The 288,358-nt window shown below is 46.4% G+C and overlaps 8 protein-coding genes and 1 pseudogene across 11 annotated transcripts; 6 read left to right on the forward strand and 3 right to left on the reverse strand.

Annotated features, from left to right (window-relative positions):
* Positions 1-18,943: 18,943 nt before the first annotated feature.
* On the forward strand, positions 18,944-27,755 carry LOC144132876 (iris-like). Its single transcript, XM_077665591.1, has 3 exons — positions 18,944-19,143; positions 19,964-20,253; positions 25,897-27,755. The coding sequence occupies exons 1-3, from the start codon at positions 18,944-18,946 to the stop codon at positions 26,799-26,801; spliced, it is 1,395 nt and encodes a 464-aa protein (XP_077521717.1). The 3' UTR covers positions 26,802-27,755.
* A 3,564-nt stretch (positions 27,756-31,319) lies between these two features.
* On the forward strand, positions 31,320-36,622 carry LOC144134291 (uncharacterized). The gene is made up of 4 exons (XM_077667238.1): positions 31,320-31,526; positions 32,316-32,412; positions 34,166-34,371; positions 35,212-36,622. Exons 1-4 carry the CDS (start codon positions 31,320-31,322, stop codon positions 35,578-35,580), a joined length of 879 nt encoding a protein of 292 aa, XP_077523364.1. The 3' UTR covers positions 35,581-36,622.
* A 3,043-nt stretch (positions 36,623-39,665) lies between these two features.
* Positions 39,666-44,042, forward strand: LOC144132878 (uncharacterized). The gene is made up of 3 exons (XM_077665593.1): positions 39,666-39,903; positions 42,021-42,102; positions 43,475-44,042. Exons 2-3 carry the CDS (start codon positions 42,030-42,032, stop codon positions 44,014-44,016), a joined length of 615 nt encoding a protein of 204 aa, XP_077521719.1. The 5' UTR covers positions 39,666-39,903; positions 42,021-42,029; the 3' UTR covers positions 44,017-44,042.
* A 6,492-nt stretch (positions 44,043-50,534) lies between these two features.
* Positions 50,535-55,402, forward strand: LOC144132877 (uncharacterized). Its single transcript, XM_077665592.1, has 4 exons — positions 50,535-50,612; positions 51,305-51,399; positions 52,218-52,543; positions 54,713-55,402. Exons 2-4 carry the CDS (start codon positions 51,315-51,317, stop codon positions 54,950-54,952), a joined length of 651 nt encoding a protein of 216 aa, XP_077521718.1. The 5' UTR covers positions 50,535-50,612; positions 51,305-51,314; the 3' UTR covers positions 54,953-55,402.
* Positions 55,403-62,769: 7,367 nt separating this feature from the next.
* Positions 62,770-137,511, forward strand: LOC144132880 (uncharacterized). Of its 3 annotated transcripts, none has more exons than XM_077665596.1 (3): positions 62,770-63,211; positions 66,141-66,484; positions 137,035-137,511. In XM_077665596.1, the coding sequence occupies exons 1-3, from the start codon at positions 63,145-63,147 to the stop codon at positions 137,251-137,253; spliced, it is 630 nt and encodes a 209-aa protein (XP_077521722.1). In that variant the 5' UTR covers positions 62,770-63,144; the 3' UTR covers positions 137,254-137,511. The 3 variants fall into 3 exon arrangements, with proteins under 3 accessions (XP_077521722.1, XP_077521721.1, XP_077521723.1); XM_077665595.1 differs by lacking the exon at positions 137,035-137,511 and adding an exon at positions 69,542-70,022 and having other exon boundaries at positions 63,060-63,211; XM_077665597.1 differs by lacking the exon at positions 137,035-137,511 and adding an exon at positions 69,542-70,022 and having other exon boundaries at positions 63,072-63,211; positions 66,159-66,484.
* On the reverse strand, positions 84,112-95,564 carry LOC144132879 (uncharacterized). Its single transcript, XM_077665594.1, has 4 exons — positions 95,437-95,564; positions 93,150-93,229; positions 90,070-90,413; positions 84,112-84,599 (listed from the first exon to the last, which is right to left on the reverse strand). Exons 2-4 carry the CDS (start codon positions 93,214-93,216, stop codon positions 84,381-84,383), a joined length of 630 nt encoding a protein of 209 aa, XP_077521720.1. The 5' UTR covers positions 93,217-93,229; positions 95,437-95,564; the 3' UTR covers positions 84,112-84,380.
* Positions 131,213-132,130, forward strand: LOC144133667 (uncharacterized). The gene has a single exon (XM_077666825.1). The coding sequence runs from the start codon at positions 131,213-131,215 to the stop codon at positions 132,128-132,130; it is 918 nt and encodes a 305-aa protein (XP_077522951.1).
* A 3,659-nt stretch (positions 137,512-141,170) lies between the features above and the next one.
* Positions 141,171-157,628, reverse strand: LOC144134292 (uncharacterized; annotated as a pseudogene).
* Positions 157,629-164,327: 6,699 nt separating this feature from the next.
* On the reverse strand, positions 164,328-177,974 carry LOC144132882 (uncharacterized). Of its 2 annotated transcripts, none has more exons than XM_077665598.1 (4): positions 177,830-177,974; positions 175,538-175,617; positions 170,290-170,630; positions 164,328-164,815 (listed from the first exon to the last, which is right to left on the reverse strand). In XM_077665598.1, the coding sequence occupies exons 2-4, from the start codon at positions 175,602-175,604 to the stop codon at positions 164,597-164,599; spliced, it is 627 nt and encodes a 208-aa protein (XP_077521724.1). In that variant the 5' UTR covers positions 175,605-175,617; positions 177,830-177,974; the 3' UTR covers positions 164,328-164,596. The 2 variants fall into 2 exon arrangements, with proteins under 2 accessions (XP_077521724.1, XP_077521725.1); XM_077665599.1 differs by having other exon boundaries at positions 175,538-175,630; positions 177,830-177,860.
* Between the last annotated feature and the right edge of the window lie 110,384 nt (positions 177,975-288,358).

A 288,358-nucleotide genomic window follows, 5' to 3' on the forward strand; every position in this document is an offset into this window, starting at 1 on the left:
GCTCTCGGCGCTTGTTCTCGCAGCTGCATACAGAATTTGAGAGCTTCACCGTGGTTGATTCACTTGCGTCGTACGTAGAAGGTATTTTCGCACCTCCTCAGGTAATGACAACAGCCTGTGGCCCTTTCTGGTTGAACACCGCGTTGCTTATTTAAGATTATACAACGAGGAGTGTACTTGTCAAATCGTCCATGTTGATCGCTGGTGGTTTTTTGGAGTAAACGCTGAACACGTCCTAGTATATGTCAACTGAACGCTAGTCGTAAGCACATCATGGACGTGCTGACACTACAGCGCATTAGAAATTGTGCAGCATAAAGAAGGCGTTGTAGTGCTTTGCAGCTTATGTGAAAAAGTGGAAGGCACTGAGTGGGAGATAACAGTGTAGCACCGGGGCGTTGAGAGGGTCTTCAAAGAAGAGCTTTTTGCCAGATATATCCGTGACATTTCCCGCACAGCATGAACTTACTAAACCAGGAAGACTTTTATAGAGGCTCGTCGGCGAAACTTGACGCACAAACCATCACGTGCCACTTACGTCATCGGAGTATAATCGTATTATTTCTGCTTGTTGTTATTGGTCTTTAATCTTGCTGTACTCTTTCAAAATGGAGTGCGTAATAGCTTCATTTAAACTGTTGTTGGCAGCTGCTCGCTGTGATTATTCACAGCAGCGCCTTGCCAGTGTGCGGCTTGAACCTGAGTTGGGCTTTCCCTTACAAAGTTTCGTTGAGACAGTCTATAGACTGCCCACAGACTTTTGTCGATCACTTCTATAGACTAGTCCATAGGCAATAAAAATTCTATAGGCAGTGTATAGACAATCTGTAGATTTATGGCTATACACTTAATAGACTTTTAATAGACAGCTTTGAAGGCACTTTTCAAGTTCTTGAAGGACTCAGGACTGAGTGCAAGGTTGTGAACTATCAATGTCTGCCCTGTGTACCCAAGTAATGACCAACGGGAATGTGGAAAAGGGATCATATCCCTTTGTTCTCTCCCTTTTCTATCTCTACCTCCGTTCCCCCTCCCACGTGTAGGGTAGCATACCGGGCGCTGCCTAGTTAACCTCCCTGCCTTTCCGTTTGTTTTTCTCTCTCTCTCTCTCTAATAGACAGTCTACTGACAAAAGTATATATCTACAAGAAGGCAATAGAGTCTAATACAAGAAATCTATAGACAGACTATAGACCGTTTTCATATGGGTTGAACTGCGCTATTTTGCGCATATTGGATTTCAGAAGCGTCTGTGAATTGTAGTGGATACTTTAATACACTCGTGCTAATAGTGCGTACGCGGCAAAAACAGCATCAATAAACATCAGTTGCCTCAAGAATCAGTATGGATGGCAGAAATATAACTGCCGTGCGTGAGTACCCTTCCGCGGTTGCGACAAGTTATTGGCCAGGCGTAAATTCCATAGCACCCGTGTTAAAGCTTAGGCTTAGAGCCACGCTTCAAAAGTTTTAAAAAAAATTCTTCGTTACAAGAAGAAATAATATGCGCACAGCCCTATACATGTAATCAAGAAAAGCATAAAATGAGCGATTACACTTAGCCTAACTGGTCAAAACGTGTTCTTGAAGAAATGTCTCACTTTTCAGTGCAGTAGTGTAACGAGGTTCAAGGGAAATGTGCCTTTCTTTCGTAGTGGCAACCAGAATTTCCATGTGTTTACCAGCACGGCTGTCTGATGGTAGACCTGCGTCTACCACGCAAAAATGTTGGGAAATAGGTGTCACCAGCGAGTTAAGGTGAACTTGTTAGGAGTGCCTGATATTACCCCCAAATTTCACTTATGAGACCAACAGATACGCCTACGTACTAAACCACTCGCGACATGCTTGGATCGGTGGACTTCATCCTTCTGTGTCTATATACGTGTGCAATACATCATCTTTACGCGAGACATTGCAACATCCTGGCGCGCACATTGATGCTGCGCCCATCCTTGGCGTCTTCACGTCTTTGTGTGTGTGTGTGTTTTCCCCAGAGCTTTGCTTAACCATGCGTCTAATATTCAAAAGAAACCTTATTTCTGCCAGGTGGCTAACACAGTTTTGTTAAGGGTTAAGCTAGCGGGAGCTTAAAAAATGCGACTCTCCAAAAGGATGGCGGAATGCGTTAAGGCGTGAGGGTTTGTTGGAGTCGAATGGACATCATTCTTAGTAAGCTAGTCTGATTTAACCAGTTGGAAAACTTTTTTCAGTGACCCGCGATAACGCCCAGAGCACACGCAGAGTGTGTTACCCCGCGAAAGAAAAAAAAAAAGACGTTTTTTATTAGTTTTTGCAGAAAACCGTTTCAGCTTAAGTCCCTTACACTCTGAAAAAAAAAAGCGCACAAATTCCAAAAGCTGGAACACGTGTTTCAATATCCCCCTCTTCACGACGCCCTCGACGGGGTTTTAATGTAGGACGTCCTAGTTAACATAGCCAAGCGAGTGCAAGATGGCTCTAGAAATATTAGCAATATTATAGGTATGCTTAATAAGAGCACGGTCTAATTCGTTGTTCAGTAAGCGGCTGCTGACGCAAGTGATTGGCGCTTTCGTGTATACGCGTTCTACATCACAGCACAGGATTGGCGACATTGGGCATAAAACAGTCCAGGAATAAATTATTTACAGCAGTCGGGGATATCCAACGTAAAATCGTTTCTAATGCACTGCGTGCCATTTTCATCAAAACGCTGAGCCTAATAGGTATGTCCCTATAGTTCTTCAACAAAACTAGAGTTATGTCAGGGTTAAGGGTTACTTAGCTAAGGGTTACTTAGCTTCGTTCTTTTCTGATTTGTTCATTCACTCACCAATCAAAGGCGCGGCTTGGGTAGACGCAGCGCCGCCTCTAACTACCCTACTGACGCAGCATCCAGCTTGGCCGCGTCATAAGGAGGCGCCACTAATCGGCCATACAACCCCGACTAAATGTATACGCCTAAAAGGAAGCAGCGCCACAAAGCTTGTCGCGCATGTCAAACTGGACGTCATAGATGTCATTAATCGGAGTCTACGCAGGGCCGCAGCGTGACGTGGATATCTGGCGCATTTTTGCCTGCAAGTGACAGCTTTGGCGTCATTCTGGCTCAACCAGCGTGTCCTCATCACCCTCACTCTACGTCACTAAGAGTAACTAGAAAAAATTGGCAGTGGCTTAACTTGGCTAACCCTGGAATTCAGCGAAAACCAAGGGAGCTTGCTAATCGTCTGAGGCTCGTCCATGGCAGCTCCGCTTCACGCTCGCGACAGCCGTTCTATTATATGTACCCACACGACCACGTGGCTATTACGTGGTATCACATGGTCTTACGACACCCCTATCGCATGTCATACACACGGCTTTACATCACCCCATCGGATGTTCTTAAGGTCAAAGTTCAGCCCAAATTTCACCTAATGTTAAAGGTCAACTAAAGGTCATGGCTCAAGGGTTCGACGCCATAAATTTACCACATATGGGCGTACACGGCTATCCTTGGTTGAGCTGAAGGTCTTTCAAGATCCTTGGGCTGCCTACCCGAAGAATGCTTTACCTAGCGTAGTGGAGGGATTCGCCTGAAAACTAGAGGCCCAAACGAAATACATACGAAACAGAACGGTACAAAATATAGCCCCTGCTTCATCATTGTTCCGGCATAATAATAAAAAAAGAACAGCGGTTACAACCTCAGCGAAACGATGCGTGGAAGCTACTGTCATCGAGTGGTCCAGAGGTTACCTTTTTCTACCGGTGAGCACGCTACAATATGGGCGCCGTACGCAATTATTATAGATATTCTACACTGGTTCACGTAGATAAATTGCCCCAGATATATTCTACTGAAGATTTCTAAACCCGAGAGGTTCTAGTCTCTTTCACACATTGCCAAATCCCAGCATCATCGGGCCAGGTGTCGCCATTTATGCTGAATGAGGTGCATGCTACTTGGATAGACCACTTGCTTGTATTTATTGTCCATACGTTGGTCAGCTGTGATGTCATCAAATTCTTGCTTACGGTTACACTGAACCATCGAAGAAGGATGTCCTAAACTACTGCAACATTTCTTGAAGCTAAACCTGCTCAGACAGACATGCAGTATTAAAAACAGCATGAAGGGACCTGTGAGTGAGTTTTCAGCAAGATAAATATATACGGGGCACAATAGATACTAAGGTGAAAAGCCCAAATAATATTGGGGGAAAGACAAGAAATCGAGGAGTTATTTGGCTCCTCGCAGCAACAAGGCGGATTTAAAATCAAAATTCAAATTCCTCTATTCAGAACCGTGACATGATGCTCGGAACTTGAAGAAAAATTTGGCACAAACGCCGGATTCAAAATTACGATGCCTGTGTTTACAATGGCAGCAGGAAAGATGTCATCACAAAACTATGCGAGAAAAGTTTGGCGTAAAAAACAACAACAAAATGCCAGTTTTGTCTAAAATCATAGTTGTTCCAATAAGGAAAAAACAAGCGACTTGGGAAGATTTTGAGAGCGCCCTAATGCGATAGAACTCTTGGAAATTAGATTAAGCGGGAGCATAGTGGGAATAATGTCTATCTTTCAATGGTACTGAGTGACCAAAGGACATAGCTGTTGTAGCAAATGAGGCCGACATCGCCAACCACAAATACTCCTCTTGCCAGCTATTTCTCTCCGACCCAAGTTCCACACAAAAGAAGGGGAAACAAATTATACACTAATAAAAGTATGCTTTCATGTAGCCGAACCTCATGCAGTACATTACCGGATGCTAAATGAGGAGGACTGATGCTATTGGCTAATACTTAACGATTGTATTTAAGGGCTTACCGCTTTGTTTACTGTCCAAATCAAACAGCAGCACGGTACTCGCGGATGCAGCGGACGTAGCGGTGCGAAAAAATGGGAACCAAGAGCAATTCGTCGAGATTGCACGGGAAGCAGCTACAGCCAGTAGGGTGTCCGAGCAGTGATCCCGAACATATCAATCCCTGCCCAATACTGTCCAAAAAACCTTTTCACCACCACCAACCGTGCAGCGGTGGCAGTGTTCGTTTAACAGCGATGTTTAAAACCCGTCCCGGCGAACCACAAGCTGGGGAACTTAATGCAAGTCGAAACCTGTACTCAAACTATAGAACGCTGGTGGACCTCAGGGAAGCGGTGAATAAATATAGTAATTCCTCAGTCCAGGACAGCGGTGATATATCTTTACCACCAGCTGTACCAATCTTTTAATAAAAAGTAAGATATTTCAAGCAGGGCCATACAAACTGTCCCGTCTTGATAGGAAAATCCCAAAAATATGTTTTTGTTCCTTGATTTGTTAGCGGGTGCTCAAAGTTTTCCTGCGAATAAAGTGCTACACTTTCGTCCATTGCCTGTCCGCACACATCTCTTTATGGAAGCAGGTGTCATAGCACAAAATGTTAAGCAAAGCTCTTTTCCGGAATTAGTAAACTGACGTTAGAAATCCGATCCCTGGTCTGACATGCGGCTAGCCCTTGTACGTGCCAAGGCGGGGGAATACTACGACGGGCGGCTCGCTTCATTCGCTCCCTAACAAAATCCTTGCTGGAGATTCATGCCAGAAGTGCAGGAATCAGTCCCCAACCGTTGCTGTAGATCAATTACATTGGTATAGAGCGACCATGAGGTATGGAGCAATTACATTGGTATAGCTTGAATGTTGGTATGCCTGACAATGACTTACAGTTCGAGAAAATTTTATTTCTATGGTCGTCTGTAAGTCATGCTCGTGTCAAGCAAAAAGCGCGGTAGGTCGAAAGCGATTGAAACGGAACCTAGCCCAGTGTGATGTCCCTGGGCGATACATCCGCACCATGTCCCTGTCATGTGCGGTGCGGTACAACGACATTGGGAGCTCTTTCGGATATCCCTGGGACAAGGTGTTCTCGCTTTGTAGGCATCTGCTTTAGATGACGAAGAATGGAGAACTGAAAGCGCCCTGAATGTAAGGCTGAGAGACGTTGGTAAAAAAAAATTGCATAGCAAACCTTTGATTTGTCTGTTTGGCTTAATGGAACAGCAGCGGGCGCTGTAAGACCCCGCGCCTGGAATGAATCTGAGGCATGAAGTCACCATCTGGTGGTGGCCCAGTGAAACACCTTTCATAGTTTCCTTCCCGCGAATACAGGCGGCGCCGTCGTGAAAACTTTGCGTCATTTATGAATAGCCGTCGAAGCTTGCGTTGCTGTGGTCACAGAAACCGAACGATTTATATACCCCACCTTTTATGCTACACAATTTTGTTGTTGTAGATAATTAGGCCGACACTGGGGAGTTAGGATCGTTAGGAAGGCTGCAGTGTTAGGGAATAGAAGTAGTGCGTGATTTGTTTATGGACATGTGCACAAGTAGTAGAAGATACGATGTCATTGACGCCTCTCCCCCGCAGTGGGTATGTGCCAGCATTGTTTGAGGCCTACCTACCTACTGCACCTCGCGTCGTCGTTTCAGTATCGTGTTGCGTAAGTCATTGGCGCCGCAGCCCAAACGGCTGAATATCTCGACCTCGAACGCCTCGTCAGCCAGCTATGCGACGAGCTCGCAGGCAAACCTGTAAGTTGCCCATGCCCACCAGTCTGCAGATGTGGTGGAGCCGCTCAGCGATATTGAAAGGCAGGCCATCATCATGTGATACACTCTGGGGGGCTAGCTGGTGCATGGTTTGAAAAAAAAATGACAATGCGCAAAACAGACAACACAGGAGAGCGACAGATGAAACAAGCGTGTGTTGTCCGTTTTGCGCACCGTCGTTTTCCGGTTATGTTGTACATAGATTTCAACAAAACTCGGTGTTGGATAGCCGTATCAGTAAAGATGGAGAGTGCGCGTCGTAGTAGTCGTCGCAGCGCTAGGGGCAATGAGCACACATTCAAAAACGCGATATAACGAAATCCGATTTTTCTAAATTCCCGATCTAAGTAACAAATTTTGATTCGCCGGCGAGTACCTATAGGGTTCAGTGCTCGCAATAACCCCAAATGACGAAACAAACGTCCACTAAACACTATTGAACGAAGTTTTTCTGGTAACAAATTAGAAAGGAGGTGATTTCTTCCTTATTTCGCCCATGTTGTATAGCAAAAATTGTTCACTGCGTGCCAACAGTAACATATAGGCGCCCAAGTCGAGGCCTTGATTTAGGTATGACGGGAGTACAAGGTCCACCACTGCACCAAAAAATGAATTCGGCAGTCGGCGGCGCGCCCCGCCGCGGTGGCTCAGTGGTTAGGGCGCTCGACTACTGATCCGGAGTTCCCGGGTTCGAACCCGACCGCGGCGGCTGCGTTTTTATGGAGGAAAAACGCTAAGGCGCCCGTGTGCTGTGCGATGTCAGTGCACGTTAAAGATCCCCAGGTGGTCGAAATTATTCCGGAGCCCTCCACTACGGACCTATTTGTTTCTCTCTTCTTTCACTCCCTCCTTTATCCCTTCCCTTACGGCGCGGTTCAGGTGTCCAACGATATATGAGACAGATACTGCGCCATTTTCCTTTCCACCAAAAACCAATTATTATTATTATTATTAGTCGGCGGCGCTTACCATCTTGGCATTCGATCATGTTTTACCAGATAGCGCTTTTACGCACAAGAGATTCGGGCCACCTCTGCCGACTATTCATACGCGCAAGAATGGGTTATCGGCAAATGTGATCCCACAGTAGCTTTTGGGCGCAGCTACACTGCGATTTTAGATTAGAAGGGCGGAAAATGCCTTACTTGATGTTACGAATTTCCCGATGAAACGAACTAATTCGTGGCTGCTATTCACTTCGTTAAATCGAGTTTTAACTGTATTTAAATAGAAGATCTGAACTACATTACGGGCCCAGAGCAATATCCCCTTCTTCGGATCATCAGTTGTGACACTGGTCAGGTCTGTCAAGTGAGTTGCGTATTCAGGAGCCTTGAATGCGTGCCGCCCCCGTGGCTAGGCGTCTCGTGTAGCGGTGATGGCGTGCCTGATCGCACAGACGGCATGTTCTGGTATACTGGTGTTCCCAGTAAACAGGCGTAGTGTTCAGAGGCCGTTCTATACGGGCGACTTATCAGTTTCTCCTGGACCTGGTCCTTACCATGACGCCGTAAACTCCTGTCAGTACCTCTCAAAGTTAATTGCTGTACGAAAGATGTGAACTCTAAGCACTCTTCTGGTGTCATTATGAAGTTGCATGAAAAAATCTGCAAAGATGCAAGATTCCCGTTCAACATCGCGCCCGAGATTCCAGGAGTGCTTCGGGAGTTCCCTCTGGACACGTACCTCCACATGCACAAGGAAGCGGCCAATGTGCTCCCTTCACCGTGGTACCTATCCTGCATGCTGATCATGGTGTACCATTGCTCGGAGGCGCCACCCGGGGCCACATCGCACGCGTGCTCTACACGGACTGCGATGATGAGCTCATGGCGCGATTCGACAGCCACGTCAGTCGCCTGTACTACCACTACCACAAGCCCCCACACAACCACATAGATAACGCGCTGTTTAATCCTTCTCCAACCGATGCCCGAGTGATTACTGCGAAGATAGGGATACGGATAAAAAAATTTGGGGCGATCAATTGGATTAATGCGATGGAAATGTGATAGCGTTCTTTCACTCACCAATCTGTTCCAGTTCTGATTCTATTCCAATTTTGAGTCCATTGTTTTCACTCCCATAGTCTACTGCAATAGTGGTTGTTTTCAATTTCCGATTACCCTACTACTCGAAATGCGTAACATTGTTTATCCCATTTAAAGATCCAACTGCCCGCAAAGTGACGCATCGATTAACCGCTGAACCACTGCGCCAGGAGTGGTACGAGGACTCCCAGATTTCTCTGAATTTAAAATAGAGAGTGACCAATTCCGCATATCCGGCCATTACCCACAACAGAACTAGCAGAAACAAAAGTGCTAATGCATTCAAACGGCCTACAGGGAATCACTTAAAAGTTCTTATTATGCGAGCCTCGGTAGGTGAATAATGAGTGTTAGTTGCTGGATTTGAAGCTCATGTTACTTGCATGCCCATTTGTTCCTGTATTGTTAAATGGTTACTATAAAGACCGGTTTCTGTGTTCCTCTCTGTGTCACCCATTCGTTCATTCTCTGCAACACAATGTTAAGCGTCCGCGAAATAATATGGACCTCATAGAAGCGAGGTGAAAAGCAACGAACTGCTCTTTATTGGCAGCTTTGCATAAAAGCGGGCTGGTTTATTAACAGAGTGCTTCCTGCCACATTGAATCCTCTATGAAATTGCAATCAAATCATCTCCAAAGCTTCATTCGTTCTCTTGATTTGCTTTTGGCTTTTACTATGTTGCAAAGCATCTTATTGGCGAACAGTTTGTGTAGACTCAAAGAACTTCGTGCTTCCCTCGTACACAATGGTGTAAGTGAAATGATGTGTGCTTGCGCGTTGCTGTTCACGCGCTTATTGCATACCCACCGCGGTGGCTCAGTGGTTAGGGTGCTAGACTACTGACGCCGGGTACCCGGGTCCGAACCCGACCGCGGTGGCAGCGTTTCGATGGAGGCGAAGCGCTAAGGCGCCCGTGTGCTGTGCGACATCGGTGCACGTTAAAGATCTCCAGGTGGTCGAAATGATTCCGGAACCCTCCACTAAACGGCACCTCTTTCTTCTTTCACTCCCTCCTTTATCCCTTCTCTTACGGCACGGTTCGAGTGTCCGCCGATATTTGAGACAGATACTACTACGTCATTTCCTTTCCTCAAAAACCAATTTTAAATTTTTCATACTCGACCGAGGCGGCTGCGTTTTTATGGAGGAAAAACGCTAAGGCGCCCGTGTGCTGCGCGATGTCAGTGCACGTTAAAGATCCCCAGGTGGTCGAAATGGTTCTGGAGTCCTCCACTACGGCACCTCTTTCTTCTTTCACTCCCTACTTTATCCCTTCCCTTACAGCGCGGTCCAGTTATCCGCCAGGATGTGAGTCATATAATGCGTCATTTCCTTTCCCCAACAACCAATTTTCATTTTTTTCAGCGTGATGCCCGAGCACCGCAGCTCGAAACTACGCCATGTTGATGGTAAATATATATCCTTGTTTGGCGGGCGTCACAGTCGGACCACTTAGTGCCGACATTCAGATAAAATCTGTGGGCCAACGATTTGCCGCAGAATATTCCGTCTCTGCATTAAAACTATTTAACAGACCGGACAGCGGTCTACGTCGACGCCGCCGAATACCCCGAAAGCTATAGTTTTTTGCTCGCGGTTGTAAAATACTGTGGACGGCCGTTGGTTGCGTGCTCCATTCCCGTCAGATCGTCTGAAGAGGCCGAGGAGGCGGCCATAGCCTTGGCGATGGTCTAGAAACCACCTTCAGCGAGTCTAAATCTGCGATTTGTAACTTCGCCAAAGGCCGGGTCTCCCCCGTCACCCTATCTCTCCTCCACTCCACTATGGACCAAATCCGCCCGATCCAATTGACCTGGGTTCCTGCGCACTCATCCCATATCCGAGGAACAAGGAGGCCCACAATCATGCCCCAGGATTCGTCGACCGGGATGGGATGTCGCCCGTCCTGCGCACGGCGAGCGATCGTATGGTGACATTTCATAACATAACCATGCACTGCCGCCTAGGTAGACTTTTATATCCCCCGCACATATTTCTCTATCCTAACCCCAAGAGATTGCGTGGAGGCAACTCCAAACGAACGCCTTCCCCAACCCCGCGATATATCCCCGCATTTACCCGTCCTCTCTTCCTCCTGTCAACTATGTGGCCAACATGCCACTCTATCCCACATACTCTGGGCTTGCCCTCATGACTCTGCTCCTCGTGGTTTGCAGCTCTCTAATCCATACCAGTGGGAGGCCGGATTGCTCGGTTTCGACTCGGACACTCAGATCCGGGTTTTGACAAGAGCCCTAGCAGGCGCCGAAAGCCACAGGCTCATGGCCACTTGATGGGGCTATCCCATCATGAACTATCCATCATGAACTAATCACGCGCACAACCTGGAGGCGTTTATTATTGTGTAAATAGTTTGTGTATATTACCTCTCCCCATATCCTCTCTTGCTGTCCGCTCACATCTTTCATTTCATTTCCCTATTCTGCCTGCTATCCTTTATTTCCGCTGCCCCAGCTCAGATGCTTCAGTATCGAAAGCAGATGCTGGGGCTAGCAGAAATCTTTTCTTTGCCTTTTATTCTTATTTTAATAAAAACCATTTACAACTACTACTACCACGCAAAGGCGCCCGTGAACTATGCGATATCAGAGCACGTTAAAGATCCCCAGGTGCGTCAAAATTATTCCCGAGCCCTCCACTATAGCACCTCTTCCTTTCTTATTTCGCTCCCTCCTTTATCCCTTACGCGCGGTTCAGGTGTCCAACGATATATGAGACAGATACTGCGCCATTTCTTTTCCCGAAAAAAAACAATTATTACTGTTTATATTTATTATTATTGGCTACGAAACAAAGAGAAAATGAGCGTCAGAAGTTGAAGAGAGCAGCGGAGACGCCCGAACAGAGAGGAACGCCTTTCCAAACGGAGGCGGCAGACAGCCCAGCGTAATAGACGCCGCATAGACGCCAAGATGGAGCCTATAGAAGGCGTCAGTCAACGGGAGCCAACCGAAGAGGATGTAAAGGCCCGTCGTGAGACTGATCACACCATTCGAGTTTCCGAAAGTGCATCTGCGACCCGGACATTTGAAGCAGACTTTGTGAAGAATCTTTTGGACACATTTTTAGTGTGTGAGAAAGACTGTGGCACAAAAAGGGCTTGAAACCAGTGAGTAATCCAATGTATGACACTTTGCGCTTGCCATTACCAGAACAACAAACTCAGCCAGGGAAACGTACCTCCCGCTACGCATATCCTGGCATAGCGGTGCTAAGCCACAGCCAATTTTTAGGGGCCGCTTAAATTCTCTGCTTTTTTATTAAAGAGTTTCTCTTTCTCACTCTTGCCTCCATATGTCAGTACGTTGCAGCGAGAGACTGAAGCGCAGAATTTAAACGCAGTCTGACATTAATCAAAAGGACGGAGTCATTCGACTTGCACAAAAGACTTTTCATTGAGACATTCCCTGTGCACCAAGTTACAGCATGTCTTCGTAGCTAGCAAGCGAATGCGCAATGGAACAATTGAAATCTCTTCCTAAGATGTTTGCAAAATATTTCGCGCGCCAAAACCAACGTGCATGCATGACGCTGCACTCAATTTTCCGCAGATATTTGTTAGCATATTGAACAGAAATCATGAATACGGCACAAGAACTTCGAGGGAGCTTAAGCTTAGACTTTAATAGTGGGACGCGACAGCGTGTTGGGGTACTGCCGAGGGGTACCGAACGCCTTGCCCTTTGGACAAAACGCTCTGAGTCTCTAGGAGGCCTCTAAAAACACAGACGCTGCTCCACACTACACTCCGTTTCTTATATAGCAGGCAACGCTACCAAACGTAGCGCGTCTGTTCGCGCAGGCCAAGTCCGTGGCCAAAAAGTAGTTTACCCCACAGCCAAAGTGAACACAGGCGGCTGTGGTTCCATCACACCTGTTCCGAAATGAAGCACACTACTCCGACGCAGAAAAGACACCTACGCGCGCGCCACCTGCCGGGCCTGCGCTGGTCATGGCGAAGGGTGTTTCAGTGGGGCTCACGCGATGGCAATCCGACTGCACGCCACGCACGAAGGAAACTTACAGGAAAGGCATGGTCGTCGTTTAATTCCGACATCTGTAATTTGCATACTCATTATTACTTACATACGCCTCAGTACAGATCTCGCACGCACGCTTCGAAGAACCCCAAGCATTCACTAGACGCGCCTTTATTCATGTACAAACGGTGAGCCGTCGTGGCGGAGTTGAAGCGTTTTCGTGTCGAACGCCAGTCTTTTTTGATTTGTGGCCTAGATCCCTGTTTTTTTATTCATTGTGTGTGCGCCCCATCTAATTTTTGCGCAGCCCCTGAATATCTCTGACGCGCGGTGCCGACAACCACTACTACAACTACTGCTACTACGACGCCGATGGCTTTTCGACTGAACGAGCTTTATGCGCTGTCCCGTAAAATACGAGCGCCCTCACTCTATATTTCCCGTTTTATAGCAACACCCAGTTCGTGATGCTATTCTAGCACGAATACAAGGCCTGTTTATTTTCGGCGTTACTACAAAAGGAAAGACCCAGCTCTTCTCGCACTCATGGAGGATACTTTAACTCCGCAAAAGAAGCGATGACGCTGTTCATATAACCCGGCAGCGGGGGCACGCTATAAAGATCCCCGAGTGGCTGAAATATTTCCGGAACACACCGCTACAGCACCTCTTTTTCTCTCCTCCTTTCAATCCCAATTCCTTCTTTTCTTCCCGGCTTGAGCCAGTGGGCAGGCCTGCGCACTTTCCTTTTCTTTCTTCCTGGCAACAACTTCTCTCTCTCTCTCTCTCTCTCTCTCGAGGGTGCTATGAGTGCTGATGCAGAAAATTGCTTTAGGATTGCCCCGTGGCACTGATGGGCTTGAAATTCTTTGCCTCGCTCAACCGTCAGGCGGCCACATAGGGTCAGAGGTGAGTGGTTTTTGATTTGTATGCAGGCTACCCAGCAAGGACACTTCCCAAAAGTTTGAGGGTACCGCTAGATACGGTACTAGAGAGAAAAATATGTGTTGAGTTTCTTCGTATGCCTTTTGAAGAATTCTCTTTGCTCTTTCAGAGTATATTTTATTGAAGTAATGTCCTTTTCATCCACCAGGAGTTTACTTATTTTTGTTGAGCGATGTTTATACCCGCCGCGGTGGCTCAGTGGTTAGGGCGCTCCGCTTCTGATCCGGAGTTCCCGGGTTCGAACCCGACCGCGGCGGCTGCGTTTTTATGGAAGCAAAACGCTAAGGCGCCCGTGTGCTCTGCGATGTCAGTGCACGTTAAAGAACCCCAGGTGGTCGAAATCATTCCGGAGCCCTCCACTACGGCACCTCTTCCTTTCTTCTTTCACTCCCTCCTTTATCCCGTCCCTTAGGGCGCGGTTCAGGTGTCCAACGTAATGAGACAGATACCGCGTCATTTCCTTTCCCCAAAAACCATTTATTATTATTATTAATTTTATTATTATTATTATTATTATTGAGAGATGTTTATTGACTCAGGGTATAAAAGGTCATGAAATGAGGGATGACGAGGATGCTTAAATAAAATAAAACAGGAGTTGTTGCAGGCCTGTCTGCCTTGAGTAATATTCGGAAATATCCAGGGGAGGAAAGAAAATGACCCAGTAACCTTCTCGCATACCTCGGTGGACACCTGAACTGCGCCCATAGGGAAGGGATAAAGGAGGGACTAAGAGAAGAAGGGAAGAAAAAGGTGACGTACTGGAGGGCTCTGGAATAATTTAGGCCAATTGGGGATCTTTAGCATGCACTGGCATCGCACAGCACACGGGCGCTTTTGCGTTTCGCCTCCATCGAAACGCGGCCGCCGCGGTCGGGTTCGCACTCGCGTACCCCGTATCGGCAGCCGAGCGCTCTAACCACTGAGCCACCACGGCGGGCCGCCATTAGGGAAGTTAGCGGGAAAGTGTCACACTATAGAAAATGAAAATTAGCTTTTGGGGAAAGGAAATGGCGCAGTCTCTGTATAAGTCCTGGGCAGAAACCTCCACAACGCCGGGAATAATAATTAATAATTGGTTTTTGGGGAAAGGAAATGGCGCAGTATCCGTCTCATATATCGTTGGACACCTGAACCGCGCCGTAAGAGAAGGGATAAAGGAGGGAGTCAAAGAAGAAAGGAAGTAGAGGTGCCGTAGTGGAGGGCTCCGGAATAATTTCGACCACCTGGGGATCTTCAACGTGCACTGACATCGCACAGCACACTCAGTGCACGTTAAAGATCCCCAGGTGGCCGAAATTATTCCGGAGCCCTCCACTACGGCACCTCTCCTTCCTTTCTTCTTTGACTCCCTCCTTCATCCCTTCCCTCATGGCGCGGTTCAGGTGTCCAACGATATATGAGACGGATACTGCGCCATTTCCTTTCCCCAAAAACCAATTATTATTATTATTATTACTCCATAAAAACGCCGGGAAGAAAAGGAGGAATTGGGATTGAAAGGAGGAGAGAGAAAGAGGTGCTGTAGCGGAGAGTTCCGGAAATATTTCAGCCACTCGGGGCTGGAGGAAAAACGCTAAGGCGCCCGTGTGCTGTGCGATGTCAGTGCACGTTAAAGATCCCCAGGTGGTCGAAATTATTCCGGAGCCCTTTACTACGGCACCTTTTCTTCCTTTCTTTCACTCCCTTCTTTAACCCTTCCCTTACGGCGCGGTTCAGGTGTCCAAAGATATATGAGACAGATACTGCGCGATTTCCTTTCCCCAAAAACCAATTATTAATTATTATTCCCGGCGTTGTGGAGGTTTCTGCCCAGGACTTATACAGAGACTGCGCCATTTCCTTTCCCCAAAAGCTAATTTTCATTTTCTATAGTGTGACACTTTCCCGCTAACTTCCCTAATGGCGGCCCGCCGTGGTGGCTCAGTGGTTAGAGCGCTCGGCTGCCGATACGGGGTACCCGAGTGCGAACCCGACCGCGGCGGCCGCGTTTCGATGGAGGCGAAACGCAAAAGCGCCCGTGTGCTGTGCGATGCCAGTGCACACTAAAGATCCCCAATTGGCCTAAATTATTCCAGAGCCCTCCAGTACGGCACCTTTTTCTTCCCATCTTCTCTTAGTCCCTCCTTTATCCCTTCCCTATGGGCGCAGTTCAGGTGTCCACCGATGTATGCGAGAAGGTTACTGGGTCATTTTCTTTCCTCCCCTGGATATTTCCGAATATTACTCAAGGCAGACAGACCTGCAACAACTCCTGTTTTCATTTATTTAAGCATCCTCGTCATCCCTCATTTCATGACCTTTTATGCCCTGAGTCAATAAACATCTCTCAATAATAATAATATTAATATTAATAATAATAATAATAATAATTGGTTTTTGGGGAAAGGAAATGACGCGGTATCTGCCTCATATCGTTGGACACCTGAACAGCGCCCTAAGGGAAGGGATAAAGGAGGGAGTGAAAGAAGAAAGGAAGAGGTGCCGTAGTGGAGGGCTCCGGAATGATTTCGACCACCTGGGGTTCTTTAACGTGCACTGACATCGCAGAGCACACGGGCGCCTTAGCGTTTTGCTTCCATAAAAACGCAGCCGCCGCGGTCGGGTTCGAACCCGGGAACTCCGGATCAGAAGCGGAGCGCCCTAACCACTGAGCCACCGCGGCGGGTATAAACATCGCTCAACAAAAATAAGTAAACTCCTGGTGGATGAAAAGGACATTACTTCAATAAAATATACTCTGAAAGAGCAAAGAGAATTCTTCAAACGGCATACGAAGAAACTCAACACATATTTTTCTCTCTAGTACCGTATCTAGCGGTACCCTCAAACTTTTGGGAAGCGTCCTTGCTGGGTAGCCTGCATGCAAATCAAAAACCACTCACCTCTGACACTATGTGGCCGCCTGACGGTTGAGCGAGGCAAAGAATTTCAAGCCCATCAGTGCCACGGGGCAATCCTAAAGCAATTTTCTGCATCAGCACTCATAGCACCCTCGAGAGAGAGAGAGAGAGAGAGAGAGAGAAGTTGTTGCCAGGAAGAAAGAAAAGGAAAGTGCGCAGGCCTGCCCACTGGCTCAAGCCGAGCCACAATCGCTACCAAGTGCAGATAGTAGGAGAGTTGAAAGATGGGACAGAAAGACAGGATAGTAAAGACGCGCTAATGACAAGGCCGATCCCGGAGGCAGTGCAATACCGGGCCAACCGGTGGCGGGAGTGAAGCATCCTTCAAACTCTCCGCCACATTTCCAAAAATAAGTCCAATTGGACCCGTAACAGATACTCTACGAGGTCCGGACAATCGCTATTTAGCATCCTCGATCGCCAGGCGTTGATGCCTAGTTAATGAAGATGATGTCCGCGGGCTTAACGGCACATACCCGCCAATATTATATGTTCAATTTTGCCGTATACAATTTGAAGTATTCCCTAATACAACATATTTTGCTCTTTGTAGGTTTTTTTATTGCAGTAATGTCATTTCATCCACAAGGAGTTTTTTTAAGTAATGCCAATTGCCTCAGGATATAAAAGGGCATGGAATGAGAGATGACGAGGAGCTTAAATAAATGAATAAAGGAGTTGTTGGAGGCCTGTCTGCCTTGAGCAATTTTTTTGTTTTGTTTCATTCTAGCTCAAACAATTTTAAAGTTTTGCGACTCATCTCTTCACGCCTCCAGTATAATATTTCTTAGTCAACCTGCAGTCCTATTTAGTACCGCCTGTCCTCGTATGCATACTCCGCAGATATGTTTCGTGCAGTCCCTCCTCGATCACTTGTACCTTCATTTAACAGATGTCCGCCAAATGTATAACAACTCTTCTGTCCAGGTTGAATTCGATGGCATTTTCCCATCGAATGCAAAGCTGCCGCCCTTTCCTCTTCTTCAGGGTTTGTTGGAGGACCACCTAAGGACCTTTACCTGTCATATTCTTATTTCTACCGATGCCTCGCAGGATCGCGAAAAGGCAGGCGTGGGAATTTTTTCACCTTCACTGGGTTGATATTTTTCTCTCCGTCTTCCTGACTTCACTCCAGTTTTTCTGGCTGAAATATTAGCTGTAATATTAGCCTTACAAAAATTAGAAACTACCGTTTCCCAGGTCGTGGTTATGATGGACTCTCTGTCCATTTGATCTTCATTATCCTCACCCACTTAGTCTCGGGCATTACGCTTCTTTAAGTTCCTGATCCCGCTCCATCTAAAACCGTTAAGGTTGCTTTGGGTACCGGGGCACATGGGCTTTCAATTAAAGATGTTGCAGATTCCTTAGCAAGGGCCTCTCTCTGCGGCCAAACTATTGCTGTCCTGCCAACCTGTGCATACACAGCTGCGGTGAGGTTTCACAGCTACACAATATTTCAAGAATTTGCTGCCTCCGCTCTTACATCATCAACTGAATATCAACATTTTTTGCATCCTTGGAGTAGCAAGACTGGCGCTCGTGCAGAATAAAGGTTTCTTTCACGCGTTTACGTTGCCGGGTTCCCCTTCTAAATTTCTACCTTTGCAAATCTGGCCTGCCGGTTTCTCCATTGTGCCCTCTTTGGGCCGAACCTGAGATATTAGATCACTTCCGGCTGTTCTGCCGAAGCTTTTCTCATTTGAGCAGGCGTCTTTTGCAAATTCCGTTTCACCAACTGGGTTTGCCTGTGTCCTCTGCGGTTGTTTTTTTTGTGTTTTTTTTTGCCTTGACGAAGCGACAGGAGTGTGCGCTCTTGTGTGCAAAAATTTCTTCAAAAAACCCAGCGACTCACATTCTAATTTATTTTTCGCGCTGTCATCCAGTAGAGATTTGAAACATTAGAGGCATTGTATACTGTCATGACATTAAGCCATTTTTCCCATCTCCGATCTCCAAGTTAACAGGACCCCTGTCCTTGCGTCTTCCAATATATCAGTTTACACACTACTCCTATTTTTTTTCTTGCCAAAACTTTCCTGTATCCATCTAGTAACCACCTGCGTCTTGGCCCCTCCCCCGCAGTGGGTATGTGCTAGCATTGTTTGAGGCCAACCAACCAACCAACCATACTCGCGGCGAGGGGTTGGCCACAGTAATCCCTAATTCTTTCAAGAAATTTCTTTTTTTTCTCTGTTACAATTCTACACAATGTCAGAACCCTCAAGTTAATCTCGAGTGCTGCAGCTATTTCATGACCACATCGATCAGCTATACAATTCGCAGCCTAAACTTTAAAAATCCGCGTGCTGCAAATTTTGAAGGCGCCCATGCGGAAGTCGCAGAACCGTTAATTCATATGTTTATGGGTAGGGGGCGTGAGCGCAGTGTGAAGTAGAAGAAATGCGGCGCGTGTCCCTCGTAGCACGCTTACTGGCCTCGTGCAGAAGAAGCAGAAGAAGAGACGATGTCCTGCCGGCCGGTGGCCCCGCGTCGCCGTTCGAGTTGCGTTCTGCGCAAATCTACGTCGCCACAGGTCAGGCGGCCGAGCATCTGGAGTTCAAGCTCGTCCTCAGCTAGCTACGCAACCAGCTCGGAGGGCAGCCTGGAGGCCTCCAATTCAAGCCAGTCCGCTGATGCTGTGGAGCCCCGCAACGAAATTGAACGGTAGATATTTTCTCTCGCACTCTTGGAAGTGCTTGCAGCTAGACGTGTTGGTGCATATTCAGGACGGACATATAGGATGTGCCCTCACTACGTCTCTGTTCGTATTTATTGCACTCGGCTTTCTTGTAGAGTGCCTGGGCGAAATTCGGTGTTTATAGCAGATGGCTTCAGAGGTAGGCCTCTCGACGTTTCACTTCTGCGTAGTTATTGTCATTGCAATCGCGGCAGTATATATGTTGAATCATACCACCGAATGCTTCTTGACTTCAGAACGGCGCAACCACCATCGGGCCATTCATTGTTCCACTGGCCTGAGCTTGTCCAGTTCATGTGTTGCCTAACTAACATGCGTAATCTGGTGCGGCGGATTCAGTAGGGTGATGGCCGCATGGTCGGGGCAAAGTGACTCAGAGGCCGTATTTTTGTTTATGAGCACACAGAACAACCGTATGAAAGCTCTGATCTTCAATGCCAAGTACCGCAGCTGTGGCCTAGTTGTTTGAGCATCTGCCTCGCATGCGGGAGGTGAGTGGTTCTATCCCCAGTGCCGCCGCGTACCCACCGGCGATGCAATGGGCACAAGCTTTTCCCCGCCTTGTCTACGGCTACTTTAGGGCGAATTGCTTGGGAAACGGGTTATGACCCCCCCATGTTGTGTAATGAAAAACTACTCTGTGCCATGGCACTCTTTAACCAAAGCTGCCCTTGCGCCATAAAAAATTATCATCATCATCATCTTCTTCAATGCCAGCTTCTGTTTTGCGCTGTGCAGGGGAAACAAACCTCTGCAAATATAATACGCGAAAGTGCTCGTTCGCAGGTTTCTGCGCGCCCCGTTCAACATCGCGCCCGAGATGGCAGGACCGCTGCTGCAGTTCCCGCTGGACATGTACCTTCGCATGCGGCGGGAAGGGGGAAACGTGCTTTTGTCGCCATGGTACCTGTCCTGCATGATGGTCATGATGTACCACGGCTCGGGTGGCGCCACTCGGCGCCAGATCGCGCGCGTGCTTTATACGGACGACGACGGTGAGCTCGTGGAGCGCTTCAATAGCCATGCCAGCCGCCTTTTCTGCCAGGACTACCACAAGCCCCGACACACCCACTCAGGTAGAGTGCCTTTTGTCCTTCTTCGCGGCTTGCCGGTACGCCACTCTCCCTCGCCAAGAGATCACCACTGAATAAATGGCTATGGTATGCTAAAACGACTCCGCCGACAATAGTACAGCGTTTAAGCCAGGGAAAGCTCCTCCTGGAGGGATCGCAAAAAGAAACAATCCAAACCTCCCAGACAGAAAGACCTTTTTTTCTTGAGGTGAAGATCAGGCATCGAATGTTCGTCGCCGCGCTAATCTTCTAGCACCGCCGAGTAGGCGAACTTCTAGGCCGAAGCTGCATAACATCCAACGGTCTGTTAGCACGTTTCCGGACTCTTTGTACCACGCAAGCAAATAGCAGCACATGCTCGCGAAGAGGGGGTATTTACTGGCAACTGGATGAGGTTGTGTGCCGATTTAGTACGTGTAGTACTATCGAAAGTTGTTCTGAAGGAGATTTTGAAAGAACGTTTTTAGTACTTTGAGATTGAAATACATACCAAATTTGAGACATATATGTACTAGCTAACATGCAGTTTTTCGTTGAATTGAGCAAAATCGGGAATAGATACTGTAGATATGTTTCTGAAACCATACGGTGGCGTTGGAATAAGCCGTACGTAATGTTTAATATAGAACAGGCGGTTAAGAAGAAGTCCATTTTAAACCACGGGCGATATGAAATAACTTCACTTGGGCAGCACCTCAGAAGACGCGGAACGTGTAAGGGAGCTTGTCCTTGAGAATCTACCGGCGACTGTTTTAGGGATTGCAATGTGTGTGTCTCGGGGTCTAGTAGAGATGCCCCTAAAGGAGGAATTAAACATGTACCGTGTCGACACCTAGTTTGTCTTCTGACGGCTAGCCCCTCAGGGGCGGGAACAACGTGCCTTTTAATGCGAAGCCTTTAAATGTGCCCTCTGGGTTCTTAAGTTTATCCCCTGCCAAGTATTATGATAGACGCACTCGCGGAAAGTAGCTTTCAGGCTATTTTCTGGCCGTATCAGGAGCGTTGCAAGGGGTGCGTTGGTTTCTAAATCTATACTCCAAACACGAACATATCGAAAAGATGCACAAATGGTGACAAATTAACTTTTCCTATAACGCATCCTGATAGCAAATCACCCTGAGGGACCTTCAGCCCGACAACGTTAGCCGTGTATGACCATATGTAGTACAGTTATGGTGCCGAACCCTTGACCTCTGGCCTTCAGCAATAACCTTTAATTGGCCTTTGACGTTTGAATTTGGCGTTGTGTGACCTTTGCGTTGACCTTCGACCTTTGACCTTAAAAACATCCGATGGGGTGATGTGAAGCCACGTGATGACATCCGATAGAGGTGTCGTTAGACCATGTGACACGATGTGGTCGTGTGGGTATATATAGAACATAGAACTGCTTTCGCGAGCGTGTAGCGGAGCTGCCACGGACGAGCCTCAGACGCTTAGCAAACGCCATTGTTTTTCGCTGTATTCCAGGGTTAGCCAAGTTAAGCCACAGCCGTTTTTTTGCTAACAATTGGCCGTTATTCTAAATTTTTTCTTGCACAGCATATCTGAGGTTAATGTTTTGTCTAAGAGCTTGGAGTTAAAAGTAGGTTTCGAATTAGAAGCGGATTTGATTCTTTCAGACGCTATGCGTGCAGTCAAGGCCAAGACAAGACTGAAGTCGAGCCGTCACTCGAGAAATCTAAACAAACACAATTGCACGTTTTACAACTGCGACTATACCGGAGAACATCAAGTTGGTGGTTCGCACGGAGCAAATGCAGCAACCTGCTTGTTACAGCTGTAGCAAGCATGTTCAGAGTTCTGAGACAACACTGAGGCACCAATCTTCGAAACTGCTTCCTAACGGCGCACAACTCCGATCAAATTACGCAAATGCTTTCTTGCCTATTAAGCAAACAGCGCTCTCAATGCATTCCGAGCAGCGACGTGACCTAATCTAAGCTTAGCTAATAACCTTACCTAAACCAGCGCCGAAGTCAACTCCAAACAGCTCTTTCTCGAGATCATCAAGCTATTTTGCCATTTTGCCCATGAAATTGAGGTGCTTTCTCATTTTTGCTTAAGTTATCAGGTTGGCAACAAAGCGCGAAAATAAAGTTGAAATAAGAATTAGGCTTAAGTCGAAGTGAAGGGTAACCTCCAAAAGGAAAATTTTTACAAATATTATGTAAAAAATACCGCTTCAGGATGGGAATAAAATCGTCATGTTGCCCATATGCCTCATTAATTGATGAGAGGTCTGTAGTCGTCCACAAGCCTTTCAACAGTGCCAGAACGACACAGCGGGAAATACTTTGTGTCATTTACAAATAGCCTAAAACTCGAAAACAGGCCTGATCGTGTTGTACATTCTAAGTTAACGCGTTTAACTCCTCATGCGTTTTAAAACCTTTAACGATAGTGCTAGGAAGCGGTAATTTTGATAAATGCACAAAACAGTACGCCGCTAGAGCGCTCTATACAAGCGTAGGGCGACTGTATGATTGATCAACCCATGTTACTTTCCAATGAATAATAATTGGTTTTGGGGGAGAGGAAATGGCGCAGTATCTGTCTCATGTATCTTTGGACGTTCCAGTGACAAAATACGGTTTTAGGGCATGAGGATTGAAACGGTATGCGTAAGTTTGGTACCACCATTTTAGCAGATCCTGTTTATTCCGTGCAATTCGGAAGACTGTGGTGTACTATGATGTGCTAGGCGCACTTCACTGTGTAATCTATATTTTTTTTCCTAGCGCATCCGGTCCAGAAACGATATATAGTAGACCCTCGTTGTCCCGTAAGCGCTTACTCACCGGATACGCTAACCCGTGGTCCTAAGTCCCGCTACTTAAATATTCTATTTCTGGCGTCGAATACGTGGGATTGTCTTTTTTAGATGTACTGCAGCGAATGGCGAGGCACGTAGCACGATTAGAAACAACCGAAGGTATGTCAGGTTGGTGTAGTAATGTCTAAGAGAAAGTGCACACCCAGCAGGGTTCGGCTGAGAGTTGGTTGGTGGGTTAATTAACGAAGTACTGGGAGATAAGGTAGCAGGTGTGGTCATTGGACAGGGCTATTTGGAGATCAGTGGGAGCTGCGGCTTTGGTCTTGCCGTGGACATAGCTAGCGATGGCAGGAAAGGTTCTGATGATACAAGTAAGCACTGAGGATCCAAGCCGTAACAAGAAATTGTGTGAATTAAACCAAAAAGTTCCGGTTTAAAACCCTTCTTTTCCTGCACCGGTTTAAATCGGCGTTAATTAGAAAAAGTGAAAATACATCGGTTCTTAAAATTCCTCGTAAAAACGTTAACATATCCTTTTCTCCAAATTTTACGCTATAATTATCTGAAAAATAGAAAATTCTCCGAATGGAATTCAAGAAAGTTTCGATCGAGGAGGTGCAGCAGATCGTAAACCATGGAAATCGCGGCTCGCACCTGACTCAATCAGCGTCCATGGCACTGTCTGCGGTAAAATAACAAGCGCTGTATTCTAAGCTTAAATTTTAACTTCAGTCGAACGTTAAAGAGAGCTTTGTTTATCTCATTCATATAGGCCGACAGTGATCTTCTAGAGCACTGCTCGAGCTGTAGCCTTATTGTGCTAATGTATTTCGTTATATTACCTGGCCGCCCTGCGGCAGCCGTCTCCCGCTATTGTCACTTTTTCATTTTATGTAAATTGTTTTGCTTTGGCTCTTTGTGAGAGCTAAACGATATTCATCGCTATCTTATATGCGCAACCGTTATTTTTGGCAGCAATGAAGCGACCGTGGTACAATGTCGCCAACAGTTTGAATTAGAGGCCGCAAATAACTGCAACGCGTCAGCAGAGCACAATGTGTTTGCACCGAGCGTCCTTAGAGTCACTGAATAAGTTAAGCTTCCCGCGTGCCTAACGCTCTATTTGTAACTACTGGCCGAGAAAAAGCGCCGGATTTCTTTTCCCCGCAATAGCACACAAGAGGGCTGTTTTGTCATTTCAAAATATGATATAACATCAACTTTTGTATGGCTTCGATCTCCTCGTTGGCATTAACAGCCAGGCTTCGTTAATTAAAGAGACAATTATTGATTTTTAGTTTCTTAGTTGTTCTATTTAAGATATTTTTGTTTTCAGACAAGAGACGATTGCCCCACTTGCTGATAGTTTGCCGCTGAAATGTTGTTTTCCCTAGCTTATTTTGGGTAAGTGCACGCAGTAACAACCGGTCCATACTGTATTCGAGTCAGGGGTGGCATTGTGGAACTCCTCATTTGTTCCTAATGACCTTTTCGCGCTCCATTATTACTAGCCGCCTCGGTCTAAACTCTTATTGTTTGCAACGAGAAAACAGTCATTCACTGCTGGTGTTATCAAAAGAATCAAAGGATAAAGAGCATTAGGAAAATTAGTGTTTAGCTTCTAGAAGCCAATCGTATGAGAACGAAAGTAGTGCTTAATTAAGGAACGTTTCTTAAAACACAATTTTTTGTCGTCTTCCCATTGGCAACGGAGATCTTTATGCTCGAAAAACAAGCAAAATCGACCTAGGAGCTATAAAGAGAAGTCGGCAACTCGGACAACACATTGTTTTCATGCAGAGATCTGCAGATAAGGAATAGGCATTTCTAGCGATTTTTAATGACATCGTCCAGTTCCACCTATGTTACTCCTGAAGGAGAAGCAGCCGTTGCCTATGTCGACCCAATTTTTCATTTCTTAAACAAAGTTCTTGCACAAGTTGAATTAAACTATTCCTTTTTTTGCACAAACAGACGCATATATCCTTAGGTTCGGAAGGTGATAGCCTTAATTGCTTGTGTGCCATTGAACACAATAAAAATAGTGATCTTTAGGCAACTGAGTCAATAGGAATTACTTAACTAAAAGATTGGTAGGCGCCGTTCATCCGGTCACCATGGCTCGGGATGCTAAACAAGGCTTCTTGCTACGTAAAGTTCAGAGAAGCTGTGCAGGACGTACATTTCTCCTAATGCATAACCAATATGAGCCGCTATAAATAAAACTTACAAAAATATCAATTTTTGGAACATTTCAGGGTAAAGTAGTGACGGCGATAGTCGCTCTGCACTGACCCCGATTTCTCCATGGTTGCACTAAATCCTATGCGCTAATTCTTACGACCCACCTGGACCATATACCACTCCTTACACATATTCTATAGGATATGCTCTGAAGAAAATATGGCCCTTATGGCAGCGGTCCATCAGGATAATATCTTCTTCCGGAAAGAGGCGAAAGCGTGAATTATTGCCTAAAGGACCCATAGCTGCTGTCGCTTGTTCCACTTACATGACGGAAGGTTATTATTGTGCCAATGTGAAAAAAAAACATAATTCAGAGATCATGGACAGATATACATTGCCAATAAAAGCTAGTTTGGTTTCTTTGAGCACATGGAAAAGTGCGACGCTCACACCTGCTGCCGCCATGTGCCAACCGGTTTCTAATGGGTACTAACTTTTGTCTTCGCCTAGAGCTCAGATTTTCAGTAGGGCAATACTCGTGATATGGATCTTTCATTCCAGCCAGTGTCGACGAAAAAACACTTTGTGCTATAGCGCTCTTTGGCCAAGATGCTCCTACACCATAAAAATTTATCTTCATCAGTTCCGTTCTTTTTAAACACTTCTCTCTACACTGTATACAGGCCTTCAGGTTACCTGCTACGCCGGCCTGTACCACGACGCACGGGTCAGCGTCTCCCAAGATTTCAAGGAGCCGCTGTCTAGCCTGGACATGCACGTGCACATCCAGGACTTCGCCGAGAGTCCCGAACAGAGCCGGCTTGCCCTGGATGGCTTCCTCCGAGCGCTGACGGGCTTCTGCTTCGAGCGAGACGTGTTCACCGGAGACAGCGTCGACCTGGACACGTTCGTGGTCCTGGCCAGCGTCTTCTGCTTCGGCTCGCGCTGGTTCGCCGCCGGAGGAGCCAAGGGCTCGACGGGAGAGTTCCACGCCGAGAGCTTAAGCGACAGCCGCGGGGACGACTACGTCCAGATGCTCACCATGACGGGAAGGTTCCAGTTCGCCCAGTTCAACAAAGACGACGCCTTCGAGGGCACCTTGCTGGACATTCCGTACCAGGACCCGCGGCGGTCCTTAGCTATCTTCGTCCCAGCGCCCTCGTCTAACCTAGCAGCTTTGGAGAAGAACCTGAATGCTGCCGTTATACTGACGTCTTTGGGCCGGCTGGAACATCGCGGTCTGGTGGAGGTGACCCTGCCCAGGATGAAGGTGAAGTGCCTCACAGACCTGAAGCACTACCTTCCACCTATGGGAGTTGTGGACGCCTTCACCGACTCGGCGGACTTCGTCAACATGGCGCGCATTGTGGGGCTAAGGGTGTCAGCGGCCAAGCACCTCGCCGTGTTTCGAGCCGGCCACAGGGGTCCAAAAACGGCAGTGGCCGAAGCTGTGGCCAATGAACACCTGCGCAGCGCCAAGGGAAAAAGCGTCTTCAAGATAACGGTTGACCGTCCTTTTATGTTCATGGTTCTCGCTCGTCACCCCGACACCGTTCTACTTCTGGGGTCCTTCACTCACGTGATTTAGCAACTTGACCCAGAATATTCAATATAATATGTGACATACTGACCGCAATTACATACGTCTGCCTCGTTTGCGTCAACTACGATTACTCATTCAGCTCTGACTTTCACAGATGTTAAAAGCACACCACCGCAAGACTTTGAAGAAAAGCTTATGTATCAATACTTTCGACACAGACTTTCCATGTGTCATGCTATGGAAGAGTCCTTGACAAAGGATTTACATGCTTCTTGCCAACCCGATCATTGCCCCAATGTTGCGACAAGCCCCAGCTGCGGTTCCGACACGGCCACTGCAGACATTGTCTAGCTCCGTGCCTTTCGCAACGTCGGAAACCACTGACCCTAAGAACGGTCTGTACCCGGCTGAAAATCGGGCGAAAACTTTGCAGAGGCTTTGACAGCTGGACGATTACCTAACCGTTCGGTGGAATCAGGGACCACTTCAGTGCTGCTGTACTGTCTTCGGTAGGCCTAAGGGGAAAAGCTATTGACCGCGTTGTATTCATCGCGTTTGTGCGTGAGCTTTTTGCTCTGTGATCCTCTTTTCTGACATCATATTCTGGTTTGCCCATTTCTTCGATAAGGGTTAGAAATCGACTACTCCGTCCGTGCACTTTCGTTTCTCTTTTCGTTTTCTTATTTTACTTCGTTGTTCTGTATAGATGAATGAATGATGTTGCAGTATCCCCACGCAGTCCGTATTAAGATTTCTGTGCCCGTATGCAGCGTTTATTTTCCGTATATTCCTTGGCCCACAGTATGCGCACGCTAGCCGGCCGCGACAAGTTACTGCCAAAGCCAAAACTCACTCTTCTGTCTTCGAAAAGGACTAGCTGTCGACGTAGGCTAGGTAAACATCCGCAACGCTTCTCACATTCCGCGCTGGTGGCGAGAATGTCTTTTGAACACGAGCTGACAACCTGCACTGCCAGTAATTCTTAGAGGCATGGTGTCACACTTAAAACACGGAATAAATAGCACTGTCCTAGGCTGTGCGGCACTTCCATTAAGCACTTTGCGCACTGTGTTGACACGTCAGTTGCTTAACTAACCAAAAGCTGCAGCGTTCTGAGCGACGCTGACATTAAGACCGCTTTTCAGGCAACCAGATCAGTCTCTCAAATATCGTTTTCGCTTGCGCATGGCTGGAGGCTGTTGTGTTAGTCGGATGCAAAAAGTGCTTATGCTAATCGCAGTTCAGGGCGAATGAATCGTCAGTGGTGGCAGCCTAACCAGGAAGCAGCACGTGTACGCAAGAGGCTTCAGAATCCATCGGCCCAATAGAGTAGATCTAGAGCAGCTGCCAAGCACTACACACTTCCGTGCACTGAACCCTACGTGTTGCCTCGAAATGCTTTTCAGAAATCGACCGCCGCTGTGGCTGTGGTTGTGGTGCTCTGCTGCCGACCCGAAAGACGCAGGCTCGATCCCGGCCGAGGCGGCAGAATTTTAATGGAGGTGAAACTGTAGAGGCCCATGTACTATGCGATGCCAGTGCATGCTAAAGAACCCCAGGTTGTCGAAATTTCCGGAGCCCTTCACTACAGCGTCCTTCACAGCCTGAGTAGCTTTGCTGCACAAAACTCCCAGAAACCAAGCCAAACTTCCAAGACATTCTTCTCCGACGGAAGACACACTTTGGAGTTTTGCTTTCAGATGATAGAGGAATCATTTTTTCTTCTGGAAAGTGGTATGTAAAGGCTTCTAATTAAGTGGAATAAGTAGCCGTATATTTAAAAGCAGCCCTTATTGTTCAGGGATGACGACCTAGCAACTGGTGTTGAGATTTTAGCAGCACCGCTAAAAGAAATCGCGGACCCTTATAAACTTTGTGTGTGCTGTGGCCCTCTAGTGATTGATTTGCAAAATAGCTTTCGCTGCTTTCTGAACGCGAATTCAGGTGGCACCTTTGTGAAATACATGGCGGAAAAGAACTCAGAAACTAATGTAACAATGGAGGGCTCAAGTACGGACAAATAAGTAGCCTTAAATAACTGGAAAAAAACGCGCAAAGATAAAATGACTAATTCAATTAAAAAGAAGGTGAGTACAGAATTATATTGATATTTTAAAAAGAAGACCATGACGGAATCGTTTTAAGATAACTTAAGAGGAAGTGCTCTGCTCTTTGAAGCCAGATCTGGTTATCTTAGAACGCGCAACGACAAATAGAAATTTAACGAAGATCACGTGCTGTGTGTGGGAAATCTGTAGAAACAGTTCAACACCTCATACTCAATTGTGATGGTATGCATGGAAATGTCAATGCAGGCACAGTCACTTTCCCAGAGGTCCTAATGTTAAGCGGTTACAGCGGCCGTGTAAATAAATCTGCGGTTGAAATTGCCAAAGGAAACAAATTATGATACTTGTAGCTCAAAAGCAGGGAAGTGAGATAAGGTTAAAAGTGTACGACTGAAAATAAATTAAAATGATGAATTTAAAGACCAATTTATAAAACGTTCCTCTCTACCTCCATTTCTCCCTCCCTCCCTCCAACCATCCATCCGTCCGTCCGTCCGTCCGTCCGTCCGTCCGTCCGTCCGTCCGTCCGTCCGTCCGTCCGTCTGTCTGTCTGACTGTCTGTCCGTCCGTCCGTCCGTCCGTCTGTCTGTCTGTCTGTCTGTCTGTCTGTCTGTCTGTCTGTCTGTCTGTCTGTCTGTCTGTCTGTCTGTCTGTCTGTCTGTCTGTCTGTCCGTCCGTCCGTCCGTCCGTCCGTCCGTCCGTCCGTCTGTCTGTCTGTCTGTCTGTCTGTCTGTCTGTCTGTCTGTCCGTCCGTCCGTCCGTCCGTCCGTCCGTCCGTCCGTCCGTCCGTCCTTCCATCTATCCATCCATCTAGGTCATTACTTCGTTTGCTTCAGCATGCGAGAGGGTGACAAATAGAAATGCCCTCGAAAATTAACCTAGATGAGGTGGGAAAACTGCGGCGTGCTGCTGGGCACGGCACCCTGATGAGAGTACTATATTAACGCAACTTTTTAGACCAGACCGGTTCTTTCAACGGCGTTATCACTTCCCACCACTATTCTTGAGGATGCCAACATGTGAAAGTCTGGACAAAAACTATGCAAAATCACGAAACCTCGAAGAGATGACCAGTGAGGCCGAACTGCTGCAAATGTTTTACAGTCAAGGTGGACATTCTGTTGATTTTTCAATAACTTTGACGGTTTTATGCGCAAATAACTTTCTGGTTTTCGATTTTTTGGTTCCTTATGTTGTATGTAGAATCTAAAGAGGCAATAAAAAATTGATATTTCCTTCATAATTTTTGAAAAAAAAAGCAGCTTTTGACAAAACAGGAAAAGGAGAAAATTTAGAAAGACCTCTTGAAATGTTGCACAAGCTCTGTTTCTCAATTGATATTATGTAGGATTTTTATTTATCGCTAAGGTTCAATGAAGCCTTCTACTTTACTCTGAAATCCGTCATAACTTGCAACGACTGCAAGTGCTCTTCAAAGCCCAGGCGTTCTTTACACCCGCCTTTTCAATGAACAATGCCTGAAAATCGTCTCTTAAATGTCGGAAAGCACCCGAAGCGATTGCTTCATCTGTGGCGTCCGGCTGCTCAGCCTCAAGACGCGGGAGGGAGTCTTGGCCGCGGCTGCAGCATTGTAATGAAGGCGAAATGCAAGATCCCCGCTGTGCTGCGCAATGGTAGCGCAATTTATAAAGGACTACGAGTGGTCGAAATTAATCCAGAACTTTCCTCGGCGGCGTGTGTCAAAGCCGACGTGCAATTTAATTTTGCTGTTAAGCTGCACAAGCGACTTCATTTCATCACAGGTGAAGATGACAGTCTGCATTACGGGAATTTTACGAATGAAGTGCATTTATTTATTTATCACTTTAACCCCAGCGCCACAAAGGGCAATATATGGGGGGGGGGGGGGGGGTTAGTAAGAAATAATAAAAAAAGACAGGTGAAAGTTCATGACACAACATTCTGATGAGATCATAAAAAACAACATCGCATGAGGTAACCACAAGATTAGGAAGCAATCATTCTTTCATGAACAGAAACACACGTCATAGGGCGCAACATTTAGAGAGATTCCCGGTATTCAAGAGAAAAAAGAAATTTGTCGCATATCCCCTTTGCGCACATACGTACAGAACAAAAGCAACAAAAAAAAACGATTATTTACAGTGGCAGAGGCGGCATCGTGGCGCAACTGGTTCCAGTCTGAAATGGTTCTGCGAAAAAAACGACGTTTGATATCTTACAGTTTTGCAGCCTATTTCATTTATTTTATTCACACGGTGTCGTCGTAAAGATACCTAATCCGGAATCAATACTAACTCAATGCACTTATCATTGAGTAAGGTTTTACCTTATGGCCTAAGCAGATGCTCGGAATAAAGGCAAAGCTTAAAAGAGTAAAGGCACCATTACTAGAAATATTAAAATAAAATCGCTCATTGCAGCACGCGATGCAACCCACGATGTCTTTATTTCATGTTTTAACACAACATGCAGTTTTCCAGCAATATAACCTCTCGGAAATGTGTTAGGCATGTGCATATCAGCTTCCCCCTTTGATAACGCACGATACGAGTTATGTTTCAGCGGTCGTCCTTGTCTCAAACGCGACGCGGTGGTGTACAGTGGCGGTGATAATGGCGCCGGCCCGTTTCTTCGTGGCGTCCGGAGCCAAGCGATAGTCAAAACAACTTACGAGGCACTGAGAGTGTATAGCTGCCTCTTCACCAGCGGAGAAGCGGTGAGTGTGGCTATTTCTTAATGCTGAGTTCAAACAGTTGTCTTCGGCACCTAGAGAATGAAAATATGCGGGAAAATGTCTGCATCCAATACGCTCTGCATTGTGTGTCGCTTAACTTGAATTCGAGTGAGCACCGAGAACTCGTGGCCTTCTTGTAGTCAATGATATTCTGAGCGCATCTGCAACAGCTGTGATTTTTCAGCCGGTTTAATTCTACATTTAACTTGGCCAGGTAGTGAAGCGTAAACATATGCGCTTAAATAGCGCTTAACACAGAAGTACCAGGATGGCTTCGGTCATACGCTGTCCGTTGGAACAATAGTAGTTATCGCTGCTAAAGTGCTGACAAAAATGCTGATAAAAATCGCTGCAACCAACGTGCTCACTTTGTTACTTTAACCATTACTCCTCAAGTAGAAATTTATTAGTTATTTTTTGCCATCTTTACAATTTACCGTTGTTTTCTCTTTTGTAAGAACCAGGTTCGCCGGCTCACATATAGAGGTTAGAAACGACTAAAGTGGTCTTAGGCAGCTCTATGACAAACTTTGATTTTTTTGCATGAGACCAACTGACGCGTTGCAGTGTGCTCTAAACAACTCTTGACTGCAGCCTGTTTAGCGTGCCGTTTTTTGTTCCCTGGAAACGCGCCAATTCATGCGGCGTAGTGCAGCTAGGAGACTAATTATAGCACGTTGGCGCTGGAACGTAGGGGACAGGAGTCAGATTTTCCTTGTTGTGTTGTGAACCATTCTGACCAATTGGAATTCTGTGCGCTTTGTCCCGCAGTACTACGGTCAGCTGGGCATGCTCTTCGCAATGAAGGGGACACTGACTCCTCTTTTCTGGTTGGCATTATCATCCGCTGCCACCGACTGTTCTCCAGGTATGCTCTTTTAAGGGACCGCTAGTGGTTGCAGAAACACAAAGTCGCAGGTCTGTCTTGGCCGGTATGACTGAAATGACTCTTTTCACGGCAATCTGTGGCCTGGGTAACGACGGCATTGCGGCGCTTGTCACAATCCCTGTGGACGGAAAAGGATTTATCTGAAATCTGAATTATTAAATTATCCTGGCCCTACGCTGCTTTTGAGCGTTCGCTGGCAACTAAGGGAAACTAGCAGCTACAGCTGTAGCATCAGGGGCAAGTCAGCTAGGGCATATAGGACAGGAGGAAAGCAACTGGCCCGCACTAATTACTTCGCGAATCACAAAAGGCAGCCGTACAATGCGAGAATTGCTCTCAGTCAAGCGCCACTCTACGGCGAGAAAAGGTTTTAGAATTCAGCCTCTTACTTTGTTGTTGCGAGGTACTGCTTCATTCATGTTCCAAGAAACTACCAGACAGAGGGAAAGATGTCAGACCAAGCCACAGTCAGGATCGCTACCCTACAAACCACGATACTTGCTGGAAATGCTGGATAAATGTACCATTTTCTAACTAGCCCTGGAGACGAAATTGGAAGCATTACATCTCCCTTCTTTCTTCCTTCTATTATTGCTAGTAATAGCCGTCTATAGTATCAGTACCGCTATTAGCCGAGCTTTTTATGGTTCCCCCGTTGGACGCAAAGGTAGGGTTGAAAAATAGGAGGGATGCAGATAATTACACTGAAATCAGTTCAAAAGTGCTCCTAATGATCTACCCTTTCTCCTGTTAATAAAAACAGACATTTCTGATGCTTAAAACAAGCCTTCCGGTAGAGTGAGGCGCCTGAGCCATACTGCAGAGTCCCCTGAAGTTTCCAGTCTGCCAATGAATGACGTTCCTAAACAAAAAAAACTCATGTCGTAACAAGAATGCTCCTGCGGAAGGTGGGAAGAGCACCAGATAATACCTCAAGTTGCATGAGAGAAACTGCATTTGTCGTCCTTTGAGCGCTTGCCGAAGCCTTTAAGTACAAACCAACATTTTTTTGTTTTTTACGGAAAGTTATCAGCGCTCGATTTTTACTCTCGTTGATTTACATACCGTGACAAAGATTGTAGGCCGCAAAATTACAATCCCAACAAATGGTAGAACACTGCGTGAACTTATGAGTTGTCATTACCAGTCCCAAGGACGTCATGGACCCTCCTATCTATCTGGTGGATTGACGGAAGGCAGGTCTCCAGGAACCGATTACTGACCCGGAGAGTAAAACAGCAGCGCCAAAAAACACACAGACACAGTAGAAGAACGACGTAGAACGAGCGCTATGAATCGTCTAGCTCAAATAGAAGTTCTTGTAAACTATACGATTACTGACGATGGTTTACGCTGTGACGACTCTATTCGTGCTCCAGCATGGACAGAGTGCTGTACTTCCGGAAACAATGAACTCGAGGTTCCAATAATTCGAGGCATAGAAGGAGAACGAGTATTCCCTGCTACATGGTTTGTCACTGGTGATACTTTTGAAATTCCTCGTAACAGTACAAGAAAGAGCAGATAAGCATTTGCGTATATGTTCATTAAGTCTACTTGCTAGACGTACTTATTTTTCGAGAAAAAAATATCAACATCGATAAGGATTCTTAGTGAGAAACGCGAACTTGCTTGGCATGTCAGTGCAGTGTAGAGTAATTTTTGACAAAATATGGAGTCGCAGGCCAACTTCCTCCATCGCATTCAAAGTGTTCTCGGTTGCTGTCGACAGAGTGGTGCACTCCGCCCTACGGTGAGCGCCTGGAAGAAGTCATCGAGCGTTCGGTGCAAGGCGTCCCAGAAGTGCACACTTCAAAGATGGGAGACGAAGAACCAGGACTATTGTCTTTTGTACACCCCGACGGCTACAGGGTCACCGGACTTAATCGCCTACGGCGCCATGGGCAGCTTCGCGCCTGCTGCTACAACGAAACACAGGTATGGTTTGAAACCAATCGACACTTAGGGCATAGAGGCAAAGAGGCACCGTTTTGAGTTTTCTTACCCTTGCGCCGCAAACGGGCAATACAAAAGGGGAAGCGTGATGCCGTAAGCGAGAACGTAGCTGATGTGGATGAATGCCAGAAATTAGTGGAGAAGCAGAGAACAGAAATAACAGTGTTAAGCAATAAAAGTGGCATTATTATTTTGACAAGCAAAACTATGCGTCAAGGAAGAAAAGGTACGGGACTCAAAAAGGAGGAGGTGCGTTCACCTTTTTTCGAACGAATGTAAAGAATGTGGAATGACCAGAGCTTGAAACTAAAAAAAAAGGAAGTGTAGGAAAAACACTCTCGCACCACTCAGTGATGCTACCTCAACGAAGACATCATCACCATCCTCATCCAGCTGATGTTATTCGCTTCACGGTGGGCAGAGATTACTTCGTTATGGCTCAGGCGAATTGTTCACACAATATGAGACAAATGGCTGAGACAATATGGCAAAGCACCTATCAAGATCCTGAGCTTTATAGATGCCGACCACCTCCTCTCGGCTATAAAACAGACATGCTGAGGTTGAGGCTAGCGCACAAAGCCTGAAAGGAACGCAGGTGAAGCGTAACCACTATGTTCTAACCCGACTTTCGTTATCGAATTATGTGCATATGATGCGTGTGTGTAGAAAATAAGTTCTTAGAAATATCAATGGCGGTGTCGATAAGTAGGTCACTTAGAAACGGTGGCGTCTCTTATTGAGCAAAAAAGTTTTTTTCTTCCTTCTGTTTGATCCCTATTCACATATTTAGCTCTGCTGACAAATTCGTACGCGACGCAGGCCGTGAGCTTCGACTTGGCTTCCGAAGAGCCTGTCGTGTGCTCCTTCTTCTGGATAGGCAGCGGTAATGGTACCTTGGAACTGGCCGCCCATGACGTCAAGATGACGACGCACCTGAGATTCATCGCAGACCCTACCAATGACAGTGCCGTGGAAAGCAGAAGAATCCTAGACGAGTACGAGGAGCCAGTGGGGACGGCTCTTCGCACAGGCAGCATGACCGTGAACATTTCCGGAATTTCGGACGGTGCCGCTACTGGGGCAGAGGCCAGGTTTATGCGATTCCTGGCTCTCGCTGCCATTCAGGACTCATGGGAAGAACTTTTCGTACCGAAATTTGTCGAAGCGGTGAAAAGACTCGTTCGTTAAACCCTCCTGATTTAATAGTGATAAAAAACCGCATGTAATGTGCTTCCATTGAATGGTAAATGAGACAGGAAAGAAGGTAAAGAGGAGCGGTATCCTACTAAAATACTCCATATGAGCTGCTGACATTCAACAACCAGTACATGGACCCTGTATCACATGCAATACTCAAGGAAGCCCTAAAAATTTTGTAACATATTTCTATTACTTCTGTATTATTGCCGTGTATTTGACTCAAGGCTTGCATATCATGGGCATGCTGTCATACAGAATCTATATGAATTTCATATTTTTGACATGCGTTCAAAACAACTTAATCAGGCACCCAGCTGTTGCCGATGCTCCTGCGACACCCCCCACAGAGAAGACACAGTGACAAGAGAAGCAAAAATGGGCGATTGACTCTGGTTCGCGGCAAAATGCACTATAGGGCGTAAGCGCCGAACCGAACATGTGCTTGGTAAAAGTTTATCAGCGGAACGTTGTGTTTCATACTCGTAAATGAGCCTTGAACCTGTCCTGCTTGGCGTAAAGGAATGAAATTCTTCGATTAATAAAATTGTAAGGGCGGACTTGTGCGTGTGCTCTTTGTTAACTTGCTTCGTTCTCGTCTACTTTAGAGAATAGAACCGGAGCATCACAGCGAACAGGCTAGAGGCAAATTCTATTGAAGGAAGTATATTTGCTTCAATATAGGTGGAGGAGGAAGAAGAAAGGCAGGGAAGTTAACCAGCCACCCGATTCTTGGCCGATCCCCCAGTGTGGGTATGTGCCATCTTTTTATAGGCTAACAACAACAACCAGAATAGTGTTCCGGTCTTCTGGGGAGGAGGGATGAGTGGAATGAAAAGAGAAATGAAAAACAGATGAGCAGCACAGTCAAAATTACTCACTCAAGCAAGTCGCTCTCACGAATGGCGTAGTAGGCCTTCAGAGCAGTCGACTCCTGCAGCCACGGCCCGAGGATCTTATCCTCTGTTAAAGGGTAATGATCCAGGCCGTCCAGAGCACAACAGAGAGGGTGTCTCGATCGCAATAGGGTGTCGGCAATCACAGTCGTTCATGTGGAGGTTCTTGGTTGCTGAACTTCACAGCAGTTGAGTGCGGTTGCGTTTTTGTGGCTTAGTTGAACTTCGAACTCCAGTTCAACTAAGCCGCAAGCCACAGTTAAGCTGCGTCACAAACACATTGTGTAGCGCGTACAGTACTTGCAGTGCGCTTGTGCGGCTGGCGTGCGCAGGCTGGAAAGCAGAGCACGCATAATATTCATGAAAGACGTGAGCATTATAATTATTTGTAGATCTTGACGACAACCCAGATCGTTGCTTTTGTCCGGAGCCGTAGTAAGCGTTGGAAACTGCTGTGTCGGCATTGTCGCTTAGGCAGAAGTACTGCTTTCAGATCACGCCGTGCACGCTTATTACCATTTGTACTGCATCTACAAAACTTTGCATTTCGGCAATGCATTAATTCAGGCGGGAGGAGTGCTTATTAACTTCTTTATGAGCGAAAGATTTTCTCCCTATACATTTTTAGCAGTGAGCTGGACTGAATAGAGCAGCGAGAAATTACCCTTCAGTAGAAAGTCCTAGAAAATGAGGGACAATATAAATGACTGCTGAATGCAAAATGCAGTATGTTTCAACACACCTACATAACCGTACAACCAAAACCAAGAGGATCGCTGAAATAAAGGCAGGGTCGATGGCGGCCAGAGAATTTGCTCAAATCATAGCAGACAGCCATGATGATCTTAAGTGCAGTTAACACGGAGCGCATTTCGCTGCACCGTAGGAGATCAACACAGCAAGACCACTGAGTAACTGCTCTGTTCACTTGCAGTCTTTTTCGACGGTGCGTCAATTGTTTTTGGCTTCTGTCAGTGATGAAAGAAAACAGTATTAATAAATGAGCCACTGCGTGGGGCGGAAAGGATGATGAACTGAGTAGTTCTAGAACAAAATCCGAAAGCACTGAACAGGAATACGACTGTTCGTACAAAAAACCAACATATAAAAGGAAAGCCTTTTACGTGTTATTTTTTGTTGGGCGTTTGTAGAGGCGCCCTCTCTCATCCTTCCTACCATTCAAGGAATGGTTTAGCAGGAATGATGCGGATGCATGTGTGAGCATGTTGTACATTTTGCTTACTTCCTTGCGTGTAATGATGGTTCGGCTGTGGGTATAGATTACTGTGTTGCCTTATCTCCTTAGAGCTTTGATTTCTTTATATTTGGCGCAATGAAATACAGATATTAGAGATATTTTTGCCTTGCATCTCGCTGTGCACATTAGGATTTTTTTTATGGACTTCTGTTTGTTTTCAAACTGGTAAAAACAAAATGCCCGTTAATAATAATATTATAATAGCAGATGATTCTTATGTGTGCACTGACATTTTATTTGATGGATTATGTAAAGGCCTCTTTGTATGCGTGAAGAGAGAACAAATTTTTTAAGACAGTTTAGATGGGGTCCATCTTTGCATATCATTTCACACAAACTTCCCAAGTTCTTAAGGAAAACGTTATGGCGACTACAAATGTTGGATGAGGGGAAGTAGAAAGTAAAGGTTCTCGTAATCTGACAAAGGACAACTGCTCGAGTCCTTTGTTCAAAACAGGCGTAGCATTAACAATGGGCCGGTGAGTAGGTTCTCTCTTGGGGGCTCAGCTAGGCATAAAGCAGCTTTCGCAATGAAGCAGAAGAGACGCTTGAAAAATATGCCTTGTCTATTTAGCTCCAAATTTTCTATAAACTAGACTGAGTACGCGCTTAGTGTTTTTATATTAGTTGGCCTTGCTATTTCTCTATAGTTCCGAAGAAAGCGCTGAAAACTGCCTTCAATTCAAGGCTAACCTTGTCACCAATATAAGATGATATAGCACTTTGACAGTGCCTTTGCTTGTTCTGTGGTCGGAAAAACGAAGGCGCGGCTTGATAATGCATGCAAGAACGGGGATTTAACTGTAAAAAGGAAGCGGTTACGGATAGATTATTGTTAATGGTTAATGGGTTTCAACGCCCCAATGCGACTGAGCATATGAGGGACGGAGGTTGTGGAAAGGAAATAATTTTGTAATTGGTTGGCGGTGCTTACGCACTGAAGAGCTAAACAACCAGTTTTTTTTGTGTGGTTTCCAGCCCATGTTCTGTGTTTAAATTTGCAGAAATAACACAGGGCTGGTGACAGGGCAATTTAAGATTGTCTAGAATAAAAAGCTAGAATTTTTATCCCATCATACAATTTCTTGAAAAGCATCTCATTCCTCCAGCTGCTGTGAGCTTGAACGTTTCTATACTTCAAAAAGTCACTAGGTTCTTTAGTTCTTCTTTTTTGCTTAAGGCTTCACTATAGTTCTCATCAGCTGTAGATAAACCGCTACAAGTTGCCTTCAATTACAGATTCATGTCTACACGCATATGTGGGAAAACACTCTAACTGGGTTCATGCTAGTTCAGTGGTCAACTATAAGATCATGAGCATGTATTCATTCTTCAGAGAAAGAAGCTTCAATGCTTAACGAGAAGTAGCGATTACATATTCAGCCTTTAGAAGCAAAATGTGAGACCGCTATGAGGCACAAGTTAGATAGATGCCAGAGTTGTGAAAAGCATGTTCCTGTAGATTGCACATCATGCCATGCAAAATAACTCCAATTTATTTCTTCTCTGCGCACGTGCAGAGCATTTCAGAACTGCACACAAGGTACCTGAGAAGACGACGTCTCTGTCACACGAACTTTCTTTTAAGTGCTGTCCTTGAGGTCAATGAAGGCCTAGACGCAACGGAATCTTCCTACGGGAGACAAGGTTAAATGTCTACTTCCGACATTTCAAAGAAAGAGCTCTCTAACTTGGTTCCCTTTCCCCGACTGTCGACACGTTTAGGAGTGGCACGTGCTTCGAGCTGAGGAGCTAAGGACACCGGAGCGTGAAGACGCAATTACACGCACGACGCTTCCCAGACACCGCTGCACCGGATAGGCGGAAGGAAAAGTTGCCGATGTCGCTAAGGGGAATGACAAGAAATAATAAAGAAGCGAGCACAACTCAAAAAAGAAACCCGTTGCAGCATCCAGGTAACGATGTTTGAGCGGCGCCTCCTTGTTGTCCTTGGTGCTCGAAAGCGCCGCCACCTGCAAGGGCGGGTTTATATCTGGGCGTCTTGGCGTTGCGCACGGAGACAAGAGCCAGTGTAGATACGAGGCTTGTGCTTTTCTCCGGAGAGCCCGCAAAAACAAGCAGGTGGCGTCTGGTGAGAACGAGCGTCGTAGAGGAATACACTTCTTTGCAAGAGGAGCCGTGCTCTATGGTGAACATTTGGTAAGGATTTTTGTTTCACAATTTGGCGTTTTTTGAGCACAGAAAAGCGTAATGACTACTTGGTTGATATTTATGAAAATAGAGCTGTGCGTAACAAAACTGGACACAAACGAGAGACAGAACGACACGAGCATTCCTTTGTGTCCTGTTTTGTTACGCGCTGCTCTATTTACATGGATCACAAACTCGCCCAACAAGCAACACTTCTGTTGAAATTTACTTGTCTACTCTGTGCACTAGGCATTATAGCAGCTAGGTATCTTTGAGCCAAGGCGTGTTCTAATGTTAAAACTGGTAGGTATCTGATAACAGCAATGAGAAGCTTATAGCCTTCAAGCACCATTTAAAACATTTTTGTCCAGTCGAGTGAACGGCGATTTCAGCTTCTGCAATAGTACTCGCTATAAATGAGGATAGCCTGGCAGTAAAACTTAGGCCGTAACTTTTTAACAAACGAATACAGCTCATAGCTGCCCATCTGATCACGAACGCAAGGGTGAGCTGCGTATCTACGCGGTAGTATCAAGGCTTTGTTATTGCAGGATGAGCACCATGAGTTGTTTAGGCGCATTTCCTCTGTGATTTTTTTAGCTTTCCCATTATTTTGGTGACGACATTTCAGCTAAAATTTTGAACATCGCTTGTTGTGCCTTAATAAAGACATGGCGAAGTAAAGTATCAAACCATGCGAACAGGCAGGAAGTTAGCATTTTGGTCCATTATCTGTTCGACAGTTTAGTGACTGGCAACTTAGCACGAAGACCGAGTATGGGTTTAAATTTGACCTGTTGGCTGGCGAGCGTGGGGATTTAGCGATGGAAATGTACTTATTTTTGTTGAATTTGATGCGAACTTGTTGCATATATTTCAACACTGTTCGAACGAATGTTGTTGACGGAAGGAATATACATATACACGCGGCAGAGAAAATAAGAGAAGAAAATAATAAAAAGGACTGCTGGTTTGCCTTTTTCAATAAACGTGATCGTAAAAGAATCCAATTTTAGTTTAACGAGCGTTTCGTTAAAGTAACCTGCAAATAATCAGCGGCAAAAAGCTATAAATCTGCAAGTTATTTTTTAGCTCAAAAATGTACTGTATGTAAAACCGTATCTATCAGTATTCTGCTTAACCGCCTAAATCTGGGCTACAAGGTGCATATGTCTCAAGTCATGCCTTCGGAAGAATATGTTCGGACGTATCGGAGCATTATGTTTCTTCTGTTCTCCAAGCAGCTTTAACACACTGCAATTTCGCTTGCGAGTGTTTCTTCAACTTCTTTAGATTAGTTAGGCTCTCGACAAGCTGCTCGCTGAGAAAACTTCAAAAACATTTTTGCCTAGCCCTATTTTGACTCTGGTCCGGAAGTGTTCAGTGAAAAATCTTAATAAACAATATTAAGAGGATAGCGGTCGTCACCTTTTGTTTCTGAGCAGTATCCTTTCTATTTCCTGCAGCCATTGGTCGCCCAGTTATTTAACTTACGTAATAAATGCGGAGAAGCGTGCCCTCTACCTGTTTAGAGTTATTTCATAGAAGGCAGAATACATGGAAGTAAAAAATTTTGGGATGGCCTGAAGCTGGGTCTTCACGGCGGCTCTCATTTTACCGAACCCGAGTTTGCATTGTTTAACTGTTAGCTGAAAAAGATGACGTCCACAGGCCGAAACATGTTCAAAAATTTTGCCGTGCAAGCTTGCCAGCTCTTCCCATGTCTCCACCGAGCTGTGTGGGGCGGCGTTGCAATAGGCAAAGCCTGGCGATTTTCCACAGCAGATAAGTACTGCTGCCAACTTGCTGTCGAGGTTTCAAGGCCTTGCGCGCAATGTAGGAGGCGATGCTGCTTCCAGCTGGCAAAATGGCTGGCTAAAAAACCCGGCTATATGTAGGACAGTTTGAATACGCATCGTTTGGTGCCAGGCCCTTCATCCGCTGAAAAGGATTGGCAAGTGCGGTGAGCTGCATCCGAAGTTTAAGCAGGAAATAGATACTTATCACAACTGAGCAAAACTTCTCAGGGAACTATGTCTGTAAGTTTCTATTTTCGAAAGATTATGGCAGGAAAACATTGCTGATGCTTGCTCTTAATTGTGTTTTCTGGCTTTTTTTTATTCCAGAGTGCGAAAATGGGCTTCGCAAAATGGGTCGTGGCGACTGTCCTGCTGGTGCTAATGTCCACTGCCGTTTCAGCACAAGAAGGCGAGTGCTCTAACATTGTGTTTACCTATGGATGGCCATTCGGGCCAAACTTTTGCGCAAAATTTGTGTGCCGAAAAAACAGGCAGCAGCATGCATTTAAGTATATTGCGTTGACACTGCAAGAGCAAACACAACTTTCATTTTGTTTTCGCAGTTGCTTTGCAGTTTTTTGTTCGAAATCAGATTACTTTTCTAATTTAGGTGACTCCGTCTTCTCGTGTTCAAAACGAAATGAAAATGACAAGAGTTGCAGTGAAGATTCAAGAACCTCAAACGCTTTAAGCACTTCAACCTACAAGAGCACGTGCAAAACATTCTATTGATGTCAGTAAGAATAAATAAAAAGTGAGATAATTTCATGCTCTTAGCTTACAATGGCGCTTATGTAGTCTAATGTTGCTAAGTGGGTTGCTCCAACCCTACAAGAAGCCAGAGAAACGCTGAGAAATAAGCGGTTAACACGCCCTCATAGCCTTTGCGCATTCTTTTTTGTGCCAAAACTTCTCAAATGGCATGCGGTGCTGCTCCCTACATTACTGCAGCTAGTCGTGCAGGTTTATCCTGATGCTGCAACCTGAGAAATCGCACTGTTGCATCTACAAGTTAATTCTCGACAACTACCTTCGGAATGCGGCGCTTAATTCCTGGCGCTTTGTTCACATTAGTCAAGAAGGAAGTATCGTACGACCTGTACATCAATGAATCCGTGTACTGGGCTGTGTAGTTGAATATGATTTGAAGATTGGACTGCCGCCACCGCCGTAGCTGCGGAGTTGGTAGAGCACCGTGCGCGAAATTCGGAGGTCGTGGGTACGGATGTCAGCAGTGTCATCTGGTTCCTTCTAACTTCTAATCGATTACTTTTGAGGCAAAGAAAAATATGCTGTTAATTCCTCTTTAATCAACCCGAGGAACTGAAACAAAAATAGAAACAATGTCCCATGTTTTTCTGGTTTCCATCTCTGCTGCGTCCTCTCATGTGTACAGTCTTTGCCAAAACTATACAGCCCAAGAGGTCTGCTTCTGAACCGTGCAGCGCGGCTCCTCTTGCGCACTCAGGAACCCTAATCTCATGAAGGTGGGAGGAACTTAAACCGTCACCCCTCCCGAGGTGAGGACTGTCAAATGTGTTCAAGAGCTCCGCTACACAACTTGGAACCAAGCCCCTAAGGCTGTATATTTATACAGACTGAACCTCATAACGGTCCCCTCCTACCCAACCCATGAGTACCTCAAAGTGAGTTACTGTTATGAAATAATGTTCTACGTGGAGGACACACCGAGCCCGTTCCCAGTGAACGTGTTTTCGTCAAATTGCTAACATCTTTTCATAGTAAGGAAACTGAATTCTCTTGTAACTTTTCTTTCGCAGAAAGCTGCAATTTTCTTGACGAGCACCTGGAACGCGCCATCAACTCGTTCATCGAGAAACTTCCCCAGGAGCGCCCCGAAACAGTCGAACAGGGCGCCGAACCACCGGAAGGCTTGAACCTCATAGAGTTCAAGTTCGTTAACCTGAATACGCTGCGTCCCTTCGGTCCTTTCTTGACCTTCTGCCGCAACGGAAGCAAATTCGTCCAGTTCGACCTCGTGAATAGAAGGCCTCTTTTCCTCATCGGTAGCTTCTCTGGTAACGACAGCAAGACTCATCGAATGGAGAGCCGGGCGCTGCTGGTGCGGTTAACGGCCCAGTTTGAAGTGGAAGGTTCCAAAGAAGACGTCAAGCTGCATCCCACAGTCAACCTGCCCGTTTCCATGGTTGGGGTGAGCATGGTGTTGAAGAGCGTGGACACTGAGAAGAACGAGGAGCTCTTCATCGGGCTTGCGCGGCCAAGCTTCCTTCGGAGTCTGTGGCATGGAATGCTCTTCTCGGAGCTTGAAAAGCTGTTTGCTGAAATACTGCCAAAGAAATAAATAAACGCAAGCTCGCTGCTTCTGCATATGTCGTCTATTTATTAACTGCAAATCTCGCATAATACGCGGTGACAAAGCTCATTTCTAGTTTCCGGTTCTTGATCATTGCCCTCTCGCCCTACCTTATTCTTTCCGTTTCGGTTATGTTGTTGTTGTTAGCCTATCAAAAGATGGCACATACCCACACTGGGGGATCGGCCAAGAATCGGGTGGCTATTCACCTGAACGCAGTTAACAAAAATCTCAGCTGGTAGAGCTACTTGGTTCTTCGGACCAAGAACCAGGATGGATTTTGATTCATCTACCAAGTTTCAGTGGAAGCTGTATAGCTTTCTTTGTAGCGATATGGCAGCTTTTGGGTGATTGATCAAGAGTAATTACTTCATTATTGCAAGCGTCTACATAGGGTAAAATCTGTTATGCGGTATTATGCATAAGTATTATGCAGTATCATGCAGTATTATGCAGTATTTTGTAAATTCTGAAAATTATAAGGTAGTCTTTCGAATTTTCACTATTTAAGGTTGTTGACAAATAGAGTATAATATTTGCTTTCAGTGTCTACTATTATTAGGTTTCACTTATGTTTCTTAAACGCAGAACGCCCCGCTACATGTATTAATTCTCCACCTTTCTGGTTCGTCATGCGCTTTGCCTAGAGTTAATAATCTCTCATGGCAACAACGTGCATCACGAATTGTTTCGCTGATATTTTTGCAACTGGTTGGGATGTTCAGGACACTCGAGATTTCTTCAGGACTGCAATAAAATTTTCTGAATGAGTTGACTACAGTGTTGCCAATCCCTTCTTGAATTGGCCGCCACACTCTCGCTGTTGATAGGCTTGAGTGAGCAAAGTGCGAACGCATGTCTTGGCGTTGCATCAAGCTATGACGGGGCGCGGAGTATATAAAAATGCAGGATAATTGGTTTCAAAGCTCTTCAAGAATATCAGCTCATAGTATCTGAGACCGACAAATGTCATTACCATCAGCGGCTGCAGTCTGACTACGCCCGCAGCAAGACAAAGGCCTCTCCCATATCTCCCCAGTTAATCCTGTCGTCTGCCAGATGCGACCACCCTATACCCGCAGATTTCTTAACCTGATCCGATATCCAGTCGCAAGTGTATGCCGGCCGTGAGATGCTGACATGCTGTTAGCTTACCTCCTCAAGCGTTAAATTGCATCGCTACGGGGGTGTTCATTCACGAGTGGACGCATGTATAAATACAACCAGTAAATTTGGCTTTCAAATCAACACCTGCCTTTCTTCGCAATTGGCAATAAATGCATCCCTAAACTTTGCACAAATATTGTAGTTTATGTCAGGGTGAAGGAGGCACCTTTTAGAGCTTGTGTCATCCTCTGGAGGGAGATAGGTAGCGATAGCAGTATTTTTAAAGTGCCCCGCCCATCTTTCCTATTAGGTCGCACACTGGAAGGACCACATTCATTACAGTTTTCATACCAAGGACGCGTGTGAAATTCATGGACCAGGAAGGTTATTCTGTTACCGCCCGAGAAGAGCTGTTGATGCTAAAAGCTCTATAAAGTATCCATTGTATCGCAGGTATAGAAAACCGAAGTCACCAATTCTTGTATTCTTCGCTTGGCTGCAGAGTGTAGAACTGATGGTTACTTTTTTCTGTTTCTGATAGATAAGACAACGCTGAACATTTCTCACCTTGGGGTTTGTTCTTTCCATGGCGAGTTCCTTTTACCAGTAAATCCCCGCTGGCTTTATCTTGATTTACCGAACTAATTCTTTAACTAGATTATGACGGTTATGCCGTTTACAACTAACAGTAAACGATCTGTGCGTTTTCGTTTTATGACACAGCGCAGCGCAAATAAGTACAACTCTTTGAACTTTGCATTTGTAACGTAAAATCCTTTCAAGTGTTGGAAAATACTATTTCTTACGTAATATAACAGCAAACTAAGGCGTACCGTGAAGGGATTAGAGCCCAAGCCAGCGACTGCCTCGTATGGAACGGCACTTAAAAGAAGCCTCTTTTGGGAAAAGGGAACAAATGCGCCGCATTGAAAATGGTGTGCTCTGTGCGTTGCTAATTTTTTTATATGATTATTTTTACGTCGTACCAAAAGAGCGTTTTTGTTTACGAGGAGTAGAACTAATGGGAGGAAACATTACAGGTAGCCTTTTATCCCCAGTGCCAGTTTAGGTTAATGTGCAAACGACAATAATATTTAATGACGTTTTTTACGCAGGGACCAGACCACCAAAAGCAGTGCGCTAGAACGGAGTTTCTTTGAGGGAATGCTGAAGAGAAGGTGCTCCTGCGACACACATGTGTATGGTCAACAAACGAGATAACGCAGAAAATATAAAGTGCAGATTAATTGAATTTAACTTAACGATCTTCCGAAAATACATGCCTTTATTGTGGCAGATTTTAGCCATAAAATCAGGCGTTTAAAGAATCGTTATGTTTAGTAGCTTGAACAGCTGCAAGCAGAAGAAAAAGAAAAAAAACGCAAAACATCGCCGGAAAAAACTGATGTGAAGTTATAAGCAATCCATGAATGTTCAAGCGTGTATAGCTGCTTATCAACCAAACGTGTCGAACGCAGCCGATCACCCAAGTCAAGTAGCCAGCCTTTTGAAGCAAATATTTAAAGCGATCACTGGTCTGAACTTTGGTAAAACTATAGCTGGCCACTGAATGACGGGCTGCTCAGGCACCACTTAAGCAACGTTAAACAGCTCGAAAATAAGGCTGCAGTCAAGCGGCTACGAGAACAATACAGTAGTCAACTTCGTCAACATCGATCGCTAGCGCTCGAAAGCGCTCCTGAGAAAGTTATGAAGGCGGTGAGTCACATGTGTGTTGTGCTAGACGCTCCCCTTTCACTTTCTCGCTTAGAGGCCAAACGGCCTTGAGTTTGCTAGACGGTGCCGGGAGCGCAGCGCAAGCCCGTAGAGGTTGCGTTTCGCAACTGGAGGCAACAGGTTTGCCGTCTCGCCCGTTAACCGACATTGCCCGCCGGGGGGGGGGGGGGGGGGGGGGGGGGCGGGGGGGGGGTGTTGCAGCTTCGTAGGGCAATTGCACAAGCAAACAAGGCAAGACACGGCAGTAATGATGCTTCTCACACCGTCACTACGGATAGCCGCGTCTTCCTTGTGGACGTACTCCACCCCGCCTCACGAACTCTTGCAAGTCGCCTCGCCAAGAAGGACCGATGGCAACCTGGTACGCTTGCGGAGCGCGGCGTCAGCGGTTCGGTAGCGGCAGGCAAATCTCGAAGGAAGCGAAAAGCGGACTTTCTTGAATGTGCGCGTTAACAAACCATAGATGGTTAAAGTACAGAGGCCTCCACTACGGCATGCAGCCATTGTGCTGGTTTAACGCGCCCAAATCGGTTATCCCAAGTGCGAACGGATGAAACCATGAATCAGCAAACGACAGTTGTGGCGGGAGTGCGGAAAATTAGTCGATGAAGAGCTTTGCGCCCCCTAAATTGGGCGGGACCACTAGACCTGGGTTTCTATGACCTTATCAGCTTGCTGTGCCCGCTGAAGAATCTGCCTTTGGTCCTCTAGGCTTGAGTTCCACAGTAAGGCCACCCACTGCTCACGTTTTGCTTTGGTTTGGCATTTTTGGTGTTTTAGTATTTCAGAGTTTCTGGTTTGGTATTTTCGGTGCAGCCTGTATGCTTTTGCATGCCCATGTAGTGTTTTACACTGCGGATTGTTCGCCGCATATCGGGCATGAGTTTGGGTATAATCTAATGCCTATTTGTTCGTCTGTAGCTGCCTCCAAGTGACTGATTCTTCCTGGGTGAGCTCCTTAAGTTGAGGCAGGGGGGAGATTCACCGATTTAGCTTGTGATAGGTTAGGCTATCATCGTATTGTTGTGGGACTGGCTCCGTGGCCGCTGAGTGTTCTGCCAGGCCCGGTTACTAAGACCTCTGGCTACTGCGTGGACGCACTGTGATTTGGCGGCGTGCGTGCGTTCTTGTTTCACAATATATAATAATAAACGCACTGCATTTCTTCCGGAATAAAATAACTTCATCACGTTCTGCTATGGGATGAAGCACCCCCGCGAAATTAGTCGATGTTAAGGCGACGCACCGGAGCCAGTCACTAATTCCCGACTACCTACAAACTCGTTTGCGCATATATGTGCACCCGCATGTTAGTGCAGTGTGCGTGCTTGTGTAGTTAAACGCTCAAAATGTACACATGGCTATAAAGGGCGCCATTGAGGAAAGGTTCCGCACATTAATTACAACACTTGAGTTTCTCCGACATGCGTTCATTGCACTGCATACAGGCGGCTTTGCAGTTCGCCTGCAGTGACGGGATGCTTTACTCTGAAGTAGCAACCTGCTCCCTCTACCTTCTTACTTGGTCTGTGTGGGGGAGGGTAGAACATAATAAATAAATCCTTCAATACACACAAAAAAATGAGTAGAATACGATTTCACTCCCAATATGTCTGGGAGGGATAAATAGTGCGGACTCAACTTCCGCTTATTCAGATGCCTGAAATGGTCGTGATTATGTTGGAGTTATGTTCGTATTCTATGCAAGCGCACATCGTTTAATGACATATGGTTTTTCCGTAGAATGTCTGTACATCAGTTTATACAGCCACCTAATAGCACAGAATGGCTTCTCAGGCTTTGAATAACGTTGCGCCATGTTCAACTGGAGTTGTAATATTTGTATAAAACTTCATAGAGTTTAAAAATTACGTACTAATGCTTTATTCCTATGCTTGAGTAATTAGGCGGCAGCTGCCGCTCTTAAGATATTGTAGCCTGGAAGATGGTTGTTAAATTAATGACTGATCGCGTGAAGTTTCTCGGAAAGAGCAACTTGGGTCGGACAAGCCCCACCAGTGGCAGCACCTGCCATCCAAGGGCAGTGCATTCCTTGACAGCTGCCTCATTGCAGAAGGAGTGGAGTGAGGACTCCCAGGGATGTATGAATGTAAAGTTGAGAATGACCAATTTCACATATATGGGCATTAACTCATTAATGCTATCGCGTCATGGAGCTGAAATGTCTCCTCGAATGTTTTTTCTTCTTCTAAAATATGCAATCAGCAGTAGTATTGAAGGCCAGACTCATAAGCTATTCAATCTGTGCCGTGCAGTGTTAGACTTTCGGCTATTCCGCGGCGCACACCAGCCTGTGGACGCACTGGTTCAAAGCCCTGAAACATGACGTATGGTAACGTTCATGTGAAAATGTCAGTTTTAAACAATTTCGTTCATGTTTCGAGAAACTCTGTCGCCCACAAAGATAAACCGAATATCCGTTCGGTTTCAAGCCCGATAAAAAGCTACGGGTACTGCAGATTCGCCAAAAATCATTTTTTTTCACAAAAAAGCAATGTAAAGTTTATTCTTTCGCATAGGAACCCATTGTTTATATGTTTAGTGTTTTTTGAAAAAACAAAACCTAGTGCAAGTAATCGAGACGCTGCTGCCTCTAAATTTGGTAGTAAATCACCCGCAATGTCAACCCCGTGTAAAAACCCATTCCTTTATCGGTACGACCAGTTACACAAAAAGATGCGAATTTTTTGCTTTAAAGCACAATAGGCCGCAAGGCTTAGCGGCGCTTGCTCGAATCAGTCCTAAGATGCTGATAACGTACATGGTATGTAAAGTTTTTGGACAGAGTTAGTAGCTTCCGATTCTGGCCTACTCGTTTTCAATGGCGCAGACACAAATTTTAGAAACAAATGAATCTTCGAATCGGTATTCAATCATAAAGCATGCCTAAATAAACTGCTTGAAACGACAAATTTTTAAGTTGACTTCCTATGTTGCCATATGATATCGTGAAAAAAAGATTAGATCAAGTTGTTTTCGTGCGAAGGGTGTCAAGTTCCATTTTCATTGGCCGTTGCAAGGTTTCCGGCTATCGTAAACTCAATGTCGTCAATAGAAGAACCATTACCGCTTCTTTCAAGCTTCCAGCACAGTCCTTAATCTCTATAGTTCAACTTCTTCCTTATCTGAATGTTTGAAATGGTCGCGGAGCTAGCGCCGTCCTTTCATACCCGACACATCCGGGTCCATCGAGGCTAGAGACGCCCTTGAAAGTGCTGAAAATAGCTCTGACCATACACTTCTAATAGCGTTTCGAAAGGTGCATGAAAAACTCTGGTGCTTTGATGTGTAGTATGATTGCAGTCACCGAGGGAGGAGGCTTTCGCGTTCATGGAGTGGGAGGGGATTACGCTGGCTCACAATCAAACTGCAATAAACAACAATGATCTCGAACAAGCGCGATTAATGCCGCCCTTGCTGGACGGCTCTGTAAAAAAAATAACTGATGCTCGCCCAGACGCATGTCTCAATGATCTTGTGCACGTGTGAGGTACATGCGCATTTATTTTGTTTTTGGTTATGTGGCCGACAGAGGAGCCAACGTGTATAAGCCGTCGGCTTAAGGTGTTGCTGCTTAAAGCACAGTTGCACACGACTTTGTCATCAAGTGGAAAAATCATTTTTCGAGGCATATAAAGGCAGAACAGGACCTCTCGAACCAGAAACAGTCCTGACAGCCTGGAGTAAGCTTGGAATTTTGTCAAGTGGCCGCTGAAACGGTGATTGCTTACTATGTATACGAAGGATTTCAAAAATACTTTCAATGTGGCTCCCAGCTTCACCTTCCATGCTTGCGTTCATGTTAGATTCTTCGTTGGGTCCTGAGAGCTGCACTTTTCTTAATGAACAGTGGGCTAATTGAGTTCATATACCCTGCCAGGAATTTTGCTGTGTTTTGCAGCACGTTTTGCTCTAAAAATTCAACAGCCACTAAGAGTGGCGAATTTTACTTTAAATTGAGCCCCCAAGAGGAATGGAGCATAATTTCGTAGTCCAACTTGTAGGTTACTAATTGTTGCCGCATTTTTATATGGGACTTCAGAATCAATCTATAAAAGTGATGCAATGAGTGCACCCATTATTCGAAGAGCGGCCTGTTCGCTGGGTTCAAGAAACGTTGCTGATGCTTGCGCTAAACTAAGATAGAATAAAAATAATTCAGTCCCTATGGCAAGTCATCCTACTGAGTGTTAACACAAAAAATCGAATTAGGCTAGCGAGAGTGTAATTATAGCGTTTAGTACATTGTCATCAATTTAGAAGAGTTTCGTTTAGGACAAATAGAAAATTCGCAGGGTGACGAAATTGGCGTCGGCTTTAGGTAATCCTATGACATAGGTCGAATTAAGAGCTGGAGTTTTCTTAGTATACATAAGCTTATACTTTGACTTTCTTGGTGTTTTGGTTTCAGCGCATTCGGGATGATGAAGATTCCTGTTACAGCAGCTGTTCTGCTTCTGGCCACTGGGTCTGCCCTCGCGATTCCGAAAACCATAGGACCGGAAGGTAAAGCACGAGAAGTCACGTGGTCGGGGTCATTGAGCTACCCAGCGTACCTCGCGAGAAAAAATAGATTTTGGGAAACAGGAAATGTATTGCATTTGCTAACACTCTGCGTACGCAGAAACTTCTCCCATTTTAAGACAGGGAGACACACGGATTTCATAGCTTTATTGTCATCTTGCTGGATCATACAGGCTGCGCGAATGTACTTTGAACTATATTATATAAATGCTAATTTCTGGCCAAGAATTGTAGGAGGATGAAAGGTATCTCCAGATTGTGGCGTATTTTCCCGCTGAAAGGCTTCTAAGTTTGATCCCTGCACGTTTGTCTTTGTTCCACGCAGAGTAGAGGCACATGTAGCACTGTTTTTAAAGTAGGCCTCTACAGACTATAAAGCGGAATGAATCATTAATAACCTGCCTCTCACATGTTAAATCCTCTGAAGGAGTCGACGTTTTCATCTTAGGAACAAAATAATTAAAAACAATGCCCAGCTTGAGAAACAACAAGCTGAACAAGAAGTAGTGTTTTCTTTGGAAAAGGCAAATAACCTCCTAACCGAACTTTCATTTCATTTCATGTATTGAAGCCGTAAGGACCCGTAGGCATTACATAAGACCGGGCCAAGGACAGTGTATAAGTTCACGTAGTTAAATCTAGAAAAAAACACTGAACTTGTGTTTGATAGTCACGTTTTAAATGTACTAGTTTTCCGTTCCTATTGACGTCTTTAAGCAGCCATAACCTATCACTTGTATTCGACGACTGCAGTTCTATTGCCATGCTTTGAAGAGACAAATGAATTACCATTTGCACAGATGGATGCAATTTTTCCGGCTTGGATCTTGATAATATGGTCAACGCCATCGTAAGCCAGCTGCCTCCTGAATATTCGCAACCGGATAAAAAGCCCGAGGAGATCATTCCCGGCGTGTTCCTCGGTACTATCGTGTACACGGGCCTGGACAGGATGAGGCAGTATGGTCCGGCACTGGGCTACTGCCGTAACGGTTCAAGACTTGTTCAAGTGGATTTGGACACCGGAGATGACGTAGTAGTGGCTTTCACGCCTTGGAAGACTTGCGCCGGACAGGAAGGCAGGCTCTCCTCACACGCCACAGCCAGGGTTACCGTCACATTCAAGGTAAGTTCTTGCTGGTACATCGCAAGCACGCGCCTTGTCTAGTTCCTTGGCGGAACGGGTTCTCGGGACTTCGGCGTAGTGCTGCTAAGAATACGGTCATGGAGTTAAGCGGAGCGGCATTTATCACGTTTAATACGAGGCAAAGTGAATACAACCCCGTTACAGGACATTCGACGGTTACAGATGAGCGACATGATAGTAACCGAATTCAGAGACCTACATCCGGTTGAGGATTTTAGATGACTTGTGTACTAGCCCGCCAGAACAAACAAAATAACATTATTCTGTCATGGTCTAGGCACATCATTTTAATGGATGCCTATGTGGCCACTGATATCCATTTTAATGAACGTAACTGCAAACACCAGGAATTTTAACTTCGCCCCTGTTTCAGTGTTGCATCTGCTGCATGTCTGCCTACTAGCGCCATTTATTTTACTTTCCTTGAGTTTCCTGTCCTTTTTCCTCTGCTTTCATGAATTCCTTATGCATCTACTACACACAATCTCCACTTCGGGCCCGAGGCTAATCTCTCTTTTCTGTCTTTTTTTTCATTCTAAATGCCATTTGACACAGAGTAACTGTTATAGAGAGCTAAAGTCTTATCGGCGTCACGCTCCACGGCGCCAACACTAGGAACACTAGGAAGCTACTAGTGAAGCACGTTAGAGCTAGTTTTGCTAGACGGGCGCGGTACCTTCTTAGTAGCCGACCACTGCCACTCGCGAAAATGCTATTGACTAGAAGCAATAGCTTGAGACCAGGCCGTGCCTCGCGTACAGAACGAGCATTACAGACTTCTTGGAAAACCCGAGCAGCGGCGTCAGCTACTGGCTTAGTTGTTTTTGTCAGGTAACAAGCTGAACCACCGCAATTTTCTTGTATAAATGAATTGTCAACTATGCTTCTTATTATGTGTTTAGGCCAGCAAAGCTTTGCTGATCCGGGCTCCCTTCGCTTCTAGATTAATCTTTTTTATGCTCTCGTCAGAGCAATATTTCAAGGCTTTAAAGCCCAATATACCGAACCGTCTTGATAATAAGTTTGAAAATTTAAAAGGGTAGAAGGTTTAAGGAATCGAACGATTGATTAATTCATTAAAAAATTTTACCTTCTTTTCTTATGAGGAACTCGTCACAAACAGCATAGCTGCTCTTTCGTTAATAATCGTCGCTCAATTTCAGCCGATGTTGAAATGGGAAAACCAAATTTCGCTTTCGCGGCACCCCGTTCCGGAAATCAATCAGTTGGTAGTGCATTTCACACCTTTTTAATATATCATAAGTTGCACGGAAATGCGAAGATTAGGCCCATATTTTTATGCAGTGAGAGAAACCTTCAAGTGACCGCGTCAGATATAAAGTTGTTTACAGCGGCGGTTATTTAACTGGCATTATGTTGCATACAGGAGGAATGAATCAAAGGTGTTGTGAGAAAAGGAACTGTTGACAGACTGTTTTTCTTCCCCCTAACTATATACTTGCAATTATAATACGCTGTACGACTTTCATTATGAACGCACGTAATAATCAGTAGCAACCGTATCGTGCTACTGACTATTGACGTACACCAATATTCAAAATTAGCCCCAGGGTCACAAGCAACCGCACAGCTCAAACACAAACACATTCATTCACAAAGCCTATAGCGCAGAGTACTTGAACTCTTTTTCGACTGCCGAGATAGAGCGGGGAAAATGTTTGACAGGAATGCTGCTAATGGTGTATTGAAACTGTGCGATTTTCTTCTACGCAAAGACATAATCGGTATTTCAATAATAATAGCTCTGGCTTCGACTTCCTTGGATGAAATACATCTAGCTGGCGCAGTAAGCTGCTCGTAACCAACAACTTTTGTTTCTATAACTCAAGTGTGTCGTTGAAGCTTAACTAACATCGAAACAACCACCTCGTGCCGACAAAGTTTACGAAAAACGCCGAAATGAAAGTGGAAGGCACAGGTGTAGTCCAGTGTTCCAGTGAAATGTAAGATTAATTTACTGCCCGGTAACGTTGGCGATAGTGTCATAACTTTGCAACAGTGGAACACAATGAGGACAAGAGCGAGAAGGGACACAAAGAAGGTGACAAAAAGTGTCCTCCAAGTAGTAAATGGATGCTTTATCACTAAAGCAAACCTTCTCACCACTGACCTTCATGCTTTGTGTAGGTTGTGGACGCCAGCGCTGACTCAAATGATATCGGCTTCAAGCTTATCCACCACAGCGGACCAAGCCCGGTTTCCATAGAAGGCGTGTCCATGTACCTAGACGGTGCGGGAGAGTTGTTGGGAAACGCTGTCACAATGCTTTGCGATCTGTTCCCTCAGCGGCCTAGAGAATTCTGGCGCAACATGTTTACCTGGAGACTCCGGACCATTCTGAGGGAAATATCTGGTCTTCCAAGTTGAAGTGCATCGCGAGAGAGAAAGAGAGGAGAGAAAACCCGCAAACCGTTTTTTCCTACATGTTATGTGGCTACTTTACACAGGTTGAACGCGGCGTACAATTAACTTTCATTTCAACGAATAGAGGATGCCTACAAGAGTACCAGAAACAATTAAGGTGGCTGCCGATGTACGCGGAATGTTTTTAACTTCTTCTGCCTTTGCTGTCAAATAAAAAAAATCGGGTGCACAGGGGATTTATCAGTGTTTTTTTCTTTTTGCGTATAGAAATAGATTTGGCTAAAAAAGCGAAGAGGACATTCTCTTTCCATCAGGGACGGAGAATATGCTGATGATTTCATGGAAGGGGGAGTGTTATCGGTCCACCCGAACCTTATATCCATGCCAATCTTCATTTCATATGTCAAGTGGGCCTTGTGTTACCTTTATTACGTGATTGCAGCGGGAATATGTCAAAGAGCAACTGCAATTTGGCCGACTTCGTCCAATTTTGTCACTGTTACTGCTTGAAGCGGTTGCATTTTTTATTTAGAGATAGTTTGATTCTTAGCGGCGCCACATAAATATGAGGAACCTGTTTCAGTTCTGCTCTCCTATTAAAAGAAAAACTGTTACCCAGCAGCTGTGGCAAATGGTATTGATCAGAAAGCCCAATAAAGGTGCATCTTTAAAGCTGTCCGCACGTCAGAATGCGAGCACCGCCATCCTTATACCCACAAGCGCACTGAAGACTTCCCATAGAAAGCCCTATTTATTTAGGGCCCTACATTTTGCCCTGACAGCAGCGCGTGATTAGCTTCTGGGCGATAATAAACAGGCATCGGACCTGTGAAAGTAATTTAAGCATATTGAGCTCAGCATGAATGCCACTTTGGCGCTGCCCTGGCACCAGTTGTGGCTATGACGCAACTGATTCCCGTATTCAGCACTGTAGTCCAGACAAAGTACTTCTTTGTTTTCATGAGTGGCAAAAAATAAAAGTTCTTAACGTAGGGTGGCTTTCTCACTTCTTTAGCCTCCAGATTTTTTCGCCAGTGTATGGCCCGAAAGCGCAGATTTTCAGGAAGATTCAAGGAGATTTTGTACATCCCCATTCTCGCCATCGCTCGCTTTTCTTTTAGAAATGCGATCGGCGGTAACAGCGCAAACATTGTAGCACAGTTTGCATAGAACGCAAAGGCCTGACAGCTAGAGGCAGTAGTATTTCGGCACGCCATTATTGTAGGCCACCTAATGCATTAGGACATTGCGATATATACGAAAAAGATGAATTTGCGTCATGATGGATGTTACGACCTTTATTGCGTGGCTTTACTCAGTAGTTTATCGGCACGTGTGGCAAGGATCAAGTGGCAGACCGAAATCTAGAAGCAAAAGAAACAAGTTGCAGGTCTTCGTATACAGGGCGTATTACCTAATACTGTCCGCTGTATTTAAAATGGGCTTTTGATCTAGAAGAGCAAATGGCCGGCTACGCGAACGTGATCAATATCCAGGAGGTTTTTCTTGAGGTGAACAGTACTCTGTTCAACGCACTAAAGGATACATTTATTTTTATGCAATGGTACCAAAATGGGAATACAGTACATACGGGGCCATCTGTCGGGAATACAGAAAAATGAAAAAAAAATGCTGTGCACGACTCCTACTCGCCTTAAACCTGGCACACAATGTCAGAAACCACACAACAAGCTAGAATAGTGATGAGGCAGAAACAACAATCGGCTTACGACGAATAGAGCTTGTAAAAATCCGCTAGCCGTCTAAATGAAGAATTAAAAGATTGTTTTTTTCACACTACTATGCATATTTTGCCGTGTTTTTGAAGCAACATAATACCAATTTTAATGCGCAATGATTTCACTGGGTTTTGTGCTTGGCGGTAACAAAGCAAGATACTGTTGTGGATCCTCATACATTTCGTATCAAGTTAAATAATTTTGTCAAAACTTATTAGTGCAAGCAGATTAATACACAGACGCATATAATATTCAAGAATATGATGAGATTAAGAACTGAGAATATAAAGCTTATTCATTAATTTTGAATAGTTTATAAAACTAGAGAGCCCAGGATAATGAGTCTTCCCGTGGCATGACCTAGATGGCAAAGTAAAACTCATAGCGTCCCGCTAATCTGCTTACGCAAGATCGTTCATTCCTTGCACAGAAATAGACTGTAATAGCTTGCCATCTATCATTGTTGCTCTAGTTAACCTATCATTTTTTTTAATTTGCTGGAACAAAACGATGATTGCTAGCAAATTTTCTATCGCATAATGTTATGCTGCGTGCATTATACAGTTTTTTCTGTCAAGTTAGTTGTGAATTTGGGAATTGGTGCGTATACCCCCTGTAGGCATTTATTTTGTATTATTCCAGGTATTGCTTCAGTTCAATACTGATTTTTTATTTAGAGTGCTTGTGCTATATTCTTCATGTATGCGTTAGTGCGAACGCCATGTAATACTCTCGGACGAGAGCCTTTACGGGTTTTGAAAAAAATAAAAAATAAATATCTCGTTATATCTGCCCCTCTAACAAATCAACTATATACAGCGATTTTTGACAGCAGCTGGTAAATAATGGCAGCACCGCTCTCTCTTTCTTTAGTGCAGGAGGCAGGAAGGCACTCATAGGCATAACAATTTAGCGAGAAGAATATTTATAACTTCATAGGCAAACATGATTTGATAAACGAATATTGCAATCATCCATAATGATAACAGCAGTACTGTCATTAAAAAAGTACAAAGGATGTGCCAAAGCCTGCACACAAACCTTGGTGATTTGCTGATGGCGGTCGGCACAGCAAACCAACCACAGTGCATTTTTAAAGTGCGATTTTTTTTAATTCATATATCAGCACGATCACAGCTCTCTGCTAAAATACTTAAGAACATTTGGCCTCTTAAAGCTTACATTAGTATTTAAGTATAAAGGAACATCGCCGTGACAAACAAATAAATCAAATCTATTTTCCTGACGTGCTGCTAGATTGCAACCGCTTTTGGCAAAAGCTGGGATCTATTCCAGCTTAAGCAAGCTTCGGTTATGCGCACAAAAATGAAACGAGAATCGTACAAGTTGGTGAAATTGAGTATTCATTTAACAATTTTTTGCTAGCTTCTTGCATAGAAACGCGTATTCAGCAGTACATCCTTCGATGCTGTTGTTTAGGACTAGAATAACCTGTATTTGTGCTGCGCGCTATAATTATGTGGATGCTGAGAAGTAATTAGCTCCTTTTCGCAAAGCTTACTCCGCATTAGATGCCTCTAAGCGCATAGGTATTACTTTGATGCCACGTGCTAAAAAAAGGGAACCACAAAATTGTTTTCAATTTTCTGGAGCTAAAAACATTAAAAAACGCACCTTCCGGATACTTCAAACAAGATTTTCTCATTTTGAATTTTTGCTTTCCGATATTTAAAACGCCTACAAAGTGGGGAACACTCCTTCCTCAGCTTTATGTGACCGACAGCTAGAGCAGCAAAAGATAGACAATGCAGTAAAAAAAAAAATTAAGGGCAACATTACTGCTTGCAGGACAAAGCGCAAGAATGAACGAAACACAAGAACAAGCACGGAGCGCTGCATCCTGTCGTCCTGACTGTTCTTGTGCTCTGCTCACTCTTGCGCAGTGTCTTGCAAACACAGAAACAAACTCGCACAACAGCAAGCGTTGCTTGACGTAATTGCGCTCGCATAATGACAGATGTGAACCCACACACTTTGCTTACCTGGGGAGCAGGCATTCACTCTGCTTCACGTGGAACCACCACACACGTGTACGAACTGCGTTGGAGACTTTCCTGTTTTCTCTTGTTTTTTTCTGAAGCCACGTAATCATCCCAGTTACACGCCCCCTACTACGGCAATGAACGCCGGATGAAGCCAGACAAAAAAATTGCTCCTGAGAGTGCAACACGGAGGCAATCGTGCTGCGTACACAATAACACGGGATGGATTTCCAAGGACACGGCCATCCGGAGGTTGCGCGCTGTACATTGTGAAGGAAACGACTTTTGGTGTGGATATATGCAAGCACACATAGCGGAGGTACTTAGTTTTGCGTTGAATAAAACGGCGTTCGGACTGACGATTGGGAATTTAAAGGCTTCAATTTTACAACATGTAATTTGGCTCAGTGTGAAGATGATGAGTAAGATTGTTCTAATTGACTAAAGTTAATTCCAAGAAAGAAGCCACATCAGTTTTAATTACCAAAGCAGCCACGTTTTGGTGGGTGTTATGCGAGTTTCTGAAATGACGACAGGGCATCGAAGTGAGAATTGAGTTTATCACCGCGTCATTTTGCATATTCAAAGCTTCAAACACATAAGCATGAAATAAATTCTGTATAAATACTAATAAAACTGGAAAACAACATCTGAAGAGGTGCGAACACTTGAACACTTGTATAAGACTGCAGTTCATTTGCTTTCCATGAGAATCGGTACTTCCAGAGTGACTGCCACTGTGCTAGCACAATGCGCATTGGAAGTTCTCTTGAATGTACACCGCAATATGCAGAGCAGATATTATAATATGCAGATGATTGTCCAGAAGATGCGGGCAAGATAGAAGGAACGGCCTAGCGAAGTGGTAAGAATGTATCAAAACTATGATTGTGTTCGGAATGCGAAGAGAAATACGTGTTGTGCATGGTCCCATGTCAACCAGAATTAGTGTCTCAGTGTTTTTTCACTGACTCTCGCAATGCTGGCGATTTACCCAGCCTACAGTAAGAAGAACGCTCGATGGTAACAATGCGCAACAAAACCTTGGTGTGACAGCGGCTAGACCGTTAAATATATCAACAAAATTCCAGCCTAGCAATGACATATAAGCGCACAATTGAAAGCATTTCGACGGCACCGGAGATGTAGCATCAATTCTTGCTATCGAAAGCAGGTTCTGTAGTTCACACTACATTGTGTAGGGCACTGTCAAACACATTTGACTTTGTTGCGCCGGACAGTTTTCTTTTTGACATCATGACAAGTCATGTTTCCTGTTGTTTTTTGATGCGCCAAACGCCTCTGAAAGAAGGACCCCGCTTGCAATATAGTACAGTTTTCTAAATGGGAACTGCGCGGGATTCTATACCTCGTCTTGTTACATTCAGCAGAGTATGGCTATCAACAAATGTGAAATTTTGTACCGATGCCTTCACTAACTTTCGAGGTATCATACCAATCTTTCTCGGGCAAAAATTTTGAAAACTGTAATATTGTAACACACTGCTCGAGAAGCACTGAAGGTAATTGTCCGTTATTCTGATATACAGTTTCCATCGACCGCATCGAACAGTTAAGACTGCCGTAGAAAGTCAAGCGGTAACGATTTTGACGATAGCAAAAACGTGAATAGCAAAACACATACAAGACTGCCATCGGGTGATCGGCACACATTGATTTGTATAGTGAAATATTACATAATATGAAAAAAACATTATTTCATAAAAGATTTTGCGGTCAAAAATGTTTTGGTCCAGAATTGCTGGGTACGGCATGTGTGCTTGAAACAAGCGGGAGAACTCAGGGCGCGCGTGAAACTTAAATGTTTCTGATTCACACCGCAGCACGCAACACCAAGATACGTGCTGTTTTTCTCCTTTCCCTGCTAAGTATTATAGAAGCACTTTACCGTCTTCTCGCTCGAGGGCCGGGTCCATGTCTGTCTTCCTTCCTTCTCCACCACCCCCTGAATGGGGTGTTCATCGGAGAGAGGTGGGCGAAGGCTCAACAAACACACAGATCTGACGAGGAGGGAAGGTCAGGGCCCCTCTTGAGGAAGCTGTACGATTGCGCGCGAATAAACCGCCTTGCAGTAATCTTCGGACACGCAGCTTTCTCAAGCGTATAAAAAACAACGGCGCGCACTCGTCTAGCGCAGTGTATGCTTGGAGAGGCTTCAGGTAGCTACGAAATTAAGGAGGACAAGAAACACTGGTAAGGAGACCAACTTTTTTTTGTAGAGAGTAGCGCATGTGGTGCCACTGCAACCTATGATGAGGGAAATTGGCGTGGTCTGTCAGCACTGCGGAAATGGTATTAACTATAATCCACGTGAGATGAGCAGTGCAGCTAAAAAAGAGCAGAGCAAAGCAGGTGTACAATGCCACTAATTTATAGCCTGCTTCAAAGCTGCGCGCTGCGCGTTCGACGCCAGAAGAGGCGAATGGCGTTGCTTTAGAATTGAGCAACGGCCAGGCGTTGCTCAGAACTTCATCAGTTTCGGAATACTTATTCAGGTCAGACGATAAAATCCTGTGGCGAAACTCAGCAATGATACTCGAGACGTCGTTGCGGACATCGTTATGCCGAAATGCAACTTTTATCTTAAATGTGTACTTTTTCGCCAGAAAGTCAACAATCTTTGTGGCAGTGAAATGAGGTAAATATTGCGGGACAAAGAAGAGAGCAGAAGCAGAGTGGGATGAGTGCGAAGACTGCCTTGCGTAAAGAAACCTTACCACATGACGTACAAGTAATTTTTCGCATTTTTCGCATTGTATAAGCGCTGGTGACATTGAGAGCGCAAAAACATATTTTTATATTTTGTTTTTTTCCCCGCTTTACAACATGTGCTTCTCTCCGTGAATGCAAAACATTCGGAATACATTAACAGTTCAAACGCGGATAACTTTTTTTAATGCAAATATTTTATCTTAACGGTAGCTTGCACTTTAAGACCGAGGAGACTTCTTCGCGAGCGCTGGAAATTGGCTTCACATAGAATGTGCTTACCACCTGCCCATGTTCTCCCGGCAGATAAAAATATTATCGAGAAGTGATTTGCTCGAAGGGGCTCTGTACGCCGAGAAGATAGCGCACTTTGTACTGGCCTTCTTTGGTCGTGGGGCGTTGTTGCTCTTGTGCGTCTGTCGGTCTGGAAATCGATGATCTCGAGATACAGCCTGCCTACATAATCTCCTCGCGTTTGACTGAAGAGCGCCATCATTCGCGCTGGGTGTGGTAAAGCTTTCAAGTAATCCAAAATGCTGGGCTAGTTGGTGATTTATTTTTCTTTATTTATTTACGAAGTGCAGCATCCCGAGGGTGAAGCTGAGTGAGCAATATTGGACGGTTTGCACCAACTTATATAACGGAAACAAATAAGTTGTTGCCGTTTGCCTCTGTGTGAACTGGATAGAAAAATTGTGCATGGGTTCTCCAGTGTCCTACTTGGTATTTTACCTTCGCTATCGTGCTAAATGTCAAAGATACATTTGTACTTATTGTTATAAAAAAATTAAATGTGTATATTTTTATATTGATAGTTGTCACAGTTTCATCCAGTGGGATGCCGCAGTGTAAGGAAATTTTTTTTACTGGTCATCAACAGCCGCAAGTACAGTTCAGCTAACAGGAGTATGGCTTTGCAGCAGTGTCTGGCACCTGACTTGAGGGCCCATTTAGCGGGGGCAAAAGAGAGCGATTTTCTTAACGTATCAAGCATATGTTTTCTATGTTACATAAACCTCTGGAATTACTGACCTTACATTGATCAAAACTGCTTCATGAATATTTAACAATAGCTACCTGATCATCTAATCCTCTCACTCAGAGCATAAAAGAAGTAAAAGCAATAGTTTAGGCTGATACATTCAAAGAAAAGGTTTAGCGCATGTTGACAGCTCAAAACGCATTACCAATATTAAATTGATCGTGATTAGGGGCCTTTTAGCCACTCTTTTCTGCAAGCCAATTTGTGGATCTATGCCAAATACCCTCATCGTTCAATGAGCCTCATTTATGGTGAGCCAAGTATGCTTCATGCTACAAGGCAAACTGTTTTGCATGTGTTGTGTTAGTGGTGCATATCAAAAAAAGGTTCAGGAAAATTTTAGTTGTGTGCGGTCATTTATGCTTACCAAAAGTGTGCGGCGATTGGTACGCACAAAATGTGCATTTGCTACAGTGACAAAAACTTATGGAGCGAGGAATGGCAGGAAAATTTATGGTTGCCGCCTGCCTTAACCACAAAAAAAAAATGGTAGACTCCACGCGTTAATTACATTTTTGCAAAGGTGTCACATAAAGAGTCGAAGAGCTTTCAATCATATAAAAAGTGTTAGAAGAGCTAAAATCTCTTGCAGTTTACTATTACAGTTTTTTTAACCACGTGTTAAACTGACAGCTCTTCGCTTACTTCCCTGGCGGTTCTCTTTTCAGCGCTTTTGACACTATGAAGCCAGTCACAACGATCATCTTCCTAGTCCTGGGCGTCGCATCCTTGGCTGCAGCCCAGGGAGGTGAGACAACAAAAGAAACCATGATTTTTTTTTTGAAGTTCAAATGTAGACATAGGTTTACAGAGTGATGTGGATGCAGGAAAATAAGAAGGAATGCATACGAGTTTCGCCAACATCACCGGGAGGTTTTTCGCAGTCGAAACTGCGAACTGTCCACGTTTTATTGTGACAAGTTTTACTTTTACTATTGTGGAATTTCGACAATGTATAGCTGTTTCTAGGAGGCGTCTTGAACGGAATTACTACTGTCGTATCTGAAGCGGAGTAGGTTTGCCGACTGAAATTTACTCCTCAAGGACTAAATTTTCTAGTATCCAGAGTTCTTAACCTACATCGACCTACACTGCAAAAATCAGGTCTAAACACCAGTAAAACGCAGGTGCTAGTGCCAGTGCGGCAGCCAAGAGCTGAGGAGAGTGCATTTGATAATGATTCGATGTGATGTGTCCGTTACATGCCAGTAGCGAAAGTCACGCCCACAATTTTATGTTTGTCAACAACCTTTAACGGTGCATCTCCGAAGAACAGCCTTCCTTCTATTCGTGCCAGTTTGTCTCTCGCAATAAATGACATGGCTGTATGTTTATCGCTATTGAGTTTTACACAGTTGCTAATAGACGATCCCAAACCATTGAAAGCTATTTCCCGGCTTTTCTTACTATTTCGCTTACACCTCTTAAATAAATATGCCCGTATCATCTCCGCAGAAGACATAACATGGATGGTTCCTTTCTCCGAAATATCATGAACATAACCTTTGAAAAGAATGGACCCGAGGATACTTACCAGGGGCGCACCCGAAACCAGTAACTTGTAGGATGGGTTACTATGGCAGACGAAAACACAATGTTGGAGATTAAAAAGAAATTGGCGTTTCTCGTAGCCTAAGAGCAGCTCTAGGATGTTAAAGTGTATAGACTTTGGTTATCGACACTATAGCGGGTTAATATATACATATAAATTGATACGAGCCACTGTAGAAGAAGAAAAAGCGCCTGCATTCGCAGAGAAAGAAGATGGTTGTCTCTCGCTCGCGCGCTCGGATCACTTAGGGGCCAGTCACCGAAACCAATGTGCACAGGGGAATGTTTCTATATTTTTTTTAAAATTTGTAGTCCCAATCGATGGGAGAATAATACTTCGATAAATTGAAGTATTATTCTCCATTTGTTTGTCAAACGAGCCCCTCATTCTGTTTACCCTATATATATATATATATATAACACATTATCCTATGCACGTTGGTTTCGGTGACTGTTAGCGTTCTTTGTATGTGTATAAATAATATATATATGGCGCACCCGGAACAAAGGTGCATAGAAGAATGTTCGTAACTTTTTTAATTTCTACTGCTTAACCGTAGCAGAATAATACTTGGAATAAGTACAAACAGGCTCCTATGCACCTTGGTCTCGGTGACTGTTGGCTTACTTCGTTTGTCTGCCAACGTGGAAACGTGCCCCCCTCATTTCCCTCATTTTCCACACACACACACACACACACACACACACACACACACACACACACACACACACACACACACACACACACACACACACACACACACACACACACACACACACACACACACACACACACACACACACACACACACACACACACACACACACACACACACACACACACACACACACACACACACACACACACACACACACACACACACACACACACACACACACACACACACACACACACACACACACACACACACACACACACACACACACACACACACACACACACACACACACACACACACACACACACACACACACACACACACACACACACACACACACACACACACACACACACACACACACACACACACACACACACACACACACACACACACACACACACACACACACACACACACACACACACACACACACACACACACACACACACACACACACACACACACACACACACACACACACACACACACACACACACACACACACACACACACACACACACACACACACACACACACACACACACACACACACACACACACACACACACACACACACACACACACACACACACACACACACACACACACACACACACACACACACACGCACACACACACACACACACACACACACACACACACACACACACACACACACACACACGCACGCACACACACACACACACACACACACACACACACACACACACACACACACACACACACACACACACACACACACACACACACACACACACACACACACAGGTAGATTTATATTTGCTGTCGTCAACAACAAAAAAAACAAGGCAGAACCAGTGCACGCCAAGTTCATGGGCTATACTGAAAACAAAAAATTGGAGAGGTAGGTATGCAAACATGTCCTGAATAATACAGGCACCTCACTAAGCATGTTATACAATCATATCTGCAAATCACCTTTGTTTAGCATGCAAACGGAGAATGATCATATGGGCTGCTTAGTCAACATTTTTTAAAGGAAATTTTTATTAGCAGTCTCGCAGTCTTCATCGTGGTGGTTCTTGCAGAAGTTTGTTTCAGTGCTCACGGCGTCCACGTGTTTATCGGCCATTTTTGATGCTGGAACACGGTAATGCAATTTTCGGACCAAAATTTTCTTTATTTATAGCCTGAGTAGAAAGTGGTCTTGAATGAGTCGATCCTATTCAAATGGCAGAAAGGTTTTCTTTTTTTGCCGCGCTTTTCAGCTGCTTAATGCGGAAGCAAAATAAAATTGGTCCGATAACACAGCCAAGGTAAATATCACCCTGATGGAAGAGCCGCTCTTACAAACGACGCTTAAATATTGGTTTGCTAATTCAGTGTCTACCTTACTTTTGAGTTTATCCTCACAGAGGCCCGAGAACAGGTTTGACTCCGTTGCGTTCATTTGATTCTTAGATGGCTTGACGTCCGCAGCTTCCTGCGACTTTTCTGACCTGGATGTCCGAAGCTTGGTGCAAGCCACTGTGGACCGGTTGCCAGAGAAGTATACACCGCCATATCTAGAACCCCAAGAAATACTACCTGGCCTCACCATTGGCAGTGTTGTGTACAGTAACCTGAACGATCTCAAACCCTACGGCGCTCCGCTGCCGTACTGTCACGACGGTTCAAGGTTCGTGCAAGTGGACCTGGCTGCCACACGTGGGGAACTGTTCGCCACCGTGCCCTGGAAGTACTGCGGCGGGAAAGCGGGAGAAGCTTCATCCCGTGCTGAAGCTAGAGTTACGGTCATATTCAAGGTGAGGAGATATTCTCTACCCGTTGAATTTAAACACCCATTACCTAAAAGGACTACCGTCAGCCCTTTTACGGTAGAAATGCGCTGTCCGATGTCCGGCGTTGCATTACGGAGCGTGGCTGTAAGTTTACAATTCCTTCAGATATACGATAGAGGCGCCCAGCAATTTACAGAAAACAATGGCTTAGATATAAAGCATAGGAAGACGTTGTGAAGAAAGACGCGTTCACACGCTGCTTAGGGGCATATGGGGAAGGACAGGAAAAGCGTACCCGTTCATGCGACGGCGAAGTCGGTTGGGTGGTTTCCCTGCAAAACCTGGCCACAGCTGCCAGACGACGGGGTTTTTTTGGTGGATATAGGAAAGGACTTTTTTCTGGAGTAGAAGTGGTTAGGCTAATGATGGTGACGAGAGGAACAGTAGACTTTTATGCAGAAATGTCCTCATGACGAGACATTTTTGGGCATGCAGTGGGCACCAACACCACACTGTATGGTAATAGAAAACTAAAACAATCACTTGCTGCCAGAAAGAATGTGTCACGTCTGCGGACCTAACTACCATGAATGAAATGGGCAGCGGAATGTATTGATTGGAGAGATTTTATAACAAGCGTAAAATGAGGGGTTTGCGAGGTTCCAAAAATGTTAAATAAGGTTCGCTGACGGTCCTTTCACTATTCGTATTGAACTCGTAAGTGCAAGCGCTGTTTGCAAAGGATTCTGAGTAGTTGATTCAACTCGAACAACTTAGATGAATCGAATACCGGGAAGGGAATTTACAAGCATTTCAATCGTTTCTTAGCGGACCAGGTTTGGCAAGCTTGATCAGCACCGGGAAAGCAACGCGTCGGCTTCCTTCATCTTCATGCATACAAAAGGGCACATCAGATATTTTTACAAAACAAAAATATTTTGCTTTAACAGCGTTTGACACTATCACCAATTTTGCTGCATAATTTTGCCGTAGTTTTAAACGAATTGGTCGGTGCGTTGTGTACGTGATCTTTTTAATTTTCGGAACTTCTAAGGGAGCTGGAAACTTTTGATGCTTGCCGCATTAGACAAACCGTGGCAACTACGAGTGGTTAACGGGCAATTAACACGATGTCATCCATACACGACATAACGGAGCTGTAGCGGTGCCGCTCGAAACTTTTCACCAAAGCGGTGCACTCAGTGCTTACGTCATTACCAGACGCTCTTTACGGGGACTTCGAAATCGCCCGTCCTATCCCAGAATCTTGTGGCCCTCCGCGCTTAATGTGGCGGCTTGCCTGAATGCTGCCGAAAATGGTCGCCCTCGTTTGGGAGGAGTGACTCTTCGTTCGTCAGGTTGCGTGCATGCATGGTCGGCGTGCTATAGGCGTTGTGTAGCTCCATTCTTCACATCGAATATTTTCCGTGTCTCTTCTGAAAAAGACTAGGACGCACGAAACCATGGAGCACAATCGACGTGTGTCAGCTGCCGTGCTCTGAGAAAGCTAAAAGGCAGCCAGAACGCAGGACGTTCTGCAATACAACCATTGTCGTCGTTTTGGTTGCTTTTTTAGCGAGAGCTACATTACGCCAGCCGCTTCGCGAGGTCAGCGTGGCTGCGCGCTGAGCTGTGGCACCACCGCTCCGACAGCTGTGCGCATGCGTAGAATGACGTCATTGCCCTCAACTGGTCTACGCGCCGCGCGCCTCGCCTCTGTGCCGACGGCGGAGAAGACGGTGCCCGCCTTGTCAGTTGTGCGCATGCGCGGAGTGACGTCAGAGAACGCAGCTGGTGTGCGCAGACGCGCGCCCGTTACGCTAGCATTTCGAGATTTCAGCAATGCGGCGCCGTGGCTGGTCACCTGGTTGGCCACGTGGTGCGGAGCAGCTGCCGGCGGCGCGGCGCACCGGCGAAGCCGAATTGAAGAGGAGGGGAGTGAAGAGGGGAAGAGAAGGAGAGAGTGAAACCACGTCCCGGGACGAAGATGAAGAAGGAACGCCCAGCGAAACGGAGCGGCGAAAGACTGACTTTGCCATTCGACTGAACAAGTTCTACTCGGCCAGCTGTAGCTATTCCGTCACTCCAGGTTTAACCAGAGCTAAACAACCGCCAATTTTTTTCTAATATAGCAGCCGGAATGGCTTCTTCTTGTGGCTGGTATCTGCGTATTGTTCAACCGCCTAGTGTTTACAGTGTCATAAAGAGAATGTGGATCTAAATGCTAGTAAATATGACAATATTTTTACTGCTGAGTTGGTCCTTGAAATTGGCATATATTACTGCAGAGCGTCAGACATGACGGAAGCATGTATGTCTTAACGAGCGCCTCTTTCCGTTAGCTTGCCTACAGAGCGCCAGGTCTCTTTGCTATTATAAAAAGACTGTTGCGGCCTTCACGACAATTCTTACAGCGTGTGGTATTATTGATGAGAATCCTAACGTTGGTGCTGAAGTTCCTTGATATATTCAGTTACAAGAGGGCACTCAAAGACTTAAAATTCTGTTCTTGTATTTTGATGAAATGCGTATGGGCTTTAGTATTCGATAATCAAATTTAATATGCACACTTTATTCGCACCCGGAATATTTGCGTTAGCGCAGGGTGAGCAGAATCTACCTCTCTTGATATTTGTACTGAACCGACAGTGACCTGTTGATCTATGTCTGAAGACTTTTGATAGTGTTTTATCCCTGATCACTTAATTCTAATTTAACAAATATCGATTGCATGCTTCGACCACAACATTATTTGCTGTACAGCGATGGTCTGCAGTTTTGCCCCCGCGCGAAAAATAAATGTTTGTGTAAATGTTTTTTTCTTTCACTGCGAGAAGGCTCATGACTGACTTATGAACTTAGACACCATAAAGCGACCCTTGCGTACGCACGAGGCTGGACCAGCACTTGGGTGTTTTGTTTCACCTACCTGTCACTGACCTGGTTAAAAGAGAACAATCATGAATCTCTCGGCTTTTAACGATATCAGTGAAATGAAAGATTATCGCCCAGAATTGTATGAAATTTTAAGTTGTTCACTCTTTTTTTTCTGACAATGAAACTTAAATTTTTCTCCCCCAGGTAGCCGAAAGCAGCGGCGGCAACGAAACGAAGCTGGTCCATTACAACGGGCCGAATTTCGCGAACTTGCGAGTCTCCTACGTGCGTCTGGATGGTGCCGGTGATATCTTAGGAGCCATCTTCGGCTCCATGGTGATCGTTCTGCCTAAGCTGCCTGAAGCATTCTGGGATGACTTGCTTACCTTCCGGCTGCGGCATCTGCTGAGAGAAATCTCAGGACTTCACTAAGTACACAATGTACATCGCGAACGGAGGGGGCATTTGCGTCCCCTACTGGTTTAGTCTTGTGTTGTCTCACTATGTCATTAAAGTCATGAAGTAGATCCACACAGTACGGGCCACGAAACCATATCGATAGTTGCGTTATGCAGTCAACGGAACATTCACTGAAATCGCGAGTCTCTCCTTTATGACCAACTTTTGTACAAAATGCTATCTTCTTGAAATAAAATCGTGTATGCACACTGGGTTGCTCTCTGGCCTCAATTTTTAGCGGCAGACTTCCAGCCGAGCCCTTCTATCTTTAGGACATCCCTTACCAACATCATCGTGCCCATTCTTTAATCACCTACGTTGAGGAAAAAGAGCGATATGCTACAGGCCGCACCTCTCCATTTCTTCTGATGAAAATTATTTTTTGTTTCTCTCGGCGAGCTTTCTTTACTCGCTCATTTATACTTAAATTTGGAATGATGAAGACAGCTTCAACCCATAACCATTGTTGTTCCGGTACGCGAGAAACCGGTGAAAATTTATATATTAGTTTGCAGTGAAAAGTGCACGTGGTAAATTACTTGTGACAAACACAATCCCCTCGGCTCAGGGGTTGCAAGTTTTGCGGGAAACATTCCTCTCCATAATGAAAAGGAATGGGCAAAAAGGGAATGGGCCTTTGGACACGTGACCGCAGGAGGCGTGTGGCGTCAATAGAGAGGAATGTCTAAGACTTTGCATTCGTGACATTTTCAGCGGCCGGTGTTGACGATGTGGATGAAACCTGCTTTCGTTAAGTTAAAAAATTGAAGGAGTCTACGCCGCCAGCAGTGAATGTATCCTCAAGAGAGAGAGAGAGACAGAGAAAGAGAGAGAGAGAAAGAAAGATAAACGGAAATGAAGGGAGGTTTGCTAGGCGACGCCCAGTATGCTGCCAAATACGTGGCAAGGGGCACGGGCGAAGAGAGAGAAAGGGACGAGAGAATAGGGAGAATACTTTTTAATGTGCCCGTAGGCCATTATTAACAGCGTACAAAGCGCACACACAGCATTGCATAAAATATACGGGGTAATTTTTCAACCTTTACGCATTTTTCTTCATCATACCCACCAATTATTGACAAAATCATTTTTGAGCGGGAAGCCGCTTATGAACGCAATTTTTCCATATAATGTAAGATTTCACTATAACAACCAATATATCCGCAGATCACGCGACGGCAATCTTGTATTTTTTTTCTATTAACGTTTTTGCTATCGTCAAAGCGTTCCCCAATGTTTTAAATAGCAGTCTTAATGTACGATGCGATCGATGGAAACACTTTAAAAGAAACATTTTACTACAAACCAGAACAATGGACCATTACCTTCAGTATTTCTCTAACAGTGTGTTGTATTTTTTCAATTTTCAAAATTTTTACCCGTAAAAGCTGGACATAGAACTATGACAGATACTTGGGTGAGGTCTGTTGACGACTGTGGAACAAGACGGATATTATATACGTCATATGGATCACTAGGTAGAATAATAATAAATCAAGTCATTTTTATAGGTGAAGCCTATATAAAAATTTCATGGCCGTGAAATTCGAAGGTAAGCTGTGTATATAAATTTTTTTAATCACTAACGAGCTTCGAAACATCGAGGGTCAAACATACGCACTTCAAAGCTCATTAAGTTGGCTGCCCTGTTTTGCGCATTTGCAAAATTGCGTCTCTCGCACTTTTTATGGAGCAAATATATGCGGAATAGGTGTGTTTTATGGTGCAGTTTAATTAAACTTGATTTCGCCGACGATATCATGCGCATCGACGCCATTTTATACTTTAGTTATCCGAGAAAGCCAACGCAACAAGCTTTGAAATGCGTTCTTTTAACGTTAGATATTTCGAACCACATTGCGGAATAAGAAGATTTAAAAACTGGATTGACCTTCTTTTCAATGAAAGTCAATTTCGCAACACAACCTTGCCCCCTGAGATGAAGACGGAAATGATTATTGGTTAATTCAAGCCAAATAATCGTCAACTTATAGAACCACATGAAGCCCATGATGTCCGCTTTGCTGTGGAAGCTAGCTTGACAGACCGCACCAACGCATTTCTCAGTTTGAAGATATTGTTACGTGGCGGCCAGCCGAAAAAAGAGACGCTATGATAGATGGCAATGAGATGATTTATTGGCCGGTAGCCTAGCGCGAGCGCTCCTGCCCGCGCCACTGCACAGTTCGTCTTCTTCGTCACAATATAAATATCTAAATGTTAAAAGAAACCAAACTGCACGGTGAAACTGAGCTGCTCGCGCCATGGGCACAAAAAATCATTATTCGTATACTTTCTCTAGTTGTGTTACCATTTAATGTAACCTTTGACTCCGTGCTGGCATTGCTGTTCACCCGCGATTTGCTTATTTTACTCCAGGACGCTTATTCCCTGCTTTTTAGTGCACCCCTCCGTCCACAGCTCGCAGTTCTCTCGGCTCGGGTTGCAGAATTTACGGTGTTTTCCCTGTCCCCGTATTCCTATGTTGTGCTTGGTCGATGTCTGCATCGTATAAAGCTGAAGGCCAATTTGCCGCATGGTGTTTCACTAATATCAATGGCTGCTGAAAGTACAGAACTCGAAGCCGCAAGGAATTTCAAATACGAATGACGCAGACCTAAGCCTGAAGATGGTGCGAAACAGGTGCAACGTACATATCTACCACGTTACCTATCTTACATGTATTTGTTGGCGTGGTACTCTTAATGCTTTAACAGAGTGCCTTTAATACGTTCAAGAAACTCTCAAGTGGAACGCCACAATTCATAATATTCGCATAATTTTACAATACAAAAGAGAATGAGAGCAGTATTTATACTTCTGTAAGCATTTTTTTCTCTAAAAACGATATTATATTATCACTTATTACACTGTAACGAGCCTTTGTTAAATATATTAGGTGCGCCATTTTTAGTGATAGATTAATTTTGATTCTGTTGAGGTTGTATCGTCGCAGGAATTGTCAGAGGGATATAAACACAAATTAAATCCGTAGGTGTTATGGTTCGCACGTTGCGAAGCTTTCCCCCTTTAACACATCTGCTCCTCTGTCACTCCGGCTTGAGAACTTCAACGGGCAGCGATTTCCTCTTGGCTCATTTTGGGTTCTCGTTTTTCCAGCTAACTGATATTTCTCAAATAGTTTCCCATCTCAAGGGTTCTCAGTTAACATCGAACATAATTGATTTATTTCTAAAATGTACTCATGGGCCGCTCTTAATACTGGTTTCATCAAAATGACTTTAATAGGTCAAAGAAAAGGTTTTAGGGGGTCATCTACTGTTACAGATGTGCATGGCTGTCAGCTTCACGTATGGACTGATCCACTAACCATCTCTGGCCGCCAGGCTGAGTGGTCTGTAACGCAGCCTCCTTGGAGGAAGGAGTATAATGAGGGGACTGTAGGTGAGGAAGGGCATTCCGAGAGGTACTGGAGGAAGGTGTATTTGGAAAGGCCACAATACTCACAATGACTAGCCGAATTCTACAGTATGGTTTAATATCAGGTTGGTAAGTGAGGGACAATGAGTGAGGAAGGGGCCACCTCCAGAGCAGTAGCATGAAGCGACCTCTGCTATTGAGCAGTGGTTGTTGGAAATCGGCCTTAAGATTGCATGAAGTTCCTCTTGAGGAATTCAGCACACTCCTTCATGTGCAAGCTCTCTTTTCAAAGGTGCGCAGAGATGGGCATAATAGACAATCTCATTCGCTGAATATGGCGGCGACGGTAAAGAAGAGATGACTGAAATTCGAAGAAATAAAGAAAAGTTGCTTGAAACCCTTCTTATAAATTGATCCCTCGAAAACATCAATGGTAGCGCAGCACACGTTTTATGTGGGAAGCGATTAGACATTCTTGTGCAACTAAATAAATTAAAATGCTAAAACTGTAAAGGTACTGCTTTAAAAGTTGGTGCGAACACACCCTTATACTTATTCGCAGTATTGTATAGGAATCAAATCAGGTAAGGATAAGATGTAAACAGTCTCGCATAAAGGTCGCGTTGAAAGATGTTAAAAATATGATTTTGCTTTCCTCGGGATCAAATCTGCACAGAATCAAAAATAAATTGCGTCCTACACTGCATTTTCTGGTAAGGTTTGAATTAACATGTTGGTAATTAGATATGCGCAGGAAGTGGAAGAAACGTAGATTTTACTAATGTTCTGGTGTGTCGATGCCGGTCATTTGCGGTCTAGTAAATTTGACAGCACAAAGAGAAAGGCGCCAAATGGCTGCCTATATTTACAAATTTTCTTCCTTCTATTTGAAAAAAAAAACTAGTTTAGGGGTAACGTGCTTCTTTGAGCCATGCTTTCTACAGGCTTATTTCGCACATATGAAAGTACAAATCAGTGATATTGCTCATTTATTACAGCCCAGAACCTCCTACTGAAATTCTGGAATCGCAGAACAATTCGTCATTCCGGCATAGAGTTTAATGCTTTGCCTGTACTATCAATCGCTTCCTATTAAGCAAACAAGCTTCTATCTTCTGATATTGAAATCAGAAAAGCATGACTTAATTGGGAGAAAAAGAAATTATCTTCTTCAAGGCTTGTTTATATATGCTGTAGACTAGTGTGCCACGTGATTCACCTACAACGTACATTATGACTGTATGATGTATGCATACAAATTTCTTTTCCTGTACTGAAAACTTGGTACTATTTCTTTATGACCTCTCTTTCAGGCATTCTTTTGAATCGTAAACTACTGCGACCATCTCCAAAGGTTATCAGTAAATGCCTTAGGCTCATCGAGCATGGAAATATGACTATATGTGTACATTTTGATGGCTTCTTTTCTACATTCTTATGAAGTTAGATACATTTGTCTGCCGACGCCGATAAGAATAACTAAGTCAATAAATTGTGACATATTTCCTTCTACCCTGCACAATATTACTCAGAAAGCGAAAGTACAGGCATCGCGTATTGCATTTACAGGATATGCTTTTAAGTAGTATTGTCCATTTAGCGATTTCGCGATATTCTGTTTAGGGGCAGCCCCTTTAGTGGTTTCGTGGCAGTAGTGTAAAGCCCTATTGAAACTTGTCGTGTATTGTGTAACGAACTGTATGCTGAAGAGGAAATGATAAATATATTTTCGGCAATGATGAAGAAGGAAATCGCCAAAGGCCGATGTGCCGACAGTCGTGCAGCTGCACGAGGCCTTGATCACAAAATCTGCATTCTCATTCAATCAGACTGCAGCTCAACTGACGAGAGCTGAGATGAGCCGAGAGTTGAGGTTGCCTACACATACCCCTCCTACTAGCAATGATTGCTCTCGTTGAATGAGTACAGCATTTACTCGAGACGCTGAGGTTTCCCACCTGAAATACAGTGTAATGCAGAAAAGTTTCTTGATGCGCAGGGTGAATATTCTTGGTCTCACAATGGTGCTTACGCGCTTAAAAATTTCTACGCTTAACAAATTAACGGATGCGTCTGGTAATACTCATGCAAGTTATAAGATTTCAATAACAAGATTACTCCCACCACTGAGGGCGAAAACATTCCAGCTATTTCTTGGGCCATTTTAAACCCGCGCCTAAGGTGGTGGGGGGGGGGGGGGGGGCAGAGCAACATCAATCAAATCGCGACACTTAGTGACGCAGTTACCACGTGACATTTTCTGCCCCACCTGCGCTGCAGCTGCGAAGAGCAGCGGTGCAGCTCCGTGCTTGAACTGAGCTCCGGTGCGATAAAGCATTGCCGTCGGCTTCTGGCCGTGGCCTCGACGTAGTGAAAAGGCGATTACGTCCTCCTGCACTTACTTCAGGAGAGGAAAATGGTGTAGAAACTCTAGGAAGTGACTTCGCTCTTGCGTGTCAGACGCATCATGTGTACCGGGTTTTTCGCCCAAGAGCTTCCACAAGTTTTCTAAACGAACTTTTTAAAATAAAAACGTTTTTTTTCGGCATAGAATTCTCAGCGGCTTAGCGAATCGATTCAGAATACAGCTAAGACGCGCTATCTAGAAGGATGGTTAAATACTGAGTATTTCACTTTTCGAATATTACTTTACTCTCCTCAAATATTCAGAGGCCTGGAGCCCACCGTAAGTAATACTGATATCAGCTTTTAAAATTTCAAAAACGTTGTGGCCCTCGACGCGGTGTGCCAACCAACTTTGCCTATATCGCGCAAAGATACATGCGCTTTCTGAAAGCTTACAAGCAAAGACACCTCCAGTAAACGAAACCTGTCGAAGTAGACGAAATTTGTTGGTGCACAGCGCCGAGGGCAACTGTGTTTTCTAAATTAAAGAAAAATGATTTGCATACTACTTAGTGCGGGCTATACGCCTATGAATTAATGAGGAGGCTAAGATTAATAGCCAGAAAGTTGAGAATTCATTATATGTTAACCGACATATTACTTAGCACATGTTAGCAGTATTCTGAAGCGCTACGCCGCAGACAATGTCACACCGAAAAAGGCCCTCGTGTAAGACAAGAACGCTATTTTAAAACATTGATAAACACGTTAGGGGAAGTATCCGGTATGTACATTACTTCCATGAGGATCCAACGACGGCTTTCTTCTACATTACTTGTACACGATTAAATAAGAGGCGGCCACACATTAGAGTGGCCACCTTTCTTGATTCCTTCGCTTCTCTCTCCATCGCTCGTATATTTTGTTAAGCGCTGCAAGCCTTCTTTTGGATTCTAGGTAAAATTTAGGAACTGGCGTAAGCCTCAACTGGATTACGGAATAGGAAACGAATTATCATTTTCTTGGTGCGAGTAGCTATTTCTATCACAAGTTTGACCATATAGTGTTTTGGTGCACAGAGCAGAGTGAAAACTGTTTTGAAAGGAGACACTGCAGAGAGCTTCTAATGGTACTTGGCAACGACGCGTGGACGACCTCGGCCCGTAATAGGGGCCAAATTAGACTCCTTGAATTGCAACATAATGCGAACAAGAAATAACGTCGATATCTGAGGCTGCACCAGCTTGCACCTCCCGCTACCAATCTCTGGATCGTCCTGCCACACTTTCTGTAGCAAAATCGACAGGCGGAAATTTTACTGCCGGATTCATTAGGATACATTACAGATATTTTTGTTTGCCTACCACGAAAGCTGTCGGTCGTTTGTTGAATCCCAAAAATCCATCATCCTGAAACTCACGTCCCCTAATGCACACTTTTATGCTAATACTGGCAGCGTCGATTTGTTTGCCTGTCCAGTATTAGGGGCGAAAGAACTGCGGCAAGTGCGGGTATCAGACAGAGAGACGTGCCTACTTTGGAGCCGTCTGTACCTGCGTCCATTGTTTTGGCGTCAACAGTGAAGCCTCTATGCAGAGCTCTATCTTTTAGACCTATTTTTAAAGAAATGCTTGTCTCTCACCACCCCCCCCCACACACACACACAAACACACACACACACACACACACACACACACACACACACACACACACACACACACACACACACACACACACACACACACACACACACACACACACACACACACACACACACACACACACACACACACACACACACACACACACACACACACGCGCGCGCGCGCGCACGCACACACGCACGCGCGCGCGCACACACACACACACACACACACACACACACACACACACACACACACACACACACACACACACACACACACACACACACACACACACACACACACACACACACACACACACACACACACACACACACACACACACACACACACACGCAAGCATCGACATATGGGAGTGCAAAGTAGGTCACTGCACATTTTCTCTAAGGGAAATTTAGGGTGCGCAGTATTTTGGTAAGAGGAAACCATGCCACTTTCACATGAGGTGAAGAGGATTTGTTATATGAAGCTCTGTTCGATGTCCACATTTATATCACTTTCACATGAGGTGTAGAGGATATGTTTTATGAAGCCTTGTTGGATATCCAGAATTATTAACCACTAAATGTCGTAAGTACACTCGAAAAGTAATTTTGAATACTAGACGTGCATGAATTTTTTTACGAAATCACCTCTTCATATATATGCTGATCCGGAATGAAGAGTTCATTTTCAAGTATTAAGCACAAGAAGCCAGATAAGGAGGTTCAAAAAAAGTAAAATATATACCACAGCCCGCGTGATGCCAGCATTTTTCTTAATCATGAACTCCTTGTTTGCACAAAAAAATTGTTTTTGCAGGGCAACGCCTACAGCAGGCGCATGCAGGTGTTCCTTGGCATCAAGTCACTCGCCTGTTCAACTAGCCCCGATGCTGCAGTCGCCAAGCTGCTGGACTAACCTGATTACAACGTTCAGACCGTATTTCTCTTGCTCGTGTACCTTGTCTTTCCCCACCTGTAATTTCTAAATACCAGAAGTAAAAGTAATATTCAAAAAGTGAAATACGCAGTATTATTTAACCAGCCTTCTAGATAGCGCGTCTTAGCTGTATTCTGAATCGGTTCGCTAAGCCGCTGAGAATTCTATGCCGAAAAAAAACGTTCTTTTATTTTAAAAAGTTCGTTTAGAAAACTTGTGGAAACTCTTGGGCGAAAACCCGGCGCTCATTATGCGGCTGACACGCAAGAGCGAAGTCACGTGATTCCTAGAGTTTCTACACCATTTTCCTCTCCTGAAGGAAGTGCAGGAGGACGTAATCGCCTTTTCTCTACGTTGAGGCCACGGCCAGAATCCGACGGCAATGCTTCATCGCACAGGAGCTCAGTTCAATCACGGAGCTGCACCGTTGCTCTTCGCAGCTGCAGCGCAGGTGGGGCAGAAAATGTCACGTGGTAACCGCGTCACCGAATGTCGCGGTTTGATTGATGTCGCTCTGCCCCCCCCCCCCCCCTCCCCCTTAGGCGCGGGTTTAGAATGGCCCGAGAAATAGCTGGAATGTTTTGGCCCTCAGTTTCGAGAGTAGTCTTGTTTTTGAAATCTTATAACTGACATGAGTATTACCAGACGCCGGCTACAAGTAGCTAGTAGCAATCAGAAGCTTATCTGTAGTAGTTAAAAAGTTTACTATTTAAATTTAATTAAACGCTCTACTAGTTTCCATGATTCGCCTGCTTTTTAAGTCCGCCAACACCTGCATTACTATGCCGCAGAAAGGATTCTCGTCACCTCAGAAACCGTTTTGTCAAAATAATACTGCTGTGCTTCTCTGAAACGCTTGGTAGATTTCTTTCATGGATTTCCAGAAAGCATTTGACTCGGTCGAAACTAGCATTCATCCAAGAGTGGCGCAAGCAGTGTGTAGAGCAGGCATCCGTTAATTTGTTAAGCGTAGAAGTTTTTAAGCGATTAAGCACCATTGTGAGACCAAGAATATTCACCTTGCGCATCAGGAAACTTTTGTGCATTGCACTGTATTTCCGGTGGGAAACCTCGGCGCCTTGAGTAAATGCTGTACTCATTCAACGAGAGGAATCATTGCTAGTAGGAGGGGTATGTGTAGGCCGCCTCAACTCTCGGCTCATCTCAGCTCTCGTCAGTAGAGCTGCAGTGTGAGTGAATGCGAATCCAGCTTTTATGATCAAGACCTCGTGCAGCTGCACGAGTGTCTCGGCACATAGGCCTTTGGCGATTTTCCTCTTCATAATTGTCGAAAAAATATTTATCCTTTCCACTTCAGCATAAAGTTCATTACACAATACACGTCAAGTTTCAATAGGGCTTTACACTACTGCCACGAAACCACTAAATGGGCTGCCACTAAACAGAATATCACGAAATCGCTAAATGGACAATACTACTTCAAAGCATATCCTGTAAATGCAATAGGCGATGCCTGTACTTTCGCTTTCTGAGTAATATTGTGCAGGGTAGAAGGAAATATGTCACAATTTATTGACTTAGTTATTCTTATCGGCGTCGGCAGACAAATGTATCTAACTTCATAAGAATGTAGAAAAGAAGCCATCAAAATGTACACATATAGTCATATTTCCATGCTCGATGAGCCTAAGACATTTACTCATAACCCATTAGAGATGTTCGCCGTAGCTTAAGATTCAAAAGAATGCCTGAAAGATAGGTCATAAAGAAATAGTACCAAGTTTTCAGTACAGGAAAAGAAATTTCTATGCACGCATCATACAGTCATAATGTACGTTGTAGGTGAACCACGTGGCACACTAGTCCACAGCATATATAAACAAGCCTTGAAGAAGGTAATTTTTTCTCCCAATTAAGGCATGCTTTTCTGATTTCAATATCAGAAGATAGAAGCTTGTTCGCTTAATAAGAAGCGATTCATAGTACAGGCAAAGTATTAAACTCTATGCCGGAATGACGAATTGTTCTGCGATTCCAGACTTTCAGTAGGAGCTTTTGGGCTGTAATAAATGAGCAATATCATTGATTTGTACTTTCATATGTGCAAAATAAGGCTGCAGAAAGCATGGCTCTAAGAAGCACGTTACCTCTAAACCAGTTTTTTTTTTCAAATAGAAGAAAGAAAATTTGTAAATATAGCCAGCCATTTGGCGCCTTTCACTTTGTGCTGTCACATTCACTAGACCACAAATGGCCGTCATCGACACATCAGAACAGATGTAATATCTACGTTTCTTCCACTTCCTGCGCATAACTAATTACCAACATGTTAATTCAAACCTTACCAGGGAATGCAATGTAGGACGCAATTCATTTTTGATTCTGTGCAGAGGTGATCCCAAGGAAAGCAAAATTATATTTTTAAAATCTTTCAACGCGATCTTTATGCCAGACTGTCTACATCTTATCCTTACCTGATTTGATTCCTGTACAATACTTTGAATAAGTATAAGGGTGTTTTCGCACCAGTTAACATTTAAAGCAGTACCTATACAGTTTTAGCATTTTAATTTATTAAGTTGCACAAGGATGTCCAGTCGCTTCCCACATAAAACGTGTGCTGCGCTACCACAGATGTTTTGGAGGGATCAATTTATAAGAAGGGTTTCTAGCAACTTTTCTTTATTTCTTCAACTTTCAGTCATCTCCACTTTACCGTCACCGCCATATTCACCGAATGAGATTGTCTATTGTGCCCATCTCTGCGCACCTTTGAAAAGAGAGCTTGCACATGAAGGAGTGCACTGAATTCCTCAAGAGGAACTTCATGCAAACTTAAGGCCGATTTCAAACAACCATTGCTCAATAGCAGAGGTCGCTTCATGCTACAGCTCTGGAGGTGGCCCCTTCCTCATTCATTGACCCTCGCTTACCAACCTGATATTAAACCAGACTGTAGAATTCGGCTCGTCATTGTGAGTATTGTGGCCTTCCCAAATACACCTTCTTCCAGTACATCTCAGAATGCCCTTCCTCACCTACAGTCCCCTCATCATATTCTTTCCTCCAAGGAGGCTGCGTTACAGACCAATCAGCCTGCCGGCCAGAGATGGTTAGTGGATCAGGCCATACGTGAAGCTTACATCCATGCACATCTGTAACAGTAGTATACCCCCCTGAAACCTTTTCTTTGACCTAATAAAGTCATTTCGATGCAACCCGTATTAAGAGCGGCCCACGAGTGCAGTTTAAAAATAGATCAATTCTGTTCGATGATAACGCAGAGCCCTTGAGATGGGAAGCTATTTGAGAAATATCGGTTCGCTTAAAAAACGAGAACCCAAAATGAGCCAGGAAGAAATCGCTGCCCGTTGATGTTCTCAAACCGGAGTGACAGAGGAGCAGATGTGTTACACGGGGAAAGCTTCGCGACGTGCGAACCATAACACCTACGGCTTGAATTTGTGTTTATATCCCTCGAACAATTCCTGCGACGATACAACCACCACAGGATCAAAATTAATCTATCGCTAAAAATGGCGCACCTAATACATTTATCAAAGGCTCGTTACAGTGGAATCAATTATAATATAATATCGTTCTTAGAGAAAAAACGCTTACAGAAGTAAGATTGCTGTCATTCTCTTTTGTATTGTAGATTTATGAAATATTATCAATAGTGGCGTTCCACTTAAGGGTTTTTTGAACGTATTAAACGCACTGTGTTCAAGCATTAAGAGTACCACGCCAACAAACACATGTAAGATAGGTAACGTGGTAGATATGTACGTTGCACCTGTTTTGCACCATCTTCAGGCTTAGGTCTGCGTCATTCGTATTTGGAATTCCTTGCGGCTTCGAGTTCTGTACTTTCTGCAGCCATAGATATTAGTGAAACACCATGCGGCAAATTGGCCTTCAGCTTTATACGATGCAGACATCGACCAAGCACAACATAGGAACACGGGGACAGGAAAAACACCGTAAATTCTGCAACCCGAGCTAAGAGAATTGCGAGCTGTGCACAGAGGGGTGCACTAAAAAGCAGGTAATCAGCGTCCTGGAGTAAAATAAGCAAATCCCGGGTGAAGAGCAATGCCAGCACGGAGTCAAAGATTACATTAACTGGTAACACAACTAAAGAAAGTATAAGAATAATGATTTTTTGTGCCCATGGCGCGAGCAGCTCAGTTTCACCGTGCAGTTTGGTTTCTTTTAACATTTAGATGTTTATATCTTCAAACTGAGAAATACGTTGGTGCGGTCTGTCAAGCAGGAATGCACAGCAAAGCGGACATCATGGGCTTCATGTGGTTCTATAAGTTGACGATGATTTGGCTTGAATTAACCAACAAAAATTTCCGTTTTCATCTCAGGGGCAAGGTTGTGTTACGAAATTGACTTTCATTGAACAGAAGGTCAATCCAGTTTTTAAATCTTCTTATTCGGCAATGTGGTTCGAAATATCTAAAGTTAAAAAAACGCATTTCAAAGCTTGTTGCGTTGGCTTTCTCGGATAACTAAAGTATAAAATGGCGTCGCTGCGCATGATACCGTCGGCGAAATCAAGTTGAATTAAACTGCACCATCAACCACACCTATTGCTCATATATATGTTCCATAAAAAGTGCGAGAGACGCAATTTTACAAATGCGCAAAACAGGGCAGCTAACTGAATGAGCTTTGAAGTGCGTATGTTTGACGCTCGATGTTTCGAAGCACGTTCGTGATTAAAAAAATTTAAATATACAGCTTACCTTCGATGTTCACGGCCATGCATTTTTTTATTTAAGCTTTACCTATTAAAAATGACTTGATTTATTATTCTTCTACCTAGTGATCCATATGACGTATGTAACATCCGTCTTGTTGCACAGTCGTCAACAGACCTTACCCAAGGGTCGGTTATAGTTTTATGTCCAGCTTTCTCGGGTAAAAATTTGGAAAATTAAAAAATACAAGACACTCTTACAGATATATTGAAGGTAATGGTCCATTGTTCTGCTGTGTAGTAAAACGTTTCTTTTAAAATGTTTCCATCGATCGCATCCTACATTAAGACTGCTATAGAAAACATTGGGGAACGCTTTTACGATAGCAAAAACGTGAATAGAAAAAAATATACAAGATTGCCGTCACGTGATCTGCAGATATAATGGTGGTTATAGTGAAATCTTACATTATATGAAAAAATTGCGTTCATAAGCGGCTTCCCGCTCGAAAATGCTTTTCTCAAGAATTGGAAGGTATGGTGAAGTTAATTGCGTCATGGTTGAAAATTCACCCTGTATATTTTATGCAATGCAGTGTGTGCCCTGTGTACCCTGTTAGTAATTGCCTACGGTCACATGAAAAATGATCTCTTTACCCTCTCTTCCCTTTTTATCTCTCCCTCCATGCCCCTTCCCATGTTTAAGGCAGCATACTGAGTGCCGGCTAGTTAACCTCCCTGCATTTCCATTCACCTCTCTCTCTCTCATGAGGGTAACTTCAGTGCTGGCGGCATAGACGCCTTTAATTTTTTTCAACTTAACGAAGGCAGGTTTCATCCTCGTCGTCCGCACCGCCTGCCGCAAATGTCACGAATACAAAGTGCTAGACGTTCCTTGCTATTGAGGCCACACGCCTCTTGCAGTCCCGTGTCCAAATGCTCATTCCTTTTCATTCTCAGGAAGGATGTTTCCCGCATCACCTGCAACACCTGAGCCTAAGTGATTACGTTAGTCACAAGTAATTTACCACGTGCAGTTTTCACTCGAAGCTAATATATAAATTTTCACCGGTTTCTTGCGTACTGAAACAAGAATGGTATGGGTTGTAGCACGCTGTATTCCACAATCCCTATTTAAGTGTAACTGAGCAAGTAAAGAATGCCCTCAGAGAGACACAAAAACTAAATTTCATGAGAAGAAACGCAGCGATGCGGCCTGAGGCATATCGCTCTTTTTCCTCAATGTAAGGGATTAAATAACGGGCAGGATCAGGTTGGTAACGCAGGTCGTCAAGATAGAAAGGCACAGCTGGAAGTCTGCGGCTGAAACCTGAGGTCAGAGGGCAGCCCACTGCGCATGCACGATTTTATTTCAAGAAGATAACATTTTGTACAAAAGTTGGTCATAAATGGGAGACCCGCAATTTCAGTGAACGTTCCGTTGACTACATAACACCACAACTCTCGATACGGTTTCGTGGCCCGTACTGTGTAGATCTACTTCATGACTTTAATGGCATGGTAAGACAACACAAGACGAAGCCAGTAGGGAATGCAAATGGCCCCTCCGTTTGCAATGAAAATTGTGTATTTGGTGAAGTCATGAGATTTCTCTAAGCAGGTTCCGCAGCTGGAAAATGAGCAAGTCATTCCAGAATGCTTCAGGCACCTTAGGCAGGACGATCGCCATGGAGCCGAAGATGGCTCCTAATATATCACCGGCACCATCCAGACGCACGTAGGAGACTCGCAAGTTCGCGAAATGCGGCCCGTTGTAATGGACCAGCTTCGTTTCGTTGCCGCCGCTACTTTCAACCACCTGGGGAGAAAAATTTAACAGTTTCATTGTCAAAAAACAAGAGTGAACAACTTAAAATTTCAGGTATATCTGCGCGACAATCTTTCACCTCACTGATACCGATAAAAGCCGAGAAATTCACGATTTTTCGCTTTTAATTACCTCAGTGACCGGCAGGCGAAACAGAGCACCAAAGTCCTGGTCCAGCCTCGTGCGTACGCAAGGGTCGATTTATGATTTATAAGTTCATAAGTTAGTCATGAGTCTTCTCGCAGTGAAAGAAAAAACATTTACACAAACATCTATTTTTGCACAGGTGCGAAACAGCAAACCATCGTTGTACAGCAAATAATGTTAAGGTTGAAGCATGCACTCGATATTAGTTGAAGCAAAATTAAGTGGTCGGGGATAAAACGCTGTCAAAAGCCTTCAGCATAGATCAACAGATACCAGTCGGCACAGTACGAATCTCCACAGAGGTAGATTCTGCTCATCCTGTGCTAACGTGAAAATTCCGGGTGCGAGTAATGTTTGAATATTGACTTTGATTATCGAATTCTAAAGCGCATACGCATTTAGTCAAAATACGAAACAGAATTTCAAGACTTCCAGTGCCCTCTAGTTCCTGAATATATCAAGGAACTTTATCGCCACAGTTACGATTAACATCAGCAATACCACACGCCGTATATATTGTTGTGAAGGGCTCAACCGCCGTTTTATAATACCAAAGGGACCTGGTGCTCCGTAGTTAAGCTAACGGAAAGAGGTGCTTGTAAGACATACATGCTTCCGTTATGTTTGACGTTCTGCAGTAATATATGCCAATTTCGAGCACCAACTTAATAGCCAAAATATTATCATATTTACTCCCGTATAGATCCACACTCACTCTATGACACCGTCCAAACTACGAGATTGAACAATATGCAGATACTATTACAATATCTTAGGCCCAAGGATCCGCCGCAGATATTACAATCAAATCTGGAGTGGGTCCTTGGACCCAAGATATTACACTTATTATTGGAATAGGGCGAGGTGCTTGAAGCACTCTGGGACGAGTCGGCCCAGTATTGCACTGCCTCCGGGTTCGTACCGCGGCGTAAAAGCGCGCGCCTTTTCATTCTATCTTTGCTCTCCTATCTTTTACCTCTCCTACTTTCAGCACGTGGCACCGAGCGTGGTTCGAAGGAAGGAAGGCCTCAGACGTTGCTGGCACATACCCACTACGGGGGAGTGACCAAGACACAGGTGGCCAAGGCAGGTGGTTCGGCTTGAGCCGGTAGGCCGGCCCGTGCACTTTCCTTTTCTTTCTTCCTGTCAGCAACAGCAGCAGTTGCAGACACCAGCCACAAAAAGGAATCATCCCGGCTGCTAAATTAGAAAAATTTGGCTGTTTAGCTCTGGTTAAGCCTGGAATGACGCTATACGTATATCTGGCCGAGTGGAACTCGCTCAGTCGAATGGCAAAGTCAGCATTTCGCCGCTCCGTTTCGCAGGGCGTTCCTTCTTCATCCTCATCCCTGGCCGTGTACTCACACTCTCACTACCCTCTCCACTCCTCCTCCCCCCCTCGATTTCGCCGGCGCCGCGCCGCCGACAGCTGCTTCGCACCACGTGACCAACCACGTGACAAGCCAAGGAGCCGCTGCGCTCAAGGCTCGAAATATAGCGTAACGGGCGCGCGGCGCGCACACCAGCTGCGCGATTTGACGTCGCTCCGCGCATGCACACAGCTGGCGGAGCGATGGTGCCACGGCTCAACGCGCAGCCACGCTTACCTCGCGAAGCGGCTGGCGTAATGTAGCTCTCGCTACAAAAGCAACCAAAGTGACGACAATGGTTCTATTGCAGAACGTCCTGCGTTCTGGCTGCCTCTTAGCTTTCGCAGAGCATGGCAGCTGACACCCCCGATTATGCGCCATGGTTTCGCGCGTCCTAGTCTTTTTCAATGAAGACAGGGAAAACAGTTGATATAAAGAATGCAACTCCACAACGCCTATAGCACGCCGACAATGCATGCACACAACCGGACGAACGAATAGCCACTCCTCCCGGACGTGGGCAACCGTTTTCGGCGGCATTCAAGCAAGCAAGCAAGAGGGGAGGGGCCACAAGATTCGGGGCTAGGACGGGCGATTTCGAAGTCGCCGTAAAGAGCGCCGCTTTGGTGAAAAATTTCGAGCGGCACCACTACAGCTCGGTTATGTCGTGCGTGGTTGAGGTCGTGTTAGTTGAACGTAGGCCAATCGGAGTTGCCACGGCTTGGCTAATACGGCAGGCATTCAAACTTCTCAGCTCCCTTAGAAGTTTCGAAAATTAAAAGGATCACATACACTACGCAGCGTCATATTCGTGAGAAATTACGGCAAAATTATTCACCAAAATTGGTGGTAGTGTCAAACGCTGTTAAAGCAAAATTTCTTGTTTTGTAAAAATATCTTATGTGCACTTTTGTTTGCATGAAGATGAAGAGAGCCGACGCGTTGCTCTCCCGGTGCTGATAAAACACGGCTTGTCTGCTAAGAAACTATTGAAATGCTTTTGAATTCTCTCCCCGGTATCCGATTCATCCAAGTTCGCGTTGAATCAACTACTCGGAATCTTTTGCAAACAACACTTGCGCTAACGAATTTAATACGAATAGTGAAAGCACAATCATCGAATCTTATTTCAAGTTTATGAAACCTCGCAAACACCTCATTTTACGCTGTTGCAAAATTCGTCCAATTAATAAATTCCGTTGTCCTTTTCATCCATGGCACTTAGGTCCACAGACGGAAGATATTCTTTCTGAGAGCAAGTGATTGTTGTAGTTTAGCCTTACCATATAGTGAGGCATTGGTGCCCAGTGCATGAACAAAAATGTCTCCTCAAGAGGATATTTCTGAATAAAAGCATATTGTTCTGCTGGCCGCCATCATTAGCCTGACTACTTCCACTCCACAGCAAAGGCCTTTCCTATATCCCGCCACTAAATAACGGAGTCTGCCAGCTGTGGCCCGCTTTTGCAAGGAAACTTTCTAATCTTATCCGCCCAAGCAACCTTATGGCCCACTCTACAGCACTCACGTTCTGTATGAATCAACTCCGTTGCTTTAAAGGACCATGGGCTGTCTTTCCTTGCGATTACATGGCCATTTGTTCGTCATGGTTTGAGCTTGGATTTTATTAAATCTCTTATGTTCCCTGACCCATCCTGTTCTCTTCCTGTATCTTACCGTTGCGCCTATAATCGTCGTTTGCATAGCCTGGTGTGTTGATTTTACTTCGTTCGTTGTAGGCTTTCCTGTTCGTTCAAGTTCGTGATAGCCTCCCAGTTCCTGCTGCATAAACTAGGAGAAATAAGATTCAGCGTTTCTAACCATTCCGGTTGCCCATTTGAAGGATGTTAGAAAACGGCCGTTCAACACCTCAGAGTTCCTGCCAAATGCAGTCCAACATACTCTTATTTAACCAGAGGGAGAAGCTCTTTAATGAAAAAAAAGAGAATAAGCCGGCGCACAAAAATCGCTGCCATATAACTCTGCGGGGGGAAGAGAATTATTGCTAGTTATTGCACACATAATACAGTTGTGCGGATACTTCCTTCCTTGTTAGATAAAGACCCTGAAAAATTCCAGTATTTGCTGTCAAATTTAAAAAGTTTACTCCTTCCGAAACCATTTATCAGAACACCTAATTTCTGCATATAAATTGTGACCCACCGTTCTGCTATGCCTGTCTAGGTCCTCGATCATGCTTTACTATTCGGTCTCTGGGTTACTTACCAAAGCGAAGGCAACAGCAAACAAGAGATTGCTTAGGTATTGTCCATTACGTGTTATCCCCATCTCTTCGGAATCCAGTTCTCTGAATACTTCTTGTAAATAACCGGACAACAGTGGCAGTAAGATAATCCCCACGCCTAGACGCTTCCTGATTGGCATTGTATCATTTCCTCTGTGCGGGGCAACAGTCGTAGGGTACCTGCTAAAGTTATTTTCCAGCGCCTTAACATCTGTTCTGCACCCTGGTACACGATGCCTGTTTGCCTTCAACACCCTGCTCACGAATAAAGGCCTTGCTTTCCCAAATTTCCGCATTGCTTTGAGAGGTGTGCGAACCATTTTATTTTTACCACAGGAATGCACTAAAAGTCTGCCTTTCACCGTTAGGCTTCTGATCTCATCCTCTGGCCCCACCCTCTCCACAATGTACCTGAATATATTTGTAAAACGTGTCAGGTGTGAGGTGGTCTTTTGGCCACGCACCTTTGGCCCCTAATCGGAAGAATGTTTGCCTGACCACTTCAACTGCCCTGCAATAGTCTCAATGCTGCTTTCTTCCTTTCTACTTTGTATTTGCGCATGTAAATAACTGGTTAGCCGGATCGATAAAACATTGCGCTACATGAAATGTCTGACTATCGAGTCGTCACTCGCATTAGAGATTGCGGCACTACGTCGCTAGGCGTATTGTCCGCAGGAAAAGCGGTTTGCATATTGATCACGGTTGGCCTTCTTAACAGCGCCGTATAATTTTGACGAGGACGCTTTGATTCGCGCGTCGTGGACGTGATAGGCCAGTGGATGCGAAACAGAAGGAAGCCTAATCGACTGTGACGGCCGACAGATTATAACGTAATCGCAGAATACGCGTGACACCTTCAACCACGCACATGAAAGAACAGGCGCTGCTTACCAAGGCAAGAAATGAAAAAAGGAAGACTAACTGAACGAATCTATGGAGGTCTTATTATCGAGGTGTTGACATTGCAACACAACACTTCTCTCGGCACATGTGTTCTTTGACTAGGGCAGGAAAGCTAGCAAATTTTGATGTATTTAAATGAAACCTGCTCTCTGTATGCTAAGTAGCTTTAAATTATTTTGTAATAATTATTTTTCACTGTTCTCATTTCTTCGTTGCCTCACTTGTAGGCAAGCGGGCTGTCCTGTCAGAGCGGGCTGACAAATGCGAAATAGCTTCAACGAGATCGCGTACACATACCGCAGTTTGCATGGGCTCCTGGCGTTCTGCACTGTGGACGCAAATGAACCCGTTGTCGACATCCGTGTTAACATGTTTCGACAATGTTTATGAACGTGCGTCTGTTCATTTCTCGTATAATGCAATCCGAGAGCACATTTCTCACTGCTGGGCTTCGCCGTCGCATGAGTGGGTACGCTTCTCCTGTCCTTCCCCATCTGCCCACAAGCAGCGTTACTGGGGACCCATGTCGAGTAGCCGTGTTCACAGTTCACACTTCGCGGCAAAGTGAACGTCTCTTTCTTCAGAACCTCTTCCCATGCTTTATCTATAAGCCACTGTTGTATATAAATTAGTGGACGCCTCTAGCGTACATCTGAACGAATTTTAAACTTAAATCCACTCTCCGCAATGCTACAACGGATATTTGAGAGCGCATTTCTACTGTAAAAGCACTGAACGTAATCCTTCTAAGTAATGGGCATTTAGAAGCAACGGGACGAGTATATCGCCTCACCTTGAATATGACCGTAACTCCAGCATCAGCACGGGATGAAGCTTCTCCCGCTTTCCCGCCGCAGTACTTCCAGGGGACGGTGGCGAACAGTTCCGCACGTGTGGTGGCCAGGTCCACTTGCACGTACCTTGAACCTTCGTGACAGTACGGCAGCGGGGCGCCGTAGGGTTTGAGATCGTTCAGGTTTCTGTACACAACGCTGCCAATGGTGAGGCCAGGTAGTATTTCTTGGGATTTTTGATACGGTGGTGTATGCTCCTTTGGGAATCGGTCCACAGTGGCTTGTACCAAGTTTCGGACATCCAGGTCAGAAAAGTCGCAGGAAGATGCGGATGTCAAGGCATCTAAGTATGATGAACGCAATGGATAAAAACCCGTTCACGGGCCCCTGTGATGATGAACTCAAAACCAACGAAGACATGTATTTAGCAACCAATATTTAAACGTCATTTGTAAGAGTGGCTGTTCCCTCAGGTTGATATTTACCTTGGTTGTGTTCTCTGACCAATTTCTTTTTGCTTCCGTAATAAGCAGATGAAATGGCTAGCAAAAAAAAAAACCTTTCTGTCATTTGAACAGGATCGACTCATTCTAACACCGCTTTCTTCCCAGGCTATAAATTTGGAATATTTTGGTCTCAAAATTGGTTTACGGTGTTCCAGTATCAAAGATATCCAATAAAAATGTGCACGCCGAGAGCACTGGAACAAATTTCCGCAAGAACCACCCCGATGAAGTACGCGAGACTGCTGACAAAAACTTCCTCTTAAATAATGCTGACTGAGCAGCTCGTATGATTATTGTCCATTGGCATGCTAAACAAAGGTGATTTGCCGATATAGTTGTATAACATGCTCAGTGACGTGGCTGTATTATTCAGGAGATGTTTGCGTGCCCACCTCTCCCAGTTCTTGTTTTCTGTATTTGGCGTACATTGGTTCGGCCTTCTGTTTTTTTTTTCTGTGTCAGACGACAGCATATATATATATATATATATATATATATATATATATATATATATATATATATATATATATATATATATATATATATATATATATATATATATATATATATATATATATATATATATATATATATATATATATATATATATATATATATATATATATATATATATATATATATATATATATATATATATATATATATATATATATATATATATATATATATATATATATATATATATATATATATATATATATATATATATATATATATATATATATATATATATATATATATATATATATATATATATATATATATATATATAAAGGAAATCAGGGGCTCATTCTACAAATATATGAAGGAAACCAGCAATCACCGAAACCAAGGTGCACAGGGGAATGTTATATATTTTTTAATTTCCAGTGCTGATGAAGTGCAGCAGTGCATTTGCAGTGCTTGATGCTACCTATTGCATCAAGACTTCGAGAACCAAGACCATTGTTAAGCTATCAGCAGACAAGGCAAAGGAAATCAGGGGCTCGTTTGCCAAACATATGAAGGATGACAACAGTAACCGTTACCAAGGTGCATAGGGGAATGTTTATATTTTTTATAATTTGTAGTGGTGGTGAATGGGAGAATAATACATTGAATAAGCTATGGCTTCAAGAAAATTTCATCAAAGCTGTATAAAAAACAACCATGCCCCCGGTGGGATCGGAACCCATGACCTCCGAATATCGTGTCCGAATAACGTCTCCGAATATCGTGTCCGAATAACGTCTCCGAATATCGTGCTCTACCAACTGAGCTATATATATATATACCTCTGTTTCGGTAACTGTTGGCTTTCTCTCGTGTTTGTATGTACATATATTAACTCGCTACAGTGTCGATAACCAAAGTCTACGCACTTTAACGTACTAAAGCTCCTCTTGGGCTACGAGAAACTCCAAGTTCTTCTTAATCGCCAACAGTGTGTTTCCGTCTGCCATAGTAACCCATCCTACATGTTCCGGTGCGCCCCAGGAAAGTATCTTCGGCCCCATTCTTTTCAATGTTTATGTTAATGATATTTCGGAGAAAGGAACCAGTCCATGCTATGTCCTCTGCAGAGACGTTACTAGCATATGGTCTATTAGCAACTATGTAAAAATCAATAGAGGTGAATCCACAGCCATATCATTTTTGGCGGGAGGCAAACTGGCACTCATATAAGGCAGGCTATTCTTCAGTGATGCATCGTTAAATATTGTTTAGAAGCATAAAATTCTGGGTGTGACTTTCGCTACTGGCATGTAACGGACACATCACATCGAATCATTGTCAAATACACTCTCCTCATCTGTTGGCTGTCGCATTGGCACTAGCACAGTTGAAATTGCTGATGTTGACTAAAGAATAAATACTTAGAAATCATTCTAATTCTGGCTATGACTCCTCCTCATTAACCTCACTTGCTCCCAATGCTTCAACTCAATCTTCTTGATGTCGGTGACATGGATGTTACAGAGTTGCATTGATCGAAAACATAGCTAGGTTTCTTCCTATGTAGATTACACCACATACCACACAACACTCCTTAGTTGTCAAACACATAGTTTCCTGTTTTTCATGAACGTTGGTAAGAATCTACGTATAGTTTCTATTACGTGAATTACATACATCACCTGCCTTATCTCTTTATAGTAATCAAATAATGTGCTGTTTTGTTTCGATTTACAGTGTTTTACTGGAGATCACATCTGAATTTTGCATGGTTTGCTGAGGTAGGTTAAGCGCTCCGAATACTAGGAAATTTAATGTTTGCGGAGTAAATTTCCGTCGGCAAACCTACTCCGCATCAGATAGCACAGTAGCAATTGCGGTCAAGACGCCTCCTAGAGAGAGCTAGACATTGTCGAAATGCCACAGTATTAAAAGAAAAACTTGTCACAATTAAAAGTGGACAGTTCGCAATTTAGACTGTGAAAAACCACCCGGTAATTTTGGTGAAACTCGTCTGTTTTTCTCCTTATTTTCCTTCATCTACATCGCTCTGTAATCCTATGTCTACTTGTACGGTTCAAAAAACAAAAAAATCACGGTTTCTTTTGTCGGCTCACCTCCTTGGGCAGCAACCACAGAGGCGGCGCCCAGGACTAGGAAGATGACTGTTGCGACTGGCTTCATAGTGTCAAAGGCGCTGAAAAAAAACCTCCATGTGGGTAAGCAAATACCAATCAGTTTAACGCTTCTTTAAAAAACTGTAATTGTAAACTGCAAGAAATTTTGGTTCCTCTAACACTTTCCATATGATTGAAAGCTCTTCTACTCATTATGTGGAAGCTTTAGAAAAATGTAATTAACACGCGGATTCTACAATTTTTTTGTGGTTAATGCAGGCGCCAACCACAAATTTTCTTGCCATTCCTCGTTCCATAAATTTTTGTCACTGTAGCACATTTTTCGCGTACCTATCGGCGCAAACATTGGGTAAACATAATAGAACGCACACAACTAAAGTTTTCCTGCACCTTTTATTTATATGCGCCGCTAACACAACATTCAAAACCGTTTGGTTGGTGGCATGAAGCACATTTGGCTCAACCTAAATGGGGCTCATTGAACGCTGAGGGTATTTGGTATCAGGCACAAACTGGCTTGTAGAAGAGAGCAGGCACAAGGCCCCAAATCACGATCAATTTAATATTGGTAATGCGCTCTGAGCTGTCAACATCCGCTATGCCTTTTCTTTGTAAGTATTGGCCTAAACTATTCCTTTTACTTCTTTTCTGCTCTGAGTGAGAGGAATATTTGTTCAAGTATTTATTGTTATAGAACAACGAACCAGTTTTGATCACCGTAAGAACAGTAATTCCTTAGGTGCATGAAACTTAGACAATATATGCTTGAAAAGTACGCTAAGAAACCCCTCTTTTCTCCCGCTAAGTGGGCACATAAGTCAGGTGCCTAAGACAATGCTGTCAAGCCAACCTGTTATCTTTTTGGTTACAGGCGCGAAAACAGACACAACACAAGGTAGAAAGACGGGACGGAGCGCCTGTTAGTTGAACTGTATTTGAGGCTGTTAATGACTAAGAAAATTTTCCTCACACCGCGGCATCCCACTGGACGAAACTGTGATAAATATAAACCTACGTTTGAAATTTTGCATGACAGTAAAGGATCAATAGCAAGAAGAACACTAGAGAAGCGGTAGGCAACTTCTCTCTCCTATTCCAACAGAGGTCAACGAGAAACATTCATACGCCTCCGTTCTATCGGTTGGTGCAAACCGTCCAATTTTGCCCACTCTGCTTGGCACTCCGTGTGTAGCATTTTGTAAATAAAGAAAAATAAGTCGTCCTCTCGCCTAGCAACCTGGATTACTTTAAAATTTCAACACACCAGCGCGAAAGCTGGTGCTCTTCAGTCCAACGCGATGAAATACAGGCGGACCGTTTTGTAGATCACCAATATCCAGACCGACAAACGCGCAAGATTACTAACTGCCCACGGCCAGAAAAGGCCAGTACAGAGTGCGCTGTCTGTTCGGCGTATACAGCCCTTCGAGCCACGCACTTCTCGATAATGCTTATAGTTTCCAGTAGAACATGGGCAGGTGATAAGCACATTTTCTGTGGCACCAATTTCGAGCTCGCACGAGGAAGTCTTCCGGATTGAAAAGTGCAAGCTGGCGTTAAGATTAAACACTTTCATTGAAAAAAGTTGTCCGCATGTGAACTGTTAACGTTACCCGAAAGTTTCGCTTTCACGGAGAGAAGCGCATGTTGCATAGTGGGGAAAAAACTAAATATGTCATTGCGCTCTCAAAGTCTTTAGCGCTTACACAAAGCGGGGAATTAATTTTTAGACAAATGGTAAGGGCTGCTTATGCAGGGCAGTCATCGCACCCTGCTTCTGCTGTCTTCGTCGTCCGGCAATATTTACCTCATTTCACGGCCACAAAGATTTAGGCTTTCTTACAACAAAGTGTACATGTAAGACAACCAGTTGCATTTTGACATAAGCTCGATGTTTGCGACGACGTCTCGGGTATCATTGTTTAGTTTCACCTCAGGATTAGATCGTCTGACCTTAATAAGTATTCCGAAACTAATGAAATTCTGAGCAACTTGTGGCCATTGCTCAGCTTTAAACCAGCGCCATACACTTCTTCTGGCATCAAATGCTCAGCACGCAGGTTTGAAACAGGCTAAAAAATGTTGCAATGCACGTCTCGTTTATTCTGTTTTTTTTTCAGAGTCCAATTGCTCATCTCACGTGGAGTATAGTTATTATAATTTCCTAAGTGCTGAAAGGCCGCGCCAATTTCCCTCATCAGTGGTTGAAGCGGCGCCACCTGCGCCACTCCATGCAAAAAATAAACAAACTAGAAGGTCTCCTTACCACGCTTTGTTGTCCTTCTTAATTTCTCAGCTGCCTGAAGCCTCTCCGAGCTGACACTGCGCCAGGCGTGAGCGCGCCGTTCTTTATACGCGTGAGAAAGGGCTGCGTGTCCGAAGATTACAGCAAGGCAGGTTATTCGCACGCAATCGTAAAGCTTCCTCAAGAGGGGCCCTGACCTTCCCTGCTCGTCTGATCTTTGTGTTTATAGAGCCTTCACCTACCTCTCTCTGATTAACTTCTCTTTCATGGGGCGGTAGAGAAGGAAGGAAGACTTACATCGACACGCCCACGGCGCGAGGCGATATTAAAGTGCTTCTATAAACATCCGCAGAGGACGGCGAAAAGAAAGAGCATGTTTTTTGGTGTTGCGTGTTGCGGTGCACAACAACATTTCAGGCTCACGTAAGCCCTGACTCTACCGCTTGTTTCAAGCACACTGCAATGCTCGAAAGGCAATGAAAGCATTAGTGCACAACTTTGCATTTGTTGACTCAAAATCCTGCTGCAAAAAATAAGACAAGGAATGGAATCATGGGCAGCCCCTAATTATAGAATTCAATTTAATTGCAGCAGGGGTCCATTAGTCACAGGCGCTTGGCGCATCAAAAATCAACAAGAGAAAACATGACTTGTAGTCACGATTTCAAAGGGAAAACTGTGCAGCTTAACAAATTCGAGTGTGTTTGACGGTGTGCTACAAGATGTAGTAAACTATGAAAGCTTCTTTTCATAACAAGAATTGACGCTGCCTCTCCAGTGCTATCGAAATGCTTTTGAAGTGTTCGCTTATATTCGCTACAAAGCGTGAATTTTGCTTTATGCGCTGTCATACGAATCTATTGTACCACATTTTCTCAATGAGCGTTCTACTTCTTGTAGCCGCCCGGACAACAGCAGGTTTTGAATCTGATGGCCCGCTCAATCATTACCATTGTGACAGTCAGCGAAAAAACACTCAGACACGAACTCTGAGGGACATGGGACCATCCGTAACACTTATTTTCCTACGCATTCCGAACGCATTCATACCTTTGATACATTCTCAACGCTACACGGAGCTGTTCCTTCTATCTTGCCCGCACCTTCTGGACAATCACCTGCACATTATTATATCCTTTTTGCATATTGCGGTAAACATCTAAGAAAATTTCCTATATGCACGCTTAAATAACAGCGCGATGGACGGGAAAATAAGGAAGACACAGATACGAGCGCTATTTATGTGTCATGAAGCAACTGGCCCGCCTAAATCCACTCCTGGTTCCAATATGCAGTGTGCTAAAGAAGTGGCAGTCAATGTGTAAGTACCCATGCTTATGGAAAAAGAACGAACTCTAATCTTAGATCAAGTGTTCAGGTCTTCATACGTGTTCAGAAATTGCCTTCCAGTTTTAGTAATATTCATACAAAAGTTATTTTATGTTTACGTCTTCGATGCTTTGAGTCCGCAAAATGCCGCACTGAAATGCTGTTTTCTCATCTCGATGCCCTGTCTTGATTTCACAAACTGGGATCACAACCGCCGCCAATATGTGGCTGCCTGAGTAAGTAAAAGTGATGTGGCTTCGTTTTTGGTATTAACTGTAAATTAGAACAATCTTACTTACCACCTTCACATTGAGCCACATTACGTGTTGTAAAAGTAAAGCCTTTAAATTCTTAATGATCCGTCCAAACGCCGTATTATTCAACGCAAAACTGGGTACCTCCGCTATGTGTGCTTGCATATATCCACACCAAAAGCCGTTTCCTTCGCAATGTACAGCGCGCAACCTCCGGATGGCCGTGTCCTTGGAAATCCTTCCCGTGTTATGGTGTACGCAGCAGGATTGCCTCCGTGTAGCACTCTCAGGAGCAATGTTTTTGTCTGGCTTCATCCGGCGTTAATTGCGGTAGTAGGTGGCGTGTAATTGGGATTATTACGTGGTTTCAGCAAAAAAAAACAAGAAAAAAAATCAGGAAAGTCTCCAACGCAGGTCGTACACGTGTGCAGTGGTTCCACGTGGAGCAGAGTGAATGCCTGCTCTCTAGGTAAGCAAACTGTGTGGGTTCACATCGGTTAATATGCGAGCGCAATTACGTCAAGCAACGCTTACTGTTGTGCGAGTTCGTTTCTGTGTTTGCAAGACACTGCGCAAGAGTGAGCAGAGCACAAGAACAGTCAGGACGACAGGATGGAGCGCTCCGTTCATGTTCTTGTGTTCCGTTCATTCTTGCGCTTTGTCCTGCAAGCAGTAATGTTGCCCTTATTTTTTTTTGCTACATTGTCGGTCTATCGCTGCTCTAGCTGTCGGTCACAAAACTGAGGAAAGAGTCTTCTCCATTTCTTGGGCGTTTTAAATATCCTAAAGTTAAAATTCAACATCAGAAAATCTTGTTTTAAGTGTCCGGAAGGTACGTTTTTCAATGTTTTAGCACCAAAAAATTGAAAAATGTTTGTGTTTCCCTTTTTTAATCATGTGGCATCAAAGTAAATATTATCTTATTCGTTTATAGGCATCTAGTGCTGGGTAAGATTTCAAATAAGGAGCTAAATACTTCTCAGCATCCACATAATTATAGCGCACAACACAAATACAGGTTATCCTAGTCCCACACAACAGCATCGAAGGATGTACTGCTGAATGCGCGTTGCTATGACAGAATCTAGAGAAAAATTGTTGAATGAATACTCAATTTCACCAACTTGCACGATTCCCGTTTAATTTTTGTGCGCACAACCAAACCTTTCCTTAGCTGGAATAGATCCCAGCTTTTAACAAAAGCGGTTGCAATCTAGGAGCACGTCAGAAAAACAGATTTGATTCATTTGTTTGTCACGGCGATGTTCCTTTATACTTCGATACAAATGTAAGCTTTAAAAGGCCAAATGTTCTTAAGTATTTTAACAGAAAACTCTGATCGTGCTGATATATAAATTTAAAAAATCACGCTTTAAAAAGGCACTGTGGTTGGTTTGCTGTGCCGACCGCCATCAGCAAATCACCAAGGTTTATGTGCAGGCTTTGGCACATCCTTTGTACTTTTTTATTGACAGTACTGCTGTTATCATTATGGATGATTGCAATATGCGTTTATCAAATCACGTTTGCCTATGAAATTATAAATATTCTTCTCGCTAAATTGTGCCTACGAGCGCCTTCCTGCCTCCTGCACTACAGTAAGAGAGCGCGGTGCTGCCATTATTTACCAGCTGCTGGCAAATATCGCTGTATATAGTTTATTTTTTAGAGGGGCAGATATAACGAGATATTTATTTTTTTTTTTTTTTCAAAACCCGTAAAGGCTCTCGTCCGAGAGTATTACATGGCGTTCGCATTAACGCATACGTGAAGAATATAGCACAAGCACTCGAAATAAAAAACCAGCATTGAACTGAAGCAATACCTGGAATAATACAAAATAAATGCCTACATGGGGTACACGCACCAATTCCCAAATTCACCGCAAACGTGACAGAACAAACTGTATAATGCACGCAGCATAACCTTATGCGATAGAAAATTTGCTAGCAAACATCGTTTTGTTGCTGCAAATTAAAAAAAAAATGGTAGGCTAACTTGAGTAACAATGTTAGATGACAAGCTATTACAGTCTATCTCTGTGCAAAGAATAAACGATCTTGCGTAAGCAGATTAGCGGGACGCTATGAGTTTTACTTTGCCATCTAGGTCATGCCACGGGAAGACTCATTATCCTGGGCTCTCTAGATTTACGAAATATCCAAAATTAATTAATAAGCTTTATATTCTCAGTTCTTAATCTCATCATATTCTTGAATAATATATGCGCCTGTGTATTAATCTTCTTGCACTAATAAGTTTTAACCAAATTATTGAACTTGGTATGAAATGTATGAGGTTCAACAACAGTATCTTGCTTTGTCACCGCCAAGCACAAAACCCAGTGAAATCATCGGTCATTAATGTTGGTGTTATGTTGCTTCAAAACAGTGCAAAATATGCATAGGAGTGTGAAAAAAAGACAATATTTTAGTACTTCATTTAGACACCTAGCGGTTTTTAACAAGCTCCATTCGTCATAAGCCGATTGCTGTTTCTGTCTCATGACTATTCTAGCTTGTCGTGTGCTCTCTGACATTGCGTGCCAGGTTAAAGGCGAGTACGAGTTGTGCACAGCATTTTTCTGGCTTCCCGACAGATGCCCCCTATGTACTGCATTACGATTTTGGTACCATTACATAAAAATATATGTGTCCCTTAGTGCGTTGAACAGAGTACTGTTCACCTCAAGAAGAACCTCCTTGATTTATATCATGTTCGTCGCAGCCAGCCATTTGCTCTCCTAGATCAAAAGCCTATCTTAAAAACAGCGGACAGTATCAAGCAATACGCCCTGTATACGAACACCTACAACATGTTTCTTTTGCTTTTAAATTTTGGTCTGCCATTTGATCTTTGCCACACGTGCCTATAAGCTACTGAGTAAAGTAACACAATACCGGTCGTAACATCTATCATGTCGCAAATTCATCTTTTTCGTATATATCGCGATGTCCTATCGCAATAGGTGGCCTACGTTAATGGCGTGCCTAAATACTACTGCCTCTTGCTGTCAGGCCTTTACCTTCTATGCAAATTGCGCTACAATGTTGGCGCCGTTCACGCCCATCGCATTTGTAAAAGAAAAGCGAGCGATTGCGGTAGTGGGGATGAACAAAATTTTCTTGAATCTTCCTTAAAATCTGCGCTTTCGGGCCATACACTGGCGAGAAAATCTGGAGGCTAAAGAAGTGAGAAAGCCACCCTACGTTAAGAACTTGCTTTATTTTTCGCCACTCATGAAAACGAAGTACTTTGTCTGGACTACAGTGCTGAATACGGGAATCAGTTGCGTCAAAGACACAACTGGTGGCGGGGCAGCGCCGAAGTGGCATTCATGCTGAGCATAATATGCTCAAAATTACTTTGACAGGTCCGATGCCTGTTTATTATCGTCCAGAAGCTAATCACGCGCTGCTGTCAGGGCAAAATGTAGGGCCCTAAATAAATAGGGCTTCTTATGGGAAGTCTTCAGTGCGCTTGTGGGTATAAGGATGGCGGTGCTCGCATTCTGACGTGCGGACAGCCTTAAAGATGCACCTTTATTTGGCTTTCTGATCAATACCATTTGCCACAGCTGCTGGGTAACAGTTTTTCTCTTAATTGGAGAGCATAACTGACAAAGCTTCCTTATATTGATGCGGGGCCGCTAAGAATCAAACTATCTCTTAATAAAAAACTCAACCGCTTCAAGCAGTAACCGTGAAAAAAATTGAACCAAGTCGGCGAAGATGCAGTTTCTGTCTTCCATATTCTTACTGCACTCACGTAATAAAGGTAACACAAGGCCCACTTGACGCTTGGAATGAAGGTTGGCATGGATATAAGGTTCGGGTGGACCGATTACACTTCCCCTTCCATGAAACCATCAGCATATTCTCCGTCCCTGATAGAAAGAGAATGTCCTCTTCGCTTTTTCAGCCAAATCCATTTCTATGCGCAAAATAAAAAAAACACTAATAAATCCCCTGTGCATCCGATTTACTTATTTGACAGTAAAGGCAGAAGAAGTTAAAAACATTCCGCGTACATCGGCAGCCACCTTAATTGTTTCTGGTACTCTTGTAGGCATCCTCTATTCGTTTAAATGAAAGTTAATAGCACGCCGCGTTCAACCTGTGTAAGTTAGCCACATAACATGTAGGAAAAAATGGTTTGCGGGTTTTCTCTCCTCTCTTTCTCTCTCGCAATGCACTTCAATTTGGAAGACCAGATATTTCCCTCAGAATGGTCCGGAGTCTCCAGGTAAACATGTTGCGCCAGAATTCTCTAGGCCGCTGAGGGAAGAGATCGCAAAGCATTGTGACAGCATTTCCCAACAACTCTCCCGCGCCGTCTAGGTACATGGACACGCCTTCTATGGAAACCGGGCTTGGTCCGCTGTGGTGGATAAGCTTGAAGCCGATATCAATTGAGTCAGCGCTGGCGTCCACAACCTACACAAAGCATGAAGGTCAGTGGTGAGAAGCTTCGCTTTAGTGATAAAGCATCCATTTACTACTTGAAGGACACTTTTTGTCACCTTCTTTGTGTCCCTTCTCGCTCTTGTCCTCATTGTGTTCCACTGTTGCAAAGTTATGACACTATCGCCAACGTTACCGGGCAGTAAACTAATCTTACATTCCACTGGAACACTGGACTACACCTGTGCCCTCCACTTTCATTTCGGCGTTTTTCGTAAACTTTGTCGGCACGAGGTGGTTGTTTCGATGTTAGTTAAGCTTCAACGACACACTTGAGTTATACAAACAAAAGTTGTTGGTTACGAGCAGCTTACTGCGCCAGCTAGATGTATTTCATCCACGGAAGTCGAAGCGAGAGCTATTATTATTGAAATACCGATTATGTCTTTGCGTAGAAGAAAATCGCACTGTTTCAGTACACCATTAGCAGTATTCCTGTCAAACATTTTCCCCGCTCTATCTCGGCAGTCAAAAAAGAGTTCAAGTACTCGGCGCCATAGGGTTTGTGAACGAATGTGTTTGTGTTTGAGCTGTGCGGTTGCTTGTCACCCTGGGGCTAATTTTGATTATTGGTGTACGTCAATAGTCAGAAGCACGATACGGTTGCTACGGATTATTACGTGCGTTCATAATGAAAGTCGTACAGCGTATTATAATTGCAAGTATATAGTTTGGGCGAAGAAAAACAGTCTTTCAACAGTTCCTTTTCTCACAACACCTTTGATTCATTCCTCCTGTATGCAACATAATGCCAGTCAAATAACCGCCGCTGTAAACAACTTTATATCTGACACGGTCACTTGAAGGTTTCTCTCACTGCATAAAAATATGGGCCTAATCTTCGCATTTCCGTGCAACCACAGAGCGCCGAAACAAGAAACGGGTGAATATAACACGCTTATGTTTCGACCAAGGTTTGTCGGGCTGCGTTCATTGCAGTTAGCAACAAGGCGCACTTCGCAGTAGAAGTGTCGCAACGAGGTAGTGAACATTCGACAGCAAGGCGTTGAAGTATTTCTTTCGCATATTACAGTTGCAGTGCTGATGTAGCGCATTTTAGTACATTAATGATTCTGCGGAGAAGAGAATCTTTAAGGCACTGTTTTCGATCTTCTTTCTTATAATACGATGCACCTCAGGTGTACGGCTGCTCCGACAGGAATTCTCCGTGTGAAATGCCGCTCATTGTTCACCGCTGCTACTATTAAAGCATGTTGTTCCTAATTGTTCCCGCATTCACCTGTTGGCCAAGCAGCTTGTCCTGCATTATTGTAGCTTATCACGTGCTGGGACGATATCAGAGAGTTTTAACGGGCACAATAGATGAAGCTTCGTTTCTTGCTGTGGAAAACGGAATCGAAGTTTTGCGATACCTTGTTGGGAAGAGTAAAAAATAATGCACTTTCTTGCACAAGGTGGTTATCGTCTTGAAATTATGTCGACATGTTACGTTTCCAGTTGTTGCTTTTGGATGCACTAAACGCTTGTGTGTCAGCGGTTCCCCCATAATAAATTAGTTAGCCAACTAGGGGATACCCTGGATTCAATTTCTCGTCTTATTTCTTTCAGCTGGAGATTTCTATTCCCAAATGAACATTTAATGCGAAAGCACTCATACGGTCACCAACGCCGACCAAAAATCTTGCCACCGTACGTACGTATGTACGGTCTTGTGCCGTTGTCTAGCAACATGAGTTTACACCCGAGTTTAGTTACCCGGGTAAGCTTGGATTGTAAGGCGGGTAAGTTCGGAGGAACGTTGCGCCAGCTACGCGAGAGGTTGCTAGGGAAGAATGACATGGGTCGCAATATCCCTACCGGTGGTTGTAATAGAAAGAGTCACCTGCCAGTTCAGTTGCGCAACTATTTAACGCTACGGTACTTCGCTGGTAGTGATGTGAGGACTCGCCACCTCTCTAATGTTAGGCAGGGAACGATCAGTTTCCTATATACGGGCATTAACCACTAACGTTATCACGTCATACTCTTAAGACGGAGCTTAGCTGCTGCCTACAGTTGAGGAATGAACACCTGCTTTCCAATGCCTACTCGGTGTAGATAAGTGAAGCCCCTACTAGCTTCTTGTAATTGTGCTTTCATTGTGTTTAGAGCATTGCACATGTGCCAAAAATAAGCAGGAGTAGTCAGGGTGCGCGTGAACCTGAAATATTTTTGAACAGCGCCACCGCGCGCAACACTATGAAATGTGCTATTTGACCCGGTTCTCTCCTGACGAGGCACTAAAGAAAGCCACTAACCGTTGCCTCGCAGAGTGAGCGTGTCTATGCAGGTTTTCATTTTTTCTCCACAGCCCTATGAATGGGATACAATCATACAAAGTTGGGCAAGGGCTGAAGACACGGAGATCAGACGAGGACAGAAGGTGAGGACACCTCAGAGGAAGCTTTATGATTGCGTGCGAATAAACAGTCTCGCTAAAACCCCCGCATGCGCAATCTTCTCGTCGTATAAAGACGAACGGCACGCAGCTAGCCGCCACGGTGTCAGCTTCGAAGGACTTTAGGTGACATCAATATTTGGAAGGACCGGACACACAGGTAAGAAGGCTTTCAATTTTCTTAAGCTGAAATGTACGTTGTGCCATTGCGCAAAATGTTAGATGGAAGTGGCTGGGCCTGCCAGCACTGAGAAAATGGTAATAAGTAACATCCAACTCATGAAATCAATATGCCTCGAGAAGAAACGAAGCAGACAAGGTTCCCGTCACAAATATTCTTCTGCCTGTTTGAATCCTGCGTGCTGAACATTGATTATTGGAAGATTCGAGAACCGATGATTGAAAGCTAAGAGCGACGGCGTAACAGCAGACAGACACGCGCAGTGCTAGTAAAAAATATCGTAAAGAGGAAAGAGATCTTCCTAATTATGGCAATGAGTTGCTCAGACGATTCGTTCTCTGAGAATACTTACTGAGATGAAAGGATCAAATTCTGTGGTGAAAAGCAGCAGTAACACCCGAGACACCTAAGTGAGCATGCGTTGACGTCTGTCAAAATGTTTGTGGAGGTCTAATTAGGTATATATTGTAAGAACAAGAAAAGGGGAGAAGCAGGGTGCTATGATTTTCCTGTGTAAAAAAAAACCCGCCGAGAGTATAGGCTCAAGGCAGAGACTTTACAAGGATATAACCTGCTTGTCACGTTGTGGCATGTGTTTTACTGAATAATAATAATAATATTAATAATAATAATAATAATATTAATAATAATAAAAATAATAATTGGTTTTTGGGGAAAGGAAATGGAGCAGTATCTGTCTCATATATCGTATCGTTGGACACCTGAACCACGCCGTAAGGGAAGGGATAAAGGAGGGAGTGAAAGAAGAAAGGAAGAAGAGGTGCCGTAGTGGAGGGCTTCGGAATAATTTCGACCCCCTGGGGTTCTTTAACGTGCACTGACATCGCACAGCACACGGGCGCCTTAGCGTTTTCCCTCCATAAAAACGCAGCCGCCGCAGTCGGGTTCGAACCCGGGAACTCCTGATCAGTAGTCGAGCGCCCTAACCACTGAGCCACCGCGACGGGTGTTTTACTGGGCCAAAAATATTATTCCGGCAACCGTAGCTTTTTCTTTGTGGAGAAAACTTTTGAATGGAATTATTTCAAGTATTTAATGGCTATCACTTTGAAATACAGAAGACTTCCTCCGGAGCACATGGCTTTATTGCGATGTGGAAAGTGCACACCTTTAACGGCGTTCTCTTGGGAGCTGAAAAGACTCTCATTCATAAGTGCTTGGCTCGGAGGGACCACGTACGCCAAGCAGACAAGTGCACCTCAGAGTGCGGCCATTCTTGGTGGTGGGGTCTAAAAGCTCTTGCGCCATTCTTGGCCTGCAAATCAGTGCTCTAGACAATGGCCCACCTTAAATCTCATCTGGATATGCTGAAGAGCTGGGTCTTCTGTGTATAGTGCGACGCATTTATCAAGTAATGCAGAATGCTGCGCCGGTCGCTTATTAATGTTTGACATTTTGTTCCAGTGTATAGAAAAAAATAATAGAGAAGTTTTTTTCTCTGTCCTCTGTGGCAATGGGACCAAAAAGTTTTCCATCGGCTGCCCCAGTGTGTTTCTTCTACGTATTCGTCCTTTACTAACGCGCCAAATTTCAAAAATTGTATCATTCTTTAACATGCCTTCAACTCCCGGGACGGAGGAGTTTAAGAAAATATTAAATAGCTTAGCAACACCAATAAGCAGAGTTCAGCTTTTGCTTAGAATCGTGAACGGGCTCGTTTCAATTGCGTTGAGAATATACTTCGATGACATTACATCCGCAATTACTTGCGATATACTCGTCCCGTTGCCTTTAAATGCCCATTTCTCAGAAGGACTACGTTCAGTACTTTTACAGTAGAAATGCGCTCTCCAATTTCCGTTGCAGCATTGCGGAGAGTGGCTGTAAGTTTAAAATTCATTCAGATGTACGCTAGAGGCGTCCAGCAATTTATATACAACAGTGGCTTATAGATAAAGCATGGGAAGAGGTTTTGAAGAAAGAGACGTTCACTTTGCCGCGTAATGTGTGAACTGTGATTACGGCTACTCGACATGGGTCCCCAGTAACGCTGCTTGTGGGCAGATGGGGAAGGACAGGAGAAGCGTACCCATTCATGCGACGGCGAAGCCCAGCAGTGAAAAAGGTGCTCTCAGATTGCATTATACGAGAAATGAACAGACGCACGTTCATAAACATTGTCGAAACATGTTAACACGGATGTCGACAACGGGTTCATTTGCGTGCACAGTGCAGAACGCCAGGAGACCATGCAAACTGCGGTATGTGTACGCGATCTCGTTGAAGCTATTTCGCATTTATCAGCCCGGTCTGACAGGACAGCCCGCTTGCCTAGAAGTGAGGCAACGAAGAAATGAGGACCGTGAAAAATAACTAGGACTAAATATTTTAAAGCTACTTAGCATACAGAGAGCAGGTTTCATTTAAATACCTGAAAAGTTGCTAGCTTTCCTGCCCTAGTCCAAGAACGCATGTGTCGAGAGAAGTGTTGTGTTGCAATGTCAATACCTCGATAATAAGACCTCTATAGATTCGTTCAATTAGTCTTCCTTTTGCCATTTCTTGCTTTGGTAAGCAGCGCCTGTTCTTTCATGTCCGTGGTTGAAGGTGGCACGCGTATTCTGCGATTACGTTACAATCTGTCGGCCGTCACAGCCGATTAGGCTTCCATCTGTATCGCATCCGCTGGCCTATCACGTCCACGACGCGCGAATCAAGGCGTCCTCGTTTCAGTTATACTGCTCTGTTAAGAAGGCCAGCCCTGATCAATATGCAAACCGCTTTTCCTGCGGACAATAAGCCTAGCGACGTAGTGCTGCAATCTCTAATGCGAGTGATGACTCGATATTCAGACATTTCATGTAGCGCAATGTCTTATCGATCCGGCTAACCAGTTTTTTGCATGCGCAAATACAAAGTAGAAAGGACGAAAGCAGCATTGAGACCATTGCAGGGCAGTTGAAGAGGTCAGGCAAACATTCTTACGATTAGGAGCCAAATATGCGTGGCCAAAAGACCACCTCAGACCTGACACATTTTACAAATATATTCAGTTACATTGTGGAGAGGGTGGGGCCAGAGGATAAGATCAGAAGCCTAACGGTGAAAGGCAGACTTTTAGTGCCTTCCTGTGTTAAAAATAAAATGGTTCGAACACCTCTCAAAGCAATGCGGACATTGGGAAAAGCAAGGTCTTTATTCGTAAGCAGGGTTTTGAAGGCAAACAGGCATCGTGTACCAGTGTGTAGAACAGATGTTAAGGCGCTGGAAAATAACTTTAGCAGGTACCCTACGACTGTTGCCCCGCACAGAGGAAATGATACAATGCCAATCAGGAAGCGTCTAGGCGTGGGGATTATCTTACTGCCACTGTTGTCCGGTTATTTACAACAAGTATTATGAGAACTGGATTCCGAAGAGATGGGGATAACACGTAATGGACAATACCTTAGCAATCTCTTCTTTGGTGATGCCATCGCTTTGGTAAGTAACCCAGGGCCGAATAGTAAAGCATGATCGAGGACCTAGACAGACATAGCAGAACGGTGGGTCACAAAAGTTATATGCAGAAATTAAGTGTTCTGATAAATGGTTTCGGAAGGAGTAAACCTTTTAAATTTGACAGCAAATAATAAAATTTTTCAGGGTCTTTATCTAACAAGGAAGGAAGTAACCACACAACTGTATTACGTGTGCTTAATTACTAGCATTATATTCCCTTCCCCCGCAGAGTTATATGGCAGCGACTTTTGTGCGCCGGCTTAATTGTCTATTTTTTTTCATTAAGGAGCTTCTCTCTCTGGTTAAATAAGAATATGTTGGACATCATTTGGCAGAAACTCTGAGGTGTTGAACGGCAGTTCTCTGACATCCTTCAATTGGGCAGCCGGAATTGTTAGAAAAGCTGAATCTTATTTTTCCTAGTTTATGCAGCAGGAATTGAGAGGCTATAACGAACTTGAACGAACAGGAAAGGCTACAACGAAAGAAATCAAATCACCACAGCAGGCTATGCAAACGACGATTATAGGCGCAACGGTAATATACAGGAAGAGAACAGGATGGGTCAGGGAACATAAGAGATTTAATAAAATCCAAGCTCCAACCATGACGAACAAATGACCATGTAACCGCAAGGAAAGACAGCCCATGGTCCTTTAATGCACCGGAGGTGATTCATACAGAACGTGAGTGCTGTAGAGTGCACCAGAAGGTTCGTTGAGCGGATAAGATTAGAAGGCTTCCTTGCAAAAGCGGGCCACAGCTGGCAGACACCGTGGTTTAGTGGGGGGAAATAGGAAAGGCCTTTGCTGTGGAGTGTAAGTAGTCAGGCTGATGATCGCGGCCAGCAGAACAATATGCTTTTATGCAGAAATATCCTCGTGAGGAGACATTTCTGGGCATGCACTGGGCACCAATGCCGCACTATATGGTAACAGAAAACTACAACAATCACTTGCTGTCAGAAAGAATATCTTACGTTTGTGGACATAAGTACCATGGACGAAAAGGACAGCAGAATTTATTAATTGGACGGATTTTGCAACAGCGTAAAATGAGGTGTTTGCGAGGTTTCATAAACTTGAAATAAGATTCGGTGATTGTGCTTTCACTATTCGTATTAAATTCGTTAGCGCAAGTGCTGTTTGCAAATGATTCCGAGTAGTTGATTTAACGCGAACTTGGATGAATCTAATACTGGGGAGACATTTCAAAAGCATTTCAATCGTTTCTTAGCAGAGAAGGCGAATTTTATCAGCACCGGGAGAGCAACGCGTCGGCTCTCTTCATCTTCATGCAAACAAAAGCGCACATAAGATATTTTTACAAAACAAGAAATTTTGCTTTAACAGCGTTTGACACTACCACCAATTTTGGTGAATAATTTTGCAGTAATTTTTCAGGAAAATGTCGCTGCTTTGTGTATATGATCCTTTCATTTTTTTGAATTTCTAAGGGAGCTGAAAAGTTTGAATGCCTGCCGTATTAGCCAAGCCGTGGCAAATCCGAGTGGCCTACGTTCAACTAACACGACCTCAACCACGCACGACATAACAGAGCTGTAGCGGTGCCGCTTGAAACTTTTCACCAAAGCGGCGCTCTTTACGGCGACTTCGAAATCGCCCGTCCTTGCCCCGAAACTTGTGGCCCCTCCGCTCTTGCTTGCTTGCTTGAATGCTGCCGAAAACGATTGCCCACGTCCGGGTGGAGTGACTGTTCGTTCGTCCGGTTGTGTGCATGCATTGTCGGCGTGCTATAGGCGTTGTGGAGATGCATTCTCTATATAAACTCTTTCCGTGTATCCATTGAAAAAGACTAGGACGCGCGAAACCATGGCGCATAATCGGGGGTGTCAACTGCCATGCTCTGCGAAAGCTAAGAGGCAGCCAGAACGCAGGACGTTCTGCAATATAACCATTGTCGTCGCTTTGTTTGGTTTTGTAGCGAGAGCTACATTACGCCAGCCGCTTCGCGAGGTCAGCGTGGCTACGCGTTGAGCCGTGGCACCAACGCTCCGCCAGCTGTGTGCATGCGCGGAGCGACGTCAAATCGCGCAGCTGGTGTGCGCGCCGCGCGCCCGTTACGCTACATTTCGAGCCTTGAGCGCAGCGGCTCCATGGCTGGTCACGTGGTTGGTCACGTGGTGTGAAGTAGCTGTCGGCGGCGCGGCGCTGGCGAAATCGAGGGGGGGGGGGAGGAGTGGAGAGGGTAGTGAGAGTGTGAGTACACGACCAGGGACGAGGATGAAGAAGGAAAGCCCTGCGAAACGGAGCGGCGAAATGCTGACTTTGCAATTCGACTGAGCGAGTTCCACTCGGCCAGCTGTAGCTATCGCGTCACTCCATGCTTGACAAGAGCTAAAAAGCCAAATCTTTCTAATTTAGCAGCCGCGATGATTCCTTTTCGTGGCTGGTATCTGCAACTGCTGCTGTTGCTGATTGGAAGAAAGAAAAGGAAAGTGCACGGGCCAGCCTACCGGCTCAAGCTGAACCACGCACGGTGCCACGTGCTGAAATTAGGAGAGGTAAAAGATAGGAGAGCAAAGATAGGAAGAAAAGGCGCGTGCTTTTATGCTCCGGTACGAACTCGGAGGCAGTGCAATACTGGGCCGACTCGTCCCAGAGTGCTGCAAGCACTACGCCCTATTCCAATAATAAGTGTGTAAAGACGAAGATGTGACAACGAGGTAGCGGCAGTGCTATCGCTGAGCGCGTGCTGCTGCCGGGCTCAAGAATAACCGCGGACGCCTGGAAGGCCTCGTTCTGCCTTCCAGGTTCTGGTGGTGCCTGAGCTATTAAACCCCCTTTCAAGTGGTGGAGGTTGCTCCTGATCCCGTCCCGGAGCTCCGCAGCGGCACTGTAATGTCAGCAATGCCAAATAACGCCCCCCTGGCTCCCCAGCCACCGGCTGCTCCGCTTGTCTGCTCCGGCACACCTCAACAATGGGACCCGGCTGTCTTCAGTGGGACCGGCGACTCTGGCGTCGAGGACTGGCTGGCTTCCTACGAGCGGGTCAGCACGGACAACCGCTGGGACGACGCCATGAAACTAAACAACGTCATCTTTTACCTGGCTGATGTCGCCAACCTCTGGTTCCGTAACCACGAAGCCGATATCGCCACATAGTCCACGTTCAAGACGAGCTTCACTGAGGTATTTGGCCGTTCTGTCGTGCGCAAACTTCGCGGTGAAAAGCGCTTACGCGAACGGGCTGAGCAGCCTGGCGAGACATTTACTAGTTATATTGAGGACGTGGTGGATCTCTGCAAGCGCGTGAACAGCGATATGACCAAGGCTGATAAAATCCAAAATATGATGAAGGGTATCGATGAAGATGCGTTCCAAATGCTTCTAGCCAAGCAGCCGGCCACCGTGGCCTCCGTCATCAGCTTGTGCCAGAGCTACGAGGAGCTCCGCAAACAACGCGTCCTCACTCGTCGCACCGTACAGCCTGCCGACGTCCTGTCCGCTGATGTCGAGACCGCAGGAGGGCAGCAGCTCAGGCATGACATTCAGAAGTTCATTCGAGAAGAGATCGCACGCCAACTAGCGCTCATCTCTGGAGTTCGGAACCCCCCGCCAGCGCTGTCTCCCACCCTTCAGCAGACGATCCGAGCCTAAGTCGCGCAGGCCCTGATACTCCTGCCCCAGCAACCTGTGGCTGCCCCTCTTACGTACGCCGCCGTTCTTGCCAGACCACCATCCCATCCCTTGAGCCCATTTTAAGACGCCACTCAAGCGCCGCCACCTTCGACGCCCCCGCCTGATTTCTCGTATCGGGCTCAGGTGGCACAACCGTCGCCTCGCTTCCCGCTGGCAGTCTCGCACTACGGTCGTTTGTGGCGTACTCGCGACAATAGGCCTATTTGCTTTGCCTGCGGCTTCGCCGGACATGTAGCCCGCTACTGCCGCAGACGTCCTTCTTCGCCTGCTGACGTTCTGCCACCATCTGCGTATGGGTCTTACATACGGCCGCCCCGCGTGCAAGCGGACCTATTGCCTCCTGCCTTCTCCACCAACCGCCAGGCTGCCACCTCTCATCGTTCCTCTTCTCCGCGGCGCCGTTTCCTATCTCCTATGCGCCGTCGGGCCAGCCCTTCCGCTGCGGAAAACTAATGAGCCGAGTTTCCGAGGCAAGAGCTGCGTCCCCTGGGAACTCTACAAGGACTCTGCTCTCATCAACAAACGTTATTGATGTTTTTGTCGAAGATGTTGCAACCTGTGCTCTCGTGGACAACGTAGCTGCTGTCTCAATTATGGACGCGAAATTTTGTCGAAAACTGAAGAAAGTAATGACGCCATTTTCGGGAGTTTCTCTTCGCACTGCTACCGCCGAACAGGTCGAACCGCTCGCAACCTGCACCGCGCGAGTCGTTATTCAAGACGTCTTGTACATCATTCAATTCCTTATCCTCTCCTCCAGCTCCCATGACGTATTTCTAGGATGGAACTTTCTTTCTGAGCACTCCGACGTCGTCGATTGTGCCCGCGCCGAAGTTACTTTCTCTGCCCTGCCCAAGGCCTACCCGGCCGCACCGTCTCCTGAATATCCGGCCAAAGTACACCTGTCTCACGATGTCGAGCTCCCGGCAAATTCCTCTGTCCTTGTATTCCTCTCGTGCGCCTCACCACGCAACCAACCTGCTGTAACTGTACTCTTTACCCCCTCGGAGTTATTTCTTCGCCGCAAGAACATGCCGCTACCCTTCGCTGTCCTCACGGTGACCTCCGGAACGACAGCCATGCTCGTCAGCAACCCTCTCTCATCTCCAGTGACCCTGATTCATGGTGAATGCCTTAGGTGCGTCGAACCGGCTGAACTTCTGCAACTTGACGACGACCGAGAAACTGCTCTCCCGCCATCGCTGGACTCTCTTACTCCTGTTCCCCTGTCACCCCCACCGCCCTCTGACATTCCGTATAGCGCCATCGATCAAGATCTCACTTCTCCCTACCGTGACCAGCTGTTCCACCTGTTACACCAATTTCCTTCATCGTTTGACGCGTGCCAGTCTCCACTCGGGCGTTCTTCACATGTCCACCATACCATCGATACCGGCTCCCATCCACCTCTGCGACAGCACCCATATTGCTTGTCAGCGACAGAGCGTCTAGTCCTCAACGAGCAAGAGGACGACATGCTTGAGCGTGGGATTATACAGCCGTCGCACAGCCCTTGGTCATCCCCGGTCGTGCTGGTTCGAAAGAAAGATGGCTCCATGAGACTCTGTGTGGATTATCGCCGCCTAAACACAATAACTAGGAAAGACGTTTATCCTCTACCACGCATCGATGACGCCCTCGATTGTCTGCAAGGTGCGGAATTCTTTTCGTCCCTGGATCTGCGTTCTGGATACTGGCAAATCCCCATGGCCAAATGCGATCGTGAAAAAACTGGTTTCGTCACGCCCGACGGACTATACGAATTTAACGTCATGCCATTTGGTCTTTGCAATGCCCCCGCAACATTCGAACGCATGATGGATAACGTCTTGCGCGGCTTGTGCTGGAAGACGTGTCTTTGCTACCTCGACGACATCGTTGTTTTCTCGGCCGACTTCTCCACACATATGACTCGTCTGCGCCAAGTGTTGACCTGCCTCACCGCCGCCGGCCTGCAACTAAATTTAAAGAAATACCACTTCGGCGCTCGCCAACAGACCGTACTCGGCCATGTCGTCTCCAAAGCGGGCATCCTTCCGGATCCGGCAAAGCTTCGCGCTGTTGCCGACTTTCCAAAGCCCTGTACTCTCAAAGAACTGCGGAGTTTCATTGGCCTCTGTTCTTATTTTCGACGCTTCATCCGAAATTTCGCTACCATCATTTCGCCTTTGACGCGGCTTCAAGGCCAGAACTCCTTGTCGTCATGGTCCTCTGAGTGCGATGAAGCTTTTGTTACCCTACGCGGACTCCTTATTTCATTTCCCATCCTTCGCCGTTACCACCCTAACGTCCCGACAGAAGTACACACTGATGATATCGGCGTGGGCATTGGTGCTGTGCTCGCCCAGCGAATACCTGGATTTCCAGAATACGTTGTCGCTTATGTGAGCCGCACGCTGTCCAAGGCCGAGATCAATTACTCCGTCACAGAAAAAGAATGCTTGGCCATTTTGTGGGCGATAACCAAATTCCGACCATACCTCTACGGCCACCCCTTCGACGTAGTCACCGATCATCACGCTTTGTGCTGGCTGTCATCGTTGAAGGATCCATCGGGTCGCCTTGGCCGCTGGGCTCTGCGCCTCCAGGAGTACGACATTCGAGTCGTCTATCGCTCTGGCCTTACGCACTCTGACGCTGACGCCCTCTCCCGGTCTCCGCTGCTTTCCGACACTGCGGCCATCTCGAGCATTGACTGCGAGCTGTCCTCGTTGCACCCGGTAATCATGCTTGTGGAACAGCGCAAGGACCCCTGGATTACATCTCTCGTGCACCATCTGTCTGGGCCCCCTACGGCAGCTGCCTCTCGCTCACTTCGGCGACAAGCCCGCCACTTCACTCTGCATGACGGTCTCCTCTATCGGCGCAATTACATGCCCGACGGTCGAAAATGGCTGCTCGTCATCACTCGCCAACTACGAGCTGAAGTCTGCGCCTCTGTCCATGCTGACCCCCAGACTGCTCATGCTGGTGTTTTGAAAACCTACACTCGACTTCGGCACCGGTACTACTGGCGTGGAATGTACAGCTTTTTACGCAAGTACATTCACTCATGCAATGCGTGCCAACGCCGCAAGTCTCCGTCACAGCGCCTTTCTGGCCCATCGCAGCCATTACCTTGCCCTGCCCGTCCCTTTGATCGCGTCGGCATCGACCTTTACGGGCCCCTGCCCTCTACCCCTTCAGGTCACCTTTGGGTTATAGTCGCCATCGACCATCTCACGCGATATGCTGAAACGGCGGGTCTTCCGGCGGCTACAGCGCGAGAGGTGGCCTCCTTCATTCTCCGCCAGCTCATTCTCCGCCACTGCGCCCCTCGTGAGATTCTGAGCGACCGCGGCCGTGTGTTTTTATCCGAGGTTGTCCAGGCGCTTCTGCAAGAGTGCCGCATCGTTCACAGAACCTGCACAGCGTACCATCCTCAGACCAACGGCCTCACCGAACGGTTTAACCGGACACTCGGTGACATGCTCACCATGTATATCAGTCCCGACCATTCCAACTGGGATCTCGTTCTTCCGTTCGTCACCTGCGCATATAATACCGCCGTCCAGTCCACCACAGGCTATTCTCCGTTCTTTCTTCTTTACGGCCGCGAACCTACAAGCATGCTTGACACCATTCTTCCCTACCATCTTGATGCATCTGACTCCGCAACTGCTTCTGAAATTGCCAAGTATGCCGAGGAATGCCGCCAGCTCGCCCGTTCCCTCACGTCCGCTGACCAGAATCGACAAAATGAACGTCAGGATTCCGGTAGTCAAACTCACGTACCCCTTTACCCCGGCTCTCTTGTCTGGCTCTGGACCCCTGCTGGCTCTCCTGGCCTGTCCCCCAAATTCCAAGCCAAATATCAAGGCCCTTACCGTGTTCTTTCTCAACCTTCCCCTGTGAACTATGTCGTCGAACCACTGACACGCTCCTCTGACCTTCGCCGTTGTGGCCGTGAAACGGTGCATGTCAGTCGCCTCAAGCCTTACCATGACTCCTTGATCTGCACTACGCCTTGAGTCGCCAGGATGGCTCCTTTCATCCCCGGGGGCCATTGTAATGACGAAGATGTAACAACGAGGTAGCGGCAGTGCTATCGCTCAGCGCTTGCTGCTGCTCTGGAATAACCGCGGACGCCTCGAAGGCCTCGTTCTGCGCCTGGTTCTGCCTTCCAGGTTCTGGTGGTGCCTGAGCTATTAAACCCCCTTTCAAGTGTAATATCTTGTGTCCTAGGACCCACACCAGATTTGTAATAACTGCGGCGGATCCTTGGACCCAAGATATTATAATGGTATCTGCGCATTGTTCAACCTCGTAGTTTGGACGGTGTCATAATAGAGTGTGGATCTATACGGGAGTAAAGATGATAATATTTTAGCTATTAAGTTGGTGCTTGAAATTGGCATATATTACTGCAGAACGTGAAACATAACGAAAGCATGTATGTCTAACAAGCACCTCTTTCCGTTAGCTTGCCTACGGAGCACCAGGTCCCTTTGCTATTATAAAAAGGCGGTTGAGCCCTTCACAACAATTGTTACGGCGTGTGGTATTGCTGATGTTAATCGTATCTGTGGCGATAAACTTCCTTGATATATTCAGGAACAACAGGGCACTGAAAGTCTCGAAATTATGTTTTGGTATTTTGACTAAATGCGTATGCGCTTTAGAATTCGGTAATCAAAGTTAATATTCAAACATTACTCGCACCCGGAATTTTTACGTTAGCACCGGATAAGCAGAATCTAACTCGGTGGAGATTCGTACTGTGCCGACATGGATGTGTTGATCTATGCTGAAGGCTTTTGACAGCGTTTTATCTCCGATCACTTAATTTTGCTTCAACTAATATCGAGTGCATGCTTCGACCTAAACATTATTTGCTGCACAACGATGGTTTGCAGTTTTGCACCTGTGCAAAAATAAATTTTTGTGTAAATGTTTTTTCTTTCACTGCGAGAAGGCTCATGACTAACTTATGAAGTTATCCATCATAAATCGACCCTTGCGTACGCACGAGGCTGGACCAGGACTTTGGTGCTCTGTTTCGCCTGCCGGTAAGTGAGGTAATTAAAAGCGAACAATCGTGAATTTCTCGGCTTTTAACGATATCAGTGAGGTGAAAGATTGTCGCACAGATACATCTGAAATTTCAAGTTGTTCACTCTTGTTTTGTGACAATGAAACTGTTAAATTTTTCTCCACAGGTGGTTGATAGTAGCGGCGGCAACGGAACGAAGCTGGTCCATTACAACGGGCCGAATTTCGCGAACTTGCGAGTCTCCTACGTGTGTCTGGATGGTGCCGGTGATGTATTAGGAGCCATCTTCGGCTCTATGGCGATCGTTCTGCCTAAGCTGCCTGAAGCATTCTGGAATGACTTGCTCATTTTCCAGCTGCGGAACCTGCTTAGAGAAATCTCATGACTTCACCAAATACACAATTTTCATTGCAAACGGAGAGGCCATTTGCATTCCCTACTGGTTTCGTCTTGTGTTGTCTCACCATGTCTTTAATGTCATGAAGTAGATCTGGACAGTACGGGCCACGAAAGTTTCTTGATGCGCAGGGTGAATATTCTTGGTCTCACAATGGTGCTTACGCGCTTAAAAATTTCTACGCTTAGCAAATTAGCGGATGCCTGCTCTACACACTGCTTGTGCCACTCTTGGATGAATGCTAGTTTCGACCCAGTCAAATGCTTTCTGGAAATCTATGAAGGAAATCTACCAAGCGTTTCAGAGAAGCGCAGCAGTATTATTTTGACAAAACGGTTTCTGAGGTGACGAGAATCCTTTATGCGGTATAGTAATACCGGTGTTGACGGACTTCAAAAAGCCGGCGAATCATAGAAACTAGTAGAGTGTTTAATTAATTTTCAATACTCAACTTTTTAACTACTACAGATAAGCTCCTGATTGCTTTTAGCTACTTGCAGCCGGCGTCTGGTAATACTCATGTCAGTTATAAGATATCAAAAACAAGATTACTCTCGCCACTGAGGGCCAAAACATTCCAGCTATTTCTCGGGTCATTCTAAACCCGCGCCTAAGGGGTTGGGGGGAGGGGGCAGAGCAACATCAATCAAATCGCGACACTTAGTAACGCAGTTACCACGTGACATTTTCTGCCCCACCTGCGCTGCAGCTGCGAAGAGCAGCGGTGCAGCTCCGTGCTTTAACTGAGTTCCGGTGTGATAAAGCTTTGCCGTCGGCTTCTGGCCGTGGCCTCAACGTAGAGAAAAGGCGATTACGTCCTCCTGCACTTACTTCAGGAGAGAAAATGGTGTAGAAACTCTAAGAAGTGGCTTCGCTCTTGCGTGTCAGATGCATCATGTGAACCGGGTTTTTCGACCAAGAGTTTCCGCAAGTTTTCTAAACGAACTTTTTAAAATAAAAAACCGTTTTTTCGGCATAGAATTCTCAGCGGTTTAGCGAATCGATTCAGAATACAGCTAAGACGCGCTATCTAGAAGGCTGGTTAAATAATACTGAGAATTTTACTTTTCGAATATTACTTTTATTCTCCTCAAATATTCAGAGGCCTGGAGCCCACCGTAAGTAATACTGACATCAGCTTTTAGAATTTCGAAAACGTTGTGGCCCTCGACGCTGTGTGCCAACAAACTTTGCCTTTATCGCGCAAAGATACATGCGCTTTCTGAAAGCTTACAGGCAAAGACACCTCCAGTGAACGAAACCTGTCGAAGTAGACGAATTTTTTGGTGCACAGCGCCGAGGGCAACTGTGTTTTCTAAATTCTAAAAAAATGATTTGCATACTACTTAGTGCGGGCTATACGCCTATCAATAATTGTGGAGACTAAGAGTAATAGGCAGAAAGTTGAGTATTCAATATATGTTAATCGACATAATATTTAGCACATGTTAGCAGTGTTCTGAAGCGCTACGCCGCTGACCATGTCACACCGAAAAAGGCCCTCGTGTAAGACAAGAACGCTATTTTTAAACATTGATAAACATGTTAGGGGAAGTATCCGGTGTGTACATTACTTCCATGAGGATCCAACGACGGCTTTCTTCTATCTTACTTGTACACGATCAAATAAGAGGCGGCCACACATTAGAGTGGCCGCCTTTCTTTATTCCTTCGCTTCTCTCTCCATCGCTCGTGCATTTTGTTAAGCGCTGCAAGCCTTCTTTTAGATTCTAGGTAAAATTTAGGAACTGGCGTAAGCCTCAACAGGGTTACGGAATAGGAAACGAGTTAGCATTTTCTTGGTGCGAGTAGCTGTTTCTATCAAAAGTTTGACCATATAGTGTTTTGGTGCACAGAGCAGAGTGAAAACTGTTTTGAAAGGATACACTGCAGAGAGCTTCTAATGGTACTTGGCAACGACGCGTGGACGACCTCAGGCCGTAATAGGGGCCAAATTAGACTCCTTGAATTGCAACATAATGCGAACAAGAAATAACGTCGATATCTGAGGCTGATGAAGTCGAGAGTGTGACGGAATTTTTTCGTTTTACTGGTCGGCGTCTCTTTGTTTTGAAAAAAAAAAAAAAGATATCTGAGGCTGCACCAGCTTGCACCTCCCGCTACCAATCTCTGGATCGTCCTGTCACACTTTCTGTAGCAAAATCGACAGGCGGAAATTTTACTGCCGGATTCATTAGGATACATTACAGATATTTTTGTTTGCCTACCACGAAATCTGTCGGTCGTTTGTTGAATCCCAAAAATCCATCATCCTGAAACTCGCGTCCCCAAATGCACACTTTTATGCTAATACTGGCAGCGTCGATTTGTTTGCCTGTCCAGTATTAGTGGCGAAAGAACTGCGGCAAGTGCGGGTATCCGACAGAGAGACGTGGCTACTTTCGAGGCGTCTGTGCCTGCGTCCATTGTTTTGGCGCAATAGTGAAGCCTCTATGCAGAGCTCTATCTTTTAGACCTATTTTTAAAGAAATGCTTGTCTCTCCCCCCCCCCCCCCCCTCACACACACAGACAAGCATCGACATATGGGAGCACAAAGTAGGTCGCTGCGCATTTTCTCTAAGGGAAATTTAGGGTACGCAGTATTTTGGTAGAGAGGAAACCATGCCACTTTCACATGAGGTGAAGAGGATCTGTTAAATGAAGCTCTGTTCGATGTCCACATTTATATCACTTTCACAGGAGGTGTAGAGGATCTGTTTTATGAAGCCCTGTTGGATATCCAGAATTATTAACCACTAAATGTCGTGAGTACACTCGAAAAGTAATTTTGAATACTAGACATGCATGAATTTTTTTACGAAATCATCTCTTCATATATATGCTGATCCGGTATGAAGAGTTCATTTTCAAGTATTAAGCACAAGAAGCCAGATAAGGAGGTTGAAAAAAGTAAAATATATACCACTGCCCGCGTGATGCCAGCATTTTTCTTAATCGTGAACTCCTTGTTTGCAAAAAAACTTTTTTCTGCAGGGCAACGCCTACAGCAGGCGCATGCAGGTGTTCCCTGGCATCAAGTCACTCCCGTGTACAACTAGCCCCGGTGCTGCAGTCGGCAAGCAGCTGGACTAACCTGATTATAACGTTGAGACCGTATTTCTCTTGCTCGTGTACCTTGCCTTTCCCCACCTGTTGTTTCTAAATACTCCAAGTTCCATCTTCAGAAAATCTGCACTTTCAGGTATCTATATTTTTAGACGAGCGATGGTTCAGCTTTTTCTGCTTACTGTAGTTTTTCTCTCCATTGAGGTGCCTTTTTCTCTGCCTACCGAAAGGGGCCCAGAAAGTACCCTTAACCAACTCGGCACGTGGATAAGCCGACACGACCACGTCGCTGTAGTCACATGTGAAGGATTTTGGGATCCGTCAGCGCAGTACTGGTTGCCCCGCCTAGAGTGGCCATCGAGTAGATGGACACTGCCAAGTTTTGACTTACACCGCATGCTTGCCCAGAACAGCCACCACAGCATCAAGACGATTGTTGTTCTGCCAAAGATAAGCCGAGACCACTTAAATTGCCTCAAAGCTACGTTCCAAGATTTCAGCACGTTTTATCTCATCGACTGGGTATTCCTTGAAGACAGTGCGGAAAGCAGCGCCACTATGGTGCATGCGTTAGAATATTCGCACCGTAAGGATCGAGGTCGCATGGCACAGAAATGTGAAACGCCTGCCCAAAACGATGAAGAGAGATCGAGGCCGCCAGAAACCTCGAAAGCTTCAATATACTCTCAGAGCTGCCAGTCGCTTTTGCGGGGGTTCGATTTTCATTCAGGCACAAGCGGTACGTTGAGAAACAAGCAGGTACGCATCGCATGCTACAGTCGACGCCTTTCTGTTTATAAGCGTCCTTGCTTCGGAAGGGAGGTTGACATGATTAAAAACGCGCTGCGCGCACAGAACGCAACTCTTGTAACGCAGCTGTACGACAGTTTGAAGATCATCAGTATCGATATATATAGAGGAAGGATTGATATCGTTATGGAGATGTGCGCAGCCAGCGAGAACAGCGTAACTTTAATTCCGCCAGCGTTAGTATACACCTATGAAACTTTCTATTCCCGTCGCGAGAACTTTCGTCCTGAGCCACTCTTCAATATGCTGGTAAAGAGCAAGGCAGGATTCTTACTGACAGCCGCCTGTATCGGATCATGCCTTCTCGTGATTAAGATTTCAAATTTTCAACATGAACGCGCCTTTCGTTGTTCTATTCTGGAGTCCTTAACGTTTTTTATGGCATCATTCTATTCTACATCCTATCCTCTTCCTGCCACGAAACGCTGGACATTGATCCACGTATTTGTATTTGCTGCCTGGATTCTCGCCATTCTTCCATTGTCGAATTATTTGAGAAGCGAGCTTACGTCTAGGCTTAGTTCGCGCTTATCTCCGGACAACACTGACACGCTTGAAGAGCTGGAAGAAGCGCTTGACCACGGACGCGTCTTACCATGTCTTCTTCGAGGCACGGTAATGCACCACAAATTAGTTGAGAACATCACATTGAGCCCACTCTATTCAAAAATACAGGCAGCAGTCGTTAAACATGGAAAACACGAGCTCTTCGCGAAAGAGTCGAAGAGAGATTGCCTGTTGTGTGCCGAGCAGAAAGGGCGATTCTGTCTTGTGAACCGATTCACTGAGTGCTTCGTCAGCTCTGTCGCTCCTCGAGTCATTGAATCAAAAGAAGTGATCACTCTTATCTAGGTAGTAACTCCGGTCCGCAAGGATTACCCTTTTGCAAGAGCCTACAATGTCATTCTTCGTAGGATATTTGAGGCATCTTTACTGAGGCCGGATATACGGCTGATCGTTTGCCCTTATCGTAAACCTGATCCGGAGGACAGTAAGGGTATGAGCAATGATTCTGGGAATGTAAGCTATTTCCGGCAGTTCTTCTCGTGTTTTGCGGCACTCTTAGCTGCCTCCACGGCGGTACTTCTTATAGAGGTAGTATCTACTTTGTATAACACAAACTAGCTTTTTCTCTTTAACTTTTATCTTCACAAGTACAACATACCATTTTGCACTTCGTAGCAGCTTTGTCCAGCGGCTAATGACATCCGCAGCATCATGCAAATGCGCTGGGGGGATTGGAAGATATTTGAAACCCATTTGAGCGCACAAGCTAGTACGAAAGTTTGTCTGGAGACCAGTATTATCATCGACTCGATAGAGAAGAACCTGGCCGTAGTCAAGGCTTCCTGCGCCTTCTCATTCTCACCATGCCGTAACGGGGTGGGTAAGATAGCTGAAAGACTCCGCAATAAAAAAGACGCAGAAGAAAAAATTTCACAGCTGCTTAATGTTTCTCAAGAGACGCAATTGATTACAAAAGAGGTATGAGGTACGGGTAAGTTTTTTTAATGATTACAAGAAGTACTCTTGGTATGCGTGAGATTGCGTTAAGTAGCCCTGAGGAGCATAATAGTGCTTAAAGCGTCACTACACAAGCGTTTTGGTCTAATTAATCTGCAGTTTTTATTGCGCGCATTGCGTTAAATTGGAATTCAGAGTCTTCACTTTTGTGCCCGTTTCTTAGAGGTGGACACAATATTGACTGTGTTAATATTGCTATTGATGCGGTCAGTTTTATGTCCTTTATGATGCCAACCAGAAGACGCGGCTACAGTATCTGACGATCTGTGGACGTCTGGGGAATAATTAGATTTCGGTGGTGGTGGCGACTTGTGCGGTGCATGCTACAACTATTAAAAGATTCGTCGTCAAGGTTTGCAATGCGTACATACCGCCTGTGGCAACATTAGCACAGAAGCACAAGAACTGTCGAATGGTACAGTGAAGAGTGGTGCAGTGAAGGCTTAGAGCTGCAAATGCGATTCGATTCATAAAAATTCTCTTCGATCTGAACATAAATGAACCAAAGTGCAATGGACCAAATCGCAACACTTGATTCGGCAGCTCGCGTCACTAGCAGCGGTGCCGACTAGCTCTCTGTCGATCCGGGAGTGAGCAGGGTTTGCGCAAGTGGACGCTCTGATAGCGGTCGCGTTCTTGTCAGGTCACTATCAAGGCAGGGGTTTCGGAAATAATTTATCCGCGCTTGGTGGTAGTAAAAGAATGAGACTAATCGAAATAAAACACCTGCATAAAGAACGCGTGGGTCACAGGACCGCCGCTTGAATGATACTTAAACCATTCAAACTGCTATCATTATGGAAACATGTTAAAAACTGTTAAAAAAAGAACCTAAAAAAACTGGTATGGTTTTCGCACGGTCCAATTAACGTCCCGTTTACACGCGTATTTTTTTCTGCTGTGGAGCCAAATTAAAAGCCTCTTCCACTTATAATTTGTTGTTATTTTCAATTTAAAGCATTCCTCCCAGCTGTAAAAATGGTGCACTCTTCAACTGTATGCTTTTATGCTCATCAGATCGCAAGTTGTTCTTTACCTTTGTACAGATTTCAACTTGTCGTGTTAATGTTATATATGTGTTTTTTGGCCTAATAAAATACTTCAGAAAGGATGGATAAGCTTTGACTGCTTTCAATCTAGAGTATGTGTGCAAATGTATTCATCTCGGGATGTGGGTACGTGTTGACGTCGGAGGTATTAAGTACGCTATCTTAAAAAATATCGGGTTAAGTATATTCTCTTTCCTTCTGTTTAATGTGTTTCATAAATCAATAAATCTCTGCATTTTCACCATTGTTTTTTGTATTTGTGTTAAATGCTGATTGGAATTAACACAGACACGAAAAAGAAGCCGTGAGATAGTTAATCAGTAAGAAGCAAATCCTGTATAAAACACTTTCCTAGTTTCGATATCTAAAGGTTGTTGTTGCGCTAAGAAAAAAGCTTTTTCCACAACATTAAAAAAGGAGATGCGGATGTGTTATCGCGTAATTGTGGTGAAAGGCACAACCACAGAGCGCCGAAACAAGAAACGGGTGAATATAACACGCTTATGTTTCGACCAAGGTTTGTCGGTCTGCGTTGATAGCAGTTAGCAAAAAGGCGCCCTTCGCAGAAGTGTCTCAACGAGATAGTGAATATTCGACCGCAAGGCATTGAAGTATTTTCTTTCACACATTACAGTTGCAGTGCTGATGTAGCGTATTTTAGTACATTAATGATTCTGCGGAGAAGTGAATCTTTAAGGCGCTGTTTTCGATCTTCTTTCTTATAATACGATGCACTCCAGGTGTACGGCTGCTCTCAAAGGAATTCCCTGCGTTAAATGCCTCTCCTTGTTCACCGCTGCTACTATTACAGCATGTTGTTCCTCATTGTTCCCGCATTCACCTTTTGGCCAAGCAGCTTGTCCTGAATTATTGTAGCTTATCACATGCTGGGACGATATGCGCGGTCGATGTTGGCATACTTAATCGGACACATCAGAGAGTTTTAATGGGCACAAGAGATGAAGCTGCGTTCCTTCCTGTGGAAAACGGAATCGAAGCTTTGCGATATCTTGTTGGGAACCGTCAAACACAATGCACTTTCTTGCACAAGGAGGTTCTCGTCTTGAAATTATGTCGACAAGTTACGTTTCCTGTTGTTGATTTTGGATGCACTAAACGCTTGTGTATCAGCGGTTCCCCCGTAATAAATTAGTTAGCCAACTAGGGGATACCCTGGATTCAATTTCTCGTCTTATTTCTTTCAGCTGGAGATTCCTATTCCCAAATGAACTTTTAATGCGAAAGCACTCATACGGTCACCAACGCCGACCAAAAATCTTGCCACCGTACGTACGTACGTACGTACGGTCTTGTGCCGTTGTCTAGCAACATGAGTTTACACCCGAGTTTAGTTACCCGGGTAAGCTTGGATTGTAAGGCGGGTAAGTTCGGAGGAACGTTGCGCCAGCTACGCGAGAGATTGCTAGGGAAGAATGACATGGGTCGCAATATCCCTACCGGTGGTTGTAATAGAAAGAGTCACCTGCCAGTTCAGTTGCACAACTATTTAACGCTACGGTACTTCGCTGGTAGTGATGTGAGGACTCGCCACCTCTCTAATGTTAGGCAGGGAACGATCAGTTACCTATATACGGGCATTAACCACTAACGTTATCACGTCATGCTCGTAAGACGGAGCTTAGCTGCTGCCTACAGTTGAGGAATTAACACCTGCTTTCCAATGCCTACTCAGTGTAGATAACTAAGTGAAGCCCCTAATACCTTCCTGTAATAGTGCTTTCATTGTGTTTAGAGCATTGCACATGGGCCAAAAATAAACAGGAGCAGTCAGGGTGCGCGTGAACTTGAAATATTTTTGAACAGCGCCACCGCGCGCAACACTATTAAATGTGCTATTTGACCCGGTTCTCTCCTGACGAGGCACTAAAGAAAGCCACTAACCGTGGCCACGCAGAGTGAGCGTGTCTATGTAGGTTTTTCTTTTTTCTCCACAGCAACATGAATGGGATACAATCATACAAAGTTGGGCAAGGGCTGAAGACACAGAGATCACACGAGGACAGAAGGTCAGGACACATCAGAGGAAGCTCTATGATTGAGTGCGAATAAACAGTCTCGCTAAAACCCCCGCATGCGCAATCTTTTCGTCGTATAAAGACGAACGGCACGCAGCTAGCCGCCACGGTGTCAGCTTCGAAGGACTTTAGGTGACATCAATATTTTTAAGGACCGGACACAAAGGTAAGAAGGCTTTAAATTTTCTTAAGCTGAAATGTACGTTGTGCCATTGCGCAAAATGTTAGACGGGAGTGGCTGGGCCCGCCAGGACTGAGAAAATGGTAATAAGTAACATCCAACTCATGAAATCAATATGCCTCGAGAAGAAACGAAGCAGACAAGGTTACCGTTACAAATATTATTCTGCCTGTTTGAATCCTGCGAGCTGAACATTGATTGTTGGAAGAGGCGAGAACCGGTGATTGAAAGCTATGAGCGACGGCGTAACGGCTCACAGACACGCGCAGTGCTAGTAGAAAATATCGTAAAGAGGAAAGAAATCTGCCTAATTATGGCAATGCGTTGCTCAGACGATTCGTTGTTTCACAATATTTACTGAGATGAAAGGATCAAATTCTGTGGTGAAAAGCAGCAGTAATACTCGATACATCTAAGTGAGCATGCGTTGACGTCTGTCAAAATGTTTGTGGCGGTGAAATTAGGTATATATTCCAAGAACAAGAAAAGGGGAGAAGCAGGGTGCTATGATTTTCCTGGGTAAAAAAAACCCGCCGACAGTATAGGCTCAAGGCGGAGACTTTACAAGAATATAACCTGCTTGCCAGGTTGTGTCATGCGCTTTACTGGGCCAAAAATATTATACCGGCAACCGTAGCTTTTCCTTTGTGGAGAAAGCTTTTGAATGAATTTATTTGAGGTTTTTAATGGCTATCAATTTTGAAATACTGAAGACTTCCTCCAGAGCACATGGCTTTATTGCTATGTGGAAAGTGCACACCTTTAAGGCGTTCTCTTCGGAGCTGAAAATACTCTTATTCATAAGTGCTTGGCTCGGAGGGACCACGTACGCCAAGCAGACAAGCGCACCTCAGAGTGCGGCCATTCTTGGTGGTGGGGTCTAAAAGCTCTTGTGCCATTCTTGGCCTGCAAATTAGTGCTCTAGACAATGGCCCACCTTAAATCTCTTCTGGATGGGCTGAAGAGCTGGGTCTTCCGTGTTTGGTGCGACGCATTTATCAAGTAAGGCAGAATGCTGCGCCTGTCGCTTATTAATGTTTAACATTTTGTTCCTGTGAATAGAAAGAAATAATATAGAAGTTGTTTTCACTGTCCTCTGTTGGAATGGGACCAAAAAGATTTCCATCGGCTGCCCCAGTGTGTTTCTTCTACGTATTCGTCCTTTACTAACGTGCCAAATTTTAAAGTTCTATCATTCTTATTCATGCCTTCAACTCCCGGGACGGAGCAGTTTAAGAAAATATTTAATAGCTTAGCAACACCAACAAGCAGAGTTCAGCTTTTGCTTAGAATCGTGAACGGGCTCGTTTCAATTGCGTTGAGAATATACTTCGATGACATTACATCCGCAACTACTTGTGATATACTCGTCCCGTTGCTTTTAAAAGCCCATTACTTAGAAGGACTACGTTCAGTACTTTTACAGTAGAAATGCGCTCTCTATTTTCCGTTGTAGCATTGAGGAGAGAGGCTGTAAGTTTAAAATTCGTTCAGATGTACGGTAGAGGGGTCCAATAATTTATATACAACAGTGGCTTATAGATAAAGCACGGGAAGAGGTTTTGAAGAAAGAGACGTTCACTTTGCCGCGAAGTGTGAACTGTGAACACGGCTACTCGACATGGGCCCCCAGTAACGCTGCTTGTGGGCAGATGGGGAAGGACAGGAGAAGCACACCCATTCATGCGACGGCGAAGCCCAGCAGTGAAAATGTGCTCTCAGATTGCATTATACGAGAAATGAGCAGACGCACGTTCATAAACATTGTCGAAACATGTTAACACGGATGTCGACAAAGGGTTCATTTGCGTCCACAGTGCAGAACGCCAGGAGCGCATGCAAACTGCGGTATGTGTACGCGATCTCGTTGAAGCTATTTCGCATTTATCAGCCCGCTTGCCTAGAAGTGAGGCAACGAAGAAATGAGAACCGTGAAAAATAATTATGACTAAATGTTTTAAAGCTACTTAGCATACAGAGAGCAGGTTTCGTTTAAATACATGAAAAGTTGCTAGCTTTCCTGCCCTAATCCAAGAACGCATATGCCGAGAGAAGTGTTGTGTTGCAATGTCAACACCTCGACAATAAGACCTCTATAGATTCGTTCAATTAGTCTTCCTTTTGTCATTTCTTGCTTTGGTAAGCAGCGCCTGTTCTTTCATGTCCGTGGTTGAAGGTGTCACGCCTATTCTGCGATTACGTTATAATCTGTCGGCCGTCACACCCGATTAGGCTTCCATCTGTATCACATCCACTGGCCTATCACGTCCACGACGTGCGAATCAAAGCGTCCTCGTTTCAATTACACTGCGCTGTTAAGAAGGCCAACCTTGATCAATATGGAAACCGCTTTTCCTGCGGACAATACGCTTAGCGACGTAGTGCTGCAATCTCTAATGCGAGTGATGACTCGATATTCAGACATTTCATGTAGCGCAATGTTGTATCGATCCGGCAAACCAGTTATATGCATGCGCAAATACAAAGTAGAAAGGACGAAAGCAGCATTGAGACCATTGCAGGGCAGTTTAAGTGGTCGGGCAAACATTCGTCCGATTAAGAGCCAAAGGTGCGTGGCCAAAAAACCACCTCAGACCTGACACATTTTACAAATATATTCAGTTACATTGTGGAGAGGGGGGGTCAGAGGATAAGATCAGAAGGCTAACGGCGAAAGGCAGTCTTTTAGTGCATTCCTGTGTTAAAAATAAAATGGTTCGTACACCTCTCAAAGCAATGCGGACATTGGGGAAAGCAAGGTCTTTATTCGTAAGCAGGGTGTTGAAGGCAAACAGGCATCGTGTACCAGGGTGTAGAATAGACGTTTGGAAGGCGCTGGAAAAAAACTTTAGCAGTTGCCCTACGACTGTTGCCCGGCACAGAGGAAATGACACAATGCCAATCAGGAAGCGTCTAGGCGTGGGGATTATCTAACAACCACTGTTGTCCGGTTATTTACAAGAAGTATTCAGAGAACTGGATTCCGAAGAGATGGGGATAACACATAATGAACAATACCTAAGCAATCTCTTCTTTGCTGATGCCATCGCTTTGGTAAGTAACCCAGGACCGAATAGTAAAGCATGATCGAGGACCTAGACAGACATAGCAGAACGGTGCGTCACAAAAGTTATATGGAGAAATTAAGTGTTCTGATAAATGGTTTCGGAAGGAGTAAACTTTTTAAATTTGACAGCAAATAATAGAATTTTTCAGGGTCTTTATCTAACAAGAAAGGAAGTAACCACACAACTCTATTACGTGTGTGTAATAACTAGCATTAATTCCCTTCCCCCCGCAGAGTTATATGGCAGCGACTTTTGTCAGCCGGCTTAGTTGTCTATTTTTTTTCATTAAAGAGCTTCTCTCTCTGGCTAAATAAGAATATGTTGGACTGCATTTGGCAGGAACTCTGAGGTGTTGAACGGCAGTTCTCTAACATCCTTCAATTGGGCAGCCGGAATGGTTAGAAAAGCTGAATCTTATTCCTCTTAGTTTATGCAGCAGGAATTGAGAGGCTACAACAAACTTGAACGAACAGGAAAGGCTACAACGAAAGAAATCAAATCACCACAGCAGGCTATGCAAACGACGATTATAGGCGCAACGGTAAGATACACGAAGAGAACAGGATGGGTCAGGGAGCATAAGAGATTTAATAAAATTCAAGCTCAAACCATGACGAACAAATGGCCATGTAACCGCAAGGAAAGACAGCCCATGGTCCTTTAAGGCACCGGAGTTGATTCATACAGAACGTGAGTGCTGTAGAGTGCACCAGAAGGTTCGTTGGGCGGATAAGATTAGAAAGTTTCCTTGCAAAAGCGGGCCACAGCTGGCAGACACCGTGGTTTAATGGGGGGAAATAGGAAAGGCCTTTGCTGTGGAGTGTAAGTAGTCAGGCTGATGATCGCGGCCAGCAGAACAATATGCTTTTATGCAGAAACATCCTCTTGAGGAGACATTTTTGGGCATGCACTGGGCACCAATGCCGCATTATATGGTAACAGAAAACTACAACAATCACTTGCTGTCAGAAAGAATATCTTACGTTTGTGGACATAAGTACCATGGACGAAAAGGACAACGAAATTTATTAATTGGACGGATTATGCAACAGCGTAAAATGAGGTGTTTGCAAGGTTTCATAAACTTGAAATAAGATTCGCTGATTGTGCTTTCACTATTCGTATTAAATTCGTTAGCGCAAGTGCTGTTTGCAAATGATTCCGAGTAGTTGATTTAACGCGAACTTGGATGAATCAAATACCGGGGTGAGATTTCAAATACATTTCAATCGTTTCTTAGCAGACAAGGCGAATTTTATCAGCACCGGGGAGCAACGCGTCGGCTCTCTTCATCTTCATGCAAACAAAATCGTACATAACATATTTTTACAAAACAAGAAATTTTGCTTTAACAGCGTTGGACACTACCACCAATTTTGGTGAATAATTTTGCCGTAATTTTTCACGAAAATGTCGCTGCGTTGTGTATATGATCCTTTTATTTTTTTGAATTTCTAAGGGAGCTGAAAAGTTTGAATGCCTGCCGTATTAGCCAAGCCGTGGCAAATCCGAGTGGCCTACGTTCAACTAACACGACCTCAACAACGCACGACATAACGGAGCTGTAGCGGTGCCGCTCGAAACTTTTCACCAAAGCGGCGCTCTTTACGGCGACTTCGAAATCGCCCGTCCTAGCCCCGAATCTTGTGGCCCCTCCGCTCTTGCTTGCTTGCTTGAATGCTGCCGAAAACGATTGCCCACGTCCGGGTGGAGTGACTATTCGTTCGTCCGGTTGTGTGCATTCATTGTCGACGTGCTATAGGCGTTGTGGAGTTGCATTCTTTATATAAACTCTTTTCCGTGTCTCCATTGAAAAAAACTAGGACACGCGAAACCATGGCGCATAATCGGGGGTGTCAGCTGCCATGGTCTGCGAAAGCTAAGAGGCAGCCAGAACGCAGGACGTTCTGCAATAGAACCATTGTCATCGCTTTGGTTCCTTTTTTAGCGAGAGCTACATTACGCCAGCCACTTCGCGAGGTCATCGTGGCTGCGCGTTGAGCCGTGGCACCAACGCTCCGCCAGCTGTGTGCATGCGCGGAGCGACGTTAAATCGCGCAGCTGGTGTGCGCGCCGCGCGCCCGTTCCGCTACATTTCGAGCCTTGAGCGCAGCGGCTCCATGGCTGGTCACGTGGTTGGTCACGTGGTGTGAAGTAGCATTCGGCGGCGCGGCGCTGGCGAAATCGAGGGGGGGGAGGAGTGGAGAGGGTAGTGAGAGTGTGAGTACACGACCAGGGACGAGGATGAAGAAGGAACGCCCTGCGAAACGAAGCGGCGAAATGCTGACTTTGCAATTCGACTGAGCGAATTCCACTCGGCAAGCTGTAGCTATCGCGTCACTCCAGGCTTGACCAGAGCTAAAAAGCCAAATCTTTCTAATTTAGCAGCCGGGATGATTCCTTTTCGTGGCTGGTATCTGCAACTGCTGCTGTTGCTGACAGGAAGAAAGAAAAGGAAAGTGCACGGGCTGGCCTACTGGCTCAAGCTGAACAACGCACGTTGCCACGTGCTGAAATTAGGAGAGGTAAAAGATAGGAGAGCAAATATAGATAAAAAAGGGCGCGCGCTTTTATGCTCCGGTACGAGCCCGGAGGCAGTGCAATGCTGGGCCGACTCGTCCCAGAGTGCTGCAAGCACTACGCCCTATTCCAATAATAAGTGTGTAAAGACGAAGATGTGACAACCAGGTAGCGGCAGTGCTATCGCTGAGCGCGTGCTGCTGCCGGGCTCTAGAATAACCGCGGACGCCTGGAAGGCCTCGTTCTGCCCCTGGTTCTGCCTTCCAGGTTCTGGTGGTGCCTGAGCTATTAAACCCCCTTTCAAGAGGTGGAGGTTGCTCCTGATCCCGTCCCGGAGCTCCGCAGCGGCACTGTAATGTCAGCAATGCCCCTGGCTCCCCAGCCACCGGCTGCTCCGCTTATCTGCTCCGGCACACCTCGACAACGGGACCCGGCTGTCTTCAGTGGGCCCGGCGACTCTGACGTCGAGGACTGGCTGGCTTCCTACGAGCGGGTCAGCACGCACAACCGCTGGGACGACGCCATGAAACTAAACAACGTCATCTTTTACCTGGCTGATGTCCCCAACCTCTGGTTCCGTAACTACGAAGCCGATATCGCCACATGGTCCACGTTCAAGACGAGCTTCACTGAGGTATTTGGCCGTTCTGGCGAGCGAAAACTTCGCGCTGAACAGCGCTTACGCGAACGGGCTCAGCAGCCTGGCGAGACATTTACTAGTTATATTGAGGACGTGGTGGATCTTTGCAAGCGCGTGAACAGCGATATGACCGAGGCTGATAAAATCCAAAATATCATGAAGGGTATCGATGAAGGTGCGTTCCAAATGCTTCTAGCCAAGCAGCCGGCCACCGTGGCCTCCGTCATCAGCTTGTGCCAGAGCTACGAGGAGCTCCGCAAGCAACGCGTCCTCACTCGTCGCACCGTACAGCCTGCCGACGTCCTGTCCGCTGATGTCGAGACCGCAGGAGGGCAGCAGCTCAGGCATGACATTCAAAAGTTCATTCGAGAGGAGATCGCACGCCAACTAGCGCTCATCTCTGGAGTTCGGAACCCCCCGCCAGCGCTGTCTCCCACCCTTCAGCAGACGATCCGAGCCCATGTCGCGGAGGCCCTGCCACCCCTGCCCCAGCAACCTGTGGCTGCCCCTCTTACGTGCGCCGCCGTTCTTGCCAGACTACCATCCCATCCCTTGAGCCCATTTCAAGACGCCACTCAAGCGCCGCCACCTTCGACGCCCCCGCCTGATTTCTCGTATCGGGCTCAGGTGGCACAACCCTAGCCTCGCTTCCCGCCGGCAGTCTCGCATTACGGTCGTTTGTGGCGTACTCGCGACAATAGGCCTATTTGCTTTGCCTGCGGCTTCGGCGGACATGTAGCCCGCTACTGCCGCAGACGTCCTTCTTCGCCTGCTGACGTTCTGCCACCGTCTGCGTATGGGTCTTACATACAGCCGCCCCGCGTGCAAGAGGACCCATTGCCTCCTGCCTTCTCCGGCAACCGCCAGGCTGCCACCTCTCCTCGTTCCTCTTCTCCGCGGCGCCGTTCCCTATCTCCTATGCGCCGTCGGGCCAGCCCTTCCGCAGCGGAAAACTAATGAGCGCAGTTCCCGAGGCAAGAGCTGCGTCCCCTGGGAACTCTATACAAGGCCTCTGCTCTCACCAACAAACGTTATTGATGTTTTTGTCGAAGGTGTTGCAACCTGTGCTCTCGTGGACACCGGAGCTGCTGTCTCAATTATGGACGCGAAATTTTGTCGAAAACTGAAGACATGACGACATTTTCGGGAGTTTCTCTTCGCACTGCTACCGCCGAACAGGTCGAACCGCTCGCAACCTGCACCGCGCGAGTCGTTATTCAAGACGTCTTGTACATCATTCAATTCCTGATCCTCTCCTCTAGCTCCCATGACGTAATTCTAGGATGGGATTTCTTTCTGAGCACTCCGCCGTCGTCGATTGTAACCGCGCCGAAGTTACTTTTTCTGCTCAGCCTAACGCCTACCCGGCCGCACCGTCTCCTGAATATCCGGCCAAAGTACACCTGTCTCACGATGTCGAGCTCCCGGCAAATTCCTCTGTCCTTGTATCCCTCTCGTGCGCCTTCAGACGCAACCAACCTGCTGTAACTGTACTCTTTACCCCCTCGGAGTTATTTCTTCGCAGCAAGAACATGCCGCTACCCTTCGCTGTCCTCACGGTGACCTCCGGAACGACAGCCATGCTCGTCAGCAACCCTCTCTCATCTCCAGTGACCCTGATTCATGGTGAATGCCTTGGGTGCGTCGAACCGGCTGAACTGTTACACCAATTTCCTTCATCGTTTGATGCGTGCCAGTCTCCACTCGGGCGTTCTTCACATGTCCACCATACCATCGATACCTGCTCCCATCCACCTCTGCGACAGCGCCCATATCGCTTGTCAGCGACAGAGCGTCTAGTCCTCAACGAGCAAGAGGACGACATGCTTGAGCGTGGGATCATACAGCCGTCGCACAGCCCTTGGTCATCCCCGGTCGTGCTGGTTCGAAAGAAAGATGGCTCCATTAGACTCTGTGTGGATTATCGCCGCCTAAACACAATAACTAGGAAAGACGTTTATCCTCTACCACGCATCGATGACGCCCTCGATTGTCTGCAAGGTGCGGAATTCTTTTCGTCCCTGGATCTGCGTTCTGGATACTGGCAAATCCCCATGGCCAAATGCGATCGTGAAAAAACTGGTTTCGTCACGCCCGACGGACTATACGAATTTAACGTCATGCCATTTGGTCTTTGCAACACCCCCGCAACATTCGAACGCATGATGGATAACGTCTTGCGCGGCTTGCGCTGGAAGACATGTCTTTGCTACCTCGACGACATCGTTGTTTTCTCGGCCGACTTCTCCACACATATGACTCGTCTGCGCAAAGTGTTGACCTGCCTCACTGCCGCCGGGCTGCAACTAAATTTGAAGAAATACCACTTCGGCGCTCGCCAACTGACCGTACTCGGCCATGTCGTCTCCAAAGCGGGCATCTTTCCGGATCCGGCAAAGCTTCGCGCTGTTGCCGACTTTCCAAAGCCCTCTACTCTCAAAGAACTGCGGAGTTTCATTGGCCTCTGTTCCTAATTTCGACGCTTCATCCGAACTTTCGCTACAATCATTTCGCCTTTGACGCGGCTTCAAGGCCAGAACTCCTTGTCGTCATGGTCCTCTGAGTGCGATGAAGCTTTTGTTACCCTACGTCGACTCCTTATTTCATTTCCCATCCTTCGCCATTACGACCCTAACGTCCCGACAGAAGTACACACGGATGCTATCGGCGTGGGCACAGGTGCGGTGCTCGCCCAGCGAATACCTGGATTTCCAGAATACGTTGTCGCCTATGCGAGCCGCACGCTGTCCAAGGCCGAGATCAATTACACCGTCACAGAAAAGGAATGCTTGGCCATTTTGTGGGCGATAATCAAATTCCTACCATACCTCTACGGCCACCCTTTCGACGTAGTCACCGATCATCAAGCTTTGTGCTGGCTGTCATCGTGTAAGGATCCATCGGGTCTCCTTGGCCGCTGGGCTCTGCGCCTCCAGGAGTACGACATTCGAGTCGTCTATCACTCTGGCCTTAAGCACTCTGACGCTGACGCCCTCTCCCGGTGTCCGCTGCCTTCCGACACTGCGACCATCTCGAGCATTGACTCCGAGCTGTCCTCGTTGCACCCGGTAATCATGCTTGTGGAACAGCGCAAGGACCCCTGGATTACATCTCTCGTGCACCATCTGTCTGGGCCCCCTACGGCAGCTGCCTCTCGCTCACTTCGGCGACAAGCCCGCCACTTCACTTTGCCTGATGGTCTCCTCTATCGTCGCAATTACATGCCCGACGGTCGAAAATGGCTCCTTGTCATCCCTCGCCAACTACGAGCTGAAGTCTGCGCCTCTGTCCATGCCGACCCCAAGACTACTCATGCTGGTGTTTTGAAAACCTACACTCGACTTCGGCACCGGTACTACTGGCGTGGAATGTACAACTTTTTACGCAAGTACATTCACTCATGCATTGCGTGCCAACGCCGCAAGTCTCCGTCACAGCGCCTTTCTGGCCCATCGCAGCCATTACCTTGCCCTGGCCGTCCCTTTGATCGCGTCGGCATCGACCTTTACGGGCCCCTGCCCTCTACCCCTTCAGGTCACCTTTGGGTTATAGTCGCCATAGACCATCTCAAGCGTTATGCTGAAACGGCGGCTCTTCCGGCGGCTACAGCACGAGAGGTGGCCTTCTTCACTCTCCGCCAGCTCATTCTTCGCCACGGCGCCCCTCGTGAGCTTCTGAGCGACCGCGGCCGTGTGTTTTTATCCGAGGTTGTCCAGGCGCTTCTGCAAGAGTGCCGCATCGTTCACAGGACCTGCACTGCGTACCATCCTCAGACCAACGGCCTCACTGAACGGTTTAACCGGACACTCGGTGACATGCTCACCATGTATATCAGTCCCGACCATTCCAACTGGGACCTCGTTCTTCCGTTCGTCACCTACGCATATAATACCGCCGTCCAGTCCAACACAGGCTATTCTCCGTTCTTTCTTCTTTACGGCCGCGAACCTACAAGCATGCTTGACACCATTCTTCCCTACCATCTTTATGCATCTGACTGCGCACCTGCTTCTGAAATTGCCAAATATGCCGAGGAATGCCGCCAGCTCGCCCGTTCCCTCACGTCTGCTGACCAGAATCGACAAAAAGAACGTCGGGATTCCGGTAGTCAAACTCACGTACCCCTTTCCCCCGGCTCACTTGTCTGGCTTTGGATCCCTGCTGGCTCTCCTGGCCTGTCGTCCAAATTCCAAGCCAAATATCAAGACCCTTACCGTGTTCTTTCTTAACCTTCCCCTGAGAACTATGTCGTCGAACCACTGACACGCTCCTCTGACCTTCGCCGTCGTGGCCGTGAAACGGTGCATGTCAGTCGCCTCAAGCCTTACCATGACCCCTTGATCTGCACTACGCCTTGAGTCGCCAGGATGGCTCCTTTCATCCCCGGGAGCCATTGTAAAGACAAAGTTGTAACAACGAGGTAGCGGCAGTGCTATCGCTGAGCGCTTGCTGCTGCCGGGCTCTAGAATAACCGCGGACGCCTGGAAGGCCTAATTCAGCGCCTGGTTCTGCCTTCCTGGTTCTGGTGGTGCCTGAGCTATTAAACCCCCTTTCAAGTGTAATATCTTGGGTCCTAGGACCCTCACCAGATTTGTAATATCTGCGGCGGATCCTTGGACCCAAGATATAATGGTATCTGCGTATTGTTCAACCTCGTAGTTTGGACGGTGTCATAAAGAGAGTGTGGATCTATACGGGAGTAAATATGATAATATTTGAGCTATTAGGTTGGTGCTCAAAATTGGCATATATTACTGCAGAACGTGAAACATAACGAAAGCATGTATGTCTAACAAGCAACTCTTTCCATTAGGTTGCCTACGGAGCACCAGGTCCCTTTGCTATTATAAAAAGGCGGCTGAGCCCTTCACAACAATTTTTACGGCGTGTGGTATTGCTGTTGTTAATCGTAACTGTGGCGATAAAGTTCCTTGATATATTCAGGAACAACAGGGCACTGAAATTCTCGAAATTTTGTTTTCGTATTTTGACTAAATGCGTATGCGCTTTAGAATTCGGTAATTAAAGTTAATATTCAAACATTACTCGCACCCGGAATTTTTACGTTAGCACAGGATGAGCAGAATCTACCTCGGTGGAGATTCGTACTGTGCCGACATGGATCTGTTGATCTATGCTGAAGGCTTTTGACAGCGTTTTATCTCCGATCACTTAATTTTGCTTCAACTAATATCGAGTGCATGCTTCGACCTTAACATTATTTGCTGCACAACGATGGTTATCAGTTTTGCACCTGTGCAAAAATAAATTTTTGTGTAAATGTTTTTTCTTTCACTGCGAGAAGGCTCATGACTAACTTATGAACTTATAAATCATAAATCGACCCTTGCGTACGCACGAGGCTGGACCAGGACTTTGGTGCTCTGTTTCGCCTGCCGGTCACTGAGGTAATTAAAAGCGAACAATCGTGAATTTCTCGGCTTTTAACGATATCAGTGACGTGAAAGATTGTCGCACAGATATATCTGAAATTTCAAGTTGTTCACTCTTGTTTTGTGACAACGAAACTGTTAAAATTTCCCCAGGTGGTTGAAAGTAGCGGCGGCAACGGAACGAAGCTGGTCCATTACAACGGGCCGAATTTCGCGAACTTGCGAGTCTCTTACGTGCGTCTGGATGGTGCCGGTGATATATTAGGAGCCATCTTCGGCTCCATGGCGATCGTTCTGCCTAAGTTGCCTGAAGCATTCTGGAATGACTTGCTCATTTTCCAGATGCGGAACTTGCATAGAGAAATCTCATGACTTCACCTAATACACAATTTTCATTGCAAACGGAGAGGTCATTTCCATTCCCTACTGATTTCGTCTTGTGTTGTCTCACCATGTCATTAATGTCATGAAGTAGATCTACACAGTACGGGCCACGAAACCGTATCGAGAGTTGTTGTGTTAAGTAGTCAACGGAACGTTCACTGAAATTGCGAGTCTCCCCTTTATGACCAACTTTTGTACAAAATGTTATCTTCTTGAAATAAAATCGTGCATGCGCAGTGGGCTTCTCTCTGACCTCAGTTTTCAGCCGCAGACTTCTAGCCGTGCCTTTCTATCTTGACGACCTGCGTTACCAACCTGATCCTGCCCGTTATTTAATCCCTTACATTGAGGAAAAAGAGCGATATGCCTCAGGCCGCATCGCTGCGTTTCTTCTCATGAAATTTAGTTTTTGTGTCTCTCTGCGGGCATTCTTTACTCGCTCAGTTACACTTAAATAGGGATTGTGGAATACAGCGTGCTACAACCCATACCATTCTTGTTCCAGTACGCAAGAAACCGATGAAAATTTATATATTAGCTTCCAGTGAAAACTGCACGTGGTAAATTACTTGTGACTAACGTAATCGCTTAGGCTCAGGTGTTGCAGGTGATGCGGGAAACATCCTTCCCCAGAATGAAAAGGAATGAGCATTTGGACACTTGACTGCAGGAGGCGTGTGGCCTCAATATCAAGGAACGTCTAGCACTTTGTATTCATGACATTTGCGGCAGGCGGTGCGGACGACGAGGATGAAGCCTGCCTTCGTTAGGTTGAAAAAAATTGAAGGCGTCTACGCCGCCAGCACTGAAGTTACCCTCATGAGAGAGAGAGAGAGAGGTGAATGGAAATGCAGGGAGGTTAACTAGCCGGCGCCCAGTAAGCTGCCTTAAACATGGGAAGGGGCACGGAGGGAGAGATAAAAAGAGAAGGGAGGGTAAAGAGATCATTTTTTATGTGACCGTAGGCAATTACTAACAGGGTACACAGGGCACATACTGCATTGCATAAAATATACAGTGTGAATTTTCAACCATGACGCAATTAACCTCACCATACCCTCCAATTCTTGACAAAAGCATTTTTGAGCGGGAAGCCGCTTATGAACGCAATTTTTTCATATAATGTAAGATTTCACTATAACAACCAATATATCCGCAGATCACGCGAGGTCAATCTTCTATTTTTTTTCTCTATTCACGTTTTTGCTATCGTAAAAGCGTTCCCCAATGTTTTCTATAGCAGTCTTAATGTACGATGCGATCGATGGAAACACTTTAAAAGAAACATTTTACTACACACCAGAACAATAGACCATTACCTTCAATATTTTTCTAACAGTGTCTGGTATTTTTTCCCATTTTCCAAATTTTTACCCGAGAAAGCTGGACATGGAACTATGACGGACCCTTGGGTGAGGTCTGATGGCGACTGTGCAACAAGACAGATATTATATACGTCATATGGATCACTAGGTAGAAGAATAATGAATCAAGTCATTTTTTATAGGTAATGCTTAAATAAAATATTCATGACCGTGAACATCAAAGGTAAGCTGTATATTTAAATTTGTTTAATCACTAGCGTGCTTCGAAACATCGAGCGTCAAACATACGCACTTCAAAGCTCATTCAGTTGGCTGCCCTAATTTGCGCATTTGTAAAATTGCGTCTCTCGCACATTTTATGGAGCAAGTATATGCGCAATACGTGTGTATGATGGTGCAGCTTAAGTCAACTTGATTTCGCCGACGATATTATGCGCAACAACGCCATTTTAAACTTTAGTTATCCGAGAAAGCCAACGCAACAAGCTTTGAAATGCGTTCTTTTAACGTTAGATATTTCAAACTACATTGCCGAATAAGAAGATTTAAAAGCTGGATTGACCTTCTGTTCAATGATAGTCAATTTCGTAACACAACCTTGCCCCTGAGATGAAAACGGAAATGTTTGTTGGTTAATTCAAGCCAAACAATCGTCAACTTAAAGAACCACATGAAGCCCATGATGTCCGCTTTGCTGTGCAATCCAGCTTGACAGACCGCACCAACGCATTTCTCAGTTTGAAGATATAAATATCTAAATGTTAAAAGAAACCAAACTGCACGGTGAAACTGAGCTGCTCGGGCCATGGCAACAAAAAAATCATTATTCTTATACTTTACTTTGTTGTGTTACAGTTAATATAATCTTTGACTCCGTGCTGGCATTGCTCTTGCCCCGCGATTTTCTTCTTTTACTCCAGGACGCTTATTCTATCCTTTTTAGTGCACCCCTCCGCGCACAGCTCGCAATTTTCTCGGCTCGGGTTGCAGAGTTTACGGTGTTTCTCCTGTCCCCGTATTCCTACGTTGTGCTTGGTCGATGTCTGCATCGTATAAAGCTGAAGGCCAATTTGCCGCATGGTGTTTCACTAATATCTATGGCTGCAGAAAGTACAGAACTCGAAGCCGCAAGGAATTCCAAATACGAATGACGCAGACCTAAGCCTGAAGTTGATGCGAAACAGGTGCAACGTACATATCTACCACGTTACCTATCTTACATGTGTTTGTTGGCGTGGTACTCTTAATGCTTGAACACAGTGCGTTTAATACGTTCAATAAACTCTTAAGTGGAACGCCATTATTGATAATATTGCATAAATTTACAATACAAAAGAGAATGACAGCTATCTTTATACTTCTGTAAGCATTTTTTCTCTAAAAACGATATTATATTATCATTGATTCCACTGTAAAAAGCCTTTGTTAAACGTATTAAGTGCGCCATTTTTAGTTATGGATTAATTTCGATTCTGTTGTGGTTGTATCGTCGCAGGAATTGTCAGAGATATATAAACACAAATTCAAGCCGTTGGTGTTATGGTTCGCACGTTGCGAAGCTTTCCCCATGTAACACATCTGCTCCTCTGTCACTCCGGTTTGAGAACATCAACGGGCAGCGATTTCTTCCTGGCTCATTTTGGGTTCTCGTTTTTTAAGCTAACCGATATTTCTCAAATAGCTTCCCATCTCAAGGGCTCTGCGTTATCATCGAACAGAATTGATCTATTTCTAAACTGCACTCGTGGGCCGCTCTTAATACTGGTTGCATCTAAATGACTTTATTAGGTCAAAGAAAAGGTTTCAGGGGGGTATACTACTGTTGCAGATGTGCATGGATGTAAGCTTCACGTATGGCCTGATCCACTAACCATCTCTGACCAGCAGGCTGATTGGTCTGTAACGCAGCCTCCTTGGAGGAAGGAATATAATGAGGGGACTGTCGGTGAGGAAGGGCATTCTGAGATGTACTGGAAGAAGGAGTATTTGGGAAGGCCACAATACTCACAATGACGAGCCGAAATCTACAGTCTGGTTTAATATCAGGTTGGTAAGTGTTGGTCAGTGAGTGAGGAAGGGACCACCTCCAGAGCAGTAGCATGAAGCGACCTCTGCTATTGAGCAGTGGTTGTTGGAAATCGGCCTTAAGTTTGCATGAAGTTCCTCTTGAGGAATTCTGCACACTCCTTTATGTACAAGCATTGTTTTCAAAGGTGCGCAGAGATGGGCACAATAGACAATCTCATTCGCTGAATATGGCGGCGACGGTAAAGAGATGACTGAAATTCGAAGAAATAAAGAAAAGTTGCTAGAAACCCTTCTTATAAATTGATCCCTCCAAAACATCTATGGTAGCGCAGCACACGTTTTATGTGGGAAGCGACTAGACATTCTTGTGCAACTAAATAAACTAAAATGCTAAAACTCTAAAGGTACTGCTTTAAAAGTTGGTGCGAACACACCCTTATACATATTCGAAGTATTGTATAGGAATCAAATCAGGTAAGGATAAGATGTAGACAGTCTCCCATAAATATCGCGCTGAAAGATGTTAAAAATATGATTTTGCTTTCCTCGGGATCACCTCTGCACAGAATCAAAAATAAATTGCGTCCTACAGTGCATTCCCTGGTAAGGTTTGAATTAACATGTTGGTAATTAGTTATGCGCAGGAAGTGGAAGAAAAGTAGATATTACATATGTTCTGGTGTGTCGATGCCGGTCATTTGTGGTCTAGTGAATTTGACAGCACAAAGAGAAAGGCGCCAAATGGCTGCCTATATTTACAAATTTTCTTCCTTCTATTTGAAAAAAAAAAACTGGTTTAGGGGTAACGTGCTTCTTAGAGCCATGCTTTCGACAGGCTTATTTCGCACAAATGAAAGTACAAATCAGTGATATTGCTCATTTATTACAGCCCAAAACCTCCTACTGAAAGTCTGGAATCGCAGAACAATTCGTCATTCCGGCATAGAGTTTAATGCTTTGCCTGTACTATCAATCGCTTCCTATTAAGCAAACAAGCTTCTATCTTCTGATATTGAAATCAGAAAAGCATGACTTAATTGGGAGAAAAAAATTACCTTCTTCAAGGCTTGTTTATATATGCTGTAGACTAGTGTGCCACGTGATTCACCTACAACGTGCATTATAACTGTATGATTCGTGCATAGAAATTTCTTTTCCTGTACTGAAAACTTGGTACTATTTCTTTATGACCTCTCTTTCAGGCATTCTTTTGAATCGTAAACTACGGCGACCATCTCTAAAGGCTATGAGTAAATGCCTTAGGCTCATCGAGCATGAAAATATGACTATATGTGTACATTTTGATGGCTTCTTTTTTACATTCGCATGACGTTATATACATTTGACTGCCGACGCCGATAAGAATAACTAAGTCAATAAATTGTGACATATTTCATTCTACCTTGCACAATATTACTCAGAAAGCGAAAGTACAGGCATCGCGTATTGCATTTACAGGATATGCTTTTAAGTAGTATTGTCCATTTAGCGATTTCGCGATATTCTGTTTAGTGGCAGCCCCTTTAGTGGTTTCGTGGCAGTAGTGTAAAGCCCTATTGAAACTTGTCGTGTATTGTGTAACGAACTTTATGCTGAAGAGGAAAGGATAAATATATTTTCGGCAATGATGAAGAAGGAAATTGCCAAAGGCCGATGTGCCGAGACAGTCGTGCAGCTGCACGAGGCCTTGATCACAAAATCTGCATTCTCATTCACTCACACTGCAGCTCTACTGACGACAGCTGAGATGAGCCGAGAGTTGAGGTTGCCTACACATACCCCTCCTACTAGCAATGATTCCTCTGGTTGAATGAGTACAGCATTTACTCAAGACGCCGAGGTTTCCCACCTGAAATACAGTGTAATGAAGAAAAGTTTCTTGATGCGCAGGGTGAATATTCTTGGTTTCACAATGGTGCTTACGTGCTTAAAAATTTCTACGCTTAACAAATTAACGGATGCGTCTGGTAATACTCATGCAAGTTATAAGATTTCAATAACAAGATTACTCGCGCCACTGAGGGCCAAAACATTCCAGCTATTTCTTGGGCCATTTTAAACCCGCGCCTAAGGGGGTGGGGGGGGGGGGGGCAGAGCGATATCAATCAAATCGCGACACTTAGTAACGCAGTTACCACGTGACATTTTCTGCCCCACCTGCGCTGCAGCTGCGAAGAGCAGCGGTGCAGCTCCGTGCTTGAACTGAGCTCCGGTGCGATGAAGCATTGCCGTCGGCTTCTGGCCGTGGCCTCGACGTAGAGAAAAGGCGATTACGTCCTCCTGCACTTCCTTCAGGAGAGGAAAATGATGTGGAAACTCTAGGAAGTGACTTCGCTCTTGCGTGTCAGCCGCATCATGAGTACAGGGTTTTTCGCCCAAGAGCTTCCACAAGTTTTCTAAACGAACTTTTTAAAATAAAAACGTTTTTTTCGGCATAGAATTCTCAGTGGCTTAGCGAATCGATTCAGAATACAGCTAAGAAGCGCTATCTAGAAGGCTGGTTAAAGAATACTGAGTATTTCACTTTTCGAATATTACTTTCCTCTCCTCAAATATTCAGAGGCCTGGAGCCCACCGTAAGTAATACTGACATCAGCTTTTAGAATTTCCAAAACGTTGTGGCCCTCGACGCGGTGTGCCAACAAACTTTGCCTATATGGCGCAAAGATACATGCGCTTTCTGAAAGCTTACAGGCAAAGGCACCTCCAGTGAACGAAACCTGTCGAAGTAGACGAAATTTGTTGTTGCACAGCGCCGAGGGCAACTGTGTTTTCTAAATTAAAGAAAAATGATTTGAATACTACTTAGTGCGGGCTATACGCCTATGAATTAATGAGGAGGCTAAGATTAATAGGCAGAGAGTTGAGAATTCATTATATGTTAACCGACATAATATTTTGCACATGTTAGCAGTGTTCTGAAGCGCTACGCTGTAGACAATGTCACACCGAAAAAGGCCCTCGTGTAAGACAAGAACGCTATTTTAAAACATTGATAAACATGTTAGGGGAAGTATCCGGTATGTACATTACTTCCATGAGGATCCAACGACGGCTTTCTTCTACCTTACTTGTACACGATTAAATAAGAGGCGGCCACACATTAGAGTGGCCGCCTTTCTTGATTCCTTCACTTCTCTCTCCATCGCTCGTATATTTTGTTAAGCGCTGCAAGCCTTCTTTTAGATTCTAGGTAAAATTTAGGAACTGGCGTCAGCCTCAACTGAATTACAGAATAGGAAACGAATTATCATTTTCTTGGTGCGAGTAGCTGTTTCTATCACAAGTTTGACCATATAGTGTTTTGGTGCACAGAGCAGAGTGCCAACTGTTTTTAAAGGAGACACTGCAGACAGCTTCTAATGGCACTTGGCAACGACGCGTGGACTACCTCAGCCCGTAATAGGGGCCAAATTAGACTCCTTGAATTGCAACATAATGCGAACAAGAAAGAACGTCGATATCTGAGGCTGCACCAGCTTACACCTCCCGCTACCAATCTCTGGATCGTCCTGTCACACTTTCTGTACCAAAATCGACAGGCGGAAATTTTACTGCCGGATTCATTAGGATACATTACAGATATTTTTGTTTGCCTACCACGAAAGCTGTCGGTCGTTTGTTGAATCCCAAAAATCCATCATCCTGAAACTCACGTCCCCTAATGCACACTTTTATGCTAATACTGGCAGCGTCGATTTGTTTGCCTGTCCAGTATTAGGGGCGAACGAACTGCGGCAAGTGCGGGTATCCGACAGAAAGACGTGGCTACTTTCGAGCCGTCTGTACCTGCGTCCATTGTTTGGGCGTCAATAGTGAAGTTTCCATGCAGAGCTCTATTTTTTAGACCTGGTTTTTAAAGAAATGCTTGTCTCTCACCCCCCTCACACACACACACACACACACACACACACACACACACACACACACACACACACACACACACACACACACACACACACACACACACACACACACACACACACACACACACACACACACACACACACACACACACACACACACACACACACACACACACACACACACACACACACACACACACACACACACACACACACACACACACACACACACACACACACACACACACACACACACACACACACACACACACACACACACACACACACACACACACACACACACACACACACACACACACACACACACACACACACACACACACACACACACACACACACACACACACACACACACACACACACACACACACACACACACACACACACACACACACACACACACACACACACACACACACACACACACACACACACACACACACACACACACACACACACACACACACACACACACACACACACACACACACACACACACACACACACACACACACACACACACACACACACACACACACACACACACACACACACACACACACACACACACACACACACACACACACACACACACACACACACACACACACACACACACACACACACACACACACACACACACACACACACACACACACACACACACACACACACACACACACACACACACACACACACACACACACACACACACACACACACACACACACACACACACACACACACACACACACACACACACACACACACACACACACAGACACACACACACACAAGCATCGAAATATGGGAGTGCAAAGTAGGTCACTGCACATTTTCTCTAAGGAAAATTTAGGGTACGCAGTATTTTGGTTAGAGGAAACCATGCCACTTTCACATGAGGTGAAGAGGATTTGTTATATGAAGCTCTGTTCGATGTCCACATTTATATCACTTTCACATGAGGTGTAGAGGATATGTTTTATGAAGCTCTGTTGGATATCCAGAATTATTAACCACTAAATGTCGTAAGTACACTCGAAAAGTAATTTTGAATACTAGACGTGCATGAATTTTTTTACGAAATCTACTCTTCATATATATGCTGATCCGGAATGAAGAGTTTAGTTTCAAGTATTAAGCACAAGAAGCCAGATAAGGAGGCTCAAAAAAAGTAAAATATATACCACTGCCCGCGTGATGCCAGCATTTTTCTTAATCGTGAACTCCTTGTTTGCACAAAAAAATTGTTTCTGCAGGGCAACGCCTACAGCAGGCGCATGCAGGTGTTCCTTGGCATCAAGTCACTCGCCTGTACAACTAGCCCCGATGCTGCAGTCGCCAAGCTGCTGGACTAACCTGATTACAACGTTGAGACCGTATTTCTCTTGCTCGTGTACCTTGTCTTTCCCCACCTGTAATTTCTAAATACCAGAAGTAAAAGTAATATTCAAAAAGTGAAATACTCAGTATTATTTAACCAGCCTTCTAGATAGCGCGTCTTAGCTGTATTCTGAATCGATTCGCTAAGCCGCTGAGAATTCTATGCCGAAAAAAAACGTTCTTTTATTTTAAAAAGTTCGTTTAGAAAACTTGTGGAAACTCTTGGGCGAAAACCCGGTACTCATGATGCGGCTGACAAGCAAGAGCGAAGTCACTTCCTAGAGTTTCTACACCATTTTCCTCTCCTGAAGGAAGTGCAGGAGGACGTAATCGCCTTTTCTCTACGTTGAGGCCACGGCCAGAAGCCGACGTCAATGCTTTATCACACCGGAACTCAGTTCAAGCACGGAGCTGCACCGCTGCTCTTCGCAGCTGCAGCGCAGGTGGGGCAGAAAATGTCACGTGGTAACCGCGTCACCAAGTGTCGCGATTTGATTGATATCGCTCTGCCCCCTCCCCCCTCTCCCTTAGGCGCGGGTTTAGAATGGCCCGAGAAATAGCTGGAATGTTTTGGCCCTCAGTTTCGAGAGTAGTCTTGTTTTTGAAATCTTATAACTGACATGAGTATTACCAGACGCCGGCTACAAGTAGCTAATAGCAATCAGAAGCTTATCTGTAGTAGTTAAAAAGTTGGCTATTGAAATTTAATTAAACACTCTACTAGTTTCCATGATTCGCCTGCTTTTTGAAGTCCGCCAACACCGGTATTACTATGCCGCAGAAAGGATTCTCGTCACCTCAGAAACCGTTTTGTCAAAATAATACTGCTGCGCTTCTCTGAAACGCTTGGTAGATTTGCTTCATAGATTTCCAGAAAGCATTTGACTGGGTCGAAACTAGAATTCATTCAAGAGTGGCGCAAGCACTGATTAGAGCAGGCATCCGTTAATTTGTTAAGCGTAGAAGTTTTTAAGCGCGTAAGCACCATTGTGAGACCAAGAATATTCACCTTGCGCATCAAGAAACTTTTGTGCATTGCACTGTATTTCCGGTGGGAAACCTCGACGTCTTGATTAAATGCTGTACTAATTCAACGAGAGGAATCATTGCTAGTAGGAGGGGTATGTGTAGGCCGCCTCAACTCTCGGCTCATCTCAGCTCTCGTCAGTAGAGCTGCAGTGTGAGTGAATGAGAATTCAGATTTTATGATCAAGACCTCGTGCAGCTGCACGAGTGTCTCGGCACATCGGCCTTTGGCGATTTTCCTCTTCATCATTGCCGAAAATATATTTATCCTTTCCTCTTCAGCATAAAGTTCGTTACACAATACACGACAAGTTTCAATAGGGCTTTCCACTACTGCCACGAAACCACTAAATGGGCTGCCACTAAACAGAATATCACGAAATCGCTAAATGGACAGTACTACTTAAAACCATATCCTGGAAATGCAATAGGCGATGCCTGTACTTTCGCTTTCTGTGTAATATTGTGCAGGGTAGCAGAACACTTTATTTCTTCATATAACTTTTGTGACGCACCGTTCTGCTATGTCTGTCTAGGTCCTCGATCATGCTTTACTCTTCGGTCCTGGATTACTTACCAAAGCGATGGCATCAGCAGACAAGAGATTGCTTAGGTATTGTCCATTACGTGTTATCCCCATCTCTTCGGAATCCAGTTCTCTGGATACTTCTTGGAAATAACCGGACAACAGTGGTAGATAGTTAATGCCCCACGCCTAGACGCTTCCTGATTGGCATTGTATCATTTCCTCTGTGCCGGGCAACAGTCGTAGGGCAACTGCTGAAGTTATTTTCCAGCGCCTTCCAAACGACTGTTCTACACCCTTGTACACGATGCCTGTTTGCCTTCAACACCCTGCTTACGAATAAAGACCTTGCTTTCCCCAATGTCCGCATTGCTTTGAGAGGTGTACGAACCATTTTATTTTTAACACAGGAATGCACTAAAAGCCTGCCTTTCACCGTTAGGCTTCTGATCTTATCCTCTGAACCCACCCTCTCCACAATGTAACTTAATATATTTGTAAAATGTGTCAGGTCTGAGGTGGTCTTTTGGCCACGCACCTTTGGCTCCTAATCGCAAGACTGTTTGCCCGACCACTTAAACTGCCCTGTAATGGTCTCAATGCTGCTTTCGTTCTTTCTACTTTGTATTTGCGAATGCAAATAACTGGTTAGCCGGATCGGTAAAACATTGCGCTACATGAAATGTCTGACTATCGAGTCATCACTCGCATTAGAGATTGCAGCACTACGTCGCTAGGCGTATTGTCCGCAGGAAAAGCGGTTTGCATATTGATCAGGGTTGGCCTTCTTAACAGCGCAGTATAATTGAAACGAGGACGCTTTGATTCGCGCGTCGTGGACCTGATAGGCCAGCGGATGCGATACAGATGGAAACCTAATCGGCTGTGACGGGCGACAGATTATAACGTAATCGGAGAACACGTGTGACACCTTTAACCACGGACATGAAAGAACAGGCGCTGCTTACCAAAGCAAGATATTACAAAAGGAAGACTAATTGAACGAATCTATAGAGGTCTTATTATCGAGGTGTTGACATTGCAACACAAAACTTCTCTCGACATATGCGTTCTTGAACAAGGGCAGGAAAGCTAGCAACTTTTCATGTATTTAAATGAACCTTGCTCTCTGTATGCAAAGTAGCTTTAAAATATATAGTCCTAATTATTTTTCACGTTTCTCATTTCTTCGTTGCCTCACTTCTAGGCACGCGGGCTGTCCTGTCAGAGCGGGCTGATAAATGCGAAATAGCTTCAACGAGATCTCGTACACATACCGCAGTTTGCATGGGCTCCTGGCGTTCTGCACTGTGGACGCAAATGAACCCGTTGTCGACATCCGTGTTAACATGTTTCGACAATGTTTATGAACGTGCGTATGTTCATTTCTCGTATAATGCAATCCGAGAGCACATTTCTCACTGCTGGGCTTCGCCGTCGCATGAGTGGGTACGCTTCTCCTGTCCATCCCCATCTGCCCACAAGCAGCGTTGCTGGGGACCCATGTCGAGTAGCCGTGTTCACAGTTCACACTTCGCGGCAAAGTGAACGTCTCTTTCTTCAGAACCTCTTCCCGTGCTTTATCTATAAGCCACTTTTGTATATAAATTACTGGACGCCTCTAGCGAAAATCTGAACGAATTTTAAACTTAAAGCCACTCTCCGCAATGCTACAAAAGAAATTGGAGAGCGCATTTCTACTGTAAAAGTACTGTACGTAGTCCTTCTAAGTATTGGGCTTTTAAAAGGAACGGTACGAGTATATCGCAAGTAGTTGCGGATGTAATGTCATCGAAGTATATTCTCAACGCAATTGAAGCGAGCCCGTTCACGATTCTAAGCAAAAGCTGAACTCTGCTTGTTGGTGTTGCTAAGCTATTTAATATTTTCTTAAACTGCTCCGTCCCGGGAGTTGAAGGCATGTTAAAGAATGATACAATTTTTGAAATTTGGCACGTTAGTAAAGGACGAATACGTAGAAGAAACACACTGGGGCAGCCGATGGAAAACTTTTTGGTCCCATTCCAACAGAGGACAGTGAAAACAACTTTTCTATTATTTCTTTCTATACACTGGAACAAAATGTTAAACATTAATGAGCGACAGGCGCAGCATTCTGCATTACTTGATAAATGCGTCGCCCCAAACACGGAAGACCCAGCTCTTCAGCCCATCCAGATGAGATTTAAGGTGGAAGGTGGGCCATTGTCATGAGCACTGATTTGCAGGCCAAGAATAGCGCAAGAGCTTTTAGACCCCACCACCAATAATGGCCGCACTCTGAGGTGCGCTTGTCTGCTTGGCGTACGTGGTCCCTCCGAGCCAAGCACTTATGAATGAGAGTCTTTTCAGCTCCCAAGAGAACGCCGTTAAAGGTGTGCACTTTCCACATCGCAATAAAGCCATGTGCTCCGGAGGATGTCTTCTGTATTTCAAAGTGATAGCCATTAAATACCTGAAATAATTCCATTCAAAAGATTTCTCCACAAAGGAAAAGCTACGGTTGCCGGAATAATATTATTGGCATAGTAAAACACATGGCACAACGTGACAAGCAGGTTATATCCTTGTAATGTCTCCGCATTGAGCCTATACTCTCGGCGGGTTTTTTTTAGACAGAAAAATCATAGTACCCTGCTTCTCCCCTTTTCTTGTTCTTACAATATATACCTAATTTCAACTCCACAAACATTTTGACAGACGTCAACGCATGCTCACTTAGATGTCTCGGGTATTACTGCTGCTTTTCACCACAGAATTTGATCCTTTCATCTCAGTAAGTATTCGCAAACAACGATTCGTCTGAACAACGCATTGCCATAATTAGGAAGATTTCTTTCCTCTTTACGATATTTTTTTACTAGCACTGCGCGTGTCTGTCTGCTGTTACGCCGTCACTGATAGCTTTCAATCATCGGTTCTCGCCTCTTCCAATAATCAATGTTCAGCACGCAGGATTCAAACAGGCAGAAGAATATTTGTAACGGGAACCTTGTCTGCTTCGTTTCTTCTCGAGGCATATTGATATCATGAGTTGGATGTTACTTATTACCATTTTCTCAGTGCTGGTGGGCCCAGTCACTTGCGTCTAACATTTTGGGCAATGGCACAACGCACATTTCAGCTTAAGACAATTGAAAGCCTTCTTACCTGTGTGTCCGGTACTTCCAAATATTGATGTCACCTAAAGTCCTTCCGAGCTGACAACGTGCCAGCTAGCTGCGTGCAGTTCATCTTTATACGACGAGAAGATTGCGCATGCGGGGGTTTTAGCGAGACTGTTTATTCGCACGCAATCATAGAGCTTCCTCTGAGGTGCAATGCCCTTCGTTCCTCGTCTGATCTCCGTGTCTTCAGCCCTTGCCCAACTTTGTATGATTGTATCCCATTCATGGGGCTCCGGATAAAAAGAAAAACCTACATAGACACGCTCACTCTGCGAGGCAACGGTTAGTGGCTTTCTTTAGTGCCGCATCAGGAGAGAACCGGGTCAAATAGCACATTTTTATAGTGTTGCGCGCGGTGGCGCTGTTCAAAAATATTTCTGGTTCACGCGCACCCTGACTGCTCCTGTTTATTTTTGGCACATGTGCAATGCTCTAAACACAATGAAAGCACTACTACAAGAAGGTAGTAGGGGCTTCACTTATCTACACCGAGTAGCCATTGGAAAGCAGGTGTTAATTCCTCAACTGTAGGCAGCAGCTAAGGTCCGTCTTAAGAGTATGACGTGATAACTTTACTGGGTTAATTCCCGTATAGAGAGAACTGATCGTTCCCTACCTAACATTCAGAGATGGTGGCGAGTCCTCACATCACTACCAGCGAAGTAGCGCAGCGGTAAATAGTTGCGCAACTGAACTGGCAGGTGACTCTTTCTATTACAACCACCGGTAGGGAGTGTGCGACCCATGTCATTCTTCCCAAGCTACCTCTCGCGTAATTGGCGCAACATTCCGTCGAACTTACCCGCCTTACAATTCAAGCTTACCCGGGTAACTAAGCTCGAGTGTAAACTCATGTTGCTGACAACGGCACAAGAGCGTACGTACGTACGTACTGTGGCAAGATTCTTGGTCGGCGTTGGTGAAAGTATGAGTGCTTTTGCATTAAAAGTTCATTTGGGAATAGGAGTCCCCAGCTGCGAGGAACAAGACGAGACATTGAATCCAGGGTGGCGCCTAGTTGACAAACTAATTTACTGTCGGAGTGACCACTGATACACAAGCGTTTAGAGCATCCAAATCCAACAACAGAAGACGTAACATGACGACATAATTTTAAGACGAAAACCACCCTGTGCAAGAAAGTGCATAATGTTTGACGGTTCCCAACAAGGTATCGCAAAGTTTCGATCCCGTTTTCCACAGCAAGGAACGAAGCTTCATCTCTTGTGCCCGCTAAAACTCTCTGATGTGTCCGATTAAATATGCCTACATCGACCGCGCATATCGTCCCAGCACGTGATAAGCTGCAATAATTCAGGACAAGCTGCTTGGCCAAAAGGTGAATGCGGGAACAATGAGGAACAACATGCTGTAATAGTAGCAGCGGTGAACAAGGAGAGGCATTTCACGCAGAGAATTCCTGTTAGAGAAGCCGTACACATGGGGTGCATCGTATAATAAGATAGAAGATCGAAAACAGCGCCTTAAAGATTCACTTCTCCGCAGAATCATTAATGTACTAAAATACGCTACATCAGCACTGCAACTGTAATATGCGAAAGGAAATACTTCAACGCCTTGCTGTCGAATATTCACTATCTCGTTGCGACACTTCTACTGCAAAGTGCGCCTTTGTGCTAACTGCAATGAACGCAGCCCGACAAACCTTGGTCGGAACATAAGCGTGTGCCCCGCCGCGGTGGCTCGGTAGTTAGGGCGCTCGACTACTGATCCGGAGTTCCCGGGTTCGAACGCGACCGCGGCGGCTGCGTTTTTATGGAGGAAAAACGCTAAGGCGCCCGTGTGCTGTGCGATGTCAGTGCACGTTAAAGATCCCCAGGTGGTCAAAATTCCGGAGCCCTCCACTACGGCACCTCTCTTCCTTTCTTCTTTCACTCCCTCCTTTACTCCTCCCTTACGGCGCGGTTCAGGTGTCCAATGATATATGAGACAGATACTGTGCCATTTCCTTTCCCCCCAAAACCAATTAAACATAAGCGTGTTATATTCACCCGTTTCTTGCTTCGGCGCTCTGTGGTTGTGCCTTTCATCACAATTACGCGATAACACATCCGCATCTCCTTTTTAATAATGTTTTGAAAAAAGCTTTGTTCTTAGCGCAAAAACAACCTTTAGATATCGAAACTAGGAAAGTGTTTTATACAGGATTTGCTTCTTACTGATTAACTATCTCACGGCTTCTTTTTTGTGTCTGTGTTCCAATGAGCATTTAACACAAATACAAAAACCTTAGGTGAAAATGCAGAGATTTCTTGGTTTATGAAGCACATTACACTGAAGGCAAAAGAATATACTTAATCTGATATTTTTTAAGATAGCGTACTTAATATCTCCGACGTCAACACGTAACCACATCCCGAGATGAGTACATTTGCACGCATACTCTGGATTAAAGCAGTCAAAGATTATCCATCCTTTCTGAAGTATTTTATTAGGCCAACAAACACATATAATACATCAACACCAGAAGTTCAAATCTGTACAAAGGTAAAGAACAACTTGCGATCTGATGAGCATAAAAGCGTACAGTTGAAGAGTGCACCATATTTACAGCTGGGAGGAATGCTTTAAATTGAAAATAACCACAAATTATAAGTGGAAGAGGCTTTTAATTTGGCTCCACAGCAGAAAAAAAAATACCCGTATAAAGGGGACGTTAACAAGTACAGTGCGAAAACCATACCAATTTTTTTAGGTTCTTTTTTTAACAGTTTCTAACAAGTGGCCATAATGATAGCAGTTTGAATAATTTCAGTATCATTCAAGCGGTGGTCCTGTGACCCACGCATTCTTTATGCAGGTGTTTTTTTTCGATCACTTTCATTCTTTTACTACCAGCAAGCGCGAATAAATTACTTCCACAACCCCTGCCTTGATATTTATCTGACAAGAACGTGACCGCTATCACAGCGTCCACTTGCGCAAACCCTGCTCACTCCCGGATCGACGGAGAGCTAGTCGGCGCCGCTGCTAGCGACGCGAGGTGCCGAATCAAGTGGTGCGATTTGGTTCATTGCGCTTTGGTTCATGTATGTTCAGATCGAAGAGAATTTTTATGAATCGAATCGCATTTGCAGCTCTAAGCCTTCACTGTACCATTCTTCAGTTCTTGTGCTTCTGTGGCAATGTTGCCATAGGCGGTATGTACGCATTGCAAACCTTGACGACGAATTCGTTAATAGTTGTAGCATGCACCGCACAAGTCGCCACCACCGCCGAAATCTAATTATTCCCCAGACGTGCACAGATCGTCAGATACTGTAGGCGCGTCATCTGGTTGGCATCATAAAGGACATAAAACTGACCAGATTAATAGCAATGTTAACACAGTCAATATTGTATCTGCCTCTAAAAACGTGCACAAAAGTGAAGATTCTGAATTCCAATTTAACGCAAAGCGCGCAATAAAACTGCGGAATAATTAAATCAAAAGGCTTGTGTCATGACGCTTTAAGCACTATTATGCTCCTCAGGGCTACTTAACGCAATCCCACGCGTACCAAGAGTACTTCTTGAAATCATTAAAAAAACTAACCCGTACCTCATACCTCTTTTGTAATCAATTGCGTCTCTTGAGAAACATTAACCAGCTGTGAAATTTTCTCTTCTGCGCCTTTTTTATTTCTGAGTCTTTCAGCTATCTTACCCACCTCGTTACCGCATGGTGAGAATGAGAAGGCGCAGGAAGCCTTGACTACGGCCAGGTTCTTCTCTATCGAGTCGATGATAATATGGGTCTCCAGATAAACTCTCGTACTAGCTAGTGCGTACAAATGGGCTTCAAATCTATTCCAATCCCCCCAGCGCATTTGCATGATGCTGCGGATGTCATTAGCCGCTGGACAAAACTGCTACGAAGTGCAAAATGGTATGTTGCACTTGAGAAGATAAAAGTTAAAGAGAAAAAGCTAGTTTGTATTATACACAGTAGATACTACCTCTATAAGAAGTACCGCCGTTGAGGTAGCTAAGAGTGCCGCAAAACACGAGAAAAACTGCCGGAAATGGCTTACATTCCCAGAATCATTGCTCCTACCCTTACTCTCCTCCGGATCAGGTTTACGATACGGGCAAACGATCAGCCGTATATCCGGCCACAGTAAAGATGCCTCAAATATCCTACGAAGAATGACATTGTAGGCTCTTGCCAAAGGGTAATCCTTGCGGACCGGAGTTACTACCAAGATAAGAGTGATCACTTCTTTTGATTCAATGACTCGAGGTGCGACAGAGCTGACGAAGCACTCAGTGAATCGGTTCACGAGACAGAATCGCCCTTTCTGCTCGGCACACAACAAGCAATCTCTCTTCGACTTTTTCACGAAGGGCTCGTGTTTTCCATGTTTAACGACTGCTGCCTGTATTTTTGAATAGAGTGGGCTCAATGTGATGTTCTTAACAACTAAATTGTGATGCATTACCGTGCCTCGAAGAAGACATGGTAAGATGCGTCCGTGGTTAAGCGCTTCTTCCAGCTCTTCAAGCGTGTCAGTGTTGTCCGGAGATAAGCGCGAACTAAGCCTAGACGTAAGCTCGCTTCTCAAATAATTCGACAATGGAAGAATGGCGAGAATCCAGGCAGCAAATACAAATACGTGGATCAATGTCCAGCGTTTCGTGGCAGGAAGAGGATAGGATGTAGAATAGAATGATGCCATAAAAAACGTTAAGGGCTCCAGAATAGAACAACGAAAGGCGCGTTCATGTTGAAAATTTGAAATCTTAATCACGAGAAGGCATGATCCGATACAGGCGGCCGTCAGTAAGAATCCTGCCTTGCTCTTTACCAGCATATTGAAGAGTGGCTCAGGACGAAAGTTCTCGCGACGGGAATAGAAAGTTTCATACGTGTATACTAACGCTGGCGGAATTAAAGTTACGCTGTTCTCGCTCGCTGCGCACATCTCCATAGCGATATCAATCCTTCCTCTATATATATCGACACTGATGGTCTTAAAACTGTCGTACAGCTGCGTTACAAGAGTTGCGTTATGTGCGCGCAGCGCGTTTTTAATCATGTCAACTTCCCTTCCGAAGCAAGGACGGTTATCACTAGAAAGGCGTCGACTGTAGCATGCGATGCGTACCTGCTTGTTTCTCAACCTACCGCTTGTGCCTGAATGAAAATCGAACCCCCGCAATAGCGACTGGCAGCTCTGAGAGTAAATTGAAGCTTTCGAGGATTCGAAGCTTTCTGGTGGCCTCGATCTCTCTTTATCGTTTTGGGCAGGCATTTAACATTTCTGTGCCATGCGATCTCGATCCTTACGGTGCGAATATTCTAACGCATACACCATGGTGGCGCTGCTTTCCGCACTATCTTCAAGGACTACCCAGTCGATGAGATAAAAGGTGCTGAAATCTTGGAACGTTGCTTTGAGGCAATTTAAGTGGTCTCGGCTTATCTTTGGCAGAACAGCAATCGTCTTGATGCTGCGGTGGCTGTTCTGGGCAAGCATGCGGTGTAAGTCAAAATTTGGCAGTGTCCATCTACTCGATGGCCACTCTAGGCGGGTAAACCAGTACTGCGCTGACGGATCCCAAAATCCTTCACATGTGACTACAGCGACGTGGTCGTGTCGGCTTATCCACGTGCCGAGTTCGGCAATGATATTTTCTGGGCCCCTTTCGGCCGACAGAGAAAAAGACACCTCAATGGAGAGAAAAAGTACAATCAGCAGAGAAAGCTGAACCATCGCTCGTCTAAAAAAATAGATACCTGAAAGTGGAGCTTTGCTGGAGATGGAACTGCAGTATTTAGAAATTACAGGTGGGGAAAGAGAACGTACACGAGGAAGAGAAATACGGTCCCAAAGTTGTAATCAGGATAGTCCAGCAGCTTGGCAACTGCAGCAGCGAGGCTAGTTGTACAGGCGAGTAAGTTGATTCCAGGGAACAACTGCATGTCCCTGCTGTAGGCGTTGCCCTGCACAACCAAGTTTTTTGTGCTAGCAAGGAGTTCACGATAAATAAAAATGCTGGCTTCACGCGGGCAGTAGTAAATTTTTACTTTTTTTCAGCCTTCTTATCTGGCTTCTTGTGCTTACTACTTGAAAATGAACTGTTCATTCCGAATCAGTATATATATGGAGAGGTGATTTCGTGAAAAAATTGTGCACATCTAGTATTCAAAATTATTTTTCGAGTGTACTTACGACAATAGGCGGTTCATAATTCTGGACATCCAACAGGGCTTCATAAAACAGATCCTCTACACCTCATGTGAAAGTGGCATCGTTTCCACTCTACCAAAATACTGTTCCATAAATTTCCCTTATAGGAAATGCGCAACCTACTTTGTACTCCCATATGTCGATGCGTGTGTTTGTGTGCGTGTGTGTGTGTGTGCACGCGCGCGCGTTCGTGAGTCGGTGAGAGACAAGCATTTCTTAAAAAACGAGGTCTAAAAAATAGAGCTCTGCATGGAAGCTTCACTATTGACGCCCAAACAATGGACGCAGGTACAGACGGCTCCAAAGTAGGCACGTCTCTCTGTCTGATACCCGCACTTGCCGCAGTTCTTTCGCCCCTAATACTGGACAGGCAAACAAATCGACGCTGCCAGTATTAGCATAAAAGTGTGCATTTGGGGACGCGAGTTTCAGGATGATGGATTTTTGGGATTCAACAAACGACCGACAGCTTTCGTGGTAGGCAAACAGAAATCTCTCTGCGAAAAATGTCCAAGCTCTCTGCATCCTAATGAATCCGGCAGTAAAATTTCCGCCTGTCGATTTTGCTGCAGAAAGTGTGGCAGGACGATCCAGAGATTGGTAGCGGGAGGTGCAAGCTGGTGCAGCCTCAGATATCGACGTTCTTTCTTGTTCGCATTATGTTGCAATTCAAGGAGTCTAATTTGGCCCCTATTACAGGCTGAGGTCGTCCACGCGTCGTTGCCAAGTACCATTAGAAGCTGTCTGCAGTGTCTCCTTTCAAAACAGTTGGCACTCTGCTCTGTGCACCAAAACAGCCTATGGTCAAACCTGTGATCGAAATAGCTACTCGCACCAAGAAAATGCTAATTCGTTTCCTATTCCGTAATCCAGTTGAGGATTACGCCAGTTCCCAAATTTTACCTAGAAACTAAAAGAAGGCTTGCAGCGCTTAACAAAATATGCGAGCGATGGAGAGAGAAGTGAAGGAATAAAGAAAGGCGGGCACTCTAATGTGTGGCCGCCTCTTATTTGATCGTGTACAAGTAAGATAGAAGAAAGCCGTCGTTGGATCCTCATGGAAGTAATGTACACACCGGATACTTCCCCTAACATGTTTATCAATGTATAAAAATAGCGTTCTTGTCTTACACGAGGGCCTTTTTCGGTGTGACATTGTCTGCGGCGTAGCGCTTCAGAATACTGCTAACATGTGCTAAATATTATGTCGATTAACATATATTGAATACTCAACTTTCTGCCTAATAATCTTAGCCTCCTCATTAATTGATAGGCGTATAGCCCGCACTAAGTAGTATGCAAATCATTTTTTTAGAGTTTAGAAAACACAGTTGCCCTCGGCGCTGTGCACCAACAAATTTCGTCTACTTCGACAGGTTTCGTTCACTGGAGGTGTCTTTGCCTGTAAGCTTTCAGAAAGCGCATGTATCTTTGCACGATAAAGGCAAAGTTTGTTGGCACACCGCGTCGAGGGCCACAACGTTTTCGAAATTCTAAAAGCTGATGTCAGTATTACTTACGGTGGGCTCCAGGCTTTTAAAAATTTAGCTTTAAATTTAAATTTAAATTTAAAAATTTAGTAAAAGTAATATTCGAAAAGTGAAATACGCAGTATTATTTACCCTGCCTTCTAGATAGCGCGTCTTAGCTGTATTTTGAATCGATTCGCTAAGCCGCTGAGAATTCTATGCCGAAAAAAAAGTTTTTATTTTAAAAAGATCGTTTAGAAAACTTGGTGAAACTCTTGGGCGAAAAACCCGGTACTCATGATGCGGCTGACACGCAAGAGCAATGTCACTTCCTAGAGTTCTACATTATTTTCCTCTCCTGAAGGAAGTGCAGGAGGACGTAATCGCCTTTTCTCTACGTCGAGGCCACGGCCAGAAGCCGACGGCAATGCCTTATCACACCGGAACTCAGTTCAAGCACGGAGCTGCACCGCTGCTCTTCGCAGCTGCAGCGCAGGTGGGGCAGAAAATGTCACGTGGTAACTGCGTTACTAAGTGTCGCGATTTGGTTGATGTTGCTCTGCCCCCCCTCACCCCCTTAGGCGCGGGTTTAGAATGGCCCAAGAAATAGCTGGAATGTTTTGGCCCTCAGTGGCGCGTGTAATCTTGTTTTCGAAATCTTATAACTTACATCAGTATTACCAGACGCCGGCTACAAGTAGCTAATAGCAATCAGGAGCTTATCGGTAGTAGTCAAAAAGTTTGCTATTGAAATTTAATTAAACGCTCTACTAGTTTCCATGATTCGCCTGCTTTTTGAAGTCCGTCAACACCGGTATTACTATACCGCAGAAAGGATTCTCGTCACCTCAGAAACCGTTTTTGTCAAAATAATACTGCTGCGCTTCTCTGAAACGCTTGGTAGATTTCCTTCATGAATTTCCAGAAAGCATTTGACTCGGTAGAAACGTTAGCATTGATCCAAGAGTGGCGCAAGCAGTGTGTATAGCAGGCATCCGTTAATTTGTTAAGCGTAGAAATTTTTAAGCGCGTAAGCACCATTGTGAGACCAAGAATATTCACCTTGCGCATCAAGAAACTTTTCTGCATTACACTGTATTTCAGGTGGGAAACCTCGGCGCCTTGAGTAAATGCTGTACTCATTCAACGAGAGGAATCATTGCTGGTAGGAGGGGTATGTGTAGGCCACCTCAACTCTCGGCTCATCTCAGCTCTCGTCAGTAGAGCTGCAGTGTGAGTGAATGAGAATGCAGATTTTATGATCAAGGCCTCGTGCAGCTGCACGAGTGTCTCGGCACATCGGCCTTTGGCGATTTTCTTCTTGATCATTGCCGAAAAAATATATATCCTTTCCTCTTCAGCATAAAGTTCGTTACACAATACACAAGTTTCAATAGGGCTTTCCACTACTGCCAAGAAACCACTAAATGGGCTACCACTAAACAGAATATCACGAAATCGTTAATGGACAATACTACTTAAAAGCATATCCTGTAAATGCAATACGCGATGTCTGTACTTTCGCTTTCTGAGTAATATTGTGCAAGGTAGAATGAAATATGTCACAATTTATTCACTTAGTTATTCTTATCGGCGTCGGCAGTCAAATGTATATATTATAACTTCATGCTATTGTAAAAAAGAAGCCATCAAAATGTACACATATAGTCATATTTTCATGCTCGATGAGCCTAAGGCATTTACTCATAGCCTTTGGAGATGGTCGCCGTAGTTTACGATTCAAAAGAATGCCTGAAAGAGAGGTCATAAAGAAATAGTACCAAGTCTTCAGTACAGGAAAAGAAATTTCTATGCACGCATCATACAGTCATAATGTACGTTGCAGGTTAATCACGTGGCACACTAGTCTACAGCATGTATAAACAAGCCTTGAAGAAAGTAATTTTTTTCTCCCAATTAAGGCATGCTTTTCTGATTTCACTATCAGAAGATAGAAGCTTGTTTGCTTAATAGGAAGCGATTGATAGTACAGGCAAAGCATTAAACTCTATGCCGGAATGACGAATTGTTCTGGGATTCCAGACTTTCAGTAGTAGCTTTTGGGCTGTAATAAATGAGCAATATCACTGATTTGTACTTTCATATGTGCGAACTAAGCCTGCAGAAAGCATGGCTCTAAAAAGCACGTTACCTCTAAACCAGTTTTTTTTTTCAAATAGACGGAAGAAGATTTGTAAATATAGGCAGCCATTTGGCGCCTTTCTCTTTATGCTGTCACATTCACTAGAGTCTAGACCACAAATGGCCGGCATCGACACATCAGAACACATGTAATATCTACGTTTCTTCCACTTCCGGCGCATAACTAATTACCAACATGTTAGTTCAAACTTTACCAGGGAATGCAGTGTAGGACGCAATTTATTTCTGATTCTGTGCAGAGGTGATCCCGAGGAAAGCGATATGATATTTTTAACCTCTTCCATTGCGATCTTTATGCGAGACTGTCTACATCTTATCCTTACCTAATTTGATTCCTATACAATACTTTGAATAAGTATAAGGGTGTTTTCGCACCAGTTAACATTTAAAGCAGTACCTATACAGTTTTAGCATTTTAATTTATTAAGTTGCACAAGGATGCCCAGTCGCTTCCCACATAAAACGTGTGCTGCGCTACCACAGATGTTTTGGAGGGATCAATTTATAAGAAGGGTTTCAAGCAACTTTTCTTTATTTCTTCGATCTTCAGTCATCTCTTCTTTACCGTCGCCGCCATATTCAGCGAATGAGATTGTCTATTATGCCCATCTCTGCGCACCTTTGAAAAGAGAGCTTGCACATGAAGGAGTGCACTGAATTCCTCAAGAGGAACTTCATGCAAAGTTAAGGCCGATTTCCAACAAGCAGTGCTCAATAGCAGAGGTCGCTTCATGCTACAGCTCTGGAGGTGGCCCCTTCCTCCCTCGTTGACCCTCACTTACCAACCAGATATTAAACCAGACTGTAGATTTCGGCTCGTCATTGTGAGTATTGTGGCCTTCCCAAATACACCTTCTTCCAGTACATCTCAGAATGCCCTTCCTCACCTACAGTCCCCTCATCATATTCTTTCCTCCAAGGAGGCTGCGTTACAGACCAATCAGCCTGCCGGCCAGAGATGGTTAGTGGATCAGGCCATACGTGAAGCTTACATCCATGCACATCTGTAACAGTAGTATACCCCCCTGAAACCTTTTCTTTGACCTAATAAAGTCATTTCGATGCAACCCGTATTAAGAGCGGCCCACGAGTGCAGTTTAAAAATAGATCAATTCTGTTCGATGATAACGCAGAGCCCTTGAGATGGGAAGCTATTTGAGAAATATCGGTTCGCTTAAAAAACGAGAACCCAAAATGAGCCAGGAAGAAATCGCTGCCCGTTGATGTTCTCAAACCGGAGTGACAGAGGAGCAGATGTGTTACACGGGGAAAGCTTCGCGACGTGCGAACCATAACACCTACGGCTTGAATTTGTGTTTATATCCCTCGAACAATTCCTGCGACGATACAACCACCACAGGATCAAAATTAATCTATCGCTAAAAATGGCGCACCTAATACATTTATCAAAGGCTCGTTACAGTGGAATCAATTATAATATAATATCGTTCTTGGAGAAAAAACGCTTACAGAAGTATAAAGATTGCTGTCATTCTCTTTTGTATTGTAGATTTATGAAATATTATCAATAGTGGCGTTCCACTTAAGGGTTTTTTGAACGTATTAAACGCACTGTGTTCAAGCATTAAGAGTACCACGCCAACAAACACATGTAAGATAGGTAACGTGGTAGATATGTACGTTGCACCTGTTTTGCACCATCTTCAGGCTTAGGTCTGCGTCATTCGTATTTGGAATTCCTTGCGGCTTCGAGTTCTGTACTTTCTGCAGCCATAGATATTAGTGAAACACCATGCGGCAAATTGGCCTTCAGCTTTATACGATGCAGACATCGACCAAGCACAACATAGGAACACGGGGACAGGAAAAACACCGTAAATTCTGCAACCCGAGCTAAGAGAATTGCGAGCTGTGCACAGAGGGGTGCTCTAAAAAGCAGGTAATCAGCGTCCTGGAGTAAAATAAGCAAATCCCGGGTGAAGAGCAATGCCAGCACGGAGTCAAAGATTACATTAACTGGTAACACAACTAAAGAAAGTATAAGAATAATGATTTTTTGTGCCCATGGCGCGAGCAGCTCAGTTTCACCGTGCAGTTTGGTTTCTTTTAACATTTAGATGTTTATATCTTCAAACTGAGAAATACGTTGGTGCGGTCTGTCAAGCAGGAATGCACAGCAAAGCGGACATCATGGGATTCATGTGGTTCTATAAGTTGACGATGATTTGGCTTGAATTAACCAACAAAAATTTCCGTTTTCATCTCAGGGGCAAGGTTGTGTTACGAAATTGACTTTCATTGAACAGAAGGTCAATCCAGTTTTTAAATCTTCTTATTCGGCAATGTGGTTCGAAATATCTAACGTTAAAAAAACGCATTTCAAAGCTTGTTGCGTTGGCTTTCTCGGATAACTAAAGTATAAAATGGCGTCGCTGCGCATGATACCGTCGGCGAAATCAAGTTGAATTAAACTGCACCATCAACCACACCTATTGCTCATATATATGTTCCATAAAAAGTGCGAGAGACGCAATTTTACAAATGCGCAAAACAGGGCAGCTAACTGAATGAGCTTTGAAGTGCGTATGTTTGACGCTCGATGTTTCGAAGCACGTTCGTGATTAAAAAAATTTAAATATACAGCTTACCTTCGATGTTCACGGCCATGCATTTTTTTATTTAAGCTTTACCTATTAAAAATGACTTGATTTATTATTCTTCTACCTAGTGATCCATATGACGTATGTAACATCCGTCTTGTTGCACAGTCGTCAACAGACCTTACCCAAGGGTCGGTTATAGTTTCATGTCCAGCTTTCTCGGGTAAAAATTTGGAAAATTAAAAAATACAAGACACTCTTACAGATATATTGAAGGTAATGGTCCATTGTTGTGGTGTGTAGTGAAACGTTTCTTTTAAAATGTTTCCATCGATCGCATCCTACATTAAGACTGCTATAGAAAACATTGGGGAACGCTTTTACGATAGCAAAAACGTGAATAGAAAAAAATATACAAGATTGCCGTCACGTGATCTGCAGATATAATGGTTGTTATAGTGAAATCTTACATTATATGAAAAAATTGCGTTCATAAGCGGCTTCCCGCTCGAAAATGCTTTTCTCAAGAATTGGAAGGTATGGTGAAGTTAATTGCGTCATGGTTGAAAATTCACCCTGTATATTTTATGCAATGCAGTGTGTGCCCTGTGTACCCTGTTAGTAATTGCCTACGGTCACATGAAAAATGATCTCTTTACCCTCTCTTCCCTTTTTATCTCTCCCTCCATGCCCCTTCCCATGTTTAAGGCAGCATACTGAGTGCCGGCTAGTTAACCTCCCTGCATTTCCATTCACCTCTCTCTCTCTCATGAGGGTAACTTCAGTGCTGGCGGCATAGACGCCTTTAATTTTTTTCAACTTAACGAAGGCAGGTTTCATCCTCGTCGTCCGCACCGCCTGCCGCAAATGTCACGAATACAAAGTGCTAGACGTTCCTTGCTTTTGAGGCCACACGCCTCTTGCAGTCCCGTGTCCAAATGCTCATTCCTTTTCATTCTCAGGAAGGATGTTTCCCGCATCACCTGCAACACCTGAGCCTAAGTGATTACGTTAGTCACAAGTAATTTACCACGTGCAGTTTCCACTGGAAGCTAATATATAAATTTTCACCGGTTTCTTGCGTACTGGAACAAGAATGGTATGGATTGTAGCAAGCTGTATTCCACAATCCCTATTTTAGTGTAACTGAGCGAGTAAAGAATGCCCGCAGAGAAAAACAAAAACTAAATTTCATGAGAAGAAACGCAGCGATGCGGCCTGAGGCATATCGCTCTTTTTCCTCAATGTTAGGGATTAAATAACGGGCAGGATCAGGTTGGTAACGCAGGTCGTCAAGATAGAAAGGCACAGCTGGAAGTCTGCGGCTGAAACCTGAGGTCAGAGGGCAGCCCACTGCGCATGCACGATTTTATTTCAAGAAGATAACATTTTGTACAAAAGTTGGTCATAAATGGGAGACCCGCAATTTCAGTGAACGTTCCGTTGACTACATAACACCACAACTCTCGATACGGTTTCGTGGCCCGTACTGTGTAGATCTACTTCATGACTTTAATGGCATGGTGAGACAACACAAGACGAAACCAGTAGGGAATGCAAATGGCCTCTCCGTTTGCAATGAAAATTGTGTATTTGGTGAAGTCATGAGATTTCTCTAAGCAGGTTCCGCAGCTGGAAAATGAGCAAGTCATTCCAGAATGCTTCAGGTACCTTAGGCAGGACGGTCGCCATGGAGCCGAAGATGGCTCCTAATATATCACCGGCACCATCCAGACGCACGTAGGAGACTCGCAAGTTCGCGAAATGCGGCCCGTCGTAATGGACCAGCTTCGTTTCGTTGCCGCCGCTACTTTCAACCACCTGGGGAGAAAAATTTAACAGTTTCATTGTCAAAAAACAAGAGTGAACAACTTAAAATTTCAGGTATATCTGCGCGACAATCTTTCACCTCACTGATACCGATAAAAGCCGAGAAATTTACGATTTTTCGCTTTTAATTACCTCAGTGACCGGCAGGCGAAACAGAGCACCAAAGTCCTGGTCCAGCCTCGTGCGTACGCAAGGGTCGATTTATGATTTATAAGTTCATAAGTTAGTCATGAGTCTTCTCGCAGTGAAAGAAAAAACATTTACACAAACATCTATTTTTGCACAGGTGCGAAACAGCAAACAATCGTTGTACAGCAAATAATGTTAAGGTTGAAGCATGCACTCGATATTAGTTGAAGCAAAATTAAGTGGTCGGGGATAAAACGCTGTCAAAAGCCTTCAGCATAGATCAACAGATACCAGTCGGCACAGTACGAATCTCCACAGAGGTAGATTCTGCTCATCCTGTGCTAACGTGAAAATTCCGGGTGCGAGTAATGTTTGAATATTAACTCTGATTATCGAATTCTAAAGCGCATACGCATTTAGTCAAAATACGAAACAGAATTTCCAGACTTCCAGTGCCCTCTAGTTCCTGAATATATCAAGGAACTTTATCGCCACAGTTACGATTAACATCAGCAATACCACACGCCGTAAATATTGTTGTGAAGGGCTCAACCGCCGTTTTATAATACCAAAGGGACCTGGTGCTCCGTAGTTAAGCTAACGGAAAGAGGTGCTTGTAAGACATACATGCTTCCGTTATGTTTGACGTTCTGCAGTAATATATGCCAATTTCGAGCACCAACTTAATAGCCAAAATATTATCATATTTACTCCCGTATAGATCCACACTCTCTCTATGACACCGTCCAAACTACGAGATTGAACAATATGCAGATACTATTACAATATCTTAGGCCCAAGGATCCGCCGCAGATATTACAATCCAATCTGGAGTGAGTCCTTGGACCCAAGATATTACACTTATTATTGGAATAGGGCGAGGTGCTTGAAGCACTCTGGGACGAGTCGGCCCAGTATTGCACTGCCTCCGGGTTCGTACCGCGGCGTAAAAGCGCGCGCCTTTTCATTCTATCTTTGCTCTCCTATCTTTTACCTCTCCTACTTTCAGCACGTGGCACCGAGCGTGGTTCGAAGGAAGGAAGGCCTCAGACGTTGCTGGCACATACCCACTACCTGGGAGTGGCCAAGACACAGGTAGCGAAGGCAGGTGGTTCGGCTTGAGCCAGTAGGCCGGCCCGTGCACTTTCCTTTTCTTTCTTCCTGTCAGCAACAGCAGCAGTTGCAGATACCAGCCACGAAAAGGAATCATCGCGGCTGCTAAATTAGAAAGATTTGGCTTTTTAGCTCTGGTCAAGCATGGAGTGACGCGATAGCTACAGCTGGCCGAGTGGAACTCGCTCAGTCGAATTGCAAAGTCAGCATTTCGCCGCTCCGTTTCGCAGGGCGTTCCTTCTTCATCCTGATCCCTGGCCGTGTACTCACACTCTCACTACCCTCTCCACTCCTCCTCCCCCCCTCGATTTCGCCGGCGCCGCGCCGCCGACAGCTACTTCACACCACGTGACCAACCACGTGACCAGCCATGGAGCCGCTGCGCTCAAGGCTCGAAATATAGCGTAACGGGCGCGCGGCGCGCACACCAGCTGCGCGATTTGACGTCGCTCCGCGCATGCACACAGCTGGCGGAGCGATGGTGCCACGGCTCAACGCGCAGCCACGCTGACCTCGCGAAGCGGCTGGCGTAATGTAGCTCTCGCTACAAAAGCAACCAAAGTGACGACAATGGTTCTATTGCAGAACGTCCTGCGTTCTGGCTGCCTCTTAGCTTTCGCAGAGCATGGCAGCTGACACCCCCGATTATGCGCCATGGTTTCGCGCGTCCTAGTCTTTTTCAATGAAGACACGGAAAACAGTTGATATAAAGAATGCAACTCCACAACGCCTATAGCACGCCGACAATGCATGCACACAACCGGACGAACGAATAGCCACTCCTCCCGGACGTGGGCAACCGTTTTCGGCGGCATTCAAGCAAGCAAGCAAGAGGGGAGGGGCCACAAGATTCGGGGCTAGGACGGGCGATTTCGAAGTCGCCGTAAAGAGCGCCGCTTTGGTGAAAAATTTCGAGCGGCACCACTACAGCTCGGTTATGTCGTGCGTGGTTGAGGTCGTGTTAGTTGAACGTAGGCCAATCGGAGTTGCCACGGCTTGGCTAATACGGCAGGCATTCAAACTTCTCAGCTCCCTTAGAAGTTTCGAAAATTAAAAGGATCACATACACTACGCAGCGTCATATTCGTGAGAAATTACGGCAAAATTATTCACCAAAATTGGTGGTAGTGTCAAACGCTGTTAAAGCAAAATTTCTTGTTTTGTAAAAATATCTTATGTGCACTTTTGTTTGCATGAAGATGAAGAGAGCCGACGCGTTGCTCTCCCGGTGCTGATAAAACACGGCTTGTCTGCTAAGAAACTATTGAAATGCTTTTGAATTCTCTCCCCGGTATCCGATTCATCCAAGTTCGCGTTGAATCAACTACTCGGAATCTTTTGCAAACAGCACTTGCGCTAACGAATTTAATACGAATAGTGAAAGCACAATCATCGAATCTTATTTCAAGTTTATGAAACCTCGCAAACACCTCATTTTACGCTGTTGCAAAATTCGTCCAATTAATAAATTCCGTTGTCCTTTTCATCCATGGTACTTAGGTCCACAGACGTAAGATATTCTTTCTGAGAGCAAGTGATTGTTGTAGTTTTGCCTTACCATATAGTGAGGCATTGGTGCCCAGTGCATGAACAAAAATGTCTCCTCAAGAGGATATTTCTTAATAAAAGCATATTGTTCTGCTGGCCGCCATCATTAGCCTGACTACTTCCACTCCACAGCAAAGGCCTTTCCTATATCCCGCCACTATATAACGAAGTCTGCCAGCTGTGGCCCGCTTTTGCAAGGAAACTTTCTAATCTTATCCGCCCAAGCAACCTTATGGCCCACTCTACAGCACTCACGTTCTGTATGAATCAACTCCGTTGCTTTAAAGGACCATGGGCTGTCTTTCCTTGCGATTACATGGCCATTTGTTCGTCATGGTTTGAGCTTGGATTTTATTAAATCTCTTATGTTCCCTGACCCATCCTGTTCTCTTCCTGTATCTTACCGTTGCGCCTATAATCGTCGTTTGCATAGCCTGGTGTGTTCATTTTACTTCGTTCGTTGTAGGCTTTCCTGTTCGTTCAAGTTCGTGATAGCCTCCCAATTCCTGCTGCATAAATTAGGAGAAATAAGATTCAGCTTTTCTAACCATTCCGGTTGCCCATTATGAGGATGTTAGAAAACGGCCGTTCAACACCTCAGAGTTCCTGCCAAATGCAGTCCAACATACTCTTATTTAACCAGAGGGAGAAGCTCTTTAATGAAAAAAAAGAGAATTAAGCCGGCGCACAAAAATCGCTGCCATATAACTCTGCGGGGGGAAGAGAATTATTGCTAGTTATTGCACACATAATACAGTTGTGCGGATACTTCCTTCCTTGTTAGATAAAGACCCTGAAAAATTCCATTATTTGCTGTCAAATTTAAAAAGTTTACTCCTTCCGAAACCATTTATCAGAACACCTAATTTCTGCATATAAATTGTGACCCACCGTTCTGCTATGTCTGTCTAAATCCTCGATCATGCTTTACTATTCGGTCCCTGGGTTACTTGCCAAAGCGAAGGAATCAGCAAACAAGAGATTGCTTAGGTATTGTCCATTACGTGTTATCCCCATCTCTTCGGAATCCAGTTCTCTGAATACTTCTTGTAAATAACCGGACAACAGTGGCAGTAAGATAATCCCCACGCCTAGACGCTTCCTGATTGGCATTGTATCATTTCCTCTGTGCCGGGCAACAGTCGTAGGGCAGCTGCTAAAGTTATTTTCCAGCGCCTTCCAAACGTCTGTTCTGCACCCTGGTACACGATGCCTGTTTGCCTTCAACACCCTGCTCACGAATAAAGGCCTTGCTTTCCCAAATTTCCGCATTGCTTTGAGAGGTGTACGAACCATTTTATTTTTACCACAGGAATGCACTAAAAGTCTGCCTTTCACCGTTATGCTTCTGATCTCATCCTCTGGCCCCACCCTCTCCACAATGTACCTGAATATATTTGTAAAATGTGTCAGGTGTGAGGTGGTCTTTTGGTCACGCACCTTTGGCCCCTAATCGGAAGAATGTTTGCCTGACCACTTCAACTGCCCTGCAATGGTCTCAATGCTGCTTTCTTCCTTTCTACTTTGTATTTTCGCATGCATATAACTGGTTTGCCGGATCGATAAAACATTGCGCTACATGAAATGTCTGACTATCGAGTCATCACTCGCATTAGAGATTGCAGCACTACGTCGCTAGGCGTATTGTCCGCAGGAAAAGCGGTTTGCATATTGATCACGGTTGGCCTTCTTAACAGCGCCGTATAATTTTGACGAGAACGCTTTGATTCGCGCGTCGTGGACGTGTTAGGCCAGCGGATGCGAAACAGAAGGAAGCCTAATCGATTGTGACGGCCGACAGATTATAACGTAATCGCAGAATACGCGTGACACCTTCAACCACGGACATGAAAGAACAGGCGCTGCTTACCAAGGCAAGAAATGAAAAAAGGAAGACTAACTGAACGAATCTATGGAGGTCTTATAATCGAGGTGTTGACATTGCAACACAACACTTCTCTCGGCACATGTGTTCTTGGACTAGGGCAGGAAAGCTAGCAAATTTTCATGTATTTAAATGAAACCTGCTCTCTGTATGCTAAGTAGCTTTAAATTATTTTGTAATAATTATTTTTCACTGTTCTCATTTCTTCGTTGCCTCACTTCTAGGCAAGCCGGCTGTCCTGTCAGAGCGGGCTGATAAATGCGAAATAAATTCAACCAGATCGCGTACACATACCGCAGTTTGCATGGGCTCCTGGTGTTCTGCACTGTGGACGCAAAGGAACCCGTTGTCAACATCCGTGTTAACATGTTTCGACAATGTTTATGAACGTGCGTCTGTTCATTTCTCGTATAATGCACTCTGAGAGCACATTTTTCACTGCTGGGCTTCGCCGTCGCATGAATGGGTATGCTTCTCCTGTCCTCCCCCATCTGCCCACAAGCAGCGTTACTGGGGACCCATGTCGAGTAGCCGTGTTCACAGTTCACACTTCGCGGCAAAGTGAACGTCTCTTTCTTCAAAACCTCTTCCCATGCTTTATCTATAAGCCACTGTTGTATATAAACTAGTGGACGCCTCTAGCGTACATCTGAACGAATTTTAAACTTAAATCCACTCTCCGCAATGCTACAACGGATATTGGAGAGCGCATTTCTACTGTAAAAGCACTGAACGTAATCCTTCTAAGTAATGGGCATTTAGAAGCAACGGGACGAGTATATCGCCTCACCTTGAATATGACCGTAACTCCAGCATCAGCACGGGATGAAGCTTCTCCCGCTTTCCCGCCGCAGTACTTCCAGGGGACGGTGGCGAACAGTTCTCCACGTGTGGTGGCCAGGTCCACTTGCACGTACCTTGAACCTTCGTGACAGTACGGCAGCGGGGCGCCGTAGGGTTTGAGATCGTTCAGGTTACTGTACACAACGCTGCCAATGGTGAGACCAGGTAGTATTTCTTGGGATTTTTGATATGGTGTGTGCTCCTTTGGCAATCGGTCCACAGTGGCTTGTACCAAGTTTCGGACATCCAGGTCAGAAAAGTCGCAGGAAGATGCGGATGTCAAGGCATCTAAGTATGATGAACGCAATAGAGAAAAACCCGTTCACGGGCCCATGTGATGATGAACTCAAAACCAACGAAGACATGTATTTAGCAACCAATATATAAACGTCATTTGTAAGAGAGGCTGTTCCATCAGGTTGATATTTACCTTGGTTGTGTTCTCTGACCAATTTCTTTTTGCTTCCGTAATAAGCAGATGAAATGGCTAGCAAAAAAAAAACCTTTCTGTCATTTGAACAGGATCGACTCATTCCAACACCACTTTCTTCCCAGGGTATAAATTTGGAATATTTTGGTCTCAAAATTGGTTTACGGTGTTCCAGTATCAAAGATATCCAATAAAAATGTGCACGCCGAGAGCACTGGAACAAATTTCCGCAAGAACCACCCCGATGAAGTACGCGAGACTGCTGACAAAAACTTCCTCTTAAATAATGCTGACTGAGCAGCTCGTATGATTATTGTCCATTGGCATGCTAAACACAGGTGATTTGCCGATATAGTTGTATAACATGCTCAGTGACGTGGCTGTATTATTCAGGAGATGTTTGCGTGCCCACCTCTCCCAGTTCTTGTTTTCTGTATAGCCCATGAATTTGGCGTACATTGGTTCGGCCTTCTGTTTTTTTTTTCTGTGTCAGACGACAGCATATATATATATATATATATATATATATATATATATATATATATATATATATATATATATATATATATATATATATATATATATATTGCCACCTAGTGTTGCCAGGTGGCGCAAGCTGTCCGCGAAGACGATGAGGTTGCGATCGTGCTATCGTGGATCGGCCGCCATTACCGTCTCCTCTTGCCGACTCCAGCTGTTGAAGCGTCTCTCCGTGAGAACTCCGTGACAATTTGGTGGAGCCTGCTGGCTACGATTATCCCATGCAAGAAACCCCTCCAGGGAGCCGTGCCGCCAGCCCTGCGCCGATTGACACCCCGGTACACCGCTTCAGCCGGAGGCTGCAGGGACTTTCACCGGAGCTTGGACCACTCGCGACAGTCATGATGCCAGCCACCGGTATTCTCACGCAAGCTGCCGGTGCTACACCTGCCCACTATACCTTGCAGACCCCGCGGGTTCCCAAGGCCTTCCACGGGGACCTTTTCGAAGACGTGGAGGACTGGTTCCTTCACTTCGAGCGTGTGGCTGCTTATAACCAGTGGGACGACGCCGCGAAACTAAGAAACGTCTACTTTAGCCTAGAGGATGGCGCCCGCACGTGGTTTGAGAACCGTGAGGAAGTTCTAACTTCCTGGCGAGAGTTTCGCCGTCGCCTGCTGGAGGCCTACACCAGCGCGGATCGCCGCGAAAGAGCGGAGCGGGCAATCCAGTCCCGCGTCCAGCTACCGAACGAAAGCGTACAAATGTACGTCGAGGACATGACGCGGCTCTTCAGGAGAGCTGATCCTGCCATGCCTGAAGAGAAGAAACTTCGGCACTTAATGAGAGGCGTCAAAGAGCAGCTGTTCGCAGGCCTCGTGCGCAGCCCACCATCTACAGTTGCTGCATTTCTTTCGGAAGCCACAACGATGGAGAAGGTCCTGCAACAGCGTTGCGCCAGTTACGACCGGCCCGTGCATGCTGCTGCAGTCACATCATCGTTTGCCACCATCGGACAGCATCCTGATGATTTGCGGGAACTTATTCGCACAATCGTGCGTGAGGAGCTTCACAAATTTTGTAGCCCGTCGCAGCCTGCGCTCGGTTCCATCTCCGCTCTTGTACGAGAGGAGGTGCAACAGGCGTTCCGGGGCCCTGTTCCTGTGGTCGACGTACCACCTCTGCCTGGGGACTACCACCGTCCGACGTACGCCGAAGTTGCAAGGCGTCCGGCTCCCGCTTCGCCGCCACCAATTCACGCCACGCCTCAAGCCCCGCGGCCCTCTGTGCAACCGGTGCAGTACTTCGAGGATCGTCGAGCACCCCTCCGAAAGGCCGACGTTTGGCGTACACCTAACCGAACGCTTAAACAAGACCATTGCGGACATGCTGTGAATGTACGTAGACGTTCAGCACAAAACTTGGGATGAGGTGCTACCGTACGTCACATTTGCGTACAACACGGCCCTCCAGGAGACTACACGCTTTACTCCCTTTCGTCTTGTATATGGACGTGAAGTCCAGAGCATGCTTGACGCGATGCTACCATGCCTCGATGACGACCAACTCGCACCCGATGTTCATGAAATTGCCCAACGCGCTGAAGAAGCCCGTCAGCTTGCCCGCGTACACATCGGCCAGCAGCAGGGCACTGATGCGCGCCGTTACAACCTTCGACACCGACAGGTCGACTACAATCCCGGTGAACAAGTTTGGGTGTGGACACCTGTCCGCCACCAGGGCTTGTCCGAGAAACTACTCTGCCGGTACTTTCGCCCCTATAAAGTGCTACGGCGTATCAGTGATGTTACCTATGAAGTGGTTCCCGACGGTGCCGCGCAACCGAGACGTCGACAGCCCAACAGCTCTGACATTGTGCACGTTGTGCGGCTTAAGCCGTACTATGCCCGATAACGGCTTAGCGGCCCTCCGTTGTGACTCTGTGTGTGCTCCGTTTTCCTCGAACCTTAGCGCGCCTACGCTGCTGGCGGCCCCACTGCGATGCCCTTCTTTTTCGGAGGGGGGAATAATGCCACCTAGTGTTGCCAGGTGGCGCAAGCTGTCCGCGAAGACGATGAGGTTGCGATCGTGCTATCGTGGATCGGCCGCCATTACCGTCTCCTCTTGCCGACTCCAGCTGTTGAAGCGTCTCTCCGTGAGAACTCCGTGACAATATATATATATATATATACCGCAGCGGTGGCCAAGTGGTTGAGCATCCGCCTCGTATGCGGGAGGTGCGGGGTTCGATCCCCAGTGCCGCCGGGTACCCACCGGTGATACAATGGGTACAAGCTTTCCCCTGGTCTGGTGCTCGGCTTATTTAGGGTGAAATGCTTGGGAAATGGGTCTCTGACCCCACCTTGAGAAAAAGAAAAAATACCTTGTGACATGGCGCTCTTTGGCCGTAGCTGCCCTTGCGCCATAAAAATCCATAATCATCATATATATATATATATATATATATATATATATATATATATATATATATATATATATATATATATATATATATATATATATATATATATAAAGGAAATCAGGGGCTCATTCTACAAATATATGAAGGAAGCCAGCAATCACCGAAACCAAGGTGCACAGGGGAATGTTATATATTTTTTAATTTCCAGTGCTGATGAAGTGCAGCAGTGCATTTGCAGTGCTTGATGCTACCTATTGCATCAAGACTTCGAGAACCGAGACCATTGTTAAGCTATCAGCAGACAAGGCAAAGGAAATCAGGGGCTCGTTTGCCAAACATATGAAGGATGACATCAGTAACCGTTACCAAGGTGCACAGGGGAATGTTTATATTTTTTATAATTTGTAGTGGTGGTGAATGGGAGAATAATACATTGAATAAGCTATGGCTTCAAGAAAATTTCATCAGAGCTGCATAAAAAACAACCATGCCCCCGGTGGGATCGGAACCCACGACCTCCGAATATCGTGTCCGAATAACGTCTCCGAATATCGTGCTCTACCAACTGAGCTATATATATATACCTCTGTTTCGGTAACTGTTGGCTTTCTCTCGTGTTTGCATGTATATATATTAACTCGCTACAGTGTCGATAACCAAAGTCTACGCACTTTAACGTACTAAAGCTCCTCTTGGGCTACGAGAAACTCCAAGTTCTTCTTAATCGCCAACAGTGTGTTTACGTCTGCCATAGTAACCCATCCTACATGTTCCGGTGCGCCCCAGGAAAGTATCTTCGGGCCCATTCTTTTCAATGTTTATGTTAATGATATTTCGGAGAAAGGAACCAGTCCATGCTATGTCCTCTGCAGAGACGTTACTAGCATATGGTCTATTAGCAACTATGTAAAAATCAATAGAGGTGAATCCACAGCCATATCATTTTTGGCGGGAGGCAAACTGGCACTCATATAAGGCAGGCTATTCTTCAGTGATGCACCGTTAAATATTGTTTAGAAGCATAAAATTCTGGGTGTGACTTTCGCTACTGGCATGTAACGGACACATCACATCGAATCATTGTCAAATACACTCTCCTCATCTGTTGGTTGTCGCATTGGCACTAGCACAGTTGAAATTGCTGATGTTGACTAAAGAATAAATACTTAGAAATCATTCTAATTCTGGCTATGACTCCTGCTCATTAACCTCACTTGATCCCAATGCTTCAACTCAATCTTCTTGATGTCGGTGACATGGATGTTACAGAGTTGCATTGATCGAAAACATAGCTAGGTTTCTTCCTATGTAGATTACACCACATATCACACAACACTACTTAGTTGTCAAACACATAGTTTCCAGTTTTTCATGAACGTTGGTAAGAATCTACGTATAGTTTCTATTACGTGAATTACATACATCACCTGCCTTATCTTTTTATAGTAATCAAATTAATGTTCTGTTTTGTTTCTATTTACAGTGTTTTACTGGAGATCACATCTGAATTTTGCATGGTTTGCTGAGGTAGGTTAAGCGCTCCGAATACTAGGAAATTTAATGTTTGCGGAGTAAATTTCCGTCGGCAAACCTACTCCGCATCAGATAGCACAGTAGCAATTGCGGTCAAGACGCCTCCTAGAGAGAGCTAGACATTGTCGAAATGCCACAGTATTAAAAGAAAAACTTGTCACAATTAAAAGTGGACAGTTCGCAATTTAGACTGTGAAAAACCATCCGGTAATTTTGGTGAAACTCGTCTGTTTTTCTCCTTATTTTCCTTCATCTACATCGCTCTGTAATCCTATGTCTACTTGTACGGTTCAAAAAACAAAAAAATCACGGTTTCTTTTGTCGGCTCACCTCCTTGGGCAGCAACCACAGAGGCGGCGCCCAGGACTAGGAAGATGACTGTTGCGACTGGCTTCATAGTGTCAAAGGCGCTGAAAAAAAAACCTCCATGTGGGTAAGCAAATACCAATCAGTTTAACGCTTCTTTAAAAAACTGTAATTGTAAACTGCAAGAAATTTTGGTTCCTCTAACACTTTCCATATGATTGAAAGCTCTTCTACTCATTATGTGGAAGTTTTAGAAAAATGTAATTAACACGCGGATTCTACAATTTTTTTGTGGTTAATGCATCGCCAACCACAAATTTTCTTGCCATTCCTCGTTCCATAAATTTTTGTCACTGTAGCAAAATATACATTTTTCGCGTACCTATCGGCGCAAACATTGGGTAAACATAATAGAACGCACACATCTAAAGTTTTCCTGCACCTTTTATTTATATGCGCCGCTAACACAACATTCAAAACCGTTTGGTTGGTGGCATGAAGCACATTTGGCTCAACCTAAATGGGGCTCATTGAACGCTGAGGGTATTTGGTATACAGGCACAAACTGGCTTGTAGAAGAGAGCAGGCACAAGGCCCCAAATCACGATCAATTTAATACTGGTAATGCGCTCTGAGCTGTCAACATCCGCTATGCCTTTTCTTTGTAAGTATTGGCCTAAACTATTCCTTTTACTTCTTTCCTGCTCTGAGTGAGAGGAATATTTGTTCAAGTATTTATTGTTATAGAACGACGAACCAGTTTTGATCACCGTAAGAACAGTAATTCCTTAGGTGCATGAAACTTAGACAATATATGCTTGAAAAGTACGCTAAAAAACCCCTCTTTTCTCCCGCTAAATGGGCACACAAGTCAGGTGCCTAAGACAATGCTGCCAAGCCAACCTGTTATCTTTTTGGTTACAGGCGCGAAAACAGACGCAACACAAGGTAGAAAGACGGGACGGAGCGCATGTTAGTTGAACTGTATTTGAGGCTGTTAATGACCAAAAAAATTTTCCTCACACCGCGGCATCCCACTGGACGAAACTGTGATAAATATAAACCTACGTTTGAAATTTTACATGACAGTAAAGGATCAATAGCAAGAAGGACACTGGAGAAGCGGTAGGCAACTTCTCTCTCCTATTCCAACAGAGGTCAACGAGAAACATTCATACGCCTCCGTTCTATCGGTTGGTGCAAACCGTCCAATTTTGCCCACTCTGCTTGGCACTCGGTGTGTAGCATTTTGTAAATAAATAAAAATAAGTCGTCCTCTCGCCTAGCAACCCGGATTACTTTAAAATTTCAACACACCAGCGCGAAAGCTGGTGCTCTTCAGTCCAACGCGATGAAATACAGGCGGACCGTTTTCTAGATCACCAATATCCAGACCGACAAACGCGCAAGATTACTAACAGCCCACGGCCAGAAAAGGCCAGTACAGAGTGCGCTGTCTTTTCGGCGTATACAGCCCTTCGAGCCACGCACTTCTCGATAATGCTTATAGTTTCCAGTAGAACATGGGCAGGTGATAAGCACATTTTCTGTGGCACCAATTTCGAGCTCGCACGAGGAAGTCTTCCGGATTTAAAAGTGCAAGCTGGCGTTAAGATTAAACACTTTCATTGAAAAAAGTTGTCCGCATGTGAACTGTTAACGTTATCCGAAAGTTTCGCTTTCACGGAGAGAAGCGCATGTTGCATAGAGGGGAAAAAACTAAATATGTCATTGCGCTCTCAAAGTCTTTAGCGCTTACACAAAGCGGGGAATTAATTTTTAGACAAATGGTAAGGGCTGCTTATGCAGGACAGTCATCGCACCCTGCTTCTGCTGTCTTCGTCGTCCGGCAATATTTACCTCATTTCACGGCCACAAAGATTTAGGCTTTCTTACAAAGTGTACATGTAAGACAACCAGTTGCATTTTGACATAAGCTCGATGTTTGCGACGACGTCTCGGGTATCATTGTTTAGTTTCACCTCAGGATTAGATCGTCTGACCTTAATAAGTATTCCGAAACTAATGAAATTCTGAGCAACTTGTGGCCATTGCTCAGCTTTAAACCAGCGCCATACACTTCTTCTGGCATCAAATGCTCAGCACGCAGGTTTGAAACAGGCTAAAAAATGTTGCAATGCACGTCTCGTTTATTCTGTTTTTTTTTCAGAGTCCAATTGCTCATCTCACGTGGAGTATAGTTATTATAATTTCCTAAGTGCTGAAAGGCCGCGCCAATTTCCCTCATCAGTGGTTGAAGCGGCGCCACCTGCGCCACTCCATGCAAAAAATAAACAAACTAGAAGGTCTCCTTACCACGCTTTGTTGTCCTTCTTAATTTCTCAGCTGCCTGAAGCCTCTCCGAGCTGACACTGCGCCAGGCGTGAGCGCGCCGTTCTTTATACGCGTGAGAAAGGGCTGCGTGTCCGAAGATTACAGCAAGGCAGGTTATTCGCACGCAATCGTAAAGCTTCCTCAAGAGGGGCCCTGACCTTCCCTGCTCGTCTGATCTTTGTGTTTATAGAGCCTTCACCTACCTCTCTCTGATTAACTTCTCTTTCATGGGGCGGTAGAGAAGAAAGGAAGACTGACATCGACACGCCCACGGCGCGAGGCGATATTAAAGTGCTTCTATAAACATCCGCAGAGGACGGCGAAAAGAAAGAGCATGTTTTTTGGTGTTGCGTGTTGCGGTGCACAACATTTCAGGCTCACGTAAGCCCTGACTCTACCGCTTGATTCAAGCACACTGCAATGCTCAAAAGGCAATGAAAGCATTAGTGCACAACTTTGCATTTGTTGACTCAAAATCCTGCTGCAAAAAATAAGACAAGGAATGGAATCATGGGCAGCCCCTAATTATAGAATTCAATTTAATTGCAGCAGGGGTCCATTAGTCACAGGCGCTTGGCGCATCAAAAATCAACAAGAGAAAACATGACTTGTAGTCACGATTTCAAAGGGAAAACTGTGCAGCTTAACAAATTCGAGTGTGTTTGACGGTGTGCTACAAGATGTAGTAAACTATGAAACCTTCTTTTCATAACAAGAATTGACGCTGCCTCTCCAGTGCTATAGAAATGCTTTTGAAGTGTTCGCTTATATTCGCTACAAAGCGTGAATTTTGCTTTATGCGCTGTCATACGAATCTATTGTACCACATTTTCTCAATGAGCGTTCTACTTCTTGTAGCCGCCCGGACAACAGCAGGTTTTGAATCTGATGGCCCGTTCAATCATTACCATTGTGACAGTCAGCGAAAAAACATTCAGACACAAACTCTGAGGGACATGGGACCATCCGTAACACTTATTTCCCTACGCATTCCGAACGCATTCATACCTTTGATACATTCTCAACGCTACACGGAGCTGTTCCTTCTATCTTGCCCGCACCTTCTGGACAATCACCTGCACATTATTATATCCTTTTTGCATATTGCGGTTAACATATAAGAAAATTTCCAATATGCACGCTTAAATAACAGCGCGACAGACGGGAAAATAAGGAAGACACAGATACGAGCGCTATTTATGTGTCATGAAGCAACTGGCCCGGCTAAATCCACTCCTGGTTCCAATATGCAGTGTGCAAAAGAAGTGGCAGTCAATGTGTAAGTAACCATGCTTATGGAAAAAGAACGAACTCTAATCTTAGATCAAGTGTTCATGTCTTCATACGTGTTCAGAAATTGCCTTCCAGTTTTAGTAATATTCATACAAAAGTTATTTTATGTTTACGTCTTCGATGCTTTGAGTCCGCAAAATGCCGCACTGAAATGCTGTTTTCTCATCTCGATGCCCTGTCTTGATTTCACAAACTGGGATCACAACCGCCGCCAATATGTGGCTGCCTGAGTAAGTAAAAGTGATGTGGCTTCGTTTTTGGTATTAACTGTAAATTAGAACAATCTTACTTACCACCTTCACATTGAGCCACATTACGTGTTGTAAAAGTAAAGCCTTTAAATTCTTAATGATCCGTCCGAACGCCGTATCATTCAACGCAAAACTGGGTACCTCCGCTATGTGTGCTTGCATATATCCACACCTAAAGCCGTTTCCTTCGCAATGTACAGCGCGCAACCTCCGGATGGCCGTGTCCTTGGAAATCCTTCCCGTGTTATGGTGTACGCAGCAGGAGTGCCTCCGTGTAGCACTCTCAGGAGCAATGTTTTTGTCTGGCTTCATCCGGCGTTTATTGCGGTAGTAGGTGGCGTGTAATTGGGATTATTACGTGGTTTCAGCAAAAAAAAAACAAGAAAAAAATCAGGAAAGTCTCCAACGCAGGTCGTACACGTGTGCAGTGGTTCCACGTGGAACAGAGTGAATGCCTGCTCTCTAGGTAAGCAAAGTGTGTGGGTTCACATCGGTTAATATGCGAGCGCAATTACGTCAAGCAACGCTTACTGTTGTGCGAGTTCGTTTCTGTGTTTGCAAGACACTGCGCAAGAGAGAGCAGAGCACAAGAACAGTCAGGACGACAGGATGGAGCGCTCCGTTCATGTTCTTGTGTTCCGTTCATTCTTGCGCTTTGTCCTGCAAGCAGTAATGTTGCCCTTAATTTTTTTTGCTACATTGTCGGTCTATCGCTGCTCTAGCTGCCGGTCACAAAACTGAGGAAGGAGTCTTCTCCATTTCTTGGGAGTTTTAAATATCCTAAAGTTAAAATTAAACATCAGAAAATCTTGTTTTAAGTGTCCGGAAGGTACGTTTTTCAATGTTTTAGCACCAAAAGATTGAAAAATGTTTGTGTTTCCCTTTTTTAATCATGTGGCATCAAAGTAAATATTATCTTATTCGTTTATAGGCATCTAGTGCTGGGTAAGATTTCAAATAAAAAACTAATTACTTCTCAGCATCCACATAATTATAGCGCGCAGCACAAGTACAGGTTATTCTAGTCCTAAACAACAGCATCGAAGGATGTACTGCTGAATGCGCGTTGCTATGCCAGAATCTAGAGAAAAATTGTTGAATGAATACTCAATTTCACCAACTTGCACGATTCCCGTTTAATTTTTGTGCGCACAACCAAAGCTTTCTTTAGCTGGAATAGATCCCAGCTTTTAACAAAAGCGGTTGCAATCTAGCAGCACGTCAGAAAAACAGATTTGATTCATTTGTTTGTCACGGCGATGTTCCTTTATACTTCGATACAAATGTAAGCTTTAAAAGGCCAAATGTTCTTAAGTATTTTAACAGAAAACTCTGATCGTGCTGATATATAAATTAAAAAAATCACACTTTAAAAAGGCACTGTGGTTGGTTTGCTGTGCCGACCGCCATCAGCAAATCACCAAGGTTTATGTGCAGGCTGTGGCACATCCTTTGTACTTTTTTAATGACAGTACTGCTGTTATCGTTATGGATGATTGCAATATTCGTTTATCAAATCACGTTTGCCTATGAAGTTATAAATATTCTTCTCGCTAAATTGTTGTGCCTACGAGCGCCTTCCTGCCTCCTGCACTACAGTAAGAGAGCGCGGTGCTGCCATTTTTTACCAGCTGCTGGCAAATATCGCTGTATATAGTTTATTTGTTAGAGGGGCAGATATAACGAGATATTTATTTTTTATCTTTTTTTTCAAACCCGTAAAGGCTCTCGTTCGAGAGTATTACATGGCGTTCGCACTAACGCATACGTGAAGAATATAGCACAAGCACTCGAAATAAAAAACCAGCATTGAACTGAAGCAATACCTGGAATAATACAAAATAAATGCCTACATAGGGTACACGCACCAATTCCCAAATTCACCGCAAACTTGACAGAACAAACTGTATAATGCACGCTGCATAACATTACGCGATAGAAAATTTGCTAGAAAACATTGTTTTGTTGCTGCAAATTAAAAAAAAATGGTAGGCTAACTTGAGTAACAATGTTAGATGACAAGCTATTACAGTCTATCTCTGTGCAAGGAATAAACGATCTTGCGTAAGCAGATTAGCGGGACGCTATGAGTTTTACTTTGCCATCTAGGTCATGCCACGGGAAGACTCATTATCCTGGGCTCTCTAGATTTACGAACTATCCAAAATTGATTAATAAGCTTTATATTCTCAGTTCTTAATCTCATCATATTCTTGAATAATATATGCGCCTGTGTGTTAATCTGCTTGCACTAATAAGTTTTAACCAAATTATTGAACTTGATATAAAATGTATGAGGTTCAACAACAGTATCTTGCTTTGTTACCGCCAAGCACAAAACCCCGTGAAATCATTGGTCATTAAAGTTGGTGTTATGTTGCTTCAAAAACAGTGCAAAATATGCATAGGAGTGTGAAAAAAAGACAATCTTTTAGTACTTCATTTAGACACCTAGCGGTTTTTAACAACTTCCATTCGTCATAAGCCGATTGCTGTTTCTCTCTCATGACTATTATAGCTTGTCGTGTGCTCTCTGACATTGCGTGCCAGGTTAAAGGCGAGTACGAGTTGTGCACAGCATTTTTCTGGCTTCCCGACAGATGGCCCGGTATGTACTGCATTACGATTTTGGTACCATTGCATAAAAATATATGTGTCCCTTAGTGCGTTGAACAGAGTACTGTTCACCTCAAGAAAAACCTCCTTGATTTATTTCATGTTCGTCGCAGCCAGCCATTTGCTCTCCTAGATCAAAAGCCTATCTTAAAAACAGCGGACAGTATCAGGCAATACGCCCTGTATACGAACACCTGCAACATGTTTCTTTTGCTTTTAAATTTCGGTCTGCCATTTGATCTTTGCTACACGTGCCTATAAACTACTGAGTAAAGTCACACAATACCGGTCGTAACATCTATCATGTCGCAAATTCATCTTTTTCGTATATATCGCAATGTCCTATCGCAATAGGTGGCCTACGTTAATGGCGTGCCTAAATACTACTGCCTCTTGCTGTCAGGCCTTTACCTTCTATGCAAACTGCGCTACAATGTTGGCGCCGTTCACGCCAAACGCATTTGTAAAAGAAAAGCGAGCGATTGTGGTAGTGGGGTTGAACAAAATTTTCTTGAATCTTCCTTAAAATCTGCGCTTTCGGGCCATACACTGGCGAGAAAATCTGGAGGCTAAAGAAGTGAGAAAGCCACCCTACGTTAAGAACTTGCTTTATTTTTCGCCACTCATGAAAACGAAGTACTTTGTCGGGACTACAGTGCTGAATACGGGAATCAGCTGCGTAAAAGCCACAACTGGTGGCGGGGCAGCGCTGAAGTGGCATTCATGCTGAGCATAATATGCTCAAATTACTTTCACAGGTCCGATGCCCGTTTATTATCGTCCAGAAGCTAATCACGCGCTGCTGTCAGGGCAAAATGTAGGGCCCTAAATAAATAGGGCTTCTTATGGGAAGTCGTCAGTGCGCTTTTGGGTATAAAGATGGCGGTGCTCGCATTCTGACGTGCGGACAGCCTTAAAGATGCACCTTTATTGGGCTTTCTGATCAATACCATTTGCCACAGCTGCTGGGTAACAGTTTTTCTCTTAATTGGAGAGCATAACTGACAAAGCTTCCTTATATTGATGCGGGGCCGCTAAGAATCAAACTATCTCTTAATAAAAAACTCAACCGCTTCAAGCAGTAACCGTGAAAAAAATTGAACCAAGTCGGCCAAGATGCAGTTTCTGTCTTCCATATTCCTACTGCAATCACGTAATAAAGGTAACACAAGGCCCACTTGACGTTTGGAATGAAGGTTGGCATGGATATAAGGTTCGGGTGGACCGATTACACTTCCCCTTCCATGAAACCATCACCATATTCTCCGTCCCTGATAGAAAGAGAATGTCCTCTTCGCTTTTTCAGCCAAATCCATTTCTATGCGCAAAATAAAAAAAAAACACTAATAAATCCCCTGTGCATCCGATTTACTTATTTGACAGTAAAGGCAGAAGAAGTTAAAAACAGTCCGGGTACATCGGCAGCCACCTTAATTGTTTCTGGTACTCTTGTAGGCATCCTCTATTCGTTTAAATGAAAGTTAATAGCACGCCGCGTTCAACCTGTGTAAGGTAGCCACATAACATGTAGGAAAAAATGGTTTGCGGGTTTTCTCTCCTCTCTTTCTCTCTCGCAATGCACTTCAATTTGGAAGACCAGATATTTCCCTCAGAATGGTCCGGAGTCTCCAGGTAAACATGTTGCGCCAGAATTCTCTAGGCCGCTGAGGGAAGAGATCGCAAAGCATTGTGACAGCATTTCCCAACAACTCTCCCGCGCCGTCTAGGTACATGGACACGCCTTCTATGGAAACCGGGCTTGGTCCGCTGTGGTGGATAAGATTGAAGCCGATATCATTTGAGTCAGCGCTGGCGTCCACCGCCTACACAAAGCATGAAGGTCAGTGGTGAGAAGCTTCGCTTTAGTGATAAAGCATCCATTTACTACTTGAAGGACACTTTTTGTCACCTTCTTTGTGTCCCTTCTCGCTCTTGTCCTCATTGTGTTCCACTGTTGCAAAGTTATGACACTATCGCCAACGTTACCGGGCAGTAAACTAATCTTACATTCCACTGGAACACTGGACTACACCTGTGCCTTCCACTTCCATTTCGGCATTTTTCGTAAACTTTGTCGGCACGAGGTGGTTGTTTCGATGTTAGTTAAGCTTCAACGACACACTTGAGTTATACAAACATAAGTTGTTGGTTACGAGCAGCTTAATGCGCCAGCTAGATGTATTTCATCCAAGGAAGTCGAAGCCAGAGCTATTATTATTGAAATACCGATTATGTCTTTGCGTAGAAGAAAATTGCACTGTTTCAATACACCATTAGCAGTATTCCTGTCAAACATTTTCCCCGCTCTATCTCGGCAGTCAAAAAAGAGTTCAAGTACTCGGCGCTCTTGGGTTTGTGAACGAATGTGTTTGTGTTTGAGCTGTGCGGTTGCTTGTGACCCTGGGGCTAATTTTGAATATTGGTGTACGTCAATAGTCAGAAGCACGATACGGTTGCTACGGATTATTACATGCGTTCATAATGAAAGTTGTACAGCGTATTATAATTGCAAGTATATAGTTAGGGCGAAGAAAAACAGTCTGTCAACAGTTCCTTTTCTCACAACACCTTTGATTCATTCCTCCTGTATGCAACATAATGCCAGTTAAATAACCGCCGCTGTAAACAACTTTATATCTGACACGGTCACTTGAAGGTTTCTCTCACTGCATAAAAATATGGGCCTAATCTTCGCATTTCCGTGCAACCACAGAGCGCCGAAACAAGAAACGGGTGAATATAACACGCTTATGTTTCGACCAAGGTTTGTCGGGCTGCGTTCATTGCAGTTAGCAACAAGGCGCACTTCGCAGTAGAAGTGTCGCAACGAGGTAGTGAATATTCGACAGCAAGGCGTTGAAGTATTTCTTTCGCATATTACAGTTGCAGTGCTGATGTAGCGCATTTTAGTACAATAATAATTCTGCGGAGAAGAGAATCTTTAAGGCACTGTTTTCGATCTTCTTTCTTATAATACGATGCACCTCAGGTGTACGGCTGCTCCGACAGGAATTCTCCGTGTGAAATGCCGCTCCTTGTTCACCGCTGCTACTATTAAAGCATGTTGTTCCTAATTGTTCCCGCATTCCCCTTTTGGCCAAGCAGCTTGTCCTGAATTATTGTAGCTTATCACGTGCTGGGACGATATGCGCGGTCGATGCTGGCATACTTAATCGGACACATCAGAGAGTTTTAACGGGCACAAGAGATGAAGCTTCGTTCCTTGATGTGGAAAACGGAATCGAAGTTTTGCGATACCTTGTTGGGAACAGTAAAAAATAATGCACTTTCTTGCACAAGGTGGTTATCGTGTTGAAATTATGTCGACATGTTACGTTTCCAGTTGTTGCTTTTGGATGCACTAAACGCTTGTGTGTCAGCGGTTCCCCCATAATAAATTAGTTAGCCAACTAGGGGATACCCTGGATTCAATTTCTCGTCTTATTTCTTTCAGCTGGAGATTCCTATCCTGAAATAAACTTTTTATGCGAGAGCACTCATACGGTCACCAACGCCGACCAAGAATCTTGCCACCGTAGGTACGTACGTACGGTCTTCTGCCGTTGTCTAGCAACATGAGTTTACACCCGAGCTTAGTTACCCGGGTAAGCTTGGATTGTAAGGCGGGTAAGTTCTGGGGAGCGTTGCGCCAGCTACGCGAGAGGTTGCTAGGGAAGAATGACATGGGTCGCACAATCCCTACCGGTGGTTGTAATAGAAAGAGTCACCTGCCAGTTCAGTTGCGCAACTATTTAACGCTACGGTACTTCACTGGTAGTGATGTGAGGACTCGGCACCATCTCTAATGTTAGGCAGGGAACGATCAGTTTCCTGTATACGGGCATTAACCCACTAACGTTACCACGTCATACTCTTAAGACGGAGCTTAGCTGCTGCCTACAGTTGAGGAATTAACACCTGCTTTCCAATGCCTACTCAGTGTAGATAACTAAGTGAAGCCCCTAATACCTTCCTGTAATAGTGCTTTCATTGTGTTTAGAGCATTGCACATGGGCCAAAAATAAACAGGAGCAGTCAGGGTGCGCGTGAACCTGAAATATTTTTGAACAGCGCCACCGCGCGCAACACTATGAAATGTGCTATTTGACCCGGTTCTCTCCTGACTAGGCACTAAAGAAAGCCACTAACCGTTGCCTCGCAGAGTGAGCGTGTCTATGCAGGTTTTCATTTTTTCTCCACAGCCCTATGAATGGGATACAATCATACAAAGTTGGGAAGGGCTGAAGACCCGGAGATCAGACGAGGACAGAAGGTGAGGACACCTCAGTGGAAGCTCTATGATTGCGTGCGAATAAACAGTCTCGCTAAAACCCCCGCATGCGCAATCTTCTCGTCGTATAAAGACGAACGGCACGCAGCTAGCCGCCACGGTGTCAGCTTGGAAGGACTTTAGGTGACATCAATATTTGGAAGGACCGGACACACAGGTAAGAAGGCTTTCAATATTCTTAAGCTGAAATGTACGTTGTGCCATTGCGCAAAATGTTAGATGGAAGTGGCTGGGCCTGCCAGCACTGAGAAAATGGTAATAAGTAACATCCAACTCATGAAATCAATATGCCTCGAGAAGAAACGAAGCAGACAAGGTTCCCGTCACAAATATTCTTCTGCCTGTTTGAATCCTGCGTGCTGAACATTGATTATTGGAAGATTCGAGAACCGATGACTGAAAGCTATGAGCGACGGCGTAACGGCAGACAGACACGCCCAGTGCTAGTAGAAAACATCGTAAAGAGGAAAGAAATCTTCCTAATTATGGCAATGCGTTGCTCAGACGATTCGTTGTTTCAGAATATTTACTGAGATGAAAGGATCAAATTCTGTGGTGAAAAGCAGCAGTTATACTCGATACATCTAAGTGAGCATGCGTTGACGTCTGTCAAAATGTTTGTGGCGGTGAAATTAGGTATATATTGTAAGAACAAGAAAAGGGGAGAAGCAGGGTACTATGATTTTTCTGTCTAAAAAAAACCCGCCGAGAGTATAGGCTCAATGCGGAGACATTACAAGGATATAACCTGCTTGTCACGTTGTGCCATGTGTTTAACTGGGCCAAAAATATTATTCCGGCAACCGTAGCATTTCCTTTGTGGAGAAAACTTTTGAATAGAATTATTTCAGGTATTTAATGGCTATCACTTTGAAATACAGAAGACTTCCTCCGGAGAACATTGCTTTATTGCGATGTGGAAAGTGCACACCTTTAACGGCGTTCTCTTGGGAGCTGAAAAGACTATCATCCATAAGGGCTTGGCTCGGAGGGACCATGTACGCCAAGCAGACAAGCGCACCTCAGAGTGCGGCCATTCTTGGTGGTGGGGTCTAAAAGCTCTTGCGCCATTCTTGGCCTGCAAATCAGTGCTCTAGACAATGGCCCACCTTAAATCTCATCTGGATATGCTGAAGAGCTGGGTCTTCTGTGTATAGTGCGACGCATTTATCAAGTAATGCAGAATGCTGCGCCTGTCGCTTATTAATGTTTGACATTTTGTTCCAGTGTATAGAAAAAAATAATAGAGAAGTTTTTTTCTATGTCCTCTGTGGAAATGGGACCAAAAAGTTTTCCATCGGCTGCCCCAGTGTGTTTCTTCTACGTATTCGTCCTTTACTAACGCGCCAAATTTCAAAAATTGTATCATTCTTTAACATGCCTTCAACTCCCGGGACGGAGGAGTTTAAGAAAATATTAAATAGCTTAGCAACACCAACAATCAGAGTTCAGCTTTTGCTTAGTATCGTGAACGGGCTCGTTTCAATTGCTTTGAGAATATACTTCGATGACATTACATCCACAACTATTTGCGATATACTCGTACCATTGCTTTCAAAAGCCCATTACTTAGAAGGACTAATTTCAGTACTTTTACAGTAGAAAGGCGCTCTCCAATTTCTGTTGTAGCATTGCGGAGAGTGGCTTTAAGTTTAAAATTCGTTCAGATTTTCGCTAGAGGCGTCCAGTAATTTATATACAACAGTAGCTTATAGATAAAGCAAGGGAAGAGGTTTTGAAGAAAGAGACGTTCACTTTGCCGCGAAGTGTGAACTGTGAACACGGCTACTCGACATGGGTCCCCAGTAACGCTGCTTGTGGGCAGATGGGGAAGGACAGGAGAAGCGTACCCACTCATGCGACGGCAAAGCCCAGCAGTGAGAAATGTGCTCTCAGATTGCATTATACGAGAAATGAACAGACGCACGTTCATAAACATTGTCGAAACATGTTAACACGGATGTCGATAACGGGTTCATTTGCGTCCACAGTGCAGAACGCCAGGAGCCCATGCAAACTGCGGTATGTGTACGCGATCTCGTTGAAGCTATTTCGCATTTATCAGCCCGCTCTGACAGTACAGCCCGCTTGCCTAGAAGTGAGGCAACGAAGAAATGAGAACCGTGAAAAATAATTAGGACTAAATGTTTTAAAGGTACTTTGCATACAGAGAGCAGGTTTCATTTAATTACATGAAAAGTTGCTAGCTTTCCTGCCCTAGTCCAAGAACGCATGTGTCGAGAGAAGTTTTGTGTTGCAATGTCAACACCTCGATAATAAGACCTCTATGGATTCGTTCAATTAGTCTTCCTTATGTAATTTCTTGCTTTGGTAAGCAGCGCCTGTTCTTTCATGTCCGTGCTTGAAGGTGGCACGCGTATTCTGCGATTGCGTTATAATGTGTCGGCCGTCACAGCCGATTAGGCTTCCATCTGTATCGCATCCGCTGGCCTATCAGGTCCACGACGCGCGAATCAAAGCGTCCTCGTTTCAATTATACTGCGCTGTTAAGAAGGCCAACCCTGATCAATATGCAAACCGGTTTTCCTGCGGACAATACGCCTAGCGACGTAGTGCTGCAATCTCTAATGCGAGTGATGACTCGATAGTCAGACATTTCATGTAGCGCAATGTTTTATCGATCCGGCTAACCAGTTCTTTGCATGCGCAAATACAAAGCAGAAAGGACGAAAGCAGCATTGAGACCATTGCAGGGCAGTTGAAGTGGTCAGACAAACATTCTTCCGATTAGGAGCCAAAGGTGCGTGGCCAAAAGACCACCTCAGACCTGACACATATTACAAATATATTTAGTTACATTGTGGAGAGGGTGGGTTCAGAGGATAAGATCAGAAGCCTAACGGTGAAAGGCAGGCTTTTAGTGCATTCCTGTGTTAAAAATAAAATGGTTCGTACACCTCTCAAAGCAATGCGGAGATTGGGGAAAGCAAGGTCTTTATTCGTAAGCAAGGTGTTGTAGGCAAACAGGGATCGTGTACCAGGGTTTAGAACAGTCGTTTGGAAGGCGCTGGAAAATAACTTAAGCAGTTGCCCTACGACTGTTGCCCGGTACAGAGGAAATGATACAATGCCAATCAGGAAGCGTCTAGGCGTGGGGCATTATCTATCTACCACTGTTGTCCGGTATCCAGAGAACTGGATTCCGAAGAGATGGGGATAACACGTAATGGACAATACCTAAGCAATCTCTTGTATGCTGATGCCATCGCTTTGGTAAGTAACCCAGGACCGAATAGTAAAGCATGATCGAGGACCTAGACAGACATAGCAGAACGGTGCGTCACAAAAGTTATATGAAGAAATAAAGTGTTCTGCTACCCTGCACAATATTACACAGAAAGCGAAAGTACAGGCATCGCCTATTGCATTTACAGGATATGCTTTTGAGTAGTATTGTCCATTAACGATTTCGTGATATTCTGTTTAGTGGTAGCCCATTTAGTGGTTTCTTGGCATTAGTGGAAAGCCCTATTGAAACTTGTGTATTGTGTAACGAACTTTATGCTGAAGAGGAAAGGATATATATTTTTCGGCAATGATAAAGAAAATCGCCAAAGGCCGATGTGCCGAGACACTCGTGCAGCTGCACGAGGCCTTGATCATAAAATCTGCATTCTCATTCACTCACACTGCAGCTCTACTGACGAGAGCTGAGATGAGCCGAGAGTTGAGGCGGCCTACACATACCCCTCCTACTAGCAATGATTCCTCTCGTTGAATGAGTACAGCATTTACTGAAGACGCCGAGGTTTCCCACCTGGAATACAGTGTAATGCAGAAAAGTTTCTTGATGCGCAAGGTGAATATTCTTGGTCTCACAATGGTGCTTAGGCGCTTAAAAGTTTCTACGCTTAACAAATTAACGGGTGCCTGCTCTACACACTGCTTGCGCCACTCTTGGATGAATGCTAACGATTCGACCTAGTCAAATGCTTTCTGGACATCCATGAAGGAAATCTACCAAGCGTTTCAGAAAAGCGCAGCAGTATTATTTTGATAAAACGGTTTCTGAGGTGACGAGAATCCTTTCTGCGGCATAATAATACCGGTGTTGGCGGACTTCAAAAATCAGGCGAATCCTAGAAACTAGTAGAGTGTTTAATTAAATTTCAATAGTCAACTTTTTAACTACTACAGATAAGCGCCTGATTGCTATTAGCTACTTGTGGCTGGCGTCTGGTAATACTCATGTCAGTTATAAGATTTCAAAAACAAGATTACTCTCGCCACTGAGGGCCAAAACATTCCAGCTATTTCTCGGGCCATTCTAAACCCGCGCCTTATGGGGCGGTGGGGGGGCGAGCAACATCAATCAAATCGCGACACTTAGTGACGCGGTTACCACGTGACATTTTCTGCCCCCCCTGCGCTGCACCTGCGAAGAGCAGCGGTGCAGCTCCGTGCTTGAACTGGGCTCCAGTGCGATGAAGCATTGCCGTCGGCTTCTAGCGTGGCCTCGACGTAGAGAAAAGGCAATTACGTCCCCCTGCACTTACTTCAGGAGAGGAAAATGGTGTAGAAACTCTAGGAAGTGACTTCGCTCTTGCGTGTCAGCCGCATCATGAGTACCGGGTTTTTCGACCAAGAGTTTGCGCAAGTTTTTTAAACGAACATTTTAAAATAAAAGAACGTTTTTTTCGGCATAGAATTCTCAGAGGCTTAGCGAATCGATTCAGAATACAGCTAAGACGCGCTATCTAGAAGGCTGGTTAAATAATACTGAGTATTTCACTTTTTGAATATTACTTTTACTCTCCTCAAATATTCAGAGGCCTGGAGCCCAACGTAAGTAATACTGACATCAGCTTTTAGTATTTCGAAAACGTAGTGGCCCCCGACGCGGTCTGCCAACCAACTTTGCCTTTATCGCGGAAAGATACATGCACTTTCTGAAAGCTTACAGCCAAAGACACCTCCAGTGAACGAAACCTGTCGAAGTAGACGAAATTTGTTGGTGCACAGCGCCGAGGGCAACTGTGTTTTCTAAATTAAAAAAAATGATTTGCATACTACGTAGTGCGGGCTATACGCCTATGAATTAATGAGGAGGCTAAGATGAATAGGCAGAAAGTTGAGAATTGAATATATGTTAACCGACATAATACTTAGCACATGTTAGCAGTGTTCTGAAGCGCTACGCCGCTGACAATGTCACACCGAAAAAAGGCCCTCATGTAAGACAAGAACGCTATTTTAAAACATTGATAAACATGTTAGGGGAAGTATCCGGTATGTACATTACTTCCATGAGGATCCAACGACGGCTTTCTTCTACCTTACTTGTACACGATTAAATAAGAGGCGGCCACACATAAGAGTGGCTGCCTTCCTTGATTCCTTCGCTTCTCTCTCCATCGTTCGTATATTTTGTTAAGCGCTGCAAGCCTTCTTTTGGATTCTAGGTAAAATTTAGGAACTGGCGTAAGCCTCAACTAGATTACGGAATAGGAAACGAATGATCATTTTCTTGGTGCGAGTAGCTGTTTCTATCACAAGTTTCACAGAGCAGAGTGCCAACTGTTTTTAAAGGAGACACTGCAGAGAGGTTCTAATGGTACTTGGCAACGACGCGTGGACGACCTCAGCCCGTAACAGGGGCCAAATTAGACTCCTTAAATTGCAACATAATGCGAACAAGAAAGAACGTCGATATCTGAGGCTGCACCAGCTTGCACCTCCCGCTACCAATCTCTGGATCGTCCTGTCACACTTTCTGTAGCAAAGTCGACAGGCGGAAATTTTACTGCGGGATTCATTAGGATACATTACAGATATTTCTGTTTGCCTACAACGAAAGCTGCCGGTCGTTTGTTGAATCCCAAAAATCCATCATCCTGAAACTCGCGTCCCCAAATGCACACTTTTATGCTAATACTGGCAGCGTCGATTTGTTTGCCTGTCCAGTATTAGTGGCGAAAGAACTGCGGCAAGTGCGGGTATCCGACAGAGAGACGTGGCTACTTTCGAGGCGTCTGTGCCTGCGTCCATTGTTTTGGCGCAATAGTGAAGCCTCTATGCAGAGCTCTATCTTTTAGACCTATTTTTAAAGAAATGCTTGTCTCTCCCCCCCCCCCCCTCACACACACAGACAAGCATCGACATATGGGAGCACAAAGTAGGTCGCTGCGCATTTTCTCTAAGGGAAATTTAGGGTACGCAGTATTTTGGTAGAGATGAAACCATGCCACTTTCACATGAGGTGAAGAGGATCTGTTAAATGAAGCTCTGTTCGATGTCCACATTTATATCACTTTCACATGAGGTGTAGAATATCTGTTTTATGAAGCCCTGTTGGATATCCAGAATTATTAACCACTAAATGTCGTAAGTACACTCGAAAAGTAATTTTGAATACTAGACGTGCATGAATTTTTTTACGAAATCACCTCCTGATATATATGCTGATCCGGAATGAAGAGTTCATTTTCAAGTATTAAGCACTAGAAGCCAGATAAAGAGGTTGAAAAAGAGGAAAATATATACCACTGCCCGCGTGATGCCAGCATTTTTCTTAATCGTGAACTCCTTGTTTGCAAAAAAACTTTTTTCTGCAGGGGAACGCCTACAGCAGGCGCATGCAGGTGTTCCCTGGCATCAAGTCACTCTCGTGTACAACTAGCCCCGCTGCTGCAGTCACCAAGCTGCTGGGCTAACCTGATTATAACGTTGAGACCGTATTTCTCTTGCTCGTGTACCTTGTCTTTCCCCACCTGTAGTTTCTAAATACTGCAAGTTCCATCTTCAGAAATTCTGCACTTTCAGGTGTCTATATTTTTAGACAAGCGATGGTTCAGCTTTCTCTGCTTATTGTACTTTTTCTCTCCATTGAGGTGTCTTTTTCTCTGTCGGCCGAAAGGGGACCAGAAAATATCCTTGACGAACTCGGCACGTGGATAAGCCGACACGACCACGTCGCTGTAGTCACATGTGAAGGATTTTGGGATCCGTCAGCGCAGTACTGGTTGCCCCGCCTAGAGTGGCCATCGAGTAGATGGACACTGCCAAGTTTTGACTTACACCGCATGCTTGGCCAGAACAGCCACCGCAGCATCAAGACGATTGTTGTTCTGCCAAAGATAAGCCGAGACCACCTAAATTGCCTCAAAGCTACGTTCCAAGATTTCAGCACCTTTTATCTCATCGACTGGGTATTCCTTGAAGATAGTGCGGAAAGCAGCGCAACCATGGTGCATGCGTTAGAATATTCGCACCGTATGGATCGAGGTCGCATGGCACAGAAATGTGAAATGCCTGCCCAAAACGATGAAGAGAGATCGAGGCCGCCAGAAACCTCGAAAGCTTCAATTTACTCTCAGAGCTGCCAGTCGCTTTTGCGGGGGTACGATCTTCATTCAGGCACAAGCGGTACGTTGAGAAACAAGCCGGTACGCATCGCATGCTACAGTCGACGCCTTTCTGTTTATAAGCGTCCTTGCTTCGGAAGAGAAGTTGACATGATTAAAAACGCGCTGCGCGCACAGAACGCAACTCTTGTAACGCAGCTGTACGACAGTTTGAAGACCATCAGTATCGATATATATAGAGGAAGGATTGATATCGTTATGGAGATGTGTGCAGCCAGCGAGAACAGCGTAACTTTAGTTCCGCCAGCGTTAGTATACACGTATGAAACTTTCTATTCCCGTCGCGAGAACTTTCGTCCTGAGCCACTCTTCAATATGCTGGTTAAGAGCAAGGCAGGATTCTTACTGACGGCCGCCTGTATCGGATCATGCCTTCTCGTGATTAAGATTTCAAATTTTCAACATGAACGCGCCTTTCGTTGTTCTATTCTGGAGTCCTTAACGTTTTTTATGGCATCATTCTATTCTACATCCTATCCTCTTCCTGCCACGAATCGCTGGACATTGATCCACGTATTCGTATTTGCTGCCTGGATTCTCGCCATTCTTCCATTTTCGAATTATTTGAGAAGTGAGCTTACGTCTAGGCTTAGTTCGCGCTTATCTCCGGACAACACTGACACGCTTGAAGAGCTGGAAGAAGCGCTTGACCACGGACGCGTCTTACCGTGTCTTCTTCGAGGCACGGTAATGCACCACAAATTAGTTGAGAACATCACATTGAGCCCACTCTATTCAAAAATACAGGCAGCAGTCGTTAAATATGGAAAACACGAGCTCTTCGCGAAAGAGTCGAAGAGAGATTGCCTGTTGTGTGCCGAGCAGAAAGGGCGATTCTGTCTCGTGAACCGATTCAATGAGTGCTTCGTCAGCTATGTCCCACCTCGAGTCATTGAATCAAAAGAAGTGATCACTCTTATCTTGGTAGTAACTCCGGTCCGCAAGGATTACCCTTTTGCAAGAGCCTACAATGTCATTCTTCGTAGGATATCTGAGGCATCTCTACTGAGGCCGGATATACGGCTGATCGTTTGCCCGTATCGTAAACCTGATCCGGACGACAGTAAGGGTAGCAGCAATGATTCTGGGAAAGTAAGCCATTTCCGGCAGTTCTTCTTGTGTTTTGCGGCACTCTTAGCTGCCTCCACGGCGATACTTCTTATAGAGGTAGTATCTACTGTGTATAATAGAAACTAGCTTTTTCTCTTTAACTTTTATCTTCTCAAGTACAACATACCATTTTGAACTTCGTAGCAGTTTTGTCCAGCGGCTAATGACATCCGCAGCATCATGCAAATGCGCTGGGGGGATTGGAAGATATTTGAAGCGCATTTGTGCGCACTAGCTAGTACGAGAGTTTATCTGGAGACCCATATTATCATCGACTCGATAGAGAAGAACCTGGCCGTAGTCAAGGCTTCCTGCGCTTTCTCATTCTCACCATGCCGTAACGGGGTGGGTACGATAGCTGAAAGACTCCGCAATAAAAAAGACGCAGAAGAAAAAATTTCACAGCTGGTTAATGTTTCTCAAGAGACGCAATTGATTACAAAAGAGGTATGAGGTACGGGTTAGTTTTTTTAATGATTACAAGAAGTACTCTTGGTACGCGTGAGATTGCGTTAAGTAGACCTGAGGAGCATAACAGTGCTTAAAGCGTCACGACACAAGCATTTTGGTCTTACTAATCTGCAGTTTTTATGCGCGCATTGCGTTAAATTGGAATTCAGAGTCTTCACTTTTGTGCCCGTTTCTTAGAGTTGGAAACAATATTGACTGTGTTAATATTGCTATTGATGCGGTCAGTTTTATGTCCTTTATGATGCCAACCAGAAGACGCGGCTGCATTATCTGACGATCAGTGCACGTCTGGGGAATAATTAGATTTCGGTGGTGGTGGCGACTTGTGCGGTGCATGCTACAACTATTAAGAAATTCGTCGTCAAGGTTTGCAATGCGTACATACCGCCTGTGGCAACATTAGCACAGAAGGACAAGAACTGACGAATGGTACAGTGAAGAGTGGTGCAGTGAAGGCTTAGAGCTGCAAATGCGATTCGATTCATAAAAATTCTCTTCGATCTGAACATAAATGAACCAAAGTGCATTGAACCAAATCGCAACACTTGATTCGGCAGCTCGCGTCGCTAGCAGCGGCGCCGACTAGCTCTCTGTCGATCCGGGAGTGAGCAGGGTTTGCGCTAGTGGACGCTTTGATAGCGGTCGCGTTCTTGTCAGGTAGCTATCAAGGCAGGGGTTTCGGAAATAATTTTTTCGCGCTTGGTGGTAGTAAAAGAATGAGACTAATCGAAATAAAACACCTGCATAAAGAACGCGTGGGTCACAGGACCGCCGCTTGAATGATACTGAAACCATTCAAACTGCTATCATTATGAAAACATGTTAAAAACTGTTAAAAAAAGAACCTCGAAAAACTGGTATAGTATTCGCACTGTCCATTTAACGTCCCGTTTACACGCGTATTTTTTTCTGCTGTGGAGCTAAATTAAAAGCCTCTTCCACTTATAATTTGTTGTTATTTTCAATTTAAAGCATTCCTCCCAGCTGTAAAAATGGTGCACTCTTCAACTGTATGCTTTTATGCTCTTCAGATCGCAAGTTGTTCTTTACCTTTGTACAGATTTCAACTTGTCGTGTTAATGGTATATATGTGTTTTTTGGCCTAATAAAATACTTCAGAAAGGATGGATAAGCTTTGACTGCTTTCAATCTAGAGTATGTGTGCAAATGTATTTATCTCGGGATGTGGTTACGTGTTGACGTCGGAGATATTAAGTACGCTATCTTAAAAAATATCGGGTTAAGTATATTCTCTTTCCTTCTGTTTAATGTGCTTCATAAATCAATAAATCTCTGCATTTTCACCATTGTTTTTTGTATTTGTGTTAAATGCTCATTGGAACACAGACACGAAAAAGAAGCCGTGAGATAGTTAATCAGTAAGAAGCAAATCCTGTATAAAACACTTTCCTAGTTTCGATATCTAAAGGTTGTTGTTGCGCTAAGAACAAAGCTTTTTCCACAACATTAAAAAAGGAGATGCGGATGTGTTATCGCGTAATTGTGGTGAAAGGCACAACCACAGAGCGCCGAAACAAGAAACGGGTGAATATAACGCGCTTATGTTTCGACCAAGGTTTGTCGGGCTGCGTTCATTGCTGTTAGCAAAAAGGCGCACTTTGCAGTAGAAGTGTCGCCGCGAGATAGTGAATATTCGACCGCAAGGCATTGAAGTATTTTCTTTCGCACATTACAGTTGCAGTGATGATGTAGCGTATTTTAGTACATTAATGATTCTGCGGAGAAGAGAATATTTAGGGCGCTGTTTTCGATCTTCTTTCTTATAATACGATGCACTCCAGGTGTACGGCTGCTCTCACATGAATTCCCTGCGTGAAATGCCTCTCCTTGTTCACCGCTGCTACTTTTACAGCATGTTGTTCCTCATTGTTCCCGCATTCACCTTTTGGCCAAGCAGCTTGTCCTGAATTATTGTAGCTTATCACGTGCTGGGACGATATGCGCGGTCGATATTGGCATACTTAATCGGACACATCAGAGAGTTTTAATGGGCACAAGAGATGAAGCTGCGTTCCTTGCTGTGGAAAACGGAATCGAAGCTTTGCGATACCTTGTTGGGAGCCGTCAAACACAATGCACTTTCTTGCACAAGGAGGTTCTCGTCTTGAAATTATGTCGACATGTTACGTTTCCAGTTGTTGATTTTGGATGCACTAAACGCTTGTGTATCAGCGGTTCCCCCGTAATAAATTAGTTAGCCAACTAGAGAATACCCTGGATTCAATTTCTCGTCTTATTTCTTTCAGCTGGAGATTCCTATTCCCAAATGAACATTTAATGCGAAAGCACTCATACGGTCACCAACGCCGACCAAAAATCTTGCCACCGTACGTACGTACGTACGGTCTTGTGCCGTTGTCTAGCAACATGAGTTTACACCAGAGTTTAGTTACCCGGGTAAGCTTGGATTATAAGGCTACGCGAGAGGTTGCTAGGGAAGAATGACATGTGTCGCAATATCCCTACCGGTGGTTGTAATAGAAAGAGTCACCTGCCAGTTCAGTTGCGCAACTATTTAACGCTACGGTACTTCGCTGGTAGTGATGTGAGGACTCGCCACCTCTCTAATGTTAGGCAGGGAACGATCAGTTTCCTATATACGGGCATTAACCCCTAACGTTATCACGTCATGCTCTTAAGACGGAGCTTAGCTGCTGCCTACAGTTGAGGAATGAACACCAGCTTTCCAATGCCTACTCGGTGTAGATAAGTGAAGCCCCTACTACCTTCTTGTAGTAGTGCTTTCATTGTGTTTAGACCATTGCACATGTGCCAAAAATAGACAGGAGCAGACAGGGTGCGCGTGAACTTGAAATATTTTTGAACAGCGCCACCGCGCGCAACACTATGAAATGTGCTATTTGACCCGGTTCTCTCCTGACGAGGCACTAAAGAAAGCCACTAACCGTTGCCACGCAGAGTGAGCGTGTCTATGTAGGTTTTTCTTTTTTCTCCACAGCCCCATGAATGGGATACAATCATACAAAGTTGGGCAAGGGCTGAAGACACAGAGATCACACCAGGACAGAAGGTCAGGACACATCAGAGGGAGCTCTATGATTGCGTGCGAATAAACAGTCTCGCTAAAACCCCCGCATGCGCAATCTTCTCGTCGTATAAAGACGAACGGCACGCAGCTAGCCGCCACGGTGTCAGCTCGGAAGGACTTTAGGTGACATCAATATTTTTAAGGACCGGACACAAAGGTAAGAAGGCTTTCAATTTTCTTAAGCTGAAATGTACGTTGTGCCATTGCGCAAAATGATAGACGGAAGTGGCTGGGCCCGCCAGGACTGAGAAAATGGTAATAAGTAACATCCAACTCATGAAATCAATATGCCTCGAGAAGAAACGAAGCAGACAAGGTTCCCGTTACAAATATTATTCTGCCTGTTTGAATCCTGCGTGCTGAATATTGATTGTTGGAAGAGGCGAGAACCGGTGATTGAAAGCTATGAGCGACGGCGTAACGGCAGACAGACACGCGCAGTGCTAGTAGAAAACATCGTAAAGAGGAAAGAAATCTTCCTAATTATGGCAATGCGTTGCTCAGACGATTCGTTGTTTCAGAATATTTACTGAGATGAAAGGATCAAATTCTGTGGTGAAAAGCAGCAGTAATACTCGATACATCTAAGTGAGCATGCGTTGACGTCTGTCAAAATGTTTGTGGCGGTGAAATTAGGTATATATTCTAAGAACAAGAAAAGGGGAGAAGCAGGGTGCTATGATTTTCCTGGGTAAAAAAAACCCGCCGAGAGTATAGGCTCAAGGCGGAGACTTTACAAGGATATAACCTGCTTGCCAGGCTGTTGCATGCGCTTTACTGGGCCAAAAATATTATACCGGCAACCGTAGCTTTTCCTTTGTGGAGAAAGCTTTTGAATGAATTTATTTGAGGTTTTTAATGGCTATCACTTTGAAATACAGAAGACTTCCTCCAGAGCACATGGCTTTATTGCGATGCGGAAAGTGCACACCTTTAAGGCGTTCTCTTCGGAGCTGAAAATACTCTTATTCATAAGTGCTTGGCTCGGAGGGACCACGTACGCCAAGCAGACAAGCGCACCTCAGAGTGCGGCCATTCTTGGTGGTGGGGTCTAAAAGCTCTTGCGCCATTCTTGTCCTGCAAATCAGTGCTCTAGACAATGGCCCACCTTAAATCTCTTCTGGATGGGCTGAAGAGCTGGGTCTTCCGTGTTTGGTGCGACGCATTTATCAAGTAAGGCAGAATGCTGCGCCTGTCGCTTATTAATGTTTGACATTTTGTTCCAGTGTATAGAAAGAAATAATATAGAAGTTGTTTTCACTGTCCTCTGTTGGAATGGGACCAAAAAGTTTTCCATCGGCTGCCCCAGTGTGTTTCTTCTACGTATTCGTCCTTTACTAACGTGCCAAATTTTAAAGTTGTATCATCCTTTTTCATGCCTTCAACTCCCGGGACGGAGCAGTTTAAGAAAATATTTAATAGCTTAGCAACAAAAACAAGCAGAGTTCAGCTTTTGCTTAGAATCGTCAACGGGCTCGTTTCAATTGCGTTGAGAATATACTTCGATGACATTACATCCGCAACTACTTGCGATATACTCGTCCCGTTGCTTTTAAAAGCCCATTACTTAGAAGGACTACATTCAGTACTTTTACAGTAGAAATGCGCTCTCCAATTTCCTTTGCAGCATTGATGAGAGAGGCTGTAAGTTTAAAATTCGTTCAGATGTATGGTAGAGGGGTCCAATAATTTATATACAACAGTGGCTTCTAGATAAAGCATGGGAAGAGGTTTTGAAGAAAGAGACGTTCACTTTGCCGCGAAGTGTGAACTGTGAAGACGGCTACTCGACATGGGCCCCCAGTAACGCTGCTTGTGGGCAGATGGGGAAGGACAGGAGAAGCGCACCCATTCATGCGACGGCGAAGCCCAGCAGTGAGAAATGTGCTCTCAGATTGCATTATATGAGAAATGAACAGACGCACGTTCATAAACATTTTCGAAACATGTTAACACGGATGTCGATAACGGGTTCATTTGCGTCCACAGTGCAGAACGCCAGGAGCCCATGCAAACTGCGGTATGTGTACGCGATCTCGTTGAAGCTATTTCGCATTTATCAGCCCGCTCTGACAGGACAGCCCGCTTGCCTAGAAGTGAGGCAACGAAGAAATGAGAACCATGAAAAATAATTAGGACTAAATGTTTTAAAGCTACTTAGCATACAGAGAGCAGGTTTCATTGAAATACATGAAAAGTTGCTAGCTTTCCTGCCCTAGTCCAAGAACGCATATGTCGAGAGAAGTGTTGTGTTGCAATGTCAACACCTCGACAATAAGACCTCTATAGATTCGTTCAATTAGTCTTCCTTTTGTCATTTCCTGCTTTGGTAAGCAGCGCCTGTTCTTTCATGTCCGTGGTTGAAGGTGTCACGCGTATTCTGCGATTACGTTACAATCTGTCGGCCGTCAAAGCCGATTAGGCTTCCATCTGTATCACATCCGCTGGCCTATCACGTCCACGACGCGCGAATCAAAGCGTCCTCGTTTCAATTACACTGCGCTGTTAAGAAGGCCAACCCTGATCAATATGCAAACCGCTTTTCCTGCGGACAATACGCTTAGCGACGTAGTGCTGCAATCTCTAATGCGAGTGATGACTCGATATTCAGACATTTCATGTAGCGCAATGTTGTATCGATCCGGCAAACCAGTTATATGCATGCGCAAATACAAAGTAGTAAGGACGAAAGCAGCATTGAGAGCATTGCAGGGCAGTTTAAGTGGTCGGGCAAACATTCGTTCGATTAAGAGCCAAAGGTGCGTGGCCAAAAGACCGCCTCAGACCTGACACATTTTACAAATATATTCAGTTACATTGTGGAGAGGGGGGTGGGGCCAGAGGATAAGGTCAGAAGGCTAACGGCGAAAGGCAGACTTTTAGTGCAATACTGTGTTAAAAATAAAATGGTTCGTACACCTCTCAAAGCAATGCGGACATTGGGCAAAGCAAGGTCTTTATTCGTAAGCAGGGTGTTGAAGGCAAACAGGCATCGTGTACCAGGGTGTAGAACAGACGTTTGGAAGGCGCTGGAAAATAACTTTAGCAGTTGCCCTACGACTGTTGCCCGGCACAGAGGAAATGACACAATGCCAATCAGGAAGCGTCTAGGCGTGGGGATTATCTAACAACCACTGTTGTCCGGTTATTTACAAGATGTATTCAGAGAACTGGATTCCGAAGAGATGGGGATAACACGTAATGGACAATACCTAAGCAATCTCTTCTTTGCTGATGCCATCGCTTTGGTAAGTAACCCAGGACCGAATAGTAAAGCATGATCGAGGACCTAGACAGACATAGCAGAACGTGCGTCACAAAAGTTATATGCAGAAATTAAGTGTTCTGATAAATGGTTTCGGAAGGAGTAAACTTTTTAAATTTGACAGCAAATAATAGAATTTTTCAGGGTCTTTATCTAACAAGGAAGGAAGTAACCACACAACTGTATTACGTGTGTGTAATAACTAGCATTAATTCCGTTCCCCCCGCAGAGTTATATGGCAGCGACTTTTGTGCGCCGGCTTAATTGTCTATTTTTTTCATTAAAGAGCTTCTCTCTCTGGTTAAATAAGAATATGTTGGACTGCATTTGGCAGGAACTCTGAGGTGTTGAACGGCAGTTCTCTAACATCCTTCAATGGGGCAGCCGGAATGGTTAGAAAAGCTGTATCTTATTTCTCTTAGTTTATGCAGCAGGAATTGAGAGGCTACAACAAACTTGAACGAACAAGAAAGGCTACAACGAACGAAATCAAATCACCACACAGGCTATGCAAACGACGATTATAGGCGCAACGGTAAGATACAAGAAGAGAACAGGATGGGTCAGGGAACATAAGAGATTTAATAAAATCCAAGCTCAAACCATGACGAACAAATGGCCATGTAACCGCAAGGAAAGACAGCCCATGGTCCGTTAAGGCACCGGAGTTGATCCATACAGAACGTGATTGCTGTAGAGTGCACCAGAAGGTTGGTTGGGCGGATAAGATTAGAAAGTTTCCTTGCAAAAGCGGGCCACAGCTAGCAGGCGCCGTGGTTTAGTGGGGGGAAATAGGAAAGGCCTTTGCTGTGGAGTGTAAGTAGTCAGGCTGATGATGGCGGCCAGCAGAACAATATGCTTTTATGCAGAAATATCCTCTTGAGGAGACATTTTTGGGCATGCACTGGGCACCAATGCCGCTCTATATGGTAACAGAAAACTGCAACAATCACTTGCTGTCAGAAAGAATATCTTACGTTTATTCATTGGATGGATTTTGCAACAGCGTGAAATGAGGTGTTTGCGAGGTTTCATAAACTTGAAATAAGATTCGCTGATTGTGCTTCAATTATTCGTATTAAATTCGTTAGCGCAAGTGCTGTTTGCAAATGATTCCGAATAGTTGATTCAACGCGAACTTAGATGAATCAATTACCGGGGAGAGATTTCAAAAGTATTTCATTCGTTTCTTAGCAGACAAGGCGAATTTTATCAGCACCGGGAGAGCAACGTGTCGGCTCTCTTCATCTTCATGCAAACAAAAGTGCACATTAGATATTTTTACAAAACAAGAAATTTTGCTTTAACAGCGTTTGACACTACCACCAATTTTGGTAAATAATTTTGCCGTAATTTTTAACGAATATGTCGCTGCGTTGTGTATATGATCCTTTTAATTTTTTGAACTTCTAAGGGAGCAGAAAAGTTTGAATGCTTGCCGTATTAGCCAAGCCGTGGCAAATCCGAGTGGCCTACGTTCAACTAACACGACCTCAACCACGCACGACATAACGGAGCTGTGGCGGTGCCGCTCGAAACTTTTCACCAAAGCGGCGCTCTTTACGGCGACTTCGAAATCGCCCGTCCTAGCCCCGAATCTTGTGGCCCCTCCGCTCTTGCTTGCTTGCTTGAATGCTGCCGAAAACGAATGCCCACGTCCGGGTGGAGTGACTATTCGTTCGTCCGGTTGTGTGCATGCATTGTCGACGTGCTATAGGCGTTGTGGAGTTGCATTCTTTATATGAACTCTTTTCCGTGTCTCCATTAAAAAAAACTAGGACGCGCGAAACCATGGCGCATAATCGGGGGTGTCAGCTGCCATGCTCTGCGAAAGCTAAGACGCAGCCAGAACGCAGGACGTTCTGCAATAGAACCATTGTCGTCGCTTTGTTTGGTTTTGTGGCGAGAGCTACATTACGCCAGCCGCTTCGCGAGGTCAGCGTGGCTGCGCGTTGAGCCGTGGCACCATCGCTCCGCCAGCTGTGTGCATGCGCGGAGCGACGTCAAATCGCGCAGCTGGTGTGCGCGGCCGCGCGCCCGTTACGCTAGCATTTCGAGCCTTGAGCGCAGCGGCTCCATTGCTGGTCACGTGGTTGGTCACGTGGTGTGAAGTAGCTGTCGGCTGCGCGGCGCCGGCGAAATCGAGGGGGGGGAGGAGTGGAGAGGGTAGTGAGAGTGTGAGTACACGACCAGGGACGAGGATGAAGAAGGAACGCCCTGCGAAACGGAGCGGCGAAATGCTGACTTTGCAATTCGACTGAACTAGTTCCACTCGGCAAGCTGTAGCTATCGCGTCACTCCAGGCTTGACCAGAGCTAAACAGTCAAATCTTTCTAATTTAGCAGCCGGGATGATTCCTTTTCGTGGCTGGTATCTGCAACTGCTGCTATTGCTGACAGGAAGAAAGAAAAGGAAAGTGCACGGGCTGGCCTATTGGCTCAAGCTGAACCGCGCACGTTGCCACGTGCTGAAATTAGGAGAGGTAAACGATAGGAGAGCAAAGATAGAATGAAAAGGCGCGTGCTTTTACGCCCCGGTACGAACCCGGAGGCAGTGCAATACTGGGCCGACTCGTCCCAGAGTGCTGCAAGCACTACGCCCTATTCCAATAATAAGTGTGTAAAGACGAAGATGTGACAACGAGGTAGCGGCAGTGCTATCGCTGAGCGCGTGCTGCTGCCGGGCTCTAGAATAAGCGCGGACGCCTGGAAGGCCTCGTTCTGCGCCTGGTTCTGCCTTCCTGGTTCTGGTGGTGTCTGAGCTATTAAACCCCCTTTCAAGAGGTGGATTTTGCTCCTGATCCCGTCCTGGAGCTCCGCAGCGGCACTGTAACTTCAGCAATGCTGAATAACGCCCCCCTGGCTCCCCAGCCACCGGCTGCTCCGCTTGGCTGCTACGGCACACCTCGACAACGGGACCCGGCTGTCTTCAGTGGGCCCGGCGACTCTGACGTCGAGGAATGGCTGACTTCCTACGAGCGGCTCAGCACGCACAACCGCTGGGACGACGCCATGAAACTAAACAACGTCATTTTTTACCTGGCTGATGTCGCCAACCTCTGGTTCCGTAACCACGAAGCCGATATCGCCACATGGTCCACGTTCAAGACGAGCTTCACTGAGGTATTTGGCCGTTCTGGCGTGCGCAAACTTCGCGCTGAACAGCGCTTACGCGAATGGGCTCAGCAGCCTGGCGAGACATTTACGAGTTATATTGAGGAGGTGTTGGATCTTTGCAAGCGCGTGAACAGCGATATGACCGAGGCTGATAAAATCCAAAATATCATGAAGGGTATCGATGAAGATGCGTTCCAAATGCTTCTAGCCGAGCAGCCGGCCACCGTGGCCTCTGTCATCAGCTTGTGCCAGAGCTACGAGGAGCTCCGCAAGCAACGCGTCCTCACTCGTCGCACCGTACAGCCTGCCGACGTCCTGTCCGCTTATGTCGAGACCGCAGGAGGGCAGCAGCTGAGGCATGACATTCAAAAGTTCATTCGAGAGGAGATCGCACGCCAACTAGCGCTCATCTCTGGAGTTCGGAACCCCCCTGCCAGCGCTGTCTCCCACCCTTCAGCAGACGATCCGAGCCCAAGTCGCGGAGGCCCTGCCACCCCTGCCCCAGCAACCTGTGGCTGCCCCTCTTACGAACGCCGCCGTTCTTGCCAGACCACCATCCCATCCCTTGAGCCCATTTCAAGACGCCACTCAAGCGCCGCCACCTTCGACGCCCCCGCCTGATTTCTCGTATCGGGCTCAGGTGGCACAACCGTAGCCTCGCTTCCCGCCGGCAGTCTCGCACTGCGGTCGTTTGTGGCGTACTCGCGACAATAGGCCTATTTGCTTTGCCTGCGGCTTCGCCGGACATGTAGCCCGCTACTGCCGCAGACGTCCTTCTTCGCCTGCTGACGTTCTGCCACCATCTGCGTATGGGTCTTACATACAGCCGCCCCGCGTGCAAGCGGACCCATCCTCCTGCCCTTACCGCCAACCGCCAGGCTGCCACCTCTCATTGTTCCTCTTCTCCGCGGCGCCGTTCCCTATCTCCTATGCGCCGTCGGGCCAGCCCTTCCGCTGCGGAAAACTAATGAGCGCAGTTCCCGAGGCAAGAGCTGCGTCCCCTGGGAACTCTATACAAGGCCTCTGCTCTCACCAACAAACGTTATTGATGTTTTTGTCGAAGGTGTTGCAACCTGTGCACTGGTGGACACCGGAGCTGCTGTCTCAATTTTGGACGCGAAATTTTGTCGAAAACTGAAGTCATGACGCCATTTTCGGGAGTTTCTCTTCGCACTGCTACCGCCGAACAAGTCGAACCGCTCGCAACCTGCACCGCGCGAGTCGTTAATCAAGACGTCTTGTACATCATTCAATTCCTGAGCCTCTCCTCTAGCTCCCATGACGTAATTATAGGATGGGACTTTCTTTCTGAGCACTCCGCCGTCGTCGATTGTGCCCGCGCCGAAGTTACTTTCCCTGCCCTGCCCAACGCCTACCCGGCCGCACCGTCTCCTGAATATCTGGCCAAAGTACACCTGTCTCACGATGTCGAGCTCCCGGCAAATTCCTCTGTCCTTGTATCCGTCTCGTGCGCCTCACCACGCAACCAACCTGCTGTAACTGTACTCGTTACCCCCTCGGAGTTATTTATTCGCCGCAAGAACATGCCGCTACCCTTCGCTGTCCTCACGGTGACCTCCGGAACGACAGCCATGCTCGTCAGCAACCCTCTCTCATCTCCAGTGACCCTGATTCATGGTGAATGCCTTGGGTGCGTCGAACCGGCTGAACTTCTGCAACTTGACGACGACCGAGAAACTGCTCTCCCGCCATCGCTGGACTCTCTTACTCCTGTTCCCCTGTCACCCCCACCGCCCTCTGACATTCTGTATAGCGCCATCGATCAAGATCTCACTTCTCCCTACCGTGACCAGCTGTTCCACCTGTTAGACCAATTTCGTTCATCGTTTGACGCGTGCCAGTTTCCACTCGGGCGCTCTTCACATGTCCACCATACCATCGATACCGGCTCCCATCCACCTCTGCGACAGCGCCCATATCGCTTGTCAGCGACAGAGCGTCGAGTCCTCAACGAGCAAGTGGACGACATGCTTGAGCGTGGGATCATACAGGCCGTCGCACAGCCCTTGGTCATCCCCGGTCGTGCTGGTTCGAAAGAAAGATGGCTCCATAAGACTCTGTGTGGATTATCGCCGCCTAAACACAATAACTAGGAAAGACGTTTATCCTCTACCACGCATCGATGACGCCCTCGATTGTCTGCAAGGTGCGGAATTCTTTTCGTCCCTGGATCTGCGTTCTGGATACTGGCAAATCCCCATGACCAAATGCGATCGTGAAAAAACTGCTTTCGTCACGCCCGACGGACTATACGAATTTAACGTCATGCCATTTGGTCTTTGCAATACCCCCGCAACATTCGAACGCATGATGGATAACGTCTTGCGCGGCTTGCGCTGGAAGACGTGTCTTTGATACCTCGACGACATCGTTGTTTTCTCGGCCGACTTCTCCACACATATGACTCGTCTGCGCCAAGTTTTGACCTGCCTCACCGCCGCCGGAGTGCAACTAAATTTTGAAGAAATACCACTTCGGCGCTCGCCAACTGACCGTACTCGGCCATGTCGTCTCCAAAGCGGGCATCTTTCCGGATCCGGCAAAGGTTCGCGCTGTTGCCGACTTTCCAAAGCCCTCTAGTCTCAAAGAACTGCGGAGTTTCATTGGCCTCTGTTCCTATTTTCGACGCTTCATCCGAAATTTCGCTACAATCATATCGCCTTTGACGTGGCTTCAAGGCCAGAACTCCTTGTCGTCATGGTCCTCTGAGTGCGATGAAGCTTTTGTTACCCTACGTCGACTCCTTATTTCATTTCCCATCCTTCGCCATTACGACCCTAACGTCACACACGGAAGTACACACGGATGCTATCGGCGTGGGCACTGGTGCTGTGCTCGCCCAGCGAATACCTGGATTTCCAGAATGCGTTGTCGCCTATGCGAGCCGCACGCTGTCCAAGGCCGAGATCAATTACTCCGTCACAGAAAAAGAATGCTTGGCCATTTTGTGGGCGATAACCAAATTCCGACCATACCTTATGGGGTCACTCTGCGTCCAGCTGGCCGGGAAGGCGAGCTTCCGTGCAAGCTACACGCAGGCGTTATTTAAGCACGCAACACGTTTCCCCAACCCGTGGCGCAGAGTCGTAGCCACGGCAGGTCCGGACGAAATAGGCAACGGCAGGGCACGCTAGGAAATAGTTTATTATCCTAACGCGAGGTAAAGCACACTGCGGAAGAATGTTCTATCCGTAAAATAGATGTTCAGTAGCTCACCAAGTCGTTGACGTCGACCGGCGTTGGTGTTCGGGGGCCGGCGGGCAGCGGAAGGGGTCCGTGGGGTAGTTAGGTCAGGTCCGGCGGCGAGAGAGGCCTTCCCGCCGCGCGATCACGCCTTTTATCCCCTCGGTCATTGCCTCCCTCGCAGCAAATCGTTACCGTCAAGCTTAGGCGTGCTACCCTCTCCGCAGAAGGCGACGCGCTGCCGTGACGTCACGTCAGTGCTGGGGCGGAAATGAGCAGAGTCGCGGGGGTGCCTTCTCTCCACATTCCTGGTGGCCAGCGCGCCCGTGTAGGTCACGGTCGCCGCTGGCGCGGGGGACGAGGAGGGGATACCAGTGTATCCCACATCCTCCCCTCCTTAAGAAGCCTCCCGAACACAGAAACAGGCACAAAAAGCTTTACTCAATTTCGGTGGACCACAGGTCCAGGTCCATCTCTAGCCCCCCCGCTGGCGTGGCCCCTGCTTCCATGTCGGGCGCCGGCAGTTCCGCAGCCGCCAGCGCAGGGGCCGGCCGCTTGGGGTCCGGGTCCCGGGCCTCGTCACTCGGGGCAGGAGGCGCCGCTGCCAAAGACGGAGGAGCCACCGCGGCCGAGGGCTGCGAGCCAAGGCTCGGCTCCGGCGGGCCGCCAGCGTGGCGGGCGGCTACCTGCAGGAGCCACTCAGCGAACTCGGCCTCGCGGCCCGCTCGCGCCAGCATCTGACGGGCCGCGGCGCTGGGAGTGGCCGCCGCTGGATGTCGATCGTCTCGGGTCGTGGCCCCGCGCGTCCTCTGGTCGTGCAGGTCCCCCGCCTTGTGGGCTTCCTCGTGTAGCATCACGGCCCCACACGGGCACAGCAGGGTTCCTGGGGACAGGGGTAGGGACACGCCCTCGGCCCGCTGGTCCGCGTCGGCGACGGTGCGCCCCCGGAAGACGTTAAACAGCCTGGCCGGGGGCGTGAGCCTCTTCGCCCTCTCCTGCCGCTTCCACGGCCGCCACGAGACGTAGCCGACCGGCGCGTCCGTTCCGGCCTGGTACGTCCACGTGGCCACGTCCCTGGGCGGCTGGCGCGGGGCCTGCGCTGCTGGCGGCTCCGGGCCTCGGGCTGGCGGGGTGGACAGCAGGCGCTGGCAGAGTGGCGAGCGAGCCGGCGAGTGACCCAAGGTGGCGGGGGAAGCCTGGCGGCGGCGCGGCGACTGCCCGAAGAGGGGGCCCAAGTGCCTCGGGCCAGCACGCCCGGGGCCCGGTGGGGTGGCCGCCGGGTGACAGCGATGCGGCGAGGGGTGCTTTGGGCTTCGTCCGGACGTCGGGGGTGACAGCCGGCGCTTGGGTTGTGCCTGCTTCTTTTCCATCTGCGCTGGAAAAGGTCAACACAGATGTAGCCAGCTCCCGCAGCGCGTGCTGCGTGGCTGTTCGACCCTCACGAGAGTCATGAGGGTTAGCGCAAGTCAGTCTTGCGTGCAACTGATCGGCATGAGCGGCCCGTACGTTCATGCATCTAACGAGACTGCCTGCCGGCTCGCGCCCTCGCTCTAGGCTGCGCAGGCAGATTCTGTTTCTGCCTAGGGCGCAAGTTATAGTGGGACGCGGGGTTCGCCGGCTGATCGCAGATCTCGTTGTCCGACTGCGGCGCGGGTCGGGCTGTGTCCTCTACCCACTCATCTCGCTGCACGTAACGTTTCAGGTCGCATACGTGCACCGGTCCGCCTGTCGGTTTCGACCGCAAGTCCTCGAGCCTGTAAACGAGCGAGGAAAGTTTCTCTCGCACGCGGAACGGCCCGATCCATTTCGGCGCCAACGAGGCCGCAAACTGTTTGCTAGCGTCGCTGAGAACGTGCTGGCGTCGAAGCACCAGATCGCCCACTTCGTAGTGAACATCCCGGTGCGAGCGGTCGTACTGTGCTTTCTGCTGCGCCCTAGCGGTGCTCAGGTTGCGGCGAGCCTTGCGTAAGGCCTCCGTCATCTTAGCGCGCAGCTGCGTCGCGTACTCAGCTCGTGCTGACGAAGCGACTGGCGTCTTCCTGCTGTCCGATAGAATCCGGTCCATCGGATTTAGCAGCTCTCTACCCAGATTGAGAGAACATGGCGCATACCCAGTCGAGCGGTTAACGGTCGAACGCAAAGCAAACGCGATCTCCGGCAGATAGGAGTCCCAATCTTTGTGCCTCTCAGAGTACGCGACAAGCAAGTGCTTAACGTTGCGATTGACTCGTTCCGTGGGGTTCGACTGAGCATGATAGGTGGTCGTTTTCTTGTGCTTAATGCCGAGTGCAGCGCACGAATCAACGAACACCTTCGCAGTGAAGTAGGACGCGTTGTCCGTTATCAGCTGCTCTGGGAAACCGAACCTGGTGAATACGTCCATCAGCTTCTCCATGATCACTCGTGCCGTCAGCTTTCTAAGGGGGAAAAGTTCAACCCACTTGCTGAAGTGATCCGTGACCACCAGCAAGAACTTGTTCCTACTCGGTGTCATAGGATACGGTCCCATGATGTCGCACGCCGCGATTTGCCAGGGAGTCTGGCTGTTAATCGGGTGCATGAGGCCGGGTGGTCGTCCGCCTCGGGGCTTCACACTTTGGCACACGTGGCACGAGCGGGCGTAGCGTATTACGTCCCTTTTCATGCCAAGCCAGGTAGCAAAGCGACACAACTTAGTGTAAGTCTTGGGGCCGCTTGCATGCCCAGCGATGCACGAGTCGTGAAAGTAGCGTAACAGTGCTGCTCTCAATACTCGCGGTATCACCACCTTGAACGCCTCGTTTGTGTCGTTCTCGGAGGTGATATACCTCAGCAGGACGCCGTCGGAATCCAGCAGATACGAATCCATCGCGCTCACAGCACTACCAGCTGTTTCCCAGCGCTCCGCACCGACAGCAAAACCAGCTGTCTCCTTGTGCGCGGCGGCCCTGCCGCCCGGCTCCCGGAGCCCGTCGAACACCTTTCGACAAAACGGATCCTTCTGCTGAGCTTCGAGTAGCTCCTTTCTGCTGAACACGATCCCCACGGAACTCGCGTAGTCCACGTGGTTCACGCTCTCGCCCTGGATCAACGGTTGGTCCGCGTTCCTTACATGGGCTACGGCTCGGGTCAGTCCCTCGCTCTCCCCGGCTGTCGGGCGGTCGGTCGCGTGACCTTCCTCGCACTGGACAGGCGCTCGCGAGAGTGCGTCAGCCACAGCGTTGTTTTTCCCTTTGCGGTAGCGCACGGTGAAGTCGTAACGCTGCAGCAACAGGGACCAACGCGCTAGGCGGCCGCTCGGCTCGCTGAGTCGTCTCAGCCAGGTGAGCGCCATGTGATCCGTCTCGATCACAAATGTCACCCCATCGACGTAGTAGTCGAACTTACGCAGAGCAAAAACTATCGCGAGACATTCCTTCTCTGTCACCAAGTAGTTTCTCTCTGCCGGCGTCAACGAACGGCTCGCGAAAGCTACCGGACGGAGAACGCCTTCATGCTCCTGAAGCAACACTGCTCCTAAGCCCAGGTCGCTTGCGTCGGTTTGAATCACAAACTCCCTGTTTAGGTCGGGTAGCTGCAACTCAGCCGTGTCAGCGAGCACTTTGGTGAGGTTGCGCAGTGCATCCTCTTGCTCGTGACCCCAACTCCAGCGCTCGCCTTTCTTCAAAAGCTTTGTCAAAGGCGCCTGCAGCGCTGCGCACTCTGGGATGAACTGCCGATAAAAGTTCGCCATTCCCAGGAAGCGCCTGAGTCCGGCTATATCTGTGGGCGACGGAAACTTAAGCAAAGCCTCAAGCTTATCGTCGCACGGCAGAATGCGGCCTCTGTCGATCGTGAACCCCAACAGTGTTATTCGGGTCGCGGCGATCTGTGCCTTCTTCGGGTTCAAAGTGATTCCCGCGGACCTCAGCCTCTCTAGGACGTCCCTCAAGTGGCGCAGGTGTTCCTCGAACGTTTTCGAGTACACCACGATGTCGTCTAGGTACGCGAGCGCATGTTGCCACTTCGCATCTCCCAGAACACGGTCCATTAGGCGCTGATAAGTAGCGGGTGCTCCTACCAAACCAAAAGACATTCTCTTGAACTGGAAAAGGCCTCTGTGACAAGTGAAAGCAGTTTTCTCCTTGTCCCGCTCATTCATTTCAACCTGAAAGTATCCGCGGCTAGCATCGAGCGTTGTGAAGTACTTCGCCCCACCTAGGTTGGACACTAGGGAAGAAATGGTGGGTAGAGGGTAGGCGTCTTTCCTCGTAACCTCATTCAGCTTGCGGTAGTCCACGCAAAGTCGATATGTATCGTCTTTCTTTGGAACCAAGACTACCGGGAAGCCCCAAGGGCTGTTAGACCTCTCAACAACGCCAGTGTCGATAAGTTCGTCTAAGGCGCTGTCCAGTGCTTTTCTCTTGGCCAAGCTAATTGGTCTAGGATTGCACTTCCAAGGCAGTGCGTCACCCGTGTCTATTCGGTGCCTGACTAGGGTAGTGAGGCCCGGGCGGTCAGTGAATGTCGCGTTGTACTCGTAGAGGAGCGATGACAAACGTGCCTTCTCCCTCTCCGTCACGCTGTTCACTTCCGACAACAAGGTGTGCGCTGACCTTCCCTGCGCGGCAGAGCAGCTTTCTACCGCGGCAACCTTCTCTCTGCCCTCTCCCTCAGCGGCGATGGTCCGCTCGCCTCCTGGATCTCGGGCTGGCGCGGTGGATTTGTCACGGTCTCCCCCCGCTCGCGCCGCGTTCGGAGTCTGAATGGTCTGCGACGCCGCGGGCGCTTTCGCGAAAGGCTTCAAGGCGCCTGACGTGCGCTCCCTGTAGCCTCCGCTGCTGATGTCTATCACAATACCTGTCTTGGCTAGGAAGTCTCGTCCAAGAATTACAGGAACGGATAAACAGGGAAGATGAACGAGGCGTTGTCGCCGCACGCGTCTTTCCCAGCGAACCACTATCCTAGCTGCACCGCTTGATTGCGCTGTGCCGCTCGCGAGGCGAAAAGTGGTATCGCACTCTCTCAGCCGGATTTTGTTCTCGCGGAGATGGTTTAACACCTCGTCACCGAACAAAGAAGCGCTTGCTCCTGTATCTAGTAACGCGGTGAATTTCTTTCGAGCTATTGTTAGCTCAATGAACGGCGCTGACAGGTCAACAGAATTTCCTACGCGACATGCCAAAGGCGCTAGCAAACCGGGGTTTTCTGTGCACGCCGCGCGGAATCGAAGGTCGATCACCGGCGGCTTTGGCCGTTTCCCGACCGTGTTTGATCACGGGCGGGAGGGCGGCCACACTCGCGGGCGAAGTGTCCCGGCTGGTCGCACCGGTAGCAACGGTTGCCCGGGCCCCGACGGGCTAGGCGCTGGTCGCCCCGTTCCGGTCGGTCATCTCGAACTCGCGGCGCGGATGGTGGGGGCCGCGTGTCGGCCTCGCGATCTCGCCTCGGTTCATTCCGCTCTGCGGCAGCGTGTGCTATTCGCAACGCGTAGCTGAATGGGTCCAAAGCGCGGTCGGTCAACTCCCAGCCCCTTGGGACACGCTCGTCAGCAAACTGTGCTGACGCTTCAGTTCTAGATGGACTGCGCGCTGAGCTGCCATTCCACGCGCAGCGCGGCTCAAGTGACAGCGATGCGGGTGGGGGCGGCCGATACGCTCGCGCAGAGAGGATGTCTCCCTGAATGCGCTTCGCCTCAGCTGCCAGCTCATCCAAATCTCTGAACCTGACTCCTCTCAGGTAAGCCGTGAAAGTCGGGTGCGCTTGTCTCGTGACACGCTCAACTTTCTCCGTGTTCGTGGCGCGAGGGTCAGCGAGGCGATAAAGTTCGTCCATCGCTCGGACGTACTCTAACAGAGACTCGTCGGGGTGCTGGGTTCGGAGCTCCAGCTCTCTCCTCAAACGCCACTCATAGTTTGCGGGAAGGAATTCGTCGCGGAAGCTTGCGCAAAACTCCTCCATTGTCCTCGCTCGGTTGCCGGCTAGTCGGTACCAGCGGGCCGCTTGCTCCGTCAAAGAAACAGGCACAACCCGCGCGAGCATTTCGGCGTCTGCGATTCCTGTCACTTGCTGATAATGCAGCAGACGGTCGAGGTACTCATTTGCTCCCGCCATGTCGTGGTACCCCGTGTAGGTAGGCAAGTCTATCCTAACACGTGGTGACTGGGCCGGGGCTTGCAAATTGTTTTGCAAAATACCCGCTAGACTCTGCATAACCTGCATTGCGTTCTGCAAGAGCACCTCGGATGATTGCGGACTAACACCCCCGGAGTTGGGCGCAGCCGCTGATGGCGTCGAATGATGAGGCCTAGGTGCCTCATTGTTCGCGCCGCGGAGCGGCGAGGCGCCCGATGTGGAGCCCCCCATGCCAGGCCTAAGTCCTACCAACGCGTCAGGGGATGTTACTCGGCTATTCCGCGTGGAACGCCCAAGATTCACAAATTCAAACCCTTCCAACGGCGCGTCAAGTAGGGAGCCCTGGTTATGTGCCGCTGGCTCTGACAGCATAAACAAAGACTGCAAGTCACTCCTGTCGGCTGCCATCCTTTGTTAGGGCGACGGTAGTCGTTCGCTCCAACAAAGGTCACTGCTCGATTGCCTAGTTCGCCCCACGTTCGGGCGACAAGATATGGGGTCACTCTGCGTCCAGCCGGCCGGGAAGGCGAGCTTCCGTGCAAGCTACACGCAGGCGTTATTTAAGCACGCAACACGTTTCCCCAACCCGTGGCGCAGAGTCGCAGCCACGGCAGGTCCGGACGAAATAGGCAACGGCAGGGCACGCTAGGAAATAGTTTATTATCCTAACGCGAGGTAAAGCACACTGCGGAAGAATGTTCTATCCGTAAAATAGATGTTCAGTAGCTCACCAAGTCTTTGACGTCGACCGGCGTTGGTGTTCGGGGGCCGGCGGGCAGCGGAAGGGGTCCGTGGGGTAGTTAGGTCAGGTCCGGCGGCGAGAGAGGCCTTCCCGCCGCGCGATCACGCCTTTTATCCCCTCGGTCATTGCCTCCCTCGCAGCAAATCGTTACCGTCAAGCTTAGGCGTGCTACCCTCTCCGCAGAAGGCGACGCGCTGCCGTGACGTCACGTCAGTGCTGGGGCGGAAATGAGCAGAGTCGCGGGGGTGCCTTCTCTCCACATTCCTGGTGGCCAGCGCGCCCGTGTAGGTCACGGTCGCCGCTGGCGCGGGGGACGAGGAGGGGATACCAGTGTATCCCACAACCTCTACGGCCACCCCTTCGACGTAGTCACCGATCATCACGCTTTGTTCTGGCTGTCATCGTTGAAGGATCCATCGGGTCGCCTTGGCCGCTGGGCTCTGCGCCTCCAGGAGTACGACATTCGAGTCGTCTATCGCTCTGGCCTTAAGCACTCTGACGCTGACGCCCTCTCCCGGTCTCCGCTGCCTTCCGACACTGCGACCATCTGGAGCATTGACTCCGAGCTGTCCTCGTTGCACCCGGTAATCATGCTTGTGGAACAGCGCAAGGACCCCTGGATTACATCTCTCGTGCACCATCTGTCTGGGCCCCCTACGGCAGCTGCCTCTCGCTCACTTCAGCGACAAGCCCGCCACTTCACTTTGCATGACGGTCTCCTCTATCGTCGCAATTACATGCCCGACGGTCGAAAATGGCTCCTCGTCATCCCTCGCCAACTACGAGCTGAAGTCTGCGCCTCTGTTCATGCCGACCCCCAGACTGCTCATGCTGGTGTTTTGAAAACCTACACTCGACTTCGGCAACGGTACTACTGGCGTGGAATGTACAGCTTTTTACGCAAGTACATTCACTCATGAATTGCGTGCCAACGCCGCAAGTCTCCGTCACAGCGCCTTTCTGGCCCATCGCAGCCATTACCTTGCCCTGCCCGTCCCTTTGATCGCGTCGGCATCGACCTTTACGGGCCCCTGCCCTCTACCTCTTCAGGTCACCTTTGGGTTATAGTTGCCATAGACCATCTCACGCGCTATGCTGAAACGGCGGCTCTTCCGGCGGCTACAGCGCGAGAGGTGGCCTCCATTCTCCGCCAGCTCATTCTCCGCCACGGCGCCCCTCGTGAGCTTCTGAGCGACCACGGCCGTGTGTTTTTACCCGAGGTTGTCCAGGCAATTCTGCAAGAGTGCCGCATCGTTCACAGAACCTGCACAGCGTACCATCCTCAGACCAACGGCCTCACTGAACGGTTTAACCGGACACTCGGTGACATGCTCACCATGTATATCAGTCCCGACCATTCCAACTGGGGCCTCGTTCTTCCGTTCGTCACCTACGCATATAATACCGCCGTCCAGTCCACCACAGGCTATTCTCCGTTCTTTCTTCTTTACGGCCGTGAACCTACAAGCATGCTTGACACCATTCTTCCCTACCATCTTGATGCATCTGAGTGCGCAACTGCTTCTGAAATTGCCAAGTATGCCGAGGAATGCCGCCAGCTCGCCCGTTCCCTCACGTCCGCTGACCAGAATCGACAAAAAGAACGTCAGGATTCCGGTAGTCACTCACGTACCCCTTTCCCCCGGCTCACTTGTCTGGCTCTGGATCCTTGCTGGCTCTCCTGGCCTGTCGTCCAAATTCCAAGCCAAATATCAAGGCCCTTACCGTGTTCTTTCTCAACCTTCCCCTGTGAGCTATGTCGTCAAACCACTGACACGCTCCTCTGACCTTCGCCGTCGTGGGCGTGAAACGGTGCATGTCAGTCGCCTCAAGCCTTACCATGACCCCTTGATCTGCACTACGCCTTGAGTCGCCAGGATGGCTCCTTTCATCCCCGGGAGCCATTGTAAAGACAAAGTTGTAACAACGAGGTAGCGGCAGTGCTATCGCTGAGCGCTTGCTGCTGCCGGGCTCTAGAATAACCCCGGACGCCTCGAAGGCCTCGTTCTGCGCCTGGTTCTGCCTTCCTGGTTCTGGTGGTGCCTGAGCTATTAAACCCCCTTTCAGTGTAATATCTTGGGTCCTAGGACCCACACCAGATTTGTAATTTCTGCGGCGGATCCTTGGCCCCAAGATATTATAATGGTATCTGCGTATTGTTCAACCTCGTAGTTTGGACGGTGTCATAAAGAGAGTGTGGATCTATACGGGAGTAAATATGATAATATTTTAGCTATTAACTTGGTGCTCAAAACTGGCATATATTATTGCAGAACGTGAAACATAACGAAAGCATGTATGTCTAACAAGCACCTCTTTCCATTAGGTAGCCTACGGAGCACCAGGTCCCTTTGCTATTATAATAAGGCGGTTGAGCCCTTCACAATTTTTACGGCGTGTGGTATTGCTGATGTTAATCGTAACTGTGGCGATAAAGTTCCTTGATATATTCAGGAACAAGAGGGCACTGAAAGTCTTGAAATTCTGTTTTCGTATTTTGACTAAATGCGTATGCGCTTTAGAATTCGGTAATCAAAGTTAATATTCAAACATTACTCGCACCCGGAATTTTTACGTTAGCACAGGATGAGCAGAATCTACCTCGGTGGAGATTCTTACTGTGCCGACATGGATCTGTTGATCTATGCTGAAGGCTTTTGACAGCGTTTTATCTCCGATCACTTAATTTTGCTTCAACTAATATCGAGTGCATGCTTCGATCTTAACATCATTTGCTGCACAACGATGGTTTGCAGTTTTGCACCTGTGAAAAATAAATTTTTGTGCAAATGTTTTTTCTTTCACTGCGAGAAGGCTCATGACTAACTTATGATTTTATAAATCATAAATCGACCCTTGCGTACGCACGAGGCTGGACCAGGACTTTGGTGCTCAGTTTCGCCTGCCGGTCACTGAGTTAATAAAAGCGAACAATCGAGAATTTCTCGGCTTTTAACGATATCAGTGAGGTGAAAGATTGTCGCACAGATATACCTGAAATTTCAAGTTGTTCACTCTTGTTTTGTGACAATGAAACTGTTAAATTTTTCTCCCCAGGTGGTTGAAAGTAGCGGCGGCAACGGAACGAAGCTGGTCCATTACAACGGGCCGAATTTGGCGAACTTGCGAGTCTCCTACGTGCGTCTGGATGGTGCCGGTGATATATTAGGAGCCATTTTCGGCTCCATGGCGATCGTCCTGCCTAAGCTGCCTGAAGCATTCTGGAATGACTTGCTCATTTTCCAGCTGCGGAACCTGCTTAGAGAAATCTCATGACTTCACCAAATACACAATTTTCATTGGAGACGGAGAGGTCATTTGCATTCCCTACTGGTTTCGTCTTGTGTTGTCTCACCATGTCATTAAAGTCATGAAGTAGATCTACACAGTACGGGACACGAAACCTTATCGAGAGTTGTTGTGTTATGTAGTCAACGGAACGTTCACTGAAATTGCGAGTCTCCCCTTTATGACCAACTTTTGTACAAAATGTTATCTTCTTGAAATAAAATCGTGCATGCGCAGTGGGCTGCTCTCTGACCTCAGTTTTCAGCCGCAGTCTTCTAGCCGTGCCTTTCTATCTTGACGACCTGCGTTACCAACCTGATCCTGCCCGTTCTTTAATCCCTTACATTGAGGAAAAAGAGCGATATGCCTCAGGCCGCATCGCTGCGTTTCTTCTCATGAAATTTAGTTTTTGTGTCTCTCTGCGGGCATTCTTTACTCGCTCAGTTACACTTAAATAGGGATTGTGGAATACAGCGCGCTACAACCCATACCATTCTTGTTCAACTACGCAAGAAACCGGTGAAAATTTATTTATTAGCTTCCAGTGAAAACTGCACGTGGTAAATTACTTGTGACTAACGTAATCGCTTAGGCTCAGGTGTTGCAGGTGATGCGGGAAACATCCTTCCCCAGAATGAAAAGGAATTAGCATTTGGACACGTGACTGCAGGAGGCGTGTGGCCTCAATAGCAAGGAACGTCTAGCATTTGGTAATCGTGACATTTGCGGCAGGCGGTCCGGACGACGAGGATGAAGCCTGCCTTCGTTAAGTTAAAAAAAATTGAAGGCGTCTACGCCGCCAGCACTGAAGTTACCCTAATGAGAGAGAGAGAGGTGAACGGAAATGCAGGAAGGTTAACTAGCAGGCGCCCAGTATGCTGCCTTAAACATGGGAAGGGGCACGGAGGGAGAGATAAAAAGGGAAGAGAGGGTAAAAAGATCATTTTTCATGTGACCGTAGGCAATTACTAACAGAGTACACCGGGCACATACTGCATTGCATAAAATATACAGGGTGAATTTTCAACCACGACGCAATTAACTTCACCACACCCTCCAATTCTTGACAAAAGCATTTTTGAGCGGGAAGCCGCTTATGAACGCAATTTTTTCATATAATGTAAGATTTCACTATAACAACGAATATATCCGCAGATCATGCGACGGCAATCTTGTATTTATTTCTATTCACGTTTTTGCTATCGTCGAAGCGTTCCCCAATGTTTTCTATAGCAGTCTTAATGTACGATGCGATCGATGGAAACACTTTAAAAGAAACATTTTACTACACACCAGAACAATGGACCATTACCTTCAATATTTCTCTAACTGTGCCTTGTATTTTTCCTATTTTCCAAATTTTTACCCGAGAAAGCTGGACGTGAAACTATAAACGACCCTTGGGTGAGGTCTGTTGACGACTGTGCAACAAGACGGATATTATATACGTCTTATGGATCACTAGGTAGAAGAATAATAAATCAAGTCATTTTTTATAGGTAATGCCTAAATAAAAAAATCACCGCCGTGATCATCGAAGGTAAGCTGTATATTTAATTTTTTTTAATCACTAACGTGCTTCAAAACATCGAGCGTCAAACATACGCACTTCAAAGCTCATTGAGTTGGCTGCCCTGTTTTGCGCATTTGTAAAATTGCGTCCCTCGCTCTTTTTATGGAGCAAATATATGCGCAATAGGTGTGTTTGATGGTGCAGTTTAAGTCAACTTGATTTCGCCGACGATATCATGTGCAGCGACGCCAATTTATACTTTAGTTATCCGAGAAAGCCAACGCAACAAGCTTCGAAATGCGTTTTTTTAACGTTAGATATTTCGAACCACATTGCCGAATAAAAAAATTTAAAAACTGGATGGACCTTCTGTTCAATGAAAGTCAATTACGTAACACAACCTTGCCCCTGAGATCAAAACGGACATGTTTATTGGTTTATTCAAGCCAAATAATCGTCAACTTCTAGAACCCCATGAAGCCCATGAAGTCCGCTTTGTTGTGCAATCCAGCTTGACAGACCGCACCAACGTATTTCTCAGTTTGAAGATATAAATATCTAAATGTTAAAAGAAACCAAACTGCACGGTGGTGAAACTGAGCTGCTCGCGCCATGGGCACAAAAAAAATCATTATTCTTATACTTTACTTTGTTGTGTTACCAGTTAATGTAATCTGACTTCGTGTATTGCTCTTGCCCCGAGATTCGCTTCTTTTAGTCCAGGGCGCTTATTCCCTCCTTTTTAGTGCACCCCTCTGTGCTCAGCTCGCAATTCTCTCAGCTCGGGTTCCAGACTTTACGGTGTTTTTCCTGTCCCCGTATTCCTACGTTGTGCTTGGTCGATGTCTGCATCGTATAAAGCTGAAGGCCAAATTGCCTCATGGTGTTTCACTAATATATACGGCTGCAGAAGGTACAGAACTCGAAGCCGCAAGGAATTCCAAATACGAATGACGCAGACCTAAGCCTGAAGATGGTGCGAAACAGGTGCAACGTACATATCTAAGAAGTCACCTATCTTACATGTGTTTGTTGGCGTGGTACTCTTAATGCTTGAACACAGTGCGTTTATTACGTTCAAAAAACTCTTAAGTGGAACGCCACTATTGATAATATTGCATAATTTTACAATAAAAAAGAGAATGAGAGCAATCTTTATACTTATGTAAGCATTTTTTCTCTAAAAACGCTATTTCATTATCATTGATTCCACTGTAACGCTGTAACGAGCCTTTGTTAAATGTATTAAGTGCGCCATTTTTAGTGACAGATTAATTTTGATTTTGTTGTGGTTGTATCGTCGCAGGAATTTTCAGAGGCATATAAACACAAATTCAATCCGTAGGTGTTATGGTTCGCACGTTGCGAAGCTTTCCCCATGTAACACATCTGCTCCTCTGTCACTCCGGTTTGAGAACTTCAACGGGCAGCGATTTCTTCCTGGCTCATTTTGGGTTCTCGTTTTTTCAGCGAACCGATATTTCTGAAATAGTTTCCCATCTCAAGGGCTCTGCGTTATCATCGAACATAATTGATGTATTTCTAAAATGCACTCATGGGACGCTCTTAATACTGGTTGCATCGAAACAACTTTAATAGGTCAAAGAAAAGGTTTCAGGGGGGTCTACTACCGTTACAGGTGTGCATGGCTGTCAGCTTCACGTATGGCCTGATCCACTAACCATCTCTGGCCGGCAGGCTGAGTGGTCTGTAACGCAGCCTCCTTGGAGGAAGGAATATATCGAGGGGACGGTCGGTGAGGAAGGGCATTCCGAGAGGTAATGGAAGAAGGTGTATTTGGGAAGGCCACAATACTCACAATGACGAGCCGAAATCTACAGTCTGGTTTACAATCAAGTTGGTAAGTGAGGGTCAGTGAGTGAGGAAGAGGCCACCTCCAGAGCTGTAGCATGAACTGAACTCTGCTATTCAGCACTGGTTGTTGGAAATCGGCCTTCGCTTTGCATGAAGTCCCTCTTGAGGAATTCAGCACGCTGCTTCATGTGCAAGCTCTCTTTTCAAAGGTGCACAGAGATGGGCATAATAGACAATCTCATTCGCTGAATATGGCGGCGACGGTAAAGAGATGACTGAAATTCGAAGAAATAAAGAAAAGTTGCTAGAAACCCTTCTTATAAATTGATCCCTCCAAAACATCTGTGGTAGCGCAGCACACGTTTTATGTGGGAAGCGCCTGGACATCCTTGTGCAACTATTTAAATTTAAATGCTAACACTGTAAAAGTACTGCTTTAAAAGTTGGTGCGAACACACCCTTATACTTATTCAAAGTATTGTATATAAATAAAATCAGCTAAGGATAAGATGTAGACAGTCTGGCATAAAGATCGCGATAGAAGATGTTCAAAATATGATTTTGCTTTCCTCGAAATCACCTCTGCACAGAATCAGAAATAAATTGCGTCCTACACTGCATTCCCTGGTAAGGTTTGAACTAACATGTTGGTAATTAGTTGTGCGCAGGAAGTGGAAGAAACGTAGATATTACATCTGTTCTGATGTGTCGATGCCGGCCATTTGTGGTCTAGTGAATGTGACAGCACAAAGAGAAAGGCGCCAAATGGTTGGCTATATTTACAAATTTTCTTCCTTCTATTTGAAAAAAAAACCTGGTTTAGAGGTAACGTGCTTCTTAAAGCCATGCTTTCTACAGGCTTATTTCGCACATATGAAAGGACAAATCAGTGATATTGCTCATTTATTACAGCCCAAAAGCTCTTACTGAAAGTCTGGAATCGCAGAACATTTAGTCATTCCGGCATAGAGTTGAATGCTTTGCCTGGACTATCATTTGTTTCATATTAAGCAAACAAGCTTCTATCTTCTGATAGTGAAATGAGACAAGCATGCCTTAATTGGGACAACAAAATTACTTTCTTCAATGCTTGTTTATGCATGCTGTAGAGTAGTGTGCCACGTGCCTAACAACACCAACAACAACTGTTCTGGTGTCGGCTCGTAGCAGAGGTCTCGTTTCCTTCGCTCCTGAGGCGTTAAGCCTACATTGGCGACCAAGGACGAGCAATGGCCGATCCCGCAACATCCACTCAGCAGGATTCGCGTCCGCAGGACGTCTCGTCGCTGCAGGTTCGCCTTCCACCTTTCTGGCCCCAGAACCCGCAAGTTTGGTTCCACCAGGTTGAGGCGCAATTTTCCCTAGCCCGCATCACGTCGGAGACGACGCGCTACTACCATGTTGCCTCAAGCCTGCCTCCTGACGTTGCCGGTGAGCTCTCCGACGCTCTCTCCGCCCCCATGGGTGCTACACCATATCAGCACCTGAAAACCAAGGTGCTGGAGAGATTTATGGCGTCGGACCGCACCCGCCTCCAGCAGCTCCTTACCGGGGAAGAACTTGGCAACCGGTGCCCCTCCCAGCTCCTGCGCCGCATGCAACAGCTTCTCGGGGAGCGCGACATCCCCAACAACTCAGCGTTGCTTCGAGAGCTTTTCCTCCAACGCCTTCCCCAGCCCATCCGCCTCGTCCTTGCGGCGGCCGGTGACGTCACCCTCGACCGCCTGGCTGAGCTCGCAGATAACGTTCATGAGGCCACCTCCCCGTCCGTCAGTGCTGTTTTGCTTCCAAGAGACCCAGCGATTTCGCGCCTTGAGGCCCGTCTCGAGGAGCTTGCCGCCTCAGTCGCCGCACTCTGGAGCCGACCTCTGGAGACCCGTCCGTCTCGTCTTGATCATCGCGCTCTTTCGCGCTCACTTCAAGCTCGGAGTCCCAGCCCTACATCTCTCTGCTGGTACCACAGGCGTTTTCGCCACCGGGTCACGAAGTGTACACCGCCCTGTTCGTGGCCGGCAAACGCCCGCCGGGATCACTAACGGCGGCGTGTGGTTCCCCCAGTCATTCGAGCCGCCTGTTCATGGTTACTGACAAGTTCTCCGGCACCCGGTTTCTTATCGACACGGGCGCGGAAATCAGCGTGGTTCCATCGACTAAGGCAGATCGTTCCAAGCGATCAGGACTGTCGCTCCGTGCTGAAAACGCCTCGACTATACCCACGTATGGGATACGATCTCACCCTCGACTTCTGCCTACGCCGCACTTTTCGATGGGCCTTCGTCATCGTAGACGTGGTTCGCCCGATCATCGGCTCAGACTTCCTCTCCTACTTCGAATTAGACGTCAGCGTGCGACATCGACGCCTTACCGACGGTCTGACTCATCTCTCCATCTCGGGAGTCTCGTTCGACCTTGCTCCCATGGGCATTCGCACGCTGATACCTTTTTCTCAGTTCTAAAAAGTGTTGGCGGATTTTCCGGAGCTCATTAAGCCATGCAACCTCACTCAGGCGCCTAAACATACTGTGACACACCACATCGTCACCCGGGGTCCACACGCAGCTGCTCGATCGCGACACTTGTTTGGAGACTGTCTAGCTATCGCCAAACGTGAGTTTGACCACATGCTGGAGCTCGCCATTATACGCCCGTCGTCCAGCGCGTGGGCGTCTCCGCTGCATGTAGTGCCCAAGCGTGATCCCGGTGACTGGCGTCCCTGCGGCGACTATCGGGCGTTGAATGCCAACACTGTCCACGACAGCTATCCGCTGCCCTACATCCAGGACTTTACATCGCGCCTAGCCGGCTGCGCCATTTTTAGCAAAGTTCACCTAGTTAAGGCGTATCACCAAATTCACATTGAACCCGCCGACATACCTAAGACCGCCATCACGACGCCCTTTGGTTTGTTTGAGTACGTCCGGATGCCTTTTGGACTACGCAGTTCGGCTCAAACCTTCCAGCGGTTCATGGCTGAGGTCACGCGGGGCCTACCGAGTGTATTCGCGTACCTTGACGATGTCCTCATCGCCAGCCCTACACGTCATGTTCATGAGCAAGACCTACGTGCTTTGTTCACGCGTCTACAGCACAACGGCCTGGTTGTGAATGCCTCCAAGTGTGTTTTCGGTGCTTCTGAGCTCAAGTTTTTGGGTCGTCACATATCCTCAGTGGGTATCCGCCCTCTAGCGACCCACGTCAAGACAATCGAGAATTTCACCCTGCCCACAACCCTGAGCCTCCTGCGACAATTCCTGGGGCTGGCGAATTTCTCTCGCCGCTTTATCCCGCACTGTGCAGAGCTACTTCGCCCGCTCACCGACCTCCTCCGGTCAACCGCTGGCCCGTCCTCCGCAATCTCTTGGTCATCAGAAGCCCAGGCCGCCTTTACTGCCGCGAAGCGAGCAGTCGCTACCGCCATGCTTCAAGTCCATCCGCGCAACGACGCCCCTACGAGATTGATGGTGGATGCCTCCAGCGTGGCCATCGGAACCGTCTTACAGCAGTATATTAACTCCGAGTGGAGACCATTGTCTTTTTAATCTCGGAAGCTACTTACTGCTGAGACCCGCTACAGCGTCTTCGGTCGAGAGCTCCAGCCATCTACTCCGCTATCCAGCACTTTCAGCATTTTGTAGATGGATGGAAGTTTCACGTGCTAACCGATCATAAACCGCTGGCATATGTGTTCCGGACCAACTCATCGAAGTACGTGTCACGTGAACTCCGTCAGCTCGCTTGTATCTCGGAGTTCACTAGCGACATCCGACATGTGAAAGGTGCAGCCAACACCACCGCTGACGCCCTCTCTCGTATAGTCGCGGTAGACGCTCCATCTTCCACCGTCGACTGGGCCGCATTGTCTTCTTCCCAGCAGAATGACGATGAGCTCGCCGCTTTTCGAGCGAACCCTCGTTCTCTCCGATTACGGCTTGTGCCCCATCCTTGCTCGCCTGAACCCTTGTGGTGCGATGTTTCAACGGACTTTCCTCGCCCTTTTGCTCCGGCTTCACTACGTCACCCTATCTTCCATTCTCTCCTTGACATATGCCATCAAGGCATTCGGGCTACTCAGCGCCTTCTCACCCAGCGCTATGTTTGGCCCGGAATCAACGATGCTGTGCGTGCTTGGACGCGCCGGTGCCTACCCTGTCAGTCGACCAAGATCTGTTGACATACCAAGACACCTTCCCAAGCCTTTCTAACCCCTGGCCGTCGTTTCGACCATGTTCATCTCGACATCGTGGGCCCTCTACCCATTTCTCGAGGCTACCGCTATATCTTGACCATGGTCGACCGCTTCACTCGCTGACCGGAGGCAGTCCCCATTCCTGACATCACCGCAGAGACTTTCGCGCGCCTTCATTTTTGCGTGGGTATCTCGATTTGGTTGTCCTGGCACTGTGACAACCGACCGTGGACGCCAGTTTGAGTCCTCCCTGTTTGCTTCCCTTAATAATATTCTCGCCGCCAGGCATTGCCGTACCACTGCATATCACCAGTGTGCTAACGGCATGGTGGAACGCCTTCACCGCCAATTGAAGGCCGCCCTCGCTGCCCGCCTCAATTGCGCCTCCTGGGTCGACTCCTTGCCCCTTGTGCTGCTTGGTCTAAGGGCCGTCATCCGAGAAGACTTACAGTGCTCAGCTGCAGAGCTCGTGTATGGTAGTGCTTTGCGTCTTCTAGGCGACTTCTTTACATCCCAGCAGCTTCCAGCCCAGCCCCAAGAATTCCTCCAACGCCTGCTGGACTGCGTTAAAGTCCTCAGGCCTACTTCCCCACGTCCATCCCGCCACCATACCATTTTCGTACACCCCGACCTGGCCACTTCGACCTACGTTTTTGTGCGCCGCGATGCTGTCCGAGCTCCACTCACACCGGCTTACGACGGACCTTTCCGCGCTCTCAGCCGCACCCCGAAAACCGCCACCATCCTCCAAAAGGGCCGCGAAGAGAGCCTCATTCTAGACTACCTTAAAGCGGCTTACATGGAGACCGCTTTGGAACGACTCCCAGCGCTGCCTGACCTAGTGCTCGAGTGCCATCGCCGGCCCTCCGTCCGTTTTGACTTCCAGTCTAGGCGGGGGGCCCTGTAGCACCCTCTCTTGGGCGGCGCCGACAACACGGCTAGCGCGCGCCACCCTGCGAAGAGAACAAAGACGGCACCTGGTCGTGGCTCGTGCAGCCACGGCTGGCAGTTCTGTTCTGGTGTCGGCTCGTAGCATTGGTCTCGTTTCCTTCGCTCCTGAGGCGCTAAGCCTACAGTCCATATAGCGATTTCGTGATATTCGGTTTCGTGACAGCCCATTTAGTGGTTTTGTGGCAGTACTGCAAAGCCCTATTGAAACTTGTCGTGTATTGTGTAACGAACTTTATGCTGAAGAGGAAAGCATAAATATTTTTCGGCAATAATGAAGAGGAAAATCGCCAAAGGCCGATGTGCCGAGACATTCGTGCAGCTGCGCGAGGTCTTGATCATAAAAGCTGCAGTCTCATTCACTCACACTGCAGCTCTACTGGCGAGAGCTGAGATGAGCCGAGAGTTGAGGCGGCCTACACATACCCCTCCTACTAGCAATGATTCCTCTCGTTAAATGAGCACAACATTTACTCAAGACGTCGAATTTTCCCACCTGAAATACAGTGTAATGCACAAAGGTTCTTTATTCGCAAGGTGAATATTCTTGGTCTCACAATGGTGCTTACGCGCTTAAAAGTTTCTACGCTTAACAAATTAACGGATGCCTGCTCACCACACTGCTTGCGCCACTCTTGGATGAATGCTAAAGTTTCGACCGAGTCAAGTGCTTTGTGGAACTCTATGAAGGAAATCTACCAAGCGCTTCAGAGAAGCGCAGCAGTAATAATTTGACAAAACGGTTTCTGAGGTGACGATAATCCTTTCTGCGGCATAGTAATACCGGTCTCGACGGACTTCAAAAAGCAGGCGAATCATGGAAACTAGTAGAGTGTTCAATTAAATTTCAATAGTCAACTTTTTAACTACTACAGATAAGCTCCTGATTGCTATTAGCTACTTGTAGCCGGCGTCTGGTAATACTCATATCAGTTATAAGATTTCAAAAACACGATTACTCGTGCCACTGACGGCCAAAACATTCCAGCTATTTCTCGGGCCATTCTAAACCCGCGCCTAAGGGGGTGGGGGGCTGAGGAACATCAATCAAATCGCGACACTTAGTGACGCGGTTACCGCGTGACATTTTCTGCCCCACCTGCGCTGCAGCTGCGAATAGCAGCGGTGCAGCTCCGTGCTTGAACAGAGCTCCGGTGCGATAAGGCATTGCCGTCGGCTTCTGGCCGTGGCCTCGACGTAGAGAAAAGGCGATTACGTCCTCCTGCACTTCCTTCAGGAGAGGAAAATGGTGTAGAAACTCTAGGAAGTGACTTCGCTCTTGCGTGTCAGCCGCATCATGGTTCCGGGTTTTTCGCCCAAGAGTTCCCGCAATTTTTCCAAACGAACTTTTTAAAATAAAAATTGTTTTTTTCAGCATAAAATTCTCAGCGGCTTAGCGAATCGATTCAGAATACAGCTAAGACGCGCTTTAGAAGGCTGGTTAAATAATACTGAGTATTTCACTTTTTGAATATTATTTTTGCTCTCCTCAAATATTCAGAGGCCTGGAGCCCAACGTAAGTAATACTGACATCAGCTTTTAGAATTTCGAAAACGATGTGGCCCTCGACGCGGTCTGCCAACCAACTTTGCTTATATCGCGCAAAGATACATGCGCTTTCTGAAAGCTTAAAGGCAAAGACTCCTCCAGTGAACGAAACCTGTCGAAGTAGACGAAATTTGTTGGTGCACAGCGCCGAGGGCAACTGTGTTTTCTAAATTCTAAAAAAATGATTTGCATACTACTTAGTGCGGGCTATACGCCTATCAATAATTGAGGAGACTAAGATTAAAAGGCAGAAAGTTGAGTATTCAATATATGTTAATCGACATAATACTTAGCACATGTTAGCAGTGTTCTGAAGCGCTACGCCACTGACAATGTCACACCGAAAAAAGGCCCTCGTGTAAGACAACACGCTATTTTAAAGCATTTATAAACATGTTTGGGAAGTACCCGGTATGTACATTACTTCCATGAGGATCCAACGACTGCTTTCTTCTACCTTACTTCTACACGATTAAATAAGAGGCGGCCACACAATAGAGTGGCCACCTTTCTTGATTCCTTCGCTTCTCTCTCCATCGCTCGTATATTTTGTTAAGCGCTGCAAGCCTTGCTTTACATTCCAAGTAAAATTCAGGAACTGGCGTAAGCCTCAACTGGATTACGGAGTAAGAAAAGAATTAGCATTTTCTTGGTGCGAGTAGCCGTTTCGATCACAGGTTTGACCATATACTGCTTTGGTACACAGAGCAGAGTGCTACTGGTTTTAAAGGAGACACTGCAGACAGCTTCTAATGGCACTAGGCAACGACGCGTGGACGACCTTGGCCCGTAATAGGGGCTAAATTAGACTCCTTGAATTGCAACATAATGCGAACAAGAAAGAACGTCGATATCTGAGGCTGCACCAGCTTGCACCTCCCGCTACCAATCTCTGGATCGTCGTCACACTTTCTGTAGCAAAATCGACAGGCGGAAATTTTACTGCCGGACTCATTAGGATGCAGGGAGCTTGGACATTTTTCGCAGAGAGATTTTTGTTTGCCTACCACGAAAGCTGTCGGTCGTTTGTTGAATCCGAAAAATCCATCATCCTGAAACTCGCGTCCCCAAATGCACACTTTTATGCTAATACTGGCAGCGTCGATTTGTTTGCCTGTCCAGTATTAGGGGCGAAAGAACTGCGGCAAGTGCGGGTATCAGACAGAGAGACGTGCCTACTTTGGAGCCGTCTGTACCTGCGTCCATTGTATTGGCGTCAACAGTGAAGCTTCCATGCAGAGCTCTATTTTTTAGACCTGGTTTTTTAAGAAATGCTTGTCTCTCACCCACTCACGAACGCGCGCGCGTGCACACAAACACACACACACAAACACACGCATCGACATATGGGAGTACAAAGTGGGTTGCGCATTTCCTGTAAGGGAAATTTATGGAACACAGTATTTTGGTAGAGTGGAAACGATGCCACTTTCACATCAGGTGTAGAGGATCTGTTTTATGAAGCCCTGTTGGATGTCCAGAATTATGAACTGCTTATTGTCGTAAGTATACTCGAAAAATAATTTTGAAAACTAGATGTGCACAATTTTTTTACGAAATCACCTCTCCATATATATACTGATCCGGAATGAACAGTTCATTTTCAAGTAGTAAGCACAAGAAGCCAGATAAGAAGGCTGAAAAAAAGTAAAAATTTACAACTGCACGCGTGAAGCCAGCATTTTTATTTATCGTGAACTCCTTGTTTGCACAAAAAACTTTGTTGTGCAGGGCAACGCCTACAGCAGGGACATGCAGTTGTTCCCTGGAATCAACTACTCGCCTGTACAACTAGCCTCGCTGCTGCAGTTGCCAAGCTGCTGGACTAACCTGATTACAACTTTGGGACCGTATTTCTCTTGCTCGTGTACGTTCTCTTTCCCCACCTGTAATTTCTAAATACTGCAGTTCCATCTACTGCAAAGCTCCACTTTCAGGTATCTATTTTGTTAGACGAGCGATGGTTCAGCTTTCTCTGCTTATTGTACTTTTTCTCTCCATTGCGGTGTCTTTTTCTCTGTCGGCCGAAAGGGGCCCAGAAAATATCCTTGACGAACTCGGCACGTGGATAAGCCGACACGACCACGTCGCTGTAGTCACATGTGAAGGATTTTGGGATCCGTCAGCGCACTACTGGTTGCCCCGCCTAGAGTGGCCATCGAGTAGATGGACACTGCCAAGTTTTGACTTACACCGCATGCTTGGCCAGAACAGCCACCGCAGCATCAAGACGATTGCTGTTCTGCCAAAGATAAGCCGAGACCACTTAAATTGCCTCAAAGCTACGTTCCAAGATTTCAGCACCTTTTATCTCATCGACTGGGTAGTCCTTGAAGATAGTGCGGAAAGCAGTGCCACCATGGTGCATGCGTTAGAATATTCGCACCGTAAGGATCGAGATCGCATGGCACAGAAATGTGAAATGCCTGCTCAGAACGATAAAGAGAGATCGAGGCCGCCAGAAACCTCGAAAGCTTCAATTTACTCTCAGAGCTGCCAGTCGCTATTGCGGGGGTTCGATTTTCATTCAGGCACAAGCGGTAGGTTGAGAAACAAGCAGGTACGCATCGCATGCTACAGTCGACGCCTTACTAGTGATAAGCGTCCTTGCTTCGGAAGGGAAGTTGACATGATAAAAAACGCGCTGCGCGCACAGAACGCGACTCTTGTAACGCAGCTGTACGACAGTTGGAAGACCATCAGTATCGATATATATAGAGGAAGGATTGATATCGTTATGGAGATGTGCGCAGCCAGCGAGAACAGCCTAACTTTAGTTCCGCCAGCGTTAGTATACACGCATGAAACTTTCTATTCCCGTCGCGAGAACTTTCGTCCTGAGCCACTCGTTAATATGCTGGTAAAGAGCAAGGCAGGCTTCTTACTGACAGCCACCTGTATCGGATCATGCCTTCTCGTGATTAAGATTTCAAATTTTCAACATGAACGCGCCTTTCGTTGTTCTATTCTGGAGTCCTTAACGTTTTTTATGGCATCATTCTATTCTACATCCTATCCTCTTCCTGCCACGAATCGCTGGACATTGATCCACGTATTTGTATTTGTTGCCTGGATTCTCGCCATTCTTCCATTGTCGAATTATTTGAGAAGCGAGCTTACGTCTAGGCTTAGTTCGCGCTTATCTCCGGACAACACTGACACGCTTGAAGAGCTTGAAGAAGCGCTTAACCACGGACGCATCTTACCGTGTCTAATTCGAGGCACGGTAATGCATCACAATTTAGTTGTTAAGAACATCACATTGAGCCCACTCTATTCAAAAATACAGGCAGCAGTCGTTAAACATGGAAAACACGAGCCCTTCGTGAAAAAGTCGAAGAGAGATTGCTTGTTGTGTGCCGAGCAGAAAGGGCGATTCTGTCTCGTGAACCGATTCACTGAGTGCTTTGTCAGCTATGTCGCACCTCGAGTCATTGAATCAAAAGAAGTGATCACTCTTATCTTGGTAGTAACTCCGGTCCGCAAGGATTACCCTTTTGCAAGAGCCTACAATGTCATTCTTCGTAGGATATCTGAGGCATCTCTACTGAGGCCGGATATACGGCTGATCGTTTGCCCGTATCGTAAACCTGATCCGGACGACAGTAAGGGTAGCAGCAATGATTCTGTTAAAGTAAGCCATTTCCGGCAGTTCTTCTCGTGTTTTGCGGCACTCTTAGCTACCTCCACGGCGGTACTTCTTATAGAGGTAGTATCTACTGTGTATAATACAAACTAGCTTTTTCTCTTTAACTTTTATCTTTTCAAGTACAACATACCATTTTGCACTTCGTAGCAGTATTGTCCAGCGGCTAATGACGTCCGCAGCATCATGCAAATGCGCTGGGGGGATGGAAGATATTTGAAGCCCATTTGTACGCACTAGCTAGTACGAGAGTTTATCTGGAGACCCATATTATCATCGACTCGATAGAGAAGAACCCGGCCGTAGTCAAGGCTTCCTGCGCCTTCTCATTCTCACCATCCGGTAACGGGGTGGGTAAGATAGCTGAAAGACTCCGAAATAAAAAAGACGCAGAAGAGAAAATTCCATAGCTCGTTAATGTTTCTTAAGAGACGAAATTGATTACAAAGAGGTATGAGGTACGGGTTAGTTTTTTTAATGATTACAAGAAGTACTCTTGGTACGCGTGAGATTGCGTTAAGTAGCCCTGAGGAGCATAATAGTACTTAAATCGTCACGACAAAAGCCTTTTGGTCTAATTAATCCGCAGTTCTATTGCGCGCTTTGCGTTAAATTGGAATTCAGAATCTTCACTATTGTGCACGTTTCTTAGAGGCGGAAACAATATTGACTGTGTTAATATTGCTATTAATCTGGTCAGTTTTATGTCCTTTATGATGCCAACCAGAAGAAGCGGCTGCAGTATCTGACGACCAGTGCACATCTGGGGAATAATTAGATTTCGGCGGTGGTGACGACTTGTGCGGTGCATGCTACAACTATTAAGAAATTCGTCGTCAAGGCTTGCAGTGCGTACATACCGCCTATGGCAACATTGCCACAGAAGCCCAAGAAGGGACGAATGGTACAGTGAAGGCTTAGAGCTGCAAATACGATTCGATTCATAAAAATTCTCTTCGATCTGAACATAAATGAACCAAAACGCAATGAACCAAATCGCACCACTTTATTCTGCAGCTCGCGTCGGTAGCAGCGGCGCCGACTAGATCTCTGTCGATCCGGGAGTGAACAGGGTTTGCGCAAGTGGACGCTGTGATAGCGGTCACGTTCTTGTCAGGTAACTATCAAGGCAGGGGTTGTGGAAGTAATTTATTCGCTCTTGGTGGTAGTAAAAGAATGAAACTAATCGAACTAAAACACCTGCGTAAAGAACGCGTGGGTCACAGGACCACCACTTGAATGATACTGAAACCATTCAAACTGCTATCCATATGGCCACCTGTTAAAAACTGTAAAAAAAAACTTAAAAAAACTGGTATGGTTTTCGCACTGTCCATGTTAACGTCTTCTTTACACGCATATTTTTTTCTGCTGTGGAGCCAAATTAAAAGCCTCTTCCACTTATAATTTGTTGTTGTTTTCAATTTAAAGCATTCCTCAAAGCTGTAAATATGGTGCACTCTTCAACTGTACGCTTTTATGCTCATCAGATTGCAAGTTGTTCTTTACCTTTGTACAGATTTCAACATCTGGTGTTAATGTAATATATGTATTTGTCGGCGTAATAAAAAACTTCAGAAAGGATGGATAAGCTTTGACTGCTTTCAATCCAGAGTATCCGTGCAAATGTATTCATCTCGGGATGTTGTTACGTGTTGACGTCGGAGATATTAAGTACGCTATAGTAAAAAATATCGGATTAAGTATATTCTCTTTCCTTCAGTATAATGTGTTTCATAAATCAATAAACATCTGTATTTTCACCTAAGTTTTTTGTATTTGTGTTAAATGCCGTGAGATAGTTAAAAAGAAGCCGTAAGATAGTTAATCAGTAAGAAGCAAATCTTCTATAAAACACTTTCCTAGTTTCGATATCTAAAGTTTGTTGTTGCGCTAAGAACAAAGCTTTTTCCAAAACATTATTAAAAAAGGAGATGTGGATGTGGTATCGCGTAATTGTGACGACAGGCACAACCACAGAGCGCCGAAACGAGAAAATGGTGAATATAACACGCTTATGTCAGCCGTCGCATCGTAAGGACCTCTTTGTGTCCTCTTCGACCAAAGTTTGTCGGGCTGCGTTCATTGCAATTAGCACCGAGGCGCACTTTGCAGTAGAAGTGTCTCAACGAGATAGTGAATATTCGACCGCAAGGCATTGAAGTATTTTCTTTCGCAAATTACATTTGCAGTACTGATGTAGCGTATTTTAGTACATTAATGATTCTGCGGAGAAGAAAATCTTTAAGGCGCTGTTTTCGAACTTCTTACAATACTTTGTGCTCCAGATGTGCGGCTGCTCTCACAGGAATTCCCCGCGTGAAATGCCTCTCCTTGCTCACCGCTGCTACTATTACAGCATGTTGTTCCTCACTGTTCCCGCATTCACCTTTTGGCCAAGCAGCTTGTCCTGAATTATTGCAGCTTATCACGTGCTGGGACGATATGCGCGGTCGATGCAGGCATATTTAATCGGACACATCAGAGAGTTTTAACGGGCACAAGAGATGAAGCTTCGTTCTTTGCTGTGGAAAATGGGATCGAAGCTTTGCGATACCTTGCTGGGAACCGCCAAACATAATGCACTTTCTTGCACAGGGTGGTTTTCGTCTTGAAATTATGTCGACATGTTACGTTTCCAGTTGTTGCTTTTGGATGCACTAAACGCTTGTGTGTCAGCGGTTCCCCCATAATAAATTAGTTAGCCAACTAGGGGATACCCTGGATTCAATTTCTCGTCTTATTTCTTTCAGCTGGAGATTCCTATCCTGAAATAAACTTTTTATGCGAGAGCACTCATACGGTCACCAACGCCGACCAAGAATCTTGCCACCGTACGTACGTACGTACGTACGGTCTTTTGCCGTTGTCTAGCAACATGAGTTTACACCCGAGCTTAGTTACCCGGGTAAGCTTGGATTGTAAGGCGGGTAAGTTCTGGGGAGCGTTGCGCCAGCTACGCGAGAGGTTGCTAGGGAAGAATGACATGGGTCGCACAATCCCTACCGGTGGTTGTAATAGAAAGATTCACCTGCCGGTTCAGTTGCGCAACTATTTAACGCTACGGTACTTCACTGGTAGTGATGTGAGGACTCGGCACCATCTCTAATGTTAGCCTGGGAACGATCAGTTTCGTATATACGGGCATTAACCCACTAACGTTACCACGTCATACTCTTAAGACGGAGCTTAGCTGCTGCCTACAGTTGAGGAATTAACACCTGCTTTCCAATGCCTACTCAGTGTAGATAACTAAGTGAAGCCCCTAATACCTTCCTGTAATAGTGCTTTCATTGTGTTTAGAGCATTGCACATGGGCCAAAAATAAACAGGAGCAGTCAGGGTGCGCGTGAACCTGAAATATTTTTGAACAGCGCCACCGCGCGCAACACTAAAAAATGTGCTATTTGACCCGGTTCTCTCCTGATGCGGCACTAAAGAAAGCCACTAACCGTTGCCTCGCAGAGTGAGCGTGTCTATGTAGGTTTTTCTTTTTATCCGGAGCCCCATGAATTGGATACAATCATACAAAGTTGGGCAAGGGCTGAAGACACGGAGATCAGACGAGGAACGAAGGGCATCGCACCTCAGAGGAAGCTCTATGATTGCGTGCGAATAAACAGTCTCGCTAAAACCCCCGCATGCGCAATCTTCTCGTCGTATAAAGATGAACTGCACGCAGCTAGCCGGCGCGTTGTCAGCTCGGAAGGACTTTAGGTGACATCAATATTTGGAAGTACCGGACACACAGGTAAGAAGGCTTTCAATTGTCTTAAGCTGAAATGTGCGTTGTGCCATTGCCCAAAATGTTAGACGCAAGTGACTGGGCCCACCAGCACCGAGAAAATGGTAATAAGTAACATCCAACTCATGAAGTCAATATGCCTCGAGAAGAAACGAAGCAGACAAGGTTCCCGTTACAAATATTCTTGTGCCTGTTTGAATCCTGCGTGCTGAACATTGATTATTGGAAGAGGCGAAAACCGATGATTGACAGCTATCAGCGACGGCGTAACAGCAGACAGACACGCGCTGTGCTTGTAAAAAATTTCGTAAAGAGGAAAGAAATCTTCCTAATTATGGCAATGCGTTGTTCAGACGATTCGTTGTTTGCGAATACTTACTGAGATGAAAGGATCAAATTCTGTGGTGAAAAGCAGCAGTAATACCCGAGACATCTAAGTGAGCATGCGTTGACGTCTGTCAAAATGTTTGTGGAGGTGAAATTAGGTATATATTGTAAGAACAAGAAAAGGGGAGAAGCAGGGTGCTATGATTTTTCTGTCTAAAAAAAATCCACCGAGAGTATAGGCTCAATGCGGAGACATTACAAGGATATAACCTGCTTGTCACGTTGTGCCATGTGTTTAACTGGGCCAAAAATATTATTCCGGCAACCGTAGCATTTCCTTTGTGGAGAAAACTTTTGAATAGAAATATTTCAGGTATTTAATGGCTATCACTTTGAAATACAGAAGACTTCCTCCGGAGAACATTGCTTTATTGCGATGTGGAAAGTCCACACCTTTAACGGCGTTTTCTTGGGAGCTGAAAAGACTATCATTCATAAGGGCTTGGCTCGGAGGGACCATGTACGCCAAGCAGACAAGCGCACCTCAGAGTGCGGCCATTCTTGGTGGTGGGGTCTAAAAGCTCTTGCGCTATTCTTGGCCTGCAAATCAGTGCTCATGACAATGGCCCACCTTCCACCTTAAATCTCATCTGGATGGGCTGAAGAGCTGGGTCTTCCGTGTTTGGGGCGACGCATTTATCAAGTAATGCAGAGTGCTGCGCCTGTCGCTTATTAATGTTTAACATTTTGTTCCAGTGTATAGAAAGAAATAATAGAAAAGTTGTTTTCACTGTCCTCTGTTGGAATGGGACCAAAAAGTTTTCCATCGGCTGCCCCAGTGTGTTTCTTCTACGTATTCGTCCTTTACTAACGTGCCAAATTTTAAAGTTGTATCATTCTTTTTCATGCCTTCAACTCCCGGGACGGAGCAGTTTAAGAAAATATTTAATAGCTTAGCAACACCAAGAAGCAGAGTTCAGCTTTTGCTTAGAATCGTCAACGGGCTCGTTTCAATTGCGTTGAGAATATACTTCGATGACATTACATCCGCAACTACTTGCGATATACTCGTCCCGTTGCTTTTAAAAGCCCATTATTTAGAAGGACTACGTTCAGTACTTTTACAGTAGAAATGCGCTCTCCAATTTCTGTTGTAGCATTGCGGAGAGTGGCTTTAAGTTTAAAATTCGTTCAGATTTTCGCTAGAGGCGTCCAGTAATTTATATACAACAGTAGCTTATAGATAAAGCACGGGAAGAGGTTTTGAAGAAAGTGACGTTCACTTTGCCGCGAAGTGTGAACTGTGAACATGGCTACTCGACATGGGTCCCCAGTAACGCTGCTTGTGGGCAGATGGGGAAGGACAGGAGAAGCGTACCCACTCATGCGACGGCGAAGCCCAGCAGTGAGAAATGTGCTCTCAGATTGCATTATACGAGAAATGAACAGACGCACGTTCATAAACATTGTCGAAACATGTTAACACGGATGTCGACAACGGGTTCATTTGCGTCCACAGTGCAGAACGCCAGGAGCCCATGCAAACTGCGATATGTGTACGAGATCTCGTTGAAGCTATTTCGCATTTATCAGCCCGCTCTGACAGGAGAGCCCGCTTGCCTAGAAGTGAGGCGACGAAGAAATGAGAACCGTGAAAAATAATTAGGACTAAATGTTTTAAAGGTACTTAGCATACAGAGAGCAGGTTTCATTTAAATACATGAAAAGTTGCTAGCTTTCCTGCCCTTGTCCAAGAACGCATATGTTGAGAGAAGTGTTGTGTTTATATGTCAACTCCTCGACAATAAGACCTCTATAGATTCGTTCAAATAGTCTTTATTTTGTCATTTCTTGCTTTGGTAAGCAGCGCCTGTTCTTTCATGTCCGTGGTTAAAGGTGTCACACGTATTCTCCGATTACGTTATAATCTGTCGGCCGTCACAGCCGATTAGGCTTCCATCTGTATCGCATCCGCTGGCCTATCACGTCCACGACGCGCGAATCAAAGCGTCCTAGTTTCCATTATACTGCGCTGTTAAGAAGGCCAACCCTGATCAATATGCAAACCGCTTTTCCTGCGGACAATACGCCTAGCGACGTAGTGCTGCAATCTCTAATGCGAGTGATGACTCGATAGTCAGACATTTCATGTAGCGCAATGTTTTATCGATCCGGCTAACCAGTTATTTGCATGCGCAAATACAAAGTAGAAAGGACGAAAGCAGCATTGAGACCATTGCAGGGCATTTGAAGTGGTCAGGCAAACATTCTTCCGATTAGGAGGCAAAGGTGCGTGGCCAAAAGACAACCTCAGACCTGGCACATTTTACAAATATATTAAGTTACATTGTGGAGAGGGTGGGGCCAGAGGATAAGGTCAGAAGCCTAACTGTGAAAGGCAGACATTTAGTGCATTCCTGTGTTAAAAATAAAATGGTTCGTACACCTCTCAAAACAATGCGGACATTGGGGAAAGCAAGGTCTTTATTCGTAAGCAGGGTGTTGAAGGCAAACAGGCATCGTGTACCAGGGTGTAGAACAGACGTTTGGAAGGCGCTGGAAAATAACTTTAGCACTTGCCCTACGACTGTTGCCCGGCACAGAGGAAATGATACAATACCAATCAGGAAGCGGCTAGGCGTGGGGATTATCTAACTACCACTGTTGTCCGGTTATTTACAAGAAGTATTCAGAGAACTGGATTCCGAAGAGATGGGGATAACATGTAATGGACAATACCTAAGCAATCTCTTGTTTGCTGATGCCATCGCTTTGGTAAGTAACCCAGTACCGAATAGTAAAGCATGATCGAGGACCTAGACTGACATAGCAGAACGGTGGGTCATAAAGGTTATATGCAGAAGTTAAGTGTTCTGAAGGAGTTTCGGAAGGAGTAAACTTTTTAAATTTGACAGCAAATAATGAAATTTTTCAGGGTCTTTATCTAAGAAGGAAGGAAGTAGCCACACAACTGTATTACGTGTGTGTAATAACTAGCATTAATTCCCTTCCTCCCGCAGAGTTATATGGCAGCGATTTTTGTGCGCCGGCTTAATTCTCTATTTTTCATTAAAGTGCTTCTCTTTCTGGGTAAATAAGAATATGTTGGACTGCATTTGGCAGGAACTCTTAGGTGTTGAACGGCAGTTCTCTAACATCATTCAATTGGGCAACCGGAATGGTTAGAAAATCTTAATCTTATTTTTTCTTGTTTATGCAGCAGGAATCGGGAGGCTATAACGAACTTGAGCGAACAGGAGAGGCTACAACGAACGAAATCAAATCACCACACAGGCTATGCAAACGACGATTATAGGCGCAGCGGTAAGATACAGGAAGAGAACAGGATAGGTCAGGGAACATAAGAGATTTAATAAAATCCAAGCTCAAAACATGACAAACAAATGACCATGTAACCGCAAGGAAAGGCAGCCCAAGGTCCTTTAAGACAACGGAGTTGATTAATACAGAACGTGAGTGCTGTAGAGTTCGCCAGAAGGTTGCTTGGGCGGATAGGATTAGAAAGTTACCTTGCAAAAGCGGGGCACAGCTGGCAGACGCCGTGGTTTAGTGGGGGGATATAGGAAAGGCCTTTGCTGTGGAGTGGAAGTAGTCAGGCTAATGATGGCGGCCAGCGCAACAATATGCTTTTATGCAGAAATATCCTCTTGAGGAGACATTTTTGGGCATGCACTGGGCACCAATGTCGCACTATATGGTAACAGAAAACTACAACAACCACTTGCTGTCAGAAAGAATATCTTACGTCTGTGGACCTTAGTACCATGGATGAAAAGGACAGCGGAATCTATTAATTGGACGGATTTTGCAACAGCGTAAAATGAGGTGTTTGCGAGGTTCCAAAAACTTGAAATAAGATTCATTCGCTGATTTTGCTTTCACTACTCGTGTTAAATTCGTTAGCGCAAGTGCTGTTTGGAAAAGATTCCGAGTAGTTGATTCTTCGCGAACTTTGATGAATTGAATACCGGGGAGAGAATTCAAAAGCATTTCAATCGTTTCTTAGCAGACAAGGCGAATATTATCAGCACCGGGAGAGCAACACGTCGGATCTCTTCATCTTCATGCAAACAAAAGTGCACATAAGATATTTTTACAAAACAAAAAATTTTGCTTTATCAGCGTTTGACACTACCACCAATTTTGGTGACTAATTTTGCCGCAATTTTTCACGAATATGTCGCTGCGTTGAGTATGTGATCCTTTTGATTTTCGGAACTTCTAAGGGAGCTGAAAAGTTTGAATGCTGGCCTTATTAGAGAAGCCGTGGCAACTCCGAGTGGCCTACGTTCAACTAACACGACCTCAACAACGCACGACATAACGGAGCTGTAGCGGTGCCGCTCGAAATTTTTCACCAAAGCGGCGCTCTTTACGGCGACTTCGAAATCGCCCGTCCTAGCCCCGAATCTTGTGGCCCCTCCCCTCTTGCTTGCTTTCTTGAATGCTGCCGAAAACGTTTGCCCACGTCCGGGTGGAGTGACTATTCGTTCGTCCGGTTGTGTGTATGCATTGTCGGCGTGCTATAGGTGTTGTGGAGTTGCATTCTTTATATCAACTGTTTTCCGTTTCTCCATTGAAAAAGGCTTGGACGCGCGAAACCATGGCGCATAATCGGGGGTGTCAGCTGCCATGCTCTGAGAAAGCTAAGAGGCAGCCAGAACGCAGGACGTTCTGCACTAGAACCATTGTCGTCGCTTTGGTTGCTTTTGTAGCGAGAGCTACATTACGCCAGCCGCTTCGCGAGGTCAGCGTGGCTGCGCGTTCAGCCGTGGCACCATCGCTCCGCCAGCTGTGTGCATGCGCGGAGCGACGTCAAATCGCGCAGCTGGTGTGCGCGGCCGCACGCCCGTTACGCTAGCATTTCGAGCCTTGAGCGCGGCGGCTCCTTGGCTGGTCACGTGGTGCGAAGCAGCTGTCGGCGGCGCGGCGCCGGCGAAATCAAGAGGGGAGGAGAGGAGAGGGTGGTGATAGTGTGAATACACGTCCAGTGACGAACATGAAGAAGGAACGCCCAGCGAAACGGAGCGGCGAAATACAGACTTTTAAATTCGACTGAGTGAGTTCCACTCGGCCAGCTGTAGGTATCGCGTCACTCTAGGCTTAACCAGAGCTAAACAGCCAAATGTTTCTAATTTACAAGCCCGGATGATTCCTTTTCGTGGCTGCTATCTGCAACTGCTTCTGTTGCTGACATGAAGAAAAGGAAAGTGCACGGGCCGGCCTACTGGCTCAAGCCGAACCAAATGCCTTGGCCACCTGTGTCTTGGTCACTCCCCCGTAGTGGGTATGTGCCAGCAACGTCTGAGGCCTTCCTTCCTTCGAACCACGCTCGGTGCCACGTCCTGAAAGTAGGAGAGGTAAAAGATAGGAGAGCAAAGATAGAATGAAAAGGCGCGTGCTTTTACGCCCCGGTACGAACCCGGAGGCAGTGCAATACTGGGCCGACTCGTCCCAGAGTGCTTCAAGCAGTACGCCCTATTCCAATAATAAGTGTAATATCTTGGGTACAAGGACCCACACCAGATTTGGTTGTAATATCTGCGGCGGATCCTTGGGCCTAAGATATTGTAATAGTATCTGCATATTGTTCAATCTCGTAGTTTGGACGGTGTCATAGAGAGAGTGTGGATCAGTACGGGAGTAAATATGATAATATTTTGGCTATTAAGTTGGTGCTCGAAATTGGCATATATTACTGCAGAACGTCAGACATAACGGAAGCATGTATGTCTTACAAACACCTGTTTCCGTTAGCTTGCCTATGGAGCACCAGGTTTCTTTGCTATTATAAAAAGGCGGTTGAGCCCTTCACAACAATTTTTACGGAGTGTGGTACTGCTGATGTTAATTGTGACTGTGGCGATAAAGTTCCTTGATATATTCAGGAACAAGAGGGCACTGAAAGTCTTTAAATTCTGTTTTCGTATTTTGACTAAATGCGTATGCGCTTTAGAATTCGATAATCAAAGGTAATATTCAAACATTACTCGCACCCGGAATTATTACGTTAGCACAGGATGAGCAGAATCTACCTCTGTGGAGATTCGTACTGTGCCGACAGGGATCTGTTGATCTATGATGAAGTATTGACAGGGTTTTATCCCCGACCACTTAATTTTGCTTCAACTAATATCGAGTGCATGCTTCGACCTTAACATTATTTGCTGCAAAGTGATGGTTTGCAGTTTTGCACCTGTGCAAAAATGAATGTTTGTGTAATTGTTTTTTCTTTCACTGCGAGAAGGCTCATGACTAACATATGAACTTAGAAAGCATAAAGCGACCCTTGCGTACGCACGAGGCTGGACCAGGACTTTGGTGCTCTGCTTCACCTGCCGGTCACTTAGCTAATTAAAACCGAGCAATCGTGAATTTCTCGGCTTTTAGCGATATCAGTGAGGTGAAAGATTATCGCGCAGATATATCTAAAATTTTATGTTGTTCACTCTTGTTTTGTGACAATGAAACTGTTAAATTGTTCTCCCCAGGTGGTTGGAAGTAGCGGTGGCAACGAAACGAAGCTGGTCCATTACAACGGGCCGAATTTCGCGAACTTGCAAGTCTCCTACGTGCGTTTGGATGGTGCCGGTGATATCTTAGGAGCCATCTTCGGCTCCATGGCGATCGTTCTGCCTAAGCTGCATGAAGCATTCTGGAATGACTTGCTAGTTTTTCAGCTGCGGAACCTGCTTAGAGAAATCTCATGACTTCACCAAATACACAATTTTCGTTGCAAACGGAGGGGCCATTTGCATTCCCTACTGGCTTCGTCTTGTGTTGTCTCACCATGTCATTAAATTCATGAAGTAGATCTACACAGTACGGGCCACGAAACCGTATCGAGAGTTGTGTTATGTAGTCAACGGACCGTTCACTGAAATTGCAAGTCTCCCCTTTATGACCAACGTTTGTACAAAATATTATCATCTTGAAATAAAATCGTGCATGCGCAGTGGGCTGCTCTCTGACCTCAGTTTTCAGCCGCAGACTTGCAGCCGTGCCTTTATATCTTGATCTGCGTTACCAACCTCATCCTGCCCGTTCTTTAATCCCCTACATTGTGGAAAAAGAGCGATATGCCTCAGGTGACATCGCTGCGTTTCTTCTCATGGAATTTAGTTTTTGTTTTTCTCTGCGGGCATTCTTTACTCGCTCAGTTACACTTAAATAGGGATTGTGGAATACAGCTTGCTACAACCCATACCATTCTTGTTCCAGTAAGCAAGAAACCGGTGAAAATTTATATATTAGCTTCCAGTGAAAACTGCACGTGGTAAATTACTTGTGACCAAGGTAATCGCTTGGGATCAGGGGTTGCAGGTGATGCGGGAAACATCCTTCCCCATAATGAAAAGGAATGAGCATTTGGACACGGGGCTGCAAGAGGCGTGTGGCCTCAATAGCAAGGAACGTCTAGCACTTTGTATTTGTGACATTTGCGGCAGGCGGTGCGGACGACGAGGATGAAGCCTGCCTTCGTTAAGTTGAAAAAAATTAAAGGCGTCTATGCCGCCAGCACTGAAGTTACCCTCATGAGAGAGAGCGAGGTGAACGGAAATGCAGGGAGGTTAATTAGCCAGTGCCCAGTATGCTGCCTTAAACATGGGAAGGGGCATGGAGGGAGAGATAAAAAGGGAAGAGAGGGTAAAGAGATCATTTTTCATGTGACCGTAGGCAATTACTAACAGGGTACACAGGGCACACAATGCATTGCATAAAATATACAGGGTGAGTTTTCAACCATGACGCAATTAACTTCACCATACCCTCCAATTCTTGACAAAAGCCTTTTTGAGCGGGAAGCCGCTAATGAACGCACTTTTTTCATATAATGTAAGATTTCTCTATAACAACCAATATATCCGCAGATACCGCGACGGCAATCATGTATTTTGTTTTCTATTCACGTTTTTGCAATCGTCAAAGTGTTCGCAATGTTTTCTATAGCAGTCTTAAGTTGGTTGGTTGAGGTGTTGAATGCTACAGGTGGGGTTAGCCTTGCTTTATCTGCCGGCAATTGCTCCACCGCAGCGTCCCTTCGATATTAACAATGCCGCATCTACCCTGCTAAGCGCAGTCTCTTATAATAGCACACATTCTCTCGCGCAGTCACCATCTATGCACACAATCAATCCACACAGTTCACATCACAGTCCACTCCAGAAGTCACCATCTATGCACATATTCAGTCACAGTAGAACATAAGCCATTGTAGTGCCACACTCTATACACACATTCACTCACAGTATAAAGTAGTCCACTCCGGAAGACACCATCTACGCACACATTCAATCACAGTAGGCCATAGTCCGTTCCTGCTGTCACCATTTAAAAACAAGATCCGTGTTTTGCAGAAATGTTAAAAGAAGGCGTGCAGCCTCCCTTCTGCATGTCTGGTTTCCACTCGGGTAGACAATGTCCTGCACTGTGCTGTGACGGGTTCCTGTCTTCTTGAAGGAAGCGAACATCACATGCCTTTCCGCGTTGTACTCTGGGCAGTACATAATATAATGTACACACCACATAAAGCGCAGAGCGGAGACGACGCTATGCCGGTCTTATGCATCCATGCAGGAGTGCGAGCAGAGGCCGTGTGAATTCGATGTAGAAGGGTCACCTGAGATCTTCTCAGTCCCTTGGTCACACATAGCTTGTGGGACGCACTCCACAGGGTACTGAAGTGATCGAGCACCGTTTTCCCGCAGAGACTTTTCCCATCTTGAGGTACTTTTTTTTATGGAATCCTTGAGAGAGCTTTATGGGCGAGACTGTCTGCCACCTCATTACCGTTGACTCCTATGTGAGAGGGCACCCACTGGAAATGTAGAGTAAAGCCTCTGCTGTGCAGATTCTGTACCAAGCGCAGAGATCTTAGAGACAAGGCGTCAGTAGAGAATCCGCGCTCTAACCTCTGAAGGGCAGATTTTGAATCAGTTAGATGACAACAGGTTGAGCCGGACAAGACCCTAACTTCCGCAATAGCCGCCTCAATAGCAACACTTTCAGCCATTGTGGAGGATACAACAGCAGTACAGCGTACGGATCACTTACAGTCCAAAGAAGGAATGTAAAAAGCCGCTGCGCTAGCTTGTTTGACATTGTCCACAGAACCATCCGTGAAATTTTGAAGATGGCAGGCATACTCTGTTTCCAAGTATTCCAGTACAATCAAACGCGTTGCTGCCAAAGGAGAGCTGTACTTGGCGCTCACATGGGGAATTGTGACCTTACAGTCGAGGGTCGGAAAAGACCAGGGGGGTTTCAACCGTTTCCTTTGCCTTCGGACATTAATGCCTAATGAACTAAGAATATTGAGTGCCAAGTAAGCCTTCGACTCATATCTGTTGCAGAGTCGCTGGAGAAGGGATCGCCAATACCGTCTCTCCTAAGCGGTCAAGATGCATTAATAGTCTCTGAGAAGCGATAAGGTAAAGAGGTTTCGATAGGGACTCATGAAGTACTGCCTTATTCACAGCCGCCTGGGGAACTCCAATGGGTCTTCTTAGGCCCTTACTGTGGACAACTTCGAGACGCTCAAGTTATGATGCCGAGGGTGAAATTAAAGGTAATTGATACATTATCCGGCTGACCACCTGCGCTTCATGAAGTTTGACCATTGAAGAAGGATGGTTTCCGCATTGCTCACGTGCAATTCTACGGATCACATTGAGACGAGAAGATATAGATGAAACAATCACGTTTACAGCTTTTCGCCACTGTAGACTGGAGTCAATAATGACGCCCAGGAAACGCGCTTGGATGAATTGACGGATGCAAGAGTGACCGAGGTCTATCTTCAACCGCGCTTGACGTCTTCCTACACCTGGAAACAGAATAAAGCCGGATTTGCCCACTGACAGAGACAACCCCACACCTTGAAGGTAAGCTTGTGCCGAAAGTATAGCCTTTCAAGCTATCAGGGCTAATCGCTTGTGCTGGTAGCCAGTAATCCAGATACAGATGTCGTCAGCATAAAGTGACATACGCACTTGCCTGCAACTTTTTTCAACGAATCGGGTAGGCCAGCCATCACGGCGTTAAAGAGCGTGGGGGAAAGAACACTTCCTTGAGGCACACCTCGTGATAGAACCCTTTCGGTGCTTAACGTACTCCCTAACCGTACACGAACCGCGCGATCACTTATAAAGTTGTAAATGAATCTCAACATATGGCCCTGTATGCCCATGCCTTGCAAACTGTTTAGAATTGAGCTCTGAAGCACGCTGTCGTAAGCTCTCGCAACATCAAGAACAATGGCTAAGGTGGAAAGGCCGAAAGCTCTCTGGTGTTAATGCAGTCTTAATGTACGATGCGTTCGAAGGGAACACTTTAAAAGAAACATTTTACTACACACCACAACAATGGACGATTACCTTCAATATTTCTCTAACAGTGTCTTGTATTTTTCCAATTTTACGAATTTTTACCCGAGAAAGCTGGACATGGAACTATAACCGACCCTTGGGTGAGACCTGTTGACGACTGTGCAACAAGACGGCCATTATATACGTCATATGGATCACTAAGTAGAAGAATAATAAATCAAATCATTTTTTATAGGTAAAGCTTAAATAAAAAAATTCATGGCCGTGAACATCGAAGGTAAGCTGTATTTTAAAATTTTTTTAATCACTAACGTGCTTCGAAACATCGAGCGTCAAACATACGCACTTCAAAGCTCATTCAGTTGGCTGATCTGTTTTGCGCATTTGTAAAATTGCGTCTCTCGCACTTTTTATGGAGCAAGTATATGCGCAATAGCTGTGGTTTATGGTGCAGTTTAAGTCAACTTTATTTCGCCGACGATATCATGCGCATCGACGCCATTTTATACTTTAGTTATCCGAGAAAGCCAACGCAACAAGCTTTGAAATGCGTTTTTTAACGTTAGATATTTCGAACCACATTGCCGAATAATAAAATTTAAAAACTGGATTGACCTTCTATTCAATGAAAGTCAATTTCGTAACACAACCTTGCCCCTGAGATGAAAACGGAAATATTTGTTGGTTAATTCATGCCAAATAATCGTTAACTTATAGAACCACACGAAGCCCATGATGTTCGCTTTGCTGTGCAATCCAGCTTGACAGACCGCACCAACGTATTTCTCAATTTGAAGATATAATTATCTAAATGTTAAAAGAAACCAAACTGCACAGTGAAACTGAGCTGCTCGCGCCATGGGCGCAAAAAATCATTATTCTTTTACTTTATTTAGTTGTGTTACCAGTTAATATAATGTTTGACTCCGTGCAGGGATTGCTCTTGCCCCGCGATTTGCTTCTTGTACTCCAGGACGCTTATTCTATGCTTTTTAGTGCACACCTCCGCGCACAGCTCGCAATTCTCTCGGCTCGGGTTGCAGAGTTTACGGTGTTTTTCCTGCCCCCGTACTCCTACGTTGCGCTTTGTCGATGTCTGCATCGTATAAAGCTGAATGTCAATTTTACGCACGGTGTTTCACAAATATCTATGGCTGCAGAAGGTACAGAACTCAAAGCCCCAAGCAATTCCAAAGTCGAATGACGCAGACCTAAGCCTGAAGATGGTGCGAAACAGGTGCACCGTACCTGTCTACCACGTTACCTATTTTACATGTGTTTGTTGGCGTGGTACTCTTAATGCTTGAACACAGTGCGTTTAATACGTTCAAAAAATTTAAGTTTAACTATACAATTGATAAGATTTGCATAATTTTACAATAAAAAAGAGAAGGAGAGCAATGTTTACACTTCTGTAAGCATTTTTTGTCTAAAAACGATATTATATTATAATTGATTCCACTGTAACAAGCCTTTGTTAAATGTGTTAGGTGCGCAATTTTTAGTGATAGATTAATTTTGATTCTGTTGTGGTTGTATCGTCGCAGGAATTGTCAGGAATTGTCAACACAAATTCAATCCGTAGGTGTTATGGTTCTCACGTTGCGAAACTTTCCCCATGTAACGAATCTGCTCCTCTGTCACTCTGGTTTGAGAACTTCAACGGGTAGCGATTTCTTCCTGGCTCATTTTGGGTTCTCGTTTTTTCAGCTAACCGATATTTCTCAAATAGTTTCCCATCTCAAAGGCTCTGCGTTATCATCGAACATAGTTGATGTATTTCTAAAAAGCACTCATGGGCCGCTCTTAATACTGGTTGCACCAAAATGGCTTTAATAGGTCAAAGAAAAGGTTTCAGGGGGGTATACTACTGTTACAGATGTGCATGGCTGTCAGCTTCACGTATGGCCTGATCCACTAACCATCTCTGGCCGGCAGGTTGAGTGGTCTGTAACGCAGCCTCCTTGAAGGAAGGAATATAATGAGGGGACTGTCGGTGAGGAAGGGCATTCCGAGAGGCACTGGAAGAAAGTGTATTTGGGAAGGCCACAGTACTCACAATGACGAGCCGAAATCTACAGTCTGGTTTAATATCAGGTTGGTAAGTGTTGGTCAGTGAGTGAGGAAGGGGCCACCTCCTGAGCTGTAGCATGAAGCGACCTCTGCTATTGAGCACTGGTTGTTGGAAATCGGCCTTAAGTTTGCATGAAGTTCCTCTTGAGGAATTCAGCACACTCCTTCATGTGAAAGCTCTCTTTTCAAAGGTGCGCAGATATGGGCATAATAGATAATCTCATTCGCTGAATATGGCGGCGACGGTAAAGAAGAGATGACTGAAATTCGAAGAAATAAATAAAAGTTGCTAGAAACCCTTCTTATAAATTGATCCCTCCAAAACATCTGTGGTAGCGCAGCACACGTTTTATGTGGGAAGCGACTGGACATCATTGTGCAACTAAATAAATTAAAATGCTGAAACTGTAAAGGTATTGCTTTAAATGTTGGTGCGAACACACCCTTATACGTATTCAAAGTATTGTATAGGAATAAAAACAGGTAAGGATAAGATGTAGACAGTCTGGCATAAGATCGCGATGGAAGATGTTAAAAATATGATTTTGGTTTCCTTGGGATCACCTCTGCACAGAATCAGAAATAAATTGCGTCCTAGACTGCATTTCCTTGTAATGTTTGAACTAAGATGTTGGTAAATATTTATGCGCAGGAAGTGGAAGAAACGCAGATATTACATCTGTTCTGATCTGTCGATGACGGTCTTTTGTGGTCTAGTGATTGTGAAAGCACAAAGAGAAAGGCGCCAAATGGCTGGCTATATTTACAAATTTTCTTCCTTCTATGAAAAAAAAAACTGGTTTAGAGGTAACGTGCTTCTCAGAGCCATGCTTATTACAGGCTTATTTCGCACATATGAAACTACAAATCAGTGATATTGCTCATTTATTACAGCCCAAAAGCTCTTACTGAAAGTCTGGAATCGCAGAACAATGCGTCATTCCGGCATAGAGTTGAATGCTTTGCCTGGACTATCATTTGTTTCCTATTAAGCAAACAAGCTTCTATCTTCTGATAGTGAAATGAGACAAGCATGCCTTAATTGGGACAACAAAATTACTTTCTTCAATGCTTGTTTATACATGCTGTAGAGTAGTGTTCCACGTGATTCACCTACAACGTACATTATGACTGTATGATGTATGCATACAAATTTCTTTTCCTGTACTGAAAACTTGGTACTATTTCTTTTTGACCTCTCTTTCAGGCATTCTTCTGAATCGTAAACTACTGCGACCATCTCCAAAGGTTATGAGTAAATGCCTTAGGCTCATGGAGCATGAAAATATGACTGTATGTGTACATTTTGATGGCTTCTTTTTTACATTCGCATGAAGGTATATTATATACATTTGACTACCGACGCCGATAAGAATAACTAAGTCAAGAAATTGTGACATATTTCCTTCTACCCTGCACAATATTACTCAGAAAGCGAAAGTACAGGCATCGCCTATTGCATTTACAGGATATGCTTTTAAGTAGTATTGTCCATTTAGTGGCAGCCCATTTAGTGGTTTCGTTGCAGTAGTGGAAAGCCCTATTGAAACTTGTCGTGTATTGTGTAATGAACTTTATGCTGAAGAGGAAAGGATAAATATTTTTTCGGCAATGATGAAGAGGAAAATCGCCAAAGGCCGATGTGCCGAGACACTCCTGCCGCTGCACGAGGTCTTGATCATAAAAGCTGCATTCTCATTCACTCACACTGCAGCTCTACTGACGAGAGCTGAGATGAGCCGAGAGTTGAGGCGGCCTACACATACCCCTCCCACTAGCAATGATTCCTCTCGTTGAATTAGTACAGCAGTTACTCAAGACGTCGAGGTTTCCCACCGGAAATACAGTGCAATGCACAAAAGTTTCTTGATGCGCAAGGTGAATATTCTTGGTCTCACAATGGTGCTTACGCGCTTAAAAATTTCTACGCTTAACAATTTAACGGATGCCTGCTCTACACATTGCTTGCGCCACTCTTGGATGAATGCCAGTTTCGACCGAGTCAAATGCTTTCTGGAAATCTATGAAGGAAATCTACAAAGCGTTTCAGAAAAGCGCAGCAGTATTATTTTGACAAAACGGTTTCTGAGGTGACGAGAATCCTTTCTGCGGCATAGTAATACCGGTGTTGGCGGACTTCAAAAAGCAGGCGAATCATAGAAACTAGTAGAGTGTTTAATTAAATTTCAATAGTCAACTTTTTAACTACTACAGATAAGCTCCTGATTGCTATTAGCTACTTGTGGCCGGCGTCTGGTAATAATCATGTCAGTTATAAGATTTAAAAAATAAGATTACTCTCGCCACTGAGGGCCAAAACATTCCAGCTATTTCTCGGGCCATTCTAAACCCGCGCCTTATGGGGCGGTGGGGGGGCGAGCAACATCAATCAAATCGCGACACTTAGTGACGCGGTTACCACGTGACATTTTCTGCCCCACCTGCGCTGCACCTGCGAAGAGCAGCGGTGCAGCTCCGTGCTTGAACTGAGCTCCAGTGCGATGAAGCATTGCCGTCGGCTTCTGGCCGTGGCCTCGACGTAGAGAAAAGGCGATTACGTCCTCCTGCACTTACTTCAGGAGAGGAAAATGGTGTAGAATCTCTAAGAAGTGACTTCGCTCTTGCGTGTCAGACGCATCATGTGTATCGGGTTTTTCGACCAAGAGTTTCCGCAAGTTTTCTAAACGAACTTTTTAAAATAAAAAAACGTTTTTTCGGCATAGAGTTCTCAGCGGCTTAGCGATTCGATTCAGAATACAGCTATGCCACGCTATCTAGAAGGCTGGTTAAATAATACTGAGTATTTCACTTTTTGAATATTACTTTTACTCTCCTCAAATATTCAGAGGCCTGGAGCCCAACGTAAGTAATACTGACATCAGCTTTTAGCATTTCGAAAACGTAGTGACCCCCGACGCGGTCTGCCAACCAACTTTGCCTATATCGCGGAAAGATACATGCACTTTCTGAAAGCTTACAGCCAAAGACACCTCCAGTGAACGAAACCTGTCGAAGTAGACGAAATTTGTTGGGGCGCAGCGCCGAGGGCAACTGTGTTTTCTAAATTCTAAAAAAATGATCTGCATACTACTTAGTGCGGGCTATACGCCTATCAATTAACGAGGAGGCTAAGATTAATAGGCAGAAAGTTGAGTATTCAATATATGTTAATCGACATAATATTTAGCACATGTTTGCAGTGTTCTGAAGCGCTACGCCACTGACAATGTCATACCGAAAAAAGGCCCTCGTGTATGACAAGAAAGCTATTTTAAAACATTTATAATCATGTTTGGGGAAGTATCCGGTATGTACATTACTTCCATGAGGATCCAACGACGGCTTTATTCTACCTTACTTGTACACGATTAAATAAGAGGCGGCCACACATTAGTGTGGCCGCCTTCCTTGATTCCTTCGCTTCTCTCTCCATCGCTCGTATATTTTGTTAAGCGCTGCAAGCCTTCTTTTAGATTCTAGGTAAAATTTAGGAACTGGCGTAAGCCTCAACAGGGTTACGAAATAGGAAACGAGTTAGCATTTTCTTGGTGCGAGTAGCTGTTTTGATCACAAGTTTGACCATATAGTGTTTTGGTGCCATAGCACAGTGAAAACTGTTTTTAAAGGAGACACTTCAGAGAGCTTCTAATGGTACTTGGCAACGACGCGTGGACGACCTCAGCCCGTAACAGGGGCCAAATTAGACTCCTTAAATTGCAACATAATGCGAACAAGAAAGAACGTCGATATCTGAGGCTGCACCAGCTTGCACCTCCCGCTACCAATCTCTGGATCGTCCTGTCACACTTTCTGTAGCAAAGTCGACAGGCCGAAATTTTACTGCGGGATTCATTAGGATACATTACAGATATTTCTGTTTGCCTACAACGAAAGCTGCCGGTCGTTTGTTGAATCCCAAAAATCCATCATCCTGAAACTCGCGTCCCCAAATGCACACTTTTATGCTAATACTGGCAGCGTCGATTTGTTTGCCTGTCCAGTATTAGTGGCGAAAGAACTGCGGCAAGTGCGGGTATCCGACAGAGAGACGTGGCTACTTTCGAGGCGTCTGTGCCTGCGTCCATTGTTTTGGCGCAATAGTGAAGCCTCCATGCAGAGCTCTATCTTTTAGACCTATTTTTAAAGAAATACTTGTCTCTCACCCCCCCCCCCCCACCCACACACACAGAAAAGCATCGACATATGGGAGTACAAAGTAGGTCGCTGCGCATTTTCTCTAAGGGAAATTTAGGGTACGCAGTATTTTGGTAGAGATGAAACCATGCCACTTTCACATGAGGTGAAGAGGATCTGTTAAATGAAGCTCTGTTCGATGACCACATTTATATCACTTTCACATGAGGTGTAGAATATCTGTTTTATGAAGCCCTGTTGGATATCCAGAATTATTAACCACTAAATGTCGTAAGTACACTCGAAAAGTAATTTTGAATACTAGACGTGCATGAATTTTTTTACGAAATCACCTCCTGATATATATGCTGATCCGGAATGAAGAGTTCATTTTCAAGTATTAAGCACTAGAAGCCAGATAAGGAGGTTGAAAAAGAGGAAAATATATACCACTGCCCGCGTGATGCCAGCATTTTTCTTAATCGTGAACTCCTTGTTTGCAAAAAAACTTTTTTCTGCAGGGGAACGCCTACAGCAGGCGCATGCAGGTGTTCCCTGGCATCAAGTCACTCTCGTGTACAACTAGCCCCGCTGCTGCAGTCACCAAGCTGCTGGGCTAACCTGATTATAACGTTGAGACAATATTTCTCTTGCTCGTGTACCTTGTCTTTCCCCACCTGTAGTTTCTAAATACTGCAAGTTCCATCTTCAGAAATTCTGCACTTTCAGGTGTCTATATTTTTAGACAAGCGATGGTTCAGCTTTCTCTGCTTATTGTACTTTTTCTCTCCATTGAGGTGTCTTTTTCTCTGTCGCCGAAAGGGGACCAGAAAATATCCTTGACGAACTCGGCACGTGGATAAGCCGACACGACCACGTCGCTGTAGTCACATGTGAAGGATTTTGGGATCCGTCAGCGCAGTACTGGTTGCCCCGCCTAGAGTGGCCATCGAGTAGATGGACACTGCCAAGTTTTGACTTACACCGCATGCTTGGCCAGAACAGCCACCGCAGCATCAAGACGATTGTTGTTCTGCCAAAGATAAGCCGAGACCACCTAAATTGCCTCAAAGCTACGTTCCAAGATTTCAGCACCTTTTATCTCATCGACTGGGTATTCCTTGAAGATAGTGCGGAAAGCAGCGCAACCATGGTGCATGCGTTAGAATATTCGCACCGTATGGATCGAGGTCGCATGGCACAGAAATGTGAAATGCCTGCCCAAAACGATGAAGAGAGATCGAGGCCGCCAGAAACCTCGAAAGCTTCAATTTACTCTCAGAGCTGCCAGTCGCTTTTGCGGGGGTTCGATCTTCATTCAGGCACAAGCGGTACGTTGAGAAACAAGCCGGTACGCATCGCATGCTACAGTCGACGCCTTTCTGTTTATAAGCGTCCTTGCTTCGGAAGAGAAGTTGACATGATTAAAAACGCGCTGCGCGCACAGAACGCAACTCTTGTAACGCAGCTGTACGACAGTTTGAAGACCATCAGTATCGATATATATAGAGGAAGGATTGATATCGTTATGGAGATGTGTGCAGCCAGCGAGAACAGCGTAACTTTAGTTCCGCCAGCGTTAGTATACACGTATGAAACTTTCTATTCCCGTCGCGAGAACTTTCGTCCTGAGCCACTCTTCAATATGCTGGTTAAGAGCAAGGCAGGATTCTTACTGACGGCCGCCTGTATCGGATCATGCCTTCTCGTGATTAAGATTTCAAATTTTCAACACGAACGCGCCTTTCGTTGTTCTATTCTGGAGTCCTTAACGTTTTTTATGGCATCATTCTATTCTTCATCCTATCCTCTTCCTGCCACGAAACGCTGGACATTGATCCACGTATTCGTATTTGCTGCCTGGATTCTCGCCATTCTTCCATTTTCGAATTATTTGAGAAGTGAGCTTACGTCTAGGCTTAGTTCGCGCTTATCTCCGGACAACACTGACACGCTTGAAGAGCTGGAAGAAGCGCTTGACCACGGACGCGTCTTACCGTGTCTTCTTCGAGGCACGGTAATGCACCACAAATTAGTTGAGAACATCACATTGAGCCCACTCTATTCAAAAATACAGGCAGCAGTCGTTAAATATGGAAAACACGAGCTCTTCGCGAAAGAGTCGAAGAGAGATTGCCTGTTGTGTGCCGAGCAGAAAGGGCGATTCTGTCTCGTGAACCGATTCAATGAGTGCTTCGTCAGCTCTGTCGCACCTCGAGTCATTGAATCAAAAGAAGTGATCACTCTTATCTCGGTAGTAACTCCGGTCAGCAAGGATTACCCTTTTGCAAGAGCCTACAATGTCATTCTTCGTAGGATATTTGAGGCATCTCTACTGAGGCCGGATATACGGCTGATCGTTTGCCCGTATCGTAAACCTGATCCGGAGGACAGTAAGGGTAGGAGCAATGATTCTGGGAAAGTAAGCCATTTCCGGCAGTTCTTCTTGTGTTTTGCGGCACTCTTAGCTGCCTCCACGGCGATACTTCTTATAGAGGTAGTATCTACTGTGTATAATAGAAACTAGCTTTTTCTCTTTAACTTTTATCTTCTCAAGTACAACATACCATTTTGCACTTCGTAGCAGTTTTGTCCAGCGGCTAATGACATCCGCAGCATCATGCAAATGCGCTGGGGGGATTGGAAGATATTTGAAGCGCATTTGTGCGCACTAGCTAGTACGAGAGTTTATCTGGAGACCCATATTATCATCGACTCGATAGAGAAGAACCTGGCCGTAGTCAAGGCTTCCTGCGCTTTCTCATTCTCACCATGCCGTAACGGGGTGGGTAAGATAGCTGAAAGACTCCGCAATAAAAAAGACGCAGAAGAAAAAATTTCACAGCTGGTTAATGTTTCTCAAGAGACGCAATTGATTACAAAAGAGGTATGAGGTACGGGTTAGTTTTCTTAATGATTACAAGAAGTACTCTTGGTACGCGTGAGATTGCGTTAAGTAGACCTGAGGAGCATAACAGTGCTTAAAGCGTCACGACACAAGCATTTTGGTCTTATTAATCTGCAGTTTTTATGCGCGCATTGCGTTAAATTGGAATTCAGAGTCTTCACTTTTGTGCCCGTTTCTTAGAGTTGGAAACAATATTGACTGTGTTAATATTGCTATTGATGCGGTCAGTTTTATGTCCTTTATGATGCCAACCAGAAGACGCGGCTGCATTATCTGACGATCAGTGCACGTCTGGGGAATAATTAGATTTCGGTGGTGGTGGCTACTTGTGCGGTGCATGCTACAACTATTAAGAAATTCGTCGTCAAGGTTTGCAATGCGTACATACCGCCTGTGGCAACATTAGCACAGAAGGACAAGAACTGACGAATGGTACAGTGAAGAGTGGTGCAGTGAAGGCTTAGAGCTGCAAATGCGATTCGATTCATAAAAATTCTCTTCGATCTGAACATAAATGAACCAAAGTGCATTGAACCAAATCGCAACACTTGATTCGGCAGCTCGCGTCGCTAGCAGCGGCGCCGACTAGCTCTCTGTCGATCCGGGAGTGAGCAGGGTTTGCGCTAGTGGACGCTTTGATAGCGGTCGCGTTCTTGTCAGGTAGCTATCAAGGCAGCGGTTTCGGAAATAATTTTTTCGCGCTTGGTGGTAGTAAAAGAATGAGACTAATCGAAATAAAACACCTGCATAAAGAACGCGTGGGTCACAGGACCGCCGCTTGAATGATACTGAAACCATTCAAACTGCTATCATTATGAAAACATGTTAAAAACTGTTAAAAAAAGAACCTCGAAAAACTGGTATAGTATTCGCACTGTCCATTTAACGTCCCGTTTACACGCGTATTTTTTTCGGCTGTGGAGCTAAATTAAAAGCCTCTTCCACTTATAATTTGTTGTTATTTTTAATTTAAAGCATTCCTCCCAGCTGTAAAAATGGTGCACTCTTCAACTGTATGCTTTTATGCTCTTCAGATCGGAAGTTGTTCTTTACCTTTGTACAGATTTCAACTTGTCGTGTTAATGTTATATATGTGTTTTTTGGCCTAATAAAATACTTCAGAAAGGATGGATAAGCTTTGACTGCTTTCAATCTAGAGTATGTGTGCAAATGTATTTATCTCGGGATGTGGTTACGTGTTGACGTCGGAGATATTAAGTACGCTATCTTAAAAAATATCGGGTTAAGTATATTCTCTTTCCTTCTGTTTAATGTGCTTCATAAATCAATAAATCTTTGCATTTTCACCATTGTTTTTTGTATTTGTGTTAAATGCTCATTGGAACACAGACACGAAAAAGAAGCCGTGAGATAGTTAATCAGTAAGAAGCAAATCCTGTATAAAACACTTTCCTAGTTTCGATATCTAAAGGTTGTTGTTGCGCTAAGAACAAAGCTTTTTCCACAACATTAAAAAAGGAGATGCGGATGTGTTATCGCGTAATTGTGGTGAAAGGCACAACCACAGAGCGCCGAAACAAGAAACGGGTGAATATAACGCGCTTATGTTTCGACCAAGGTTTGTCGGGCTGCGTTCATTGCTGTTAGCAAAAAGGCGCACTTTGCAGTAGAAGTGTCGCCGCGAGATAGTGAATATTCGACCGCAAGGCATTGAAGTATTTTCTTTCGCACATTACAGTTGCAGTGATGATGTAGCGTATTTTAGTACATTAATGATTCTGCGGAGAAGAGAATATTTAGGGCGCTGTTTTCGATCTTCTTTCTTATAATACGATGCACTCCAGGTGTACGGCTGCTCTCACATGAATTCCCTGCGTGAAATGCCTCTCCTTGTTCACCGCTGCTACTTTTACAGCATGTTGTTCCTCATTGTTCAGGATTCACCTTTTGGCCAAGCAGCTTGTCCTGAATTATTGTAGCTTATCACGTGCTGGGACGATATGCGCGGTCGATATTGGCATACTTAATCGGACACATCAGAGAGTTTTAATGGGCACAAGAGATGAAGCTGCGTTCCTTGCTGTGGAAAACGGAATCGAAGCTTTGCGATACCTTGTTGGGAGCCGTCAAACACAATGCACTTTCTTGCACAAGGAGGTTCTCGTCTTGAAATTATGTCGACATGTTACGTTTCCAGTTGTTGATTTTGGATGCACTAAACGCTTGTGTATCAGCGGTTCCCCCGTAATAAATTAGTTAGCCAACTAGAGAATACCCTGGATTCAATTTCTCGTCTTATTTCTTTCAGCTGGAGATTCCTATTCCCAAATGAACATTTAATGCGAAAGCACTCATACGGTCACCAACGCCGACCAAAAATCTTGCCACCGTACGTACGTACGTACGGTCTTGTGCCGTTGTCTAGCAACATGAGTTTACACCAGAGTTTAGTTACCCGGGTAAGCTTGGATTGTAAGGCTACGCGAGAGGTTGCTAGGGAAGAATGACATGTGTCGCAATATCCCTACCGGTGGTTGTAATAGAAAGAGTCACCTGCCAGTTCAGTTGCGCAACTATTTAACGCTACGGTACTTCGCTGGTAGTGATGTGAGGACTCGCCACCTCTCTAATGTTAGGCAGGGAACGATCAGTTTCCTATATACGGGCATTAACCCCTAACGTTATCACGTCATGCTCTTAAGACGGAGCTTAGCTGCTGCCTACAGTTGAGGAATGAACACCTGCTTTCCAATGCCTACTCGGTGTAGATAAGTGAAGCCCCTACTACCTTCTTGTAATTGTGCTTACATTGTGTTTTGAGCATTGTGCATGTGCCAAAAATAAACAGGAGCAGTCAGGGTGCGCGTGAACTTGAAATATTTTTGAACAGCGCCACTGCGCGCAACACTATAAAAATGTGCTATTTGACCCGGTTCTCTCCTGACGAGGCACTAAAGAAAGCCACTAACCGTTGCCACGCAGAGTGAGCGTGTCTATGTAGGTTTTTCTTTTTTCTCCACAGCCCCATGAATGGGATACAATCATACAAAGTTGGGCAAGGGCTGAAGACACAGAGATCACACGAGGACAGAAGGTCAGGACACATCAGAGGAAGATCTATGATTGCGTGCGAATAAACAGTCTCGCTAAAACCCCCGCATGCGCAATCTTCTCGTCGTATAAAGACGAACGGCACGCAGCTAGCCGCCACGGTGTCAGCTCGGAAGGACTTTAGGTGACATCAATATTTTTAAGGACCGGACACAAAGGTAAGAAGGCTTTCAATTTTCTTAAGCTGAAATGTACGTTGTGCCTTTGCGCAAAATGTTAGACGGAAGTGGCTGGGCCCGCCAGGACTGAGAAAATGGTAATAAGTAACATCCAACTCATGAAATCAATATGCCTCGAGAAGAAACGAAGCAGACAAGGTTCCTGTTAGAAATATTATTCTGCCTGTTTGAATCCTGCGTGCTGAACTTTGATTTTTGGAAGAGGCGAGAACCGGTGATTGAAAGCTATGAGCGACGGCGTAACGGCAGACAGACACGCGCAGTGCTAGTAGAAAATATCGTAAAGAGGAAAGAAATCTTCCTAATTATGGCAATGCGTTGCTCAGACGATTCGTTGTTTCAGAATATTTACTGAGATGAAAGGATCAAATTCTGTGGTGAAAAGCAGCAGTAATACTCGATACATCTAAGTGAGCATGCGTTGACGTCTGTCAAAATGTTTGTGGCGGTGAAATTAGGTATATATTCTAAGCACAAGAAAAGGGGAGAAGCAGGGTGCTATGATTTTCCTGGGTAAAAAAAACCCGCCGAGAGTATAGGCTAAAGGCGGAGACTTTACAAGGATATAACCTGCTTGCCAGGTTGTGGCATGCGCTTTACTGGGCCAAAAATATTATACCGGCAACCGTAGCTTTTCCTTTGTGGAGAAAGCTTTTGAATGAATTTATTAGAGGTTTTTAATGGCTATCACTTTGAAATACAGAAGACTTACTCCAGAGCACATTGCTTTATTGCGATGTGGAAAGTGCACACCTTTAAGGCGTTCTCTTCGGAGCTGAAAATACTCTTATTCATAAGTGCTTGGCTCGGAGGGACCACGTACGCCAAGCAGACAAGCGCACCTCAGAGTGCGGCCATTCTTGGTGGTGGGGTCTAAAAGCTCTTGCGCCATTCTTGGCCTGCAAATCAGTGGTCTAGACAATGGCCCAACTTAAATCTCTTCTGGATGGGCTGAAGAGCTGGGTCTTCCGTGTTTGGTGCGACGCATTTATCAAGTAAGGCAGAATGCTGCGCCTGTCGCTTATTAATGTTTGACATTTTGTTCCAGTGTATAGAAAGAAATATTATAGAAGTTGTTTTCGCTGTCCTCTGTTGGAATGGGACAAAAAATTTTCCATGGGCTGCCCCAGTGTGTTTCTTCTACGTATTCGTCCTTTACTAACGTGCCAAATTTTAAAGTTGTATCATTCTTTTTCATGCCTTCAACTCCCGGGACGGAGCAGTTTAAGAAAATATTTAATAGCTTAGCAACACCAACAAGCAGAGTTCAGCTTTTGCTTAGAATCGTCAACGGGCTCGTTTCAATTGCGTTGAGAATATACTTCGATGACATTACATCCGCAACTACTTGCGATATACTCGTCCCGTTGCTTTTAAAAGCCCATTACTTAGAAGGACTACGTTCAGTACTTTTACAGTAGAAATGCGCTCTCCAATTTCCTTTGTAGCATTGAGGAGAGAAGCTGTAAGTTTAAAATTCGTTCAGATGTACGGTAGAGGGGTCCAATAATTTATATACAACAGTGGCTTATAAATAAAGCATGGGAAGAGGTTTTGAAGAAAGAGACGTTCACTTTGCCACGAAGTGTGAACTGTGAAGACGGCTACTTGACATGGGCCCCAAGTAAAGCTGCTTGTGGGCAGATGGGGAAGGACAGGAGAAGCGCACCCATTCATGCGACGGCGAAGCCCAGCAGTGAAAATGTGCCCTCAGATTGCATTATACGAGAAATGAACAGACGCACGTTCATAAACATTGTCGAAACATGTTAACACGGATGTCGACATCGGGTTCATTTGCGTCCACAGTGCAGAACGCCAGGAGCGCATGCAAGCTGCGGTATGTGTACGCGATCTCGTTGAAGCTATTTCTCATTTATCAGCCCGATTGCCTAGAAGTGAGGCAACGAAGAAATGAGAACCGTGAAAAATAATTTTGTCTAAATGTTTTAAAGCTACTTAGCATACAGAGAGCAGGTTTCATTGAAATACATGAAAAGTTGCTAGCTTTCCTGCCCTAGTCCAAGAACGCATATGTCGAGAGAAGTGTTGTGTTGCAATGTCAACACCTCGACAATAAGACCTCTATAGATTCGTTCAATTAGTCTTCCTTTTGTCATTTCCTGCTTTGGTAAGCAGCGCCTGTTCTTTCATGTCCGTGGTTGAAGGTGTCACGCGTATTCTGCGATTACGTTACAATCTGTCGGCCGTCAAAGCCGATTAGGCTTCCATCTGTATCACATCCGCTGGCCTATCACGTCCACGACGCGCGAATCAAAGCGTCCTCGTTTCAATTACACTGCGCTGTTAAGAAGGCCAACCCTGATCAATATGCAAACCGCTTTTCCTGCGGACAATACGCTTAGCGACGTAGTGCTGCAATCTCTAATGCGAGTGATGACTCGATATTCAGACATTTCATGTAGCGCAATGTTGTATCGATCCGGCAAACCAGTTATATGCATGCGCAAATACAAAGTAGTAAGGACGAAAGCAGCATTGAGAGCATTGCAGGGCAGTTTAAGTGGTCGGGCAAAGATTCGTCCGATTAAGAGCCAAAGGTGCGTGGCCAAAAGACCGCCTCAGACCTGACACATTTTACAAATATATTCAGTTACATTGTGGAGAGGGGGGCGGGGTCAGAGGATAAGATCAGAAGGCTAACGGCGAAAGGCAGACTTTTAGTGCAATACTGTGTTAAAAATAAAATGGTTCGTACACCTCTCAAAGCAATGCGGACATTGGGCAAAGCAAGGTCTTTATTCGTAAGCAGGGTGTTGAAGGCAAACAGGCATCGTGTACCAGGGTGTAGAACAGACGTTTGGAAGGCGCTGGAAAGTAACTTTAGCAGTTGCCCTACGACTGTTGCCCGGCACAGAGGAAATGACACAATGCCAATCAGGAAGCGTCTAGGCGTGGGGATTATCTAACAACCACTGTTGTCCGGTTATTTACAAGATGTATTCAGAGAACTGGATTCCGAAGAGATGGGGATAACACGTAATGGACAATACCTAAGCAATCTCTTGTTTGCTGATGCCTTCGCTTTGGTAAGTAACCCAGGGACCGAATAGTAAAGCATGATCGAGGACCTAGACAGACATAGCAGAAAGTGCGTCACAAAAGTTATATGCAGAAATTAAGTGTTCTGATAAATGGTTTCGGAAGGAGTAAACTTTTTAAATTTGACAGCAAATAATAGAATTTTTCAGGGTCTTTATCTAACAAGGAAGGAAGTAACCACACAACTGTATTACGTGTGTGTAATAACTAGCATTAATTCCGTTCCCCCCGCAGAGTTATATGGCAGCGACTTTTGTGCGCCGGCTTAATTGTCTATTTTTTTCATTAAAGAGCTTCTCTCTCTGGTTAAATAAGAATATGTTGGACTGCATTTGGCAGGAACTCTGAGGTGTTGAACGGCAGTTCTCTAACATCCTTCAATTGGGCAGCCGGAATGGTTCGAAAAGCTGTATCTTATTTCTCTTAGTTTATGCAGCAGGAATTGAGAGGCTACAACAAACTTGAACGAACAGGAAAGGCTACAACGAAAGAAATCAAATCACCACAGCAGGCTATGCAAACGACGATTATAGGCGCAACGGTAAGATACAGGAAGAGAACAGGATGGGTCAGGGAACATAAGAGATTTAATAAAATCCAAGCTCAAACCATGACGAACAAATGGCCATGTAACCGCAAGGAAAGACAGCCCATGGTCCGTTAAGGCACCGGAGTTGATCCATACAGAACGTGATTGCTGTAGAGTGCACCAGAAGGTTGGTTGGGCGGATAAGATTAGAAAGTTTCCTTGCAAAAGCGGGCCACAGCTAGCAGACGCCGTGGTTTAGTGGGGGGAAATAGGAAAGGCCTTTGCTGTGGAGTGTAAGTAGTCAGGCTGATGATGGCGGCCAGCAGAACAATATGCTTTTATGCAGAAATATCCTCTTGAGGAGACATTTTTGGGCATGCACTGGGCACCAATGCCGCTCTATATGGTAACAGAAAACTGCAACAATCACTTGCTGTCAGAAAGAATATCTTACGTTTATTCATTGGATGGATTTTGCAACAGCGTAAAATGAGGTGTTTGCGAGGTTTCATAAACTTGAAATAAGATTCGCTGATTGTGCTTCAATTATTCGTATTAAATTCGTTAGCGCAAGTGCTGTTTGCAAATGATTCCGAATAGTTGATTCAACGCGAACTTAGATGAATCAATTACCGGGGAGAGATTTCAAAAGTATTTCATTCGTTTCTTAGCAGACAAGGCGAATTTTATCAGCACCGGGAGAGCAACGTGTCGGCTCTCTTCATCTTCATGCAAACAAAAGTGCACATTAGATATTTTTACAAAACAAGAAATTTTGCTTTAACAGCGTTTGACACTACCACCAATTTTGGTAAATAATTTTGCCGTAATTTTTAACGAATATGTCGCTGCGTTGTGTATATGATCCTTTTAATTTTTTGAACTTCAAAGTGAGCAGAAAAGTTTGAATGCTTGCCGTATTAGCCAAGCCATGGCAAATCCGAGTGGCCTACGTTCAACTAACACGACCTCAACCACGCACGACATAACGGAGCTGTGGCGGTGCCGCTCGAAACTTTTCACCAAAGCGGCGCTCTTTACGGCGACTTCGAAATCGCCCGTCCTAGCCCCGAATCTTGTGGCCCCTCCGCTCTTGCTTGCTTGCTTGAATGCTGCCGAAAACGAATGCCCACGTCCGGGTGGAGTGACTATTCGTTCGTCCGGTTGTGTGCATGCATTGTCGACGTGGTATAGGCGTTGTGGAGTGGCATTCTTTATATGAACTCTTTTCCGTGTCTCCATTAAAAAAAACTAGGACGCGCGAAACCATGGCGCATAATCGGGGGTGTCAGCTGCCATGCTCTGCGAAAGCTAAGACGCAGCCAGAACGCAGGACGTTCTGCAATAGAACCATTGTCGTCGCTTTGTTTGGTTTTGTGGCGAGAGCTACATTACGCCAGCCGCTTCGCGAGGTCAGCGTGGCTGCGCGTTGAGCCGTGGCACCATCGCTCCGCCAGCTGTGTGCATGCGCGGAGCGACGTCAAATCGCGCAGCTGGTGTGCGCGGCCGCGCGCCCGTTACGCTAGCATTTCGAGCCTTGAGCGCAGCGGCTCCATGGCTGGTCACGTGGTTGGTCACGTGGTGTGAAGTAGCTGTCGGCTGCGCGGCGCCGGCGAAATCGAGGGGGGGGGAGGAGTGGAGAGGGTAGTGAGAGTGTGAGTACACGACCAGGGACGAGGATGAAGAAGGAACGCCCTGCGAAACGGAGCGGCGAAATGCTGACTTTGCAATTCGACTGAACTAGTTCCACTCGGCAAGCTGTAGCTATCGCGTCACTCCAGGCTTGACCAGAGCTAAACAGTCAAATCTTTCTAATTTAGCAGCCGGGATGATTCCTTTTCGTGGCTGGTATCTGCAACTGCTGCTATTGCTGACAGGAAGAAAGAAAAGGAAAGTGCACGGGCTGGCCTATTGGCTCAAGCTGAACCACGCACGTTGCCACGTGCTGAAATTAGGAGAGGTAAAAGATAGGAGAGCAAAGATAGAATGAAAAGGCGCGTGCTTTTACGCCCCGGTACGAACCCGGAGGCAGTGCAATACTGGGCCGACTCGTCCCAGAGTGCTGCAAGCACTACGCCCTATTCCAATAATAAGTGTGTAAAGACGAAGATGTGACAACGAGGTAGCGGCAGTGCTATCGCTGAGCGCGTGCTGCTGCCGGGCTCTAGAATAACCGCGGACGCCTGGAAGGCCTCGTTCTGCGCCTGGTTCTGCCTTCCTGGTTCTGGTGGTGTCTGGGCTATTAAACCCCCTTTCAAGAGGTGGATTTTGCTCCTGATCCCGTCCTGGAGCTCCGCAGCGGCACTGTAACTTCAGCAATGCCGAATAACGCCCCCCTGGCTCCCCAGCCACCGGCTGCTCCGCTTGGCTGCTACGGCACACCTCGACAACGGGACCCGGCTGTCTTCATTGGGCCCGGCGACTCTGACGTCGAGGACTGGCTGGTTTCCTACGAGCGGCTCAGCACGCACAACCGCTGGGACGACGCCATGAAACTAAACAACGTCATTTTTTACCTGGCTGATGTCGCCAACCTCTGGTTCCGTAACCACGAAGCCGATATCGCCACATGGTCCACGTTCAAGACGAGCTTCACTGAGGTATTTGGCCGTTCTGGCGTGCGCAAACTTCGCGCTGAACAGCGCTTACGCGAATGGGCTCAGCAACCTGGCGAGACATTTACGAGTTATATTGAGGAGGTGTTGGATCTTTGCAAGCGCGTGAACAGCGATATGACCGAGGCTGATAAAATCCAAAATATCATGAAGGGTATCGATGAAGATGCGTTCCAAATGCTTCTAGCCGAGCAGCCGGCCACCGTGGCCTCTGTCATCAGCTTGTGCCAGAGCTACGAGGAGCTCCGCAAGCAACGCGTCCTCACTCGTCGCACCGTACAGCCTGCCGACGTCCTGTCCGCTTATGTCGAGACCGCAGGAGGGCAGCAGCTCAGGCATGACATTCAAAAGTTCATTCGAGAGGAGATCGCACGCCAACTAGCGCTCATCTCTGGAGTTCGGAACCCCCCTGCCAGCGCTGTCTCCCACCCTTCAGCAGACGATCCGAGCCCAAGTCGCGGAGGCCCTGCCACCCCTGCCCCAGCAACCTGTGGCTGCCCCTCTTACGAACGCCGCCGTTCTTGCCAGACCACCATCCCATCCCTTGAGCCCATTTCAAGACGCCACTCAAGCGCCGCCACCTTCGACGCCCCCGCCTGATTTCTCGTATCGGGCTCAGGTGGCACAACCGTAGCCTCGCTTCCCGCCGGCAGTCTCGCACTACGGTCGTTTGTGGCGTACTCGCGACAATAGGCCTATTTGCTTTGCCTGCGGCTTCGCCGGACATGTAGCCCGCTACTGCCGCAGACGTCCTTCTTCGCCTGCTGACGTTCTGCCACCATCTGCGTATGGGTCTTACATACAGCCGCCCCGCGTGCAAGCGGACCCATCCTCCTGCCTTTACCGCCAACCGCCAGGCTGCCACCTCTCATTGTTCCTCTTCTCCGCGGCGCCGTTCCCTATCTCCTATGCGCCGTCGGGCCAGCCCTTCCGCTGCGGAAAACTAATGAGCGCAGTTCCCGAGGCAAGAGCTGCGTCCCCTGGGAACTCTATACAAGGCCTCTGCTCTCACCAACAAACGTTATTGATGTTTTTGTCGAAGGTGTTGCAACCTGTGCACTCGTGGACACCGGAGCTGCTGTCTCAATTTTGGACGCGAAATTTTGTCGAAAACTGAAGTCATGACGCCATTTTCGGGAGTTTCTCTTCGCACTGCTACCGCCGAACAAGTCGAACCGCTCGCAACCTGCACCGCGCGAGTCGTTAATCAAGACGTCTTGTACATCATTCAATTCCTGAGCCTCTCCTCTAGCTCCCATGACGTAATTATAGGATGGGACTTTCTTTCTGAGCACTCCGCCGTCGTCGATTGTGCCCGCGCCGAAGTTACTTTCCCTGCCCTGCCCAACGCCTACCCGGCCGCACCGTCTCCTGAATATCTGGCCAAAGTACACCTGTCTCACGATGTCGAGCTCCCGGCAAATTCCTCTGTCCTTGTATCCGTCTCGTGCGCCTCACCACGCAACCAACCTGCTGTAACTGTACTCGTTACCCCCTCGGAGTTATTTATTCGCCGCAAGAACATGCCGCTACCCTTCGCTGTCCTCACGGTGACCTCCGGAACGACAGCCATGCTCGTCAGCAACCCTCTCTCATCTCCAGTGACCCTGATTCATGGTGAATGCCTTGGGTGCGTCGAACCGGCTGAACTTCTGCAACTTGACGACGACCGAGAAACTGCTCTCCCGCCATCGCTGGACTCTCTTACTCCTGTTCCCCTGTCACCCCCACCGCCCTCTGACATTCTGTGTAGCGCCATCGATCAAGATCTCACTTCTCCCTACCGTGACCAGCTGTTCCACCTGTTACACCAATTTCGTTCATCGTTTGACGCCTGCCAGTCTCCACTCGGGCGCTCTTCACATGTCCACCATACCATCGATACCGGCTCCCATCCACCTCTGCGACAGCGCCCATATCGCTTGTCAGCGACAGAGCGTCGAGTCCTCAACGAGCAAGTGGACGACATGCTTGAGCGTGGGATCATACAGGCCGTCGCACAGCCCTTGGTCATCCCCGGTCGTGCTGGTTCGAAAGAAAGATGGCTCCATAAGACTCTGTGTGGATTATCGCCGCCTAAACACAATAACTAGGAAAGACGTTTATCCTCTACCACGCATCGATGACGCCCTCGATTGTCTGCAAGGTGCGGAATTCTTTTCGTCCCTGGATCTGCGTTCTGGATACTGGCAAATCCCCATGACCAAATGCGATCGTGAAAAAACTGCTTTCGTCACGCCCGACGGACTATACGAATTTAACGTCATGCCATTTGGTCTTTGCAATACCCCCGCAACATTCGAACGCATGATGGATAACGTCTTGCGCGGCTTGCGCTGGAAGACGTGTCTTTGATACCTCGACGACATCGTTGTTTTCTCGGCCGACTTCTCCACACATATGACTCGTCTGCGCCAAGTTTTGACCTGCCTCACCGCCGCCGGCCTGCAACTAAATTTTGAAGAAATACCACTTCGGCGCTCGCCAACTGACCGTACTCGGCCATGTCGTCTCCAAAGCGGGCATCTTTCCGGATCCGGCAAAGGTTCGCGCTGTTGCCGACTTTCCAAAGCCCTCTAGTCTCAAAGAACTGCGGAGTTTCATTGGCCTCTGTTCCTATTTTCGACGCTTCATCCGAAATTTCGCTACAATCATATCGCCTTTGACGTGGCTTCAAGGCCAGAACTCCTTGTCGTCATGGTCCTCTGAGTGAGATGAAGCTTTTGTTACCCTACGTCGACTCCTTATTTCATTTCCCATCCTTCGCCATTACGACCCTAACGTCCCGACAGAAGTACACACGGATGCTATCGGCGTGGGCACTGGTGCTGTGCTCGCCCAGCGAATACCTGGATTTCCAGAATGCGTTGTCGCCTATGCGAGCCGCACGCTGTCCAAGGCCGAGATCAATTACTCCGTCACAGAATAAGAATGCTTGGCCATTTTGTGGGCGATAACCAAATTCCGACCATACCTTATGGGGTCACTCTGCGTCCAGCCGGCCGGGAAGGCGAGCTTCCGTGCAAGCTACACGCAGGCGTTATTTAAGCACGCAACACGTTTCCCCAACCCGTGGCGCAGAGTCGTAGCCACGGCAGGTCCGGACGAAATAGGCAACGGCAGGGCACGCTAGGAAATAGTTTATTATCCTAACGCGAGGTAAAGCACACTGCGGAAGAATGTTCTATCCGTAAAATAGATGTTCAGTAGCTCACCAAGTCGTTGACGTCGACCGGCGTTGGTGTTCGGGGGCCGGCGGGCAGCGGAAGGGGTCCGTGGGGTAGTTAGGTCAGGTCCGGCGGCGAGAGAGGCCTTCCCGCCGCGCGATCACGCCTTTTATCCCCTCGGTCATTGCCTCCCTCGCAGCAAATCGTTACCGTCAAGCTTAGGCGTGCTACCCTCTCCGCAGAAGGCGACGCGCTGCCGTGACGTCACGTCAGTGCTGGGGCGGAAATGAGCAGAGTCGCGGGGGTGCCTTCTCTCCACATTCCTGGTGGCCAGCGCGCCCGTGTAGGTCACGGTCGCCGCTGGCGCGGGGGACGAGGAGGGGATACCAGTGTATCCCACATCCTCCCCTCCTTAAGAAGCCTCCCGAACACAGAAACAGGCACAAAAAGCTTTACTCAATTTCGGTGGACCACAGATCCAGGTCCATCTCTAGCCCCCCCGCTGGCGTGGCCCCTGCTTCCATGTCGGGCGCCGGCAGTTCCGCAGCCGCCAGCGCAGGGGCCGGCCGCTTGGGGTCCGGGTCCCGGGCCTCGTCACTCGGGGCAGGAGGCGCCGCTGCCAAAGACGGAGAAGCCACCGCGGCCGAGGGCTGCGAGCCAAGGCTCGGCTCCGGCGGGCCGCCAGCGTGGCGGGCGGCTACCTGCAGGAGCCACTCAGCGAACTCGGCCTCGCGGCCCGCTCGCGCCAGCATCTGACGGGCCGCGGCGCTGGGAGTGGCCGCCGCTGGATGTCGATCGTCTCGGGTCGTGGCCCCGCGCGTCCTCTGGTCGTGCAGGTCCCCCGCCTTGTGGGCTTCCTCGTGTAGCATCACGGCCCCACACGGGCACAGCAGGGTTCCTGGGGACAGGGGTAGGGACACGCCCTCGGCCCGCTGGTCCGCGTCGGCGACGGTGCGCCCCCGGAAGACGTTAAACAGCCTGGCCGGGGGCGTGAGCCTCTTCGCCCTCTCCTGCCGCTTCCACGGCCGCCACGAGACGTAGCCGACCGGCGCGTCCGTTCCGGCCTGGTACGTCCACGTGGCCACGTCCCTGGGCGGCTGGCGCGGGGCCTGCGCTGCTGGCGGCTCCGGGCCTCGGGCTGGCGGGGTGGACAGCAGGCGCTGGCAGAGTGGCGAGCGAGCCGGCGAGTGACCCAAGGTGGCGGGGGAAGCCTGGCGGCGGCGCGGCGACTGCCCGAAGAGGGGGCCCAAGTGCCTCGGGCCAGCACGCCCGGGGCCCGGTGGGGTGGCCGCCGGGTGACAGCGATGCGGCGAGGGGTGCTTTGGGCTTCGTCCGGACGTCGGGGGTGACCGCCGGCGCTTGGGTTGTGCCTGCTTCTTTTCCATCTGCGCTGGAAAAGGTCAACACAGATGTAGCCAGCTCCCGCAGCGCGTGCTGCGTGGCTGTTCGACCCTCACGAGAGTCATGAGGGTTAGCGCAAGTCAGTCTTGCGTGCAACTGATCGACATGAGCGGCCCGTACGTTCATGCATCTAACGAGACTGCCTGCCGGCTCGCGCCCTCGCTCTAGGCTGCGCAGGCAGATTCTGTTTCTGCCTAGGGCGCAAGTTATAGTGGGACGCGGGGTTCGCCGGCTGATCGCAGATCTCGTTGTCCGACTGCGGCGCGGGTCGGGCTGTGTCCTCTACCCACTCATCTCGCTGCACGTAACGTTTCAGGTCGCATAAGTGCACCGGTCCGCCTGTCGGTTTCGACCGCAAGTCCTCGAGCCTGTAAACGAGCGAGGAAAGTTTCTCTCGCACGCGGAACGGCCCGATCCATTTCGGCGCCAACGAGGCCGCAAACTGTTTGCTAGCGTCGCTGAGAACGTGCTGGCGTCGAAGCACCAGATGGCCCACTTCGTAGTGAACATCCCGGTGCGAGCGGTCGTACTGTGCTTTCTGCTGCGCCCTAGCGGTGCTCAGGTTGCGGCGAGCCTTGCGTAAGGCCTCCGTCATCTTAGCGCGCAGCTGCGTCGCGTACTCAGCTCGTGCTGACGAAGCGACTGGCGTCTTCCTGCTGTCCGATAGAATCCGGTCCATCGGATTTAGCAGCTCTCTACCCAGATTGAGAGAACACGGCGCATACCCAGTCGAGCGGTTAACGGTCGAACGCAAAGCAAACGCGATCTCCGGCAGATAGGAGTCCCAATCTTTGTGCCCCTCAGAGTACGCGACAAGCAAGTGCTTAACGTTGCGATTGACTCGTTCCGTGGGGTTCGACTGAGCATGATAGGTGGTCGTTTTCTTGTGCTTAATGCCGAGTGCAGCGCACGAATCAACGAACACCTTCGCAGTGAAGTAGGACGCGTTGTCCGTTATCAGCTGCTCTGGGAAACCGAACCTGGTGAATACGTCCATCAGCTTCTCCATGATCACTCGTGCCGTCAGCTTTCTAAGGGGGAAAAGTTCAACCCACTTGCTGAAGTGATCCGTGACCACCAGCAAGAACTTGTTCCTACTCGGTGTCATAGGATACGGTCCCATGATGTCGCACGCCGCGATTTGCCAGGGAGTCTGGCTGTTAATCGGGTGCATGAGGCCGGGTGGTCGTCCGCCTCGGGGCTTCACACTTTGGCACACGTGGCACGAGCGGGCGTAGCGTATTACGTCCCTTTTCATGCCAAGCCAGGTAGCAAAGCGACACAACTTAGTGTAAGTCTTGGGGCCGCTTGCATGCCCAGCGATGCACGAGTCGTGAAAGTAGCGTAACAGTGCTGCTCTCAATACTCGCGGTATCACCACCTTGAACGCCTCGTTTGTGTCGTTCTCGGAGGTGATATACCTCAGCAGGACGCCGTCGGAATCCAGCAGATACGAATCCATCGCGCTCACAGCACTACCAGCTGTTTCCCAGCGCTCCGCACCGACAGCAAAACCAGCTGTCTCCTTGTGCGCGGCGGCCCTGCCGCCCGGCTCCCGGAGCCCGTCGAACACCTTTCGACAAAACGGATCCTTCTGCTGAGCTTCGAGCAGCTCCTTTCTGCTGAACACGATCCCCACGGAACTCGCCTAGTCCACGTGGTTCACGCTCTCGCCCTGGATCAACGGTTGGTCCGCGTTCCTTACATGGGCTACGGCTCGGGTCAGTCCCTCGCTCTCCCCGGCTGTCGGGCGGTCGGTCGCGTGACCTTCCTCGCACTGGACAGGCGCTCGCGAGAGTGCGTCAGCCACAGCGTTGTTTTTCCCTTTGCGGTAGCGCACGGTGAAGTCGTAACGCTGCAGCAACAGGGACCAACGCGCTAGGCGGCCGCTCGGCTCGCTGAGTCGTCTCAGCCAGGTGAGCGCCATGTGATCCGTCTCGATCACAAATGTCACCCCATCGACGTAGTAGTCGAACTTACGCAGAGCAAAAACTATCGCGAGACATTCCTTCTCTGTCACCGAGTAGTTTCTCTCTGCCGGCGTCAACGAACGGCTCGCGAAAGCTACCGGACGGAGAACGCCTTCATGCTCCTGAAGCAACACTGCTCCTAAGCCCAGGTCGCTTGCGTCGGTTTGAATCACAAACTCCCTGTTTAGGTCGGGTAGCTGCAACTCAGCCGTGTCAGCGAGCACTTTGGTGAGGTTGCGCAGTGCATCCTCTTGCTCGTGACCCCAACTCCAGCGCTCGCCTTTCTTCAAAAGCTTTGTCAAAGGCGCCTGCAGCGCTGCGCACTCTGGGATGAACTGCCGATAAAAGTTCGCCATTCCCAGGAAGCGCCTGAGTCCGGCTATATCTGTGGGCGACGGAAACTTAAGCAAAGCCTCAAGCTTATCGTCGCACGGCAGAATGCGGCCTCTGTCGATCGTGAACCCCAACAGTGTTATTCGGGTCGCGGCGATCTGTGCCTTCTTCGGGTTCAAAGTGATTCCCGCGGACCTCAGCCTCTCTAGGACGTCCCTCAAGTGGCGCAGGTGTTCCTCGAACGTTTTCGAGTACACCACGATGTCGTCTAGGTACGCGAGCGCATGTTGCCACTTCGCATCTCCCAGAACACGGTCCATTAGGCGCTGATAAGTAGCGGGTGCTCCTACCAAACCAAAAGACATTCTCTTGAACTGGAAAAGGCCTCTGTGACAAGTGAAAGCAGTTTTCTCCTTGTCCCGCTCATTCATTTCAACCTGAAAGTATCCGCGGCTAGCATCGAGCGTTGTGAAGTACTTCGCCCCACCTAGGTTGGACACTAGGGAAGAAATGGTGGGTAGAGGGTAGGCGTCTTTCCTCGTAACCTCATTCAGCTTGCGGTAGTCCACGCAAAGTCGATATGTATCGTCTTTCTTTGGAACCAAGACTACCGGGAAGCCCCAAGGGCTGTTAGACCTCTCAACAACGCCAGTGTCGATAAGTTCGTCTAAGGCGCTGTCCAGTGCTTTTCTCTTGGCCAAGCTAATTGGTCTAGGATTGCACTTCCAAGGCAGTGCGTCACCCGTGTCTATTCGGTGCCTGACTAGGGTAGTGAGGCCCGGGCGGTCAGTGAATGTCGCGTTGTACTCGTAGAGGAGCGATGACAAACGTGCCTTCTCCCTCTCCGTCACGCTGTTCACTTCCGACAACAAGGGGTGCGCTGACCTTCCCTGCGCGGCAGAGCAGCTTTCTACCGCGGCAACCTTCTCTCTGCCCTCTCCCTCAGCGGCGATGGTCCGCTCGCCTCCTGGATCTCGGGCTGGCGCGGTGGATTTGTCACGGTCTCCCCCCGCTCGCGCCGCGTTCGGAGTCTGAATGGTCTGCGACGCCGCGGGCGCTTTCGCGAAAGGCTTCAAGGCGCCTGACGTGCGCTCCCTGTAGCCTCCGCTGCTGATGTCTATCACAATACCTGTCTTGGCTAGGAAGTCTCGTCCAAGAATTACAGGAACGGATAAACAGGGAAGATGAACGAGGCGTTGTCGCCGCACGCGTCTTTCCCAGCGAACCACTATCCTAGCTGCACCGCTTGATTGCGCTGTGCCGCTCGCGAGGCGAAAAGTGGTATCGCACTCTCTCAGCCGGATTTTGTTCTCGCGGAGATGGTTTAACACCTCGTCACCGAACAAAGAAGCGCTTGCTGCTGTATCTAGTAACGCGGTGAATTTCTTTCGAGCTATTGTTAGCTCAATGAACGGCGCTGACAGGTCAACAGAATTTCCTACGCGACATGCCAAAGGCGCTAGCAAACCGGGGTTTTCTGTGCACGCCGCGCGGAATCGAAGGTCGATCACCGGCGGCTTTGGCCGTTTCCCGACCGTGTTTGGTCACGGGCGGGAGGGCGGCCACACTCGCGGGCGAAGTGTCCCGGCTGGTCGCACCGGTAGCAACGGTTGCCCGGGCCCCGACGGGCTAGGCGCTGGTCGCCCCGTTCCGGTCGGTCATCTCGAACTCGCGGCGCGGATGGTGGGGGCCGCGTGTCGGCCTCGCGATCTCGCCTCGGTTCATTCCGCTCTGCGGCAGCGTGTGCTATTCGCAACGCGTAGCTGAATGGGTCCAAAGCGCGGTCGGTCAACTCCCAACCCCTTGGGACACGCTCGTCAGCAAACTGTGCTGACGCTTCAGTTCTAGATGGACTGCGCGCTGAGCTGCCATTCCACGCGCAGCGCGGCTCAAGTGACAGCGATGCGGGTGGGGGCGGCCGATACGCTCGCGCAGAGAGGATGTCTCCCTGAATGCGCTTCGCCTCAGCTGCCAGCTCATCCAAATCTCTGAACCTGACTCCTCTCAGGTAAGCCGTGAAAGTCGGGTGCGCTTGTCTCGTGACACGCTCAACTTTCTCCGTGTTCGTGGCGCGAGGGTCAGCGAGGCGATAAAGTTCGTCCATCGCTCGGACGTACTCTAACAGAGACTCGTCGGGGTGCTGGGTTCGGAGCTCCAGCTCTCTCCTCAAACGCCACTCATAGTTTGCGGGAAGGAATTCGTCGCGGAAGCTTGCGCAAAACTCCTCCATTGTCCTCGCTCGGTTGCCGGCTAGTCGGTACCAGCGGGCCGCTTGCTCCGTCAAAGAAACAGGCACAACCCGCGCGAGCATTTCGGCGTCTGCGATTCCTGTCACTTGCTGATAATGCAGCAGACGGTCGAGGTACTCATTTGCTCCCGCCATGTCGTGGTACCCCGTGTAGGTAGGCAAGTCTATCCTAACACGTGGTGACTGGGCCGGGGCTTGCAAATTGTTTTGCAAAATACCCGCTAGACTCTGCATAACCTGCATTGCGTTCTGCAAGAGCACCTCGGATGATTGCGGACTAACACCCCCGGAGTTGGGCGCAGCCGCTGATGGCGTCGAATGATGAGGCCTAGGTGCCTCATTGTTCGCGCCGCGGAGCGGCGAGGCGCCCGATGTGGAGCCCCCCATGCCAGGCCTAAGTCCTACCAACGCGTCAGGGGATGTTACTCGGCTATTCCGCGTGGAACGCCCAAGATTCACAAATTCAAACCCTTCCAACGGCGCGTCAAGTAGGGAGCCCTGGTTATGTGCCGCTGGCTCTGACAGCATAAACAAAGACTGCAAGTCACTCCTGTCGGCTGCCATCCTTTGTTAGGGCGACGGTAGTCGTTCGCTCCAACAAAGGTCACTGCTCGATTGCCTAGTTCGCCCCACGTTCGGGCGACAAGATATGGGGTCACTTTGCGTCCAGCCGGCCGGGAAGGCGAGCTTCCGTGCAAGCTACACGCAGGCGTTATTTAAGCACGCAACACGTTTCCCCAACCCGTGGCGCAGAGTCGCAGCCACGGCAGGTCCGGACGAAATAGGCAACGGCAGGGCACGCTAGGAAATAGTTTATTATCCTAACGCGAGGTAAAGCACACTGCGGAAGAATGTTCTATCCGTAAAATAGATGTTCAGTAGCTCACCAAGTCTTTGACGTCGACCGGCGTTGGTGTTCGGGGGCCGGCGGGCAGCGGAAGGGGTCCGTGGGGTAGTTAGGTCAGGTCCGGCGGCGAGAGAGGCCTTCCCGCCGCGCGATCACGCCTTTTATCCCCTCGGTCATTGCCTCCCTCGCAGCAAATCGTTACCGTCAAGCTTAGGCGTGCTACCCTCTCCGCAGAAGGCGACGCGCTGCCGTGACGTCACGTCAGTGCTGGGGCGGAAATGAGCAGAGTCGCGGGGGTGCCTTCTCTCCACATTCCTGGTGGCCAGCGCGCCCGTGTAGGTCACGGTCGCCGCTGGCGCGGGGGACGAGGAGGGGATACCAGTGTATCCCACAACCTCTACGGCCACCCCTTCGACGTAGTCACCGATCATCACGCTTTGTTCTGGCTGTCATCGTTGAAGGATCCATCGGGTCGCCTTGGCCGCTGGGCTCTGCGCCTCCAGGAGTACGACATTCGAGTCGTCTATCGCTCTGGCCTTAAGCACTCTGACGCTGACGCCCTCTCCCGGTCTCCGCTGCCTTCCGACACTGCGACCATCTGGAGCATTCACTCCGAGCTGTCCTCGTTGCACCCGGTAATCATGCTTGTGGAACAGCGCAAGGACCCCTGGATTACATCTCTCGTGCACCATCTGTCTGGGCCCCCTACGGCAGCTGCCTCTCGCTCACTTCAGCGACAAGCCCGCCACTTCACTTTGCATGACGGTCTCCTCTATCGTCGCAATTACATGCCCGACGGTCGAAAATGGCTCCTCGTCATCCCTCGCCAACTACGAGCTGAAGTCTGCGCCTCTGTCCATGCCGACCCCCAGACTGCTCATGCTGGTGTTTTGAAAACCTACACTCGACTTCGGCAACGGTACTACTGGCGTGGAATGTACAGCTTTTTACGCAAGTACATTCACTCATGCATTGCGTGCCAACGCCGCAAGTCTCCGTCACAGCGCCTTTCTGGCCCATCGCAGCCATTACCTTGCCCTGCCCGTCCCTTTGATCGCGTCGGCATCGACCTTTACGGGCCCCTGCCCTCTACCTCTTCAGGTCACCTTTGGGTTATAGTCGCCATAGACCATCTCACGCGCTATGCTGAAACGGCGGCTCTTCCGGCGGCTACAGCGCGAGAGGTGGCCTCCATTCTCCGCCAGCTCATTCTCCGCCACGGCGCCCCTCGTGAGCTTCTGAGCGACCACGGCCGTGTGTTTTTACCCGAGGTTGTCCAGGCAATTCTGCAAGAGTGCCGCATCGTTCACAGAACCTGCACAGCGTACCATCCTCAGACCAACGGCCTCACTGAACGGTTTAACCGGACACTCGGTGACATGCTCACCATGTATATCAGTCCCGACCATTCCAACTGGGGCCTCGTTCTTCCGTTCGTCACCTACGCATATAATACCGCCGTCCAGTCCACCACAGGCTATTCTCCGTTCTTTCTTCTTTACGGCCGCGAACCTACAAGCATGCTTGACACCATTCTTCCCTACCATCTTGATGCATCTGAGTGCGCAACTGCTTCTGAAATTGCCAAGTATGCCGAGGAATGCCGCCAGCTCGCCCGTTCCCTCACGTCCGCTGACCAGAATCGACAAAAAGAACGTCAGGATTCCGGTAGTCACTCACGTACCCCTTTCCCCCGGCTCACTTGTCTGGCTCTGGATCCTTGCTGGCTCTCCTGGCCTGTCGTCCAAATTCCAAGCCAAATATCAAGGCCCTTACCGTGTTCTTTCTCAACCTTCCCCTGTGAGCTATGTCGTCAAACCACTGACACGCTCCTCTGACCTTCGCCGTCGTGGGCGTGAAACGGTGCATGTCAGTCGCCTCAAGCCTTACCATGACCCCTTGATCTGCACTACGCCTTGAGTCGCCAGGATGGCTCCTTTCATCCCCGGGAGCCATTGTAAAGACAAAGTTGTAACAACGAGGTAGCGGCAGTGCTATCGCTGAGCGCTTGCTGCTGCCGGGCTCTAGAATAACCCCGGACGCCTCGAAGGCCTCGTTCTGCGCCTGGTTCTGCCTTCCTGGTTCTGGTGGTGCCTGAGCTATTAAACCCCCTTTCAGTGTAATATCTTGGGTCCTAGGACCCACACCAGATTTGTAATTTCTGCGGCGGATCCTTGGCCCCAAGATATTATAATGGTATCTGCGTATTGTTCAACCTCGTAGTAAATATGATAATATTTTAGCTATTAACTTGGTGCTCAAAACTGGCATATATTATTGCAGAACGTGAAACATAACGAAAGCATGTATGTCTAACAAGCACCTCTTTCCATTAGGTAGCCTACGGAGCACCAGGTCCCTTTGCTATTATAATAAGGCGGTTGAGCCCTTCACAATTTTTACGGCGTGTGGTATTGCTGATGTTAATCGTAACTGTGGCGATAAAGTTCCTTGATATATTCAGGAACAAGAGGGCACTGAAAGTCTTGAAATTCTGTTTTCGTATTTTGACTAAATGCGTATGCGCTTTAGAATTCGGTAATCAAAGTTAATATTCAAACATTACTCGCACCCGGAATTTTTACGTTAGCACAGGATGAGCAGAATCTACCTCGGTGGAGATTCTTACTGTGCCGACATGGATCTGTTGATCTATGCTGAAGGCTTTTGACAGCGTTTTATCTCTGATCACTTAATTTTGCTTCAACTAATATCGAGTGCATGCTTCGATCTTAACATTATTTGCTGCACAACGATGGTTTGCAGTTTTGCACCTGTGAAAAATAAATTTTTGTGCAAATGTTTTTTCTTTCACTGCGAGAAGGCTCATGACTAACTTAGGATTTTATAAATCATAAATCGACCCTTGCGTACGCACGAGGCTGGACCAGGACTTTGGTGCTCAGTTTCGCCTGCCGGTCACTGAGTTAATAAAAGCGAAGAATCGAGAATTTCTCGGCTTTTAACGATATCAGTGAGGTGAAAGATTGTCGCACAGATATACCTGAAATTTCAAGTTGTTCACTCTTGTTTTATGACAATGAAACTGTTAAATTTTTCTCCCCAGGTGATTGAAAGTAGCGGCGGCAACGGAACGAAGCTGGTCCATTACAACGGGCCGAATTTGGCGAACTTGCGAGTCTCCTACGTGCGTCTGGATGGTGCCGGTGATATATTAGGAGCCATTTTCGGCTCCATGGCGATCGTCCTGCCTAAGCTGCCTGAAGCATTCTGGAATGACTTGCTCATTTTCCAGCTGCGGAACCTGCTTAGAGAAATCTCATGACTTCACCAAATACACAATTTTCATTGGAGACGGAGAGGCCATTTGCATTCCCTACTGGTTTCGTCTTGTGTTGTCTCACCATGTCATTAAAGTCATGAAGTAGATCTACACAGTACGGGACACGAAACCTTATCGAGAGTTGTTGTGTTATGTAGTCAACGGAACGTTCACTGAAATTGCGAGTCTCCCCTTTATGACCAACTTTTGTACAAAATGTTATCTTCTTGAAATAAAATCGTGCATGCGCAGTGGGCTGCTCTCTGACCTCAGTTTTCAGCCGCAGTCTTCTAGCCGTGCCTTTCTATCTTGACGACCTGCGTTACCAACCTGATCCTGCCCGTTCTTTAATCCCTTACATTGAGGAAAAAGAGCGATATGCCTCAGGCCGCATCGCTGCGTTTCTTCTCATGAAATTTAGTTTTTGTGTCTCTCTGCGGGCATTCTTTACTCGCTCAGTTACACTTAAATAGGGATTGTGGAATACAGCGTGCTACAACCCATACCATTCTTGTTCAACTACGCAAGAAACCGGTGAAAATTTATTTATTAGCTTCCAGTGAAAACTGCACGTGGTAAATTACTTGTGACTAACGTAATCGCTTAGGCTCAGGTGTTGCAGGTGATGCGGGAAACATCCTTCGCCAGAATGAAAAGGAATTAGCATTTGGACACGTGACTGCAGGAGGCGTGTGGCCTCAATAGCAAGGAACGTCTAGCATTTTGTAATCGTGACATTTGCGGCAGGCGGTCCGGACGACGAGGATGAAGCCTGCCTTCGTTAAGTTAAAAAAAATTGAAGGCGTCTACGCCGCCAGCACTGAAGTTACCCTAATGAGAGAGAGAGAGGTGAACGGAAATGCAGGAAGGTTAACTAGCAGGCGCCCAGTATGCTGCCTTAAACATGGGAAGGGGCACGGAGGGAGAGATAAAAAGGGAAGAGAGGGTAAAAAGATCATTTTTCATGTGACCGTAGGCAATTACTAACAGAGTACACCGGGAACATACTGCATTGCATAAAATATACAGGGTGAATTTTCAACCACGACGCAATTAACTTCACCACACCCTCCAATTCTTGACAAAAGCATTTTTGAGCGGGAAGCCGCTTATGAACGCAATTTTTTCATATAATGTAAGATTTCACTATAACAACGAATATATCCGCAGATCATGCGACGGCAATCTTGTATTTATTTCTATTCACGTTTTTGCTATCGTCGAAGCGTTCCCCAATGTTTTCTATAGCAGTCTTAATGTACGATGCGATCGATGGAAACACTTTAAAAGAAACATTTTACTACACACCAGAACAATGGACCATTACCTTCAATATTTCTCTAACTGTGCCTTGTATTTTTCCTATTTTCCAAATTTTTACCCGAGAAAGCTGGACGTGAAACTATAAACGACCCTTGGGTGAGGTCTGTTGACGACTGTGCAACAAGACGGATATTATATACGTCTTATGGATCACTAGGTAGAAGAATAATAAATCAAGTCATTTTTTATAGGTAATGCCTAAATAAAAAAATCACCGCCGTGATCATCGAAGGTAAGCTGTATATTTAATTTTTTTTAATCACTAACGTGCTTCAAAACATCGAGCGTCAAACATACGCACTTCAAAGCTCATTGAGTTGGCTGCCCTGTTTTGCGCATTTGTAAAATTGCGTCCCTCGCTTTTTTATGGAGCAAATATATGCGCAATAGGTGTGTTTGATGGCGCAGTTTAAGTCAACTTGATTTCGCCGACGATATCATGTGCAGCGACGCCAATTTATATTTCAGTTATCCGAGAAAGCCAACGCAACAAGCTTCGAAATGCGTTTTTTTAACGTTAGATATTTCGAACCACATTGCCGAATAAAAAAATTTAAAAACTGGATGGACCTTCTGTTCAATGAAAGTCAATTACGTAACACAACCTTGCCCCTGAGATCAAAACGGACATGTTTATTGGTTTATTCAAGCCAAATAATCGTCAACTTCTAGAACCACATGAAGCCCATGAAGTCCGCTTTGTTGTGCAATCCAGCTTGACAGACCGCACCAACGTATTTCTCAGTTTGAAGATATAAATATCTAAATGTTAAAAGAAACCAAACTGCACGGTGGTGAAACTGAGCTGCTCGCGCCATGGGCACAAAAAAAATCATTATTCTTATACTTTACTTTGTTGTGTTACCAGTTAATGTAATCTGACTTCGTGTATTGCTCTTGCCCCGAGATTCGCTTCTTTTAGTCCAGGGCGCTTATTCCCTCCTTTTTAGTGCACCCCTCTGTGCTCAGCTCGCAATTCTCTCAGCTCGGGTTCCAGACTTTACGGTGTTTTTCCTGTCCCCGTATTCCTACGTTGTGCTTGGTCGATGTCTGCATCGTATAAAGCTGAAGGCCAAATTGCCTCATGGTGTTTCACTAATATATACGGCTGCAGAAGGTACAGAACTCGAAGCCGCAAGGAATTCCAAATACGAATGACGCAGACCTAAGCCTGAAGATGGTGCGAAACAGGTGCAACGTACATATCTAAGATGTCACCTATCTTACATGTGTTTGTTGGCGTGGTACTCTTAATGCTTGAACACATTGCGTTTAATACGTTCAAAAAACTCTTAAGTGGAACGCCACTATTGATAATATTGCATAATTTTACAATAACAAAGAGAATGAGAGCAATCTTTATACTTATGTAAGCATTTTTTCTCTAAAAACGCTGTTTCATTATCATTGATTCCACTGTAACGCTGTAACGAGCCTTTGTTAAATGTATTAAGTGCGCCATTTTTAGTGACAGATTAATTTTGATTTTGTTGTGGTTGTATCGTCGCAGGAAATTTCAGAGGCATATAAACACAAATTCAATCCGTAGGTGTTATGGTTCGCACGTTGCGAAGCTTTCCCCATGTAACACATCTGCTCCTCTGTCACTCCGGTTTGAGAACTTCAACGGGCAGCGATTTCTTCCTGGCTCATTTTGGGTTCTCGTTTTTTCAGCGAACCGATATTTCTGAAATAGTTTCCCATCTCAAGGGCTCTGAGTTATCATCGAACATAATTGATGTATTTCTAAAATGCACTCATGGCACGCTCTTAATACTGGTTGCATCGAAACAACTTTAATAGGTCAAAGAAAAGGTTTCAGGGGGGTCTACTACCGTTACAGGTGTGCATGGCTGTCAGCTTCACGTATGGCCTGATCCACTAACCATCTCTGGCCGGCAGGCTGAGTGGTCTGTAACGCAGCCTCCTTGGAGGAAGGAATATAATGAGGGGACGGTCGGTGAGGAAGGGCATTCCGAGAGGTAATGGAAGAAGGTGTATTTGGGAAGGCCACAATACTCACAATGACGAGCCGAAATCTACAGTCTGGTTTACAATCAAGTTGGTAAGTGAGGGTCAGTGAGTGAGGAAGAGGCCACCTCCAGAGCTGTAGCATGAAGCGAACTCTGCTATTCAGCACTGGTTGTTGGAAATCGGCCTTAGGTTTGCATGAAGTCCCTCTTGAGGAATTCAGCACGCTGCTTCATGTGCAAGCTCTCTTTTCAAAGGTGCACAGAGATGGGCATAATAGACAATCTCATTCGCTGAATATGGCGGCGACGGTAAAGAGATGACTGAAATTCGAAGAAATAAAGAAAAGTTGCTAGAAACCCTTCTTATAAATTGATCCCTCCAAAACATCTGTGGTAGCGCAGCACACGTTTTATGTGGGAAGCGCCTGGACATCCTTGTGCAACTATTTAAATTTAAATGCTAACACTGTAAAAGTACTGCTTTAAAAGTTGGTGCGAACACACCCTTATACTTATTCAAAGTATTGTATATAAATAAAATCAGCTAAGGATAAGATGTAGACAGTCTGGCATATAGATCGCGATAGAAGATGTTCAAAATATGATTTTGCTTTCCTCGAAATCACCTCTGCACAGAATCAGAAATAAATTGCGTCCTACACTGCATTCCCTGGTAAGGTTTGAACTAACATGTTGGTAATTAGTTTTGCGCAGGAAGTGGAAGAAACGTAGATATTACATCTGTTCTGATGTGTCGATGCCGGCCATTTGTGGTCTAGTGAATGTGACAGCACAAAGAGAAAGGCGCCAAATGGTTGGCTATATTTACAAATTTTCTTCCTTCTATTTGAAAAAAAAACCTGGTTTAGAGGTAACGTGCTTCTTAAAGCCATGCTTTCTACAGGCTTATTTCGCACATATGAAAGGACAAATCAGTGATATTGCTCATTTATTACAGCCCAAAAGCTCTTACTGAAAGTCTGGAATCGCAGAACAATTAGTCATTCCGGCATAGAGTTGAATGCTTTGCCTGGACTATCATTTGTTTCATATTAAGCAAACAAGCTTCTATCTTCTGATAGTGAAATGAGACAAGCATGCCTTAATTGGGACAACAAAATTGCTTTCTTCAATGCTTGTTTATGCATGCTGTAGAGTAGTGTGCCACGTGCCTAACAACACCAACAACAACTGTTCTGGTGTCGGCTCGTAGCAGAGGTCTCGTTTCCTTCGCTCCTGAGGCGTTAAGCCTACATTGGCGACCAAGGACGAGCAATGGCCGATCCCGCAACATCCACTCAGCAGGATTCGCGTCCGCAGGACGTCTCGTCGCTGCAGGTTCGCCTTCCACCTTTCTGGCCCCAGAACCCGCAAGTTTGGTTCCACCAGGTTGAGGCGCAATTTTCCCTAGCCCGCATCACGTTGGAGACGACGCGCTACTACCATGTTGCCTCAAGCCAGCCTCCTGACGTTGCCGGTGAGCTCTCCGACGCTCTCTCCGCCCCCATGGGTGCTACACCATATCAGCACCTGAAAACCAAGGTGCTGGAGAGATTTATGGCGTCGGACCGCACCCGCCTCCAGCAGCTCCTTACCGGGGAAGAACTTGGCAACCGGCGCCCCTCCCAGCTCCTGCGCCGCATGCAACAGCTTCTCGGGGAGCGCGACATCCCCAACAACTCAGCGTTGCTTCGAGAGCTTTTCCTCCAACGCCTTCCCCAGCCCATCCGCCTCGTCCTTGCGGCGGCCGGTGACGTCACCCTCGACCGCCTGGCTGAGCTCGCAGATAACGTTCATGAGGCCACCTCCCCGTCCGTCAGTGCTGTTTTGCTTCCAAGAGACCCAGCGATTTCGCGCCTTGAGGCCCGTCTCGAGGAGCTTGCCGCCTCAGTCGCCGCACTCTGGAGCCGACCTCTGGAGACCCGTCCGTCTCGTCTTGATCATCGCGCTCTTTCGCGCTCACTTCAAGCTCGGAGTCCCAGCCCTACATCTCTCTGCTGGTACCACAGGCGTTTTCGCCACCGGGTCACGAAGTGTACACCGCCCTGTTCGTGGCCGGGAAACGCCCGCCGGGATCACTAACGGCGGCGTGTGGTTCCCCCAGTCATTCGAGCCGCCTGTTCATGGTTACTGACAAGTTCTCCGGCACCCGGTTTCTTATCGACACGGGCGCGGAAATCAGCGTGGTTCCATCGACTAAGGCAGATCTTTCCAAGCGATCAGGACTGTCGCTCCGTGCTGAAAACGCCTCGACTATACCCACGTATGGGATACGATCTCACCCTCGACTTCTGCCTACGCCGCACTTTTCGATGGGCCTTCGTCATCGTAGACGTGGTTCGCCCGATCATCGGCTCAGACTTCCTCTCCTACTTCGACTTAGACGTCAGCGTGCGACATCGACGCCTTACCGACGGTCTGACTCATCTCTCCATCTCGGGAGTCTCGTTCGACCTTGCTCCCATGGGCATTCGCACGCTGATACCTTCCTCTCAGTTCGAAAAAGTGTTGGCGGATTTTCCGGAGCTCATTAAGCCATGCAACCTCACTCAGGCGCCTAAACATACTGTGACACACCACATCGTCACCCGGGGTCCACACGCAGCTGCTCGATCGCGCCACTTGTTTGGAGACTGTCTAGCTATCGCCAAACGTGAGTTTGACCACATGCTGGAGCTCGCCATTATACGCCCGTCGTCCAGCGCGTGGGCGTCTCCGCTGCATGTAGTGCCCAAGCGTGATCCCGGTGACTGGCGTGCCTGCGGCGACTATCGGGCGTTGAATGCCAACACTGTCCACGACAGCTATCCGCTGCCCTACATCCAGGACTTTACATCGCGCCTAGCCGGCTGCGCCATTTTTAGCAAAGTTCACCTAGTTAAGGCGTATCACCAAATTCACATTGAACCCGCCGACATACCTAAGACCGCCATCACGACGCCCTTTGGTTTGTTTGAGTACGTCCGGATGCCTTTTGGACTACGCAGTTCGGCTCAAACCTTCCAGCGGTTCATGGCTGAGGTCACGCGGGGCCTACCGAGTGTATTCGCGTACCTTGACGATGTCCTCATCGCCAGCCCTACACGTCATGTTCATGAGCAAGACCTACGTGCTTTGTTCACGCGTCTACAGCACAACGGCCTGGTTGTGAATGCCTCCAAGTGTGTTTTCGGTGCTTCTGAGCTCAAGTTTTTGGGTCGTCACATATCCTCAGTGGGTATCCGCCCTCTAGCGACCCACGTCAAGACAATCGAGAATTTCACCCTGCCCACAACCCTGAGCCTCCTGCGACAATTCCTGGGGCTGGCGAATTTCTCTCGCCGCTTTATCCCGCACTGTGCAGAGCTACTTCGCCCGCTCACCGACCTCCTCCGGTCAACCGCTGGCCCGTCCTCCGCAATCTCTTGGTCATCAGAAGCCCAGGCCGCCTTTACTGCCGCGAAGCGAGCAGTCGCTACCGCCATGCTTCAAGTCCATCCGCGCAACGACGCCCCTACGAGATTGATGGTGGATGCCTCCAGCGTGGCCATCGGAACCGTCTTACAGCAGTATATTAACTCCGAGTGGAGACCATTGTCTTTTTAATCTCGGAAGCTACTTACTGCTGAGACCCGCTACAGCGTCTTCGGTCGAGAGCTCCAGCCATCTACTCCGCTATCCAGCACTTTCAGCATTTTGTAGATGGATGGAAGTTTCACGTGCTAACCGATCATAAACCGCTGGCATATGTGTTCCGGACCAACTCATCGAAGTACGTGTCACGTGAACTCCGTCAGCTCGCTTGTATCTCGGAGTTCACTAGCGACATCCGACATGTGAAAGGTGCAGCCAACACCACCGCTGACGCCCTCTCTCGTATAGTCGCGGTAGACGCTCCATCTTCCACCGTCGACTGGGCCGCATTGTCTTCTTCCCAGCAGAATGACGATGAGCTCGCCGCTTTTCGAGCGAACCCTCGTTCTCTCCGATTACGGCTTGTGCCCCATCCTTGCTCGCCTGAACCCTTGTGGTGCGATGTTTCAACGGACTTTCCTCGCCCTTTTGCTCCGGCTTCACTACGTCACCCTATCTTCCATTCTCTCCTTGACATATGCCATCAAGGCATTCGGGCTACTCAGCGCCTTCTCACCCAGCGCAATGTTTGGCCCGGAATCAACGATGCTGTGCGTGCTTGGACGCGCCGGTGCCTACCCTGTCAGTCGACCAAGATCTGTTGACATACCAAGACACCTTCCCAAGCCTTTCTAACCCCTGGCCGTCGTTTCGACCATGTTCATCTCGACATCGTGGGCCCTCTACCCATTTCTCGAGGCTACCGCTATATCTTGACCATGGTCGACCGCTTCACTCGCTGACCGGAGGCAGTCCCCATTCCTGACATCACCGCAGAGACTTTCGCGCGCCTTCATTTTTGCGTGGGTATCTCGATTTGGTTGTCCTGGCACTGTGACAACCGACCGTGGACGCCAGTTTGAGTCCTCCCTGTTTGCTTCCCTTAATAATATTCTCGCCGCCAGGCATTGCCGTACCACTGCATATCACCAATGTGCTAACGGCATGGTGGAACGCCTTCACCGCCAATTGAAGGCCGCCCTCGCTGCCCGCCTCAATTGCGCCTCCTGGGTCGACTCCTTGCCCCTTGTGCTGCTTGGTCTAAGGGCCGTCATCCGAGAAGACTTACAGTGCTCAGCTGCAGAGCTCGTGTATGGTAGTGCTTTGCGTCTTCTAGGCGACTTCTTTACATCCCAGCAGCTTCCAGCCCAGCCCCAAGAATTCCTCCAACGCCTGCTGGACTGCGTTAAAGTCCTCAGGCCTACTTCCCCACGTCCATCCCGCCACCATACCATTTTCGTACACCCCGACCTGGCCACTTCGACCTACGTTTTTGTGCGTCGCGATGCTGTCCGAGCTCCACTCACACCGGCTTACGACGGACCTTTCCGCGCTCTCAGCCGCACCCCGAAAACCGCCACCATCCTCCAAAAGGGCCGCGAAGAGAGCCTCATTCTAGACTACCTTAAAGCGGCTTACATGGAGACCGCTTTGGAACGACTCCCAGCGCTGCCTGACCTAGTGCTCGAGTGCCATCGCCGGCCCTCCGTCCGTTTTGACTTCCAGTCTAGGCGGGGGGCCCTGTAGCACCCTCTCTTGGGCGGCGCCGACAACACGGCTAGCGCGCGCCACCCTGCGAAGAGAACAAAGACGGTACCTGGTCGTGGCTCGTGCAGCCACGGCTGGCAGTTCTGTTCTGGTGTCGGCTCGTAGCATTGGTCTCGTTTCCTTCGCTCCTGAGGCGCTAAGCCTACAGTCCATATAGCGATTTCGTGATATTCGGTTTCGTGACAGCCCATTTAGTGGTTTCGTGGCAATACTGCAAAGCCCTATTGAAACTTGTCGTGTATTGTGTAAGGAACTTTATGCTGAAGAGGAAAGCATAAATATTTTTCGGCAATAATGAAGAGGAAAATCGCCAAAGGGGGATGTGCCGAGACATTCGTGCAGCTGCGCGAGGTCTTGATCATAAAAGCTGCAGTCTCATTCACTCACACTGCAGCTCTACTGGCGAGAGCTGAGATGAGCCGAGAGTTGAGGCGGCCTACACATACCCCTCCTACTAGCAATGATTCCTCTCGTTAAATGAGCACAACATTTACTCAAGACGTCGAATTTTCCCACCTGAAATACAGTGTAATGCACAAAGGTTCTTTATTCGCAAGGTGAATATTCTTGGTCTCACAATGGTGCTTACGCGCTTAAAAGTTTCTACGCTTAACAAATTAACGGATGCCTGCTCACCACACTGCTTGCGCCACTCTTGGATGAATGCTAAAGTTTCGACCGAGTCAAGTGCTTTGTGGAACTCTATGAAGGAAATCTACCAAGCGCTTTAGAGAAGCGCAGCAGTAATAATTTGACAAAACGGTTTCTGAGGTGACGATAATCCTTTCTGCGGCATAGTAATACCGGTCTCGACGGACTTCAAAAAGCAGGCGAATCATGGAAACTAGTAGAGTGTTCAATTAAATTTCAATAGTCAACTTTTTAACTACTACAGATAAGCTCCTGATTGCTATTAGCTACTTGTAGCCGGCGTCTGGTAATACTCATATCAGTTATAAGATTTCAAAAACACGATTACTCGTGCCACTGACGGCCAAAACATTCCAGCTATTTCTCGGGCCATTCTAAACCCGCGCCTAAGGGGGTGGGGGGCTGAGGAACATCAATCAAATCGCGACACTTAGTGACGCGGTTACCGCGTGACATTTTCTGCCCCACCTGCGCTGCAGCTGCGAATAGCAGCGGTGCAGCTCCGTGCTTGAACTGAGCTCCGGTGCGATAAGGCATTGCCGTCGGCTTCTGGCCGTGGCCTCGACGTAGAGAAAAGGCGATTACGTCCTCCTGCACTTCCTTCAGGAGAGGAAAATGGTGTAGAAACTCTAGGAAGTGACTTCGCTCTTGCGTGTCAGCCGCATCATGGTTCCGGGTTTTTCGCCCAAGAGTTCCCGCAATTTTTCCAAACGAAATTTTTAAAATAAAAATTGTTTTTTTCAGCATAAAATTCTCAGCGGCTTAGCGAATCGATTCAGAATACAGCTAAGACGCGCTTTAGAAGGCTGGTTAAATAATACTGAGTATTTCACTTTTTGAATATTATTTTTGCTCTCCTCAAATATTGAGGCCTGGAGCCCAACGTAAGTAATACTGACATCAGCTTTTAGAATTTCGAAAACGATGTGGCCCTCGACGCGGTCTGCCAACCAACTTTGCTTATATCGCGCAAAGATACATGCGCTTTCTGAAAGCTTAAAGGCAAAGACTCCTCCAGTGAACGAAACCTGTCGAAGTAGACGAAATTTGTTGGTGCACAGCGCCGAGGGCAACTGTGTTTTCTAAATTCTAAAAAAATGATTTGCATACTACTTAGTGCGGGCTATACGCCTATCAATAATTGAGGAGACTAAGATTAAAAGGCAGAAAGTTGAGTATTCAATATATGTTAATCGACATAATACTTAGCACATGTTAGCAGTGTTCTGAAGCGCTACGCCACTGACAATGTCACACCGAAAAAAGGCCCTCGTGTAAGACAACACGCTATTTTAAAGCATTTGTAAAC

The sequence above is a fragment of the Amblyomma americanum genome, chromosome 5, assembly GCF_052857255.1.
Source record: "Amblyomma americanum isolate KBUSLIRL-KWMA chromosome 5, ASM5285725v1, whole genome shotgun sequence".
In the NCBI taxonomy this organism is placed as follows: Eukaryota; Metazoa; Arthropoda; class Arachnida; order Ixodida; family Ixodidae; genus Amblyomma; species Amblyomma americanum.

Bases quoted from the DNA above. Each gene is read 5' to 3' on its own strand.
- LOC144132876 (XM_077665591.1), top strand. From the start codon at position 18,944: ATGTCCTGCCGGCCGGTGGCCCCGCGTCGCCGTTCGAGTTGCGTTCTG. The intron at 19,144-19,963 runs GTAGATATTTTC...GCTCGTTCGCAG, and splicing joins CCCCGCAACGAAATTGAACG to GTTTCTGCGCGCCCCGTTCA. The intron at 20,254-25,896 runs GTAGAGTGCCTT...CACTGTATACAG, and splicing joins GCCCCGACACACCCACTCAG to GCCTTCAGGTTACCTGCTAC.
- LOC144134291 (XM_077667238.1), top strand. From the start codon at position 31,320: ATGTGCATATCAGCTTCCCCCTTTGATAACGCACGATACGAGTTATGT. The intron at 31,527-32,315 runs GTGAGTGTGGCT...TTTGTCCCGCAG, and splicing joins TCTTCACCAGCGGAGAAGCG to TACTACGGTCAGCTGGGCAT. The intron at 34,372-35,211 runs GTATGGTTTGAA...TACGCGACGCAG, and splicing joins GCTGCTACAACGAAACACAG to GCCGTGAGCTTCGACTTGGC.
- LOC144132878 (XM_077665593.1), top strand. From the start codon at position 42,030: ATGGGCTTCGCAAAATGGGTCGTGGCGACTGTCCTGCTGGTGCTAATG. The intron at 42,103-43,474 runs GCGAGTGCTCTA...TTTCTTTCGCAG, and splicing joins TGCCGTTTCAGCACAAGAAG to AAAGCTGCAATTTTCTTGAC.
- LOC144132877 (XM_077665592.1), top strand. From the start codon at position 51,315: ATGATGAAGATTCCTGTTACAGCAGCTGTTCTGCTTCTGGCCACTGGG. The intron at 51,400-52,217 runs GTAAAGCACGAG...CCATTTGCACAG, and splicing joins GAAAACCATAGGACCGGAAG to ATGGATGCAATTTTTCCGGC. The intron at 52,544-54,712 runs GTAAGTTCTTGC...TGCTTTGTGTAG, and splicing joins GGGTTACCGTCACATTCAAG to GTTGTGGACGCCAGCGCTGA.
- LOC144132880 (XM_077665595.1), top strand. From the start codon at position 63,145: ATGAAGCCAGTCACAACGATCATCTTCCTAGTCCTGGGCGTCGCATCC. The intron at 63,212-66,140 runs GTGAGACAACAA...TTTGATTCTTAG, and splicing joins CTTGGCTGCAGCCCAGGGAG to ATGGCTTGACGTCCGCAGCT. The intron at 66,485-69,541 runs GTGAGGAGATAT...TTTCTCCCCCAG, and splicing joins GAGTTACGGTCATATTCAAG to GTAGCCGAAAGCAGCGGCGG.
- LOC144132879 (XM_077665594.1), bottom strand. From the start codon at position 93,216: ATGAAGCCAGTCGCAACAGTCATCTTCCTAGTCCTGGGCGCCGCCTCT. The intron at 90,414-93,149 runs GTGAGCCGACAA...CATCATACTTAG, and splicing joins TGTGGTTGCTGCCCAAGGAG to ATGCCTTGACATCCGCATCT. The intron at 84,600-90,069 runs GTGAGGCGATAT...TTTTCTCCCCAG, and splicing joins GAGTTACGGTCATATTCAAG to GTGGTTGAAAGTAGCGGCGG.
- LOC144133667 (XM_077666825.1), top strand. From the start codon at position 131,213: ATGCCCCTGGCTCCCCAGCCACCGGCTGCTCCGCTTATCTGCTCCGGC.
- LOC144132882 (XM_077665598.1), bottom strand. From the start codon at position 175,604: ATGAAGCCAGTCGCAACAGTCATCTTCCTAGTCCTGGGCGCCGCCTCT. The intron at 170,631-175,537 runs GTGAGCCGACAA...CATCATACTTAG, and splicing joins TGTGGTTGCTGCCCAAGGAG to ATGCCTTGACATCCGCATCT. The intron at 164,816-170,289 runs GTGAGGCGATAT...TTTTCTCCCCAG, and splicing joins GAGTTACGGTCATATTCAAG to GTGGTTGAAAGTAGCGGCGG.